Source organism: Archocentrus centrarchus, chromosome 1 (assembly GCF_007364275.1).
Source record: "Archocentrus centrarchus isolate MPI-CPG fArcCen1 chromosome 1, fArcCen1, whole genome shotgun sequence".
In the NCBI taxonomy this organism is placed as follows: Eukaryota; Metazoa; Chordata; class Actinopteri; order Cichliformes; family Cichlidae; genus Archocentrus; species Archocentrus centrarchus.
In genome coordinates this window covers 30,064,794-30,353,151 of record NC_044346.1, presented here as the reverse complement: position 1 = coordinate 30,353,151, position 288,358 = coordinate 30,064,794, and the positions used below count along the sequence as shown (strand labels likewise).

General features: G+C 40.4%; 6 protein-coding genes across 8 annotated transcripts; all 6 read left to right on the top strand.

Moving 5' to 3' along the window:
* The first annotated feature begins 27,925 nt into the window (after positions 1-27,925).
* On the top strand, positions 27,926-66,841 carry LOC115782468 (complement C3-like). The gene is made up of 43 exons (XM_030733051.1): positions 27,926-28,072; positions 29,426-29,621; positions 29,768-29,930; positions 30,075-30,169; positions 30,460-30,548; positions 32,493-32,575; positions 32,702-32,789; positions 32,901-33,006; positions 33,159-33,279; positions 33,458-33,573; positions 33,721-33,867; positions 34,379-34,478; positions 34,624-34,718; positions 34,847-35,038; positions 35,161-35,316; positions 35,564-35,693; positions 36,273-36,341; positions 36,593-36,790; positions 36,884-37,004; positions 37,117-37,205; positions 39,171-39,310; positions 39,654-39,866; positions 40,749-40,812; positions 40,914-41,003; positions 41,188-41,394; positions 41,523-41,598; positions 41,732-41,891; positions 42,034-42,129; positions 43,601-43,751; positions 44,789-44,874; positions 45,260-45,337; positions 45,444-45,599; positions 52,594-52,656; positions 52,783-52,864; positions 52,964-53,003; positions 53,149-53,239; positions 53,361-53,450; positions 53,544-53,646; positions 53,814-53,903; positions 65,565-65,657; positions 65,747-65,830; positions 66,232-66,376; positions 66,572-66,841. The coding sequence occupies exons 1-43, from the start codon at positions 27,993-27,995 to the stop codon at positions 66,711-66,713; spliced, it is 4,974 nt and encodes a 1,657-aa protein (XP_030588911.1). The 5' UTR covers positions 27,926-27,992; the 3' UTR covers positions 66,714-66,841.
* A 20,106-nt stretch (positions 66,842-86,947) lies between these two features.
* On the top strand, positions 86,948-118,222 carry LOC115783188 (complement C3-like). Its single transcript, XM_030734283.1, has 43 exons — positions 86,948-87,093; positions 91,406-91,601; positions 91,748-91,910; positions 92,064-92,158; positions 93,765-93,853; positions 94,778-94,860; positions 94,987-95,074; positions 95,187-95,292; positions 95,445-95,565; positions 95,744-95,859; positions 96,007-96,153; positions 96,794-96,893; positions 97,039-97,133; positions 97,254-97,445; positions 97,568-97,723; positions 97,997-98,126; positions 98,720-98,788; positions 99,037-99,234; positions 99,328-99,448; positions 99,561-99,649; positions 101,459-101,598; positions 102,205-102,417; positions 103,369-103,432; positions 103,534-103,623; positions 103,808-104,014; positions 104,144-104,219; positions 104,340-104,499; positions 104,642-104,737; positions 107,907-108,057; positions 110,689-110,774; positions 111,164-111,241; positions 111,348-111,503; positions 113,720-113,782; positions 113,909-113,990; positions 114,090-114,129; positions 114,276-114,366; positions 114,488-114,577; positions 114,669-114,771; positions 114,937-115,026; positions 115,875-115,967; positions 116,057-116,140; positions 116,542-116,686; positions 117,953-118,222. Exons 1-43 carry the CDS (start codon positions 87,023-87,025, stop codon positions 118,092-118,094), a joined length of 4,965 nt encoding a protein of 1,654 aa, XP_030590143.1. The 5' UTR covers positions 86,948-87,022; the 3' UTR covers positions 118,095-118,222.
* Positions 118,223-121,266: 3,044 nt separating this feature from the next.
* LOC115781666 (complement C3-like) lies at positions 121,267-222,319 on the top strand. The gene is made up of 43 exons (XM_030731871.1): positions 121,267-121,401; positions 122,835-123,033; positions 123,338-123,500; positions 124,136-124,230; positions 126,982-127,070; positions 127,192-127,274; positions 127,351-127,438; positions 127,551-127,653; positions 127,967-128,087; positions 134,139-134,254; positions 144,853-144,999; positions 145,369-145,468; positions 145,574-145,662; positions 151,885-152,073; positions 152,181-152,333; positions 153,796-153,925; positions 160,244-160,312; positions 171,883-172,080; positions 172,195-172,315; positions 172,419-172,507; positions 175,804-175,943; positions 180,784-180,993; positions 181,280-181,343; positions 181,453-181,542; positions 200,321-200,527; positions 200,642-200,717; positions 200,820-200,979; positions 201,071-201,166; positions 201,395-201,545; positions 202,855-202,940; positions 205,800-205,877; positions 205,988-206,143; positions 209,538-209,600; positions 211,875-211,956; positions 212,072-212,120; positions 215,714-215,801; positions 215,903-215,992; positions 216,167-216,269; positions 216,476-216,568; positions 218,816-218,908; positions 218,985-219,068; positions 219,953-220,097; positions 221,748-222,319. Exons 1-43 carry the CDS (start codon positions 121,307-121,309, stop codon positions 221,890-221,892), a joined length of 4,986 nt encoding a protein of 1,661 aa, XP_030587731.1. The 5' UTR covers positions 121,267-121,306; the 3' UTR covers positions 221,893-222,319.
* Positions 222,320-223,859: 1,540 nt separating this feature from the next.
* LOC115779839 (complement C3-like) lies at positions 223,860-267,988 on the top strand. 3 transcript variants are annotated; one of them, XM_030729084.1, is made up of 43 exons: positions 223,860-224,045; positions 224,786-224,984; positions 225,199-225,361; positions 231,510-231,604; positions 232,157-232,245; positions 233,050-233,132; positions 233,520-233,607; positions 233,741-233,843; positions 234,047-234,167; positions 241,375-241,490; positions 241,825-241,971; positions 242,222-242,321; positions 242,399-242,493; positions 242,604-242,795; positions 242,936-243,091; positions 243,314-243,443; positions 243,533-243,601; positions 244,078-244,272; positions 244,361-244,481; positions 244,557-244,645; positions 244,813-244,952; positions 245,097-245,309; positions 245,730-245,793; positions 245,940-246,029; positions 247,348-247,551; positions 247,763-247,838; positions 248,421-248,580; positions 248,734-248,829; positions 248,930-249,080; positions 251,268-251,353; positions 252,330-252,407; positions 252,512-252,667; positions 252,761-252,823; positions 262,453-262,534; positions 262,685-262,733; positions 263,423-263,513; positions 263,628-263,714; positions 263,811-263,925; positions 264,093-264,182; positions 266,265-266,357; positions 266,443-266,526; positions 266,945-267,089; positions 267,177-267,988. In XM_030729084.1, exons 1-43 carry the CDS (start codon positions 223,936-223,938, stop codon positions 267,316-267,318), a joined length of 5,016 nt encoding a protein of 1,671 aa, XP_030584944.1. In that variant the 5' UTR covers positions 223,860-223,935; the 3' UTR covers positions 267,319-267,988. The 3 variants fall into 3 exon arrangements, with proteins under 3 accessions (XP_030584944.1, XP_030585760.1, XP_030586514.1); XM_030729900.1 differs by lacking the exons at positions 223,860-224,045; positions 224,786-224,984; positions 225,199-225,361; positions 231,510-231,604 and adding an exon at positions 231,874-232,003; XM_030730654.1 differs by lacking the exons at positions 223,860-224,045; positions 224,786-224,984; positions 225,199-225,361; ... (4 more) ...; positions 233,741-233,843; positions 234,047-234,167 and adding an exon at positions 234,342-234,662 and having other exon boundaries at positions 267,177-267,987.
* Positions 237,260-239,813, top strand: LOC115784000 (piggyBac transposable element-derived protein 3-like). Its single transcript, XM_030735419.1, has 4 exons — positions 237,260-237,437; positions 237,637-237,847; positions 237,959-238,657; positions 238,751-239,813. The coding sequence occupies exons 1-4, from the start codon at positions 237,395-237,397 to the stop codon at positions 239,574-239,576; spliced, it is 1,779 nt and encodes a 592-aa protein (XP_030591279.1). The 5' UTR covers positions 237,260-237,394; the 3' UTR covers positions 239,577-239,813.
* Positions 267,989-277,803: 9,815 nt separating the features above from the next.
* LOC115783927 (histone chaperone asf1b-B-like) lies at positions 277,804-286,995 on the top strand. Its single transcript, XM_030734936.1, has 4 exons — positions 277,804-278,119; positions 279,906-280,021; positions 282,449-282,625; positions 285,909-286,995. Exons 1-4 carry the CDS (start codon positions 278,011-278,013, stop codon positions 286,104-286,106), a joined length of 600 nt encoding a protein of 199 aa, XP_030590796.1. The 5' UTR covers positions 277,804-278,010; the 3' UTR covers positions 286,107-286,995.
* Positions 286,996-288,358: the final 1,363 nt, after the last annotated feature.

Here is a 288,358-nt window from a genome sequence, read left to right as displayed (position 1 = left end):
GATCTGATAAGTTCTGATTTAGAGTTCTGCATTGGTTCTATGTACATAGCCAAAAATCCTCTCTGAACCAAACCTGACATGCACCTCAAAAAATGTAACTACACGTCTAAAAAAACTGATTACTGCCAAGGCTTCAGAGGTGCTTTCCAGTTACATCTTAGGCCCCATCACTCAATTAACAAGCGGGAGCGGCATTTAGCGGTTAGCATTAGCTTACTAATTAGCATTAGCTTACTAATTAGTATTAGCGTTAACACTGGGGTGAGAAATATTTCTTGCTAGAACCCTGAAGTTACCATGGCCACCACCAATGGTAACGGCAGAGAAGTAAGTTGTTTCTCCGCCATTAGTACATTGAGCTAGTGGTGGGCAGATCGATCCTAATATTGATAATATCGATACCAACGTTGGTATTGGTATTGATCAATATCAGTGTAATGAGATCGATACTTTGGCTTCAGTTTCTCTCCTGTATGCAGTGCTGCGGTTTCATCAAAGATGCAGGCTGACTGTCTGTCGCTCCTGTCACAGCACAGAGCAGGCGCACTTTGCTCATCCCCTCCCCACAGTGTTTTTTTATACTGTCATGTGACACATAACATATTTTATTTGGGAAAAAATAAATTCATTTGCTATGAAACATTTAAAGCAAATTTAAATTTAAATTTGTACAACTTGTTTATTTAAGAAAAAATCTAGAAAATCAGTGAATGAAGGAATATTTTTTATTAAATTTATTTATTATAGTTTCTGAACAATCTACCTTGGAAAAAAGTTTGTGCTTCATTTAAGAAAAAAAAAAAAGTCCAGACATCAATGTATGGAGAAAATTGTTTTGTTAATGTTCTATTGTTTCAGAACAATAACTTTTACTTTGATAAAGTATTTTCTACTTACATATAAACTTTGCCCAGTTCTATCCTGGGTTTTAACTAATTAATGATCCAAAGGAAAAAACTCAAACCAGTTAAACTTCATGAAAATTCTTCATAATTATTAAAAAGTATCGGTATCAGTATCGGTGATAATGGCCCTGTGTTTACTTGGCATAGGATGGATACCAAATCTTGAAGTATTGCACACAGCTACATTGAGCAGCATACACGAGGAGTGACTGACAGTGCTAAGACCCTTCTCCTGGCTCTGATTGGTTGTTTTTGACTGGGAGCAGTTCAGGGAGGAGTTGGAGGAGCTCGATTTTTTTCATAGATTATCTGTCTCATAGTGTTGTGACATGGTGACAGTTTTAACAAATATGTAAAAACCAGATTTTTTTTTTTAATAAAAGTTACATACTGTAGCTTTAATCTGTATAAGATTAAAGGCTTTAGTTCTTACTGTCAATGATTGTTTGCCATTTTTTCAGTTTTACACATTTAGCTATGTGGTTTTGAAATAGCACCCATTTTTTACAAAGATTGTTGTTGGTTTAAAAATAACATAACTTTATGTATTGCTTATGAAAGGCAGAAAAAAGTTAAGACTATTGTGATGAACTATGAATAATTGTTTTACATTCTGTGATAAATGATGGAAGTCACCCAGGAGTATTAAATAAAGGTGGCTATATTTATTTGAGCTGTGAGTGTTTAACATCTAGGTGATTTTATGGGAATGTGGATCTTTCAGATCAATTTGAGAAGTGATTTTTATTATGTTTCACATTTTATTGTGTCATGTAGCATCAGGCACTGGTCTTGGTCTTGTCTTGGTCTCGCCCTCCCTTGGTCTTAGTCTCAACTCGTCTTGGTCCCTAAAAGTCTTGGTCTTGTCTCAGACTCGGGTTAGGTGGTCTTGACTACAACACCGGTGGATGTCATACACATGATTCAGCAACAACATTAAAACCACCTGCTTATTATTGAGTAGGTGTCCTGTGGTGCACTGGTGAGTGCTTGGTCTGTGAAAATGTTTAGGTGGGTGGTATATGTGAAAGTTACATTCATGTAAGTGCCAGGACCCAAGGCCTTTCTTCTCAGCCATGTATTGCACTGCAAAAATATTATTGGTAACCACTTTGCCCATCAGGAGTTTTACTGTTGTGGCAGTTTGGTGTACATGAAAAGAAAAAATTGATGAAACTCAGGAGACTATTGCAAGAAGCCAGTCGAGGCGGTTCAGGGATCTGACAATGATCTGACAATTGGATGAGGTGTTCTCGGCATGTCCTACCAGGAGAAGGCCCCGGGGAAGACCCAGGATGCGCTGGAGAGACTATATCTCTCAGGTGGCCTGGGAACACCTCGGTGTTCCCCCAGGTAAGCCAGAGGAGGTGGCTGGGGAGAGGGAGTTTCTCTGCTTAGGCTGCTGCCCCCATGACCCAGCCCCAGATAAATGGAAGAAAATGGATGGAGGGAGACCATCATTTTTAATACTTATTTTTCATCAATTTATGATTTTGAATCAATATTAATTAAACCAGTCATTATTTGCCTAATCTACTAAAAAACATGAATTAACAGAAGATAGTAATTATTGTAGAGTCTTTACAATATAAAGCGCCTTGAGGTGACTGTTGTGATTTGGCGCTATATAAATAAAATTGAATTGAAGTAAACCATTTGCAAAACACCAAACTGTGGCACAGCTGTTTAAAATATTATATTAGCTTTACTATGGCCAGGGACTAAAAACAAAACAAGAAAATAATTATAATTGAAAAGTTGATAATTATATTGGGGCAGCACGGTGGTGCAGTGGTTAGCACTGCTGCCTCACAGTTAGAATACCATCTGGAAGGCCTGGGTTCGATTCCACCTTGGCCCAGGCCTCTCCCTCTCTCTGTGTGGAGTTTGCATGTTCTCCCCCTGCTTGCGTGGGTTTCCTCCGGGTACTCCGGTTTCCTCCCACATTCCAAAGACATGCACTTACTGGGGTTAGGTCAATTGGCTAATCTAAATTGCCCATAGGTGTGACTGAGTGCGTGAGTGAAAGGTTGTCTGTCACTCTGTGTTGGCTCTGCAACAGGCTGGCGACCTGTTCAGGGTGTACCCTGCCTCTCGCCCTATGACAGCTGGGATAGGCTCCAGCCCCCCCGCGACCCTTAACAGGATGTGCGGAAGCGAATGGATGGATGGATGGACGAATGGATGGAAGTTTATTTATTTATATTTTTAAACTAAAAATACTTAAATCAAATAATTCAATCATTTTCAGTTTTTCTGGTACAAATGTTTTTATCAGTTATACAATTGCTTTTGTTGACCTCAAACATGGAATTAGAGAGACTCAAAGTTAACCATAAATTTAGCATTAAAAAATAACATTTGTGTTTGGTTCCTGGCAGTAACTCATATCTTTGGAAAGTCTGTTTATTTCCCCTTAAAATTCTGCTACATTTGTAAGAAACATGCATTTGTGAGTTGAGCAGCAGAGTTGAGTATGTGGGTTGCACCCATAAAAAGAAAAAAAAGTTTAACAATTACATCCCTGCGATGATGTAGTAAAGACAAGAATGGTAGCATTTTGGGATACTAGTGAAGTAATCACACTGCAATCCATGTAGAGAGCACTACAACCTACCTGGTTACTTAAAAACTCCTGTAACTCCATGCTACAGGAAGGCCATTGTATTGACTTCCATTACATTCCTTATGGGTGTGTTACCACAATGCAGGCAACAGACCTCGGACACTGAAAGTTGTACTAGTGGCAGCAGAAAGAGAATTTACAGAAAACTGTGCAACCGACGGATTCAATGGCCAAATAGAGTGTCATTCTAACACTTTACAGTGGCCACTATTAACAGAACAGGAAGTGAATTGAGATACTTTTCAAGCAAAAAATGGCAGAAAACACGTTGTTCTTGGTTCTCAAACACAAGGATTTGATACTTTTTCCCTGTTTATATTACAGTCTGTTTTATTTATAATGGTTCATAATAGTTACCTTTATTTAACCAATCAGTTGTGGTTAAAAGAAAAAAAAAACAAGCAATAATATGTATTTTTTATTACAAAATATTTTTATCATTTCCAGCTTCATGAATGTGAGGACTGTTTGTTTTTTTGTTTTTATTACGTGATAACACGTCGATTATTGGGAGGATTAAAAAAAATGATGAATTTGGGCCAAAGTAAGCCCTCATTCACAATTTTGAGAAATCGATTAGCAAATCCAGTGTGACTGCTTTACTGAAATCGGATCGATGCCCCTTGTTAGAAATTTTTAATCATATAAGACTGGATCACTAGGCTTTATAAACGATTCTCCAAAAATCCATGTAGGACAGAGTGTTGAAAATTACACTGGAAAGGCAATGAACAAAACAGGCTGAACTCACCATAAATGTCCTTACATATGGCCACGAGCTCCTTTTCTCAAACAATTTCTGTTCCTAAACCTCAGACTGAAAATATGGGGTTCTCCCAAATCCAACGTAAACCACTCAACCAACAAACACTGACACAGCAAAGTTTAGACTGCCACAGGCTGATGCATGTCTCTGCACAGGGCGGAATGCCCAGTGGCGGTTTCTGAAATGGGTGACATGGGCAGCCGCCCAGTGCGGCTTTTCATCTAGGGCGGCATGACCGCCCCCCTCCCCCCATGGCATTGCGATCGCCGCAGCAGTGCCTACCGCACTAATCCACTTGTGTGGTAATGGGCGCCCTCTGCCTGCTGTGTGGCGCATGTAGCTTTCTGCCATGGTCTGACAGACAGATTGTAACAGAAGGAAAGGGGCAGGCGGGGCATTCTCTCGTCTCGGTTGCTGAGACTAGAATTATGGAACCCCGCAAGGGACATGGGGGGAAAAAAACATGAGAGAACAAAAAAAAAAAAAGAAGAGGCACTTTTGCGAGATCTCGCAAAAGTTTTGCGAGATAACCTTTTAATATTAGTACATGCGCTTCCGCGTTAATCTTGATACGGCAGTGATTGCCAGCAAAAGTCGCCTTTAATTTATAATTCAGCAGTTACTGTTGGCCGTAACCAAGGGCGTAACTTTGGGTCCAGCATTGGGTGGGGGGGGGGGGGAATCTCCTGAATCTTAAAGGATTCAGGAGATTTTGGGTTAATTAGAAATGTTTTAGAAATACATTGTAATGCTTTTACTATGTATTTATTTAGCTTTCTTTGTATTTACTCTGTACCTTCAACAATTAAGAAAAGGCTTACATTTTCCACATTTCTTCCAACAGTAACAAATATCTTTCATGAACCTGTTTTGTTTTACTACCAATTTTGCAGCCCCTCATTCCACTTTTAAAAAAACAGTTTTAATTTGGCCAGACAAATATAATAAATACAATATTTTAAAGCAGTCTGTTCTCCACTGAGCATGTGCGAGTTTAATGCAATCTTTACTATTAAACACGTTCTGTAGAGAAAAAGGTTTTAACTTGATGTGTTTAAAATATAACGAGTCTCATCCTGGACCTTTCTGGGACTCTCATCTTCAGTCCTGTTATCAGTACTAATATTAGTCATTACTAACTAAATACATAAAATGTTATGTGTGTGTTCACTTGAGTAAAACTATATACTTGTATAATGAGTTTAGTTTATTGCATATTACAGGTATTGTACTGTGCCACACGTGTGCAAATAACCACTTTTATCTTCTTTTTCTTTGACTCATTGTCAGATTAGGAGAAGCAGGTCTAACGGAGCTAAAATACCTGAACCGGTATTCATAGTGTGTCTGGTACACAGCAGCATAGTTATTAAATCATCAGCTAACAATACATATACATTTACCTCATTTTTATTTTTCCGCTTTTTTACAAGGGGATGTTGTGGACCAACAATGAAAAATTGTTGGTTGTCCTCTTTTTGGCACTCTTCATTTTTTCAAACTACACCCGCTGCCCAGCAGCTGCTTCCACAAGCAAACGCTGCTGCTTGGTAGAGAAAGCGGGTTAGGTGACACCAAGTTTTTGTGGGGAGAGGGGGGGTTACATTACCAAATGATTAAACATGCTAGTAGTTTACCCAAAATTGATAATGAAAGAAAAGAAAATTAACGTGTTGTTCATGTAAGATGTTTTTTGTAAATCAAAATGACTTTTTTGGGGAGGTTGTAGTGATTGGATCAGATTATTGGGGGGGTCATAACCCCCCCCCCCCGCAAATTACGCGTGTAGTTCACGATGCCAAAATGTAGTTTCATGATGTGGTTGAAGAAATCCTTCGCCGACAGTCTTAATGTATAACATAGAGTTTATTTACAAAAAAGACAATGTCAAAACAGATGCTTCTCATAGACATCTGGGGACAGGGAATTCCAATCGCCCTAACTCCACTGAACAAAGGGGAGACAGACATTATATAGTGTTAGCAACCCCCACATCCTAACTTCCATATATGGTTATAAAAACAAACTTCAGCCTCCTAACCTACAGCTAAACATATGGTCATTCCTTATATGGCATGCCAGAGAGCTACAAGGACATTCTATGCATTCCTTCTGGCTTGAGGCCAGACCTTAAAGCTCAGGTTACCCTTCTGCAAAAACAATAAAGGCCTAAAAGAAAGAGACCATATATGCATACACATAGAAAGTTTAACAGAACAATAGAGACACTACATAAAGTATTTTCTGAATAACCAGGTATAGCTTGTTTCCTGCATGTATGTGAGGTCATTCCTTTTTTAGAGAGAGAAAGCAACAAGAGATTACACTCTCTCATACCATTCACTGATCAAAGCAGCCCTGACTCAAGGCCTTAATCCTAAAGAAGAAAACCTATACATAGATGCAGTTTAACACACAATTTAACACAAAGATCGATCAGACACTACACGCGCATAGCCGTAACCACTCCAAAACTGTACAGGCATGAACATAGGTGAGCTGGGGTTGAAATTCAGCCCAGGAGTTTGGTTTGGAGAGGCCTTTTATCCGATCATACAACCGACAAAAAAACATTTTGACCTGTTCGGGAAACCTCCCGAAGGCCACCACGCCAAAACTATACAGCCCCCCCCCCCCCCCCCCCCCACTGGCTGAGAGGAGAAGGGGGCGGGGCAGCGCTGTGTGTGTTTGTGGCGATCGAGTGAAGCAGTGACAGCGTGTCCCTTGCAGGGTTCCATATAGAATGAATCTGTGCATCTAATAAAATTAGATCTAATAAAATTAGACACCATGTTCGGTGGTATAGGGATATAGTTAACAATGATAACCTTCATCCATTAAAACATTGTACGGGGACTTATGCATGATGATGATATTAAACTGGCATTAGCTCTGAGCTTACCTCTATCTCATGTATTGTTGTGTTGTGTTATTCCTGGTAATAGAATGCTTTTGGACAGAATTAGAGTTTGCAAAACACTGACGTTTTCTACTATAAGACCACATTGCTGTGACATTTGTTATGTTCAAGCTGTGTTTTTGAAGTGGACATGTTAAGTGCACTTTTTATTTGAAAGAAGATATATATTATATGCAGGGGCGGGCTGGGGTTGAAATTCAGCCTGGGAGCTTGGTTTGGAGAGGCCTTTTATTCGATCGTACAACGGAGCAGCAAAAGGGGGGAAAAGATCTTGAACCCCCCCTTAGCTGGTGTCTCACCCTTCACCTCTCCTAATGGTGTGCTGGCTGGGCTGCAGTGTTAATTTTGACAGCAAATTTTGATTTAGTTTTAGTCATAGTCTTTTGACAAAATTGTAATTTAGTTTTAGTCATAATTTAGTCATTTGAATAGTTTTAGTTTTAGTCGACGAAATTATCGTAAGAATATAGTCGACTAAATCTACAGTCGATTTAGTCGACTAAAATATAAAGGGTGTAAATGTCATGATCCTGAGCCGTGTGCCCAGTATTTTGTGTTTAGTTCTTGTTGGTTTCTGTTTTCATTGAGTTCTTGTTGTGTTTTCCAGTTTGTATTGGGTTTTGTTCATTCATGTAGTTCCTGTCTTATTTTGGTACTGTCTGATTTCTAGTGTAGTGTGTTTAGCTTTCCTTCCTGTGTCTCTCTCCCAGGTGTTCCTTATCCCCTCTGTTGAGGATTCGACCTCTGTTGCTGGGTACCAGATTAACTGACCACTGCAGGGCTCCGGTCAGAGAGCACAGACTCATCAGAGGGATTTAAACATTTAATGATGAACTGAAGCAGCCTTGATACATTGCAATTTCTGTAGATACATAACATAAAGAAAGATGCACAGTCATGTGAGCAGGCAATCATCTGCATACACACATTCAACATATAGACTGAAAGCTAGCAGTCACACAATAATGCTAATTAGCGTAATACTAACGCTCGATTAAGCTAACTCGCGATTATGCTAACTCGCGATTATGCTAACGCTACAAATTGGACATTCTATAGAGCTCAAAAACACACTTGGAGCGATCTAACAGGATCTAACATTGTCAGAAGTGATAACCAACTTAAACATATCATCATGCTTTCTCATAAACACAACTTACATCGTCAGTGACTGCTGTACTGCTGCTAGTATGACAAGCAAAGCTGAACACACACTGGAAACAGGAAATGAACTAGGCACTTTCAAAATAAACGGGTGTTTCAGAATATGAAGAGTATGAACGTATCTACTTGAAGAATCTTTAACAGCCGCCCCCACATTTGCCTTTTAAATGTGTAAGACAGAAATTCTTCAAGTGTCTTTAGTGTCTTCCTGAAGGACAGGAAGTTCTACAAGCCGAGCAACTGGTCGTGTGTAGACTCTGTCTTTGACCTTGACTTCTGCCGTTCTAATACACCCATCCTGGCTAGCGATGGTCTTGATGACTCGCTCGATGGGCCATTGAGCTCTTGGCAGTGATGGGTCTACGATCAGGACAATGGAGTCCACAGCAATGCTCTTTGATGACCTTTGCCACTTGTACCGGGTTTGGAGATTTGGCAAGTAGTTCCTTGTGAACTGGAGCCAAAACTGATCGACTAATGTCTGACAATGGCGCCATCTACGTCTCCCCATGCCTGCTGGAGCATAGAGTACTTGAGGCAAAGCAGCGTTGCGCCACCCCATAAGGAGGATGTTTGGAGTGATGGGGTCTGGATCGGCCACATCAGCTGACACGTAGCCTAGTGGTTTCGAGTTTAAGATCCCTTCCACTTCTACCAGAGTTGTGTACAGGACGTCTTCTGGAATGGACTGGCTGCCTACTGAGATTTGAAGGCCTGCTTTGATCGACCGCACCTCTCTCTCCCATGCTCCGCCAAAGTGGGGAGAATTCGGTGGATTGAACTTGAAATCAATCTGGTATTCTGCCAGCTGTTCCTTTACTTGAGGTTCCATGGCTGCGAAGGCTTCTCGGAGTTCTCGCTCTGCACCACGAAAGTTGGTACCACAGTCTGATAACATCTCCCTTGGCCGACCACGCCGGGTGATGAAACGACGTAGTGAAAGGAGGAAGGCATCCACATCCATGGATGTCAGGAGCTATATGTGTACTGCCCGTGTTGTTAGGCACTTGAAGATCACACCCCATCGCTTTTCTTTTCTCCTACCTATCTTCACTATCTAAGGCCCGAAGCAGTCAACTCCTGTTGAGTAGAATGGTGGACAGAGTAGTCTGAGGCGTTGTGGGGGCAGGTCTGACATCTGTGGTACCTTTGGCTGAGCTCTCCAGCGTTGGCAGGTTGGGCAGTTGAGTTGATGGTGTCGGATGGCTTGTCGTTCCCGCAAGATCCAATACTGTCGCCGTAAATCAGCATAGACTCGTTCTGTGCCTGGGTGCAGCAAGCGTTCATCCATGTCTTTGATTAGAAGTTTCACTGCAGGATGCTTTGGCTCCAGCACAATGGGGTGGACCTCTCTGATGCTTGGGTTCTGCAGTCTCCGTAACCTTCCCCCTACACGTATGAGACCGGATTCAACGTCCCATTCTGGGGCGAGGGTGCGCAAATGACTGTGATTTGTCACAGGTTTCTGTGCTTTAAGGGCAGCAACTTCTTCTGGGAAGCTATGAACTTGACACCCTCTCAGCAGCAAGATTTCGGCATCCCTGTGGCTGAAGAGCTGACTGTGTTCTGGGCTTGTGGCCGCCCCGTGACCTTGTCGTGTGGCCTCTATTAGTTCCTTCCATGAGTTATACTGCGTTGCATCAGGAATTATATCATCGGTGTCCACTGCTGTATAGCAGCAAAAGGTGATACTTTTCAGTTCCGACGAGCTTGCTGTCATAGTGTGCTCGGGCTTCTTCGGAAAATGTTCGGGGCTTCGTTTGAGGAGCAGGGGCCCTTGGCTCCAGCGACCAGGTCCTGCTAGGTCTAACAATGACATTCCCTTCGTTATGTCATCAGCCGGGTTGTTTGGACTGTCGATGTACCGCCAAGCTTGTCAGTCAGTCAGTTCTTGTATCTTTGATACATGTGTCCCGACAAACACCTTATATCGACAGGAATCTGATTGGAGCCACTCCAAAACTGTGGTGGAGTCAGACCACAGAACTGTTTGTCAGATAGGGAGTGTCATCTCGGTCTCTAAGAGTTTGGCAAGTTGAGCCCCAGCTAGTGCTGCGCAGAGTTGTAAGCGGGGTATAGACTGTTGTCTTTTGGGAGCTACTCTTGACCTAGCCATCACGAAGGAGGTGTAGATGGCATCTCCTGTATGGACTGTCAGGTAGGCCACTGCTCCATAGGCTCGCTCCGAAGCATCGCAGAAGATGTGAAGATCAAACTTGACATCTTGACCTTCCACAGGGTTTGGTGAATAACAACGAGGAATAGATACCTTGTTAAGGTGTTTCAGTTCACTCTCCCAGGCTTCCCAGGATTCTCGGAGGGCAGGCGGCAAGTCTGGATCATCCCAGCCTCTTTGCTTGGACCAAAACTGCTGGATTAGCACTTTGGTGCGGGTTGTGAATGGGACCATGAATCCTAAAGGGTCATACTGGCTAGCCAGCACTTGGTAGGCTGTCCTCATGGTCAGTGTGGAGTGTTCAAAAATTCGATACCGATAGCCTAGGGTATCGGCTGCACAGTTCCATCGCAGGCCTAAGGTGGGTTCAAGTGGGTCAGTACGGCTCTGGCTCAGCCACTGGTCTGCGGCTGAAGATCTTGTGTCAGTGGGAAGATGAGCTATCACTGATGGTTGATTACTGGCCCACTGCCTGAGATCGAACCCTCCCTCTGCCAGTAGAGTGCGCAGCTGGTCAACTCTTTCTTTGGCTGCAGATCCGGTGGGAAAACCTTCAAGGCAGTTATCGACATAGAAGCTCCGCTGCACAGACTGTAGCACTTCCGGATGGCTTTCTTCATAGTTGCGAGCATGGTTCTGCAGTGCAAAGATGGCACAGCATAGGCTGCTTGTTGTGCCAAATGGCAACACCTGCCATTCATACACATCTGGGGTGTTCTCACAGTGCATGTTTCTCCAGATGAACCGCAGGAGTGGTCTGTCCTCGGGTAGAAGGCGGATTTGATGAAACATCGCACGGATGTCACCACTTACTGCTACTTGGTGTTGCCTGAATCGGATGAGGACACCCACTAGCGATGGACCTAGCATTGGCCCAGGTAGGAGTTACTCATTCAGGGAGACATCTTGATGCCGAAAAGAGCAATCGAAAACCAGATGTGGTTTGTTGTTGTGACATTCAAGATGGTGGGGGAGATACCAGGCTTCTGCTGACTGCTCCACTTCACCGGGCTGAAGTTTCTTAACATAGCCCGTCTTTATGAGTTTGTCTATCTCAGCTGAGTAGATTGCTGCTCTTTCGGGTTCACTCTTGAGCCGTTTCTCTGCGTTCCTCAGGTGGGCCATGACTGAGTGGATCGAGCTGTTAGGTTTGGGTGCTCCTGGTTTTCTAAGGAGGGGGGTTGCATACCGGTGGACTCCTTCAACTTCCAGGCGCACTGTTTTTGTTTCTAGGAGTTTGATGGCATCTTGGTCCTCACGAGAGCGGACAACCAGTTTGTCATTTCGGAAAGGCAAAACGTCGAGTTGCCATAATCTTTCAACATTCCGGAACAGTTGCTCGTCTGGATTAGCAACTGAGGTGAAAAGGCACTGCTGCACCGAGGGCTGCCCTGGCAAACAACTTTCTGCACCTTGTAGGGCCCATCCGAGGGCTGTGTGGATGGCTATGGATCCGCCATTAAATCCTCTGCGGGTTGGCTTAGTGGCAGTAATGAGATGTTCATTGTCTGAGCCGAGCAACACCAGTGGCCGTACTTTGTAGAATGATGTTAGCGGTATTCCTCGCAAGTGGGAGTGTCGTCTTTGCAACATCTGCATGGGGTAGGTCTGCTCCACCAGATCTAGACCTGCTGCTGTAAATGCTCCCTGTATCTTGTACCGCTTCCATGGGTTTTCTTTGGGGGAGATCTCGAAGTTAACCTTTGACCCTTGCAGGTGCGTGACGTCCGTCCGTACAGTGCATAGGGCAAGAGTCTCAGACTCCCCGTTCAGCTGGAGCTGTTGAACTGCTAGTGGCAAGATCATTGTCTGTTGTGCTCCATCATCTAAGACAGTGAAGGTCTCTAGTGAATTGGAATTGTTGTGCAACAAGACCGGAACCACCTTCAGGAGTAATTTACTGGACGCTATACTCGGTGTCAAGTATACCCGACTCTCTAAGGTTCTTGACTCTTGGTTGTTGGAACGGCACTGGGCAATATTGTGGAGCACTTGGAGGTGGATATCACCGCAATCGCTGCAGGGTTTCTTGAGGGTGCAGCGCTCAGGTGTGTGATTTCCAGCAGCGCTTGGTCTCTGTTAGGCAACTGTCTAGTTTTACAGCTGATTGCTCTTTGATGCTGGGACAGCGACTGATGTAATGCTCTTTACTGTCACAGAAGATGCAATGTACTTTAAACATCTTCCCTTTGCCAGGTGGCATGAAGGTGCTTAGTTGACTGGGTTCTGCACCATGGTAGACTGCTACACTCCGACCTTTGCCCTTAAATGGGATTTGCTCCTTCCCACTACTAGCAGGTTTCTCTGATTAATAGCGTTGTGCTAATCTGTTTGACATGCGTTGCTGTTGAGCTTTACTTTGTAGCCAGCCATTCAGGTCTCGCAGGTTGTAAGGGTTGAGGCTTGTGGTGTTAAGCTTCCCATGTAGCTGGAGGTATTCAATGAACCCATCCCTGTGATATTTGGGCAGCTTACTGAGTAGGCGGTCAACATGGGAGCAGCAGTTGAGTTCCATTCCCCGAGGTCCCTCTAAGGAAAGCAGCATGCTCACTAAGAGATGGACTCTGAGAGCGAAGTTCTGGAAGGTGTGTGCATCTCCAGATTTTACATCAGGGATTGTCAGAATAGCTGCTATTTTGCTCTGTGCTTGCTGGTGTGGCTGGCCGTACTGAAGTTGCAGTGCTTGCATGGTTGCTGTGTATGGGAATGGATCATGCCGACATGCCTGGCCAATCATCTGTGCTTCAGGAAGTTTTAGGTGTTCAAGCAGCACATGGTATTTGTATTTCTCAGTCAGTTCAGAATGAGGTTCGAGCAGGTTGTCTAAAGCTAACTTTAGGTTAGCAAACTCCCTTTCACTATCTGCCGTGAAGTCTGGGATTTTTGGTTTAGGCACACCATATATGGAGCGTGGCTGCGGACCAAAGTTGTATGGATTCATAGCTTGGCCAGTAGGAATCTGTGACTGAGCAGCTGGGAAGCTGTTACTCACCGCTGGGAAAGGTGGCAGAGCCTGGTGTGAAACTGTTGGTGGTTGCACAGGAGCATAGTGGTGCGGACTGTAGGTTGAGAGATCCTGAGGTAAGGTGTAGTTTGGGCCCATTTGTGGTCCATGATAATCCGCTGTGGGCTTATAGGGCACACCTGTGGTCGTCAATAGCTGCTGTACCTGGGGCTGGTGCCTGGAGATAAACACTTGTTCACCGGAATATGGGCCTGTCACTTGGGACGGTGAGGGAACTGTTGTTATGGGATGCTGGTGAGTTGGAGTTGGTGTCACCATACCAGACGAGATGTCTGAATAGGGGAAGCTGGAATGTCTTGTAGGTGCTGGACATACTGGTGTGAATGCAGAGTTAGCCCTTTCACTGCCAGCTGCAAAGGTGTGGTCTCTCAGCTCCACCTCTCCTTCCAATGTTGGAATCACACTCATTGGTGTATGTCTTTCAGTGCGAGGCTCTCTATCGCATACCTGCTTCTCTGTGGACGGGGAGCAGTTTGTAGAGTCGACACAGGTAGAGGGGCAAAGTGGTGCCTGGGTTTGTGTGTGAGTGGGTGTGGTATCTTTCACACGGTGACACTCTTCATTCTCCTCCTCTTCCTGCAGGAATGATCTAACAGTTCTTGATGACGACGTTGTCTGCATTCATATTGGCACAGTTTGTTGGTGACTTGAGCTATTTCTGCTCTTTCTTCCTCCTCACTCCTAGAAATGGAGTCAATGAGTTGTTTGAGTGACGCTGTGCTCAGTGGGTCACCTGTACTTGACCTGCGTGAGATTCCTTTGGTGCCTAGAAGAAACGCTGCATCTGCCTGTCCGCTGTTCACAATGGCTGCTGCTCCTCTCTGCTCCTCGTGCCCTCCTTCATTGGGGTGGGAGGAAAAGGTAGGCCTATGTGGATTGTAGGCAAGGATGTATTCTTCTAGGTGCTTGGGCGTGCGGTGCTGTCTCACATGTCGCTCCATCACATCTGTGTGAGGGAGGGATGCTGAATGTTCCTCTGATGACATATTCTACAGCAGTCAATTATCCGGCTTGAAGGACCTTTGTTGAGGATTCGACCTCTGTTGCTGGGTACCAGATTAACTGACCACTGCAGGGCTCCGGTCAGAGAGCACAGACTCATCAGAGGGATTTAAACATTTAATGATGAACTGAAGCAGCCTTGATACATGGCAGTTTCTGTAGATACATAACATAAAGAAAGATGCACAGTCATGTGAGCAGGCAATCATCTGCATACACACATTCAACATATAGACTGAAAACTAGCAGTCACACAATAATGCTAATTAGCGTAATGCTAACGCTCGATTAAGCTAACTCGCGATTATGCTAACTCGCGATTATGCTAACGCTACAAATTGGACATTCTATAGAGCTCAAAAACACACTTGGAGCGATCTAACAGGATCTAACATTGTCAGAAGTGATAACCAACTTAAACATATCATCATGCTTTCTCATAAACACAACTTACATCGTCAGTGACTGCTGTACTGCTGCTAGTATGACAAGCAAAGCTGAACACACACTGGAAACAGGAAATGAACTAGGCACTTTCAAAATAAACGGGTGTTTCAGAATAAAGGTCTAACTGTGAACGTCTCTACTTGAAGAATTCTTAACACCCTCGTTACCTAGTGTGTTTATATTGTCTGTGTTCCAGTCAGTCCCTGTTGCGTCATTGTCGTCAGTGTTTGTCTTCTGTGCTTGTCCTGCGGTCTTCAGTCAGTCAGTCAGTCAGTCAGTCAGTTTGAGTTTGCTCCCTTGTGTGTCTTCTACCCTGTCTCCAGCATTAAAGCTGTGTTTTTGAGTTTATTCCCGTGTCTTTGGTGTCTGCTTTGAGGTCCTCGCTCCTGCCAGCCGCAGCAGATCATGACAGAATGATGCAACCAATGGACCTTGCAGACACAGACTTGTACAGCGGCAACCGCCTAGCTTTCAGAGGACCGGCATTCTGGAAAAATCCCCAGCTACGCCGGTACCCTCCTGAGCCTGAGTTTAAGGAACTCCGAGTGGGTGGGCTTTTTCTAGCTCCAGCCGCCCACTTCCCTGCCTCTCCTTGTGCTAGCACCTCTTCTCCTCAAAAGTCTACGCAGAGACGGAGGAAGAGGAATTCCCGGCAGCAGCGTAGGGAGTTTTCTCCAGAGCCGAGTGGGATGACGCCGGAGGAGGCGTTTTCCCGGTTCCTGGGATATAGGGGTCCCTGGCCACCCAGTACACTCTCTTCACCGCCATCTCAGCCTGTTCCAGAGAGCAGGCAGCTGGGCTCCCGGCAGTGGGGGAGAGGAGCGTCTCCGACACCGTGCGGTATAAAGCCGCGGATTTTGTCACCGCCGCGGATCACCACCCGGCCATCACCTTCCTTCTCACAGCCCACGGACACAGTGAGTAATCCTGCCGTCGCCTCTCTCCATGATGAAGAGACTGCTCACGAGGCACGTGTCTGCCTCTAAAGTAAAAGACATCAGCGACTTAGTCACAAAGCTATGCGATCAATGGCTTAAGAGACCCTTAGAGTCGTATAGGTACAGCAATTGAAGGTCTGCTGAATACACTGGTGTCTGAAAATTCCTGGCTCCTGGACTCTTTGCCAGCCATCATTAAGGTCTTTGTTATAGAGATAACACATTTAGAGACTTTAACCCCTGCAAAGTCTGAAAGCTTGACCCCTGAGAGACCCTCAGCTCCTGCACCCACTCTGTTCCCTTGGGTGGGGACGGCTAGGGATCAGTCCGTCCCTGCATCCGAATCTACCTCTCAGGTGTAGGCAGTTCCGCCTCTCAGGATAACAGAGGACCTCCGTAAGCAGCCCAGGTCATCTAAGGAGACGACTGGGTGCCCTGCAGAACGGCCCCAGCTCTCTCCCGGGTCTCAACCACAGTTTTCAGCATCGCCTGCAGCAGCGCCACCTCAGCCACTGTCTCCGTCACCGCCTGCAGCAGCGCCTCCTCAGCCACTGTCTCCGTCACCACCTGCAGCAGCGCCTCCTCAGCCACTGTCTCCATCGCTGCCTGCAGCAGCACCTCTTCAGCAGCACCTCTTCAGCCACTGTCTCCGCTGCCTGCAGCAGCAGCAGGCCCCAAGCCACGGCCACGTACCACAGTACCCTCGTTGCCCACTACTGCTGCAGCTCCCCCCCGGTCTCTGTCTCTGTCAGCTGTAGCACCAGCTTCTGTCCAGTCTCAGTCTCAGTCGTCAGCTGTAGCTCCAGCCTCCGTCCAGGCTCAGTTTCAGTCGTTAGCTGTAGCTCCAGCCTCTGTCCAGGCTCAGTCTCAGTTGTCAGCTGTAGCCCCAGTTTCCGTCCAGTCTCAGTCATCAGCTGTAGCCCCAGCTTCCGTTCCGTCTCAGTTAGCAGCTGTAGCTCCAGCCTCCGTTCTGTCTCAGTCAGCAGCTGTAGCTCCAGCCTCTGCTCCGTCCTCGTCAACAGCTGTAGCTCCAGCCTCCGCTCTGTCCTCATCAGCAGCTGTAGCTCCAGCCTCCGCTCCGTTCTCGTCAGCAGCTGTAGCTCCAGCCTCTGCTCCGTCCCTGTCAGCGGTAGCCCCTATAGCTCTCCTTGCCTCTCAGTCAGCCCCTGTAGCTCTCCCTTCATTCCAGTCGCAGTCAGCTATAGCTCTCCCTTCACTCCAGTCCCTGTCTCTGTCAGCTTCTTTAGCTTCAGCCCCACAAGTGTTTTCTTCAGTTAGCTCCTTACCCCCCTTGGTTCCTCTGGTCAGTTCAGTTTCAGTTCCCTCGGTTTCAGTCCGAGTGCCATCAGCTCCTCCTCCCTCTGTAGTTTTGGTCCCCTCAGTTTCGATTCCTGTCTTAGTCCCTTCGGTTTTGGTCCCGGTCCCCTCGGCTCCTGTTCCCTCTGTAATTTTGGTTCCCTTTGTTCCCCCAGGGTCCGCTTTCCTGCTACCTCAGTCAATATTGTCAGCCTCCCCGCAGTCTGAGTCAGTTCCAGCAGCTCCCAAGCAAACTCAGTCAGAGCCCATTGTGTCAGCACCACCAGTTTCCCCGCAGTCAGCTTCCCATCAGTCAGCTTCGGGCCCGTCAGCTTCCCTGCAGTCAGCTTCCCCTCAGTCAGCCTCGGTCCTGTCAGCTTCCCCCCAGTCAGCTTCTGTCGGGTCGTGGTGCAGCTCTCTCCCGCTGCCCCTCTTACCAGGCGGAAGTGAGACCAATGAAAACAAGTGCACCTTGATAGTAATTCCACACTTTACAAAAACTCGCTGGAGATGAGCAGTTTTAGTTTCCAGGATTTATTGAAGCACAAAGTTAAACAAAGCACAAGAAAGCAGGAAGCCCTCCTGGGAGTGAGTGCCTTGGTGCCATTGCAAGGGTGGTAGAGGAAGTGCAGAAAAGTAGAAGTCCAGAGTATGAGAAAGCAAAAAAGCCCTCCCGGGAGTGAGTGCTTTTGGAGCCGTTGCAAAAGGGGAGAGAGGAAGAGCAAAAAATGCGCTAAAAAAGAGCTCTCTCCCAACTTTACCACTGCCTTTTATCGCCCAAACTCACACCTCCCCCTGCTGTTATCAGGACCAGTGGGCATAGAAGGATGCTCCCAATCCACTATGAGTTTGATCCTCATGCAATGGCTCCAAGACTGTTCTCCGGGCTGTCATAAACAAACAACTTTTCCCACGTGAAAATACCTCCCACCAGAGCACTACTCCGCCCTTCTATCCACATTTTCACTAACTTGAAACACTTTTAGGGCGGTCTTATCTCAATACACAAATTTACTCCCTAACATTATTACAGTAGCTCAGGTGGGACTTCAACTCCCCTTTTTGGGACACACACTCCCCGCTGCTTGACCTTCACTCTGGCAATACTGTGTCAAAAAGGCACTGTGTACAAAGGTGAGCCTCTAAATATGAATGAGTGCAGTACTACTAGTGGAAAGAAAAAACAAGGCCCTGGGCAGAGCAGGCGTCAGTCCTTTCCACTCACCTAAAGCATGCAGTGTTCCAGTGTGTGTGAGTGACAATATAAATGACAAATAATATATAATGTGACCATTAATCCAGTGTGTGTGATTAATATATGTAACAATACATGATATAAAAATATTGTAGGAGCCAAAGTGAATGTTTATGTTTTGGTGGCACAGGTGTTCAGATTTTTTCTACACCTCAGGTGATTGCTTAGGGGTGTGGCCTTATGTTATTTACCTGATCCGGGCGTAGCCGACAGTGAGTTGGGGGAGGGTTTTTGGCAAACTTTCTGTTGACCGTCAGTCCTAGCCACAGTCACTTTGAACATTGTATCCTAGCTGATGTATTTGTTTACGTTTTAAAATAAATACACAAAACGTTAATGGAACTTGTCGTGGTCTATTGAAGACGCGTCACCATGCAAAAACCTACTCAGCCAGCAGCGGCTATAATTAGGTATCGAAGTCGCTACAATTAGTCAACAGAAAGATTGAACAGTGTTTTAACCGCATGCATCAAAACAATGAAGAGGATTTGTGGATGGAGCTTTTGGAGCGTTATCTGTGGAGCGGATGATTTTTGACATGTTGGTGTAACCGGTGCCACACTGCCTCTGCACTCTAGGCTGCGGCAACCCCTCTGCGATGTGATGGCAAAAAAGAATTAAAGGAGTCGTCTGTTTCTTTGCCGACTGAGGCAGGTTTATTCTCCCACATCTGTGTGAATAAACACAAATTTAGTACAGCGACCTCATGGAGCTTCTGCATGCACGCCCTCTTCTCATCAGCGCCTCTTGCCGACTGAGGAGGTGTGCGCCATGATAGCACATCTTATAAAACACATAAAAACTTAGAAATACATAAACAAACAAAAAAAATATAAACAAAAATACACAGTGTTGTGATCATACAGTAATAATTTAACAAAACAATTCTTAGGGACAACCTATACCTGACACAACAGTGGCAACTGTTTATATGTACTTTTTCAGAACAATGAATAAACAGTAAACAAGAACATAAATAATTATACAGTAAGTTCAAAAGAGTAAAAAGATGAACAAAAACAAATATGCATGTTATAAATAAAAAGGGAGCTCACATACCTGTGTGAATAAACACAAATTTAGTACAGCCACCTCATAGAGCTTCTGCATGCATGCCCTTAAGAGGCAAACACATGAGAAGCTGCCTGTATGCTCTTGCAGCCTAGCTTAATACTAGCTTGTTGCAATCGAGTGCTGTACTCACAAAAAAAAGGGGATTCACACTAAAAACAACCAACAATGTCTCAACACTTAATTTATGAGCACAACAAGCAAGGTTTGAGCCGTATTTTAACACTTCTAACACATCAAATCACTCCATAACCAGAAGCACGAACGTAACCTCACCTCTTCTCATCAGCGCCTCTTGCCGACTGAGGAGAGGGAGGCCCGAAACCACCGGAAGTCACATGGAAGGGAAGACGAAGTGACATAACAAAATGAAAGCTCCCAAAACATGAACATAGAAAACAAATACATACATATATATGAAAAATAACAACAAAACCAAATAACAGGGGATGGATTCTTGGTGGAATATGAAAAAAATCTTAACATTTTAAATACACCCGCTACATTGGGATGCTCTTCTTAACGGAGTTATTGGAAATGCCACAGCTGATCAATGCACGAAGGAACACGGCGCAACGCACCCATCAGAAGCGGTAGGAAACGTTAATTCACTCTGTGTATTGCTGGACATTTTGAACACAGTTTGGAAGTGTCATTGCTTGTCCATTGGGGACATTAGTTGGCTTGTGTGCGCTGTGTTGTGTGCGCAGTTATGCTTGGGTTTGGCAAGCTGGAGTAATGGCTTTGAGTATGATGGCTTGTGACGCTGTGGATGCTGCAAGGAAGAAAGGAATTGACTGTGATTGGTTTTTCAAGCTCTGTGAAATCATCTGATGCAGTGTTTGATGCATGTGAGAAAGTGACAATGAGTGAAATAAAAGACACCGAACATGAACTGAAAGAAAAAAGATCTGCAAAACTGACGGCCAAAGCGCTTTCTTATAAAATGGAAGCTTTACAGAAAGAGCGACAAGCCCACGTGAATAAAATGAAAGGGTTAACACGACATTAAAGAACTGATGAAAAATGATGAGAATGCAAAAGAGGTGCAGCTTCACTTAGAGAAACTGAATGATCTGTACGAAAATGCAAAAGCAGCTCATGATGCATTCATTTTATTGATTCCTAAAGATGAGCAACAATCTCATATTGACTGGTTTGGATGCATAACAAAATGTAATGCTGATTTTGTTGAAGATGTGAAACAGTGGCTTATTGAAGTTGGAAGACATTTTGTGGGAAAAGGCACGAAGTTAAGAATACTCCTATTGCTGCTACTTCAGATGTACCTGTTTCTTTTGAGGTTGTTAAATCAAAGGAGGTGGTTTCTTCCACAAATGATCAACATATTACAGAATCCTCACGGCAGCATAAATACACATCAGACATACAAGATGAAATACAACCAGGTGACAGTGTTTCCAATGTAGGAAGCAGGAGGAGTAAAGGAAGTTCTTCAGGTTCAAACTCCAGAGTCTCAAGTACAACATCAGCACAGATAATGGCTGAAGCTGAAGCAGCTGCACTGATAGTAAGACAAAAACTGCTTAAAGATAAACACGCTTTGGAGGAACAGGAAGCACAGTTAAGGAGACAGCGGGAGCAACTAGAGCTGGAAACTAATATAGCTGCTACAGTTGCAAAAATGAAAGTTTTGGGGGATTCAAAAGGATCCAGCATTAAAAGTAAATTATCAAAAATATCTGATGGTATGGAGTCGTATTTTGAAAAGGGGCAAAAGGAAAGAAAGGTGTTGGATGCTAGAGTTGATGGTGTACAAAAAAAACGTGCATGTTTTTCAGGATCACAATGTTGCAGATTCACAATCTGTCTTACCTGGAGGCAGGGTTATAACTCAACCACAGATTCTTTCTGCAGATTCTTTGAGATACCAGGCAAACACCAGAAATTCACAGGAAAATGAATGTGTGACATCTCAAGTTTCTAGTCACGAAGAACAATGCAACATCTTATCTGTCATGAGTAGGCAAAATGAGCTCACTGCTTTATTAATCCAACAGCAAGGTCTTTTGTCGTTACCTAAAAAAGAGATCCCAGTTTTTGATGGTGATCCACTTCAGTACCAGACTTTCATTAAATAATTTGAACTCATTGAACATCATTGAAAGCAGAAATAAAAATCCTGGGGATTGTCTTTATTATCTGGAACAACACACAAGAGGGCAACCGAGAGAACTGGTAAGGAGTTGCCTACATATGCCTTCAGAAAGAGGATTCAGTAAGGCAAAGTCTTTACTAAAGCAGCATTTTGGCAACGAACACAAACTTGCCATGACATATATGAACAAAGCTCTTTCTTGGTCTTCAATAAAACCAGAGGACACAAAAGCTCTTCAAGCATACACAATATTTCTCAGGGGTTTTTGTAATGCTATGGAAGATCTCAGTTATTTGAATGAGCTTGATATGCCTGCAAACATGCTTGCCATAGTTAAGAAGTTACCCTACAGACTAAGAGATAAGTGGAGAACGACAGTGTGATTTTCAGGAGAGAAATAATCGACAAGCTACATTTGAGGAAATGGTGGATTTTTTGGAAAAACAAGTGATGATTGCATCCGACCCAGTGTTTGGAGACATCAAGGATATCTGCATGACAAATAAAGACACAAGAAAGCTTACGTCACAAGTTTGGGCAAGATGTAAAGAAAGGGCAACATTCCACATCAGAACGACATAATTCAGTGGCCATATTTGAAGTCTGTACATCTACCCGAAATTGAGTCCGAGATCAATTTGCTAATAGGAGTAAACGTGCCAAAGGCTTTGGAACCACTGGATGTCATCAGAAGTGTTGGAGATGGACCATATGCTGTCAAAACTGTACTTGGCTGGACAGTTAACGGACCTTTGGGTGAGACACAAGCAGAAGCTCAAGATCAGCCACAGATAAGTGTCAACAGAGTAGCTGTAGTGAAACTTGATGAGCTTTGGAATCAGCAGTTTAAAACTGATTTCCCAGAGTGTGCCAGAGATGAAAAGGAACCTTCCAAGGAAGATCAGCACTTTTTGGATATGGTTTCCAATTCTGCTAAGTTACAGGATGGTCATTATTACATTGGACTCCCATTTAAACATTCAAATAACTGCATGCCAGATAACAGAAGTGTTGCTGTACAATGGCTGCAGAATCTGAGTAAAAGGTTTGTGAGGAACTTCTCTTTTCTTCAGGAATACAACAACTTCATGTCAGACATAATCTCTGAAGGTTATGCAGAACGGGTACCAGATAATGAATTGGAGTGTAATGACAGCAAGAAATGGTATTTACCACACCATGGCGTTCTGCATCCACAAAAGAAAAAACTTAGAGTGGTGTTCAACTGCGGCGCCAAGTACCAAGGAGTGTCACTAAACAGTCAGCTCTTACAGGGTCCCGACTTGACCAGCACAATGATTGGAGTCCTAACTAGATTCCGTAAAGAACCTGTTGTCATGGCCGCAGACATCGAAGCAATGTTTCATCAGGTCAGAGTACCAGAAGAGGATCGAGATGTGTTGAGGTTCCTCTGGTGGCCCAATGGGGATTACACTCAAGACATGGTCGAATATAGGATGACAGTACATGTTTTTGGAGCAACATCATCTCCCAGTTGTGCAAACTTTGCACTAAGGAAATGTGCTGAAGATTAAGAACAACAGTTTAGCCTTCAAGCCAGGGACACACTCTTGAACAACTTTTATGTTGATGATTGCCTTGTCTCAACAGCTTCAGAAAGAGATGCAATGGCTCTCTATCGTGAGCTCTGTGCACTGTGCTCGAAAGGAGGCTTTCTACTGAATAAGTGGATAAGTAACAGTCGTAATGTACTGGCTGTCATACCTAAGGCTAACAGAGCAAAAGAAAGAAAGGATCTAGACTTGATCAACGACGAGCTTCCAGTGGAACGAGTTTTGGGCATTCAGTGATGTGTCGAGTCCGACGTATTCAAGTTCAGAATCATTTTGAAGGATCAACCCCTGATGAGACGTGGGATCCTCTCTGCAGTCAGCTCTGTTTATGATCCTCTGGGAATGGTGGCACCAGTAATCTTAGTCGCTAAGAAGATTCTGCAAAATCTGTGTCGAAGAAAAATTGAATGGGATGATGCATTACCTGATGCAGTCATACAGGAATGGACTCTTTGGATGCAAGATCTTCATAAACTTGAGGACTTCAAAGTTAGTCGCTGTTTTAAACCCAGCAGCTTTGGAAGTGTGAAGACTGCTCAGTTACATCATTTTGCAGATGCATCTGAGGACAGCTATGGAACAGTGACTTACTTGTTACTAAAGGATGAGCTGGATCAGGGACACTGTGCGTTTGTTATGGGAAAAGCACGCGTTGCTCCTTTAAAACCGGTTACAATTCCTCGAATGGAGTTAACCGCCGCCACAGTAGCGAGCAGATTGGATGTGATGTGGAAGAAGGAGCTTCACATGAAACTTGAGGACTCAGTATTTTGGACTGATAGTACCTCAGTGCTGAAATATATCAACAATAAAACGACCAGGTTCCGTACGTTCGTTGCCAACAGAGTTTCTGAGATCGCCAAAGTTTCAAATGCTCTACAATGGAGATATGTTGACACAGGTAACAACCCAGCAGATTTGGCTTCTCGGGGTCTAACAGTTCAATCTTTCTTGAAGAACAAAGAAACTTGGCTGGCTGGGCCTCCTTTTCTTCTGCTACCACAGGAGGAATGGCCTCAGAATCCTGATGAAGTGAAAGAAATGTCATCAAATGACTCAGAGATTAAGACAATTGTAAATGCTGTTCAAACAACACAAGACATGGATCCAGTTTCCCGCTTCATTCAACATTTTTCATCCTGGACTCATTTGAAACGTGCAGTGGCATGGATACTAAGAGTTAGGGCACTGCTTCTGCAACGCAGCAGAAAGAGGAGGCAGAATGAGAATGACTCTGAACACAAACATGAGCTTCAAAGACAGAAGAACTTTCTGGATTCCACAAATCTCAGAGTTGAAGAGCTTGACAATGCTGAAATGGCCATAATTATCTTTTGCCAAAGAGAGAGGTTTACAGATTAAATTTCCTGTTTAACAAAAGGAGTTAATGTTAAGAGAACCAGTTACATTTGTAAGCTTAATCCTATCCTGGAAGAAGATGTACTGAGAGTTGGTGGACGACTCAGCAGAACAGCGATGCCAGAGGAGATGAAACATCCTGTTATTCTGGCTAAGGACTTTCACATTTCTAACCTAATTCTTCAACATGTCCATAGAGAGGTGGGTCATGGAGGTCGTAACCACATGCTATCTAAACTGCGCCAGAAATACTGGATTCCCGGAGTCACAGTGCTAATAAGAAAAATTGTGGCTAAATGTGTTGTGTGTCGGCGCTTAAATGCTTCACCAGGACAGCAGCAAATGGCAGACTTACCCTTACACAGAGTAACACCTGACGAACCCCCTTTTACATATGTTGGCGTTGACTATTTTGGACCATTTCCTATAAAACGTGGAAAAACTACTGTAAAGTGCTATGGTGTGATATTCACATGTTTAGCCTCAAGAGCCATTCATATTGAATCATTGCTGGATACGGACTCCTTTATCAATGCCCTTCGTCGTTTCATTGCAAGACGTGGTCAGGTAAAAGAACTGCGATCTGACAATGGTACCAATTTTGTGGGAGCCCATCGTGAACTGAAGGAGACAATAAAGAATTGGAATCAAGGTCACATACAGTACATGATGCACTTCTTCAAAAGGGCATTAAGTGGACCTTCCATCCCCCAGCTGGCTCACATCATGGAGGTGTATGGGAAAGACTTATAAGATCTGTGAGAAAAGTTCTTAACTCAACTTTAAATCTACAAAGTCTCGATGAAGAACTGTTTTATGTGAAGCTGAAGCTATTCTGAACACCAGACCCATTATGAAAGCTTCTACAGATCCAAATGACCTTGAAGCACTTACTCCAAACCATCAGTTGCTTCTTAAGACTGCACCATCACTTCCACCAGGATGTTTCCAGAAGAAACATCCTGGTGGAAGTGAAACATCCTGGTGGAAGCCTCCATCTGCTCGTCGCAGATGGAGGCTAGTTCAATATATGTTGGATCTTTTTTGGAAAAGATGGATCAAGGAATATCTTCCACAACTGCAACAAAGGCAGAAATGGTACAACCCGAGGCGGAACTTCATGCCAGGAGACCTTGTGATCATCGTTGATGAATCAGCACCACGGACCTCCTGGATAACTGGGAAAATTGAAGAGGCTATTCTGGACAGAAGGGGATTTGTTCGTCATCTTCGGATCAAGACAAAGTCTGGATTCCTGAATAGACCCATAAATAAAGTCTGTCTGTTACAGGAAGCAAAGAACATATGATTAACCGGACTGACTTACTTGTCATTTAATGACCTGCTTTTGCATATGGACTATTAACTTCACAGATTCACTGTGGTGTTATGGTTGTGGTATTGATGAATATGGCTTTAAAGGGTAATTGAAATGCTTTATAAACCAACAGAAGTTTGTAAAACTTCATTATCTGTAATTATTATTTGAAGAATAATAATTAGGGGCTGGTATTGTAGGAGCCAAAGTGAATGTTTATGTTTTGGTGGCATAGGTGTTCAGATTTTTTCTACACCTCAGGTGATTGCTTAGGGGTGTGGCCTTATGTTATTTACCTGATCCGGGCGTAGCCGACAGTGAGTTGGGGGAGGGTTTTTGGCAAACTTTCTGTTGACCGTCAGTCCTAGCCAATGTCACTTTGAACGTTGTATCCTAGCCGATGTATTTGTTTTAAAATAAATAAACAAAACGTTAATGGAACTTGTCGTGGTCTGTTGAAGACGCGTCACCGTGCAAAAACCTACTCAGCCAGCAGCGGCTATAATTATGTATCGAAGTCGCTACAAATATTGATAGTAAATACTGATGTCAAAATGATAAAAATACACCACACTTCCCCTCAGTCAGCCTCGGTCCCGTCAGCTTCCCCTCAGTCAGCCTCGGTCCCGTCAGCTTCCCCTCAGTCAGCTTCCCCGATTCCAGTTCCACCTCAGTCAGCAGCCTCCCAGTCATTGCCCCAGACAGCTGTTCAGCCTGCACCACAGCCCGTACCACAGCCTTCAGCAGTGCCTCAGCCTGCACTCCGTCGGTCTTCACCACCATCATCAGACTCACCCGAACCATCCGCAAAGCAGCCCCAGGCGTTGGAAGAGATGGCTGCGCACCCTGCAAAGCAGCCCCAGCCTGCGCTTCCTCAGTCCGAGCGTCCGGAGGGTCCCGCTCAGCCAGAGCCCACGCTGGAGGGTCCCGCTCAGTCCGAGCGTCCGGAAGGTCCCCCTCAGGCAGAGCCCGCGTTGGAGCGTTCCGTCCAAGCTCTGTCCTGCGCCTCGTCCTGCGCCTCGTCCTGTGCCCGAGGGTCCTTTGGTGATCACTCAGTCCGAGCCCTGTCATGCGCCCGAGGGTCCTCCGGTAAACGCTCAGTCCGAGCCCCGTCCTGCGCCCGAGGGTCCTGCAACGTCTGCTCAGTTCGAGCCCCGTCCTGCGCCCGAGGGTCCTCCGGTGATCGCTCAGTCCGAGCCCCATCCTGCACCCGAGGGTCCTGCGACGTCTGCTCAGTCTGAGCCCCGTCCTGCGCCCGAGGGTCCTCCGGTGATCACTCAGTCCGAGCCCCGTCCTGCGCCTGAGGGTCCTGCGACTTCCGCTCAGGAAGTCGCCCCATAGAATCAGCTGTCTATGATTTAAATGCCACAGCCTTTAAACTGTCAAAGATTGGGTCCATTTCTTTATGCTCTTCCTCTAATGTCTAAAGTTTAGCAGAATAATTACAAAACTGTGCACACAGCTCATGTGATGTGAAACTGGTTTATTGAGAATATGAGTTCACTGCAGTCAGAATGGCCTGTGTGTGTGTGGACATCCTGTGTCACATCACAGTCGGGGGGGGGGGGGGGGGGGGCTGCTGTTGAAACTTAAAAAAACCCAGCCAAGTACTTTACATAATGTGATTCAAAATGACTTTTGATAGACCACTTCTGCTTGTTTTTATATATTCATGGTAATGGGTATTTAAAAGATTGATTCAAACTAGAAAGAACAATAATTATGAGCAACTCAGATTTTAACATGAAAAAAAGAATTTATTTGATCTGACCACTAAATTGCACATTAATACATTATTCAAAGATATACACTGTTATTGATTTTCTAATGTTTACTTGTTTCTTCAGAGAAGCGATAATATTTATCAGGACTGAACAGTTTCTCAACTGCTGCCGGGAAATTCTACGTGCGTGTTTGGGAAGAGGGTGGATAGACAGTGTACGGGAGGAGTGAGGTTAGAGGAGGTTAGAGGATAAAAGGAGGATGCTGCGGGGCCATAGTCTACTTTAGTAGCAGAAAAGGATCAGGATAATGAGGGGGCCTCTGCTGCTGCTGCTGCTGGCCGCTCTGGCCTTAGCTTCCCTGACTTCTCTGGCTGATGGAGCTCAGCTGTAAGTAGACCTGCAGTACTTCTACATATTCCCAGTGAGGTTGAATTAATTCATGAAAAACAAAGCTTTTTCTGTCAATGTTATTGACTTGGATGTGTGCAGAATGTTGCATTTTATTTTATTCATTTATTTTTATTTTATTATTGCATATATATATATATATATATATATTCACATTGTCGATTGAATAAGGAGGCATAGCTGGTATTTGAAAGATTGTGAATGAAGAAAAATTCAATCTAACTTTATTGCTAACTTCATTTTATTTGAATCTTGCGTAACGAGAAGCTGCAGCCAGGTCTGCAGTTTGTGTAACATAAGTCAAGGTAATCTGGTTTTTAAAGTGATGCCATGAAGTTGTCCTAAACTTTGTTCAGAGTTTGCACACTGGTGCATTACGCCAGACAAAGCAAACAGACTCCAGAGGCATTGTGACAAGACTTACTGATCTGGACCTTAATCAAGATAATCAATAAATCACTCATTGTGTTGAAAGTCCAGCCAGCAGCTCACAACCAGCCTGAATTTACCCGGAAAATGACAGCGCCGGTTGAACCTTTACGTGGGTTAAAGCATCCAGTATTTACACAGGCAACCTCTTTTTGTTGTCACTATGGCTCCTTGTCAAGCAAACAATCATACCGTATACTAGAGGGAACTTAACTCTCATTATGATGAAGGACAAAGTGGAAAAGGTAGCATCTACTAAAAATCATGAAAGTGTATATTTTAACACAAGCGATGATCTTCTCATGTTAACTAAACCTTAACTAAACCACAAGAGATTTAAAAAATTACAATAAAACTAAGGAAATGCCCTTTATACTAAAAAAAATGGCTAATAATACCAGTGACCAGTGAACAAACTGGTATCAGGCTGCATTGCAGTATTTAAATATAAAGTATTTAAAAATGTTTGTGAGCTTAAATTTGAGCAAACAAGCATTAAGATCAGCCTGACAATGAAGAATTCCCATGGAAAACACAGGAAGGTTACAAGATAATTAAAGAGGAGTAGATTTATTATATTTTCTTAATGGCTCCTTCTGCTTTCTCAAGGCCATAAAAAAAATAAATTGAAAATATATATTTATTCAAGGTTTACATGTAAAAACACTTGTGAAATACTTTTTGTAAAAGTATTAAGCCACAAAATCTTTATTAAAAAAAATTATTTAAAAAATGAGAATCTGTAAATTGTGTGTCAAGACACCAATTATTTTTGTCACAGTGTCTAAAATGCATAAAGTAATAAAGTAAAAACTGGTTTATTCATTAGTCAGTAACAGCATATATTTTTCTACACAGAGATTAGTACCTTTAACATCTCTCTCTGTCACCCCTGCTCTGCAGGCAAGTGATGTCTGCCCCCAACTTGTTGCGGGTGGGAACAGCAGAAAACGTCTTTGTGGAGTGTCAAGACTGCAGCGGAGGAGACCTTAGGGTTGACATCAATGTGATGAACCATCCAACCAAAACCAAAAGGCTGGCAACAACAGCTGTGACCCTTAACAGTGCAAATAACTTCCAGCAGCTTGGGAAAATAATGGTGATTAAAATACTCATTTACTTTATATGATACTGTTATTGTTATTATTTACAACCTTAAACAACACATGTTGAATCCAGAAATGCTCATCATTGAATATGCCACCCAACTCTTCACACACTCATGTCTCTTCATACTGGTTTCAGATCCCTGCTGGAGACTTCAGTAAAGATCCCAGCATGAAGCAGTATGTATACCTACAAGCTCAGTTCCCCGACCGATTGCTGGAGAAAGTCGTTATGGTGTCCTTCCAGTCTGGTTACATCTTCATTCAGACTGATAAGACCCTTTATACACCCAACAGCAAAGGTGAGTCCAGTGCTACCTCGTGACTGAGAAACACCCACCCTGTGAAAATATATTTAACACACTTTAGATTTTTAGTGGCGCATTCAATGAACATCAGACAAAATCCAGTCAGTGTTTTACTATAAAGTCTTCCCTTCCCTTCAGTTTATTTCAGGATGTTTGCACTGACACCCCAGATGGAGCCTGTAGAGAGGAACGATGAAGCCCAAACTGATGCTTCCATTGCCATTGAGTTTGTGGTAATGTGTTTTATTCTTTATGGGCTCAAATTTGAAAGTAATCTTATTTAATCAGCCATAACAGGGAAAGAAATTTCTTTCTGTGCAAATGAACAAAATAGCCAACACACATCAACTGTGTCCATTAAATCTTATATATTTGCACCTATAATTAGTCCCACTTGCTGTGAAAATAATGTTTGAAATTAATGTGCTGTCCAGGCTGTGGATAAACAACTTTGTAGTGCAGCATCAATTTGCAAAACTAAAAGCAGGTCTCGCTGTTAATGGTTGATTTTTTTTTTTTCCAGACACCTGATGGCATCGTTTTACCGCTTGATACATTCTCTCTAAAATCAGGTATCCACTCTGGAGAGTTCCAGCTTGGTGAAATTGTTAGGTGAGTATTTAATTTCAAATGAAATTCTATAAATTCATCATCATCATCATCATCATCATTATTATTATTATTATTATTAATAATAATAATAATAATAATAATAATAATAATAATAATAATATTGTCATTGGTGTTGTTATTTGTAGCTGTGTTTCACTGTGTGCACAGCTTTAATTTTGCACGGTGAACAGGTGATTTTCCTTTAAAAAAAATAACATCCTAAATAATTAAAGTGAATACAAGTGTATGTTATTACAAATATTTTTTACAATCAATCTTGCATAATATAAACTTACCGTATATACTTATATAATCAAGCCAATATAGTGGTTCGGCAGCTAACTATGTCTGAGTTCTTGGGCATTTGCACATTTTGCTATAGTTTTTTTTTTTTTGCTATAGTTTGTGTAGCATGAGCATGACATTTATACTGTGGACACCAAAAATTGCTGTAAAAATACTGGAACATTTTGTAATGTTCTTTTATAGTTGAATCCCATAGATGCTGATAACATCTAAATAACAAAATACTAATAGCAATCAAAGGTACATCCTTACAGTATACAACAAGCAAAAAATTTATTGTATTATACTGTAAAGCTTATATTCTCTAAAGGACAATGGTGTCCATTTTTTAGAAGCGTTCATCACATAGTACCCTGTTAAATAAAAGCTTTATATTGTCAAATCTAGCAAGAGTGCAGCTTAATTTAGGAGGGTGCTTTCCTTGTACGACTACATTCATTTGAAAATCTAAAGATAAACTCGAAAACAATAGATATGGCAAAGTAGGGATGTGACATGTAAAAGAAAATCATCCCAAAAGAGTATGAAAAGAAATGTGTTTCTTTAGATGGTCCATCCATCCATCCATCCATTTTCTTCCGCTTATCCGGGGCCGGGTCGCGGGGGCAGAAGCCTAAGCAGAGAAGCCCAAGCTTCCCTCTCCCCAGCCACCTCCTCCAGCTCATCCGGAGGGACCCCAAGGCGTTCCCAGGCCAGCCGAGATACATAATCTCTCCAGCGTGTCCTGGGTCTACCACGGGGCCTCTTCCCGGTGGGACATGCCCGGAACACCTCACCCAGGAGGCGGCCAGGAGGCATCCTAATCAGATGCCCGAGCCACCTCAACTGGCTCCTTTCGATGTGGAGGAGCAGCGGCTCTACTCTGAGCCCCTCCCGGATGGCCGCACTCCTCACCTTATCTCTAAGGGAGAGGCCAGCCACCCTTCGAAGGAAACTCATTTCTGCCGCTTGTATTCGCGATCTTATTCTTTCGGTCACTACCCAAAGCTCGTGACCATAGGTGAGGGTAGGAACGTAGATCGACCGGTAAATCGAGAGCCTCGCTTTTACGCTAAGCTCCCTCTTCACCACGACGGACCGGTGCAGCGTCCGCATCACTGCAGAAGCAGCCCCGATCCGCCTGTCGATCTCCCGTTCCCTTCGCCCATCACTCGTGAACAAGACCCCGAGATACTTAAACTCCTCCACTTGAGGCAAGAACTCGTTCCTGAGCCGGAGATGGCACTCCACCCTTTTCCGGCTGAGGACCATGGCCTCAGACTTAGAGGTGCTGATTCTCATGCCAGCCGCTTCACACTCGGCTGCGAACCGTTCCACTGCGAGCTGGAGGCCACCCCCTGATGAAGCCAACAGAACCGCATCATCTGCAAAAAGCAGAGATGAGACTCTGAGGCCACCAAGGAAGAAGCCTTCCGCCACCTGGCTACGCCTAGAAATTCTGTCCATAAAAATTATGATGGTCCTTTCTGTAAATCACTATACATGAGATCCTTTGTGTAGAATTATTGAAATATGTGTGTGTGTGTGTGTGTGTGTGTGTGTGTGTGTGTGTGTGTGTGTGTGTGTGTGTGTGTGTGTGTGTGTGTGTGTGTGTGTGTGTGTGTGTGTGCGCGCGCGTGCGTGTGTGTGTGTGTGTAGCACTGGAGTGTGGAAGGTGGTGGCCAAGTTCCACAGCAACCCACAGCAAACCTATTCTGCAGAGTTCGAGGTCAAAGAGTACGGTGAGTGTCCCATTATCTGTACTGTACCTGCACAACATTTATTTACTGTCTACTAAAAATTTCAGGTTTTGAATTTGCATTACTGATAACAACTTGAACTCGACAGAGAATCTTTTAATCTTTCAGTTCTTCCCAGTTTTGAGGTAAAACTGACACCAGTATCTAAATTCTTCTATGTGGACAGCCGAGACCTCACCATCAACATCAAAGCTACGTATGTAATGGCTTTGTGGATTTAAGTAATATGATGTGATCCTTTATTGTTACATTTTGACAAGGCTTCAAAATGGGAGTTCACAAATGTGCCTTTATTTTGCATTTTAAGGTATCTGTTTGGTGAAGACGTGGATGGAACAGCCTATGTGGTATTTGGGGTTATCAAAAAGGACCAAAGTAAGCAGAGCTTTCCAGAGTCTCTTCAAAGAGTGCCGGTGAGCCCATATTTATTCTCAAGATTTACCATGTCCATAAAAAGTAATGCTGACATAAGAGTTTAAATACAGCCTGCTGCTCACAAACTGTATTACTGTGCCATTACTGTACAGCATATATTCACATGTATAATTTTATCATGCTGCATTAGATTGAAGCCGGTGAAGGAGTGGTGGTACTGAAAAGGGAGCACATTACAAGGGCTGAGAATAACATCAATAACCTTGTGGGGGGCGCCATATTTGTATCTGTCAGTGTGCTGACGGAGAGTGGTAAGAAAGAAAGACTGTCTTTTTGTGCCTGTTCAGAATATTTGCATTTCTCTGTATTATTGTAGGGCTGTTACCTTGTTGTGATTTGGTGCTATATAAATAAAACTCAATTCAGTTAAAAACATACTGGTAATCAGTTTTTGTGTGCCTATAATTATGTTTCTGCATCCTGTCACAGGTAGTGAAATGGTGGAAGCTGAACTGAGAGGTATCCAGATTGTCACATCACCGTATACCATCCACTTCAAACGAACTCCAAAATATTTCAAGCCAGGAATGTCCTTCGATGTTGCGGTAAGGCACAAATTTACATTTCCATAGTCTGATATCATATTACGCTTTGAAAACTTAATTTTGATGCATCATTAGTTCCAATGTAGAATTCAAATCATAATTTGTAGTGCACACTTTTTGGTTAAGTATATTTTTTTCTGGTGTCAGGTTGAAGTCTTAAATCCTGATGAAACTCCAGCAGAACGTGTTCCAGTAGTAGTTAATCCTGGTGCGGTCAGGGGGATCACTGCAGCTAATGGCATGGCACGGCTTACCATCAATACCGGGGGAAATGACCAACAGCTGATAATCACTGTAAGGATGGATGGATAAATAGATTTTGACGTCAGCTGATATTTGTTGAGAAACACTGCTCCTTTTATACTGTCTATTAATGAATAATTGTTTTCTTCAGTACTGCTAACTACACACTGAGTACTGTAACTGCCGTTTTATTGACATCTGAATGCAGGGACACACAACAGGGATGAAAAGGAGAAAACAGATGTTTTAGCAGGAGCAGGAAGTAACTGCCTCTGTGGAAGAACTCCAGGCAGAGTCACATGAAAAATGAACTTGCTTGATAGTATTTTTATTAAACTGCATATCAGATTTATCTACTCATTAACTGAAGGTTCCTGCATGCTATTTCAGATCGTTCTGGCCCACTTTAACCCTTGCTTACATATATACTGTACCCAAGTGACGAAGATAATTTTCCACCCCTTGCTACAATAACATAGTATAGGTTATTACTTTATTATCACTTATATTAACTTGTTGCTTATGCTTAGTCTGGCTTATGTGTGTGCGCCTTTAATTACAGGCAAAGACCAATGATCCTATACTCACAGACGACAGACAAGCTTCAGCAGAGATGAGGGCTAATCCATACAGGAGCAACAGCAACAGTTTTATCCATATAGGTAAGAAAAATCCTGAAGAATCATTGCATACAAGTAAAGTGTAAAAATGTAATGGTAGGTAGAAGTGGAAATGTACTGGGTGAAACATTCACTAAAATAAATCTGTTCAATTTATTGCTCTTATTGAAACATGTCTAATTTGCAGGCATGGATACAGCCGAGCTGACATTAGGAGACAACCTAAAAATCAACCTCAATCTCAACAAGCCATCAGGTCAAAATCAAGATATCACTTATCTCGTAAGAAATGTTTTTTGTTTATTTATTTAGCACATATGTAACTATTTTTGCTGTGGCCCAACAATCAGTCCTGTACATATATATGTACTTGAGGTATTAAGTACTGATGTGTAAATCTGTTTCCCCAGATCCAGAGCAGAGGTCAGGTAGTGAAATATGGCCGTTACAATGCAAGAGGCCAACAACTGATTTCCCTGATTGAACCAATCACCAAAGAAATGCTGCCATCGTTCCGGATCATAGCTTACTACCATCCAAGTCCTACTGAAGTGGTATCAGACTCTGTTTGGGTGGATGTAAAAGACACCTGCATGGGCACTGTAAGAGACTCAACAGAGATGTGGAAGAGCGAATCTTGGACAGATAAAATGCACAGATGTTACGCATTTCTACAGCAGAGCATATATTTTAACATGTACAAATCTGCATGTCACACCTTTAGCTGAAACTGGAGTCAGCAAGACCTGCTGCAGTCTATGAACCTCGCAAGATGCTTAGTCTGAAAATCACAGGAGATCCAGAAGCCACAGTGGGACTGGTTGCAGTTGACAAAGGCGTCTACGTCCTGAACAACAAGCACCGCCTGACACAGAAAAAGGCAACTATTATTTTAGCAGTATTATTTTTCTAAGTATTGCATACACTCCAAAAACTTGAATCTAAATGTGAATCCTATGTGAGGGTGAATTTAATGTATTGTACCTGTTTATTTTCAGGCCTACTTTTTAATAGACTTGTGAACCGTGCTTGTGTCACATCAGCCACATGCAAGTCCTCTTAAATTTGCTGTTACACAATGTCTGTTTGACTTACATCCTGTATGTGTTTGTATTTCTAACATGCAGGTGTGGGACATAGTAGAAAAGTATGACACAGGCTGCACCCCAGGTGGAGGAAAGGACAGTATGAGTGTCTTCTTTGATGCTGGGCTGTTGTTTGAGACAAACACTGCTTCTGGGACTGCATATAGACAAGGTGACAATATTTTACTCAACAGAATACCCTAATTTCTCCCCCATGGTCTAATGGGGTTGCAAGTGTACTTTTCACTCTGCAAAATCTACTTTTCTTTAGGCTTCAGTGTTGTATCCTTGAAGAATGTTGGGGTTTCCTGTTCCATTAGAGTTCAAACACTCTATTTTCTAGTGGTTTGCTGCTGATCAATTTTTAAATATAACTTTTTCACTTTGTTTTGTGATGGTGACAAAAATTTCAGCAACAGATCTTAATCTGTGGGCATGTAAAACTAATATTATCTGCTTTTATATGCCAAATAGTTTTGGTTTTATATGCCCACTAGACATATTTTAGATTATGCTTTCATCATATTTTTGCTGAAAAGACAAAGGAACACAACTTTGAGGCATTTTCATTTCACCAATCACTGCTGATCTTTTAGGTATATATATTTTTAAATTAATTATTAAAACATTATTTCTGTCATGTTTCTAGAGTCCAACAAATATGATGTGTCATTTTCTTCATATTAAAGTAACAAAAACCAAGTTCAGACTCAGGCCTGTTGGTAGATTTTATCTCTGTTGCATTTTACAGAAATGAAATGTGAGCCCGCTAACAGGAAGAAACGTAACGCTGCTACACTGGACGTCAGAACCAGCTTATGTAAGAATCCCTGCTCTAAATAAATAAACATTTAAATCCTTTTTTCCCCTTCACATATCACTGTTTTTATTTTTGTCAGGCTATGTGTTAGAGAAAAGATGAAAATGTGAAAAGATGAAAATCGTTACTTTAGCTTTTGACATCATTACAATCATTTGTATTTATTAAAAAAAAAAACATGTTTACAACAATATTTGGAACTTTACAGTGAATCGTTCTTCTTATCCTTCTACAAACTTCTTTCTTTCCAGTAAAAAATTATACAGACCAATTAGAAAGTGAGTGCTGTTTGGATGGCATGAGGGAAACCCCCCTTTCATACACCTGTGAGGTACGCAGCGAGTACATTGTGGATGGTCCAACCTGTCGTGATGCTTTCCTGCACTGCTGCAAGGCAGTGGAAAATCTTCGAGCAGAGAAGAGGGAGGAAAAACTCAAGCTGGCTCGCAGTAAGTGACAGACACAAGAGATGGTCGGTGGTTATCTATAACTATACGTTTGTCATAAAACTTAAAATGATATAATTTTTCCTCAAAATTCAGGTGAGGGAGAAGACAACAGTTTCATGGACAGCACTGATATTATTACTCGCACCAATTTCCCTGAAAGTTGGCTGTGGTCAGATATTAAACTGCCACCTTGCCCAGGAAACGCACCTAACTGGTGAGTCATGTGCAAACTTTACGCACACACACAAATGAACTGATAAATTAATTAATTAAAGCAGTAACATTTAAGCTACCCCTCAAACTGTTAATACTTTTCTGTGTTTCAGTGCCACGACATCAGCTGAGAAAAGGGTTCCTTTGCAAGATTCAATCACAACCTGGCAGTTCACTGCCATTGGTCTGTCAAGAACTCACGGTGAGGATTCAGTGATAAAAATAGGACTTTTATCTGTCCCTCACTTCACATACAGGTGCTGCTCATAAAATTAAAATATCATGAAAAGGTTGCTTTATTTCAGTAATTCCATTCAAAAAGTGAAACTTGTATATTATATTTATTCATTACACACAGACTGATATATTTCAAATGTTTGTTTCTTTTAATTTTGATGATTATAACTGAGAACTAATGAAAACCCCAAATTCAGTATCTCAGAAAATTAGAATATTACTTAAGACCAATACAAAAAAAGGATTTTTAGAAATGTTGGCCAACTGAAAAGTATGAACATGAAAAGTATGAGCATGTACAGCACTCAATAATTAGTTGGGGCTCCTTTTGCATGGATTACTGCAGAAATGCGGCGTGGCATGGAGTCGATCAGTCTGTGGCACTGCTCAGGTGTTATGAGAGCTCTGATAGTGGCCTTCAGCTCTTTTGAATTGTTGGCTCTGGCATGTCACATCTTCCTCTTCACAATACTCCATAGATTTTCTACAGGGTTATGGTCAGGCGAGTTTGCTGGCCAATTAAGAACAGGGATACCATGGTCCTTAAAGCAGGTCCTGGTAGCTTTGGCACTGTGTGCAGATGCCAAGTCCTGTAGGAAAATGAAATCTGCATCTCCATAAAGTTGGTCAGCAGCAGGAAGCATGAAGTACTCTAAAACTTCCTGGTAGACGGCTGTGTTGACCTTGGACCTCAGAAAACACAGTGGACCAACACCAGCAGATGACATGGCACCCCAAACCACCACCGACTGTGGAAACTTTACACTGGACCTCAAGCCATGTGGATTCTGTGCCTCTCCTCTCTTCCTCCAAACTCTGGGACCTTGATATCCAAAGAAAACGCAAAATTTACTTTGATCAGAGAACATAACCTTGGAGCACTCAGCAGCAGTCCAGTCCTTTTTCTCTTTGGCCCAGGCGAGACGCTTCTGATGGTGTCTCTTGTTCAAGAGTGGCTTGACACAAGGAATGCGACAACTGAAACCCATGCCTTGCATACGTCTGTGCATGGAGGTTCTTGAAGCAGCTGCAGTCCACTCTTTGTGAATCTCCCCCACATTTTTGAATGTGTTTTGTTTCACAGTCCTCTCCAGGGTGCAGTTATCCCTATTGCTTGTACACTTTTTTCTACCACATCTTTTCCTTCCCTTCACCTCTCTATTAATGTGCTTGAACACAGAGCTCTGTGAACAGCCAGCCTCTTTAGCAATGACCTTTTGTGTCTTGCCCTCCTTGTGCAAGGTGTCAAAGGTCATCTTTTGCACAAGTGTCAAGTCAGCAGTCTGATTGTGTAGCCTACAGAACTAGACTGAGAGACCATTTAAAGGCCTTTGCAGGTGTTTTGAGTTAATTAGCTAATTAGAGTGTGGCACCAGGTGTCTTCAATATGAACCTTTTCACAATATTCTAATTTTCTGTGATACTGAATTTGGGGTTTTCATTAGTTGTCAGTTATAATAATCAAAATTAAAATAAATAAACATTTGAAATATATCAGTCTGTGTGTAATGAATGAATATAATATACAAGTTTCACTTTTTGAATGGAATTACTGAAATAAACCAACTTTTTCATGATATTCTAATTTTATGACCAGCACCTGTATATACTTATACCGTCCATCTGTCCATGAGGTTTTATCTTTCAGGCTATAGAATCCAAAACCACAAAACATTGAGCCATGAAATTAGACATATGTGTTCTTTGCTTTTCAAAGATGTGCAACATGATATCCATCCATCCATCCATTCATCCATCTGGGCAAAATAGCTTTCAAGATGTCTGCTGAAGGGTTTTCTGTTATGAAATGAGCCTGTAATGTTATTTAAACCTCTAAATTTAGCTCATATTTTTATTGATGACAGGAGGATATCCCCACCACTGATGTTCTTTTCTTCTTTTTCACTGTTTTCTGCATCTTTTCTTTAAGGAATCTGTGTTGGCGATCCATTTGAGGTCATTGTCAGGAAGGATTTCTTCATTGATCTCAGGCTGCCTTATTCTGCTGTCCGTGGAGAACAAATAGAAATTAAAGCAATCCTCCACAACTACAGCCCTGATGTAATTACTGTAAGTACAGAACAACAGTAATTACTTGCCTGAAACACAGTGCTGTTCATGTGTCATCTTGTGCAGTTTATTATTTGCATTGCAGCTTTGTGTTCTCAAAATCATTCACTTTTTGGGGTCATTACATTTCCTCAAATAAGGCTGGATTATCATTGTTGGTTTATCATCAACTAAAACTTATGAGTATGATCACTTTTTCATGTTGTCTATTAATTTTCTATAAATAAGGAAGTACTGAAAATGCCAAAAGTGAGGACTGAGGACTTTATAGGATCTTTATATTCTTCATTTTTGAACCAACAGACATCTTAGTCTTCTCTTCCATCTTTGTCCTTTTTTAAAGGCACGTGTGGAGTTGTTTGAGGAGGCACACGTGTGCAGCTCAGCCTCCAAACGTGGGAAGTATACTCAGCTGGTCACCGTTGGGGCCCAGACTACACGATCGGTACCCTTCATCATTATTCCCATGAAAGAGGGAGAGCGGCGCATTGAGGTTAAAGCAGCTGTCAGGGACTCATTTCTCAACGACGGAGTCATGAAGAAGCTGCGGGTGGTGGTAAGAGAAGCAGTTTTGCTATTTGCATGTCGCAAAATATGTCTGTTATCAATTCCCTTTTAAACAAAGCTCTGTTTTCTCATCTGAAGGTAAACAGGCCTCCCAAAACTGTAGAAATGATCCTTTAAGGTTGTTGTTTGTTGAGGTTTAGGCACAAAACAGGAGCAAGAATCAAGAATCTGACTCAGTCCCAGGCCACACGTCAGACTGATAATTTTGTATGTATTGATTAGGGCTTTCACTACATGATTATCATTGCTAAAAGAATTTCCTTTTAATAATCATATCATAATGATATTTTGTGTAGAAACTATAAAAATAATGTTCAAAAATAATGTTTCATTACGTATAATAAAAAGTAGGTAACAGTTTAGGTCAAATTTAAATAGATCTGACTTTGTTTGTGCTGTCAGTTCAAAACGGTAACAAACTGTTTTCTCTGTGTTAAGTCAGTAAAGCAGATACTTTGTGGGACTTATTTTAATGCAAATTTACATAGAAGAGTAGAAACATTAAGTCCAGTTATTTCAGGCTCTGGGATGTACTGGATGTAACAGCTGGATCTCACTGTCATTGCTTTGGATGTTGGAGAAATAGACACATACAAAGACCTCAGAAGCTTTATGAATGCTCAAAATGTTATAGATTTATTTCCTGCTCTTTCTCTGGCTACTTTGCTTCTCTTTGCTTTTGGGGTGCTCTGAACTAATGTTAGCTGTTACATTAAAATGTACTGCAGTTTGATGCTCTTTCTTAACTGTACAAACTATGTCACATTTATTCATGCTGGCTTATTTATTTTTACTGTCTTTCTTGGAAGAGAAAATATTGAATCACATTCTATTATCTGTTAATGATTTAGAATGTTTGTCTGTTTTCCAGCCTGAAGGTGTACTGGTTAAACAGCCACAGATCATAACTCTAGATCCTGTTAAGAAAGGAGAAAGTAAGTTTATCCATTAAAAAGCTTCATTATAATTAAGTCATATATCCTTGTTTTTCATGTAATCACTGATCTCCTGACTTCAACATTTGTTCTCTCTTTAGATGGTGTACAGAAGGAAGTTCTCAACAGTAGAATTCCCAAGAGCACTTTGGTTCCAAACACACCTACTAGCACACAGATCTCTGTGACAGGTGAGAGGTATTTAATATTTGGGCCATTTATGTGATCCAATGCCTGTAGCACCCTGAACCATGTACTGGTGTACATTGTTATTGTTCTCATTGGGAACTGACTACCTCAATGGTTATTGTAAAGCTTTGCTTTGTAAAGTTTAACTGATTTATACTATTTTATTTTTAATGCCTATGCATACAGGGAGAGAACAATTGCCTCATCTGCTGGAGAACGCCATTAGTGGTACCTCAATGGGTTCTCTAATCACACAACCAGCAGGCTGTGGAGAGCAGAACATGATCAGAATGACCCTGCCTGTTATTGCAACCTTGTATTTAGACAGAACCAACCAGTGGGAAACTGTGGGCTTTGGGAAACGCAATGAAGCCCTCCAACATATAAAAACTGGTAGGCTGTCACATAGGCACCATAGATTGTTTGTTTCTGGATAAACACATGAGAATCAGTGAAAAGTTGAATAGCAGTAAGTAAAAAGTTTGCTGTTTGTTTGTTTGTTTGTTTTTTGTTTCATCAAGGCTACACAAACGAGTTGGCCTACCGTAAAGCAGATGGGTCTTTTGCTGCATTTATGTCCCGCCCAACTAGCACCTGGTGAGGCACCTATGAACATACATTTATTCATACAGTAATTTGCACATTCTGCTTTAATTTCAGATTTTGCACTGTATTTTATGGACAAAAAAATTAAACTAAGTTTACTATTGTTCCCCCTCCTCTCTATAAGGCTGACTGCCTATGTCGCCAAGGTGTTTGCAATGGCCCATAATCTGATTGCAATACAAAGTAATGTGATCTGTGATGCTGTCAAGTATCTGATTCTGAAAGGACAACAACCTGATGGCGTTTTTAAAGAATTTACAGCTGTAATCCATGGAGCGATGACTGTGAGTGCAGTGATTTTATTAACACCAGTTCTTCATCTGTACTTAAAATAGAAACATAACTAAAGGTGACACCAGTTCCATACAACTACCTATCACCTTTTATAGTAATAACATTTATATATGTTTGTGTGTGTATCCGTAGGGTGATGTGGCCGGCTTAGATTCAGATGCCTCCATGACAGCCTTCTGCCTCATTGCCATGCAGGAATCACGTGGAATATGTTCTGAGACAGTCAATGTGAGTATCTCACCTGAATGCAAGGTTTGCTCTTTGTACATCACCACTTTTATTTCATTTGCTTTACTTGCAATTGTATTACAGTGTAGAGCTGGTTACTCATTATCAAGTGTATTATAGAGACAGATGTGAGATCTCACAAAATTTGACATCAATAATTAACTATATGTTCAAAATTTCAATCAGTAGCTTTGTATTTTTTAAATTTTTTATTTAGAAACTGCTCTTAGAACAACAAGCACTCCAAGTGCACAAACCTCCTCAGATGCAGCTCACTCTCTAGGCAGTATTTACTTTTAAGGGAATAGTTTTGTATTTTCTATCTAAACATTATATATGAGTAGGTAATGGATAATAGGTATTGATTCGTAAAACACTGGACATGAATAACTGAAGCTTATCATATAATATTAGTATATTATAACTAACTAGGCAGCTCATTCTTCTCTTGACAACACTTTCTATAAAGATATAACACATTTTGGGGTCAACTTGAAAGAAAAGCAGATGTGAAATGTAAAAGTGAGATCAGAGGTCACGTGTGACGTGATATTTGGATGGAAACTATAATGTCATATTTGCAATCTCCATATACTGGTATCATTTCCTAAATGTTGCCAATACAATCAAAGGCAACAGAATTTTAAACATTTACTAAACATTTGACATTATTTGACCATGAATTAGAGGTCAGAGGTCAAATGTGACATATTTTAAATGTTCACATTACACACCACACTTACAAGAATCATAGTTTCTAACTCATAAAGTTATTTGTAAATTTTCAACCAATAAATCTTTAAGTTGACCTTGAAGATGTTGGCGCAATAAAATCAGGATTCTACTTTAGTAAAGTTCATTGGGCTTACTGGACAGTCATCCATAATAAACAGCAGGGTGGACTTGTCATGTAAGTTATAAGGAGCGTGCAAATATTAAACAACGATATAATACAGTGCACATTATTTGAAAGTGCCATAATATGCATAAAAGGCTTTCTGAGGATTACTTCTTTCAGCCTTCAGAGTAGCAGTTGGTTATGCCTGTAAGCAGAAAACTAGTTATCAGGACATGTGATGAGGTACTTGACAAAGATTACTTGGTATTACACTTGCACAGAAAAATTAAACCACACAGCAGCTAAAACAGACAGAATTGAAGTAATCTCACCAACATTTTGCTGTTCTTTAGTTAGCTCTGTATTAAGATGTTGTAAATTATAGATTGATAAGAACTGCACCTCTCTGTGTCTTTGATATACCAACACCTTGTTTATGCTGCATTGCTTAAATACTGGCTGATCCAAGTCCTAATTTTCACTTTCTTAATTAATGAGACTCATGAGGCTCATAAGAGGAAGCAGAACAAACATGCGCCAACATTCCTAGACAGGAGTTAATGTTATGGCTTTTTATGGTCTGTTTGGTTCTCCTATTGCTCATCCTCCTTTCTTCCTTTTCCATCTGCCCAGAGTCTGCCAGGCAGTATAGAAAAAGCAGTGGGTTACCTGGAGAAGCGCCTGCCCAGCCTCACCAACCCCTATGCTGTGGCAATGACATCATATGCACTGGCCAATGAAAACAAACTGAACAAAGAGATCCTCTACAAGTTTGCTTCCCCAGGTTTGTTCACACATATATATTTTTGACATATAGCTTTAGACCAGTAGAGACTGTAAATGTTTACAAGCCCCTTTATTATAATAAAGTAACTGATCATTAGAGTTTGGAGGAAAACTAAAAGTTGATGGGAAAACTCTAAAAAAAGAAAACTGTAGTAAATAAATATATGTTTAAGGTATTTTTTTTCCAACTGTCTCACTTAAATGAATGGACTGGTATTTTCTGACATTTCTAGTATTAAAAGAACTACTATTATTACTAATTAATTACTAATTACTATTATTTTCAAAGTGCTTTCACTTATTGTGTCATGCTTTCATATAGGACATATAAACATACAGTGCCTAACAAATTTATTAGGCCACCACCCAATGTAACATTTTTGCCCTAAATCAACAGTATTGGTAATTACAAAAATCATTTTTATGCTTCTTTAAAGGTCAATCCACCAGTATGTACCAGCTCTTTAATTGAAATGTTATTTTTAAATACAATTATTTTTATTCATGAATTTTCAAATTCACTGTTTGACACAGAAGCAGAAAGAGCAGTATAGTAAAGCACATTGTTATTATTTATTCAAGATGCCAGATTACAGTTGTTTTCTTTCTAATAGAATGTGATTGGTTGAATGTTATGCTTGATTAATTTCTCACTGCTCAGAGAAGTCGATTGTGCTATAATTTTTAGCGTTGAATGGCTTTGTGACAGATTTCTAAAATATTTGTGTTTTCTAGTTTTTATGGCATGTGGTTAATAAATTTAAGCTCTGTGTGCACAAACAAGCTAAGGGCTAAAGCCCAAAAAATGTTTATGTTAACAAACAAACCCTTAACTTTACACTCTCACTCAAAGCTCAGTGTCTGAATGTTTGTGTCTGTTATAGTGATAATGTCTACAATGACAGCCTTGTATTTTTTTTTCACTATTTCCACATTATTATTTTAATAGTAGGGACTGACTAGATTTACTGATGTGGGCTTGTTTAAGATATATTGTAGTAACAAAAAATGCATTTGTGTGTTTGTGTCTTTCAGCGCTTTCTCACTGGCCTGTACCTAGGGGACATATTTACACCCTGGAGGCCACAGCTTATGCTCTTCTCGCTCTTGTCAAGACCCAGGTGAGCATGCCCAACTTATACAAGCAACGAGTCATCTGTCATTCATATGTCTTTAAAATTTTATAGGTTTTGGACACAAAAATCAAATGAAGAAAATAATTTCTTCATTTAGTGTTGAGTCACTAATACAAATTAAAAAATAATAATGATTTATACAGCCTGTTCATGAACCATGAAATGCATTGCTGACCTTTTGTTATTTATATATTTTTTGTGACTGTTTTCTTTCATCAGGCAAGTTTAATTATACCTTAATAAAAAACAAAAAACAGATTCCAAAGCCTAAAACTCTAAGGCACCTTTGAAAACTGTTAACCATAACAAGAAATTTTATATATTCTTCATAATTTGTAACTCTACCCTTGTCTTGTCCTGTTTAATAAAGAACTTTGAAGATGCCAGACCTGTTGTGAGATGGTTCAACCAACAACAGAAGGTGGGCGGAGGATATGGATCAACTCAGGTAACACCAAACTTCATGTCAGTCAAGATACCTCCCTTTTTTAATACGTATTATCTCATTTTATAACTTTTGTATTTCTTTATCTCCCTCACCTTTTCCCCACCAGGCTACTATAATGGTCTATCAGGCTGTAGCAGAGTACTGGATCAATGCTCAAGAACCAAACTATGATCTGAATGTGGACATCAAGTTGCCAGGAAGGTCAGCGCCTGACAAGTTCAACTTCAACAAGGATAACCACTATGCCACAAGAACATCTAAAGTGAGAGCACGCTCTTTTACAAACACAAAGTCACCGTGTAAAGGGAATTCAAATTTATCTATGTGGAAAAATGTCCTCTAGAAGGGACAAGAGTCAGTGCCACAACATGCAACTTAGGATGAAATACTAAAAAACAAAAAAAAAAAATGCCTTTAGGTGGATAAAAATATTAGATTTCACTGTTACAATGGATTATAGTGTCATTCCATATCCAGGTAGCTAATGTTAGGTATATCAACAAGCTACTGTAGTTAGAAACTTGACTTGCAAGTAATGTTTATTATAACTTTCTGAATGATCTACATAACACAAAACACTTTGCACTGTTTGGGGTTATTACAGAAAAAGTGCCTTACACACTGGTTACTTTTTGAAAAAGTGTAGCAAAAAAAATAGCAATTTATACCACTCATCATTAACTCAATGCCAACAGCAAAGCACCTAAAAATAAATGACCAAAATAACTGAAAGGCTTCACAGCCTCAAAACCACAATACAGCCAATGACCGTGAGTAAATCTCACTACTACTAGTGTTTCTGTTTTAGTATATCAGCTATTCTCAACACAGTAGCACTAAAAACACAGCAATCAAAACTAAGATGTCAACCACTACATGAGATTTATGTGAAACTGATAAGTGAGACAGGATCCTATGAGGGGCCATTAGGGACATTATTACTGACACGCGCTCACACACCTGAAACCCGCTCGCGCACACTACTGAAACGTGCTCAAACACACTACTGAAACATGCTCTACTACTGAAACGCGCTCACACACCTGAAACGCGCTCGCGTACACACCTGAAACACTCTCACACACACTTGAAATTGTATCACTTCTTGTTCCTGTTTCAGAGCACAGTGTTTTGCTGTCTGTTAGCTGTTATATCTGTATAACTCGATTTATCTGGATAATAACATATTTTAGTGTAATCTTAACCTACTTTAAATAGCATATTCTTTGCTGAATCACCTGTATTCACATTATTGACTTTATTTGTTTTTAGAAATTCGCTAGCTTAGCGCAGCTAGTAGCTTAGCTCTTAGCCGACTCACTAGCAGCATGGCTTCTTCTCCTGTCCCTCCTGCACTTTCCTGCTTTGGGTGTCACATGTTTAGTTACTCCTCGGCCTCCTTTAGCAGTAACGGTACTTGTAATAAAATATAGTCTGTTTGTAGCTCTGGAGGCCAGGCTTTCTGAACTGGAGACTCTGCTCCGCACCCTGGAAAATCCTATATCTAGCCAGGCCCCTGTAGCGGGTGCGGACCATGGTAGCTTAGCCGCTGTTAACTCCCCCCCAGCAGATCCCGAGCAGCAGGGAAAACAGGCCGGCTGGGTGACTGTGAAGAGGAAGCGTAGTCCTAAGCAGAAGCCCGGGGTACACCACCAACCTGTTCACATCTCTAACCGTTTTTCTCCACTCTGCGACACACCCGCCGAGGAACAAACTCTGGTTATTGGCGACTCTGTTTTGAGAAACGTGAAGCTAGAGACACCAGCGACCATAGTCAAATGTCTTCCAGGGGCCAGAGCAGGCGACATTCATGGAAATTTGAAACTGCTGGCTAAGGCTAATCGTAGATTTGGTAAGATCGTTATTCACGCAGTAATGACACCCGGTTACACCAATCGGAGGTCACTAAAATTAATATTGAGTCGGTGTGTAACTTTGCAAAAACAATGTCGGACTCTGTAGTTTTCTCTGGGCCCCTCCCCAATCAGACCAGGAGCGACATGTTTAGCTGCATGTTCTCCTTGAATCGCTGGCTGTCTGAGTGGTGTCCAAAAAATGACCTAGGCTTCATAGATAATTGGCAAAGTTTCTGGGGAAAACCTGGTCTTGTTAGGAGAGACGGCATCCATCCCACTTTGGATGGAGCAGCTCTCATTTCTAGAAATCTGGCCAAATTTATTAACCCTCCTAAAACCTGACTACCCAGGGTTGAGACCAGGAAGCAGAGTTGCAGTCTTACACTCCTCTCTGCAGCTTCTCTCCTCCTGCCATCCCCCCAAAACCCCATCCCCATAGAGTCGGTGCCTGCTCCCAGACCACCAAAAAACAAAGCTAAAATCAGCAAAAAACTATTTAAGCATAAAAATTCAAAAACAATAAATAATACAGCTTCATCAACTGCACCAAAAAATAAAACAATTAAATGTGGATTGTTAAACATTAGGTCTCTCTCTTCCAAGTCCCTGTTAGTAAATGATTTAATAATTGATCAACGTATTGATTTATTCTGCCTTACAGAAACCTGGTTACAGCAGGATGAATATGTTAGTTTAAATGAATCAACACCCCCGAGTCACAGTAACTGTCAGAATGCTCGAAGCACAGGTCGAGGAGGAGGATTAGCTGCAATCTTCAATTCCAGCTTATTAATTAATCAAAGACCCAGACAAAGTTTTCATTCTTTTGAAAGCCTGACTCTTAGTCTTGTCCATCCTAATTGGGAAAATCAAAAACATGTTTTATTTGTTATTATCTATTGTCCACCTGGTCCTTACTCAGAGTTTCTGTCTGATTTCTCAGACTTTTTATCTGATTTAGTGCTCAGTTCAGATAAAATAATTATAGTGGGTGATTTCAACATCCATGTAGATGCTGAGAATGACAGCCTCAACACTGCATTTAATCTATTGTTAGATTCAATTGGCTTCTCTCAAAATGTAAAGGAGCCCACCCACCACTTTAATCATACTCTGGATCTTGTCCTAACATATGGCATGGAAACTGAAGACTTAACAGTATTCCCTGAAAGCCCCCTCCTGTCTGATCATTTCTTAGTAACATTTACATTTACTTTAATGGATTACACATCAGTGGGGAATAAGTTTTATTACAGTAGAAGTCTTTCTGAAAGTGCTGTAACTAAGTTTAAGGATCTAATTCCTTCACTGTTATGCTCTTCAGTGCCATGTGCCAACACAGTACAGAGCAGCTACCTAAACTCTGCTCCCAGTGAGGTCGATTATCTCGTCAATAGTTTTACATCCTCACTGCGTATAACTTTGGATACTGTGGCTCCTCTGAAAAGGAAAGCTTCAAATCAGAAGTGCCTGACTCCGTGGTATAATTCACAAACGCACAGCTTAAAGCAGATAACCCGAAAGCTGGAGAGGGAATGGCGTCTCACTAAATTAGAATCATTTAGCCTGGAAAAAGAGTTTGTTGCTCTATAAAAAAGCCCTCCGTAAAGCTAGGACATCTTACTATTCATCATTAATTGAAGAAAATAAGAACAACCCCAGGTTTCTTTTCAGCACTGTAGCCAGGCTGACAAAGAGTCAGAGCTCTGTAGAGCCGAGTATTCCTTTCACGTTAACTAGTAGTGACTTCATGGATTTCTTTACAAATAAAATTTTAGACATTAGAGAAAAAATTATTCATAACCATCTCAAAGATTATTCTTCATGTTCGGCTGCTTTCAGCACTGCTGGTATTTGTTTAGACTCTTTTGCTCCAGTTGATCTTTCTGAGTTAACTTCAATAGTTACTTCCTCCAAACCAGCAACATGTTTGTTAGATCCCATTCCTACTAGACTGTTCAAATAAGTCTTTCCAATTATTGATGCTTCTATCTTAAAAATGATCAATCTGTCTTTATTAGTTGGCTATGTACCACAGACCTTCAAGGTGGCTGTTATTAAACCTCTACTTAAAAAGCCATCACTTGACCCAGCTGTCTTAGCTAATTATAGGCCAATCTCCAACCTTCCTTTTCTCTCAAAGATTCTTGAAAGAGTAGTTGTAAAACAGCTAACTGATCATCTGCAGAGGAACAGTTTATTTGAAGAGTTTCAGTCAGGTTTCAGAATTCATCACAGTACAGAAACAGCATTAGTGAAGGTTACAAATGATCTTCTTATGGCTTCTGACAGTGGACTCATCTCTCTGCTTGCCCTGCTAGACCTGAGTGTAGCACCTGATACTGTTGACCATAATATTTTATTACAGAGGTTAGAGCATACTATAGGTATTAAAGGTACTGCACTGCAGTGGTTTGAATCATATTTATCTAATAGACTCCAATTTGTTCATGTAAATAGGGAGTGTTCTTCACACACCAAGGTCAGTTATGGAGTTGCACAGGGTTCTGTGCTAGGACCAATTCTATTTACATTATACATGCTTCCCTTAGGCAGTATTATTAGAAAGCACTGCATCAATTTTCATTGTTATGCAGATGATACTCAGCTTTACCTATCAATGAAGCTAGATGACGCACATCAATTAGTTAAACTGCAGGAATGTCTTAAAGACATTAAGGCCTGGATGACCTCTAATTTCCTGCTTCTAAATTCACATAAAACTGAAATTCTTGTACTTGGCCCCACAAATCTTAGAAACATGGTGTCTAACCAGATACATACTCTGGATGGCATTACTTTGGCCTCCAGTAACACTGTGAGAAATCTTGGAGTCATTTTTGACCAGGATATGTCCTTCAATGCACATATTAAACAAATATGTAGGACCGCTTTTTTGCATTTGCGCAATATTTCTAAAATTAGAAACATCCTTTCTCTGACTGATGCTGAAAAGCTAATTCATGCATTTATTACTTCTAGGGTGGACTATTGTAATTCATTATTATCAGGCTGTCCTAAAAGCTCCCTGAAAAGCCTTCAGCTGATCCAAAATGCTTCAGCTAGAGTACTGACAGGGACTAGAAAGAGAGCATATTTCTCCCATATTGGCTTCTGTTCATTGGCTCCCTGTTAAATCTAGAATAGAATTTAAAATTCTTCTCCTCACATACAAGGTCTTGAATAATCAGGCACCATCTTATCTCAAAGACCTCATAGTACCATATCACCCAAATAGAGCACTTCGCTCTCAGACTGCTGGCTCACTTGTGGTTCCTAGGATACTCAAGAGTAGAATGGGAGGCAGAGCCTTCAGCTTTCAGGCGCCTCTTCTGTGGAACCAGCTTCCAGCTTGGATTCGGGAGACAGACACCCTCTCTATTTTTAAGATTAGGCTTAAAACTTTCCTTTATGATAAAGCTTATAGTTAGGGCTGGATCAGGTGACCCTGAACCATCCCTTAGTTATGCTGCTATGGGCCTAGTCTGCTGGGGGGTTCACATAATGCACTGTTTCTTTTCATTCCCCTTATTTACTTTGTTTATACTCCACTCTGCATTTAATCATTAATTGATATTAATCTCTGGCTCTCTTCCACAGCATGTCTTTTCTCTCCCCTCAGCCCAACCGGTCGCGGCAGATGACTGCCCCTCCCTGAGCCTGGTTCTGCTGGAGGTTTCTTCCTGTTAAAAGGGAGTTTTTCCTTCCCACTGTCGCCAAGTGCTTGCTCATAGGGGGTCGTTTTGACTGTTGGGTTTTCTCTGTATTATTGTAGGGTCTTTACCCACAATACAAAGCGCCTTGAGGCGACAGTTTGTTGTGATTTGGCGCTATATTTATAAAATTGAATTGAATTGAATTGAACTTGAAAACCAAGTTTTCGTGTAAACAGGTGTTTGGTGTCAAAAGGAAGGCGTTTCAGGTGAACAGGAAGGTGGCTGAGGAAAAAAAAGCACTTCAAAATAGGGATGCAATGATTAGTTGACATTGTCGGCAATAATCGACAATAAAAATACTTGATGACGAAATTAACTTTTGTTAACAGTTGTTTTTTATTACTGGTTTTTTTTAAACGGAGTGAGACATCTTCCTGTCCCTCTATCTCTGGCGAGTAGTTATGTTCAATACCATAGATTTCCTCTCCGATCCAATACTGAGTAAAATTCAAGCTGGTATTAGTGATACTGATCTGATACCGATATTTTGTGCAAAAACACCTAAAAAAAAGTGGTGTCATTCAAATCTCGGCTTCATAAAGAACACAAAATATCACTTTCATTTATTTATTTTAAACTCAGAAGTACATGGAGGTAGTAGCCTCATTTATTACTCATTCACAGATCATGTCTTAGCTATTTGTGGAGCTGAAAAAGCTCCACGTATGACTTCTTGCATCTGAGTGAGCAGCAGCCGTACACTGCACTTAGGCATTATATCTTTACACATTATTGGCAGGACCCACAGGGTGCCACAAACGACACATGGGATGTGATAGCGATGGCAACATTGCAAATCACGCTCTCACATCACTTATCTCCAAGAAATTTGATTGGTTATGAAATTGGAGCAATTTTAGCATTTTCAAAGCAGTCCCTGTCAGACAAGGCAATAAAGATGAAGAGTCAGAAGATTTCACTGGAACTGACAGAAATCTTGCTGTTAGGCCTCCTTTGCAAAAAAAGACAACCTTGGGTTTATCCTTTATTACCTATTTCCTATTATATAGGAAAGTCAACCACAGCAAAAATGATCCTTTCCTCCATGTTGAAAGTGGTTGCAAACTTCAGCGTGTAGCATACTCTCCGCTCATTGGTTGCGTCGCCTGCCCACGTGTGGACATCTACCTATATGAAAACACAAAATTTCACATGCACAAATTTGGCCGGTCGCTTGGCGGGAGGAGCGCAAGCGATTGTCGCCTTATCGCACAAACTCCATAGGAAATGAATGAGAGGGGGCAACGTGGCTCCCCGTGTGTCAAGCCCATTACACACTTACCAGGTGGAAGAAAAAGTGCAAACAGGAAGTTATTTTGGCTAAAAAGGAAGGCATTTCAGTAGTGTGTGTGAGAGCGTTTCAGTAGTGTGTGTGACAGCATTTCAGTAACAATGTCCCTAATGGCCCCTCATAGCATCCCAGTCCTCCTGCTGATGCTTTAGGTTATCCACTTCATAAAAACTTAGTTCTGTGTTTGTCTTTTTGCTAATGCGTCTCACCACTAACAACGTTTTAGGCCTTTTTCATTTTGTCCTTACAGATGGAATTGATGAGGAGATTCAGTGCACTGTAAATTCAATGATATTTTCCACCTCCAGCCTGGGTGGGAACCAGATGAACTCTGTTCTCTATTTTTGAATAGTTTTCTCATCTCTGTGTGTTTGTGCATATTAATCTCAAAAGGTTAATGATATAAACCAGGACATCTCAGTGACTGCTAGCGGAACAGGAGAAGCAACAGTGACAGTAAGTAATCTGTTTATTTTAATGTATCATTTTAGAGTCTTAGACAAGACTTTTTTAATCTTATGAGAAGAATATTACCAAGACTGGTGCCTATTTGTTTAAAATATACTTTTGTCTATGCAATAGTTGGTGTCACTGTATTACGCTAAGCCCAAAGAAAAGGAGAGTGACTGCCAGGACTTTACCCTCTCAGTAGAACTCCAACCAGGTAATCTGATCTTATCTATTTGTTTTCAGTAAATCTGTTTGCCTCAGTTTTTTAAATTTGTTCATATACTTTTTTTTTTCTTTTGCTTTGTTCCTCTAGAGACAGAAGAAAATACATACAAGCTTAGAATACAGGTTAGGTAAGTACAATATACGCTACACTCCTGCTAGTCTAAAAATAGAGCTGACTTTGTGCATATTTTGTTTTGTTTTTTGATCAAGTGCCTTGCTTTGTTCCCATCTGTTCTGTTGTCATTTTGATCAGTCTGCCCATTCTCTCCACAGGTATAACAACAGGGATCGTGATGCAGGCATGTCAATCCTAGATATTGGCTTGCTAACTGGCTTTGCTGCTGAAACTAAAGACCTGGATTTGGTGAGAAGAGATATGCACATTAAGTAGAGTTACAGTTATAAGTGTTTATGTTTAAGAGCAACAAGACCTGTTAATGCTTAAAACTTGTCTTACAATGGTGTGTGTTTATGTGTGGGTGTAGTTGTCTAAAGGACGTGGCCGCACCATAGCAAAATATGAGATGAACAAAGTCCTGTCAGAAAGAGGCTCACTCATCATTTACATGGACAAGGTTAGCCACTCACACTAGTCTTCATATCCCCCTTTTTCCTTTGCCCTGACGTTTATTTATGCTTTTTCACTTTTTTTGTATTTCACGTCACAGGTTTCTCACACACGAAATGAGGAAATTGCCTTTAGGATCAAACAGGAAATGGCAGTGGGCGTCTTACAACCCGCAGCTGTGTCTGTCTATGAATACTATGAACGTGAGTCTCAGAAACATGCCACCTTTGTAAGAGTTAAGATTTTTTTGTTTGCTGCCAGTCAGTCTGAGCAGAGACACTATGCCATTGTATGTGATCAATATACATATTTAGTTCTCTCTCATTTGGCCCCAAAATAATTTTCCAATGCTTTCTCTTTCCCATTGTAGAAACACGTTGTGTGAAATTCTACCATCCACAGAGGGAGGCTGGCAAACTACTGCAGCTCTGTAGAGATAATATATGCACATGTGCTGAAGGTAAACATGATTATGTGCAGGGCAAGTGGGGGGTATTTCTCTTAACTGTCCTGGGAATGCTTCTACATCCCCCTGGATGAACTGAAGGAAATGGCTGGAGAAAGAGAGACTTCTCTTTCTCCAGCCTCTTTCTCCAGGCTTCTTTGCTTAGGCTGCTGTCCCCATGACCTGGCCCCAGATAAGTGGAAGAAAACGGATGGATGGGGTATACAAACCTGTCAAAACAGTTCACAGTTTGAGCACACCTGATCTCCTCTGAGCTTGGAAGCTAAGTAGGATTAGTACTGGATGGGAGACCAATGGGGGCTAACAGATGGCATTTGGCTTGACTGTATCTCAGGAGGAAGAGCGTGTCACCTGCTGATCGGAAAGTTTATAGTTCAAGCCAAGCCAAGTTTATTTATAGAGCACTTTAAAAACAGCCACCACTGACCAAAGTGCTGTACATAAAACACATTTGGACAAGAGAAAATTAAAATTTACAAAGATAAAAGATTTAAAAATTACACACAAATAAACAACTATAAAATGCATAATTTATCCTAACAATAAATCAATAAAATAATACACACCAATAAAACAACTATAAAATGCATAATTTATTCAATTTTATTTATATAGCGCCAAATTACAACAAACTGTCGCCTCAAGGTGCTTTGTATTGCGGGTAAAGACCCTACAATAATACAGAGAAAACCCAACAGTCAAAAACGACCCCCTATGAGCAGCACCAGGCTACAGTGGGAAGTAAAAACTCCCTTTTAACAGGAAGAAACCTCCAGCAGAACCAGGCTCAGGGAGGGGCAGTCATCTGCCGCGACCGGTTGGGCTGAGGGGAGAGAAAAGACATGCTGTGGAAGAAAGCCAGAGATTAATATCGATTAATGATTAAATGCAGAGTGGAGTATAAACAAAGTAAATAAGGTGAATGAAAAGAAACAGTCTATTGTGGGAACCCCCCCAGCAGCCTAGGCCTATAGCAGCATAACTAAGGGATGGTTCAGGGTCACCTGATCCAGCCCTAACTATAAGCTTGATCAAAAAGGAAAGTTTTAAGCGTAATCTTAAAAATAGAGAGGGTGTCTGTCTCCCGAATCCAAGCTGGAAGCTGTTCCACAGAAGAGGCGCCTGAAAGCTGAAGGCTCTGCCTCCCATTCTACTCTTAAGTATCCTAGGAACCACAAGTAAGCCAGCAGTCTGAGAGCGAAGTGCTCTGTTGGGGTAATATGGGACTATAAGGTCTTTGAGATAAGATGGGGCTTGATTATTCAAGACCTTGTATGTGAGGAGAAGGATTTTAAATTCTATTCTAGATTTAACAGGGAGCCAATGAACAGAAGCCAATATGGGAGAAATATGCTCTCTCTTTCTAGTTCCTGTCAGTACTCTAGCTGCAGCATTTTGGATCAGCTGAAGGCTTTTCAGGGAGCTTTTAGGACAGCCTGATAATACCGAATTACAGTAGTCCACCCTAGAAGTAATAAATGCATGGATTAGCTTTTCAGCATCAGTCAGAGAAAGGATGTTTCTAATTTTAGAAATATTGCGCAAATGCAAAAAAGCGGTCCTACATATTTGTTTAATATGTGCATTGAAGGACATATCCTGGTCAAAAATGACTCCAAGATTTCTCACAGTGTTACTGGAGGCCAAAGTAATGCCATCCAGAGTATGTATCTGGTTAGACACCATGTTTCTAAGATTTGTGGGGCCAAGTACAAGAATTTCAGTTTTATGTGAATTTAGAAGCAGGAAATTAGAGGTCATCCAGGCCTTAATGTCTTTAAGACATTCCTGCAGTTTAACTAATTGATGTGCGTCATCTAGCTTCATTGATAGGTAAAGCTGAGTATCATCTGCATAACAATGAAAATTGATGCAGTGCTTTCTAATAATACTGCCTAAGGGAAGCATGTATAATGTAAATAGAATTGGTCCTAGCACAGAACCCTGTGCAACTCCATAACTGACCTTGGTGTGTGAAGAACACTCCCTATTTACATGAACAAATTGGAGTCTATTAGATAAATATGATTCAAACCACTGCAGTGCAGTACCTTTAATACCTATAGTATGCTCTAACCTCTGTAATAAAATATTATGGTCAACAGTATCAGGTGCTACACTCAGGTCTAGCAGGGCAAGCAGAGAGATGAGTCCACTGTCAGAAGCCATAAGAAGATCATTTGTAACCTTGGCTAATGCTATTTCTGTACTGTGATGAATTCTGAAACCTGACTGAAACTCTTCAAATAAACCGTTCCTCTGCAGATGATCAGTTAGCTGTTTTACAACTACTCTTTCAAGAATCTTTGAGAGAAAAGGAAGGTTGGAGATTGGCCTATAATTAGCTAAGACAGCTACTTTTTAAGTAGAGGTTTAATAACAGCCACCTTGAAGGCCAGTGGTATATAGCCAACTAATAAAGACAGATTGATCATTTTTAAGATAGAAGCATCAATAATTGGAAAGACTTATTTGAACAGTCTAGTAGGAATGGGATCTAATAAACATGTTGCTGGTTTGGAGGAAGTAACTATTGAAGTTAACTCTGAAAGATCAACTGGAGCAAAAGAGTCTAAACAAATACCAGCAGTGCTGAAAGCAGCCAAACATGAAGATAAATCTTTGAGATGGTTATGAATAATTTTTTTCTCTAATGTCTAAAATTTTATTTGTAAAGAAACCCATGAAGTCACTACTAGTTAAAGTGAAAGGAATACTCGGCTCTACAGAGTTCTGACTCTTTGTCAGCCTGGCTACAGTGCTGAAAAGAAACCTGGGGTTGTTCTTATTTTCTTCAATTAATGATGAATAGTAAGATGTCCTAGCTTTATGGAGGGCTTTTTTATAGAGCAACAAACTCTTTTTCCAGGCTAAATGAGCATCTTCTAATTTAGTGAGATGCCATTCCCTCTCCAGCTTTTGGGTTATCTGCTTTAAGCTGTGTGTTTGCAAATTATACCACGGAGTCAGGCACTTCTGATTTGAGGCTTTCCTTTTCAGAGGAGCCACAGTATCCAAAGTCGTACACAGTGAGGATGTAAAACTATTGACGAGATAATCGACCTCACTGGGAGCAGAGTTTAGGTAGCTGCTCTGCACTGTGTTGGCACATGGCACTGAAGAGTATAATAATGAAGGAATTAGATCCTTAAACTTAGTTACAGCACTTTCAGAAAGACTTCTACTGTAATAAAACTTATTCCCCACTGCTGTGTAATCCATTAAAGTAAATGTAAATGTTACTAAGAAATGATCAGACAGGAGGGGGCTTTCAGGGAATACTGTTAAGTCTTCAGTTTCTATGCCATATATCAGGACAACATCCAGAGTATGATTAAAGTGGTGGGTGGGCTCCTTTACATTTTGAGAGAAGCCAATTGAATCTAACAATAGATTAAATGCAGTGTTGAGGCTGTCATTTTCAGCATCTACATGGATGTTAAAAATCACCCACTATAATGATTTTATCTGAACTGAGCACTAAATCAGATAAAAAGTCTGAGAAATCAGGCAGAAACTCTGAGTAAGGACCAGGTGGACAATAGATAATAACAAATAAAACATGTTTTTGATTTTCCCAATTAGGATGGACAAGACTAAGAGTCAGGCTTTCAAAAGAATGAAAACTTTGTCTGGGTCTTTGATTAATTAGTAAGCTGGAATTGAAGATTGCAGCTAATCCTCCTCCTCGACCTGTGCTTCGAGCATTCTGACAGTTACTGTGACTCGGGGGTGTTGATTCATTTAAACTAACATATTCATCCTGCTGTAACCAGGTTTCTGTAAGGCAGAATAAATCAATACGTTGATCAATTATTAAATCATTTACTAAAAGGGACTTGGAAGAGAGAGACCTAATGTTTAATAATCCACATTTAATTGTTTTATTCTTTGGTGCAGTTGATGAAGCTGTATTATTTATTGTTTTTGAATTTTTATGCTTAAATTTTTTTTTGCTGATTTTAGCTTTGTTTTTTGGTGGTCTGGGAGCAGGCACCGACTCTATGGGGATGGGGTTTTGGGGGGATGGCAGGAGGAGAGAAGCTGCAGAGAGGAGTGTAAGACTGCAACTCTGCTTCCTGGTCTCAACCCTGGGTAGTCAGGTTTTAGGGTTAATAAATTTGGCCAGATTTCTAGAAATGAGAGCTGCTCCATCCAAAGTGGGATGGATGCCATCTCTCCTAATAAGACCAGGTTTTCCCCAGAAATTTTGCCAATTATCTATGAAGCCCAGGTCATTTTTTGGACACCACTCAGACAGCCAGCGATTCAAGGAGAACATGCGGCTAAACATGTCGCTCCTGGTCTGATTGGGGAGGGGCCCAGAGAAAACTACAGAGTCCGACATTGTTTTTGCAAAGTTACACACCGACTCAATATTAATTTTAGTGACCTCCGATTGGCGTAACCGGGTGTCATTACTGCGTGAATAACAATCTTACCAAATCTACGATTAGCCTTAGCCAGCAGTTTCAAATTTCCATGAATGTCGCCTGCTCTGGCCCCTGGAAGACATTTGACTATGGTCGCTGGTGTCTCTAGCTTCACGTTTCTCAAAACAGAGTCGCCAATAACCAGAGTTTGTTCCTCGGCGGGTGTGTCGCAGAGTGGAGAAAAACGGTTAGAGATGTGAACAGGTTGGTGGTGTACCCCGGGCTTCTGCTTAGGACTACGCTTCCTCTTCACAGTCACCCAGCCGGCCTGTTTTCCCTGCTGCTCGGGATCTGCTAACAGCGGCTAAGCTACCATGGTCCGCACCCACTACAGGGGCCTGGCTAGATATAGGATTTTCCAGGGTGCGGAGCAGAGTCTCCAGTTCAGAAAGCCTGGCCTCCAGAGCTACAAACAGACTACATTTATTACAAGTACCGTTAATGCTAAAGGAGGCCGAGGAGTAACTAAACATGTGACACCCAAAGCAGGAAAGTGCAGGAGGGACAGGAGAAGAAGCCATGCTGCTAGTGAGTCGGCTAAGAGCTAAGCTACTAGCTGCGCTAAGCTAGCGAATTTCTAAAAACAAATAAAGTCAATAATGTGAATACAGGTGATTTATAAATAAATAAATCAATAAAATAATACACACAAGTAAAACCAATAATAAAAAGCATAATTTATCCTAGAAAAAAATTAATTACAAATTTCAATAGACAGCCGCTCCTATTAATCAAAGGCCAAACGAAATAAGTGGGTCTTAAGAGCAGACTTAAACGTGGCCAATGAAGAGGCCTGTTTAATCTCTATTGGCAAAGCGTTCCAGAGTTTTGGAGCTGCCACAGCAAAGGCTCTGTCTTCTCTGAGCCTCCGCTGTGTCCTCGGCACATCCAGGAAAAGCTGATCAGCTGATCTGAGTGACCGGGAAGGAGTATGTACGTGCAGCAACTCAGAAAGATAAGGTGGGGCAAGGCCATGAAGTGACTTAAAAACAAATAAAAGGATTTTAAAATGAACTCTAAAATACATGGGCAGCCAGTGCAGTGAGAATAGAACAGGGGTAATATCCTCTCTCTTTCGCAATCCCGTCAACAGGCGCGCAGCAGCATTTTGAACCAGTTGCAGACGGGCTAGAGCAGACTGGCTAACACCAACATATAAAGCAGGGGTATTCAAATAAAATTTAAAGAGGTCCAGTCAGACAATCTTTCATGAGGCCAAGGTCCGGAAGTCCAACTATTTAATCTGATTATATATATATATAGGTTTTGTTAGTTTTCAGAGCATTAGTTTTTATTAGGGGTGGGACTCGATTAAAAAAATTTATCGAATTAATTACAAGCTTTGTAATTAATTAATCAAAATTAATCGCATTTTAATCGCATTTCAATATTTGACATGAGAAATATTAATTTAAGTTTAGTTGATGAATGAATCAATATACATAAGCTTAAACTTCAAAATTTTGTTTATTTTCCCACCAGTCTACTACACAGACCAATGAAGGGTGGAAGTGCTCCTGTGATAAGCAAACTCCTGAAATTAAAGTTAAGCATCATAACTGGATAGTTTTATTCAACATTAATCAGAATCAGAATCAGAATCAGAATCAGAAGGTTTTTATTGCCATATGGGTGAACAGGTTCACAGCATTAGGAAATTGCTGCGGTACTTCGTGCTTACGGAAAAAAACAAATAAGTATAAAAACTATAAGACAATATACAAGTATACAACAATGTCTCACTTGTTATAGTTGGAAATTAATCTTTCGCTCAGCTGTATTCCTTGATGTTGAAATGTGTTATGCTTGTTTTAACAGCTTATTTTGAATTAAAGACTTAAAATTAAACCACAAAAAGGAGCAAAAGTTCGTTCTCCGTTTAACCAGCTGTTTTTACACAGCTGTGCTCTGCACTCAGGGTTGCTAGGTGACATGAGCTACGCAGAGGTGACGGCAGCTGATATGAAGGCTAGCCGCTCACTTCCAGCCTTTGTGGTGTTCGTGGGCTGCGAAAGACGTGGGCCGGGTCCTTCGCAGGATGCGGACCCTAATTTGGACATTGTGCGTCGATATAATCTGTATGCCGGGAACTCACGCACTGAGAAACGTTCCACGGTGCAAAGTGCGATTAAAATGCGTTAAAATTTTTAACGCGTTAATTTCCCCATAATTAATTAATCGAAATTAACGCGTTAAAGTCCCACCCCTAGTTTTTATATTTGGTTTCATGCTTAGTTTTAGTTTATTTTTCGTCGGTTTTAGTTTTTCATATTTTGTCAGTGCAAGAGTGACTATTGTGTAATAACTCGACAAAAGATACCGTTTAAAAAATTGCATTCAACAACCAACTGTTCACAAAATAGCAGTATTACATGTTTAATGTGTTTAATATTAAGGAAACACATGAACATCAACAAGGAGAAACATAAAGAAAAACATGAACTCCAAAACTGAATAAACTCTTCAACAAACTTCAGCGTCAGTGCAGTACACATGGTGTTAAACATCAGAACACAGCGAATGTTGGACTAAAACAAACTGAACTCTTTGAAGGAGTCAAAGGTCAAATCCAGCTGCATCCTGATGCTCTCACCACATGAAGCTGCTTCTGTTTTGGAGCTGCTCGGAGAGCTAGCTTTGCGGCCTCTGTACACAACCTACTTAAGTGGCCAACCATTTACGCTTGTGTACGTGGATAGTGTGTGTTAATTACCTTGCGTCGTGTGCCGGTGTTTTATGTGCGGTTCCGGCTGGGACTTTTTTGGTCCTCGCTCTTTGTGCTCAGTTTTTTGGCTGCAAACATATTTGTCCCTGTTTTCCACTTTCTTCATTTCGTCACATCCATTCCGATAGTTCCAGCAGTCTCCCTCCAGGAATTTGCTGACATTTGTGAGTCCTTATACTGATGCTTTGATTATTAGTCCTGATTGTTATTCTCTCACTGATAAATTCAAACACTGCAGCAAAAAGTAGCCAGAAACGCACAAGGACTGAACAGGTTAATCACATCCTTGTGGGCTGTGTGGACCCGACATGTAGTTCGATTTCTCCGGAGGAGCACATCAGGTTACAGTGAAGGATCAGTGCGGTTTCTCGGCAGACCGCTCCCATTACTTTGCGGACTGATGCGGTGAGCACACACACGCACGCACACAGTTGCCTGATGGCGCTCCCAGCTTAAACTGTTAGAGCGGAAAAAAATATTTCATATCAATCCACAAGGGTTTTAAATAAAATTATGAAAACAAAGGTCATTTTATCTATAATTTCTGTTAGTTTTAGTTAGTTTTGTAAACTCACAATACTGTTTTTTGCTTTTAATTATAGATTTTATTTATTTCAGTTAATGAAAATTTTTTTTCAATTTCAGTTTTCATTATTTAGTTCGTTTTCATTAACTATAATATCCCTGTTTGTTACAAAGTTTACCAGCCGGCAGGAACCAGCTTGGTGGTATCACGTGGTATAGCCAAACTAGCGTGCAATTGGTCAGTGGGTTTCCTTGGATGCTTCGCTACTACCGTAAGGACTGTAAAAGCTGCACTGGTAAACCAGAAAGCACTCAACAAGATTTTAATTAAGTGGTCATTTCTGTTTTGGTATTAGGTTCGGGTCCGCTTGAGACATCATTTAGGTCTGGATCCGGACCGAGGTCCGCCTATTGGTGATGGCTGATATAAAGCATTGCAGTAATCCAGTCTAGTGGTAATAAAAGCATGGATCACAACTTCAAAATGCTTCATCGATAGTATATTTTTTATTTTCGCCAGCTGCCTCAAATGAAAGAAGCTAGATCTCACCACTGCACTGATCTGATCCTCCAATTTAAAATTCTCATCCATAATAAAACTCAAATTTGTGACAGATGGCTTTACATATTGTGATAATGACCCCATGTCCACAGGGGAAGATCCACCCGGGACGCTAGGGCCAAAGACAATCACCTCTGTCTTTTTCTCATTAAAATTAAAGAAATTTAGAGCCATCTATGCTTTAATATCATCAAGACACTCAATCGGGGTCTGTAAAGAGTTGGCTTCCTTGAGTTTCAAAGGCATGTAAATGTGAGTATCATCAGCATAACAATGGAAAGCAATTTTATGCTTTCTGAGAATGCTTCCGAGGGGGAGCAGATCCAATGAAAATAACAGAGGTCCTAAAATTGAACCCTGTGGTACTCCACATGTTAACAGAACAGGGGATGATTCAAACTCATTTAGATTTACGCAGAAAGACCTTTGGGTCAAGACTTAAGCCATTTCAAAACAGTGCCATGAAAACCAGCACAATGCTCTAAACGAGAAATTAAAATATCATGGTCCACTGTGTCAAAAGCAGCCGTTAAATCTAAAAGCATTAAAATCACATGATCTCCTGTATCTGTAGTCAAAAGAATGTCATTAAACACCCTCAACAATACAGATTCTGTGCTGTGGAGAGGTTTAAAACCAGACTGAAAGATCTCGAGAATATTATTTTCATCTAAAAAGGCTTTCAACTAGTTATAGACAGCTTTCTCAAGTATTTTAGATAAAAAAAAGGGACTTTAGAAATAGGCCTAAAAACAGGTAACACAGTAGGGTCCAATCCAGGTTTTTTGATCAGTGGTTGAATTGAGGCATGTTTAAAAGATTTAGGAACAACGCCTAAGGATAAACTACTGTTGATAAGAGCCAGGACTAGTGGGCCTAAGGCAGCAATAGCCTCTTTAAAAAGTCGGGGTGGAATGGTATCTTTAGGAGATCCTGAGGGCTTCAGATGACAGTCTCATACAGCAAAGACAAAGTAATCGGCTCAAACTGGTACAAGGCAGTCGAGCAAGGAACAGAGACTGAAGGATCAAAGGTTGGAGGTGATATGAGGGCCCTAACATTGTTTACTTTATCCACAAAGAACCTACAGAATTCCTCACATACCTCATGTGAAGGCTCAATACCAGTATTCTGGGGGGCATTTAAAACTTTATCAATAGTATTAAATAAAATACGAGGCTTGTGGCAATTTGACAAAATTATCCCTGATAGGTGCTCTCATTGGCATGTTTCACAACTACCTGGTAGTGATGCCAACAGTCCCTTAACATTTGAAAAGACACCTGTAATCTGTCTTTTTTCCATTTACGTTCAGCTTTCCGACATTCACGTCTGGCAGCACGAGTTGTCATTTAACCAAGGCTCTAGCTTAATCTTAGGTTTCCTGAACTTCAATGGGGCCACTTCATCTAAACCAGTCTGGCAAATAGAGAGAAACCAGTAATTAAGCATCTCTGTATCTAAACATACAGAATCCGGAATTCCGCAGTTCTCTTCGATAATGGCGTAAAAACGGGCAGCAGTGAGGTGGTTTACAACACGACGACTACTTGCAGAAACACAAGATTTCATACGGCCACAAGGCATAGCAATGTCAAAAAGCACAGACTTATGATCTGAAAAAACAGCATCATTTAACGACAAGTTAGAAATAGACAGACCATAGGATAAAACAAGATCCAGAGTATGCCCACGTTCTTGAGTAGGCCCAGATATCCATCGCATAAAATTAAAAGAAGTCATCAAATTTAAAAAGTCCTTAACCAACGGATTATCAAGACAACAAACATGTATGTTAAAATCACCAATAATAAGGACTTGGTCATATTTGGGCAAAATTTCTGCCAACAGTCCAGAAAATTCATTTAAAAAGTCCTTATTATATCCAGGCGGCCTGTAGATAATAACACACATCACAGGGTGAGAACGACCCAATTCAAATAAACTTACTTCAAAGCTGGAGAAAGGTGACGATGGGAGCAGCATTTTCATTTATACATATTCCGATAAAACGTCGCTATTCCACCTCCACGGCCTGACATCCGGGGACAATTTATATAGTCACACTCAGGCGGTAAAAGTTCAGATAAGACACTGAAATCCCCAACATTCACCCAAGTCTCTGTCACACAGAGAAAGTCCAATCCATTTGAGGTGAAGAAATCCTTAAGAATAAAAGTTTTATTTGAAAGGGATCTAGTGTTCACCAGGCCAGTCCTCACGGATACCGGCGGAGCCGGGACATTAACACTGCAGACATCCTGGCGAAAGGGCCGCAGATTTCCCAGATCCACTCCCCACCGCTTGGGACGGCAGTAAGGCGGTAAGGGTGTGGCAGCAGGGCCGGTCCTTCAAAGTCAACAACAGGCGTCAACCAGGTGTACGCAGGGTCCCGAGAGCGCCAAAAGAAAAGCAGTTATGAGGCACTCTATACACAGGGTACCACGAATATCTGTCAGTTGTCCCAGTATATTGTGCTAAGTAGGCCTTCATCCTCACCAACCTCCCACCACATCTCCCACGGTAATGGGAAAGTTTCCTCCGGAGAGGTGGACCCAAAGCGCACCTAAGAAACTCCGGAACTTCTGACAAAACCAGTGGCACAGTTTCTTGGTTGCCATAAGAAAACTTTGTTTCGGCCAAAATACGAAGATCCAAGAGGGTTTGGCGATCATACACCAACAGAGCGCTGACACTGAATTTTTGTAGAAAACACGTCAAAAAAGCACCAGTGCAAGCACACAAGGCAGTGACAGACGGCAGGCCAGGCATCTCGGCGCCATCTTGTTACCTTGTTCAAGCCTTACCTTGACTGCACCATATATATATATATATATATATATATATATATATATATATATATATATATATATATATATATATATATATATATATTTATATATATATATATATATATATATATATATATATATATATGTATATATATATATATATATGTATATGTATATATATATATATATTTTTTTTTTTTATGGAACAGAAAATTTCTTTTTTTTAAATTGTATTTTTCTGGCACCCCAGCTGCCAGAATAGCTCCATGATTTGACAAGTGTGGTTCTACAAGCTTTGCAATCACTGGGTGTATTTAGGCTTTTCACAGGATTGTATACAGTCATGTGAAAACGCCCGTTTTTATGATTAACTAAGATGCTGTTAGTTTGGCATTAGATTAGGTGGAATTACAATTTGATTTATAATGAATTATTAAAATATCATGTTAGAGACAGTAGTAATCCTGCAGGATCCTGTAGGGTCTGAACAAGAGTTGAAGTAAATGCATAATAATATATTTTTATATTGAGACTTTCATATACTGTAGCTGCCTCCATCATCAATGTACACACATAAGCTTTGAATTTTTACTCTACCCCTATATTGTGTACTTCCAGAGAACTGCAGTATGCAGAAGAAGGAAAAAATCAGCAATGATGAACGTCAAGTTAAGATTTGTGAGAGTACAGAGACCAGCAAAGTAGACTTTGGTAAGAAACTATAAATGCATTGCATTGACATTAATCTGACAGGATATAGTAAAGAAAAATGCTAAAATCTATACTTTGTCTGTCCACAGCATACAAAGTTCTGGTGGAAGACTTTATAGAAGAATTATCCACAGATACTCATAAAGTCCAAGTAGTGGATGTCGTCAAAGAAGGCGAGTACATACTTCCTTTAAACTTCAGCTCCATTTGTTTCTGTGGCATATACTTTAACTGGTATTTTATTTTACATTTATTTATTGCTCTTTCTATGATAGTAACAAAAAAATATTTGCCCTTTTAAGGACAAATCAGCCATTTTTGAAAACTATTCTTTGTTTTAGCGGCTGGCACCATTTGCTAACAGCAAGCCAGTGTAGCTTGTGTTGCTGATACCCATCTTCTCACTTAATCGTTTGCATTCAGTTTGGCATATTACCAAAATTTTCACATTGTTACTATCATGATTCAACCAGGAATATATGAGAACACTGCAGTGCTGAGTTTAACTGCAAGCTGAGCAACAAATTTCAGCATTCATAAATCATCACTCTCAACTTCCATATCTTAATTACAGGGAATGTTGATGTCGGTCCAGGGAATGGACGTCGCACATTTCTCAGTTATCAACACTGCAGAGAAGCTTTAAATCTGTCAAAGGGCAAAACCTACCTTATCATGGGCTCAGATAAAGATATTCACCGAGATGACAAAGGGAATACGTAAGTGTATTGATTGCAGAATTGTGCATATGTATGGCATGTTTAAATATGTTTTCTTAGAGTTCTATTAATTAATTAATCATACATTCAGTAAATAAATTTACTGTTCTGGTTTGCATCTATATGTGTCACATTTGTTCATTCCAAATGTTGCAGATAGTTGGTCACAAAACCACTAATCATTACTCTTCACAGGTTCGAGTATGTACTTGGTGAGAAAACCTGGGTTGAGTACTGGCCTACAAACGATGAATGTCAGACTGATAAATACCGGGATACCTGCTTGGGCTTGGAGGAGATGGTCAATCAGTACTCAGTCTTTAACTGCATTGGGTAGTAACACTAAAGAAAATATAACATTTTCAAATTGTGTTGTTTTGCATTACATTTCTCTATAAAACAGTAACTGATATGACATAAGAGTTCATCATTACACTGTGATGATTAAAATGTAATGGTACTGACTGTGTGAGTCTTTTATTGACATAGTTAGTGGTGGTTACTGTATTAATAAATTTTATTTGGGATTAGAAGAACTTTATTAAAGCATGACAAGCACAAGAAGAAAGAATGAAACAAATTTGACTCCAATCTGTATAATTACAGCAGTAAGAACACATTTTTGGCATTTATTTTAAATGAATGTGAAATCACAGGAAAAAATAAAATGTGTGTTTACCTGAAATGCTGTGGGATTTAAAATACTGTGGTGGCTAAATTTGCTAAGCAATGAATTCATGTCATTTGCATGAGAATGATGACATACCCTTTTGTCTATAAATGTTTGCCTGCTGGCTGCCAATTATTTTGTAGTTTGTCCAGATTATTTTGTTCATTTATTATAGATATGGTAACTGTAAGGGGATTGTAGATTAATTTAGTCCACTGACATTTTACTTTTTCATTGAAGGATTTATGCTGTTACAGTATTTAATTACAGCTTTTTAATCTAATCCAGTTAAACCAAGGCCATAATGCTTGAAGCCGGGGGTGCTGAACTGTGTGCATGTGTGTGTGTAATAATTATACCTCTGCCCTGGCACACACACAGATCAGCAAATTGATCAGAAAACCACTAAAAGTATGCCATTCTTACAACTATGAACTCTTGTAAGCCACAGCAGTCAAGCCATACAAAGGGCCTATTTGCACATAGCTGACTAAGCTATCACATTTTCCATATTTATGGGCCAAAAAGTCAAATTTGCCCAACATAATCAAGTACGATTTTGTAGGAAGGGTAATAGTGTGAAATTACTGCTTAACGATAATGTTAAACTACTTGGTGGTTGCTCATAATTAGCCAAAATATTACCTTCATCTGGGTGCAAGGATGTAATTCTCCAAATGGGACTTGGTGCTCAGAGGTTTAGTTGATACATTTCTTCATGTGAAGTACAGAAGAAATTGTTAAGTGTTCAAATTGTTTGTGATGGCATTGGTCAGAGACAGATATGCGAGACTCTTCTGCATCCATCCATTTTAATCCCAAGTTGGAGAAGGATCACTTCTGTTGTGCTCTTTTCATAAGCTGGTACGTAAAGAACAAACAAAGATACACAATATTACAATATTTATTAATACTATAAACAATATAAATAAATTCACAATGTTTTAATTTTACTGTTATGGCTTGCAATTGGTCTTAAGTTGATAGTTCATTTTGAAAAATGCACCATTTTTTTCTACAGGTGACTACTATTTAATGCCAGATGAGTTCACATCATCAAGGCATGTTATCTGGATGGGAACATGATGACTGAGCACTGATAGCAAGCCAGAAAGTCTCTATCTCCTTCAGTCTGGGGGATGTGGTGTTCAAGTTGTCAAAAAAACATTTGAAATTTTGACTTTTTCCAACCACAGAATAGTTTTCCTCTTTCCTCTAAATTAGCACAGAGAAGATAGCAGTGCTTCTGGATCATGTACAGATAGGGTTTCTTTTCATGATGTAGTTTTAATCTGAATTTGTGAATGGCACAGTGAACTGTTCTATCATTATTATTATTATTAATAATAATAATAATAAATCAGAATCAGGGGTTACAGATTTTGTGCCAGTGACTAAAATCTCCTGAGGAAGTGACAGGTGGAAACTTATTAAGAAGATCTTAAAATTATATTAAATGAATTATCAACAAGTGGCATAGCCTTCAAACAATTGCCAGTTTGTCTAGATCTGGCCTCCACAGTAAGACAAAGCTAAAAGCAGACTTCGTCATGGATCAAGAATTCCCCAGGACCCACAAAACCTCCTCATTCGATATGCAGGTAATTCCAGAAACTGTGAAAATGTCTAAAGCAGATTACACAATTATGGCCTACATGGGAGGGTTAAATGACCACAACCCAAAAAGTGTGAAAAACTGGATGCCGGGCCAACAAACAAGCAAAAGAAAAAGGAAGTCCGCGCACCAGCTCTTTCAACAGCCATTCCCCATTTGAGGAAAGGCTGTTGTGGACCGAAACATTACTCACATTATGATTTTATATTAAATTATTACTCAGGAACTTATCCTTATGTACGGGCTTCCATTTCCCTCTACATAGGAAGATTTCCAGGAAAATGCTTTTGTTTTTTAATAGAATACTTATTGTGTGTAAATATATGCAAGTGAACTCGTGTTTTTTTTTAGTGTTTTTATGCCCGTGAATTCCTTTGGACCTCTATATGTGAAACTGGGATATAAAATTGAATTGCACTGAACTTAAAGTAGATACTGAGTTTATGATCCGTTGTCTTCCATGTTTCCTCACCACTTTTTACACCTTGTAATAGGCAAGCTTCACAAGGAAACAGAGCATGTTCTAACATGTTTACTTGTGGTTCCTAAAGTATCTTAAAGTAGAATGGGAGGCAGAGCCTACAGCTTTCAGGCCCCTCTTCTGTGGAACCAGCTCCCAGCTTGGATTCGGGAGACAGACAACCTCCCTATTTTTAAGATTAAACTTAAAACTTTCCTTTGTAATCAAGCTTGTAGTTAGGGCTGGATCAGGTGACCCTGAACCTTCCTTCATTTACGCTGCAATAGGCCCAGGCTTCTGGGGGATTCCCATAATGCACTTTTTTTACTCACCATTTTCACTCTCATATAAAAGATTTCAGATGAACTTCACTGTCCAACCCTGTCTTTTCAGGGAGGTGATGGCCGCCCCCAATCTTCTGTGAATAGGAACCAGAAAACATCTTTGTTGAAATTCAGAATCCTGTTCTTAAAGAAAATGTCAGTGTTCATATCTCCGTGTTGACGTACCCAGCAAAAGCCAAGAAGTTGGCATCGACAACTGTGACCCTTGCTAAGGACAATTACTTCCAGGGCTTTGGAAACATTTTGGTACTGTACCATACAAGTTTTCATGGGCATTTTCAATGGGCACATGCAGTTAAAAAAGAAAACAAAAAAAAGGGGCTGATCTTCTAAGATTCTCTGAGATTTACAACGTCGTTGTTTCCTGCAATTTTTTTTTGTCTTCATATTCTAATCTCTCCTCTCACTTTTTTGATAACCTGACCTACTAGATGTCTGTACACAGATATCCAGATTTACAGGTTTCAAAAATGCATGGCATATTGCCAACTTCTTCATTCACACCGTGTCTCTCGATTCCTAGATCCCTGCTTAACACTTCAGTAAAGATCCCAACATAAAGCAGTATGTTTACCTGCAAGCACAGTTTAATTTCCGAACACTGGAGAAGGTTGTGTTAGTCTCCCTTCAATCTGGGTACATTTTCATCCAGACTGACAAGACCATTTATACTCCCAATACCCCCGGTGAGTCATTTACTCCATCACTGCTGAGAAACACAAACCTACACCTGCAAAATAAATTGTCATAAATAGTCATGAACAATAGTATTTCAGAGAATAAAAATGAAACCAAATGCAAACAAAAAAACTTAATACTTCAGAAAATGTAACTGTAATAAATAATAGCTTTACAACATGAAGTTCAGAAGGAATATTTTGTGCCTGTCACTGTCATTTATCTGTTTTGACAATGGCTGGAGTAAAATCGCTCCCATTGCTAAAAAAAAAACAAAAAAAACTTGTTACAGTGTGTATTTTACAGTTGTTATTTGTGAAGTAAAGCACATAACCTGTCAGTAAAAAAAAAAAAAAAAAGTTAACCCTATAACAATCCGCGACCCGTATCCGGGCCGTCCCGCAGCTTCTCTGACTCTTCAGCCAAATTTCTCTGTCCCTGTCTGGTCCACACACACATGCGACACATCAAAAGAAAGCTACAGCTCTCCTCTTTCCAACCATGTATGCCATTCCCAGGCACAACAATCACAGCATATACACCACAGGGTATTTTAAACTAATACCCGGAGTCTCAGGCTTTGATTGACACCTAACTTGACCAACTGGGACACTGTGACGGCTGTCTGTAGTGAGGAACAGCCAATGAGTGTCACAGGATAGCACAAGCTCATGCCCAACTTTTAGCGTCGAAGATCCAACCTATCAGCTCACAGAATAAAAATTATGCTACAGACGTTTAGCCAATGAATTTTTGAACACGGCAATGTGTAGTTTGTGTGGGTTTGGTGTGTTATGTAAATAGGAGGACCTTGCGTAAGAGAGTTTAGTCATTACAGGATTTCTGTGCGCTCATGCGTAAAAGTTGTTTTATGTGTGCTATTGCTGTTTTGATGGGTTTTTCATTCAAAACAATGCCTAAACACAAAGAAAAGAACAGAAAAAAAGCTAAAGTGCCATGAAAAAACTCCAGTCAAGTGTGCAACATGCAAGATGCCCTTATGTTTTGTTGCAAACCGTGACTGCTACAATGACTGGCACAGAGAAAACAACATGTAAAATAATAATGTACCAATAAATATGTAAATAGTTAAAAATATTTGTGTTTATTAAAATGTTTGTTGACTAGAGCACTGGTTTGAAGTACTTTTTATAATGCACATGTTTAGTTTACTCTTTATTGTTTTTTTATGATAAAATATGAATTTCTAAAACAGGGAGAGTGGCTTTTATATTCTAATTCCTCTAAGTGTAAGCTTTCATTAGAGCCCTCATTGATGTCTGTAGGATGAAGCATTCAAAAGTTATTGCATATTTCAGGGTTGTCCAAATTCATCCAAAGTGTCCATTTGTAGTCTCCAAAAATGTCCCTCTGACAAACGCACAACCTATACCATATGAAATATGCTGTAAAATGCTCATTTTTACAGCTATTGTTTTCAAATTTGAAATGGGAATAGCCAAGACCTTATTCTTTGTAATTATGGTATGTTTTAGTCCATAAGTACCAACTTCAGCTGTCTACACTTCAGCTGTTTTTTTTTTGTTTTTTTTTAATCTAGGCGAGAAAAAAATCTTCAAATCTGTCTGTTCCAAAGAGTATAACTTTCTGATAGTTACACTTAGAGAAAATCTTACTTTTGTATTAAAAAATACAGAATGTTACCTTTACAAAATGCCCAAGCTTTTTCACACAGTCCTAAGGGTTTAGGAACAGCTTTAACTTAAAAATTTTATTACATTTTTAGGCGTTTTTGACAAAAAAAAAACCCTGGACTGTTATTAATAAACTGATATAAAAATAGTGCTCTATCATCAAAGCAGGTAATCCAAAAAGAACTTGATGCTTTCTTGTCTTGTCTAATAAGTTTTTAACTTAAGCTACACTTATCAAATCTGTTCCAGATTGCAATTATATCTTTTTGGCAATCATTATTAGACACACCTTGCTCATTCACTTTTTAGTTGCTTATGCAAACATCTGGAATATAAACAAAGTGCTTCTCTAATTGTCTCTCCATTACAGTCCTTTACAGGATTTTTGCAGTGACACCTAGCATGGAGCCCATGGACAAGGCCTATCAACCAGGAACTGATGCTTCGGTTGTCGTTGAAATTACGGTATTGTAATGTTATCTTTCATAACGGTCATGGTTCTGGGCCGTGTGCTCAGCATTTTATGGTTAGTTCTGTTTTCACTGGGTTTTGTTATTTTCTAGTTTTGTTTTGGTCTTCCTTCATGAAGGTGTTGTGTTGTCCTGTTGTCTGTTCAATTTGAGTTTTTGTTTCAGTGCCATTCATCTGTGTTTACTTTCACTTATCTACAATAAAGTCACCTTTTAAGTTCAGTTTTGCCTCTGGAGTTCTGCATTTGGGTCCACCCTGCTCACCTCACCGCTCACACGACACATAACTACATTACTGAAAGTAATAAAAATATCTATGGGTAAGTCTGTCCAATCTTTTGACTGGATGGACGGACAGACGGACAGGACTGGAGGAGGCAGTGTTGTCATATGGTAACAAAAAGAGGAAAGGTAGTCAGAACTGAGGGGATTGCACTACCAGAAGGCAACATTGCAGGGATCCCCAAATCCAGCACCCTGAGGCTTTACGCAAAGCTGAAGGAAGGAGGCCAAGGACAAGTGAGTGTCAGAACCACTGTCCTAGATGAAACAACAAAGATCCATGAGTACATCAGCAAGATGGCCACAAATGATAATGTGCTTAGTGAATACCTCAGGTTAGTGTTGTAGTACTCGAGATCGGTCTTGGTCTCGAGACCGCTTTTTGAGGGTCTCGGCATGGACTCCACCGCATTTGGTGGACTCGGACATTGCGTACTCGGGATTTTATTTCAAGACCAGTCAAGACCACAGCTCTGGAAATATCACTAAATTGCCAGAATATTGTCCAATTTATTTGTTAACATCTTGCTTTTATTGGATGCAAAACATACTGATTCAAATCCAACAAAGATTGTGCTCCTCCACCCTCTCCCAGGAGCGCAGCCCAGCAGACACCCTGGCTAAGTCGCTGCTTTTATCGCTGCTTACGCCTGTATCATTTCAGCGCAGTTCGCAATCTACCACAGAGCATAGGCAGTTTCATTCACAATGTGTAGGTATGATCTCACTATGGTCATGCGTGTGCTACATAAATCGAAATAACAATGGGCATGAACACAAGGAGAAGTAAGAGGGAAAATGAAGATCAAAGGAAAATTTTAGGCTTCCTATTCCAACAAAAAAATCCCAACATGAAAGGTAAATACCAACCTCTATGTATTTTGATACACAAACTGAAAATTTAATCCAAATTTTAGGGCTGCAATAATTCTTGGAGTAACTCAATTCGATTATTAAAAATCCTCGACACAAATTTGTTGCTTTGATGTTTCGTTTCAACTCTGCAGCTCAGGTGTCTCTGTGTAAGCGGAGCATTTCCGCCACATTAGTTCTCCGTTGGTGCAACTGATTTCCATCATTTAGGAAAAAAACAAAACTAAACTAAACTAAAAAAAATGACCCTTTAACACCAGTGGATCGCTGAGATGTTTTTCCACGCCCCCACTTCTCTGTGCTGGGAGTGCGTCTGTTTGAATGTGTGTGTGTGTGTGTTGTGCGGAGGATGTCAGCTGTTATTTTTTCTTTATGTCAGCTGTAGCCACCAGAACAGACCTATAACCACAGAGTACTGGGGAAAGGGGGGCTGCCATTAGCACTTGCAATCGTTTGGTGCCCCACCCCCACCCCTTTCAGTACAGAGGGGCTCCGTCAAAATGTTTTTTTTTATCTTTAATCACTGATTGGTGACTAAAAATAGAGCTGCAGTAGAAACGTAATTTGGAGGATGCTTGTGAATAAAAAGCATTACAGCATTAAACTCATTCAGCCCTCAGTTTTTCAACAAAAACACAACAGCAGCTGGTTTACGTGCAGTCTGTCTGCACACTGGCAGCAAGTGCAAAGAGGCGGAGCCGTTACTGAGACAGTGACCTCAGGTGGAGCGAAAGGAGCTCTTGTTCCTGTAACCACCTTAAAACCTTTACTGGGAAACAGCTGGAGGTCCTTCATCAACCACCTGATCAGCAGCATGAAGAACAGAGAACTTTGTAGCTGCTCCATCCACCCTGTTTGTTTCACACAGAGAAACATCTGCAATACGGAAGTTAAAATATGCTGATGAATTGTTAAAGTGAAAAATTTTTTCTTATTCAATTACTTGATTAATTGACGGAGTAATCAACTGAATACTTGATTACTAAAATAATTGATAGTTGCAGCCCTAGAAAACCATAGTCAAACATTACTTTTCAGCACCAGTGCCACTATGAGAGGCCTTCAAGAAAAACTACAGTTCCCAGCAAGATGATGTCACTTTCTGTTGTTGCATTAAAAATGTGATAGTTTATGCTCAAAACATGGTAGCTGATATTCAAATGTAGGAAATGCTTTTAGCAGCTGATTGTTAAAAAAATCTGGATTATGTTTTTGTTGTGTATGTTTATGTGATTTCTGCAAACACATGTGTGGAAGGAAACGGCACTCTGGGACACATTAAATGCATGATATATAAATGTAACTTCTGGATTATATGCAAAAATTATCACTATCGATCTGATAAGTCCCGATTTAGAGTTCTGTATTGGCTCTATGTACCCATCCATCCATCCATTCTCTTCTGCTTAGGCTCCTGCCCACGCGACCCGGGGCCGGGTCGCGGGGGCAGGAGCCTAAGCAGAGAAGCCCAGGCTTCCCTCTCCCCAGCCACCTCCTCCAGGTCATCCGGAGGGACCCCAAGGCGTTCCCAGGCCAGCCGAGAGATATAATCTCCCCAGCGTGTCCTGGGTCTACCACGGGGCCTCCTCCCGGTGGGACATGCCCAGGCCACCTCACCCAAGAGGCAGCCAGGAGGCATCCTAATCAGATGCCCGAGCCACATCAGCTGGCTCCTTAGGATGTGGAGGAGCGCCACTGCTCCTCCACATCCAAAGGAGCCAGCTCTCTGAGCCCCTCCCAGATGGCTGCACTCCTCACCTTATCTCTAAGGGAGAGGCCAGCCACTCTTCGAAGGAAACTCATTTCTGCCACTTGTATTCGCAATCTTATTCTTTCAGTCACTACCTAAAGCTCGTGACCATAGGTGAGGGTAGGAACGTAGATCGACCAGTAAATCGAGAGCTTCGCTTTTACACTAAGCCCCCTCTTCACCACGACAGACCGGTGCAGCGTCCACATCACTGCAGAAGCAGCCCCGATCCGTCTGTCAATCTCCCGCTCCCTTCTCCCGTCACTCATGAACAAGACCCCGAGATACTTGAACTCCTCCACTTGGGGCAAGAACTCGTTCCTCAGCCGGAGAGGGCACTCCACTCTTTTCCGGCTGAGGACCATGGCCTCAGACTTAGAGGTGCTGATTCTCATGCCGGCCGCTTCACACTCGGCTGCGAACCGTTCCACTGCGAGCTGGAGGCCACCCCCTGATGAAGCCAACAGGACCGCATCATCTGCAAAGAGCAGAGATGAGACTCTGAGGCCACCAAGGAAGAAGCCCTTCGCCACCTGGCTACACCTAGAAATTCTGTCCATAAAAATTATGAACAGAATCGGTGACAAAGGGCAGCCCTGACGGAGTCCAACACCCACAGGAAAGGAATCCGACTTATTACCGGCTATACGGACCAAGCTCTCACTGCAGTTGTACAGAGACTGAATGGCCCGCAACAACAGGCCAGACACCCCATACTCCCGCAGGACCTCCCAAAAGATACCCCGAGGGACACGGTCGAATGCCTTCTCCAAGTCCACAAAGCACATGTAGACTGGTTGGGCAAACTCCCACGCACACTCAAATATCCTTGAGAGGATAAAGAACTGGTCCAGCGTTCCGTGACCAGGATGAAAACTGCATTGTTCTTCCTGGATCCGAGGTTTGACTAACAGACGGACCCTCCTTTCCAGCACCCTGGCATAGACCTTACCGGGGAGGCTGAGGAGTGTGATCCCCTGAAAGTTGGAGCACACCCTCCGGTCTCCCTTCTTAAAGATGGGGACCACCACCCTAGTCTGCCAATCCAATGGCACTGCCCCAGATCTCCACGCGATGTTGCAGAGGCGTGTCAACCAAGACAGGCCTACAACATCCAGAGCCTTCAGGAACTCAGGGCAAATCTCGTCCACCTTAGGGGCCCTGCCACCAATGAGTTGTTTAACCTCACCCCCAGCAATGGTCAAGTCATCTCCCTCGTCCCCAGACTCTGCTTCCACTGCAGAAGGCATGTCCGTGGGATTCAGGAGGTCCTTGAAGTATTCTTTCCACCGTCCAACTACAGCCTCAGTTGAAGTCAGCAGCACCCCACCCACACTATAAACCGTGTGAGTGGAGCACTGCTTTCCCCTCCTGAGTCGCCATAGCCTCACCGAACTCCTCCCACACCCGAGTTTTTGCTTCGGCCACTGCCCGAGCTGCATTCCGCTTGGCCTGACGATACCCGTCAGCTGCCTTTGGAGTCCCACAGGCTAACCAAGCCCGATAGGACTCCTTCTTCAGCTTGATGGCTCCCTTCATCTCCAGTGACCACCATCTGGTTCAGGGTTACCACCACGGCAGGCACCAACCACCTTGCAGCCACAGCTCTGAGCAGCAGCCTCAACAATGAAGGTGCGGAAGATGGTCCATTCAGACTCAGTGTCCTCAGCCTCTCTTGGAATGCTGTCGAAGTTCTGCCGGAGGTGGGAGTTGAAGATCTCCCGGACTGGGGCTTCTGCCAGGTGTTCCCAGCGCACCCTCACAATACGTTTAGGTGCACCAGGTCTGTCCAGCATCTTCCCCCGCCACCTGATCCAACTCACCACCAGGTGGTGATCAGTTGACAGCTCAGCTCCTCTCTTCACCTGAGTGTCCAGAACATACGGCCGCAGATCTGATGATACAATTACAAAATTGATCATCGACCTGCGACCTAGGGTGTCCTGGTGCCATGTGCACTTATGGACATCCTTATGTTTGAACATAGTGTTCGTTATGGACAAACTGTGGTTTGTACAGAAGTCCAATAACAAAACATCATTCGGGTTAAGATCGGGCAGGCCGTTCCTCCCAATCATGCCCCTCCAGGTCTCACTGTCATTGCCCACGTGAGCGTTGAAGTCTCCCAGCAAGACTATGGAGTCACCAGATGGAGCACTCTCCAGCACCCCGCTCAGCGACCCCAAAAAGGGTGGGTACTCTGAACTGTCATTCGGCGCATAAGTGCAAACAACAGTCAGGACCCGTTCCCCAGCCCGAAGGTGCAGGGAAACAACCCTCTCGTCTATTGGTGAAAACTCCGACGTACAGGCAGCAAGCCAGGGGGGATACAAGAATACCCACCCCAGCTCGCCGACTCTCACCAAGGCCAACTCCAGACTGGAACAGAGTCCAGCCCTTCTCCAGGAGACTGGTTCCAGAGCCCAGGCCATGCGTTGAGGTGAGCCCAACTATATCTAGCTGGTATCTCTCAACCTCATGCACTAGCTCAGGCTCCTTCCCCACCAGAGAGGTGACATTCCATGTCCCAATAGCCAGTCTCGATAACCAGGGATCGGTCCACCAGGGCCTCAGCCCTCGGCCACCGCCCAACACACACTGCACCCGAGCCCTACGATGCCTCCTGCGGGTGGTGGGCCTACAGGAGGGTGGGCCCATGTAAACCTCTTCGGGCTGCGCCCGGCCGAGCACCACGGGCTAATGCCCAGCCACCAGACACTCTCCCTCGAGCTCCCTCCCCAGGCCTGGCTCCAGGGTGGGGCCCTGGTAACCCTATCCTGGGCAGGGTAAACTGTTCCCTTGCTGTTACAAACATAGGGGTCTTCTGAACAGCTCTTTGTCTGGACCCTCACCCAGGACCAGTTTGCCATGGGGGACCCTACCAGGGGGACAAGCCCCCGGGCAACATAGCTCCTGGGATCACTGGGACACACAAACCCTTCCACCACGATAAGGTGGCGATTCACGGAGGAGGGTTTTATGTACATAACCAAAAATTCTCTCTGAACCAAATCTGACATGCACCTTAAGAAATGTAACTACACGTCCAAAAAGAACTGAATGAATGAATGAATGAATGAAGTTTATTGCCATGTGGGTGAACAAGTTCACACATTGGAAATTGCAGTTACAGAACACCATCCAAGAATACACAAAACACAACACACATAGGGGGATATGTGTCCTCGGGTCATGCAGCCGACTTGCAGCGCTACCTTTGGCAGGAGGAGAAAACAACACATCATGGGGAAGTTAGGTTAAAAAAAAAAAGTCATCTGGTACAGTGCTCAAAAAGAGCACTATACCATGGTCCAAAAAAAACCACCTTAGCAAAGCATTTGCACATGTAAAACTAGGACAGCGGCGGTAGGTGAGGTCAGGTCAGGAGGGGATGCAGAAGGAGACGAGAGGTGGGGGCATTGTGGAGCCAGATGCCAGGTTCCAGCCAAAACAGTTCGCTGATAGTGGTGGAATTTCATCAGCGGCCGTGGTACACTAGACCCAGCTTCACAAATCACAACGCGGAGTGGGGGGAAGAGCAGCCGCACACAGAGCCCTGGAGAGAGATATGGTTGCCAACCCAAGGCCGGCAGGGGAGCCGAATTCCTGATAACAAATGTTGTTTTGGAACAGGCTGCTTGTTTTTCCAACAGCCTTCAGTCTTACTGGGAAACCATTCAAAAAATCCAATATTCCAAATTCGTTGATTGCCGTCCTCACTGTGCAGAACCGAACTATATCTCCTGATCTAACCCCTCTCGCCTGCGAGCTCGCTAATCTTGCGGCTCAGGTCCACCAGGCTTTGAGTCTGAGTTTGTACGGCTCTGCTCAGCCCTTCCACCTGGGTCGGCAGCCTCTGCAGATGTCGAACCGCCGTCCAGATTTTCTTAATTTGCCAGTAAAGCAGGTATCCACCGAGCCCAAACAGAGAAGATACCGCTACCAAAAAGCCGAATATATATGCGTCTTCCACGTCTTCCACTCCAAGGGCTGAGAAGCACACCTGTCTCCACGAGCTCCAAGAGTCGATGACGTATCCAACCGGGTCTGTTCCACTCGGACACGCAGGCTCCCCTGTCCCGGATCTCATAGTGGAAAAAATTTGATCAATGATGGAGAATGCCCAGTTTGCCAGATCCATGTTTCAATCTTGTTCTTATTCGGACAGTGTGTAAAAGACGCTCTCACAGCAAGCAGCAAGCGGAGAGATGGGGAGGGCAGGGAGAGAGAGATAGTGCGACCGTCTCCGACAAGAGCAGGAAGAAGAGGCTTCAGAGGTGCTTTCCAGTTACATCTTAGGCCCCATCACTCAATTATGAAGCGGGAGCAGCATTTAGCGGTTAGCATTAGCTTACTAATTATCATTAGTGTTAGCGCTAGGGTGAGAAATATTTCTTGCTAGAACCCTGGAGTTACCATGGCCACCACCAGTGGTAACGGCAGAGAAGTAAGTAAGCCGTTTCTCTGCCATTAGTACATTGAGCTAGTGGTGGGCAGATCGATCCTAATATCGATACCAACTTTGGTATTGGTATTGATCAATATCAGTGTAATGAGATCGATACTTTGGCTTCAGTTTCTCTCCTGTATGCAGTGCTGCGGTTTCATCAAAGATGCAGGCTGACTGTCTAAGTGTTGCTCCTGTCACAGCACAGAGCAGGCACACTTTGCTCCTCCCCTCCCCACAGTGTTTTCTTATGCTATCATGTGACACATAACTTATTTTATTTGAGAAAAAAAAGGCATTTGCTATGAAACATTTAAAGCAAATTTAAATTTAAAATTGCACAGCTTGTTTATTTAAGAAAAAAATCTAGAAAATTAATAAATGAAGGAACATTTTTTATTTCAATTTTTTATTATACTTTCTGAACAATCTACCTGAGAAAAAAGTTTGCACTTTATTTATAAAAAGAAAAAAAAAATCCAGATATCAATGTATGGGGAAAATTGTTTTGTTAATGTTCTATTGTTTCAGAACAATAACTTTTATTTTGATAAAGTATTTTCTACTTACATATAAACTTTGCCCAATTCTATCCTGGGTTTTCACTAATTAATGATCCAAAAGGAAAAAGCTCAAACTAGTTAAACTTCATGAAAATTCTTCATAATTATTAAAAAGTAGGGGTGGGACTTGATTAAAAAAATTAATTAGGAGCTTTGTAATTAATTAATTGAAATTAATCGCATTTTAATCACATTTAAATATTTAACATGATAAATATTAATTTAAGTTTGGTTGATGAGTGAATCAGTATACATAAGCTTAAACTTCAAAATTTTGTTTATTTTCCCACCAGTCTACTACACAGACCAATGAAGGGTAGAAGTGCTCCTGTGATAAGCAAACACCTGAAATTAAAGTTAAGCCTCATAACTGGATAGTTTTATTCTACATTAATGCCTCACTTAATATAGTTGGAAATTAATCATTTGCTCAGCTGTATTCCTTGATGTTGAAATGTGTTATGCTTGTTTTAACAGCTTATTTTGAATTAAAGACTTAAAATTAAACCACAAAAAGGAGCAAAAGTTTGTTCTCCGTTTAACCAGCTGCTTTTACACAGCTGTGCTTCGCACTCAAGGTTGCTAGGCGACATGAGCTACGCAGAGGTGAGGGCAGGCGACGCTGCTATGAAGGCTAGCCGCTCACTTCCGGCCTTTGCGGTCCTCGTGGGCTGCAAAGAACGTGGGCCGGGTCCTTCGAACGATGTGGCCGCTGAATTTTTGACATCGTGCGTCGATATAATCTGTATGCCTGGAACTTGTGCACTGAGAAACGTTCCGGTGCAAAATGCGATTAAAATGCGTTAAAAATTTTAATTCGTTAATTTCCCCCGTAATTAATTAATCGAAATTAACGCGGTAAAGTCCCACCCCTATTAAAAAGTATCGGTATCAGTATCGGTGATAATGGCCCTGTGTTTACTTGGCATAGAATCGAATACCAAATCTTGATTGACAGTGCTAAGACCCTTGTCCTGGCTCTGATTGGTTGTTTTTGACTGGGAGCAGTTCAGAGAGGAGGTGGAGGAGCTCGATATTTTCACAGATTATCTGTCTCATAGTGTCGTGACATGGTGACAGTTTTAACAAATATGTAAAAACCAGATTTTTTTTTTTTTATAAAAGTTACATACTGCAGCTTTAATCTGTATAAGATTAAAGGCTTTAGTTCTTACTGTCAATGACTGTTTGCCATTTGTTCAGTTTTACACATTTAGCTATGTGGTTCTGAAATAGCACCCATTTTTACAAAGGTTGTTGTTGGTTTAAAAATAACATAACTTTATGTATTGTTTATGAAAGGCAGAGAAAAGTTAAGACTATTGTGATGAACTATGAATAATTGTTTTACATTCTGTGATAAATGATGGAAGTCACCCAGGAGTATTAAATAAAGATGGCTATATTTATTTGAGCTGTGAGTGTTTAACATCTAGGTGATTTTATGGGAATGTGGATCTTTCAGTAACCCCAGTAAGTAAAGGTTTCCTCCCACATTCCAAAGACATGCACTTACTGGGGTTAGGTTAATTGGCTATTCTAGATTGCCCATAGGTGTGAATGTGAGTGTGAAAGGTTGTTCGTCTCTCTGTGTTGGCCCTGTGACAGGCTGGCGACCTGTTCAGGGTGTACCCTGCCTCTCGCCCTATGACAGCTGGGATAGGCTCCAGCCCCCCCGCGACCCTGACCAGGATAAGCGGAAGCGAATGGATGGATGGATGGATGGATCTTTCAGATCAATTTGAGAAGTGATTTTGATCATGTTTCACATTTTATTGTGTCACGTAGCGTCAGGCACTGGTCTTGGTCTTGTCTTGGTCTCACCCTCCCTCGGTCTTGGTCTTGACTCATCTTGGACCCCAAAAGTCTTGGTCTTGTCTCAGACTCGGGTTAGGTGGTCTTGACTACAACACCGGTGCATGTCATATACATGATTCAGCAACAACATTAAAACCACCTGCTTATTATTGCGTAGGTGTCCTGTGGTGCCAGGACACTGGTGAGTGCTTGGTCTGTGAAAATGTTTAGGTAGGTGGTATATGTGAAAGTTACATTCATGTAAGTGCCAGGACCCAAGGCCTTTCTTCTCAGCCATGTATTGCACTGCAAAAATATTATTGGTAACCACTTTGCCCATCAGGAGTTTTACTGTTGTGGCAGTTTGGTGTACATGAAAGGAAAAAATTGATGAAACTCAGGAGACTATTGCAAGAAGCCAGTTGAGGCGGATCAGGGATCTGACAATGATCTGACAATTGGATGAGGTGTTCTTGGCATGTCCTACCAGGAGAAGGCCCCGGGGAAGACCCAGGATGCGCTGGAGAGACTATATCTCTCAGGTGGCCTCTCAGAACACCTCGGTGTTGCCCCAGATAAGCTAGAGGAGGTGGCTGGGGAGAGGGAGGTCTGGGTTTCTCTGCTTAGGCTGCTGCCCCCATGACCCAGCCCCAGATAAATGGAAGAAAATGGATGGATGGAGACCATAATTTTTAATACTTATTTTTCATCAATTTATGATTATGAATCAATATTAATTAAACCAGTCATTATTTGCCCAATCTACTAAAAAACATGAATTAACGGAAGATAGTAATTATTGTCGGGTCTTTACTTTACAATATAAAGTGCCTTGAGGTGACTGTTGTGATTTGGCGCTATATAAATAAAATTGAAGTAAACCATTTGCAAAACACCAAACTGTAGCACAGCTGTTTAAAATACTATATTAGCTTTACTATGGCCAGGGACTAAAAACAAAACAAGAAAATAATTATAATTGAAAAGTTTTTATATTTTTAAACTAAAAATACTTCAATCAAATAATTCAATAATTTTCAGTTTTTCTGGTACAAATGTTTTTATCAGTTATACAATTGCTTTTGTTGACCTCAAGCATGGAATCAGAGAGAGACAAAGAGAGCGAGAGCTACTCTAAAAAGTTAACCGTAAATTTAGCATTAAAAAATAACATTTGTGTTTGGTTCCTGGCAGTAACTCATATCTTTGGAAAGTCTGTTTATTTCCCCTTAAAATTCTGCTACATTTGTAAGGAAAATGCATTTGTGAGTTGAGCAGCAGAGTTGAGTATGTGGGTTGCACCCATTAAAAAAAAAAAAAAAAAATGCCAGATCTTCCCTGCTAATAAAAAACAGCTTGATTTAAGATCTTATACTTAAAAAAAAAAAAAGAATGGTAGCATTTTGGGATACTAGTGAAGTAATCACACTGCAATCCATGTAGAGAGCACTACAACCTACCTGGTTACTTAAAAACTCCTGTAACTCCATGCTACAGGAAGGCCATTGTATTGACTTCCTTATGGGTGTGTTATTACCACAATGCAAACAACAGACCTCGGACATTGAAAGTTGTAGTAGTGGCAGCAGAAAGAGAATTTACAGAAAACTGTGCAACCGACTGATTCAATGGCTAAATAGAGTGTCATTCTAACACTTTACAGTGGCCACTATTAACAGAACAGGAAGTGAATTGAGATACTTTTCAAGCAAAAAATGCCAGCGAATATGCTTGTTCTTGGTTCTCAAACACTTTTTCCCTGTTTATATTACAGTCCGTTTTATTTATAATGGTTCATAATAGTTACCTTCATTTAACCAATCAGTTGTGGTTCAAAAAAAAAAAAAAAGAGCAAGCAATAATTAGAAGTTATTTTTCATTACAAAATATTTTGATCATTTCCAGCTTCATGAATGTGAGGACTGTTTGTTTTTTTTGTTTTTATTACATGATAACAAGCCTATTATTGGGAGGATTTAAAAAAAATGATGAATTTGGGCCAAAGTAAGCCCTCATTCACAATTTTGAGAAATTGATTAGCAAATCCAGTGTGACTGCTTTACTGAAATCGGATCAATGCCCCTTGTTAGAAATTTTTAATCACATAAGACTGGATCAGTGGGCTTTATAAATGATTGTCCAAAAATCCATGTAGGACAGAGTGTTGAAAATTACACTGGAAAGGCAATGAAGAAAATACCCTGAACTCACCATAAATGTCCTTACATAAGGACACGAGCTCCTTTTCTCGAACAATTTCTGTTCCTAAACCTCAGACTGAAAAGTATGGGGTTCTCCCAAACCAAATGTAAACCACTCAACCAACAAACACTGACACACCAAAGTTTATTGCCACAGGCTGACGCATGTCTCTGCACAGGGCGGAATGCCATAGATCCCGAAACACCTGTTTAAACCCCTTAACGCCTGTTAAGTCAAATATGCGACTAACCGTTTGATTCAATCAACCAGCCAAGATAGCACCTGCATTCCCCCAATGCCTGTTAATGCATATTCGCTATGGACCTAGGAACCTTTGACAAGCACTTGTTTCTACTAGGATCGCAAAGTGGCGGACTTATTTCGTGTTTACGCGCGAGGATTACTCTGTTACTCCTACATATCGGTAGGAGGCTGGAAAATTTGATCCTGGGGTGTATATAAGGTAAGTTGTGCTAAGATAAAAATACTCACCTGTTTATTGTGGTTTTATACACTCGACATAATGATGTGAAATATTTATGACAAGTGTTTTTGAAGTTATTATAATATTTTGCTTTGTAGCATATATGCGACAGTAGGCGATAAGGCTAACTAGCACTATATAGAGAAACACTTTTCGGGTTAGACCTGGTTTAGTGTTTAGACCTTGTTTCGACCAGGTTTTGACCCGGTATAGACCAGATTTAGACCAGGTTTAGACCAGGTTTAGACCAGGTCCACAACTGGTCCAGATCCAGTCTAGATCTGGTTTAGACTTGCTATTTTTTTTTTTTTTATCTAGAGCTCAATGAATACTTCCATGTTTTATGGGAAGCGCGTACGTGCGCAGCGTCACGTCAGACCCCCCCAGATGACAGTGATGATAGTTGTCTCTGTGACAGTGCAGGCAGCGATGAGGAATATTTACCCAAGCCAGGTTATGATGAGAGCAGCAGTGAGAGTGACATGAGCAGAAGTGAAGAAGAAAATGTTCCTAAGCCAGGTGAACCAGGATTAGCACCAGCACCAGACAAATGTTGATAAATTTTGATGTTGGCTGGTAGATTTGGAGGTTGTCAACACCAGTGGCCAAGCAGCAAGACAGAAGCAAAAGAGACCAAACAAAGAAAAAGTGACGTGGAAGACTGTGAAACAGACTCAGAGCTCTGCAAAAAATGTGCCCATGTGGCAAGGTGCTCTCCCAGACAATGACTCAATCAGAGTGCCAAGAAGAGGCCAAAAAGAGGGGGCGGCCGTCATCGGACATGGAGTGAGAGTTCCAGAAGAAGCAGCGCAGGGGACCAACTAAAGCTATTCCCACACAAGATGTCCATGCTGATGGAGTGGGTCACTGGCCGCAAATTGACAGTGTGCGGCAACGCTGCAAATTTCCAAAGGGCACGGGCCACATAAGCAGTGAGTGCACAAAATGTGACGTTCACCTGTGCCTAAGACTAAAAACTGCTTCTGTGCATTCCACGAATAAGAAAGACAGAAAGACATTATGTTACATAGTTTGTTTACATTGTTGTGCCTGTGTGTGTGTGGGTGTATGGGTGTCAGCCCTTGTTCCATAAAGTTAAAAAGTTGAGTAACTTTGTTTTGAGTCAACATTGTTATTGTTGCATTGTTTGTGAAGTTTTTCTGTGCATTCCCAATCATTCAGATTGGCACAAAGAAAATAAGTCTGTCATCCAGGAAAAAGAAAATTACATTTTATTAAAGCACTGACTTACTAAAGGAAGAATAACACATTTTTATCAGTTTCATGTCTATATTAATACTTTGCAACTTCCTTAAACAGAACAACCTTATTTTCCTTTTTACAAATAACACTGGTATTTGAATCCAAATTTTACTTCTCATCAAGTGCCAGCCACTAGCTAACCGTTCATCAGACATATATAAGAAACAAATAAATATGCAGATAAAATGTCAGAATTTAGTGTAAACAACATGAAAGCACAGATACATTCTACTGTGTATCAATAATTCAGGCTGCTTCTGGTTGTGTATTGGTATTTTTTATTTTTTTTTGCTTGTTTTTGGCATACTTTGAGCCCCATAGAATCAACTGGCCATGATTTAAATGTCACAGCCTTTAAACTGCTGAAGATCGGGTCCATTTCTTTATGCTCTTCCTCTAATGTCTAAAGTTTAGCAGAATAATTACAAAACTGTGGACGCAGCTCATATAATGTCAAACTGGTTTATTGAGCATATGAGTTCACTGCAGTCAGAATGGCCTGTGTGTGGACATCCTATTAAGCACGTTCGAGATTTATTATAAAGGGAGTCCCTCGTCATGAAGATCGAATCCATGCCATAAATAATTAAGGTCATTCTGCAGATAGAAGGGGCTCCAACACTGTCATTGAAATCCTAAACTATGAGGAAAAAACCTGCTGTTGAAACTTAAAAAAAACCCAGCCAAGTACTTTATATAATGTGACTCAACATGACCTTTGATAGACCACTTCTGCTTGTTTTTATATATTCATGGTAATGAGTATTTAAAAGATTGATTCAAACTAGAAAGAACAATAATTATGAGCAACTCAGATTTTCACAAGAAAAAAAAAGAATTCATTTGATCTGACCACTAAATTGCACATTAAGACATTATTCAAATATATAAACTGTTATTGATTTTCTAATGTTTACTTGTTTCTTCAGAGAAAGGATAACATTTATCAGGACTGAACAGTTTCTCAACTGCTGCCGGGAAATTGTGCGTATAGGGGTGCGTGTGTGGGGATACGGGAGGAGCGAGGTTAGAGGATAAAAGGAGGATGCTGCGGGGCCATAGTCTACTTTAGTAGCAGAAAAGGATCAGGATAATGAGGGGGCCTCTGCTGCTGGCCGCTCTGGCCTTAGCTTCCCTGACTTCTCTGGCTGATGGAGCTCAGCTGTAAGTAGACCTGCAGTACTTCTACATATTCCCAGTGAGGTTGAATTAAGTCATGAAAAACAAAGCTTTTTCTGTCAATGTTATTGACTTGGATGTGTGCAGAATGTTGCATTTTATTTTATTTATTTATTTTTATTTTATTATTGCATATATATATATAGATTCACATTGTTGATTGAATAAGGAGGCATAGCTGGTATTTAAAATATTGTGAATGAAGAAAAATTCAATCTAATTTTATTAACTTAATTTTATTTTAATCTTGCATAATGAGAAGCTGCAGCCAGGTCTGCAGTTTGTGTAACATAAGTCAAGGTAATCTAGTTTTTAAAGTGATGCCATGAAGTTGTCCTAAACTTTGTTCAGAGTTTGCACACTGGTGCATTACGCCAGACAAAGCAAACAGACTCCAGAGGCACTGTGACAAGACTTATTGATCCAGTTCTGGACCTTAATCAAGACAATCAATAAATCACTCATTGTGTTGAAAGTCCAGCCAACAGCTCACAACCAGCCTGAATTTACCCGAAAAATGACAGCCCCAGTTGAACCTTTACATGGGTTAAAACATCCAGTGTTTACACAGGCAACCTCTTTTTGTTGTCACTATGGCTCCTTGTCTCCTTGTCTCCTTGGCTCTCCCCTCAGCCCAACCGGTCACGGCAGATGACTGCCCCTCCCTGAGCCTGGTTCTGATGGATGTTTCTTCCTGTTAAAAGGGAGTTTTTCCTTCCCCCTGTCGCCAAGTGCTGCTCTAGGGGCTTATTTTGATTGTTGGGTTTTCTCTGTATTATTGTAGGGTCTTTACCCACAATACAAAGCGCCTTGAGGCGACTGTTTGTTGTGATTTGGCGCTATATAAATAAAATTTAATTGAATTGAAGCAAACTGATATCAGGCTGCATTGCAGTATTTAAATATAAAGTGTTTAAAAATGTTTGTGAGCTCAAATTTGAGCAAACAAGCATTAAGATCAGCCTGACAATGAAGAAGATAAGATAAGATAAGATAAAACTTTAATGATCCCACGACGGGGAAATTTGCGCATTACAGCAGCTCAGTACAGAAAACTAAAAATAGAATAGAATAAAATAGAAAAACACTATACACATATACATAAGCACTATATACAGAAAATATATAGTCAATACACACATGTACATATACACACATATACACACACATCAAAACACTATATACAGATATCAAAATATTATATACATTTGTAGCCGGTAAGGTACACAGCATACACGGTATGCATTATATGGGTGAGTGTAATAAATAAAATGTATCTGGACTGTAAGGATAAAGTGATGGCAGAGGAGGTAAAGTGTCCAAGTGACTCAAGACATTATGAAGTGTTGTACAGTCTAACTGCTGTTGGGATGAATGACCTGCGAAAGCGCTCCTTCCTGCAGCGAGGATGTTTCAGTCTCTGACTGAAGGAGCTGCTCAGCTCACCCACGGTCTCATGCAGAGGGTGATGGGGGTTGTCCATGATGGATGTCAGCTTTGCTAACATCCTCCTCTCACCCATCACCATCACAGACTCCAGAGGACATCCCAACACAGAGCTAGACCTCCGCACCAGTTTGTCGATCCTGCTCCTGTCCCTTTCGGTGCATCCACCCCCCCAGCAGGCCGCTGCATAGAAAAGGGCAGATGCTACCACTGTGTCATAAAAGGTCTTTAACAGAGTCCTGCAGACACCAAAGGACCTCAGTCTCCTCAGCAGGTGGAGTCGACTCTGGCCCTTCTTATACAGGACATCTGTGTTTGTAGTCCAGTCCAACTTGTTATTGAGATGAACACCCAGGTATTTGTAGGAGACCACTGTCTCAATATGCTTTCCCTGGATGTTCACTGGTGCTGTAGGGGGTGGCTTCCTCCTGAAGTCTATGATCATCTCCTTCGTCTTGCTGGCGTTGATTTGGAGTGCATTGTTCTCACACCAGCCGATAAAGTCACTGATGACACCCCTGTATTCCTGGTCGTTCCCATCTGATACACATCCAATGATGGCCGTATCATCTGAGAACTTCTGTAGGTGGCAGTGGTCCGAGTTGTACCTGAAGTCTGAGGTGTACAGACTGAACAGAAAGGGTGAGAGGACCGTGCCCTGTGGCGCCCCCGTGCTGCAGACTACCACATCAGACATACAGTCATGGCACCTCACATACTGTGGTCTGTTGGTGAGGTAGTCGATGGTCCATGCCGTCAGCTGACTGTCTACTCCGGCTCCCTCCATCTTCCCTCTCAGTAGTGCAGGCTGGATGGTGTTGAAAGCACTGGAGAAGTCAAAGAACATGACCCTCACAGTGTTTCCTGCCTGCTCTAGGTGAGAGAGGGATCTGTGCAGCAGGTAGATGATGGCATCGTCCACCCCAATGCCGGGCTGGTAGGCGAACTGCAGGGGGTCCAGCGCTGAGCTCACCAGTGGGCGGAGGTGATGAAGGATGAGCCTCTCCATGGTCTTCATCAGGTGAGAAGTCAGGGCCACAGGTCTGTAGTGGTTGGACTCCCTGGGCTGTGCGATCTTTGGCACTGGAACTATGCAGGAAGTCTTCCACAGTTCAGGAACCCTCTCCAGATTCAGGCTCAGGTTGAAGATATGCAGTACCACCTGACAGAGCTGGTCTGCACAATCCCTGAGCAGTCTGGGGCTGATTCCATCTGGACCCGCTGCCTTCCTGATCTTCGTCTTTCTGAGCTGACTTCTCACCTGATCAGCTGTGAGGTGGATGTGAGGCTGGGTTGGGGTGGGTGATGGGGCTGGCTCCGCTGTAGGTGAGGGTGAGGAGAGTGCAGGCAATGATAGCACTACACCAGGAGAGAGGGGGGTCAGCATACGGAGGGGGGCAGATGGGAGCTGAGGGGTGGGGGAGGTGGTCAACGACCCAGAGTCAAATCTATTGAAAAACAGGTTTAGGTCGTTAGCCCACCCCCGGTCAGCAGACACTGTGGCTCCTCCATTGTCCTCGAAGTGGCCAGAGATTTTTTTCATGTTTCTCCAGACTTCTCGGACTTTGTTATGTTGGAGCTGTTCCTCCATCTTCCTCCTGAAGCTCTCTTTGCCTCTCCGGATCTTGTATTTCACATCCTTTTGCACTCTCCTCAGTTCCTCCTTGTCTCCAGATCTGAAGGCCCTCTTCTTCTCGTTCAGCAGGGCCTTCAGCTCTGGGGTCACCCACGGTTTATTGTTGGAGAAGCACCGTACCTTCTTGGTTGGCACAGTGTTCTCCACACAGAAGTTCATGTAGTCTGTGATGCAGTGGGTGAGGGCGTCAATGTCCTCACCGTGAGGCCTGCAGAGTTCCTGCCAGTCTGTAGATTCAAAACAGTCTCTCAGTGCCTCACTGCAGTCCTCAGACCACAGTCTTATTATCTTCTTGGTGGGGGGTTTCTTCTTCACAATGGGGGTGTAGGTGGGGTGAAGAATGACCAGGTTGTGGTCTGAGTGGCCAAGCGGGGGTAGAGGTGATGAGCTGTAAGCCTCCTTTGTGTTAGCAAACAGCAGGTCTAGAGTTTTATTGTCCCTTGTGTGGCAGTCAACATATTGGGTGAAGTTAGGGAGAGTGGAAGAAGGTGAGGCATGGTTGAAGTCCCCAGAGATGATAATCAGGGACTGCGGATGTGCCGTCTGTAACTGAGAGACGGTGGTGTGGATGTCCTCACAGGCTGCTGTAGCGTCGGCCGACGGCGGGATGTAAACAGTTAACACAATAACATGTGAAAACTCCCGGGCCAGGTGGTATGGCCGAACGCTAACCGCTAACAGTTCAATGTCTTTGGTACAGCGCTGCTCCTTCACAGTGATGTGTCCTGGGTTACACCATCTCTCATTAACGTACATCGCCAGTCCCCCACCTCTCCTCTTACCACTCTCCCTCATGCTCCGGTCCGCTCTCACCAGCTGAAAGAATTCCCATGGAAAACACAGGAAGGTTATAAGATAATTAAAGAGGAGTAGATTTATTTATTTATTATATTTTCTTAATGGCTCCTTCTGCTTTCTCAAGGCCATAAAAAAGGACATTGAAAATATATATTTATTCAAGGTTCACATGTAAAAACACTTGTGAAATACTTTTTGTAAAAGTATTAAGCCACAAAATCTTTATTAAAAAAAATTATTTAAAAAATGAGAATCTGTAAATTGTGTGTCAAGACACAAATTATTTTTGTCACAGTGTCTAAAATGCATAAAGTAATAAAGTAAAAACTGGTTTATTCATTAGTCTGTAACAGCATATATTTTTCTACACAGAGATTAGTACCTTTAACATCTCTCTCTGTCACCCCTGCTCTGCAGGCAAGTGATGTCTGCCCCCAACTTGTTGCGGGTGGGAACAGCAGAAAACATCTTTGTGGAGTGTCAAGACTGCAGCGGAGGAGACCTTAGGGTTGAAATCAATGTGATGAACCATCCAACCAAAACCAAAAAGCTGGCAACAACAGCTGTGACCCTTAACAGTGCAAATAATTTCCAGGAGCTCGGGAAAATAACGGTGATTAAAATACTCATTTACTTAATATGATACTGTTATTGTTATTATTTACAACCTTAAACAATACATGTTGAATCCAGAAATGCTCATCATTGAATATGCCACCCAACTCTTCACACACTCATGTCTCTTCATACTGGTTTCAGATCCCTGCTGGAGACTTCAGTAAAGATCCCAGCATGAAGCAGTATGTATACCTACAAGCTCAGTTCCCTGACCGATTGCTGGAGAAAGTCGTTATGGTGTCCTTCCAGTCTGGTTACATCTTCATTCAGACTGATAAGACCCTTTATACACCCAACAGCAAAGGTGAGTCCAGTGCTACCTCATGACTGAGAAACACCCACCCATACTACTCTGTGAAAATATATTTAACACACTTTAGATTTTTATTGATGCATTCAGTGAAAATCAGACAAAATCCAGTCAGTGTTTTACTATAAAGTCTTCCCTTCCCTTCAGTTTATTTCAGGATATTTGCATTGACACCCCAGATGGAGCCTGTGGAGAGGAACGAAGCAGGCCAAATTGGTGTTTCCATTGCCATTGAGTTTGTGGTAATGTGTTTTATTCTTAATGAAATTAATATTATGTAATCAGCCATAACAAGGAAAACAATTTCTTCTTTGCAAATTAACAAAAGAACCAAAACATATCAACTGTGTCCAATAAAATCTTAATAAAATCTAAAATCTTATACACTCCTGATCAAAATCTTAAGACCAGTTAAAAAATTGCAAGAATTTGCATTTTGCACTATTGGATCTTAAGAAGGTTCTAAGTAGAGCTTCACAATGCTATAAGAAGAAATTGGCACAAGAGACAAAAACTTTTGAGCAGTGAATTTATTGAAAACTGCATTTACACTCAAACATGATTTTTTCAGCTGATCAAAAGTTTATGACCATAGCTCAAAAAAACCCGAAAACCCCCTCAAAACAGAAATCAAAGTGTCAAAAAAAGGACTCATGCTTGATGCCAGTGTTTCCAGGAGGCTAGTGGGAACGTTGCTCCAAGTGTTGAAGATGGCTTCACGAAGGGCATCCACTGTCTGGAACTGATGTCCATTTTTGTAAACTTCCCTTGCCATCCATCCCCAAATGTTTTCAATCGGATTTAGATCAGGGGAACATGCAGGATGGTCCAAAAGTGTGATGTTATTCTCCTGGAAGAAGTCCTTTGTCAGGCGGGCATTGTGAACTGCAGCACTGTCCTGTTGAAAAACCCAGTCATTACCACACAGACAAGGGTCCTTAGTCATGAGGGATGCCCGCTGCAGCATCTCCACATAGCCAGCTGCTGTTTGACGCCCCTGCACAACCTGAAGCTCTATTGTTCCATTGAAGGAAAACACCCCAAATCATGATGGCGCACCCCCCACTGTGCCGTGTAGAAAACATCTCAGGTGGGATCTCCTTGTCATGCCAGTAACATTGGAAGCCATCAGGACCATCAAGGTTAAATTTTTTCTCATCAGAGAAGACAACTTTCTTCCACCTTTCAATGTCCCATGTTTGGTACACCCTTGCAAAGTCCAACTGGGTCTACCACTTGACTTTTTTTGCTCCATAACTCTCAGGATCATTTAAAAAATGCAAAATGACTGTCTTACTGCGTCCAACCTCAGCACTGATGGCACGTTGTGAGAGGCCTTGCTTATGCAGCTCAACAATCCTACCAGTTTCAAATTCAGTGAGCTTTTTTGCTTTTGCCATCAGGTCTTGACAGTGTAAAGACTTGACAGAAAATGACATGGAATCCAAATTTTTGCACAGCTTTTGGCTTTTAAAGGCTTTAGTCTTAAACTTTTGATCAACTGAAAAAATCATGTTTGAGTGTAAATGCAGTTTTCAATAAATTCCCTGCTCAAAAGTTTTTGTCTCTTGCGCCAATTCCTTCTTTTAGCATTGTGAAGCTCTACTTAGAACATTCTTAAGATCCAATAGTGCAAAATGCAAATTCTTGCAATTTTTTAACTGGTCTTAAGATTTTGATCAGGAGTGTATATTTGCATCTATAATTATAGATGCAAATATACACAAGTAATGTAATGTTTAAAACTAATGTGCTGTCCAGGCTGTGGATTAGGCTTTGTAGTGCAGCATCAATTTGCAAAACTAAAAGCAGGTCTCGCTGTTAATGGTTGATTTTTTTGTTTTTCAGACACCTGATGGCATTGTTTTACCACTTGATGCACTCTCTCTAAAATCAGGTATCTACTCTGGAGAGTTCCAGCTTGGTGAAATTGTTAGGTGAGTATTAAATTTTAAATGTAATTCTATAAATTCATCATCATCATCATCATTATTATTGATAATAATATTGTTATTGTCATTGTTGTTGTTGTTATTTGTAGCTGTGTTTCATTGTGTGCACATTGTAATTTTGCACAGTGAACAGGTGATTTTAATTTAAACAAATAACATTCTAAATAATTAAAGTGAATACAAGTGTATATTATATAAAAATTTTTTCTATAATATCAATCTTGCATAATATAAACTTGTACACCTACAGTACATAATCAAGCCAATATAGTGGTTAACCAAGAAACTATTTCTGAGTTCTTGGGCATTTGCACATTTTGCTTTGAGTTTTTGTATCGTGAGCATGACATTTATACTCTGGACACCAAAAACTGCTGTAAAAATACTGGAACATTTTGTAATGTTCTTTTGTAGTTGAATCCCATAAATGCTGATGTGCTTAAATAACAAAATATTAAAAGCAACCAAAGGTACATCTTTACTGATTATATTATAGCTTATATTCTCTAAAGGACAATGGTGTCCATTTTTTAGAAGCGTTCATCACATAGTACCCTGTTAAATAAAAGCTTTATACTGTCAAATCTAGCAAGAGTGCAGCTTAATTTAGGAGGGTGCTTTCCTTGTACGACTACATTCATTTGAAAATCTAAAGATAAACTCTCAAACAATAGATATGGCAAAGTAGGGATGTGACATGTAAAAGAAAATCATCCCAAAAGAGTATGAAAAGAAATATATGTTTCTGTAGATGGTCCTTTCTGTAACTCACTATACATGAAATCCTTTGTGCAGAATTATTGAAATGTGTGTGTGTGTGTGTGTGTGTGTGTGTGTGTGTGTGTGTGTGTGTGTGTGTGTGTGTGTGTGTGTGTGTGTGTGTGTGTGCGCGTGCGTGTGTGTGTGTAGCACTGGAGTGTGGAAGGTGGTGGCCAAGTTCCACAGCAACCCACAGCAAACCTATTCTGCAGAGTTCGAGGTCAAAGAGTACGGTGAGTGTCCCATTATCTGTACTGTACCTGCACAACATTTATTTACTGTCTACTAAAAATTTCAGGTTTTGAATTTGCATTACTGATAACAACTTGAACTCAACAGAAAATCTTTTAATCTTTCAGTTCTTCCCAGTTTTGAGGTAAAACTGACACCAGTATCTAAATTCTTCTATGTGGACAGCCGAGACCTCACCATCAACATCAAAGCTACGTATGTAATGGCTTTGTGGATTTAAGTAATATGCATGTGATCCTTTATTGTTACATTTTGACCAGGCTTCAAAATGGGAGTTCACAAATGTGCCTTTATTTTGCATTTTAAGGTATCTGTTTGATCAAGACGTGGATGGAACAGCCTATGTGGTATTTGGGGTTATCAAAAAGGACCAAAGTAAGCAGAGCTTTCCAGAGTCTCTTCAAAGAGTGCCGGTGAGCCCATATTTATTCTCAAGATTTACCATGTCCATAAAAAGTAATGCTGGCATAAGAGTTTAAATACAGCCTGCTGCTCACAAACTGTATTACTGTGCCATTACTGTACAGCATATATTCACATGTATAATTTTATCATGCTGCATTAGATTGAAGCCGGGAAAGGAGTGGTGGTACTGAAAAGGGAGCACATTACAAGGGCTGAGAATAACATCAATAACCTTGTGGGGGGCGCCATATTTGTATCTGTCAGTGTGCTGACGGAGAGTGGTAAGAAAGAAAGACTGTCTTTTTGTGCCTGTTCAGAATATTTGCATTTCTCTGTATTATTGTAGGGCTGTTACCTTGTTGTGATTTGGTGCTATATAAATAAAACTCAATTCAGTTAAAAACATACTGGTAATCAGTTTTTGTGTGCCTATAATTATGTTTCTGCATCCTGTCACAGGTAGTGAAATGGTGGAAGCTGAACTGAGAGGTATCCAGATTGTCACATCACCGTATGCCATCCACTTCAAACGAACTCCAAAATATTTCAAGCCAGGAATGTCCTTCGATGTTGCGGTAACGCACAAATTTACATTTCCATAGTCTGATATCATATTACGCTTTGAAAACTTAATTTTCATGCATCATTAGTTCCAATGTAGAATTCAAATCATAATTTGTAGTGCACACTTTTTGGTTAAGTATATTTTTTTCTGGTGTCAGGTTGAAGTCTTAAATCCTGATGAAACTCCAGCAGAACGTGTTCCAGTAGTAGTTAATCCTGGTGCGGTCAGGGGGATCACTGCAGCTAATGGCATGGCACGGCTTACCATCAATACCGGGGGAAATGACCAACAGCTGATAATCACTGTAAGGATGATGATTGCGATAGATAGATAGATAGATAGATAGATAGATAGATAGATAGATAGATAGATAGATAGATAGATAGATAGATAGATAGATAGATAGATAGATAGATAGATAGATAGATAGATAGATAGATAGATAGATAGATAGATAGATAGATTTTGACTTCAGCTGATATTTGTTGAGAAACACTGTTCTTTTTATAATGTCTATTAATTGTTTTCTTCAGTACTGCTAACTACACACTGAGTACTGCAACTGCAGTTTTATTGACATCTGAATGCAGGGACACACAACAGGGATGAAAAGGAGAAAACAGATGTTTTAGCAGGAGCAGGAAGTAACTGCCTCTGTGGAAGAACTCCAGGCAGAGTCACATGAAAAATGAACTTGCTTGATAGTATTTTTATTAAACTGCATATCAGATTTATCTACTCATTAACTGAAGGTTCCCGCATGTTATTTCAGATCGTTCTGGCCCACTTTAACCCTTGCTTACATATATACTGTATCCAAGTGACAAAGATAATTTTCCACCCCTTGCTACAATAACATATTATAGGTTATTACTTAATTATCACTTATATTACCTTGTTGCTTATGCTTAGTCTGGCTTATGTGTGTGCGCCTTTAATTACAGGCAAAGACCAATGATCCTATACTCACAGACGACAGACAAGCTTCAGCAGAGATGAGGGCTAATCCATACAGGAGCAACAGCAACAGTTTTATCCATATAGGTAAGAAAAATCCTGAAGAATCATTGCATACAAGTAAAGTGTAAAAATGTAATGGTAGGTAGAAGTGGAAATGTACTGGGTGAAACATTCACTAAAATAAATCTGTTCAATTTATTGCTCTTATTGAAACATGTCTAATTTGCAGGCATGGATACAGCCGAGCTGACATTAGGAGACAACCTAAAAATCAACCTCAATCTCAACAAGCCATCAGGTCAAAATCAAGATATCACTTATCTCGTAAGAAATGTTATTTATTTAGCACATATGTAACTATTTTTGCTGTGGCCCAACAATCAGTCCTGTACATATATATGTACTTGAGGTATTAAGTACTGATGTGTAAATCTGTTTCCCCAGATCCAGAGCAGAGGTCAGGTAGTGAAATATGGCCGTTACAATGCAAGAGGCCAACAACTGATTTCCCTGATTGAACCAATCACCAAAGAAATGCTGCCATCGTTCCGGATCATAGCTTACTACCATCCAAGTCCTACTGAAGTGGTATCAGACTCTGTTTGGGTGGATGTAAAAGACACCTGCATGGGCACTGTAAGAGACTCAACAGAGATGTGGAAGAGCGAATCTTGGACAGATAAAATGCACAGATGTTACTCATTTCTACAGCAGAGTATATTTTTTAACATGTACAAATCTGCATGTCACACCTTTAGCTGAAACTGGAGTCAGCAAGACCTGTTGCAGTCTATGAGCCTCGCAAGATGCTTAGTCTGAAAATCACAGGAGATCCAGAAGCCACAGTGGGACTGGTTGCAGTTGACAAAGGCGTCTACGTCCTGAACAACAAGCACCGCCTGACACAGAAAAAGGCAACTTTTCTATTATTTTAGCAGTATTATTTTTATAAGTATTGCATACACTCCAAAAACTTGAATCTAAATGTGAATCCTATGTGAGGGTGAATGTAATGTAATGTGCTGTGAGTTGTTAATAAGATACATGTTTATTTTCAGGCCTACTTTTTAATAGACTTGTGAACCGTGCTTGTGTCACACAAGACACATGCAAGTCCTCTTAAATTTGCTGTTACACAATGTCTGTTTGACTTACATCCTGTATGTGTTTGTATTTCTAACATGCAGGTGTGGGACATAGTAGAAAAGTATGACACAGGCTGCACCCCAGGTGGAGGAAAGGACAGTATGAGTGTCTTCTTTGATGCTGGGCTGTTGTTTGAGACAAACACTGCTTCTGGGACTGCATATAGACAAGGTGACAATATTTTACTCAACAGAATACCCTAATTTCTCCCCCATGGTCTAATGGGGTTGCAAGTGTACTTTTCACTCTGCAAAATCTACTTTTCTTTAGGCTTCAGTGTTGTATCCTTGAAGAATGTTGGGGTTTCCTGTTCATCACAAACATACCATTAGAGTTCAAACACTCTATTTTCTAGTGGTTTGCTGCTGATCAATTTTTAAATATAACTTTTTCACTTTGTTTTGTGATGGTGACAAAAATTTCAGCAACAGATCTTAATCTGTGGGCATGTAAAACTAATATTATCTGCTTTTATATGCCAGATAGTTTTGGTTTTATATGCCCACTAGACATATTTTAGATTATGCTTTCATCATATTTTTGCTGAAAAGACAAAGGAACACAACTTTGAGGCATTTTCATTTCACCAATCACAGCTGATCTTTTAGGTATATATATTTTTTAAATTAATTATTAAAACATTATTTCTGTCATGTTTCTAGAGTCCAACAAATAGGATGTGTCATTTTGTTCATATCAAAGTAACAAAAACCAAGTTCAGACTCAGGCCTGTTGGTAGATTTTATCTCTGTTGCATTTTACAGAAATGAAATGTGAGCCCGCTAACAGGAAGAAACGTAACGCTGCTACACTGGACGTCAGAACCAGCTTATGTAAGAATCCCTGCTCTAAATAAATAAACATTTAAATCCTTTTTTCCCCTTCACATATCACTGTTTTTATTTTTGTCAGGCTATGTGTTAGAAAAAAGATGAAAATGTGAAAAGATGAAAATCGTTACTTTAGCTTTTGACATCATTACAATCATTTCTATTCATTAAAAAAAACATGTTTACAACAATATTTGGAACTTTACAGTGAATCGTTCTTCTTATCCTTCTACAAACTTCTTTCTTTCCAGTAAAAAATTATACAGACCAATTAGAAAGTGAGTGCTGTTTGGATGGCATGAGGGAAACCCCCCTTTCATACACCTGTGAGGTACGCAGCGAGTACATTGTGGATGGTCCAACCTGTCGTGATGCTTTCCTGCACTGCTGCAAGGCAGTGGAAAATCTTCGAGCAGAGAAGAGGGAGGAAAAACTCAAGCTGGCTCGCAGTAAGTGACAGACACAAGAGATGGTCGGTGGTTATCTATAACTATACATTTGTCATAAAACTTAAAATGATATAATTTTTCCTCAAAAATCAGGTGAGGGAGAAGACAACAGTTTCATGGACAGCACTGATATTATTACTCGAACCAATTTCCCTGAAAGTTGGCTGTGGTCAGATATTAAACTGCCACCTTGCCCAGGAAACGCACCTAACTGGTGAGTCATGTGCAAACTTTACGCACACACGCAAATGAGCTGATAAATTAATTAATTAAAGCAGTAACATTTAAGCTACCCCTCAAACTGTTAATACTTTTCTGTGTTTCAGTGCCACGACATCAGCTGAGAAAAGGGTTCCTTTGCAAGATTCAATCACAACCTGGCAGTTCACTGCCATTGGTCTGTCAAGAACTCACGGTGAGGATTCAGTGATAAAAATAGGACTTTTATCTGTCCCTCACTTCACATACAGGTGCTGCTCATAAAATTAAAATATCATGAAAAAGTTGATTTATTTCAGTAATTCCATTCAAAAAGTGAAACTTGTATATTATATTTATTCATTACACACAGACTGATATATTTCAAATGTTTGTTTCTTTTAATTTTGATGATTATAACTGAGAACTAATGAAAACCCCAAATTCAGTATCTCAGAAAATTAGAATATTACTTATGAGAGCCCAGGTTGCTCTGATAGTGGCCTTCAGCTCTTTTGAATTGTTGGCTCTGGCATGTCACATCTTCCTCTTCACAATACTCCATAGATTTTCTACAGGGTTAAGGTCAGGCGAGTTTGCTGGCCAATTACAACAGGGATACCATGGTCCTTAAAGCAGGTCCTGGTAGCTTTGGCACTGTGTGCAGATGCCAAGTCCTGTTGGAAAATGAAATCTGCATCTCCATAAAGTTGGTCAGCAGCAGGAAGCATGAAGTGCTCTAAAATTTCCTGGTAGACCGCTGTGTTGACCTTGGACCTCAGAAAACACAGTGGACCAACACCAGCAGATGACATGGCACCCCAAACCACCACCGACTGTGGAAACTTTACACTGGACCTCAAGCCACGTGGATTCTGTGCCTCTCCTCTCTTCCTCCAAACTCTGGGACCTTGATTTCCAAAGAAAATGCAAAATTTACTTTGATCAGAGAACATAACTTTGGAGCACTCAGCAGCAGTCCAGTCCTTTTTCTCTTTGGCCCAGGCGAGACGCTTCTGATGGTGTCTCTTGTTCAAGAGTGGCTTGACACAAGGACTGCGACAACTGAAACCCATGCCTTGCATACATCTGTGGGTGGTGGTTCTTGAAGCACTGACTCCAGCTGCAGTCCACTCTTTGTGAATCTCCCCCACATTTTTGAATGTGTTTTGTTTCACAGTCCTCTCCAGGGTGCAGTTATCCCTATTGCTTGTACACTTTTTTCTACCACATCTTTTCCTTCCCTTCGCCTCTCTATTAATGTGCTTGAACACAGAGCTCTGTGAACAGCCAGCCTCTTTAGCAATGACCTTTTGTGTCTTGCCCTCCTTGTGCAAGGTGTCAAAGGTCATCTTTTGCACAAGTGTCAAGTCAGCAGTCTGATTGTGTAGCCTACAGAACTAGACTGAGAGACCATTTAAAGGCCTTTGCAGGTGTTTTGAGTTAATTAGCTAATTAGAGTGTGGCACCAGGTGTCTTCAATATGAACCTTTTCACAATATTCTAATTTTCTGTGATACTGAATTTGGGGTTTTCATTAGTTGTCAGTTATAATAATCAAAATTAAAATAAATAAACATTTGAAATATATCAGTCTGTGTGTAATGAATGAATATAATATACAAGTTTCACTTTTTGAATGGAATTACTGAAATAAACCAACTTTTTCATGATATTCTAATTTTATGACCAGCACCTGTATATACTTATACTGTCCATCTGTCCATGAGGTTTTATCTTTCAGGCTATAGAATCCAAAACCACAAAACATTGAGCCATGAAATTAGACATATGTGTTCTTTGCTTTTCAAAGATGTGCAACATGATATCCATCCATCCATCCATTCATCCATCTGGGCAAAATAGCTTTCAAGATGTCTGCTGAAGGGTTTTCTGTTATGAAATGAGCCTGTAATGTTATTTAAACCTCTAAATTTAGCTCATATTTTTATTGATGACAGGAGGATATCCCCACCACTGATGTTCTTTTCTTCTTTTTCACTGTTTTCTGCATCTTTTCTTTAAGGAATCTGTGTTGGCGATCCATTTGAGGTCATTGTCAGGAAGGATTTCTTCATTGATCTCAGGCTGCCTTATTCTGCTGTCCGTGGAGAACAAATAGAAATTAAAGCAATCCTCCACAACTACAGCCCTGATGTAATTACTGTAAGTACAGAACAGAAAGAGAAGAAAGAAAGAGCTTTATTTGTCACATACATATACATGCAGTGAGATTCATTCTCTGCATTTAACCCGTCACACACATGGAGTATGTAGTACACACAGCACAGCATGGAGCAGGGGGCAGCCAAGGGGCGCCTGGGGAGCAACCTGGGGGGGTGGGCTTGCTCAGGGACCCACAGTGATGCCAGCCCGAGGATTTGAACCAGGGTCCTCTCAGTGATGAACCCTCTTCTTCTCCCCTAGGCCACCACTCCCCACAACAACTGTAATTACTTGCCTGAAACACAGTGCTGTTCATGTGTCATGTGCAGTTTATTATTTGCATTGCAGCTTTGTGTTCACAAAAACATTCACTTTTTGGGGTCATTACATTTCCTCAAATAAGGCTGGATTATCATTGTTGGTTTATCATCAACTAAAACTTATGAGTATGATCACTTTTTCATGTTGTCTATTAATTTTCTATAAATAAGGAAGTACTGAAAATGCCAAAAGTGAGGACTGAGGACTTTATAGGATCTTTATATTCTTCATTTTTGAACCAATAGACATCTTAGTCTTCTCTTCCATCTTTGTCCTTTTTTAAAGGCACGTGTGGAGTTGTTTGAGGAGGCACACGTGTGCAGCTCAGCCTCCAAACGTGGGAAGTATACTCAGCTGGTCACCGTCGGGCCCGAGACTACACGATCGGTACCCTTCATCATTATTCCCATGAAAGAGGGAGAGCGGCGCATTGAGGTTAAAGCAGCTGTCAGGGACTCATTTCTCAACGACGGAGTCATGAAGAAGCTGCGGGTGGTGGTAAGAGAAGCAGTTTTGCAATTTGCATGTCGCAAAATATGTCTGTTATCAATTCCCTTTTAAACAAAGCTCTGTTTTCTCATCTAAAGGTAAACAGGCCTCCCAAAACTGTAGAAATGATCCTTTAAGGTTGTCGTTTGTTGAGGTTTAGGCACAAAACAGGGGCAAGAATCAAGAATCTGACTCAGTCCCAGGCCACACATCAGACTGATAATTTTGTATGTATTGATTAGGGCTTTCACTACATGATTATCATTGCTAAAAGAATTTCCTTTTAATAATTATATTATAATGATATTTTGTGTAGAAACTATAAAAATAATGTTCAAAAATAATGTTTCATTACGTATAATAAAAAGTAGGTAACAGTTTAGGTCAAATTTAAATAGATCTGACTTTGTTTGTGCTGTCAGTTCAAAACGGTAACAAACTGTTTTCTCTGTGTTAAGTCAGTAAAGCAGATACTTTGTGGGACTTATTTTAATGCAAATTTACATAGAAGAGCATAAAAATTATGTCCAGTTATTTCAGGCTCTGGGATGTACTGGATGTAACAGCTGGATCTCACTGTCATTGCTTTGGATGTTGGAGAAATAGACACATACAAAGACCTCAGAAGCTTTATGAATGCCCGAAATGTTGTAGATTTATTTCCTGCTCTTCCTCTGGCTACTTCGCTTCTCTTTGCTTTTGGGGTGCTCTGAACTAATGTTAGCTGTTACATTAAAATGTACTGCAGTTTGATGCTCTTTCTTAACTATACAAACTGTGACATTTATTCGTGCTGGTTTATTTATTTTTACTATCTTTTTTTTTTTTTTTTTTATTTAATTAATTAATTAATTTATTTTTATTATTATTTTTTTTTATATACTATCTTTCTTAGAAGAGAAAATATTGAATCACATTCTATTATCTGTTAATGATTTAGAATGTTTGTCTGTTTTCCAGCCTGAAGGTGTACTGGTTAAACAGCCACAGATCATAACTCTAGATCCTGTTAAGAAAGGAGAAAGTAAGTTTATCCATTAAAAAGCTTCATTATAATTAAGTCATATATCCTTGTTTTTCATGTAATCACTGATCTCCTGACTTCAACATTTGTTCTCTCTTTAGATGGTGTACAGAAGGAAGTTCTCAACAGTAGAATTCCCAAGAGCACTTTGGTTCCAAACACACCTACTAGCACACAGATCTCTGTGACAGGTGAGAGGTATTTAATATTTGGGCCATTTATGTGATCCAATGCCTGTAGCACCCTGAACCATGTACTGGTGTACATTGTTATTGTTCTCATTGGGAACTGACTACCTCAATGGTTATTGTAAAGCTTTGCTTTGTAAAGTTTAACTGATTTATACTATTTTATTTTTAATGCCTGTGCATACAGGGAGAGAACAAATGTCTCATCTGCTGGAGAACGCCATTAGTGGTACCTCAATGGGCTCTCTAATCACACAACCAGCAGGCTGTGGAGAGCAGAACATGATTGGAATGACCCTGCCTGTTATTGCAACCTTGTATTTAGACAGAACCAACCAGTGGGAAACTGTGGGCTTTGGGAAACGCAATGAAGCCCTCCAACATATAAAAACTGGTAGGCTGTCACATAGGCACCATAGATTCTTTGCTATCTGGATAAACACATAAGAATCAGTGAAAAGTTGAATAGCAGTAAGTAAAAAGTTTGCTGTTTGTTTGTTTGTTTGTTTTTTGTTTCATCAAGGCTACACAAACGAGTTGGCCTACCGTAAAGCAGATGGGTCTTTTGCTGCATTTATTGACCGCCCAACTAGCACCTGGTGAGGCACCTATGAACATATATTTATTCATACAATAATTTGCACATTCTGCTTTAATTTCAGATTTTGCACTGATTTTGAACTGTTTATTTTATTGTTCCCCCTCCTCCTCTCTATAAGGCTGACTGCCTATGTCGCCAAGGTGTTTGCAATGGCCAATAATCTGATTGCAATACAAAGTAATGTGATCTGTGATGCTGTCAAGTATCTGATTCTGAAAGGACAACAACCTGATGGCGTTTTTAAAGAATTTACAGCTGTAATCCATGGAGAGATGAACGTGAGTGCAGTGATTTTATTAGCACCAGTTCTTCATCTGTACTTAAAGTATAAAAATAACTAAATGCGACACCAGGTCCATACAACTACCTATCACCTTTTATAATAATAACATTGATATATGTTTGTGTGTGCATCTATAGGGTGATGTGGCCGGCTTAGATTCAGATGCCTCCATGACAGCCTTCTGCCTCATTGCCATGCAGGAATCACGTGGAATATGTTCTGAGATAGTCAATGTGAGTATCTCACCTGAATGCAAGGTTTGCTCTTTGTACATCACCACTTTTATTTCATTTGCTTTACTTGCAATTGTATTACTGTGTAGAGCTGGTTACTCATTTTGTCAAGCATATTATAGAGACAGATGTGAGATCTCACAAAACTTGACATTAATGTTTAACTATATGTTCAAATTTTCAGCCATTAGGTTTGTATTTTTAAATTAAAAAAAAAATTTTATTTACAATATTTATTTATTTTTTTTTTCATGTCATAATATGATACAGCAGTTTGTCCTTTTCTTTTTCCTCTCCTTCCCCTTAAGAGAAAAAAAAAAGACAAATTAAGTATGCAGTTTTTTCATGAACAAAAATTGAACAAGGAGAAGAGAACATCTTGTAATACTTGTCCCTTTTCAAACACACTGAAAGAAAAAACAACTGCTTTATGAATAATCAATCCCAGTCCTACCCTACCAATCACAAAATATAAAATGTACAGAAAATAGAAAATATCCTGCCTTACATATTTTTAAACATATTTAGCATTATTTGTTGTATAGTATTCCAATATTTTTTTCTTATACATTTTCTTAAATTTCCAAACACTGGAACAACACTTAAATTTAAATTTAAAATTTAGAAACTGCTCTTAGAACAAGAAGCACCCCAAGTGCACAAACCTCCTCTGATGCAGCTCACTCTCTAGGCAGTATTTACTTTTAAGGGAATAGTTTTGTATTTTGTATCTAAACATTATGTAGGCGTAGGTAATGGATTATAAGTATTGATTCGTAAAACACTGGACATGAATACCTGAAGCTTATCATATAATATTATTAGTATATTATAACTAACTAGGAAGCTCATTCTCCTCTTGACAACACTTTCTATAAAGATATAACACATTTTGGGGTCAACTTGAAAGAAAAGCAGATGTGAAATATAAAAGTGAGATCAGAGGTCACATGTGACATGATATTTGGATGGAAAGTATAATGTCATATTTGCAATCTCCATATGCAGTGGGTACGGAAAGTATTCAGACCCCTCTAACTTTTTCACCCTTTGTTTCATTGCAGCCATTTGCTAAAATCTAAAAAGTTCATTTTATTTCTCATTAATGTACACTCAGCACCTCATCTTGACAGAAAAAAACAGAAATGTAGAAATTTTTGCAAATTTATTAAAAAAGAAAAATTGAAATATCACATGGTCATAAGTATTCAGACCCTTTGCTCAGTATTGAGTAAAAGCACACTTTTGAGCTGGTACAGCCATGAGTCTTCTTGGGAATGATGCAGCAAGTTTTTCACACCTGGATTTTGGGATCCTCTGCCATTCTTCCTTGCAGATCCTCTCCAGTTCCGTCAGATTGGATGGTGAACATTGGTGGACAGCCATTTTCAGGTCTCTCCAGAGATGCTCAGTTGGGTTTAGGTCAGGGCTCTTGCTGGGCCAGTCAAGAATGGTCACAGAGTTGTTCTGAAGCCACTCCTTTGTTATTTTAGCTGTGTGCTTAGGGTCATTGTCTTGTTGGAAGGTGAAACTTCGACCCAGTCTGAGGTCCTGAGCTATTCTTCCAGGATATCTCTGTACTTGGCCACATTCATCTTTTCTTCAATTGCAATCGGCTGCCCATAGCATGATGCTGCCACCACCATGTTTCACTGTTGGGATTGTATTGGGCAGGTGATGAGCAGTGCCTGGTTTTCTCTACACATACAGCTTAGAATTAACGCCAAAAAGTTCAATCTTCATCTCATCAGACCAGAGAATCTTATTTCTCATAGTCTGGGAGTCCTTCATGTGTTTTTTGGCAAACTGAGGAGAGGCTTCCGTCGGGCCACTCTGCCATAAAGCCCCGACTGGTGGAGGGCTGCAATGATAGTTGACTTTGTGGAACTTTCTCCTATCTCCCTACTGCATCTCTGGAGCTCATCCACAGCGATCTTTGGGTTCTTCTTTACCTCTCTCACCAAGACTCTTCCCCCACGATTGCTCAGTTTGGCTGGATGGCCAGGTCTAGAAAGAGTTCTGGTCGTCCCAAACTTCTTCCATTTAAGGATTATGGAGGCCACTGTGCTCTTAGGAACCTTCAGTGCTGCAGAAATTCTTTTGTAATCTTGGCCAGATCTGTGCCTTGTCACAATTCTGTCTCTGAGATCCTTGGGCAGTTCCTTCGACCTCATGATTCTCATTTGCTCTGAGATGCACTGTGAGCTGTAAGGTCTTATGTAGACCGGTGTGTGCCTTTCCTATTCAAGTCCAAACATAGCTGGACTCCAATGAAGGAGTAGATCCATCTCAAGGAGGATCAGAAGAAATGGACAGCATGTGAGTTAAATATGAGTGTCACAGCAAAGGGTCTGAATACTTATGACCATGTGATATTTAATAAATTTATTAAATTTGCAAAAATATCTACATTTCTGTTTTTTTCTGTCATGATGGGGTGCTGAGTGTACATTAATGAGAAATAAAATGAACTTTTTTGATTTTAGCAAATGGTTGCAATGAAACAAAGAGTGAAAAATTTAAAGGGGTCTGAATACTTTCCGTCTGAATACCCACTGTACTGGTATCATTTACTAAATGTTGCCAATACAATCAAAGGCAACAGAATTTTATACATGATTTTAAAGATAAAGACATTTTATAAACATTTGACCTTATCTGACCATAAATTAGAGGTCAGAGGTCAAATGTGACATATTTAAAATATTAACAATACACACCACACTTACAAGAATCATAGTTTCTAACTTATAAAGGTAATTTTAAATTTTCTAACCAATAAAGATATTGTAAATTATAAATTGATAAGGACTACATCTCTGTGTAACTTTGATATACCAAAAGCTTGTTTATGCTGCATTGCTCATATCATTACCCTAATAGCATAATTGCCTAAGTCATATTTTGGCATATTTTGAGATACCTACCTAATTCTACTCTGCTAACAGTGTAGATTCATTTAGATAGATATCTCAATTTTGGCCAAAATATGACTTAGGCCATTATACTATTAGGCTAACAATATTCTGGCTGGTCCAAATCCTAATTTTAACTCATAAGAGGAAACAGAACAAACATGCTCCAACATTCCTACACAGGAGTTAATATTATGGCTTTTTATGGTCTGTTTGGTTCTCCACTCATCTTTCTTCCTTTTCCATCTGCTCAGAGTCTGCCAGGCAGTATAGACAAAGCAGTGGATTACCTGGAGAAGCGCCTGCCCAGCCTCACCAACCCCTATGCTGTGGCAATGACATCATATGCACTGGCCAATGAAAACAAACTGAACAAAGAGATCCTCTACAAGTTTGCTTCCCCAGGTTTGTTCACACATATAGACACTGCTCAAAAAAATAAAGGGAACACTTAAACAACGCAATATAACTCCAAGTAAATCAAACTTCTGTGAAATCAAACTGTCCACTCAGGAAGCAACACTGATTGATAATCAATTTCACATGCTGTTTTGCAAATGGAATAGACAACAGGTGGAAATTATTGGCAATTAGTAAGACCCACTCAATAAAGGAGTGGTTCTGCAGGTGGGGACCACAGACCACTTCTCAGTATCTATGCTTTCTAGCTGATGTTTTGGTCACTTTTGAATGTTGGTGGTGCTTTCACACTCGTGGTAGCATGAGACGGACTCTACAACCCACACAAGTGGCTCAGGTAGTGCAGCTCATCCAGGATGGGACATCAATGCGAGCTGTGGCAAGAAGGTTTGATGTGTCTGTCAGCGTAGTGTCCAGAGGCTGGAGGTGCTACCAGGAGACAGGCCAGTACACCAGGAGATGTGGAGGAGGCCGTAGAAGGGCAGCAGCAGCAGGACCGCTACCGCCACCTTTGTGCAAGGAAGAACAGGAGGAGCACTGCCAGAGCCCTGCAAAATGACCTCCAGCAGGCCACAAATGTGCATGTGTCTGCACAAATGGTTAGAAACCGACTCCATGAGGATGGTATGAGGGCCCGACCTCCACAGATGGGGGTTGTGCTCACAGCCCAACACCGTGCAGGACGCTTGCCATTTGCCAGAGAACACCAGGATTGGCAAATTCGCCACTGGCACCCTGTGCTCTTCACAGATGAAAGCAGGTTCACACTGAGCACATGTGACAGACGTGACAGAGTCTGGAGATGCTGTGGAGAGTGATCTGCTGCCTGCGACATCCTTCAGCATGACTGGTTCCGCAGTGGGTCAGTAATGGTGTGGGGTGGCATTTCTTTGGAGGGCTGCACAGCCCTCCATGCGCTCGCCAGAGGTAGCATGACTGCCATTAGGTACCAAGATGAGATCCTCAGATCCCTTGTGAGACCATATGCTGGTGCGGTTGGCCCTGGGTTCCTTGTAATGCAGGACAATGCTAGACTTCATGTGGCTGAATCCGATTGAGCACATCTGGGACATCATATCTCGCTCCATCCACCAATGTCACGTTGCACCACAGACTGTCCAGGAGTTAGCGGATTCTTTAGTCCAGGTCTGGGAGGAGATCCCTCAGGAGACCATCTGCCACCTCATCAGGAGCATGCCCAGGTGTTGTAGGGATGTCATACAGGCACGTGGAGGCCACACACAATACTGAGCCTCATTTTGACTTGTTTTAAGGACATTACATCAAAGTTGGATCAGCCTGTAGTGTGTTTTTCCACTTTAATTTTGTGTGTGATTCCAAATCCAGGCCTCCACTGGTTAATAAATTTGATTTCAATTGATGATTTTTGTGTGATTTTGTTGTCAGCACATTCAGCTTTGTACAGAACAAAGTATTCAATGAGAATATTTTATTCAATCAGATCTAGGATGTGTTATTTGAGTGTTCCCTTTATTTTTTTGAGCAGTGTATTTTTATCATATAGCGTTAGACCAGTAGAGACTACAAGCCCCTTAATTATAGATTAGTAAGGTAACTATGATCATTAGAGTTTGGAGGAAAACTGGAAAAACTGATGGGAAAATTCTAAAAAAGAAAACTGTAGTGAAGAAATATATGTTTAAGGTCTCACTTAAATGAATGGACTGGTATTTTCTGACATTTCTAGTATTACAAGAACTACTATTACTACTAATTAATTACTAATTACTATTATTCTCAAAGTGCTTTCACTTGTTGTCCTTGTCCGTGTTGTGCTTTCATACAGGACACATAAACATACGGTGCTTAACAAATTTATTAGGCCACCACCCAATGTAAAATTTTTGCCCTAAATCAACAGTATTGTAATTGCCAAAATCCTTTTTATGCTTCTTTAAAGGTCAAGCCACTGGTATGTACAAGCTCTTTAATTGAAATGTTATTTTTAAATACAATTATTTTTATCTGTGAATTTTCAAATTTACTGTTTGACACAGAAGCAGGAAGCAGAAAAAGCAGTATAGTAAAGCACATTGTTATTATTTAATCAAGATGCCGAATTACAGTTATTCACTTGCATCCTAAACAGAATGCGATTGGTTACATGTTATGCTTGATTAATTTCTGACTTCTCAGAGGAAGTCCATAGTGCCTGCTCCAACTTTGGTATAAAAACATGAATTTTTTTTTTTTTTTTTTTTTTGCTTCTTAAATAACAATATAATTTTTAGCTTTGAACAGGTTTTTGACACACTTCTAAAATATTTGTGTTTTCTTGTTTTTATGGCACATGGTCTAATAAATTTTTTAAACTCTGTATGGACAAACAAGCTAAGGGCTAAAGCCCCAAAAATGTTTATGTTAACAAACAAACACTTATCTTTACACTCTCACTCAAAGATCAGTGTCTGAATGTTTGTGTCTGTTATAGTCAGAGTCTTGTGTGTTAATGTCTACAATGACAGCCTTGTATTTTTTTTTCACTATTTCCACATTATTATTTTAATAGTAGGGACTGACTAGATTTACTGATGTGGGCTTGTTTAAGATATATTGTAATAACAAAAAATGCATTTGTGTGTTTGTGTCGTTCAGCGCTTTCTCACTGGCCTGTACCTAGGGGACATATTTACACCCTGGAGGCCACAGCTTATGCTCTTCTCGCTCTTGTCAAGACCCAGGTGAGCATGCCCAACTTATACAAGCAACGAGTCATCTGTCATTCATATGTCTCTATAATATTATAGGTTTTGGACACAAAAATCAAAGAAAGAAAATAATTTCTTCATTTAGGTTTGAGTTGCTAATACAAGTTAAAAAATAATAATGATTTATACAGCCTGTTCATGAATCATGAAATATATAGCTGACCTTTTGTTATTTATATTTTTGTGAATGTTTTCTTTCATCTGGCAAGTTTATTTATATCTTAATAAAAGCAAGAAAACAAAAAACAGATTCCAAAGCCTAAAACTCTAAGGTATCTTTGAAAACTGTTAACCATAACAAGAAATTTTATATATTCTTCATAATTTGTAACTCTACCCTTGTCTTGTCCTGTTTAATAAAGAACTTTGAAGATGCCAGACCTATTCTGAGATGGTTCAACCAACAACAGAAGGTGGGCGGAGGATATGGATCAACTCAGGTAACACCAAACTTCATGTCAGTCAAGATACCTCCCTTTTTTAATACATACTATATCATCTTATAACATTTGCATTCCTTTATCTCCCTCACCTTTTCCCCACCAGGCTACTATAATGGTCTATCAGGCTGTAGCAGAGTACTGGATCAATGCTCAAGAACCAAACTATGATCTGAATGTGGACATCAAGTTGCCAGGAAGGTCAGCGCCTGACAAGTTCAACTTCAACAGGGATAACCACTATGCCACAAGAACATCTAAAGTGAGAGCACGCTCTTTCACAAACACAAAGTCACTCTGGATAGAGACTTAGTCAGTACCACAACTTAGGATAAAACACTAAAAAAATGCCTTTAGGTGGATAAAAATGTTAGGTATATCAACAAGCTACTGTAGTTAGAAACTTGACTTGCAAACATAATGTTTATTGTAACTTTCTGAATGATCGACATAACACAAAACACTTTGGAAGATGCACTGTTTGGGGTTCTTACAGAAAAACTGCCTTACATACTGCCTTACTGGTTACTTTTTGAAAAAGTATAGCAAAAAAATCTAGCAATTTATACCACTCATCACATTACTTTTGCGTTACTCCACAACATGGCCTGGTATTCACTTAGATTACGAATCCCTGTATGAATGAGGACAAACACAGGGTCGTTCTTTAAGTGTTTAAGTATTAACTCAGTGCCAACAGCAAAGCACCTAAAAATAAATAACCAAAATAACTGAAAGGCTTCACAGCCTCATAACCACAATACAGCCAATGACAGTGAGTAAATCTCACTACTACTAGTGTTTCTGTTTTAGTATATCAGCTATTCTCAACACAGTAACACTAAAAACACAGCAATCAAAACTAAGATGTCAACCACTACATGAGATTTATGTGAAACTGATAAGTGAGACAGGATCCTATGAGGGGCCGTTAGGGATATTATTACTGAAAGGCTCTCACACACACTACTGAAACGCTCTCGCACACACTAACACCTAAAAAAAATGGTGTCATTCAAATCTCGGCTTCATAAAGAACACAAAATATCTCTTTCATTTATTTATTTTAAACTCAGAAGTACATGGAGGTAGTAGCCTCATTTATTACTCATTCACAGATCACGTCTTAGCTATTTGTGGAGCTGAAAAAGCTCCATGTGTGACTTCATGCATCTGAGTGAGCAGCAGCCTTATGCTGCACTTAGGCATTATGTTCTTACGCATTATTGGCAGGACCCACAGGGTGCGTCAAACAACACTTTTGCAATGCTGCTATCGTGATAGCGATAGCAGCATTGCAAATCACACTCTCACGTCACTTATCTCCAAGAAATTTGATTGGTTATGAAATTGGAGCAATTTTAGCATTTTCAAAGCAGTCCCTGTCAGACAAGGCAATAAAGATGAAGAGTCAGAAGATTTCACTGGAACTGACAGAAATCTTGCTGTTAGGTCTCCTCTGCAAAATAAGACAACCTTGGGTTCATCCTTTATTATCTATTTCCTATTATATAGGAAAGTCAAACACAGCAAAAATGATCCTTTCCTCGATGTTGAAAGTGGTTGCAAACTTCAGCGTGTAGCATACTCTCTGCTCATTGGTTGCGTTGCCTGCCCACGTGTGGACATCTACCTATACGAAAACACAAAATTTCACATGCACAAATGTGGCCGGTCATTTGGCGGGAGGAGGGCAAGCGATTGTCGCCTCATCGCACAAACTCCATAGGAAATGAATGACAGGGGGCAATGTGGCTCCCCGTGTGTCGAGCCCATTACACACTTACCAGGTGGAAGAAAAAGTAGTTCCCATCAACCCCATCTCATTTAGGCAAGATCTCAATAATTTAGTTACTTTCACAGCGTGCTAAACGATTCAAGGTTTGAGACAATTTCACCCTCGATAAAGGAAAAAATGGACCGTTAAATTTATATCAGTAGCAAACGTGATTAAAATTTTTGAATGAAGTATCCATCTTCCGTGTTTACTACCACATTTTAAATAACCTTAGTGTGTGTGAGCGTGTTTCAGTAGTGTGTGAGAGCGTTTCAGTAGTGTGTGTGAGTGTTTCAGTAGTGTGTGTGAGCGCGTTTCAGTGGTGTGTGTGTGTGTGTGTGTGTGTTTGTGCATTTCAGTAGTGTGTGTGAGAGCGTTTCAGTAGTGTGTGTGACAGCATTTCAGTAACAATGTCCCTAATGGCCCCTCATAGCATCCCAGTCCTCCTGCTGATGCTTTAGGTTATCCACTTCATAAAACTTAGTTCTGTGTTTGTCTTTTTGCTAATGCGTCTCACCACTAACAATGATTTAGGCCTTTTTCATTTTGTCCTTACAGATGGAATTGATGAGGAGATTCAGTGCACTGTAAATTCAATGATATTTTCCACCTCCAGCCTGGGTGGGAACTAGATGAACTCTGTTCTCTATTTTTGAATAGTTTTCTCATCTCTGTGTGTTTGTGCATATTAATCTCAAAAGGTTAATGATATAAACCAGGACATCTCAGTGACTGCTAGCGGAACAGGAGAAGCAACAGTGACAGTAAGTAATCTGTTTATTTTAATGTATCATTTTAGAGTCTTAGACAAGACTTTTTTAACCTTATGAGAAGAATATTACCAAGACTGGTGCCTATTTGTTTAAAATACACTTTTGTCTATGCAATAGTTGGTGTCACTGTATTACGCTAAGCCCAAAGAAAAGGAGAGTGACTGCCAGGACTTTACCCTCTCAGTAGAACTCCAACCAGGTAATCTGATCTTATCTATTTGTTTTCAGTAAATCTGTTTGCCTCAGTTTTTTAAATTTGTTCATATACTTTTTTTTTTCTTTTGCTTTGTTCCTCTAGAGACAGAAGAAAATACATACAAGCTTAGAATACAGGTTATGTAAGTACAATAAACGCTACACTCCTGCTAGTCTAAAAATAGAGCTGACTTTGTGCATATTTTGTTTTGTTTTTTGATCAAGTGCCTTGCTTTGTTCCCTTTTATTTCTGTTGTCATTTTGATCAGTCTGCCCATTCTCTCCACAGGTATAACAACAGGGATCGTGATGCAGGCATGTCAATCCTGGATATTGGCTTGCTAACTGGCTTTGCTGCTGAAACTAAAGACCTGGATTTGGTGAGAAGAGACATGCACATTAAGTAGAGTTACAGTTATAAGTGTTTATGTTTAAGAGCAACAAGACCTGTTAATGCTTAAAACTTGTCTTACAATGGTGTGTGTTTATGTGTGGGTGTAGTTGTCTAAAGGACGTGGCCGCACCATAGCAAAATATGAGATGAACAAAGTCCTGTCAGAAAGAGGCTCACTCATCATTTACATGGACAAGGTTAGCCACTCACACTAGTCTCCGTATCCCCTTTTTCCCTTGCCCTGACGTTTATTTATGGTTTTCACTTTTTTTGTATTTCACGTCACAGGTTTCTCACACACGAAAAGAGGAAATTGCCTTTAGGATCAAACAGGAAATGGCAGTGGGCGTCTTACAACCCGCAGCTGTGTCTGTCTATGAATACTATGAACGTGAGTCTCAGAAACATGCCACCTTTGTAAGAGTTAAGAATTTTGTTTGCTGCCAGTCAGTCTGAGCAGAGACACTATGCCATTGTATGTGATCAATATACATTTTTAGTTCTATCTCATTTGGCCCTAAAATAATTTTCCAATGCTTTCTCTTTCCCATTGTAGAAACACGTTGTGTCAAATTCTACCATCCACAGAGGGAGGCTGGAAAACTACTGCAGCTCTGTAGAGATAATATATGCACATGTGCTGAAGGTAAACATGATCATGTGCAGGGCAAGTGGGGGGTATTTCTCTTAACTGTCCTGGGAATGCTTCTACATCCCCCTGGATGAACTGAAGGAAATGGCTGGAGAAAGAGAGACTTCTCTTTGTCCAGCCTCTTTCTCCAGGCTTCTTTGCCCCCATGACCTGGCCCCAGATAAGCGGAAGAAAACGGATGGATGGGATATACAAACCTGTCAAAACAGTTCACAGTTTGAGCACACCTGGTCTCCTCTGAGCTTGGAAGCTAAGTAGGATTAGTACTGGATGGGAGACCAATGGGGGATAACAGGTGGCATTTGGCTTGACTGTATCTCAGGAGGAAGAGCGTGTCACCTGCTGATCGGAAAGTTTATAGTTCAAGCCTTACCTTGACTGCACCAGTGAGCAGGACTTAAAAATATATATATTTTTTAAAATTTTTTATGGAACAGAAAATTTCCTTTTTTTAAATTGAATTTTTCTGGCACCCCGGCTGCCAGAATAGCTCCACGATTTGACGAGTGTGGTTCTACAAGCTTTGGAATCACTGGGTGTACTTAGGCTTTTCACAGGATTGCATACAGTCATGTGAAAACGCCCGTTTTTATGATTAACTAAGATGCTGTTAGTTTGGCATTAGATTAGGTGGAATTACAATTTGATTTATAATGAATTATTAAAATATCATGTTAGAGACAGTAGTAATCCTGCAGGATCCTGTAGGGTCCGAACAACAGTTGAAGTAAATGCATAATAATATATTTTTTATATTGAGATTTTCATATAGCTGCCTCCATCATCAATGTACACAAATAAGCTTTGAATTTTTACCCTGCCCCTATATTGTGTACTTCCAGAGAACTGCAGTATGCAGAAGAAGGAAAAAATCAGCAATGATGAACGTGAAGTTAAGATTTGTGAGAGTACAGAGACCAGCAAAGTAGACTTTGGTAAGAAACTATAAATGCATTGCATTGACATTAATCTGACAGGATATAGTAAAGAAAAATGCTAAAATCTATACTTTGTCTGTCCACAGCATACAAAGTTCTGGTGGAAGACTTTATAGAAGAATTATCCACAGATACTCATAAAGTCCAAGTAGTGGATGTCATCAAAGAAGGCGAGTACATACTTCCTTTAAACTTCAGCTCCATTTGTTTCTGTGGCATATACTTTAACTGGTATTTTATTTTACATTTATTTATTGCTCTTTCTATGATAGTAACAAAAGAAATCTTTGCCCTTTTAAGGACAAATCGGCCATTTTTGAAAACTACTATTGTTTTAGCGGCTGGCACTATTTGCTAACAGCAAGCCAATGTAGCTTGTGTTGCTGATACCCATCTTCTCACTTAATCGTTTGCATTCAGTTTGGCATATTACCAAAATTTTCACATTGTTACTATCATGATTCAACCAGGAATATATGAGAACACTGCAGTGCTGGGTTTAACTGCAAGCTGAGCAACAAATTTCAGCATTCATAAATCATCACTCTCAACTTCCATATCTTAATTACAGGGAATGTTGATGTCGGTCCAGGGAATGGACGTCGCACATTTCTCAGTTATCAACACTGCAGAGAAGCTTTAAATCTGTCAAAGGGCAAAACCTACCTTATCATGGGCTCAGATAAAGATATTCACCGAGATGACAAAGGGAATACGTAAGTGTATTGATTGCAGAATTGTGCATATGTATGGCATGTTTAAATATGTTTTCTTAGAGTTCTATTAATTAATTAATCATACCAGTATACCAGTAAATAAATTTACTGGTATACATCTACACTGTAAACCCAGATTTTGATTCCACTTAAAAATATTGAGTTCATATTACTTAAAATTGCCTAGAATGTGAACATTACTTGTTAATGCTGAGTAGACTGTACTTTTTGATAGTCTATCTTATTGTAATCATGTGTTTGGGTTCAAACAACTTAATATCATCAAGTTTTGCACCTGCTAAAAATCTAGTTTATACCAGTTTAAATAGACTGGCTTAATATGCAGCTGCATGGTGGTATGATGGTTAGCAGTGCTACCTCACAGGTAGAATGCCATCTAGAATGTCTGCGTTCAATTCTGGCTTGGCCCAGGCCTCTCACTGTTTGGAATAGTTGACATTTGGTGTTTTTGTTTGTTTTTTGTTCACAACACTCTCTCGCTCTAGTTTTTTTATTGTTCCATGGACAAATGTTATTTGTAAATGTTAATGTACCAGCATTCAGCAGAGCTGAGTTTTATCATGTTTAATTACCAAATTTAAACAGACACAGTTCAACACTGTAAAAAATACTTGCACTACTGAGTAGCATGGTGACGTGGTGGTTAGCACTGCTGCCTCACAGCTGGAATAGCTATCTGATAGTCTGGGTTCAATTCCACCTTAGCCTGGGGCTCTTGCTGTGTGGAGTTTGTATGTTCTCCCTGTGTCTGTATGGGTTTCTTCCCACAATCTGAAGACATGCAGTTACTGGGGTCAGGTTAATTGGTCTCTCTAAATTGCCCACAGGTGTGAATGGTTGTCTGTGTTTGCCCTGCAACAGGCTGGTGACTTATATGGGGTGTACCCTGCATCTTACTGCCTTGTCAGCTGGGATAGGCTCCAGCCCCCACCACCCCCACACAACCATGAAAAGGATAGGGGAATTTATTGATCAAAAGACATTTTATTTTTTCATGAACTATAAAAGATAAGTTTGGTCAATTAGAACATACAATTTAGTTCAATTGGAAATGGAGTAGTGCTTACTTAACAGGCTGAGTTAAATGAACTGTTTCATTACTTAAAAAATTTAAGACAATGAGTTACCTTGGTTTTTTTAAGTAGATTCAACTTATCCGGGTTTACAGTGTATATGTGTCACATTTGTTCATTCCAAATGTTGCAGATAGTTGGTCACATAACCACTAATCATTGCTCTTCACAGGTTCGAGTATGTACTTGGTGAGAAAACCTGGGTTGAGTACTGGCCCACAAACAACGAGTGTCAGAATGATAAATACCGGGATACCTGCTTGGGCTTGGAGGAGATGGTCAATCAGTACTCAGTCTTTAACTGCATCGGGTAGTAACACTAAAGAAAATATAACATTTTCAAATTGTGTTGTTTTGCATTACAATTCTCTATAAAACAGTAACTGATATGACATAAGAGTTCATCATTACACTGTGATGATTAAAACGTAATGGTACTGAATGTGTGAGTCTTTTATTGACATGGTTAGTGGTGGTTACTGTATTAATAAATTTTATTTGGGATTAGAAGAACTTTATTAAAGCATGACAAGCACAAGAAGAAAGAATGAAACAAATTTGACTCCAATCTATATAAGTAAGAAAACTTTTTGGCATTTATTTTAAATCTCACTTACATGAGAATGATGACATACCCTTTTTTAGTTGATTTAGGTTTAGTTGATACATTTCTTCATGTGAAGTACAGAAGAAATTGTTCAGTGTTCAAATTGTTTGTGATGGCATTGGTCAGAGACAGATATGCGAGACTCTTCTGTATCCATCCATTTTAATCCCAAGTTGGAGAAGGATCACTTCTGTTGTGCTCTTTTTATAAGCTGGTACGTAAAGAACAAACAACAAACAAAAATAAACAATGTTTCAATATTTATTAATACTATAAACAATGTAAATAAATTAATTTTTTAATTTTACTGTTACGGCTTGCGATTGGTCTTAAGTTGATAGTTCATTTTGAAAAATGCACCATTTTTTTTCTACAGGTGACTACTATTTAATGCCAGTTGATTTCACACCTTCAAGGCATGTTATCTGGATGGGAACATGATGACTGAGCACTGATAGAAAGCCAGAAAGTCTCAATCCTCTTCAGTCTAGGGGATGTGGTGTTCAAGTTGTCAAAAAAAAAATTGAAATTTTGACTTTTCCAACCACAGAATAGTTTTCCTTTTTGCCTCAGTCCAGTTTAAATGAGCACAGAGAAGATAGCAGTGCTTCTGGATCATGTGCAGATAGGGTTTCTTTTCATGATGTAGTTTTAATCTGAATTTGTGGATGGCACAGTGAACTGTTCTATCATTATTTTTATTAATAATAATAATAATAAATCAGAATCAGGGGTTACAGATTTAGTGCCAGTGACTAAAATCTCCTGAGGAAGTGACAGGTGGAAACTTATTAAGAAGATCTTAAAATTATATTAAATGAAATATCAACAAGTGGCATAGCCTTCAAACAATTGCCAGTTTGTCTAGATCTGGCCTCAACAGTAAGACAAAGCTAAAAGCAGACTTCGTCATGGATCAAGAATTCCCCAGGACCCACAAAACCTCCTCATTCCATATGCAGGTAATTCCAGAAACTGTTGGTCAAAATGTCTAAAGCAGGTCACACAAGTATGGCCTATATGGGAGGGTTAAATGACCACAATCCAAAAAGTGTGAAAAACTGGATGCCGGGCCAACAAACAAGCAAAAGAAAAAGGAAGTCCGCACACCAGCTCCTTCAACAGCCATTCCCCATCTGAGGAAAGGCTGTTGTGGACCAAAACATTACTCACATTATGATTTTATATTAAATTATTACTCAGGAACTTATGCTTGTGTGGGGGCTTCCTTTTCCTTCTACATGGGAAGATTTCCAGGAAAATTCTTTTGTTTATCCAGAAAAGATTAATGCAAAACTGTCATTTTAGACACAGACCAAAGACATCCTTTGTACGATAAAATAAGTCACACCTTTAAATCCATAAAATCAGAATTGGGGCTTTGCAGATTTAGAGGCAGTGATTAAAACCTCCTGAGGAAGTGAGGATGGAAATTTATTTAAAAGTCGACATCTAAGGTCTGATGTTCTATTTGCCACTGAGCTGCATGGTAGACGGTTAGCCTCTACCTATGGTCACCAAAAGTTGTTCATTATTATGGGTGCTATAAGAGATGTAAAAATAGCTCTAAACTATATTAAACAGATTGTCTACAAGTTAAACAGTTTGTCCAGGACTAGCCTCCACAGTAAAACAATGCTAAAGGTGCTGGATTAGCTCAGTGGTTGAGCAGGTGCCTACATGCAACGAGGCCTAATGCAGCAGCCTGGGCTCTATTCTGGCCCTTTGCTGTAGGTCTCCCCTGTTCTCTCTCTCTCCCTTCTTCCTGTCTCCACTTAACACTATCCAATAAAGGTGAGGGAAAGGCCCAAAATAATAAGAGACCAAGAGCAGACTATGATTTGCAACAAGAATTCTATGCAATGTCTTGACATGCTGGTATTTCCTGAAACAAAAGATTGCACAAGTTTGACCTACATAAAAGAAAAATGCCTTTGCTTTCCAAAAACAACATTAATGCAATACTGTTGTGTTAGACACAGACTGAAGACAATTTTTTAGGAGAAAAATGTTATTCCTAATGAAATGCATAGCAGTGGAAATACAAAGGTTTTGAATTGCTTTGTTCGGTCAGTGTTCCTTGAGGGAGTACTCTTTCCAGTGTGGTTTATGACAATACAACAGTTTGACATCAGTTACATGGTACGCTAATGTGAACTCTTTCTTTTGTCACTACTATTTTCTTTAATATTTTTATTAAATTCAATAGTTAGACAAACAATTTAGGTGATAATCCATTTTAAACTGTCTCTTACAATAACAGACAATAAGATTAAAAAAAAATGTAAGATGAATTAGAACCTTTCTTGGGAAATCTGAAACTGTAATTTAAAAATCCACAGCATTCTGTGGAAAGACAAATCCTTAGTATAAAGAATCTAAATCCAAAATGAATATATAGCAGTCTGAGTTAGGGTTAAAAAAAAAAAAAAGAATAAGCTCAGAGTTTTATCTTTTAATTTTTTAAAATGAGATTCATTTTTAAAATGACTATAACTTTGAAAGATACTCATTTCATACACTTTTTACATACTGTTTTCATACTTTAGGCTCAGAGGCCAAATTTTCTAATGGAGACAGACCTCTTAATAACCACTGTTGTAGATGATGAATGAGTAAATGTACCCATGTACTTATGTACTTATGCACAGTTTTGAAGAATAGTTACTCACTTTAAAATAAACTTTGCTGCCTGTGAGATTCTATTCGACTACAACTCACCATAAAATATTGTAATTTTTACTTCACTACATTCATCTGAGAACTTTAAGCTAATTCACAACTTAAGATTACTTAATATAACATGTTATCACAGAAGCATCTGTATCCTATCACTGGAAGAGGCATACACTGTATGTTGCAGGAGGCCCAACCTATTGTATAAAAGCTTGTCTGAGAGGGAGTCTGCACTCAACAGATATGGGTTCAGGCAGGAGGATGTGTCGGAGCCAGCTGTTGCTCCTGAATTTGTTGGTGTTTTTCCTTCTGATTTCTCTCTCTGATGGATCTCAATTGTAAGTATACCTGTATTACCTTTACACATTCTTCCAGAACTTGAATACCTGTTAAAAATTAAATATTATAAGCCTCCTTTAGTATAACTATATTATTAAAATTGAAGTGACAGCTTTCTCAATTCTGACAATAATTCTCAATACTTTAAGTTTAATACTCTGCATGTAGGCTATTTTGTATTTTTTCTTAAATCTTCTTTGTTATGAATTAGTCAGATTATACCAATAAATCCACGTTCTTATATTTATGTGTTTTATGTCATATGGAATATTTTAAAGCACAAAATCAACTAATGTGATTACTGTCTCAAATTATAAGTATTCAATGTTAACTGTACTCTAAAACATGTATTTCAGCTATAAACCAAATTAAAAATGTGAGCAACCATAACTAACAATTTTCTGCAGTGGATAGGACACCAAATGATTAATGAATATTTGTTCAGTTCTTTCCAGTTTGTTTGCATAAAGCAAGTCAAAGTACAAAGATCTTTCAAATGCCAGTAAATTACCACACACTAAGTTTGCACATAAGTGAATAACAACAGACACAGCAAACACTGACCAGGACGATGACAAAGTGTTTTGTTTATCCAGTGCAAATACATTATAATTAATAGAATACTTATTGTGTGTAAATATATGCAAGTGAACTCATTTTTTTTTAGTGTTTTTATGCCTGTGAATTCCTTTGGACCTCTATATGTGAAACTGGGATATAAAATTGAACTGCACTGAACTTAATTAAAGTAGATACTGAGTTTATGATCTGTTGTCTTCCATGTTTCTTCACCACTTTTTACACCTTGGTAATAGGCAAGCTTCACAAGGAAACAGAGCACATTCTAGCATGTTTACTTGTAGTTCCTAGAGTATCTTAAATTAGAATGGGAGGTAGAGCCTACAGTAGAAACTGTATCCCCACTGCCTGTCTTATGTTGTGTGATTTGTTGTTATTTATTTATTTATTTACATTTTATGCTTAGTAGTGTTTTATATTTAGTCTATGCTTCGGTTTTTACGCTAAGTTGTGTGTCATTTTTGTTCTTAATACTGCACATTTTGGGGTTTGGAGAAACGGAATTTCAGTCTTCAGTGTAATGTATTATTACATGGTTTGATTGACAATAAAGTTCACTTTGACTTTGACTTTGACTTTGAGCTTTCAGGCCCCTCTTCTGTGGAACCAGCTCCCAGCTTGGATTCGGGAGACAGACAACCTCCCTATTTTTAAGATTAAACTTAAAACTTTCCTTTGTAATCAAGCTTGTAGTTAGGGCTGGATCAGGTGACCCAGAACCTTCCCTTACTTACGCTACAATAGGCCCAGGCTTCTGGGGGATTCCCATGATGCACTTTCTTTTTTACTCACCTCTTTCACTCTCATATACAAGATTTTAGATGAACTTCACTGTCCAACACTGTTTTTTCAGGGAGGTGATGGCTGCCCCCAATCTCCTGCGAATAGGAACCAAAGAAAACATCTTTGTTGAAATTCAAGATCCTGTTCTTAAAGAAAATGTCAGTGTTCATATCTCCGTGTTGACGTACCCAGCAAAAGCCAAGAAGTTGGCATCGACAACTGTGACCCTTACTAAGGACAATTACTTCCAGGGCTTTGGAAACATTTTGGTACTGTACCATACAAGTTTTCATGGGCATTTTCAATGGGCACATGCAGTTAAAAAAGAAAACAAAAAAAAGGGGCTGATCTTCTAAGATTCTCTGAGATTTACAATGTCGTTGTTTCCTGCAAATTTTTTTTTCTTTGTCTTCATATTCTAATCTCTCCTCTCACTTTTATTTATTTATTTATTTTTTGATAACCTGATCTGTGACTCTAGATGTCTGTACACAGATATCCAGATTTACAGGTTTCAAAAATGCATGGCATATTGCCAACTTCTTCATTCACACCGTGTCTCTCGATTCCTAGATCCCTGCTGAACACTTCAGTAAAGATCCCAACATAAAGCAGTATGTTTACCTGCAAGCACAGTTTAATTCCCGAACACTGGAGAAGGTTGTGTTAGTCTCCCTTCAATCTGGGTACATTTTCATCCAGACTGACAAGACCATTTATACTCCCAATACCCCTGGTGAGTCATTTACTCCATCAATGCTGAGAAACAAAAACCTACACCTGCAAAATAAATTGTCATAAACAGTCATGAACAATAGTATTTCAGAGACTAAAAATGAAACCAAATACAAACAAAAAAACTTCTGAAAATGTAACTGTAATAAATAATAGCTTTACAACGTGAAGTTCAGAAGGAATATTTTGTGCCTGTCACTGTCATTTATCTGTTTTGACAACGGCTGGAGTAAAATCTGTCCAGAAACAGAACCAATTGCTAAAAAAAAAAAAGCCTTGTTACAATGTGAGTTCTAGTGTGTATTTTACAGTTGTTATTTGTGAAGTAAAGCAGATAACCTCTCAGTAAAAAACAAAAAAACAAAAATGTTAATAAACTGATATAAAAAGGTCAGAAAAATAGTGCTCTTTCATCAAAGCAGGTTATTCAAAAAGAACTTAATGCTTTCTTGTCTTGTCTAATAAGTTTTTAACTTAACCTACACTTATCAAATGTCTTCCAGATTGCAGTTATATCTTTTTCGCAATCATTATTAGACACACCTTGCTCATTCACTTTTTAGTCGCTTATGCAAACATCTGGAATAAACAAAGTAATATAAACAAAGTGCTTCTCTTATTGTCTCTCCATGACAGTCCTTTACAGGATTTTTGCAGTGACGCCTAGCATGGAGCCCATGGACAAGGCCTATCAACCAGGAACTGATGCTTCAGTTGTCATTGAAATTATGGTATTGTACTGTTATCTTTCATAACTACATTACTATTTTACTATTTTATAGTAATATAAAATGTATGGGTAAGTCTGTCCAATCTTTTGACTGTTAGATAGATAGATAGATAGATAGATAGATAGATAGATAGATAGATAGATAGATAGATAGATAGATAGATAGATAGATAGATAGATAGATAGATAGATAGATAGATAGATAGATAGATAGATAGATAGATAGGACTGGAGGAGGGAGTATTGTCATATGGTAACAAAAAGAGGGAAGGTAGTCAGAACTGAGGGGATTGCACTACCAGAAGGCAACATTGCAGGGAATGGAGACTGCCCCAAATCCAGCACCCTAAGGCTTTATGCAAACCTGAAGGAAGGAGGCCAAGGTCAAGTGAGTGTCAGAACACTGTCCTAGATGAAACAACAAACATCCATGAGTACATCAGCAAGATGGCCACAAATGATAATGTGCTTAGTGAATACCTCAGGTAGCAGAAACCTGAGAAAAAAAAGAGGCACAAGAACAGGAACCATCATGGAAGAACAGGCCCCTGCATGGCATGTTCCACCAGCAGATAGAAAAAGTGGCTGATATAGAATAATCCTACCAATGGCTAGACAAAGTTGGGCTGACAGACAGCACAGAGGCACTAATCTTGGCCGCGAAGGAACAAGCTCTAAGCACAAGGTCGATAGAGGCTGGGGTCTACCACACAAGGCAAGACCCCAGGTGCAGGCTGTGCAGAAATGCCCCTGAGAAAATCCAGCACATAACAGCAGGGTCCAAGATGGTAGCAAGTAGAAAATACATCAAATGCTACATCCAAGTGGTTGGCATTGTATACAGGAACATCTATGCTAAGTATGAACTGGAAGTTGTAACAGTCTGTAACAGTCGTAATTGTGGTGTCTCTTTACGACAGTCTAAGCTTTTCGTTAATGATGTCACCAGTGTGCACCCACCGCTCCTCTGTAGAGAGCGTGCGAGAAATGTTTTGGGGAGACGGACATATGGCTCGAGGCGGGCCTCTAATTTTCTTTACTTACTCTTTGTATTGTCACAGGATGTATGAACACTGCTCGTTTATATGTATAATAATGCAGCAGCCGTTCAAGGTTGGCTTTATAAGGTTGGTGAAGAATACGTCTATTAAAGGATAACACTGTGGAATTCCCAGTACCAGTGTGGTTGTGCGTTTTTGGCTGCCTGATAAGTACGTCTGCCGCCTCCTCTTCACCACCGAACACAACCCAGACGTTACAAGTCGTAATTGTGTGTTGTCTCTTTACGACAGTCTAAGCTTTTGTTAGTGATGTCACAAGTGTGCACCACTGCTCCTCTGTAGAGAGCATGGGAGAAACTTTTTGGCAGATGGACGCATGGATCAAGGCGGACCTCTATTTTTCTATCTCCCCAATTCTTTGTAAAATTATGGGTTGTATGAACACTGCTTATTTTCATGCATGACAATGCAGCAGCCATTCAGCTGGGCTTTATAAGGTTGGTGAAGAATAAATTTATTAAATATAACATTGTGGAATTCCCAGTACCAGTGTGGTTGTGAGTTTTTGATTGTCTGCTGATCACGTTTGCCGCGTCCTCTTCACCACCAAACATAACCCAAACGTTACAAAGTTCAGAGGTCAAAATTGCATACGCCCGCATGAGTGGTCAAGAATGACCAAGCTAAGTTCCCGTGGGACTTCCAGATACTGACAGACAAACTGAGGATGGCTAATCAACCAGACATAGTAGTTTTGTGGACAAGCAGAGGAAGAAAGCTGTTGTGATAGATGTAGCAATGCCAAGTGATGTTGGCATCAAGAAGGAACATGAGAAGCTCAAGAAATACCAAGGGCTAAGAGAAGGGCTACAGCGGATGTGAAAGATGAAGGTAACAGTGGTAATCCCCTTGGTAATCAGAACACTTGGGGCAGTGACCCTCACTCTGGGAGAGTGGCTCCAGTAGATTCAAGGAATGAGATTGCAGTCCTGGGAACAGCTAAGATCCTCAAGGACCCTCAAGGTCTCAAGCCTTTGGTAGAGGACCCGAGTTTGGAGCACAAAGACCGCCCACAGGGCAAGCTGGGATATATATGCTGTTACAGCAGTTCTTAACCCTTTAACAGCTGCAATTGGTGCCGATGCATCTGTTACCTGCCCTGACTTGTTGTGAACAGCTGGTGAATGTGATTGCATCACCGCTGAGACATCTAATCAAACGCACTTTGAATTACCATAATTACACGACAGTTTGTCCTATTGGAAAAATTCAAACAGTTTATGAAAGCTGAGAGATTGCACTTCATAACCAGTATAGGGTTATTATCATAAACAACGAGTTGAATCTAACATTTAACATTTAAATCTATTAATGGTGGCACCTTTTAAGTTTTAAGACCTGTGGTAAATAAAGGGTTAAAATGGACGGTATTTAACAAAATGGACTTCTCATTTTGTCAAATACCTGTTGCATTTCTCGTCTTCTTCACCCACACCTCTGGGGAATGGCGCAAAGATATAAGGAGAGAAGTCAAGAAGAGAAATTAAAAATGTGTAATTTGGGAAATGAGAAAAAGGGAAAGTCATTTTTAAAAAAATCCCCCACACATAATGAACATGACCTCTCTGTCAAAACTTAAATGGGGACAAATCAACAATTAAATATCAAGATGTAGAAATGTTACAAATGATAAAATGCATTGAATATATTGGTGATCCTCACTCCTTTTGATTACTTTTGTGTATTTTTAGAACCCTGATGGAATCATTTTAGAATCGAAGCTTGTCCTTATAGAGTTAGGAATGTACTCTGGAAGTTACAAGCTCCCTGAAATTGTCAGGTGAGTTTTTTTCCCCAGTGAGCTACCTGGAAAGCCCTTTCAAATTTTGATATCTTATAAGCAGATCAACACTGAAATATGTATTCTTTATGTACATCTGTATATGTGTTTGTGTGTTTAGTACAGGACAGTGGAAGGTGATGTCAAAATTTGACACAGAATCAAAGCAAATATTTGAGGCAGAATTTGAGGTCAAAGAATATGGTGAGTTTGTCCAAATGTAGCCTATAAAAGCTTCCTTTTTTGCCTCACTAGACACTTAATGGATATTATTTCGCAGTGCTTCCCAGTTTTGATGTTCATCTGACATCTGTGGTCCCCTTTTTCCACGTGGACAGCAATGCGCTCACCATCAACATCAGAGCTACGTATGCAAAGGCTTTTGATTTGTGGATGAAGACAGTTTCATTTAGAGATTCATGGAAAGAAAATATGTTTGAGTTGGTTCTTGATTGCAACAGTTTATTTTTTATATTCTAGTTATCTATTTGGTAAAGAGGTGACTGGTACAGCTTTTGTGGTGTTTGGAGTTATAACTGGTGATAAAAAGACGGGCATTCCAAGTTCTCTTCAGCGAGTATCGGTGAGTGCACATTTATTATTTTAATGAATATCTGTAAATCTGGTCTGTGTGCCTAACTTTTATCTTTTGTTCTCTCAATCCATGCCCAGTTTCCTAAACTGAAACAAATATAAGCATGAGAATTTGGCATATTAATTGCTTTTAAAAAAAAGTACAACACTTCTGAAATTTTATATTATTGTGTACTTGGTACTTGAGCCTGATTTTGTAAAGATCCCTACAAATAATTCTATTAAAAGTTTTATTCATGTGTAATATGAGAATTCAAAACAGATGCCAGTAAATGAACCATTTTTGTCATATGTCATATCAGATTGATGAAGGAACAGGAACAGTGACACTGCAAAGACAACACATTGAAGAGACCTTTGCAAATATCCATGCCCTGGAGGGAAGCTCCATATTTGTTGCTGTCAGTGTGCTGACAGAGAGTGGTAAGAAGAAGGCACCATTTGTAATATGACGTTTTAATATTACTGATTCTGCTGTCTCACAAGGGTGAAAAGTATCATGAGTGTTGTCATTACCATCATGAGTGTTTTTTTAATTATCTGAAACATGAAGATTATTTAATGTTTTATCTTACATGATGTTCTATATCCCTGCTTGGGGGGGGGGTCCTGATTTGGTCAGTATGAAACACTTGAGTTCTTATTTAGGTCATGGGGCATTTAAGTAGGGGTGTCAAACATATGGTCTGTGTGACAGTACTGGATCTCCAAAATTTAAGTAAGTAACTAATTAGTAAGTAAAATGTATTTATATAGCACTTATAACACATAAAAATCACAAAGTGGTTCACAACAAAAAACAAAATTAAAGTATAACAATATAGAACAATAGAATACAGCATAACAAGTCAATTAAAGCTTGTCTACATAAAAATATAGACAAGGTTTGTAAAGACTGAAAATTTTCTAATTTTCACCAGAAAGCACTTTCTTGATAGTTGTCAAGAATGAGGGTGGTTGTATGAATTATTGATTTTCATCTGAGCCAGAGGTCTAAGTTGGTCTAAGTACCCCTAATCTAAATCCTAAATCTAAGATCTTATTTTGTTCTCCCAGATCTTGGCAATCAGGGGACAAAAATAAGTAAATAAATGATCTAACTGAAGTTGTCTACATAATTTAAAATAAATATTTACCGGTACATTTTAACTGAAAAAAATGTTTACACTTTTCAAATACTGTTTTTATTACTTGCTTATTGGCTTAGGGTTACAAGTAATAACATGAATTCAGGCTAGAAACCATGGCCAGTTGTGCAGTAGAAATGCTTCTAAATGTGGAGAGTTAGAACAAAACACAACAGTGTTTTACATATTCTCTAAAGCCTCTGATATTTAAAATTGATTCTTGTTAAAAAAATATATATATATATTACAAAGGTGGTTAAATTAACAGATATTATATAATGGCCACTAAATTAAAAAGCTACAAAAATAATGCCAAGCTAAATGGGAGATGCTATACCTGAACTCCTGTAATTTCAAAATGGAAACACTAATTCATCTCAAATGGCAGTTTATGAGGGGTTTCTCTACATTTTTGATAAAAGTATCTTGATGTAGTACAGCACAATAAACACGTGAGCCAGTGCATGAAATTTCAAATATGAGAACCTGTGATGAATGTATTTGCATACTTTTGAAGAGGTTTTGGTGAGATTGTCCCAGAAACACCAACCAAGGTTTCTTGGAATGGTCTGATTGTGCAGAATTCAGCAATTTATAATACATGATAGAGTCTACATTCAAAAGTGACTACCTGGACAAATTAAAATAAAGAGGTGTGAAAGGTGTAGATCTATTAAATGATCCACCTCTTATTTTCAAACTTAGTATTTACTTGAGTAAAATATCTTTTAATCACAAAGTCATGAATCTTTTAAAAAATAATATTCACATGGCATCTTTAATAAATCTAGATAGGCTGTTAGATAAACTGTATTAATCAGAGTACTGATGCTATACTCTGATTAGCAATTCTCAATCCGTAGGGTTTAATATGGAAAGGGGGGCCAGCCTTTGCAACTATAACAGTGCCAAGTCTTCTGGGAAGGTTTTCCACAAGGTTTAGGAGTGTGTTTTTGGGAATTTTTGACCATTCTTCCAAAAATGCATTTGTGAGGTCAGACACTGATATTGGATGAGAAGGCCTGGCTTGCAGTCTCAACTGTAATTCATCCCAAAGGTGTTCTATTGGGTTGAGGTCAGGACCTTTGCAGGCCAGTCAAGTTCTACCACACCAAACTTGCTCATCCATGTCTTTATGAACTTGGTTTGTGCACTGGTCTACAGTCATGTTGGAAGAGGAAGGGGCCAGCCACAAACTGGTCCAATAAAGCTGGGTGCATGAAATTACCCAAAATATCTTGGGATGCTGAAGCATTAAGAGTGCCTTTCACTGGAATTAGGCCCAAATCCTGAAGAACAACCCCACGCCATAATCCCCCGTTTACCAAACTTTATAACTGGCAGAATGCAATCAGACAAATAATGTTCTCCTGGCAACCATCATACCCAAACTAATTCATCAGATTTCCAGACAGAGAAGCATGATTGGTCATTTCAGGGAACACATCTCCACTGCTCAAGAGTCCAATGGTGGTATGCTTGACAGCACTGCAATTTTGAGATCTTTGAGTGACTCAACCAAGCAACAGAGGGATTGTTAGGGATCAGTGAGAACAAATAGTTGATTTCAGGCAGAATCATCATTTTAATTGTGGCAACTCTCACCTTGAGTGTTGTAAGTAAAGTATTTCAAGATTCATCTTCTACCATTTTTAGTAGAGGAATGTGATTCAACCATACCAAATCAGAGCCTGACAGGAAAATTTATACCTAAATATCTAATGTTACCTGGTTGTAGTGGAGTTGTGGAGGTGTTCTGAAAGTCACAATTCTGAAGTAAAACTGTTGATTTACTCCAGTTAACACAATAGTCTGACATAGAAGAAAACACACCAATAAGTGTAATCTTCTTCAGAGGAGATGTTTGTGAATTCTTCCAAAAACTGATACATAATCAGCATATAGGATTATGCTATATGCTGATTATGTATTACTATAGGATTATCTTATGGTGGAGCAGTACTGACTTCAACTGAGGCTAATTGAAACACAATTAGTTCATCTCTATTTGCTTTTAATTGAGATAGTTTGTTACAAGCAGACCGACATTAAATGTAGCGGTGAACGTTTTAACCTGTTAACTGGCCGAACCAAAGTCATCTGAAAAAACGACGCCCTCTGGTTATTATGGGCTCTGGAAAACCCATGTCATTGCCCATTAACTGGCCGTGTCCTGGCCTCTGGGATGTAGTGCATTTTATATGAAAGGCTAGACCCTCCTATTTTGATTGACACCTCATTCGGCCAATCATATTAGGAAATGGGTTTTCCAGAGCCAATAATAACTAGGGGGAGTCACGTAGCTTTTCAGTTGATTTTGGTGCAGCCAGTTACATTATTGGCCGAACGAGGTATCAATGAAAATAGGAGGGTCTAGCCTGCCATATAAAATGCACTACATCCGTGCCGCTTACGGGATGTGGCTGTCCGTTGCCGAAACCCTCGATCTCTGAGGGAGAGAAGGTAGAGACTTGGGGCTCCAGCATAGCACAAACAGTTCAGAAACAATTTGAAATAAGGAAGAAAAAAAAAAAGCAATTTATTAACTGATTAAGTCGTGTTTCAAACTGCTTATTGCTAGCAGATCTATTCTGGTCCAAAGTACAGCCGTGACCGGTTCTGAATGACGGCTTTACAGCAGACAGCCGCTCCAACTCTTGCCGCTTCTGCATACCAGCGCAGAATGTTTTAGTGGTATGCAGTACTGGACTGTACCGGCTTACTTTCACCCCTGCTCATGAGTAAGGTCTATGCCAGGGTGCTGGAAAGGAGGGTCCATGCATTAGTCGAACCTCGGATTCAAGAGATTTTTTTCCTGGTCGTGGAACACTGGACCAGCTTTTCATCTTCTCGAGGAAATTCAAGTGTGCATGGGAGTTTGGCCATCCAGTCTACATGTGCTTTGTGGATTTGGAGAAGACATTCAACTGCGTCCCTCAGGGTATCCTGTGGGAGGTCCTGTGGGAGTATGGGTGTCTGGCCTGTTGCGGGCCATTCAGTCCCTGTACAACCGCAGCGAGACCTTGGTCCATATTTGGGGAATTGTGGCTGATTTGTGGCTGGTTTTCTAAATATATCCATAAACCAACAATAGCAACTAGTTCTTCAGCAAGGATGGCATTTCTATATGGGGTGGCTGTGGCTCAGGCGGTAGAGCAGGTCACCTACTAATTGAAAGGTTGGCGGTTTAATTCATGGCTGCTCCGGGCTGCAAGCCAATTCTTGGGCAAGATACTGAACCCCCAAGTTGCTCTCCGATGCAAGCGTTGGAGTGTGAATGTTAGACATTAGCTTAGCTTAGATACACATGGATGTGCTTATATGAATGGGTGAATGCAAATGTGTTGTATAAGTGCTTTGAGTGTTTAGTTAGAGTAGAAAAGCACTATATAACAGAGATCCTCAAATCCAGGCCTTGAGGTCCGGTGTCCTGCAGGTTTTAGATGTGTCTCTGCTTTAACACACCTTAGTCAAATATAGAAGTCATTAGCTGGACTCTGGAGAACTTGACTGCATACTGAGTAGTGCTGTGCGATACTGGAAGTAAATACAGGGCCAGTATCGCCGATATTGACACTGATACCGATACTTTTTGAATAATTGTGAAGCATTTTCATGAAAGTTAAATGTTTTGTGATTTTTTTTCCCCCTTTGGATCATTAATTAGTTAAAACCCAGGATAGAATTGGGCAAAGTTTATAGGTACATAGAAAATATTTTATCAAAATAAAAGTTTTTGTTCTGAAACATTAGCAGAGTAACAAAACAATTTTTTCCATACAATGTGATGTCTGGATTTTTTTCTTGAATAAAAGTGTACTAAATGATCACTCAAGAACAAATTAAAACTTTTTTCCAGGTAGTGTTTAGAAATTATAATACAAAAATGTAATAAAAAATATCTCTTTCACTAATTTTCTGGATTATTTCTTAAATAAACAAGCTGTACAAAATTATCACTCCACAACGTTATAAAACATTTACACTTCCAGCTCCACCCCCTACTTTCGGCCCGCAATTTGATGTCAAAAATAACATACAATTTGGCCCTTTACTTTTACTTTTTTTTGACATTTTGTTAACTCCTTAATTGGAGGGGAAAGCGAAATGTCAAAAAAGGGCCAAATTGTCTTGTATTTTTGACATCAAATTGCAGGCTGGAAGTAGGGGGTGGGGCCGGAAGTGGCCCGTGGGCCGGGAGTTTGAGACCCCTAGTAATATATGTTACGTCTCACATGATGGTATAATGTCAAAACACTGTGGGGAGGAGAGGAGCAAAGTGTGCCTGCTCCGTGCTGTGACAGGAGCGGCACTTAAACAGTCAGCTTGCATCTTTGATGAAACTGCAGCACTGCATGCAGGAGAAGCTACAGTAAAAGCTACAGTAAAGTATCAATCTCATTACACTGGTATTGATCGATATCAATACCAACATTGGTATCGATATTATCGATATTTGGATCGATCTGCCCACCACTAATACTGAGGAGGTAATTCAGCCATTTGATTCAGATGTGTTGGATCAGGGACACATCTAAAACCTGCAGGACACCGGACCTCGAGGCCTGGATTTGAGGATCCCTGCTATATAAGAACTAGTCCATTTACCATATGTTATTAATGAAAGGTGATACTGAGTTTGCCCACCTCAGATCAAAATTGGGCTGTATGTTGTCCATGAGCAAACGTGTTCAGTGGCGGTCATAGCCTGTTTGGCGCCCTGGGCGAGCATCCCCACCATAGATATATCTATATAATTTTCCAGCCCAGTGTGTTCACAAGCTGCCCAATCTGGCAACACTGCGACATCCACCAACATTTGTCCGAACTGTCTAGATTCGTATTTGTGTTATTTTTTTCATCAGGATTCAGGTTCACACAAATACTGTGAATTAATGACCATATTTACAGAATTATAAATTAAATGTGCTTTGTGTTCTATCAATTGTGTGCATCTAATTTTATTAGTGCATCTAATTTTATTAGATGCACAGATTCATTCTAGGCTCAGCAACCGAGACGAGAGAATCCCCCGCCTGCCCCTTTCCTCTGTTACAACCTGTCTGTCAGACCATGGCAGAAAGCTACATGCACCACACAGCAGGCAGAGGGCACCCATTACCCCATAAGTGGAGTAGTGCATTAGGCGCTGCTGAAGCAATTGCAATATGTTGGGGGGAGGGGCCCCACCTGCCCTAGATGAAAAGCTGCCCTGGGCAGCTGCCCATGTCGCCCAGATCAGAAACCGCCACTGCATGTGTTTGACACTTCTGTAGAGGTTAGAAGGATGGGAAGTTTGAACTGTTATTTAAATCCATCATTTTAATATGTATGTGTCACAAAACAGGTAGTGACATGGTAGAGGCACAGCTGAGAGGTATCCAAATTGTCAAATCACCCTACACCATCACCTTCAAGAAAACGCCCAAATATTTCAAACCAGGAATGCCTTTTGATGTAGTGGTAAGTTGCAAATTTACAATTATTTCTATGTAGAATAAGAGCAACAAAAAAACAAACAAAAAAGAAAAGCGATGACAATATCCTCACATCTCACTGCTCTAGAAAATATTTAGGATACAGTTATTCATAATTCAGTTTGCACATGTATACACAATGATTTTTTTTTTTTTTCTTCTTCTTCTTTTTTCTCTTTTTTTTTTTTTTTTTTTTTAGCCTGTCATGTCTGGCATCTTTCACAATCGGAATGATGATCCGAATGCACTGATGTACCAAACATATTTGCTTTGACAAGAACAGCTCTATATGTTTCCTATAGGCTCTTCTTGTTAATGTTTGCAATTTTATTTTTATTTATTTATCTTTTTATTTAGTTATTCATGCCAAGTCTGACAGGCAACAAGGAAGGGGCAAGAACAAGAGGTGGGGGGGAGAAAAGGGGGGGGGGGGGGGGGGGGGGGAAGAAAGGAGATAGAAAAAAAAAAAAAAATAAAAAAAATAAAAAAAATAAAAGGGGTTGATATACTCACACACACACACACACACACACACACACATCCATACACACACCCATATGCACCTACATATACACACACACACAAACACACACACACAAGTTTATTGTTTGTAGTAATGTGTGTGTATGCGCCTTTGTCATGCAATGTATTCGATAATGAGGGCGAGAAACTGCAACCATGCCCCCCGCGATCCAGAGGTAGATAGGGAAGGACCCAGGGGACCCAGGCCGTCCACAGCACAGGAGCTCAGAAGACTTGGGGCCACACATCCCGATGGCAACCGCGTACACTCCCCAGAAGAGGAAGGAGGGAGGCTACAGACGGAACCCCCACAATCCAGGGGCTAGAGTCCAGAGAGCCAGAGACGACGGGCAGCCCACCCCCCCCGGCAGGCCGGCACCCCCAGCACGAGCCAGGCATGCGTCCCCCGAGGCCCCAAGCGCCCGAGAGCAGCCCGACACCCGGCAGAGCCCCCCCACGCACCAAAGAGGCCCAAGCCACCTCCAGGTCACGGCCGCCAAGGGAGCAGGCCAAAAACCATGCCGAGACATCCGGCCACACATCCCGGGACCCACGGGCACCCACACCCCAGGGGCGGCAGTGACGACCAGTGGGGAGCAGCGTGGAGCGGTAGGGAGGGGTAACTCCCACCCTCCGTGTCCCACCGGTGCCAAGGCTTGGCAAGCCACCAACCCAGGCCCAGCTGTCCACACACACACACTCTCACAAGCACGCACGTACACACACACACACACGTACCAGTCATTCCCTCATGTACACACACGCACATACACACGCACGCACATTCGCATGCACCAGTCACACACTCATGCATACGCACATGTAACATACATGGACATCTAATGTGGGAGAGCGGGTACCAGCACCAAGCCAGCGGCAACCCAGGGAAGCAGCCAACCCAGCCCCGAACAATGAGCCAGTCCCCATCCCAGGCGGGGTGCATGGAACCGGGGTGTGAGAAGGCCCGCCCGCCCCCTCCTCCCACTCAGCGTGTTGGGGGGGTGATGTGAATGTATGTACTGAGAAGAATGTGTATGGCTGTGTGAAAACTACAGTGCTTTTAAAATTGGAGGGACAGATGTAATATGAGCACTGAATAACAGCGCCCATCCACACCGTCCCCCCAAGGCCCTCAATGTCTAAAATGTAAATAAAATTGAGGTGCAGGCAGCAGTGAACAGACAAGTGGGGCCACCTCAGCAGTGCCACCCACTAACCACTGTGTGACACACCTGCCCCCCAAGGCCCTATATGTACTATGATGTGTTGTGAGCTGTATAATGCAATTAAAAAAGGAGGAGTGGGACATCACGCAGCACAGCGAGCAGAGCCGAGGTGATGGCCCTACTCAATGCAGCACGAGCCCCCCACCCCCGAGAACCTATGTGTGCATAATGTGATGTTAAACTGAGTGGGAGGAGGGGAGGGGCCAGGATAAATATGACCGGGAGGCAGAGGACTACCCCCCGGAGGAAGAGAGCCAGCTAGCTACTGGCTCACTAGGCACCCCAGTTCCCTACACCCCCCCGCAGCCCAGGGAAGGCAGGTCCAGGGCCTGAAGTGACCGCACCCCCAGGACGCCACCGTACTCCAGGCCGGCACCCACTGCCCCCACTGCAAACAGGACACAACACACACCCCACATGCATACAAAGGACAACAAATATCGCACACACACACACACGCACGTACGCACACATACACACGCACGTACACACACGCACACACACACAGACACACACCCCCACATACATACTCACACATACACACACACGCACACAGTGGTCCTGAGTCAGAACCAACCGGCCCCGTGTGGGGCAACTGCTGCTCCCTCACCTGAGCGCCCCACCACCCCATGGGGGAGGGCACCCAGAATCCCGGAATGCCAGCCAGACACCCCGACACAGCCAACCCACCCCACACGGCGGCGCGCCCAAGGGGGCACAGACCCCTCCAGCGCAGGGAGGGGCCCAGCCAGGAAACGGGCAACCCCGGGCACCAGGGCCCCGACCCCCGCACCCCGGCCCCCACAGAGGAAGCCGGCCACCCGGACGGGGCCAGCACCGCCACCACGGGACCCCGAGCCCCACACCCCACGACCATAAGAGCACCATCCAAGTCCCCACCACCAACAACCAGGGCCCGGACACAGAAACCACAAAACGGTAGCCACCGCCTCCAGGCCAGAGCCATCAGACACCCAGGCCCCCCCGGCCCACCCCCAGCCACCTACCGGGTGCGCCATGAAACTAGACCACAGCTCGTCACCCCCATCATGCGATGGAGCTGATCAGTGGGGACCAGAGAGATTCAAATTTTGCCAGTTGATTTTTAGAGGTGGCAGACATTCTTTCCAGACTAATGTGGTCTAAAAGTAGATTCTTATAGTGAGTAACGCATAAATCATTTTTTGATTTCCAATTCATGAGGATAGTTTTCTTAGCGATGCATAAGGTAGTAAGAACTATGTGTGATATATTTGTTTCCATGTTTAATTCACTTAAATCACCTAGAATGCACAGTTTTGGTGATGTTGGGATATCGCAATTAAAACATGTGGATAATTCCTCACATATCCTCTGCCAGAACCTCTGAACAGGTGTACAAGACCAAACTGCATGCATATAGTTTTCAGTATGGTTGCCTGAACAGTGGGTGCATATATTTGTGTCTCTGAGGCCCATTTGGAACATCCTGTGTCCTGTATAATGTATTCTATGGAGAGTTTTGTATTGTATAAGTTGTAAATTCGGACTTTTAGTCATTTTGAAAGTGTTTAAACATATCTGTGTCCAGAAGTTTTCCTCTGGGTTAATGGAAAGATCTCGCTCCCATTTTGTAGTTGGGAGGGATATTGAATCATTAATTTTTAATAATAACTTATATATTTTTGATAGTAATTTAGGGGTATAAAGATTTAGAAATTCTGTTACCAGTACAGGGGTTTCTAATTTTAAATTATTTAAATTAAACCTTGCCTGTATGATAGACCTCAACTGCTGGTATTCGAGAAATTTGCTATTGCTAATTTCATATTTGGAAATAAGTTCTTCAAATGAAATAAAGGTCCCATCGTGAATAACATGTTCTAAGTTCTTTATTCCTTTCTCTTGCCATGTTGAGAAGTTCAGTACTGTTTTTTTCTGACATATATCTGGATTGTTCCAAATGGGTGTCAGTTCACATGGGATAAGTGAAGACTTTGTTATCTTTAAGAATTCCCACCAGGCTGTCAGAGAGGTGTTTATGTTAAGACTTTTAAAACCGCTATGATGTTTAATACTGACGCTAATGAAAGGTAAGTCAGAGATTTTCACTTTTCCACAGAGTGTTTGTTCTAAATCCAGCCATGGGCTGTCTAAAGGGCTTGATTTGATCCATCTTGAAATATACTGTAATCTATTGGCTAAGAAATAGTGATAAAAGTTTGGGAGTTCTAGACCACCACTGCATTTTAGCTTTTGTACAGTTTTTAAACTTATTCTTGAGGTTTTATTTTTCCACAAAAATTTTGAAATGTTTGAGTCTAGAGATTTAAACCAGGCAACAGAAGGTTTATTAGGGATCAGTGAAAACAAATAATTGATTTTAGGCAAAATCATCATTTTTACTGTGGCAACTCTCCCCATGATAGATATAGGTAGAGAGTTCCAACGTGTGAGATCATCCTCTACTGTTTTTAATAGAGGAATATGATTCAACCGTACCAGGTCTGACAGCCTGGGGGAAAAATTAACACCTAAATATTTAATATTGCCAGATTGTAGTGAGGTGGTCGTGGTGTTCTGAAAATTACAATTTAGAGGTAAAACGTTTGATTTACTCCAATTGATGGAGTAGTCTGATATAGATGAGAACTTATCTATAAGTGTGATTGTTTTTAGAAGAGAAGTTTGTGAGTTCTCAAGGAAAAGTAATACATCATCAGCATAAAGGCTTATCTTATGGTCTGTGTTTTCTGTTTGAATTCCTTTAATATCTACATTTTGTCGGATTGTTGCTGCTAGTGGTTCAATGAAAATGACAAAGAGTGAAGGAGAAAGTGGGCAGCCCTGTCTGGTGCCTCTCTGCAGACTGAAGCTTTGGGAAATAAGATCATTTGTTCTAACACGTGCATTTGGAGAGCTGTATAATGTTCTGATCCAGTTTTTGAAGGATGAACCAAATCCAAATTTGTGTAGAACTGCTAACAGAAATTTCCAATTTACCCTATCAAATGCCTTCTCTGCATCTAAAGAGACAACTGTGGTTTCTAATTTATTAATAGAACAGTAATCTATTATATTTATCAGTCTGCGTGTATTATTGGCAGAGTGCCGACCCTTGATAAAACCTGTTTGGTCTGGATGTATAATAGATGGAGTGATTTTTTCTAACCTTCTGGCAAGGACTTTGCAAATTATTTTAAGGTCTACATTAATCAGAGAGATTGGCCTGTAGCTGGATGGGAGTGTGGGGTCTTTGCCTGGTTTAAGAAGTAGACTAATGTTAGCAGAGTTCATGTTTGGAGAGACCGCATGATTGCTCTGAATCTGAGCCACCATTCTGAGAAAAGAGGGTCTTAGTACAGACCAAAATTCTTTATAAAACTCTGCTGGAAAACCATCTGGGCCTGGGGCTTTATTATTTGGGAGATGCTGTATTGCTTCGTAAAATTCAGATGATGAAAGAGGCGAATCAAGAGTCGCGGCCTGTTCATCATTTAGTTTAGGTAGATTAATGTTATTAAGATATTCTTCAATTTCAGCATCAGATGGATTAATCTGCGATGAGTATAAGGCTTCATAGAAGTCTTTAAAAGAGTTATTTATTTGTTGTGGGTCGTGGGTAATATTACCAGTTGAGTCTTTAATAGAATAAATGGCTGTTTTTTCTTTATTTAGTTTTAACTGGTTAGCCAAAAATTTTCCAGATTTATTTCCATGTTCGAAGTTTTCTAAACGCAGCCTCTGCAACATGAATTGTGTCCTTTTATCAATTATTTCATTTAACTCCAGTTTTAGTTTCCTCATGTTGTTAATTATATGTTCTTGTGGTGAAGCAGCATAGGCAGTTTCTAAAGATTTAATTTTCTGTTCTAATTCTAACACAAGTGCTTTTTCTTTATTTTTCTTATGCGAGCAGTAAGATATTATTTTGCCCCTCATTACTGCTTTTCCTGCTTCCCAAAGAACACATGGTGATATTCCAGGTTGATCATTATTTTCTAAATATGCTGACCACTCCTTTTTGAAATAATTAATGAAATCTTGTTCTTTAAGTAATGATGTATTAAATCTCCAGTTCCTGGTTGGTGGTGTGACTCTTTTCTGTGTCAGAGACATAGACACCGGTGCATGATCACTGATAGTGATAGGGTGAATCTGAATGTCTGTGATATCCATCATCATGGAGCTGCTAACTAAAAAGTAATCTAAGCGGGAGTGAGACTTGTGTACTGGTGAGAAGAAACTATAATCTTTCAGAGTGGGGTGATATGAACGCCAAGCATCGCAAAGACCAAAATCCTTCGTGTACTGTTTAAGAATGTCTGCAGACTGCCAGTTCCTCTGACTCACTGCTGTACTGAGCCTGTCAATATCTGCATTAAGTACCAGGTTGAAGTCTCCTCCTATTATAAGTGTGGTGTCAGAGTGATCGGACAGCAAAGTGAAGAAGGTATGAAAGAAGGAGGGGTCATCAACATTTGGCCCATATATACTAGCAATGCATAAATCTATATTTTGAATAGTTAAATTGAGTATTATAAATCTACCTTCTGGGTCTGATGTAGTATTTCTAATGATGCAGTTTATCTTTTTGTTAATCAATATGGCTACACCTCTTTGTTTGGAGTTGTAGCAGGCTGAGTACATGTGAGGGAACTGTGGAGAGGAGAGTGTGTGCGCAGATGTTCTGGACACATGTGTCTCCTGTAGAAACACAACGTCAGCCTGTAAATCATTTAACCGATTAATAATTTTCACTCTCTTTTCCCTTGAACCAACTCCGCGTACATTCCATGAGACAAACTTGAGTGTGCTCATGTTTAGATTAACAGGTGAAGTGTTGTGTGTTTACTAAAGATGTGTGCGCGCGTCCTCGCATGTGTCCTCCATGACCTTGTGTGCGCATGTGTACGTGTCCTGCATGACTGTGTATCCTGTATGGCAGTGTGTGTGCTGTATGTCCATGTGGCAAACATGTTGGGTGCAAAAAAAGAAGAAGAAAAAGGAGTGTAAAGTGAGAGAGAAATGAAACAGTGCAAACACCAAAGAGCCAAGCATAAAAAAAGAAAAAAAAAACAACATGATAACAAAACAAAGAGCTGTGCATTAATTGTTATATAGAGACCTGTAGACCGGCCGTGGTTTAAGTTTATCTCTTATCTAATCAATTACATGCTTTAAATTAACATGAAGTTGCTCCTAATAAAGCCATGGGGTAACCTCCCGGTCCCTGTACAGCTGACCGTTAACATAAAGCTTATCTACAGCTACCGTAGCTCTGACGCCCTCAGTGATGTATTTCTTCCTTATTGGAAATAATACTCGCCTCCGATCGAGAATCTCTTTTGGAAATTGTTCATTAACACTGTAGTGTGTTCCACGCAGCTCTCTGCCCCGACTCCTGACCTGCTCTTTTTGCTTGTAATGTTCAAATTTAGCTACAATTGGCCGAGGCCGTTTGTTATCGGGCTTCTTACCTCCGAGCCGGTGAACACGATGGAAAGTTATATTTTTTACCGCTTCACTCGGGAGTTTCAGCTGATGCTGGAGGAATTCGCGAACCGAGGCTTCGGCATCCTCCTCTGCTTGCTCTGGGATCCCGGAGAAGACGAGGTTGTCCCGCATGCTCCGAGCCTGGATGTCCAGAATGGTCTCCCTCATTTTCTTGTTTTCCCCGGTCAGCTGTGTCATCCCATCGGTGAGTTGTTTCACGGTATCCCTCAGCGTTTGGTTCTCGACAGCAAGCGCCTTCACCTGCTCTTGGCTAAACTCCAACGACACCCTCAGCTGTTGGAATTCCTTGTGTAAAACCTCCACCAAGGCAAGTCGGGCATCTAGGCTAGTTAGCTTCTTGTCGATGGAGTCCAGGACATCAGTGAAGCTTTTCTCTGGGGATAATGTGGATGTGCTTGTTGAGCACTCGGAACGAGTGCGTTTAGGAGTTGGTGTGGCCGTGGTAGCAGGATTTTTTTGTGGTTTGCCCATCACGAAGTTGTCAAAGCACTCGTCGACGTAGCTCTCCAGGCTGTACAATGTTTCCTCGTCCAGTTTGTTATATTGAAAGAATTAATAGGCAGAGGTTAGTATTAGGAATAATTCTATTTTGGTATAAATATATTGGTTTGATTTACCTGAGTTGCACCGGTTTGTTTACTATACCGCCATATTACTTACGCACAGCTCTCGCGTGATCTCAGCAGTGACGCATCTCACCTGTAAAAGCACAAGTTTTGGCAGTTTGCTGCTTTGATTTTAAACCAGGGGTGTCCAAACTTGAGGCCCACGGGCCACTTCCGGCCCCGCCCACTTCTGGTCCATGAATTGATGTCAAAAATAACATACAATTTGGCCCTTTAAGTTACTTTTTTGACATTTTGCCTTCCCCTCCAATTAAGAGGGTTAAGCGAAATGTCAAAAAAGTAACTTAAAGGGCCAAATTGTATGTTATTTTTGACATCAATTCGTCCTTCCTAGGCTTTGGGTCTGCTCAGTGTCCCTTGACTCATTTGGTGCTGTGGGCTCCTCTTTCTGGCTGTCCATACTGCCTGAGTGGGACTGGGATGTGCTCTATGGCCTCTGTTGGGTCTTGATGAGGACCCCGGCCTGGAGACTTTCTTGTATGTTTTTGGCTCAACACACAGGTGTCCACTGCTTCTTGGCCTTTGTTGTAGGTTGAAGTCACTTGGTGTCTCTGGTTTCGTGGGTTTTCATCACTGCTCTGTGTGATGTCGATCTCTGGTGATTCTGGTTTTGTGTAATTAGAGCAGGTGTCACAACACAAATCACAACACTGCTGCATTTTGTTTCTTTATCGTCATTTAAGTGGCTGCATGCTGGGCTTCAGTGAGATGCATTTTGAAGGGTTTTGGATATGGGATAAGATTACATGCGCACACACACACACACACACACACACACACACACACACACACACACACACACACACACACACACACACACACACAAAAGGAGGTAATGACATATCAGAAGAACACCAGTGACAGGTGTCTCCAGGACACAGTCAATTTTATTAGAAAGCATTACATACATTTTCATTGCTAAGTAGATAATACCCAGCTTTATTTATCCATGGAGGGTGGCTGTAGATCAGGAAGTAGAGCAGGTCACCTACTAAATGGACGGTTGGCAGTTCAATTGCTGGCTGCTCCGGGCTGCACGCCAAGGGTAAGATACTGAACCGACGCAAGTGTTGGAGTATGAATGTGTGTAAATGTTAGACAGTAAAAGCACTTAGCTTAGTTACACTTGAAAGTGCTTATATGAATGGATGAATGGTCTGAATGGATGAATGTAAATGTGTTGTATAAGCACTTTGAGTGCTCAGATAGAGTAGAGAAGCGCTATATAAGAACTAGTCCATGACCTCTAAATTCAGATGTAGCCCTACAAATCTTAGAAACATGGTGTCTAACCAAATTCTTACTCTGGATGGCATTACCTTGGCCTCTTCCCACACTGTGAGGAATCTTGGAGTCATTTTTGACCAGGATACGTCCTTGAATGTGTATATTGAACAAATTTGTTGAACTGTTTGTTAGCACAATATATCTAAAATTAGAAACATTCTGTCTCAGAGTGATGCTGAAAAGCTAATTCATGAATTTATTACTTCTAGGCTGGACTATTGTAATTCATTACTATCAGACTGTCCTAAAGGCTCCCTGAAAAGTCTTTAACTTATGTAGCTAGAGTACTGACAGGAACTAGAAAGAGAGAGCATATTCGGGGTGGCTGTAGCTCAGTAGGTAGAGCGGGTCACCTACTGATCGGAAGGTCAGCGGTTCGAATCCTGGCTACTCCGGGCTACATGCCAATGTATCCTTGGGCAAGATACTTAACCCCAAGTTGCTCTCCGACCGTTCTGTCGGGAGTATGAATGCGTGTGAATGTTAGGTAATTAAAAGCACTTAGCTTCGTAAAAATGGAAGTGCTTGTATGAATGGGAGTGCATGGGTGAATGCAAACAGGTTGTATAAGCGCTTTGAGTGCTCATACTGATTAGAAAAGCGCTATATAAGAACTAGTCCATTTACCATTTATTTCTCCTCTATTGGGTTCTCTTCACTGGCTCCCTGTTAAATCCAGAATTGAATTTAAAATTCTTCTTTTTACTTATAAGGTCTTGAATAATCAGGCCCAACCTTATCTTAAAGTCCTCATAGTACCGTTTCACCCCAATAGAGCACTTTGCTCTCAGACTGCTGGCTTACTTGTGGTTCCTAGGATACTTAAGAGTAGAATGGGAGGCAGAGAATTCAGGCCTGTCTTCTGTGGAACCAGCTCCCAGTTTGGATTTTTAGAGAAGAGGGGATGCTACACAGTGGCAAACATAGCCCTGTGCCAACTTTTTTCAGATGTGTTGCACCATCAAATTCAAAATGACATTTTTTTTTTCTTCTTAAAATGGCTCTGGGTTTAAGGATTTGACATGTTTTTTATATTCTATTGCAAATAAAATATGGGCTTATGAGATTTGCAAATCATACCATTGTTTTTATTTGTATTTTACACAGCATCCCAACTTTTTTTGGAATTGGGGTTGTAAATCATGCAGTGAATAAGCAATTCAATTTGGTAATTTAAAATTTCCATGACTTCACATGTTAAAATTAAATGTTCTAGGAGAAAGAAATAGGGTTTATCTGTTGACACACAGAGACCCACACATGCACACAGACATTGAGGTGACATTTTATTTCTCTGTTGGTTTATTGTTCTATTATAAATTGTATTTTGATACCTTCATAATATTGCTTTCAGTAACTGTCATGCAAATAAAGCACCTTTGAACTGAAAAACAAATTTTCTTTGTTTTTCTTTGTTTTAATGGCAGGTTGAAGTTTTGAATCCTGACAGCACTCCAGCAAACAATATCCCTGTGGTGCTAGATCCTGGTAACATGCAACAGGTCACCACAAACAATGGCATGGCAAGCTTTATCATCAATACAGTGGGAAACAGTGACAACCTTTTTATTACAGTATGTTGTTGGAATTGTTTGTCAGTTTGATCTTTTGGATTGTTTATTGCCAAATTATTGTCAACTGTGTACTCATCAGTTGCTTATTTCACTGTGTTTGAGAAACAGGACATAGCCTTTACAACTTTATTTAACATGTGGATTTAACTGTATGGACTTACATAGTAGTTGAAAAGAGCCAGTAGTTTTTGTATTTCAACTGATGTAATATTTTAACTAAATACACTGTCGTGATTGATATATCTTTTTTTTTGCTGCAGCAGCAGCAGTAGAATAGATTCAGTAGACAGATTAAATATTTTTTATCTAGTAAAAAATTACCGTCATTGTATTGTTTGTATTTAACCTCTTGTGTGCCTTTGATTACAGGCAAAGACCAATGTTGACAAGATTTCACCTGAATGGCAAAGATCAGCTGAGATGACAGCTATCCCACACACTACTAAAACTAAAAATTACATCCATATCAGTGAGGAATATCCTATGATAACATCAGATGATATTCAACAGAAATAGTGCCACTAATTCTCCCAATATGATTATAAAAATCTTATATAAAAATTTGTTGTTGCAGGCTTGGAATCATCTCTGGCTCAAGTAGGAAAATATCTACAATTCACCCTAAACCTTAACAGGCAAGAGTCATTTGACATTACATACCTGGTGAGAGGCATTTTACACCTGTTTCTACGTGTTCAAAGATATGCATGACTAGGTTTTTGCTTCTTACTATAGGCTGTGTAACAGGCTGGATAACTAAATTGTATAAATGTCATGTCAATTTTATTTCTATAGCTAATTTTAAAAAGATAGGTATAGGTTAATTAGCTTTATTAAATAGCTGCTTTCTAGTACCTATTAAAAGACGTGCAGCAGCAGTTTGGACTAACTGCAAATGATGGAGAGATGACAGTTCAAGACTTGAATACAGAGAATTGCAGTAGTTCAATCTAGAGGTGATGAAGGCATGAATAAGTTTTCTGAGGTAGTTTGGCAATTAGTCGTAATTGATAAAACTGGTTTTCACAACTGCGTTCACTTGGTTCTCAAATTTAAAGGAACTATAAAAAAACACACCAAGATTTCTGAGGAACAATGAGAAGCAAGAGGGCGAAGTGTATCTGTGCCTCCCTCAGTCACAAAGTGAAGGTCCATATTCTTTTTACTACGGATGTTTATTCAGCGCACAAGGTACCGACTTAGAACATGGCAGACAAAACATATTTAAAGGAAATGCATCAGTATAAATTGTTTACAAAGATATAAACCAAACGTTTTAAAATAAAACTACAAATCATACCGCTTTTGCCCACTTGTGAGCCAAGAGAGGGGTTCAGTTCATGAAAGTTCCTTTTTATAACTTTTACCTTTATTGTAACAACAGTTTATAAACAAAACAAGGCAACAATATTAAAACAAAGTATCAGATAGGTTTCACAGGTTGAGTTGTACGTGTTCAAGTTAATAAAAGCAAAACAAACGAAACAAAAACAGAACTAAAAAAAAAGGGGGGGGGGGGGCAATTTTAATAACAAGGAACAAATGTCAAGGCTTACAACAAATCAAAATTGTTAATCAAAGTACAAAGTACAAAACCACCTTTAGAGACTCCATCCATCCATCCATTCTCTTCCGCTTAGCCGGGGCAGGGTCATGGGGGGCAGGAGCCTAAGCAGAGAAGCCCAGGCTTCCCTCTCCCCAGCCACGTCCACCAGCTAATCCGGAGGGACCCCAAGGCGTTCCCAGGCCAGCCGAGAGATATAATCTCTCCAGCGTGTCCTGGGTCTACCCCGGGGTCTCCTCCCAGTGGGACATGCCCAGAACACCTCACCCAAGAGACACCCAGGAGGCATCCCAATCAAATGCCCAAGCCACCTCAACTGGCTGCTTTCGATGTGGAGGAGCAGCGGCTCTACTCTGAGCCCCTCCCAGATGGCCGCACTCCTCACCCTATCCTATCTCTAAGAGAGGCCACTCTTCGAAGGGAACTCATTTCTGCCATTTGTATCTGCTATCTTATTCTTTCGGTCACTACCCAAAGCTTGTGACCATAGGTCTGGGTAGGAACATAGATTGACCGATAAATCGAAAGCTTCGCTTTTACAGTCAACTCCCTCTTCACCACGACAAACTGGTGCAGCCTCCGCATCACTGCGGATGCAGCCCCGATCCGTCTGTCGATCTCCCGCTCCCTTCTCCCATCACTCGTGAACCAGACCCCAAGATACTTGAACTCCTCCACTTGGGGCAAGAACTCGTTCCTCAGCCGGAGAGGGCACTCCACTCTTTTCTGGTTGAGGACCATGGCCTCAGACTTAGAGGTGCTGATTCTCATGCCAGCTGCTTCACACTCAGCTGCGAACCGTTCCACTGCGAGCCGGAGGCCACCACCTGATGAAGCCAACAGGACTACATCATCTGCAAAGAGCAGAGACGAGACTCTGAGGCCACCAAGGAAAAAGCCTTCTGCCATCTAGAAATTCTGTCCATAAAAATTATGAACAGAATCGGTGACAAAGGGCAGTCCTGGCAGAGTCCAACACCCACAGGAAATGAGTCTGACTTATTGCTGGCTATACGGACCAAGCTCTCACTGCAGTTGTACTGAATGAGACTGAATGGCCTGCAACAATGGGCCAGACACCCCATACTCCCGCAGGACCTGCCACAGGATACCCTGAGGGACATGGTCAAGTGCCTTCTCCAAGTAGACTGGTTGGGCAAACTCCCACGCACACTCGAATATCCTTGAGAGGATAAAGAGCTGGTCCAGTGTTCCAGGACCAGGACAAAAACCACATTGTTCCTCTTGGATCTGAGGTTCGACTAACGGGCGGACCCTCTTTTCCAACACCCTGGCATAGACCTTAAAGGGGAAACTGCGGAGTGTGATCCCCCAAAAGTTGGAGCATACCCTCTGGTCTCCCTTCTTAAAGATGGGGACCACCACCCCGGTCTGCCAGACCAGCAGCACCGCCCCAGATCTCCACGTGATGTTGCAGAGGTGTGTCAACCAAGACAGCCCTACAACATCCAGAGCCTTCAGGGAATCTCGTCCACACCAGGGGCCCTGCCACCAAGGAGTTATTTAACCACCTCAGTGACCTTGCCCCCAGTGATGGGCGAGTCATCCCCCGCAACAATGGAGGTGCGGAACATGGTCCATTCAGACTCAATGTCCTCAGCCTCCCTCAAAATGCTGTTGAAGTTCTGCCGGAGGTGGGAGTTGAAGATCTCTCGAACTGGGGCTTCTACCAGGCGTTCCCAGCACACCCTCGCAACACGTTTAGGTGCACCTGGTCTGTCCAGCATCTTCCCCTGCCACCTGATCTCACTCACCACCAGGTGGTGATCAGTTGACAGCTCAGCTCCTCTCTTCATCCGAGTGTCCAGAACATACGGCAGCAGATCTGATGATACGATTACAAAAATCAATCACTGACCTGCGACCTTGGGTGTCCTGATGCCATGTGCACTTTTGGACATCCTTATGTTTGACATCATTATGGACAAACTGTGGTTTGCATATAAGTCCAATAACAAGACACCATTCGGTTCAGATCGGGTAGGCCGTTCCTCCCAATCACGCCCCTCCAGGTCTCACTGTCATTGCCCATGTGAGCGCTGAAGTCTCCCAACAAGACAATGGAGTCACCAGATGGAGCACCCTGCTCAGCGACTCCAAAAAGGGTGGGTACTCTGGACTGTCATTCAGCGCATAAGCGCAAACAACAGTCAGAAGTATCAGGACAAATTACTCATCTGTCACCACTTATCACTCTCTTCAGAGTGGCCCCAGCAGATGTTATCCTCAGCAAACATCAGAGGAATATGATAACCTTCTGCTCTCTTCTGGCCAGGAGACTGATTCTGTGTAGATGGAAAGATCTACATCCTTGATCTAATCTTCATTTGGAGAAGATTAGATACATGGTCAAGGGATCTGTTAAAAAATTCTATGATACATGACAGACATTTTTATCTTATTTTGAAGGTATTTCAGCAGACAAATTTGTGTATTGTTGGTTGTATTATGTATGCACAAATCAGAGATTAATATTAGTTGTTTTATAAGCACAAGATGTGTACATGCTGATGTAATAGATCTGGCATAGAAGGGGTGGGGTGGGAGGAATTTTTGTGGTGTGTGTGTTTTTGGTGTTGTTCTATGTTTACTTAAAACAAAACAATAAAAAGTCTTTTATCAAAAAGAAAAAAACTGAAATAGAAACAACTGAAAGATGAAAGATGAAGTGGTGTTTACATTTTTTGTAATGATATAAGGTAAACTCCAAGAAAATGAATCAGTGGAGCTAACTGGAAATATATTACCAATACTTAAAATACTCACCAAATTTAAACGTACTCAAAACAACTGAGTTAGAACTTAAACTATTCATTTTTAATTACATTTAAGTTATGGGAATGAGTGGCTCTAAATTTTTCAGCAGATTAAGTAAAATGAACTTCTTTTATTAAGATACACTGTTAGGTTTTACAGTGTAGACAGCCTGATGACAAAGAAGTATTTGATACAAGCAAAATACTAATAATGTGAAGAGTTTCCTTGAGAAGACAAGAGTCTTGATAAACTATTTCCTTTAAAACAGAAAAAAATCACCAGCTCAAACTGCTGAAAAAAAGCAGCGCATTTAGGTGTACCTTGAGCTAAAACACCCTGAGTATGGAAGCCGTAAAGATGAGATTTTAATCAACAAAGTATTTCAAAAAATTCTCACAAAGTGCAAAAGAAGCCTCCATAGGAACAGTGTCACAGAGGTTAACAACAGAGTTTAAAATATTAAAGAGAACTCGGGGCTTGTGACTATTCCTAGAAATCAGGATAGACAGAAAAGCAGATTTTGCAGCTTTAACAGTCCTCTGATATTCTGATAAAAAGGCATGCAGGATCCCTAAAGACACCTGGAGTTTGTCCACTTTCTCTGGGCGTGTTGACACTCACGTCTGAGAGTATGGGTGGTTTCATTCAGCAGGGGCTGATGTGGTAATTTGGTGTGTTTAAGCCCAAATGGAGCAGCAGAATCCAGGATACCAGAAAACATTAAGTTAAAAAGACTACAGTGCCTTGCGAAAGTATTCGGCCCCCTTGAACTTTTCAAACTTTTGCGACATTTCAGGCTTCAAACATAAAGATATAAAATTAAAATTTTTTGTGAAGAATCAACAAGTGGGACACAATCATGAAGTGGAATAAAATTTTTGGATGTGTCAAACTTTTTTAACAACTAAAAAACTGAAAAGTGGGGCGTGCAATATTATTCTGCCCCTTTACTTTCAGTGCAGCAAACTCACTCCAGAAATTCAGTGAGGATCTCTGAATGATCCAATGTTGTCCCAAATGACTCATGATGATAAATAGAAACCTCCTGTGTGTAATCAAGTCTCCGTATAAATGCACCTGCTCTGTGATAGTCTCAGGGTTCTGTTCAAAGCGCAGCGAGCATCATGAAGACCAAGGAACACACCAGGCAGGTCCGAGATACTGTTGTGGAGATGTTCAGAGCCGGATTTGGATACAAAAAGATTTCCCAAGCTTTAAACATCTCAAGGAGCACTGTGCAAGCAATCATATTGAAATGGAAGGAGTATCAGACCACTGCAAATCTACCAAGACCCGGCCGTCCCTCTAAACTTTCATCTCAAACAAGGAGAAGACTGATCAGAGATGCAGCCAAGAGGCCCATGAGCACTCTGGATGAACTGCAGAGATCTACAGCTGAGGTGGGAGAGTCTGTCCATAGGACAACAATCAGTCATACACTGCACAAATCTGGCCTTTAAGGAAGAGTGGCAAGAAGAAAGCCATTTCTCAAAGATATCCATAAAAAGTCTTGTTTAAAGTTTGCCACAAGCCACCTGGGAGACACACCAAACGTGGAAGAAGGTGCTCTGGTCAGATGAAACCAAAATCGAACTGTTTGGCCACAATGCAAAACGATATGTTTGGCGTAAAAGCAACACAGCTCATCACCCTGAACACACCATCCCCACTGTCAAACATGGTGGTGGCAGCATCATGGTTTGGGCCTGCTTTTCGTCAGCAGGGACAGGGAAGATGGTCAAAATAGATGGGGAGATGGATGGGGCCAAATACAGGACCATTCTGGAAGAAAACCTGTTGGAGTCTGCAAGAGACCTGAGACTGGGACGGAGATTTATCTTCCAACAAGACAATGATCCAAAACATAAAGCCAAATCTACAATGGAATGGTTCACAAATGAACGTATCCAGGTGTTGGAATGGCCAAGTCAAAGTCCAGACCTGAATCCAATCGAGAATCTGTGGAAAGAGCTGAAGACTGCTGTTCACAAACGCTCTCCATCCAACCTCACTGAACTCGAGCTGTTTTGCAAGGAAGAATGGGCAAGAATTTCAGTCTCTCGATGTGCAAAATTGATAGAGACATACCCCAAGCGACTTGCAGCTGGAATTGCAGCAAAAGGTGGTGCTACAAAGTATTAACGCAAGGGGGCCAAATAATATTGCACGCCCCACTTTTCAGTTTTTTATTTGTTAAAAAAGTTTGACACATCCAATAAATTTCATTCCACTTCATGATTGTGTCCCACTTGTTGTTGATTCTTCACAAAAAATTAAAATTTTATATCTTTATGTTTGAAGCCTGAAATGTGGCAAAAGGTTGAAACGTTCAAGGGGGCCAAATACTTTCGCAAGGCACTGTAACTACCTCTTGAACATGTAGATCAGCACAGAGGTTGGCATCACAAAGGACAGAGTTAGTAAAGTGGTGGAGTGGTCAAGGGATTAATTGTGTTAATTGTGTGCAAACACTGCACACTGTTCAACCTCTGGTTATATACCACAATATTAAACATAACAGAAAAATTAATTTATGTCCCCAGATCTTGAGCAGAGGTCAGATGGTGAAACACAAACGATTCCAGGCAGACAGTCACAAAAGAATTTCCCTCAGCGTTCGCATTACCAAAGATATGCTGCCATCATTCCGCATCATAGCCTACTACCATACACATGATGAAGTGGTATCGGACTCTGTTTGGGTGAATGTAAATGATGCCTGCAAGACAGAGGTGAGAAACACATCACTGACACAACGTCAAACAATTAGATAGATAATCAGATTTTAAGAAAATGACAGCTAGGCACAACCAGAAATCTGTTCTTCAATTTCCTTTAGCTGAAGCTGGAACGCGCGAAAGATGATTCTTATAAACCTGGTGGGAAATTTGACCTGAGGATCACAGGGTATCCAGGAGCCTCAGTGGGACTAGTCGCAGTTGACAAAGGTGTCTACATCCTAAACAACAAGCACCGCATCTCCCAGAAAAAGGCAATGTTTTTAATATTATTTATTTTTTTATTTTGGTAATTACTGATTCAAGGTTAATTTAAGGTCACAGTGTGTCAAATGACTGATTGTGACTGCAGGAACTTTGGAGAGAAAAATTCCTCAAATAGAAGGCATAGCATACTTCATGGTAACTCAAGAAAAAACAAAAACTTTTATATTTTATATTGAAAATCAAACATATGCCAAAGTTTCTTTTGTTAGCCCTTTTGGCACTGAGGACATTTTTTTCTGGAAGCAATAAAGCCAATAAGGTCCTAAACTACTTTTGAACATGACCAAAACAACAGATACTACAGTCTCTGGAGCTTGAAAAAGGCGACTGGACTTCTTTTTGTTTCTTGAAGACGTTTCACCTCTCATCCGAAAGGCTTCTTCAGTTCTCAACCAAATGGTGGAGAGACCCAGGTATTTAAACCCTGTGGGCGTAGTCCCCTGGAGGTGGTTATGACCCTCTATTGATCATGTGCTTGAACACATGTGCCCAGGTGTGAAGGGGGCGTGGGTCATATTTAATCAGTGGTTTCAGTTGAAACCAATTTAGGACTCCGCTCCATTGTTTCCTGTGGCCTATTGAGGTCACTGGAACAAAGGTGTGAATGGGGGTTGAGACGTCTGGGAAGGGAGCTCAGGACAGCACTGTAAGCGGGGGAAAGTTGGTGACGTAATCCACCTCCTCTGTTCAATGATGGTTGTTCACAGTGGACATAGATGGCTTCTTTCACTCCTCTTTCAAACCATCTGTTTTCCCTGTCCAAAATGTGGACATTGGCATCCTCAAAAGAGTGCCCTTTTTCCTTCAGATGCAGATGTACTGCTGAATCTTGTCCTGTTGAGGTGGCTCTTCTATGTTGTGCCATTCGTTTGTGAAGAGGCTGTTTGGTTTCACCAATGTAGAGGTCCGAGCATTCTTCACTGCACTGAACAGCATACACTACATCGCTGATCTTGTGTTTGGCGGGTTTGTCCTTGGGATGAACCAGTTTTTGTCTTAGGGTGTGACTTGGTTTGAAGTATACTGAGATGTCATGCTTGGAGAAAATTCTTCTGAGTTTCTCTGACAAGCCTGACACATATGGGATGACAATGTTGTTCCTCTTGTCCTTCCCATTCTCTGTAGTTTGTGTTTGGCCTTCATTCCTGTGCATCTTAGCTGATTTGATGAAGGCCCAGTTGGGGTAACCGCATGTTTTGAGGGCTTTCTTAATGTGTGTGTGTTCCTTACTTAAATCTCATCTGTATTTAGCTAATATTTTAGTGGGTCAAAATTTGGAGTGCAAAACAACATACATTTTTTTACATCTCAAGACAATTTTCCAAAGTTGCCAAGGGAAATTGATGCTTTGTACAATAAACTCCTAACCTTAACTCATAACTTTGACCTTCACTGACAAAGACTTGCATAATTATACTTCTTGATTTGAATTTCTTCCACTCTGCACAGATTTGGGACATAGTAGAGAAGTATGACCCAGGCTGCACACCAGGTGGAGGAAAGGATAGCATGAGTGTTTTCTATGATGCTGGATTGATGTTTGAGAGCAGCACTGCTTCTGGAACACCACATAGAACAGGTTAGACTATTTCATTCTGTCTCACACCAATGTAAAGGTGACTGACTGGCAACCACACAACTGAATGTGCTTTGTCTCCTATCAAATAAGGATAGCAATAATGTTCCTTTCCTCTTTAAAAGAGGCATAGGAGAATGCCACTTAAGGTCATAGAAATGCAATTATTTAAATTTTTCTGATGAGCAGGATAAAATGCTGTTGAATTGATAAAGCAAAATAAACTTTAGTTTCAAGCACCCACTATGAATTGACATTAATAAAACATTTATCAATAAATCAGTGAACAAAAATAATTCAATTAAAAGCATCACTTTACGCACACAGTGCCAAATCACAACAGGAAATTAACAACAGGTGGAAGGGCAGATCAAGCTATTTATAGGAACAGAGATAGGAGGAGTTGAACTTAACCCATCCACACTAGATTAAAGACTATCAAAATAAAACAGGAAGAGACTGACACTGAGAATAGGACTAAGATTAACGAACTTGACACCAGGACAGAAGGGTAACACGCAGAGACAAGACAGAATACAAAAACATAATCAAGACTAGAAAACCCCAAAATATCCCTTATGAACAAAAACTTGGTGACAGTAGGAAGGAAAAACTCCCTTTTAACAGGAAGTAACCTCCAGCATAAGTCTTGTATTTTATAAGTCCATGAATAAGTGATCTGCACACATGAACACAGTAAATGTTGAGAGGATGCAGATGGTGCGTTTTGTGCGTGTGTGTAGTGTTCTAGCTAGCGGTTGATCGCAAGGCGCCGCGCCGGGCTGAGACGCTTCACTTTCGGAGCTCTGCTGTCACTGCATTTAGCAAACAGGAGTCCGCCAGAGAACATTGTAGCTGCTCCATCCACCGCTGTTTGTTTCACACAGAGCAGAGGTGTCAATCACAGGACGGGCCAAAATTGAAGACACATTCTTAGTCGCGGGCCGAACAGGATTAAAAATAATTATTTAAATCAGTAAAATAAATTTGAATGGCCAGAATACAGCAGCTTTTTCCTCAACAAATTAAATAAAATATAAAATTATATTATTCTTCAAAAATCACATCAGGAAAAATGAATATATTTCAAACTGATGAAAATTTTTCAGGTAAAAACTGTAATGTGAATTTCTGCACTTCACAGTCGGAAAAACGCTACAAAAACTGCGCAGTGTGTCCAGTTTATCAGCAAATAGCACAGCTGCAAACACAGCGGTGGAGACTCGTAATCAAGCGGTCCAGTCCCCAAAGCTGCAGGGACGCATTATGATGCTTCATGAGAAAAGCCGACTCTCAGCCACCTTTCATCCCGGAGACCTGCTGAGGCTTTTCCTTCACTTTTTATGAACTGACAGATTTCCTCAGGCAGCTCATCGCACCTGTGTAATAAGGCGCGTCACCAAATTCAGAAACTATTTACTCCAGTAAAGACTGAAACTGCTGCGATTTAAACCTTTGCCTCTTATAAATTTACCTGTCTGTGTTACGGGGTTTATGACGTGTTCTGTCTTCAGGACTTTGCTGCGCAGCGTTTCCTGCTGTGTGACGCAGTGATGCACTGTCAGCTCACCTGTGCAGGTCTCCTCTTCATCTTTTCCCGTATCTGTCCCACCAATCCGCTTTATTCCCCGTAGCACAAGTGAGGAAAAGAGACAGATGGTTTACCTCCGATGTCAGCGTTCAGGTCTTTTTCCTCCCACCTGTTTGGAAAATCCCTGTTTTCCACTTTTCGTTTGGTCATTTTTGGGGAGTCAGGCAGCTTAAATGTCACTGTAAAAAGTGCTGACCGATGTTTTATCCGCTGATCCCTGATCAATCGGCAATAGGGAAAACGGGTTAGCACACAGTTCTTGGCCTGTCGGCAGCTGTTGCAGTGAGTGGAATTTGTAGTATAAGTGGGGGGAGCACATTTAACCGCGGGTTATTAATAATAACTATATGAAATCATCTTGCTGGCCGTATAAAATTAGATCGTGGGCCGAAAGTGGCCCGCAGACCTTGAGTCTGACACATGTGACATAGAGAAAAACTGCAGTTCGGAAGTTAAAATGTGCAGATGAATTGATAGTACGAAAAATTATTTCTTATCCGATTACTTGATTAATTGATGGAATAATCGATGCAATACTCGATTCCTAAAATAGTCGATAGTTGTATTCAGAAAGCCATAGTCAAACATTAGTTTTCAGCACCAGTGGAGCTGTGAAAGGCCTTCAAGAAAAATGACATGCACCTCGAGAAATGTAACTACAGGTTCACAAAGACTGTGATTAGGCTTTAGGTGTGTGTGTAGGCCCCTTCACTCAATTAACAAGCGGGAGCAGCTTTTAGCGGTTAGTATTAGCTTGCTAATTAGCATTACCACCCCCTCCCCGGGGGGGGGGGGGCTAAAAATGTGTCCGCATACACCTCAGAAAGTATATAGCCGTGCCCCTGTGTTTATGGCATGGGTTTTCATTCCCAGGCAGCTCCTGTTTTCATGGTCCTGGGCCGTGTGCCCAGCGTTTTGTTTTATTCTTGTAGGTTTGGTTTTCACTGAGTTCTGTTATGTTCCTAGTTTGTTTTGGTTTTGATCATTCATCTTAGTTTCCTTTCTTGTTATTATTTATTGTTTACATTTTGATTTCCTAGTTCCCTTTGTTCCTGTCTCCCCTGCGTCTGTGTTCTTGTGTGTGTTTTGTCCTTTTGTCATGTCCCTGGCCTCCTGTGCTTTTGAATTGAGTTTTATTCCCAGTGTTGTAACTAGTCTGTGTCTGTCTCGTGTCTGTGTTTCCTGTTTGATCTGATTTAGTGCTCAGTTTAGATAAAATCATTATAGTGGGTGATTTTAACATCCATGTAGATGCTGAGAATGACACCCTCAACACTGCATTTAATCTATTGTTAGATTCAATTGGCTTCTCTCAAAATGTAAAGGAGCCCACCCACCACTTTAATCATACTCTGGATGTTGTCCTGATATATGGCATAGAAACTGAAGACTTAACAGTATTCCCTGAAAGCCCCCTCCTGTCTGATCATTTCTTAGTAACATTTACATTTACTTTAATAGATTACACAGCAGTGGGGAATAAGTTTGATTACAGTAGAAGTCTTTCTGAAAGTGCTGTAACTAAGTTTAAGGATCTAATTCCTTCATTGTTATGCTCTTCAGTGCCATGTGCCAACACAGTGCAGAGCAGCTACCTAAACTCTGCTCCCAGTGAGGTCGATTATCTCGTCAAAAGTTTTACATCCTCACTGCGTACGACTTTGGATACTGTGGCTCCTCTGAAAAGGAAAGCTTCAAATCAGAAGTGCCTGACTCCGTGGTATAATTCACAAACGCACAGCTTAAAGCAGATAACCCGAAAGCTGGAGAGGGAATGGCGTCTCACTAAATTAGAAGATGCTCATTTAGCCTGGAAAAAGAGTTTGTTGCTCTATAAAAAAGCCCTCCGTAAAGCTAGGACATCTTACTATTCATCATTAATTGAAGAAAATAAGAACAACCCCAGGTTTCTTTTCAGCACTGTAGCCCGGCTGACAAAGAGTCAGAGCTCTGTAGAGCCGAGTATTCCTTTCACGTTAACTAGTAGTGACTTCATGGATTTCTTTACAAATAAAATTTTAGACATTAGAGAAAAAATTATTCATAACCATTTTAAAGATTATTCTTCATGTTTGGCTGCTTTCAGCACTGCTGGTATTTGTTTAGACTCTTTTGCTCCAGTTGATCTTTCAGAGTTAACTTCAATAGTTACTTCCTCCAAACCAGCAACATGTTTGTTAGATCCCATTCCTACTAGACTGTTCAAAGAAGTCTTTCCAATTATTGATGCTTCAATCTTAAAAATGATCAATCAGTCTTTATTAGTTGGCTATGTACCACAGACCTTCAAGGTGGCTGTAATTAAACCTCTACTTAAAAAGCCATCACTTGACCCAGCTGTCTTAGCTAATTATAGGCCAATCTCCAACCTTCTTTTTCTCTCAAAGATTCTTGAAAGAGTAGTTGTAAAACAGCTAACTGATCATCTGCAGAGGAACGGTTTATTTGAAGAGTTTCAGTCAGGTTTCAGAATTCATCACAGTACAGAAACAGCATTAGTGAAGGTTACAAATGATCTTCTTAGAGCCTCTGACAGTGGACTCATCACTGTTCTTGTCCTGTTGGACCTCAGTGCAGCTTTCGATACTGTTGACCATAGCATTTTATTACAGAGATTAGAGCTTGCTATAGGTATTAAAGGTACTGCACTGCAGTGGTTTGAATCATATTTATCTCATAGACTCCAATGTGTTCATGTAAATGGGGAGTCTTCTTCACACACTAAGGTTAATTATGGAGTTCCACAGGGTTCTGTGCTAGGACCAATTTTATTTACATTATACATGCTTCCCTTAGGCAGTATTATTAGAAAGCACTGCATCAATTTTCATTGTTATGCAGATGATACTCAGCTTTACCTATCAATGAAGCCAGATGACACACATCAATTAGTTAAACTGCAGGAATGTCTTAAAGACATTAAGGCCTGGATGACCTCTAATTTCCTGCTTCTAAATTCAGATAAAACTGAAATTCTTGTTCTCGGCCCCACAAATCTTAGAAACATGGTGTCTAACCAGATACTTACTCTGAATGGCATTACTTTGGCCTCCAGTAACACTGTGAGAAATCTTGGAGTCATTTTTGACCAGGATATGTCCTTCAATGCACATATTAAACAAATATGTAGGACCGCTTTTTTGCATTTGTGCAATATTTCTAAAATTAGAAACATCCTTTCTCAGAGTGATGCTGAAAAGCTAATTCATGCATTTATTACTTCTAGGCTGGATTATTGTAATTCATTATTATCAGGCTGTCCTAAAAGCTCCCTGAAAAGCCTTCAGCTGATCCAAAATGCTGCAGCTAGAGTACTGACAGGGACTAGAAAGAGAGAGCATATTTCTCCCATATTGGCTTCTCTTCATTGGCTCCCTGTTAAATCTAGAATAGAATTTAAAATCCTTCTCCTCACATACAAGGTCTTGAATAATCAGGCCCCATCTTATCTCAAAGACCTCATAGTACCATATCACCGCAACAGAGCACTTCGCTCTCAGACTGCTGGCTTACTTGTGGTTCCTAGGATACTTAAGAGTAGAATGGGAGGCAGAGCCTTCAGCTTTCAGGCGCCTCTTCTGTGGAACCAGCTTCCAGCTTGGATTCGGGAGACAGACACCCTCTCTATTTTTAAGATTAGGCTTAAAACTTTCCTTTATGATAAAGCTTATAGTTAGGGCTGGATCAGGTGACCCTGAACCATCCCTTAGTTATGCTGCTATAGGCCTAGTCTGCTGGGGGGTTCACATAATGCACTGTTTCTCATTCACCTTATTTACTTTGTTTATACTCCACTCTGCATTTAATCATTAATTGATATTAATCTCTGGCTCTCTTCCACAGCATGTCTTTCTCTCCCCTCAGCCCAACCGGTCGCGGCAGATGACTGCCCCTCCCTGAGCCTGGTTCTGCTGGAGGTTTCTTCCTGTTAAAAGGGAGTTTTTCCTTTCCACTGTCGCCAAGTGCTTGCTCATAGGGGGTCGTTTTGACTGTTGGGTTTTCTCTGTATTATTGTAGGGTCTTTACCCACAATACAAAGCGCCTTGAGGCGACAGTTTGTTGTGATTTGGCGCTATATAAATAAAATTGAATTGAATTGAAATTGAATTGAATTTTACTTTGATAGTCCCTTGTTCCTTGTGCTTAGTTTTGCTTCCCCTTGTCTCATTGATTTATTATGTTCAGCTGTGCCCCTCACCTGTTGCCTGTTCCCCAGTTACCTTATGTGTGTATTTAAGTGTCTGTGTCTGTTCCTTGTGGTGTTGTTGTCTATGTTTCTCTGCCACTTAGTTTTAAATTTAATTCTGGCACCTGTCCAGCCTGGTTTATGTTTGTATGTTATGTCTCTCATCATTTCATAAATAAAACACCCTTCAATTTTAATTTCCATCTGTGAGTCCTGCATTTTGGGGTCCAACTTCACTTCCCACACATCGCAGCCATGACACCCGTGGGCATAATGTGACACAGTTCTTTTGTCCATATAGTGTATCAAGGCAACCAAAAGAAAATTCTTAACACTTTTTTCATTTAAACTGTAAATTCATATAAAGAAATGTAATATAACCCCACACCCCCAAATAAATAAATAAAGTTTTAGGCCTCATTTTAGGAGACTGTGTTTCAAATGTAAGCCGTGATCACTGCTGTCTCAGGATTGCTTTCCAAAAAGGAATGTTACTGGACACAATGTTTATGCTCCATTTCTTCTTTCTGTTTTTCAATTTCAGATTTGAAGTGTCCTACCCCTAGCAGAAGGAGACGATCCACGGCTTTAATTGACCACAGAACCAGCCTGAGTGAGAACAATAGCTCAAACCCTCAGATTCACCAAATTTACTTTTAATAGTTTATTCTATCAAATGTTTTATGGATACAAATAACAATTCCCATTTGACAATTAATTTACTGGGAATTTTTAAATGTTTTTTTGTAAGATTGCTTCGATGTTTAAACCAATTCCTACACAGGTGCTGGTCATCAAATTAGAATATCATGAAAAAGTTGATTTATTTCAGTAATTCCATTCAAAAACTGAAACTTGTATATCATATTTATTCAATACATACAGACTGATATATTTAAAAAAAAAAAATTTTTATTTATTTTGATGATTATAACTGACAACTAATGAAAACCCCAACTTCAGTATCTCAGAAAATTAGAATATTGTGAAAAGGTTTAATATTGAAGACACCTGGTGCCACACTCTAATCAGCCAATTAACTCAAAACATTTGCAAAGGCCATTAAATGGTCTCTCAGTCTAGTTCTGTAGGCTACACAATCATGGGGAAGACTGCTGACTAGACAGTTTTCCAAAAGACGATCACTGACACCTTGCACAAGGAGGGCAAGACACAAAAGGTCATTGCTAAAGAGGCTGGCTGTTCACAGAGCTCTGTGCCCAAGCACATTAATAGAGAGGCAAAGGGAAGGAAAAGATGTGGTAGAATAAAGTGTACAAGCAATAGGGATAACCACACCCTGGAGAGAATTGTGAAACAAAACCCATTCAAAAATGTGGGGGAGATTCACAAAGAGTGGACTGCAGCTTAAGTTGGTGCTTCAAGAACCACCACACACAGACGTATGCAAGACATGGGTTTCAGCTCTCGCATTCCTTGTGTCAAGCCACTCTTGAACAAGAGACAGCATCAGAAGCGTCTTGCCTGAGCTGAAGACAAAAAGGACTGGACTGCTGCTCAGTGGTCAGTGTTCTAGCTAGTGACTGATCGCAGGCGTTGCGCCTTGCTGAGACGCTCTTGCGCCTGGCTGAGGATTTCACCGCTTCATTTTCGGAGCCAGAAAGGTGGATCCGACAGGCTTCGCAGTGCTTCTGAATGATTTCTCGGTAAAAGAACTCCAGAAAATCATGTCAAGGTTGTAACTTTCATGTTGATCTACAGCTCCTGGTAAAAATAAAGACAAAAAACAAAAAACTCTAAAATAAATACATAAATCTGATCTGCTCTAGCATACGTATTAAAAACCTTAAAGTGTTAATTAATTTCGCAAGAAAATTAATTTACACTTTCGATAATGGTTTCGTCTTGACAAATCATCACTGTTTTTATCCTTTTAGGTGGTTTTAATTTAGTAATCGCCTCGTCTTCATCGTGAAAAAAAAGGGTCGTTGACGAAAACTATGACGAAAATATTTCGTCAACAAAATTAACACTGATTCACATGCGCTGATTTGTTTAACCTTTCTTTTTAAGGTTTCACTAAAACTGAGTCCTGATGGAAACTTTTTCTTGAAATTTAACAACAATTTAACATAATTTGCATTAAATACCTCAATTTGGGATGATTGAGGCATTCGTCTGTTATACTGGCTTTTATTTTAGGAAAATCAATTACGTTTAACTTTTCTCCACTAATTGTCTCTAATCTGATTGAGCCAGGGCCCCACAAGTGTGCTCCCCTTTAAAATAAAAGAAATAAAATTAAAAGTTTAAAATTAAAATTGAAATAAAGTCAAATAAAACAATCAAGAGGAAATAATTAAATAAATAAAAACAAAAATATCCACTTCTCAATTTTTATAAGAGGTTGATGTCAATGTTTGCAATCAATAAGATCACTGTTCTATATATTTATGTATATATACTAGGGATGCGCCGATCCGATATTCAGTATCGGTATCGGTCTGATCCTGGCCTAAATTACTGGGTCGGATATCGGAAAGAAATAAAAAATGCAATCCGATCCGATCTGATCTGACCAACATTAGCTGCATTACAGTTCTCTGTCGTCGTCTTCTTCTTGTGGGTCTGTGGTTGACCAAACCAGCTTAGAGCTGCATTACCACCACCTACTGAAATGGAGTGGGGATCAGGAGTTTAAAAAAAACAAAACAAAAAAAAAACTCAGATTCTATAAAGTTCTCCATCACTGCGACATGTTTTTCCATGCCCCCACCGCTCTCTCTCGTGTTTGCGTTGTGCTTGCTGTGCTGAGAATTTCAACTGTTATTTTTTTCTCTACTTCAGCTCCTGGACATACTGCTAGCGAGCGCCGCTATTAGCACTGGTGACCATCCGGTACCGGAAGAACCCCTTCCCCGTCAAAATATTTTTGATAGATTAATCTCTGATTAGTGACTAAATATAGACCTGTAGCAGAAATGTGTTGGGGAGAATGCTTGTGAATATAAAGCATTACAAGATTACACTCACGCAGCCCCCAGTTTTTCAACATAAACACTGATAACACAACAACAATCAGCTGTTTTACGTGCACTCTGTCTGCACAAGTGTAAAGAGGAGCCGGTGAGGTCTGATGGAGTGGACAAAATGTTTTTCTAGCATCCAGATGAAGCTTTTCTGCCTGTAACCTCAATTAAACCTTTATTGGGAAACAACTGGAGGTCCTTCATCAACCAACTGATCAGTAAGTGAAGAAACATGAACTTTGTAGCTGCTTCATCTGACCTGTTTGTTTCACACAGGGATAAACTGCAGTACGGAAGTTCAAATATGCAGATGAACTGTTAATACGAAAAAAGTATTTCTTATCCAGTTACTCGGGTAATCAATGGAATAATCGATAGAATACTCGATTGCTAAAATAATCAATAGTTGCAGCCCTAATGAAATTTGCAACATACCATAAGCCAATGCATCATCTTCTCACATAGGAGCAACAGGATTCAGGTGATAGAGCGATTGTTGTATGTAAGTAAGTTAAGTTTATTTATATAATGCTTTACACAGACAAAAAGTCACAAAGTGCTGTACAATAATTTAAACACAATCTCAAAAAAACAAAATGAAATAAAAAAATAAAACACCATGTTAAAATATAACATTACCATATTAAAAGAAAAAGAATAAAAAATAAAGTCAACAGAAAGTCTGGTTAAACAGAAAAGTTTTCAACTGTTTTTTAAAAGATACCACAGAGTCATCTAAACAGAGCTGGAGTGGTAAACAGTTCCAGAGCATTGGCACCACTGCCTGAAAAGCCCCCCCCATGTCCTTAGTCTTGTATGTGGGACGACTAACTGTTGATTTATGTAAAATGGATCCAGGCATTTAAAAACAATTTTTAAAAATAATACAAAAAATATTGGATTTGTATCGGTATCGGCAGATACCCAAAGGTAAAATATCAGTATCGGTCATAAAAAAGTGGTATCATGCCATCCCTAATATATATACATGTACACATACATATATTCATGTACACACACACACACACACACACACATATACCCCCACCCGAATTTTTTTTTTTCAGGATATTCAGGATTATTCAGGATATTCAGGATTATTTATCAAACCAGACTCTGATAAGAATGTGCAAAAACTAAATAAAAAGAAAAGAAATGGGAGTGAAATAAAAATATTTTGCTCACCAGGGCAACTAAAGAACTAAGCAAAGCCCTAGACAACCTAAAAATCAAGAGAGAAAAGGGAATAAAAAATAAAAATAAAACTGAAAAATGCAATTTTAAAAATAAAATAAGTATATGATATTCTTATTATTTTCTGGTTGTGGTAATGATGCACAATTAAAACCAATTAAAAACAATGAACTCCTGACTGCCCCCCCTTTTTTTTTTTCGATTTTTGCACTTCAATGGTAGGCAATACTCAGTTTGTATCAGGGGTAAACCTTAACCCTGAGAGCTCTTGACCTTCACTTCCTACTCTACTATTCATACCAAAAACAAACAAACAAACAAACACAAAAGGGAAAAAACAAACAAAGAAAACAGAACAACAACTCATAGCACTCATAACTCATTTGTCTCAAACTCACACACACAAATTCTGTCTCTCTGACACACACAAATTTAGATTCACCTGCACACACACACACACAGTAACGCTATAAGTGACACACAAACATACCGCAATGCACAGAGAGACACACGAATGCACGCGCGCACACACACACACACTCCAGTTGCTAAACATTACAACCATTTTTCCTTTGTCTCTTTCTCTCTGTCTCTCTCTCTGAGCCACACACACACACACACACACAGATACAAACGCACACACACTAACTCTGAGTCTCATTCTCACACACCAACTCCAGTTGTTTTCTTTCTCTGCAAGACACACGCACACATTGACTCAGACAGACACACAGACAGATAGTAACAGAGACATGTTTCCTTTTCCTATGTGATTCAGCTTTAGAGTTTTTCCCAGATTCCTGACCTTTTGTTTTTAGGTGCATAATTTAAAACAAAGAATTTATCTAAGCTTTTGCTTTATCTAATAAATTAGCAAGGGACGTCTCCCCCTTTTTTGTTTATATTTACTACAACCTTGATATTTGTCCTCTGGACTTTATGCATTCTTAATTTTGTTTTACCGGTTTCTTTTAGGATTTCATCCCTCTTTTTTTTTTCCACTGCCATATCAGCCCACTTGTTCCCACACACTCACTCACACACACACACACACACCCACCCACACAGAGTCCTCCTCATTCACACTTTTGGTTGCAACTTTTACTAACAATTTCATGCCAATTTATTAGTCTCTATTTTATTCACACAACACTTTTGTAACAATTTTTCCTTTTCTGCCAATGTATACCATGAAAGATTGCCTGAAATATTGGTTATGTTCAATTTTCAATTAAAAAAAAAAAGCCATCAGTCTATCAAACAAGCAAGTCATTGTTTTTAAGTCTTTAATCCGGCCTCATGCTCCTGGTAAAGCCCGACATATAGATTAGCTCTATTATGTCTGCAATGGTTTCAGCAGGCCACCACTTTGGCCGCGACTATAGTTGTTAGTCTTTAATCCAGTTTCATGCCACTGGTCGGCCAAAACACTTAAATTAGCTCTATTAATGTCTGTAATGGTTTCAGCGCGCCACCACTTAGGGCGCGACTCAAAAACGTCCCTACTCGTCATCTTTCATGACGTAAAAGCCAATTCTCACACACCATACTTCATGCTGTGGATATTAGGAGTTATCTCTAGTCAACAGAAAATTTTCCAACCACACACACTTCTTGGTTTTAATAAATAAATAAATTTGATCAATAGCCTAATGCTATAGGGCAGTTTTATGTTTCATTCATCTCTCACAATGCTTTTTCACTCATATCATAAGTTATGACTTAACTTATTTTGTTTCTATTACCCATATTTTTTTAATGTCAACCAATTTTTTTTTTCTGATGCTTTAAACAGTTTATTTAACAGATTCTCTAAAATTTGTTCTCTCATGACCTTACCTCCTCCTCACTCAGAAAAATTTTAACACCCAATTCTGCATAATTTGGTTATTTAAACAACAGGTTCCTGCTTACCTTTTTATGAGGTGCCCCCTGTGAGTGTTTTGAGTCCCAAGGTGAGTCCTGGAGAAAATATTCCGCTTCATCCTCTTTTGCCAATCATCCTCCTTCACAAATCACCTGTTATTACCCGTTATCAGTCCTTATCACATCGGGGTCACCAATTGACAGGTAATAGGTTTGTTTGTGAAGGAAGACACCTGAAACACTGAGAATCAGAAAAATCACACATGCATGTGGGGACTCTGAGGAAGAGTGTGCACTCTCTCTCTCCGAGCCTGTGTAGCTCTCTAACCATAACATTTTTATACTGCCACTTATCTAACCATATACAACTTCTGGGCGCTGTAAGTTGGCCTTGTCTTCGGTGTTGTTCAAGCTGGTTTTTCATGAGCCAGATTTCTCTTATCAGCGGTGGAGTTATACAGCACATCTTCCTGATTTTTTAATTTGTCATAGAGAGCAATCTTGTCCAGATTAATGACAGAACATAGTGACGTTTTAGGTGATGTTTTACTGTTTTACTTGTACTGTGGCTAAACCTCCAAGATAAGATGCACTGAGACAGAGAAGTTAGTCAGCACTTTCTATCTGTTGCTCTCTGTCTAATGTATTATTTAATTGTTTATTATTCAGTTGATCCACTGTTTATTAATTAACTTACTGGAGTTTACCTTTAAACATTTGTCCTTTATTCATTGAGTAAAAAATAATCCCTAACAGAAACCAAATATTTCAGGCATCCAAAATATTCTGTTCCCCCCTCCATGACATGGGAACAAGTTAATTTACCAGCAAGTCTTTTACAGTGTTTATTCCTCTCATCAAGGACAACAACTGTGAATATGAAAACATTTGCTCTTTATTTGCCAAAGTTACTGTACACAGGGGGAACCAAATATTTCAGATGGCTGAAATATTCTGGTCCCCCTCCATAACATGGAAACAAGTTAATTTACCAGCATTACATTGAGTGAATGTGGAGACTTTGGCTTTTTCCTTCCCTTAGTCATCTTAAATTAAAGTTTTGGAAAGAAAAATGTCAAGCATATTTTTCAAAATTACATTTATTAAGATTTAGAGGAACTCTAAACAAACAAGCACACCATTGAAAACACACAAACTTAAAGAGAACATGCAAAGCAAACAAATCTGTTTTCTGTTTTTTTTAGGCTTCCCACACATGCCTGATGGAACCACCTCAGGCACATCTCACATTGGATCTAAAAGGGACAAATAAGGCATTTTCAACAAAAAGCAATTTCTATTCCCACTTATTCCAATGTAGGTCTGCAGGGGGGCAGGTCCTTATTCAAGTTTGCATTACACAAGATAAAATTACAGTTTGTCTTCTCCATTTAACTTCCTAACAGTACATGTTTGAATAATTTAAACATTTTGTTACAGGGCTTTCAAATTATGCTGGCGGCAGGCGCATTTTCCGCCTACTCCACCACTCTGCGCTCTTTTTAATTTTCCTAAAGAAAAATTTTTTCGCCGTCCGCCGTCTCCATTTCCAGCGCCATGTGGACACACGTGGCAATATTTACATTCTTTCAATCTGAGCCATTTGATCGTTCACGACTGCCATGTGACTATTCATATCGTCTTCTGCCGTCATGGCTTCTCATGCAAGAGAAATAAGAGAAAACGGCAGCCGTCACAAGTGGCTGCCAGCCATGGGATGATTGGGCTTATGAAATGGTTCAAGCCAATGTCCGAGGTTGAAAGTAAGTAAACTAGGTATACATGAACAATGTGAAGAATAGAATTCTAATGATCAGATGAGAGAAAGGTCACTGGCGATAAAATAATATGACGATAAAATAATATGCATTAGCACAGCTTCTGTACTTTTGAAGATTACCTTTCAAAATTATTTAAAATCAGAGGTGGTAAGTAACGAAGTACAAATACTTCGTTACTGTACCTAAGTACATGTTTCAGGTATCTGTACTTTACTTGAGTATTTATTTTTCTGACTACTTTTTACTTTTACTCCCTACATTTTTACACAAGTATCTGTACTTTCTACTTCTTACATTTTTCAAAACAGACTCGTTACTTTAGGTTTAACACGTCTGAGAAAAGTTTGCATTTCTGTCAAACATCAAGCAATCTGAGCCTAAACGGAGGAATAACATAAGAGACAATCATACTGGTGTATCCTCCATCACCGGGGCTTATTGGGTACAAAGGGATTAAATACGCAAACCCATATAAATAATGTCTCATTTAAAGCGCTATAATCAGGGGTTACAGCAGGCCAGACCGAGTCCGTAAGTTGTACTCACGCTCGCAGGACATAAACAGGTTAGCTAGCACTACTGAAGAGGAGCGAGCATAAAGGGAGTAATGTGGCAGGTAAATGCAACGTTTCTAACTGCTCAACAAATATCAGCAAACACACAAAGTGTCTGCAGTTTGTCACACAGTGTGTCTGCTAGCTAAAAGAAGAGCTGCTGTATTTACAGGGAGAGCAAAGAGAGAGTAGTTCACTCAGAGATAGAGAAAGATGTAAGATAGAGGACAGGAGAGGAAGGAGCGAGGTTAGATTTAAAGGTAAGGACTACAAAACAAACTCAAGTATGCTAACTTTGTGTTATTCAGAGATTGTATGAAAATACTGCAGTTTAGCATGTAATAAACAGGTTAGCTTGTTGTACTGTATTTACAGTAAAGCTCTGTGTTGGTGCACAGAGACTGTGTTCATGGTAAGAGTTACAGGTTACGGGCGCCTGGGTGGCTTAGTGGTGAAACCGGCGACCACATACACACGCCGCGTTGCGGTGCGGGCGGCGCGGGTTACATCAGTGCAGCAGAGATGAGTTTGAATCAAAGCTGCTGATGCTGAGATTTATTCACTGAATCCAACATTTATACAGCCTGTATGCTGTCAATGTAGAGGATGGAGATCAGCTGTGAAATACTGGGTTACATCTTTGTGAATTCAGTTCATCCACACAGAGCAGTAAACCTCAGAGCAGCAGCAGGTCAGCTGATCACAGCCTGCACACCAACATCATTTACTGGAGCTCACAATAGAAAGTTGTGATTCTTCTCCCCATGCAGAGCCACTACAGCTGATCTTAGGGTTCCTCCACCTTCTGAATCCCACTGTAACCCCTGAGTATCCTCATGTTTGTGTTTAGGTGGAGGCAAAGTCACCCTCTACTATGGAGGACACAGAGAATAGAGCTGTGTTTAAATTCCCTTTCACAGTTTGTGTCCTACATAACAGATTCAAGCTGAGTACATTCATTAGACTTACAATTTAGATTGGAATAATGTTTCTATTCTCATGTATTATTTTATATTATTACAATAATATATAATGAGGTTCAGTTAGCTTTACAGAAAAATAGCAGGTAGAAATGTCCTCCAAAGAGCTACTTTTACTTTCTTACTTTGAGTACATTTCAGAGCCTGTACTTTTTTACTTTTACTTAAGTAAAGATGTTGAACCAGTACTTTGATTTTTACCAAAGTATTTTTTCACACAAGTACTTGTACTTCTACTGAAGTACAGAATGTCAGTACTTTTGCCACCTCTGTTTGAAATTAAACCATAACATTGTTGAGATGCATTGCATATAAGTAATGGTTTGTGAACACATCGGCCGTGGCATTTCTTCCTTTCATAGTAGAAGTTGTTCATTTATAGTAACTTTGATATATTTATGGGAGTACTGAATGAAAGTCTTTAAAAGTAGTAAAATTTAGGGGATAGTACTCATAAAAGCAAAACAGATGGGAAAAGACACCCATGGAGGACAGCAAAGGTCTCGGTCATAAGGTGCCTGCTACTTTGGCGTGCCCCCCTGCTACTCCAAAACAATTTGAAAGCCCTGTGTTATCCTGTTCAAGTTCTTTTCATTTTCCATCTCTCTGCAGAAGTGGCACAAGTCTTCTAAGTCATCTGATAGGTTTTTAAAGTTTAAATTTATTCCTAACTATATATAATTTTTTCATGTTTTGCATAATCACTTTCAAATCCTTTTGATTCAAAATTTGTCTGTTGAGTTCAGTGACTTGTTTTGAGATGTAAATCTGGCCACTATCTGATAACTATTAAACAGGATGTGGTAAGCACTAACATAATTTATTCTGGAGATGTCTATGACAATGTATCATTTTTTAACATAATTAGTGACAAAAGTAGCATTATCAGTGTTCTAGCTAGCGGTTGATTGCAAGGCCCTGCACCGGGCTGAGGATTTCACTTTCACTTTCGGAGCTCTGCTGTCACTGCATTTAGCAAACATGAGCCTGCCCCACGGACTCCGCCCCGGCTAGATCGCTGCTTGCGCCTGTATTATTTCACTCCAATTTACAATCTACCACAGAGCACGGACAGTTCACAATGTGAACGTTTGATCTCCCTACGGTCGTGCGCGTGCTTGATTTCGCGGCTACAGAAATCGAAATGACAACCGGCATGAACGCGAGGAGAAGAGGAAAAACGAAGATCAAATGAAAATTTCAGGCATGATTTAAAACAAGTGGATCATCACTCAAGTTTTTTCCACGCCTCCATTTGCTTGTGTGGCTGCGCACGTTTTGCTCGCTGTGCAGAGAATGTCAGCTGTTTTCTTATATACACGCACACACTCACACACATACACACACATACACACACACACACTTTTTTTTTTTTTCCCCCCTCTTCAGCTCTCAGCGGTATATGGTCGCACTTTTCTTCTCTCCCCAGCCCTTCCTTTTTCCCCTGTTTTGCTGCTTTAGAGCCTCTCTTCACACAACTTCCGAAACTGGAATTTATAATTATGGATCTGGTCAGCTGGTCTCTCAACGCCATTGTTTTGATCAAATTTTCACCATGAGGAGATGGGGGGAAGGAGAACCCTATTCCCTCTTATCAATTGACATTCCAGCTGGCTGCGTTATGGATTCCTGTGTGGTGTGGAAGAGGACGTGCCTGGCCGTATTGTCAATGGAATACACACACATTGACACTGGGGTTTCTTTGAATTGGACCGGGAGATACCTGGCTTGTCGTTGCAATTCAGAAAGTCTGGGCAGCTGTCTGGCCTTGGTAAGGCTGCTTATGATGGGAACGCAGGAAGGGTACAGACTCAAACTCAGACTCTCTATATCTGGAGCTGGTTCAGAGGGGTAAGATCTTGGAGATGTATGTATCTTTTTTCTGCACGGCGAAGGAACGAACCAAGAAGATTCGGATGAATTGGACTTTTCGCCACAGAGAGGTGCCAGAAAGACTGAAGGCTGTCAACAAATTAATCAGTACAGTCTGTACCAAAACAAGTCGTGGAATCAGGAATTTGGCTCCCTGGCGGCCTTGGACTGCCACTTATCAAATTGTCTCCGGGATGTTTGTAAACAGATGCTCTACGCCCATGCCGTCCGGTCTTCTTCTGACCTGTGTTGGACTGATCTCCCTGACCTAGCCGCTGATGAACTCTACATCTTATCAGAACTGTTAGCTGAGGAGGGAGTTTGAGTCAAAGTATGAGATGATTTTTTTCCTCACTCATCCCTATATGTTTTCACTATTGTTTCTGTCTTTTTAATGGCAGCGCCTCCAGAAGGGGGGCAGCATGGCCACAGTTCACCTATCTCCCCATGTTTGTTCTGTTTGTCTTCTTGGATGAGTGTTCTGTTAACTGTAATTTCCCCATTGTGGGATCAATAAAGTATCATCATCATCATACACATATACACACACATATACACATACTAGTGACGATTCATATTATCTATCTATCTATCTATCTATCTATCTATCTATCTATCTATCTATCTATCTATCTATCTATCTATCTATCTATCTATCTATCTATCTATCTATCTATCTATCTCTCTATCTCTTGTTCAGTGGAATGTACAGCCTGACATCTGCCCCACTGGGTCTGCACATACTGCACAAAAGAGTAGAAGTTACTGACAAATGCAGAACAGCTGTACCAATCACCTGACACCACACACACACACCACTGTCACAGTCGCTAATAAATTATTTACAACTACAAACATGCAATGCTCCATTTGTATGTGATCATTCTTAATTCATTTTTAAACACCATCATCTCACCTGTTTTAACTCCACATCACTCTTTTTCAGTATCTAATTATAATGACAAAGAAAAAATTGAGTGCTGTTTGGATGGCATGAAAAACATTCCTGTTCCATACACCTGCGAGAGGCGCCGTGACTATGTTGTGGGTGGTCCAGCCTGTGCCGAGGCCTTCCTGCACTGCTGCAAGGAGATGGAAAAACTGCACGCTGACAGGAAAGATGATGCCCTCAAACTGGCTCGCAGTAAGAGATGGGAAAAATCCTGTTTGTGTAGATCACATGTATATAGTATACTTGTTTTTAAAGAATCCCTGCAACCATAAAAAAATTAATAACCTTTTTGATCACTTCTTTTAGGTGACTGGGATGAAGATGATGAGTATACAGAGAGTGAAAAGATCACTATTCGCACCGCATTCCCTGAAAGCTGGCTTTGGAGTAATGTCACACTACACTGCCCTGAAGAGACGCCTAACTGGTAAGGAGAACAAAAGAAAACAGTGCACAAACAGTCATGCCACGTTTAAAGTTTCTGACAAATTTCTTTTCAAATTGAAACTGATGGGACTTTTCTATTTCAGTGGCACAACATCACTTGAAAAACATTATACCTTGAAAGACTCAATCACAACCTGGCACTTCACTGGCATTAGTATATCAAGAACTCATGGTGAGGGTTGTTTTTCTTTTCTTTTTTTTGCACAACTTTCTCTTATCTTTGTATTTACACTGAAGTGAATTTATTTTTGTTCTACAGTCCTTTGTTATGTGGTAGTATGCTGTAGTTCCAACATTCCCTGTGTTCAATTTTCTTTATCTATCAGTCTTACAGAATATGCACACATTTTTATACAATATATACATATACTCAGTGATGGCATAGTTACCTTTAAAAAGTAACTTGATTTCTGATTACTCCTTTACTGATTACTTGTGTTAAGTCAGATGTTAAAAGTAAGTTAGATTACAAATTACTTTATTAGTTGCATTCAATGGTAACCGTTTTTAAGGGTAGCATTTCCTCTACTATATACTGTCCAACCAATGTCCTCAGCTCTCCCCATTACTGGTTTTGCCAGCACAGAGTGTACAACTAACCTATATATTATCTTTAGCTGACACAAACTCCTCCTCCGTGAATCGCCACCTTATCGTGGTGGAGGGGTTTGTGTGTCCCAGTGATCCCAGGAGCTATGTTGCCCGGGGGCTTGTCCCCCTGGTAGGGTCTCCCATGGCAAACTGGTTCTGGGTGAGGGTCCAGACAAAGAGTGGTTCAGAAGACCCCTATGTTTGTAACAGCAAGGGAACAGTTTACCCTGCCCGGGATAGGGTTACCGGGGCCCCACCCTGGAGCCAGGCCTGGGGAGGGAGCTCGAGGGAGAGCGTCTGGTGGCCAGTCATTAGCCCGTGGTGCTCGGCCGGGCGCAGCCTGAAGAGGTTACATGGGCCCGCCCTCCTGTAGGCCCACCACCCGCAGGAGGCGTCGTAGGGGTCGGGTGCAATGTGTGTCGGGCGGTGGCCAAGGGCTGAGGCCCTGGCGGACCGATCCCCAGCTATTGAGACTGGCTGGTTTGCGTGGGAGTTTGCCCAACCAGTCTACATGTGCTTTGTGGACTTGGAGAAGGCATTCGACCGTGTCCCTCGGGGTATCCTTTGGGAGGTCCTGCGGGAGTATGGGGTGTCTGGCCTGTTGTTGCGGGCCATTCAGTCTCTGTACAACTGCAGTGAGAGCTTGGTCCGTATAGCCGGTAATAAGTCGGATTCGTTTGCTGTGGGTGTTGGACTCCGTCAGGGCTGCCCTTTGTCACCGATTCTGTTCATAATTTTTATGGACAGAATTTCTAGGCGTAGCCAGGTGGCAGAAGGCTTCTTCCTTGGTGGCCTCAGAGTCTCATCTCTGCTCTTTGCAGATGATGCGGTCCTGTTGGCTTCATCAGGGGGTGGCCTCCAGCTCGCAGTGGAATGGTTCGCAGCCAAGTGTGAAGCGGCTGGCATGAGAATCAGCACCTCTAAGTGGAGGAGTTCAAGTATCTCGGGGTCTTGTTCACGAGTGATGGGAGAAGGGAGCGGGAGATTGACAGACGGATCGGGGCTGCTTCCGCAGTGATGCGGACGCTGCACCAGTCTGTTGTGGTGAAGAGGGAGCTTAGTGTAAAAGTGAAGCTCTCGATTTACCGGTCGATCTACGTTCCTACCCTCACCTATGGTCACGAGCTTTGGGTAGTGACCAAAAGAATAAGATCGCGAATACAAGTGGCAGAAATGAGTTTCCTTCGAAGGGTGGCTGGCCTATCCCTTAGAGATAAGGTGAGGAGTGCGGCCAATCCGGGAGGGGCTCAGAGTAGAGCCGCTGCTCCTCCACATCGAAAGGAGCCAGTTGAGGTGGCTCGGGCATCCTGGCCACCTCTTGGGTGAGGTGTTCCGGGCATGTCCCACCGGGAGGAGGCCCCGTGGTAAACCCAGGACACGCTGGAGAGATTATATCTCTCGGCTGACCTGGGAACGCCTTGGGGTCCCTCCGGATGAGCTGGAGGAGGTGGCTGGGGAGAGGGAAGCCTGGGCTTCTCTGCTTAGGCTCCTGCCTCCGCGACCCTGCCCCAGATAAGCGGAAGAGAATGGATGGATGGATGACACAAACTCAAAATAGTACCTGTATTTCCAGATAGAAAATGTGCATCTCTCGCCTCCCTCCATTGTTTACGTTTGTGCCGCTGTGTGGTATTATTGTTCTAATGCTGTAAACGTGACTTCATTGTCACATAGGCCAGACATCATTCCCCGAGATGCAAGAAGAAAGGAAAAATATATCTTTTTACTAAGGAAAATGACAAAAATAGTAAAACACAGTACTGGATTGGAAATAGTAAATTGCAAGATTACTTGTTACAGATGTCACTGCATATACTGTTCAGAAAATTAAAGGAACACTTTTTAATCAGTCAATTAAACTTCTGGGATATTGACCTGGTCAGTTAAGTAGCAGAAGGGTTGTTAATCAGTATCAGCTGCTTTGATGTTACTGAAATTAACAACAGCTGCTCTACAGGGTAAATAATGAGACAACTATGTGCCATTGCCAGAAGCTTTGCTGTGCCCCCCAACACAGTCTCAAGAGCATGGAGGAGGTTTCAGGAGACAGACAGCTACTTTAGGAGAGCTGGACAGGGACATAGACGGTCCTCAACCCATCAGCTCTTTTGTTCAAGGAGAAAAAGGATGAACACTGCCAGAGCCATACAAAATGACCTCCAGCAGGCCACTGGTGTGAATATCTCTGACCAAACAATCAGACTTCATGAGGGTGGCCTGAGGGTTCAACATCCTAGCAAGTCCTACACTCAGTGCCTGGCACTGTGAAGGCCTATTGGCATTTGCCATAGAATACCAGAACTGGCAGATCCACCACTGGCATCCTGTGCTTTTCACAGATGAGAGCAGGTTTCACCCTGAGCACATGTGATGGATGTGAAATGGTCTGAAGAAGCCATAGAGAATGTTATGCTGACTATAACATCGTTCAGCATGATCAGTTTGGTGGTGGGACAGTAATGGTCTGGGGAGGCATGTCTATGGAGGGATGTACAGAGCTCTACAGGCTAGGCAACAGCACCCTGACTCCCATTAGATATCGGGATGAAATCCTTGATCCCACTGTGAGACCCTATACTGGTGAAGTGGGTTCTGGGTTCCTCCTGGTGCACAGACATGTGGTCTCATGTGTCTAGAGTATTTAGGCAGTTCTTGGAAGATGTAGGAATTAATACCATTCACTGCCACCATACTCACCTGACTTAAATCCTTTTAGTAGGTTGCAGGGGTTAAAACAGTGAAGAAATATAATGCTTGTTAATTTTTCAGATTCTAAATAAATGGTATTTTAAGCTTATATAATATTTCTCCATTTTATCTGTGCACTGTCTTCCTCCTCCCTTTTCCTTTTCTTTTATGTTTGTCTCTCATTTGAAGGTATCTGTGTGAGTGATGATTTAGAGGTCTCTGTAAGGAAGGAATTCTTCGTTGACCTCAGGCTGCCATACTCTGCAGTCCGTGGAGAGCAGCTTGAAATTAAGGCAATAATCCACAACTATAATGAAGCCCGTGTCACAGTGAGTCTGGGCTATTAGACCCAAACTTTCAGAAACTGTTAGTACTGTTGGAAATATCATGCCAAGGTCCAAGGAAGATTGATGAGATTTGGGTTAAATTTGGACTGTATAGTTTCTGCAAAAAGTCTTCTACTGTTGTTTTTTGTTTGTTTTTTTTAGCCTGTCTTGTCTGGTAGTTTTTGCAATCAGAATCATGAACTGAATGCACTGTTGTGCCAACCATATTTGCTTTTACAAGAAGAGCTCTAGGTCTGACAGGCAGGAAGAAAAGAGTAAGAGAAAGGGTACAGGGGAAAAAAAAAACCAGAAGAAATAAGGGGACAGAGCACAGGTACACACACACACACACAGACACTCACAAATATATGTGCCATTATGCTCGCCTGACCTGCAATAGCAGCAGCTATGCAGCTGCAGCCAAAGTCCACGGTTGCTGCACCAGGGGCTTCCGAGCTGGCTGTGCACCCTGCTCAGCAGCTCCAACCCATTCCCACTTGGTCCGCATGTGCGCCGGAGAACCGCCCAAACCTCCAGTGTGTCCGGCTCAGCCCAAGCCTGCGTCTGAGGGTCCTGCTCATTTCGAGCCTCCGGAGGGTCCTGCTCAGTCTAGGCATCCAGCATCACATCCAGAAGGTCCCACTCAGTCTGAGCCTCCAGAAGGTTTCGCTCAGTCTGAGCCCACGCCAAAGGGTCCCTCTCAGTCTGAGCCAGCGTCGGGGGGTCCGAACCATCCAGGACCGAGCCAGTGGTTCCTGCCAAGTCAACTGAGGGTCCTTGCAAAGTTGCCCAAGGGATCTTTTTATCTTCTCTGATACCAGTTTCACTGATAAGGGTCTAAGGGTCTTGGCCACTGGCACCAACTACCAGTATACCAGGCTGCCTCCGTCCACACTGCTTGCCCCGCGCCAGCCTTCTGTCTCATCTCTTCTATGCCACTGGGATCACAGCCAGCCTTCTGTCTCATCTTGTCTCTGCTGCTGTGATCACGGCCAGCCTTCTGTCTCATCTCGTTGCCGATGCTGGGATCACAGTCGGCCTCCTGTCTTGTCTCATCACCGCTGCTGGGGTCATGGCCTTGGCCTCCTGTCTCGTCGCCACCAGTGGCCCTGCAGTCGGCCTCCTGAACCATGTTGTCCTCCCCACTGGCTATGCAGTCAGCCTCCTGAACTGTCTTGTCTGCATCGCTGGCACTGCGGCCAGCCTCCAGACCTGTTTGGTCTGGCCAGCCTCCTTGCGTGGCCTGGCAAGCTGCCCGAGCTTTGTTTTTTCTGTGCCCTTGGGGGCTTTTGTTTTGGTTTAGTTTACTTTCTTATTCATGTTATTCTATTCTAAGCTTTTTCCTCCAGAAAAGACCAAAACTGTCAGTGATTCAAACCTTTGCCTTGTATATTGTAGGGCAGGGGTGTCAAACTCAGTCACAGGATGGGCCAAATTTGAAGACACAGTCTGAGTCACAGGCCAAACAGGATTAATAATTATAATAATAATTATTTTAATCAGTAATATGAATTTGAATGGCCAAAACACAGCAACTTATTCCTCAACACATTAAATTATTATAACATTATGTTTTCTTTAAAAACCACACCAGGGAAAATGAAAATATTTCAAGCCGATGACGAAGGTCACCAGACATGAATCTTCATACTTCTCCCTTATACTTCTCATTACAAAGAAACACATTCTTTACAAAGGTCATAAGGTTATAGAAAAATTCCCCCCACGTACACAGTCAACTTAAATGAGCAATACAGATACGCAACATAAGCTTAATTATTATACAAAAATGGTTATCATACCGGGCAGCACGGTGGTGCAGTGGTTAGCACTACTGTCTCACAGTTAAAATACCATCTGGAAGGCCTGGGTTCGATTCCACCTTGGCCCAGGCCTCTCCCTCTCTCTGTGTGGAGTTTGCATGTTCTCCACGTGCTTGCGTGGGTTTTCTCCGGGTACTCCGGTTTCCTCCCACATTCCAAAGACATGCACTTACAGGGGTTAGGTTAATTGGCTAATCTAAATTGCCCATAGGTGTGACTGAGTGCGTGAATGTGAGTGTGAAAGGTTGTCTGTCACTCCGTGTTGGCCCTGCAACAGGCTGGCGACCTGTTCAGGGTGTACCCTGCCTCTCGCCCTATGACAGCTGGGATAGGCTCCAGCCCCCCCGCGACCCTTAACAGGATGTGCGGAAGCGAATGGATGGATGGTTATCATACCATCACAGAACTTATTTTTCCAACATCAGCGAACAGGTCCTTTGCCTCCCACCTGTTTTGAAAAGCCCTTCTTTGTTTTTAAAGTCCACTTTTCGTTTGGGCATCAGGATAGCTTAAATAAGGCCCTAAAAAGTGCTAACGTATGTTTTTAAGGTAAAGTGTCCTTGGTTGTCATAAATGGTGCTTAGAAATAAAATCTCTTATTATTTATCTGCTGAACACTGATCAATGTGTCACTGGCAACATGGGAAAAAGGGTTAGTGCACAGGTCTTAGTGGTAATATAGTTTGCATGTTCTTCCTGTGCCTCCTTAGGTTTCCTTGAGATACTCTGACTTTCCTCCAACATTTTAAAGATATGCATGTTGGGTTACTGGTGATTCTAACCTGGAAATAGATGTGGATTTGAGAAGGTGTGGTTGTTCATCTCTCTGTGTTGGAGCTATAATAGATTGGATGTACTTGAAAGAAATACCTCAATCTGGGAACCTAGTATTGTCTATTGTCTGGTGCCTCTGGAAACAGCTGCTAATATTTTGGGTTTTCCAGTGTAGATGATTCCAGGCCAAGACTTTCCATTCACTACACCAGCCATTGTTTATTAATGTAAATACTATGATGCGTTGATCCGATATTCAGTATCGTCTGATTCTGACCTAAATTGCTGGATCGGATATCGGAAGGAATAAAAAACACAATCCGATCCATTAAATAGTGTTTCGCTCACATTAGCTGCATTACTTTGCTGTCATCTTCTTCTTGTGGGTTTGCGGTTGACCAAACCAGCTTAGAGCTGCATTACCGCCACCTACTGGAGTGGAATGGGGATCGGGAGTTTTTCCATGTTTTTCCACGCCTCCACCGCTCTCTGCTGTCTTTGTGTGTTGTGCTCGCTGTGCTGAGAATTTCAGCTGTTATTTTTTTCTCTACTTCAGGTCCCAGAACGGATCGCTATAACCGCAGTTTGCTAGCGAGCGCCGCTATTAGCACCAGCGATCGTTCAGTACCGGAAAGACCCCTTCCCTGTCAAAATATTTTTTTATACTTTAATCCCTGATTAGTGACTAAATATAGACCTGTAGTAGAAATGTATTCGGAGGAATACATGTGAATATAAAGCATTACAAGATTACGCTCACGCAGCCCCCAGTTTTTCAAGATAAACACAACACCAGTAGTCAGCTGTTGTACGTGCAGTCCATCTGCACAAGCGCAAAGAGGCAGAGCTGGTGACGATGAGCTCAGGTGGAGCGGAGGGAAATGTTTTTCTAGCGTCCACAAGTAAGTATTTGGTTAGACACCATGTTTCTAAGACTTGTAGGGCTGAATACAATAACTTCAGCTTTATCTGAATTTAGAGGTCATGGACTAGTTCTTATATAGTGCTTTTCTACGCTGTCTGAGCACTCAAAGTGCTTACACAACATGTTTACATTTACCCCATTTACACAAGCACTTCCATGATTAACTAAGCTAAGTGCTTTTATTATCTAAGATTCACACACATTCATACTCCAGCGCTTGCGTTGGAGAGCAACTTGGGGTTCAGTATCTTGCCCAAGGATACTTTGGCACACAGCCTGGAGCAGTCAGGAATCGAGCCGCCGACCTTCTGATCAGTAGGTGACCTGCTCTACCTCCTGAGCTACAGCCACCCCCAGTATTTAACTGTAACTGGATAAGTATTTCTTATCCAGTTACTTGGGTAATCAATGGAATCAATAGAATACTCGATTACTAAAATAATCGCTAGTTGCAGCCCTAATGAAATTTGAACATGCCATAAGCCAATGCATCACCTTCTCACATAGGAGCAGCAGGATTCGGGTGATAGAGCGATTGTTGTGTGAGACTACTGACTTATGTAAAATGTATCCAGGCATTTAGAAACAATTGTTTAAAAAACAAAAAATAAATAAATAAAAAATCGTATATGTATTTCAGCAGATATCCAAATGTAAAATATCGGTATCATATCGGACATAAAGTGGTATTGTGCCATCCCTAGTAAATACATTTGAAAAAAAAAGCTACTATAAAGCTGAATCGCTGTGAGACAGTGAGTTTGAGGTAAACCTGACTCAAACATAGTGATAGTACTTCAATAGTAATCTTTTCTCTTTCTTACAGATTATGCATATTAGTATGCAGATATCCGTTAAAAGAGCTTATATTGACGTGAACCAATATGGCAACTAGTGCTAACTTATTGTATGACAATACACTGCAGTTTACTTAATAGTTACCCCCCCCCCCCCACACACACACACACACACACAGTTACACACTTTCTGTAAATCCTATAAACTTTATTTCACTTCTCAAATATCACTGTGTTCATGTTATATGATATATTGAACTGAAATTGCTGAGCCAAACAACCAATGATTTATAAAGGAAAATCATGAAAATTATAATTTTGCATACCACTGTATTCTTTAGACTATTATGGAGATTATGGGGATGGGCAAAAGATCACATGTGACTTTCATTATCATGGAATAATTCGGAGACCCCATGTTCCATATACAATATCTGCATTGTATTTGTTTTCTCCTTTTTTTAACCTTTTAAGATTTGTCAATCTATTTTTTTGTTCACCCCTCCACATTTCCCGATTTCAAGGTGCGCATCGATCTAAAAGAGGAAGACAATTTGTGCAGTGCAGCTCATAAGCGCAAAAAGTATCGTCAGGAGGTCCGTGTTGGAGGTAAAAGCACACGGGCTGTACCATTTATCATTATCCCCATGAAGGAAGGATCTTTCCCCATTGAGGTCAGAGCATCTGATGGAAGAGGGAACAGTGATGGCATCAGGAAGAACCTTCGGGTAGTGGTAAGACAGACAGACTTGGTATTGGCTGCAGAGCTTGGTATATTCTATGAGAACTGTTTGAACTTCACATTTCCATCTCACACCACTAATTGTCTCATAAACATGTATTGACTCTTGATGCCAGTTACAGCAACACTATAATCAAATTAAATTAGAAATGGGGTAAAAAATACACAAGGGAATATTAAAGACTTTATCATGCAATTATCTTTGTGTCATATAGCAGTGTCAGCAATTCACATACAGTTTTTACTCTTTATCTGTTTATTAACTACTATTTTTCCAGCCTCCAGGTGTACTGATGAAATCTCCAATGACTGTAACATTAGACCCTGCTAAGAAAGGAAGAGGTAGCTTTACTATTAAAGTAGCTGCAATATGCAAAAAAAAAAAAAAAAAAAAAATTATAATCTTATTCATTTGAGAATCCACTAACTTCCCAACTGTCTCTTCCTTCAGACGGCAAACAAGTGGAAATCATCAAGAGTGCCATTCTTGAGACAGATATGGTTCCAGATACAACTACAAGCACACTAATCTATCTAAGTGGTGAGACCAAAGAGCATATTTTATAATGAGTTATGTTTACAGGCTTTGCACACTTTTGAGCAGTCTGTCAAATACTTCCTGGTAGAGCCTGTATATAATCTCTCTCTCTATCTCTATATATAGACACACACACACACACACACACACACACACACACACACACACACAAGTTTGCCTTTTCCTTATACAAGCCTTTGTTCTTTTTACATTTCCTCGTCTCCTTTTTTTACTTTACCGTATGCATTTCTGCCTCATTATGCTAATGAGGAGGGCTGCCTTCTTGCTCCAGCTCCTCTAATATTGGTCAATAAACAGGACGGAGCAGGATCCGTCCTGTTTATGTGCAGATCGATTGTGCATGCCTGCGCTTTTGGCCATAGACATATGGCCAAAAGTGCAAGCATGCACATGGAGTTTACACAGTTTAATACATTTGCCACAAATATACTATGACATGCAAAAGTAAGGTTTCCTCCTGAGCTGTTGCATGATTGTTTGTTTTACTGAGTTGTGCAGCTCATGGAATTTGGTGTACATTTTGGTGTTCTGAGATGATTGTCAGCTTCAATCTGGTACATCCAAAAAAACAAACAAAAAAAAAAAAACACTTTTTAGATACAAATAATTGTGTTATCCTTTTAAATTAATACTAGGGGTGGGACTTTAACTCGTTTTTTTCGAATAATTAATTACAAGGAAATTAACAAATTAAAAATTTTAACGCATTTTAATCGCACTTTGCACCGTGGAACGTTTCTCAGTGTACGAGTTCCAGGTATACAGATTATATCAACGCACAATGTCCAAATTCAGGGGCGGCATACTTCGAAGGACCCGGCCCACGTAGACCGGGTCCTTCGCAGCCACTGTTGCCAACTTGGCGACTTTGCTGCTAGATTTAGTGGATTTTCAGACCCCCCCCCCACCCCCCCAGCGAGTTTTTTTCCTAAAAGCGACTAGCGACAAATTTAGCGAGTTTTCCCAGTGAGGTCGACGACTTTTGGAGAGTTCTTTGTTAACCTTAAATCCTCCGCTATCGCCGTGTTTTGTGTACATACAGCCTTCATACTTCATCTGTTCGTAAGCTTTGGCATCGCCCGGACCCCCAAGAGTACCTGGCTGTTTGTTTGCACCGTAAGTCACGTGACCTTAATAGCAGAAGTGGGTCTGTTCGTGTCCTCGTGATGCAGCCGGTGGATACGACCCTGCATTGAGCGTGTGGGGCCGCTGCTGTGATACGTCAGTGCATATGTCTGGATTTACTGAGCTGGCTGAAATCCTGCTGACTGAAGGATGGAAGTTTGTTCATTCAGTCTGTTTACATGTTTATCTTAAACAGGAGGAAGCACTTTGCTAAAGTCTACTTCACTGCAAACTGTTTTTTTAGAATCAGTCAGCCTTTAGCTGTTTTTGCTCTGTATCTTTTCTGTTTACATTTTAATAGCACAGCTGTGAGTCTTTTGTTATGAAGAAAAAAAGCATTTATTTATTTGAGGAGCATTATTATTTAAATATGCCATTGGTTTATTTTTGAGCAATTTCTCATGTACATTACAGCTGAATGTTAATAAAAATGTCTGTGACATTTGGGACATGTAGCTTTGACTCAGAAGCGCCCTTTGTTTATACCTTGGGAAGAAAAAATATTAACATATATTTCGCATGTCGCCATTCAGGTAAAAAATAGAGATATTATTTTGTCCACATTCCCCAGCCCTAGTAGTTCTAAACATATTCCTGCCGATCAGGAAGGCTCACACAGCTGACCCCGAAGTATAGCCCAATTAGTTATAGTGGTTCACCCCTCGATCAGTGCACTTGTTACTCGGCCAGATTCTTTTATCGGCTCGGACAGTGAGCCCAAGGGACATAAGTAAAGTTGAAGTGGACTACTGAAGCCTAGTGTGTCCAAAACAGAACCCAGATGTTAGAGCTTAACTTGCCTAGCGTTTTACTGTTGCATGGACATAGATGTATCGTTAATAGGGAAAATAATTCTCAACGAATTATACTGACATTTTAGAGTCAAATTTTATTATGCAGGTTTCAGCTCAAGCAGTTCGCATTTAGCTCAAACTCAATCCTTAATCAACTCTCAACATGCAATAATCAATTCAAAAATCAGATCTCAAATTTAATATAAATTAATCACTTAATCTTGATCAAAATGGATACTTATGAGCTGGGTCAATGAAGAAGGGGCTTGAAAATGTCCAATTCTGTCCATAAATCCTTTTTGAGGAGACTGAATTCATGTGAGTCACTCGGCCGAAGCGACCACACCCAATGTCCAGTCTGCCACTGCCTCAGTGAAGTTGGGGAAAAAGGAGAAGTCCAAAAAGAAAGATGTTGGTTTTCTTCACTTAACTGTCCTCTTTCATAGTCCTTACTGTTATGCAGAAATCCTCCTTGAAATCCAACAGCTTAGGTACATCCAATCTACAACTGAAAAATGCAGGGAGAACGCACACAAAACCATCCCAAGTCAATTGGTTATCCACAGCTGGGTTGGCTCTGTCCATTCTGCAGATTAGTCCTGGTGCTGGGAATGGCTCCCAAGATTCTCGTCCGATGCTTCTGTGCATCACCTTTTATATTTTAAGTCTAAGACACATCCTAGTTTCAAAACATCATCATGACAAAATATCACTCCACTGCCCTTCTTCCAATTATGGTATTTGGCTTAACCATTACTTCATTTCTCGTTAACACAAGGCTTGCTAGGTACTTTCCATCCCAATCTATTTTCAGCTTGTTTTTCCCTTCTGTTCCTACTTATTCCTAGGCAACAGGTTTCAGTTCCTCATTTTACCCTGCTCAGTGATTCTCCAAGATTTCACAACTTCCTTAACATGCTGTGCTTTAAATCATTTCTGTGTTACACACATTCTTATCAACTTTGATTAGACATCATACAGATTATCTGTTACATTTCATAAATCAACCTTATCATTTCATATGAATCAGAGTTATGATTGTCCACATAGTGCCAGGCATAGGCCATCGAATAACCAAGATCTCAACCTCAACCGATTTCATTCAACAATACACAGGGCCAGTGGCGGTTTCTGATATGGGCGACATGGGCAGCCGCCCAGGGCGGCATTTCATCTAGGGCGGCATGACCGCCCCCCTTCCCCCAATGCATTGCGATCGCCGCAGCAGCGCCTACCGCACTACTCCACTTGTGGGGTAATGGGCGCCCTCTGCCTGCTGTGTATTGCATGTAGCTTTCTGCAATGGTCAGACAGGTTGTAACAGAAGGAAAGGGGCAGGCGGGGGATTCTCTGTCTCGCTGTCACTGCTTCACTAGATCGTCACACACACACAGCGCTGCCCCGCCCCCTTCTCCTGCGAGTCAAGTGAAGCAGTGATGGCGTGAGAGTGAGACAGTCAGCCGGGTTCATTCATTCATGCCTGTACAGTTTTGGCCTGGTTACAGCCAACAGTAACTGCTGAATTATAAATAAAGGCAACTCACCCAAAGCTCTGTATATTTACCTCCGCCAAGGAGGTTATGTTTTCGGTCGCGTTGTTTATTTGTCTGTCTGTTTTTCAGCAGAATTACTCCAAAAGTTATGAACGGATGTCACTGAAATTTTGTGGAGCGGTTGGAAATGACAAGAGGAAGCAGTGATTAAATTTTGGTGGCGATCCAAATCACGATCTGGATCCAGGAATTTTTTTAAGGATTCTTCAGTATTGCGGGATACAGGCAGAGCCTTCCCCTTTAAGAGACACCACCCACTTTTCTCTGCCCCGTGTGTGTGTATGCGGGCTAGCGTGGGAGATGAGCGCAAGGGAAAAAGTGTATTCGGTGGCGGTGGAAAAAGGAATAAAAGTTCTGTTGCTAAAATCCTTCGACTTGCTGCATTTCTCCGCCTTGCTAAAGGTGACCCACATGGATGAGCAAGTTAGTTACCAGCCACGAGCCAAGCGAAGTAGAGACCAGAGGTCTCCCTACTATGGTTAGGAGCCGCGATCTGGTCGAGGTAACACACTATTGCGGGATAGGGGGTTATTGTTGTCTGGGAAAGATGAAAGATTATTTCAAAGTATTTAGATACACATATTACAGCGTCAGTGACCCTATGGCCTTGGCAGAGGTTTGCGCTCTCTGAGTGCTTCTAGTTAAATATATATCACACCTGGTGCTATTAACATGAGTTTCAATGGAGGTTTTGTTGTGTTGGGCTGGCAACTGTCAGTCAGATCTAACAACCCTGTGGATGGGTGGTGGTTATAACCTATTCAGCTTCAGTGCAAATTACGGCAGATGGAAAGGAAAAGGTCAAAGCCATCAGGTGTGCAGTTTAGGAAAAAGAAAAGAACAACAGGAGAAATAAGCAAAGATGAAGGTAAGCAGAAGCTGTGTAATATTTCAGTTTCTTCCATGTTTTTTCAAATAAAATTTAAAAGAAATTCTGAGTGTGCCTGTGATGGTGGGGAGACCTTCAGTTAAAAGCTGTCTGTCAGACCATGGCAGAAAGCTACATGCACCACACAGCAGGTGCTCATTACCCCCCAAGTGGAGTAGTGCGGTAGGCGCTGCTGCGCGATTGCTATGGGGGGTTGGGGTAGGGGTGGGAGGGCGCCGGCAGGGATGCTCGCCCAGGGCGCCAAACAGGCTAGGACCGCCACTGCACAGGGCTTATGACTGACAAGATGCCCCGTCTTGTGAATGGTCTGTCCTGGACTCCCATCTTAAACTTGAAGCTGTCAGTCTCCACACACCACTGCAGTCCCAGGGTTCTTTCAACAGGGAGATTGTCTTTGTCGAGATCCAGCTCTTTAACATCTTTGGCCCTTTTATCCACATCAATGGATTCCAGCACCAACCTGCTGTTGCTAATCCATTTGTCCAATTGGAACCCTCCCAATTGGCACACAGTCATCAAGTCTCTTGCCAAGGCAATAGCTTCTGCTTCTGAAGGCATAGACTTTAAGCAGTCATCCACATAAAAAATTATATCTAATGGTATCAATCACATGTACTGGGAAGTCTGTTCTATTATCCTCAGCAGTCCTTTGTAGAGCAAAGTTAGCACAGCTAGGTGATGATACTGCACCAAACAAATTGACATTCATTCTGTACTCAGTAAGATGTTGTGTCAAGTCACCATTTGGCCACCACAGATACCGAAGAAAGTCTACATCCTGCTTTGATACCTTGACTTGGTGATACATTGCTTGTATATCAGCCATTACTGCTATCGACTCCTGCCGAAACCTTGTAAGAACTCCAAGCAAAGAATTTGTCATATCAGGTCCCTGGAGCAACTTACTGTTAAGAGAAACCCCTTTGAAACTTGCACCACAATTGAAGACTACTCTTAAGGTTTTCTTTTTTGGATGATGCACACCATGGTGTGGTATATACCACACCTTTCCCTTTTCTCCTTCCAGCTGGCGTTCTGGCACTCTCTCGGCATAACCTTTATTTATTACATCATTGAAAAAACTAATATAGTCATCTTTAAATGCAACATCTTTCATAAACTTCTGTTTCAAACAGAGGGCCCGTCGCTCAGCAAGATGACAATTATTAGGCATTGTAACACCATTCTCTATGAAAGGTAATCTCAAACAGTAGTGTCCATTGAAAAGTTCGACTGAATCATTCATGAATCAAGGTCTTAAATTCATAAATTCAAGGTCTTCTCTGGACATTAAGTTTTTCCTCTGACAATTTCTCATTGAAGTCATGATTGTATTGCTTCACCAGCAGTTCCTCTATGTGAGTTCCTCTATTCGGTTAGCTGTAATTGTGGGGCAGCTGCTTCCCAATTCATTGCCTCCTCTTAATGGTCCATGAACAATCCAGCCTAATAAAGTTTTAATAGCATAAGGTCCTTCACCCTTGCTATGTACCACCTCCCATGGTTCCATCACCTTTGAAACATTATTTCCAATTAAGAGCTCAACCTCAGCATCAATCACTGGAATTTCCACAGAGCTTAAATGTGGCCATGCATTCACTTCTTCCTGTCGTGGGATGTTATCATGAGTCATAGGCATCTTACACTGTGTGTACACATCAGGCAACTCAAAGTAAATGTCACTACTGAGTGCAGCTACTTCCAGTCCTGAAATTATGTAACTATCTGCTGACTTTTCTTGGCTCATTGTTCTTATCAGAATTTTGGCATGTCTTCCCTTTACCTTCAACTCTCTCATAAGTCGCTCAGTGCAAAATGTAGCTGTACTTCCAGGATCCAAAAATGCATAGGTCTTTAATCTGTACAGGTACAACTGACAAAATGTAGCTTTGTGCTCCAGCCCCTATATGACCACAAGAAACCGCAGGACTGTTTTGTGATGTTTCCTCTTGCATATTCACTTCACGCTCCTTCTCCTTTAGGGAATATGGAGGATGGTAGGATGTTTTAAACTACACAACTCACATGATAGACGACTACGACAGTCTTTGCTTATATGCCCAACAGATAAACATCCAAAACAAACACCTCTCTCTTTTAAAAAGTCAAGTTTCTCTCTGTGCAACTTCCTTTTCATTTTAGGGCAGACATCCAATCTATGATCCTCTTTACACAATAAGCAACATGCCTTGCTGGATTTCTCAGACAAATTTTTCTTTATTTTTATTTGAGCTGAAGATCCAGAATCAGCAGCAGCCACAGAAGTAGCAAAGCTGCTTTCTTTTCCCTTAACATGGCTCTGGAAACCTTTATGTCCACCTTTATTCTTTGACTTATTCTTGAATATTTCCAAAAAGTGGATTAGTAACAATACACACCTGTTTCTCAATAAACATCATTGAAACCTGCTTGATGATGATGATGATGATATTTTTCTTGTAACACATAAGCATTGTCTCTCCATTTCTCCCTTAACTTATATGGTAACTTCAGAATTATGGCACGCAAGTTGGATGGCATATTCATTTCTGACAGATATACAATGTCCTCCATTGCATTGCAGCACACACGCAGAAACAAGGCAAAAGCCTGCAAAGCTTTAATATCTTCAGACCTAATTGTTGGCCAACCAAATGCTTTCTCCATATATGCAGTGGCTATTTTATGCTCATTTCCAAAATGTTGCTCTAAAAGCATCCTTGCTCTTTGATACCCTCTATCAGATGGCATGTGTTGACAGCTCTTAACCAATTCCTGAGGTTGTCATCTGGTATTTTGCTCCAACAAATATAAACAGTCTACACTACTTGCACCTTTTTCTTCAACACTGTACTCAAATGTTCTAATAAATGAGCTGTATGTAACCCATGTTAAAATCTGACATAAAAAAGAATAAACAGTTGATTAAAAGTCTGCAGACAGAAAATAACGTCACTGCCCCTTTAAGGAACTAGCGTTACAGACGCAGCACCTGAGTGACGCTGCAGTACACAGACCGGAGGGAGAGAGCAGAGGAGGAGTCGGAGAGAAGAGCGGTGATTAATTAACAGGAAAAAGTTAATATTATGGTGAAAAAAACATAATCTACCTGGTCGGGAACTGACAGGGATTTTATGAGAACTAAGCTACATCGGGTTTGGTCAGGTTTTTTTGCTTGGTTGGAAGCTCGGTCGGAGCGAGGATTGGTTTGCCGTGTGCGGCGTGCACATTCACAGACGGGATTCAAGATGGCGAGCCAGACCCAGACCTTCAATTCATCTTCTCCATCGCATTAGGGAGGGATTCTCCTGCGTGTGGTAATTCGCTGCCGGAGCGGTAGGAATATCAGGAACTAGTTCGAACTGAACTGACCAGAACTGAGAACTGATTGAATTATTATCCTTTTTGGACTGAGTCAAACTGAAGCTTTTCACTGAACTGAGTACCTGAATTTACATTTTGACTTGAACTTGAATTTAAAGTGCCATACTTTGATTTTCATATGTTTATGTGTCTGAATGTGATTTGAATAGTTGTGGTCCACTTTGATTTAATTGTGTTTGAAGGTATTTTTCTTACCTCTAAAAGAAAGGAGATTGAGTTAACTCAGGAAGAAAAATAGGAATCTTAAAATAGATGCAACCTAGGAAAAAAAGACTGGTTTAACTAACTCAAATTAGTCTTATTAAAATAAGCCAGGTAAACTAAAGAGCAAAAAGAAAGAGTGACATACTCTTTATTTTTTTTTCCTTTTCAATTATATTTGCCTCCTTATTAAGAACCTGCAGGGTAATTTTTGTTTCATGTATTGTATTTTATGTGTGTGTTTTTGCATTCAGTAAATTGCCGGCCTGTTCCACTTAAAGCAGCGATCTCTGGTGTTGTTATTCTTGCTCCCCACTCCTTAGAGCCTAGAACTGGTCCAGTGGCGCAGTTAGCGGTGTGACACCGGTGCTACAAACGTGGCGAGCCAGCCAGGAGTGGCTTAAAGCATTTAAACTAGAAACCAGAGACCGTATAATATTGTTATCAGAAAAAAAAAAAAGAAAAAATGGATGTCGTTCAAACCAGTAGTGTAAAAATCCCTAACTCAGTCATAGTTAGCGGCATGACCGATACAGAAACTGATGACGAACTAAGTGACTTCCTGAAACAATATGGTTCCATTCAAAGAGTAATCCCAGTGGATCTCACTGAACCAGATTCAGCCAAACAGGTTATCGTAGAGTATGTGTATGGTACAGCTGTGCAATCTCTCTTACCTTCATTGCCATACAGGCTTAACAGTAAGACTAAGACTGACGTCACCTACCACATCAGAGCCCTAGCTAATGTTTACACACCTGTAGCTAGCAAGACAGCTACACAGACTTACCTTTCAGAGTTAAAGGACATTGCAAAACAGACTGGTAAAGACTTTGCAGCTGTCCTCAGAGAGGAGCTCTCCCTCATCAGTGAGACTGTCGATCTAGATCACTCACCTGATACCCCAGAGCAACATGCTCCTGAAAATGCTGCGCAGGTAAGCTCCCTGCCCAGTATGACCCCACAGCAGCATGTTCAACATCATTGGTCCCCACTGTCGACATCATCTAAGGAAAAGACACTGCCTGCTCTGAAACTTTCTGACGTCAATCCACCTGACATACAAAAAGTAGTTGTTGAGCACATAGTGAGAAATGAAGACTCTGCTCTGCAGGTGCACACTTTCTTGAGACTCAGACCCTTCTCTGGGCATGTCCCACATCCCAACAGTGAAGTGGATTATGAGACATGGCGTTCCAATGTGGAACTTCTTCTTAAAGACACAACACAGTCTGATATTTACAAGTCACGAAAGCTTCTTGAAAGTCTCTTATCACCCGCCATTGATATTGTGAAGCACCTGACACCTGATTCTCCTCTTAGTGTGTACTTAGAGATCTTAGACTCTGCTTTCAGCACAGTTGAAGATGGAGACGACCTCTTTGCAAAGTATCTCAACACAATGCAGGATAATGGTGAGAAACCCTCAGCTTATCTACAACGGCTGCAGGTGATGCTGAGCACCACCCTCAGAAGGGGAGGTGTAACTGCAAGCAACCTTGACCGGCATCTTCTTAGGCAGTTTGTCAGGGGCTGCTGGGATAACATCTTGATAGCTGAACTCCAGCTAGAACAGAAGAAGCAGGATCCACCTACCTTTGCTGAACTTCTCCTGTTACTCCGCACAGCAGAAGATAAACGTTCTTCCAAAGCTTCACGCATGAAACAGCACTTCAATGTTTCAAAGCCAAGAGTGTCTTCTCATTATCAAGGTGTTTATGTGCAGGGTGAAGAAGACTGCAGCTCATCTCAGCCAGCTCCTGATCACAGGTCTGAAATCCAAGACTTAAAGAAACAAATAGCTGATCTACAGTCTCAGCTCACACGTATCACACAGAAAGACAGTAGAAAAGCTAAATCAGCTACCAGACCACTAGCTCCCCCAACAGCTAACACACATTCCCCAGCTATCACTCACACATCTCAAAGGCTGCAGCCCCACAGCCGAGGTGCAAACGACAGCACAAGCAATAGACCAAGGCCTTGGTATTGCTTTAGATGTGGAGAGGATGGGCACATTAAGCCTCAGTGTGAAAGTGAGCCGAACCCATCTCTTGTGGCTGAGAAGAGGAAGCAGCTAAAAGAAAAGCAGTTAGCATGGGACAGTCAACATGGCACTTCAAAGCCTGATCCTTTAAACTAGACCCAGTTCCGGTTGTGGGACAAACGGGGACTGGAGCACAGGCAAAGTGTCCCAGAAAGGAGTTTTACAGAGCCCATGTGTACTCTCACACACAAAGACAGTCAGTGACTTTGCCAAAAGGTCTGATTGGAGCCAAGTGCACCGCACAAGTGACCATAGCTGACAAAGACTGTAGTTGCTTGTTGGATTCAGGATCCCAAGTAACAACGATCCCCAACTCTTTCTATCTAGAGAACCTGTCTCACTTGCCTCTCAATTCCTTGAACGACTTGCTTGAAGTGGAAGGAGCCAACGGTCAAAGCGTCCCTTACCTTGGCTATGTTGAGGCCACCATCAGATTCCCAAAGAGCTTGCTTGGAGTCGACATCGAGGTACCTACGCTGGTCTTGGTTGTACCTGACATGCGCTCCACATTGTCATCAGTGCTTATAGGCACAAATACTTTGGATGTTCTCTATGAAAAGTATGCAGAGATCGCACCTCAGAACTTTGAGTCTCTTCCTTATGGCTACAAAGTCGTCTTAAAGACCCTTGAAATCCGGAAAAAACAGTCTGTTGATTCCAGCCTGGGAGTGGTGAGGCTTCATAGTAGGGACCTCGAGACCATTTCAGCTGGACAGACTAAGGTCCTTCAAGGATCAGTGAGCTGCACAACATCTGGTGTTGGAAAGTGGGTGATGGTGGAGTCACCAAAGTCATCGTCCCTGCCTGGTGGCATCCTGGTGACAGATAGCCTGGTAAGTCTACCACCAAAGCCATCACGCTGCATACCAGTCATACTCAGAAACGAGTCACAGCATGACGTCACCCTGCCCCCAAAAGCTGTGATAGCAGAGATACACGCTGTCAAGAATGTTCAACCTGTCAAGACCCCTGACTCAGACTCTCCTACAAAATCTGACAAAAAACCAAATCTCAACTTTGACTTTACTGATTCTCCTGTACCCAACGAGTGGAAGGAGAGGATAAAAGAGAAGTTGAATTCCATGCCAGAGGTGTTTGCAATGCACGAGCTTGACTTTGGCCGCATTGACAAAACCAAACACCATATAACTCTTGGTGACGAGACACCATTCAAACACAGGCCAAGACCTATACATCCGCAGGACATAGAAGCTGTGCGTACCCATCTCCAGCAACTCCTCGATGCAGAAGTCATCCGTGAATCAGAGTCACCTTTCTCCTCGCCGATCGTAGTCGTCAGGAAAAGGAATGGCGATGTTAGACTCTGCATAGATTACAGAAAATTGAATGCACAAACGGTAAAGGATTCATATGCCTTACCTAATCTGGAAGAGTCCTTCTCAGCATTGACCGGGTCCAGGTGGTTCTCGGTGCTCGATCTCAAATCGGGCTTCTATCAAATAGAGATGGAGGAGGCAGACAAACACAAAACCGCATTCGTCTGCCCTCTAGGATTCTTCGAGTTCAACAGAATGCCTCAGGGGATAACCAACGCCCCTAGCACGTTCCAGAGACTCATGGAGCGTTGTATGGGAGAGTTGAACTTGAAGCAAGTCCTAGTTTTTCTGGATGACCTCATCGTCTTCTCCTCTACATTGGAGGAGCACGAGGAGAGGTTGATGCACGTGCTCAACCGATTGAAAGAGTTTGGCTTGAAACTGTCACCAGGGATATGCAAGTTCTACCAAACTTCTGTAAAGTACCTCGGGCACATTGTGTCTCAAAAGGGCATTGAGACCGATCCTGACAAATTAGCAGCACTAAAAACCTGGCCAAAACCAAACAACTTGAAGGAGCTAAGAATCTTCCTGGGTTTCTGCGGTTACTACCGCCGGTTCATTAAAGACTATTCTAAGATCGTGAAGCCACTTAACGAGCTCACTGCTGGCTATCCACCACTAAGAAAGCACGCTAAAACCACAGTGAACCCTGAGAAGTATTTCAATCCAAAGGACGTCTTTGGTGACAGATGGACACCTGCTTGCCAAACAGCGTTCGACACTATAATCGAAAAGCTGACAACCGCACCCATCCTCGGGTTTGCTGACCCTAAGCTCTCCTACATTTTACATACAGATGCAAGCACGTCGGGCCTCGGTGCTGCTCTCTACCAGGAGCAACAGGGACAGAAGCGCGTCATTGCTTATGCGAGCCGAGGTCTGTCGAGGTGTGAGTCCAGGTATCCCGCTCACAAATTAGAATTTCTCGCCCTTAAATGGGCAGTAACAGAGAAATTCCAGGATTACCTGTACGGAAACACATTCCTTGCTGTCACAGATAGCAATCCATTAACATACATTCTTACCTCAGCTAAGCTCGACGCCACGAGCTACAGATGGTTGGCCGCTCTGTCGACGTTCGATTTCCAGCTACAGTACAGAGCCGGTAAGCAGAACCAGGACGCAGACGGACTGTCCAGACGTCCTCACGGCAGAGTACCTGATGACACATCATCACAAAAAGAGTTGGAGAGAATACAACAATTCACAAAAAGACACTTGTCAGAAGCTGATTATGCACACCTGAATGAAAGCACCATCAAAGCCATCTGTGAGAAGCATTTGGTCCATGAAGTAATCAACAATCACCCTGGGGAAACATCACCCAGCACCACCTTGGTTGTGTCACTTGCCCACCACCCAAAGGCTCTCCCTCAAAGCTTTGAAGAGGAGGATCAGCTTGGTGGCTTACCTGTCATTCCACCATTAGCACCAGCTGAACTAAGAGACAAACAAAATGCTGATCCCTGCATTGGTGAAGTCATCAGGCAAGTGGAGTCAGGAGAGAAACCTCCACCCTCCTTGAGGAAAGAACTTCCTGAGCTTGGTCTCTTATTGAGGGAGTGGAACAAACTGGAGGTCTCAAATGGTGTTTTGTATCGCAGGCGACAAGAGGGTGCTCAGACTCACTACCAGCTTGTACTCCCTGAAGCCCTGAGATCCGTAGTCCTCGAGAGCCTCCACGACGACATGGGCCATATGGGCACAGAGCGCACGCTAGATCTTGTCCGGAAGCGATTCTATTGGCCCAAAATGTCAACTGAGGTGGAAAATAAAGTCAGAACCTGCAACCGTTGCATACGACGTAAGACCATGCCCGAGAAAGCGGCACCACTCATCAACATCGTGGCTACAAGACCACTTGAACTCGTGTGCATGGATTTTCTCAGTGTGGAGCCGGACTCAAGTAACACAAAAGACATTTTGGTCATTACCGACCATTTTACGAAATATGCAGTGGCAGTCCCCACCCCAAATCAGAAAGCCAGGACAGTGGCCAAGACCCTGTGGGACCACTTTTTCGTTCATTATGGCATTCCTGAAAGACTCCACAGTGACCAAGGTCCTGACTTTGAGTCTCAAACAATAAAAGAACTGTGTGAGCTCATTGGCACTCAAAAGATAAGAACCACGCCTTACCATCCGAGAGGGAACCCTGTAGAACGCTTCAACAGGACCCTGCTCAACATGTTGGGCACCCTTGAAAACCAGAAGAAGAGTCACTGGCGTGAGTATGTCAGGCCGTTAGTACACGCTTATAATTGTACTAAGAACGAGACAACCGGCTTTACCCCCTACGAGTTAATGTTCGGGCGTCAGCCGAGACTGCCAGTTGACCTAGCCTTTGGCCTACCAGTCAATCATCAGCCAGGCTCTCACTCGCAATATGTCCGCAACCTGAAATCTCAACTTGAAGACAGTTACAGAGTGGCAACTGAGAATGCTAAAAAGACAGCCAATCGCAACAAAGCAAGGTTTGACAAGCATGTTGTTGACTCCACCTTGAAAGAAGGCGACAGAGTCTTGGTTCGAAATGTCCGTCTCAGAGGCAAGCACAAGTTAGCTGACAGGTGGGAGTCCGACGTGTATGTTGTCCTGAGACAGTCCGGAGACATCCCAGTGTATGTTGTGAAACCTGAGACAAGAGATGGTCCGCAAAGAACTCTTCATCGTGACCTCCTGCTGCCATGTGGTTTCCTTCCTGCGACCCCGGTCGAAAGCGAAACTAACCCACCAAAAGCAGTAAGGCGACCAAGAACTCGACAACATTCTAAAAATGACACATCAAATGGAGCTGATGGGGATGAATCCCAATCTGATTCTGAGGGATATCACTATCGCAGAAACCTAAGAGTGGAAACACTAGGTTTCAACCTGACTTCAGAACCTACGGAATACTTACCTGAAAGGAATGAACCAGAACCTGACTTGACTGCTGTTGAGCAAGATCCTTCAGACATAGCCAAAGCTTTCCCTGAAGATCCTCCAGTAGAAACTTATGATTTAGGCTTACCTGATACTGAAGAGAAAGACCTACCTGATCCTGAAGAGAGAAACTCAATCGCTGAACAGGAAATTGGAAGCCTACCTGAGAAAGACCTGGATAATGTCCATCCTTCTACTCAACCTGCTCAGGAGAGCAAGGAAAACACAAGTGATCTGGGTCAAACGGACAACCAAAATGAAAGTGACTGTTCGGGAAGACCTGTCAGAGACAGAAAACCGACTAAAAGACTGACTTATCCTGAGCTAGGAAACCCGTTGGTTACAATAGTTCAGTCTTTATTTCAAACCTTGAGTGATGTGTTTACAGATTCTCTTGAAGAACCTAGCTTTCCAAAAACTCCTAGAGTTATGACAGTATAAATTCAAAATGCACAGGGACGTGCATTAGGTAAAGAGGGGAGGATGTAACCCATGTTAAAATCTGACATAAAAAAGAATAAACAGTTGATTAAAAGTCTGCAGACAGAAAATAACGTCACTGCCCCTTTAAGGAACTAGCGTTACAGACGCAGCACCTGAGTGACGCTGCAGTACACAGACCGGAGGGAGAGAGCAGAGGAGGAGTCGGAGAGAAGAGCGGTGATTAATTAACAGGAAAAAGTTAATATTATGGTGAAAAAAACATAATCTACCTGGTCGGGAACTGACAGGGATTTTATGAGAACTAAGCTACATCGGGTTTGGTCAGGTTTTTTTGCTTGGTTGGAAGCTCGGTCGGAGCGAGGATTGGTTTGCCGTGTGCGGCGTGCACATTCACAGACGGGATTCAAGATGGCGAGCCAGACCCAGACCTTCAATTCATCTTCTCCATCGCATTAGGGAGGGATTCTCCTGCGTGTGGTAATTCGCTGCCGGAGCGGTAGGAATATCAGGAACTAGTTCGAACTGAACTGACCAGAACTGAGAACTGATTGAATTATTATCCTTTTTGGACTGAGTCAAACTGAAGCTTTTCACTGAACTGAGTACCTGAATTTACATTTTGACTTGAACTTGAATTTAAAGTGCCATACTTTGATTTTCATATGTTTATGTGTCTGAATGTGATTTGAATAGTTGTGGTCCACTTTGATTTAATTGTGTTTGAAGGTATTTTTCTTACCTCTAAAAGAAAGGAGATTGAGTTAACTCAGGAAGAAAAATAGGAATCTTAAAATAGATGCAACCTAGGAAAAAAAGACTGGTTTAACTAACTCAAATTAGTCTTATTAAAATAAGCCAGGTAAACTAAAGAGCAAAAAGAAAGAGTGACATACTCTTTATTTTTTTTTCCTTTTCAATTATATTTGCCTCCTTATTAAGAACCTGCAGGGTAATTTTTGTTTCATGTATTGTATTTTATGTGTGTGTTTTTGCATTCAGTAAATTGCCGGCCTGTTCCACTTAAAGCAGCGATCTCTGGTGTTGTTATTCTTGCTCCCCACTCCTTAGAGCCTAGAACTGGTCCAGTGGCGCAGTTAGCGGTGTGACACCGGTGCTACATGTACTCAAGAGGGTCTCCATCAAAGATTGGTATATCTCTTGGAGGTAGTGATAATGAAGACTGTTGCTGCACTAACAGAGCTGTAATGTCATTTTGGCATTTCATGATGTCCAGAAAGTTAGTTTGATTACCATTTGGTTGCATTACATTAGCACACTGAAGGGGATCCTGTATTGAAGGCATAGTAGACTCCTGATTGTGATGCGTGTTATGAATCCTTGGCTGAAATCCTTGAGGCATGCGTTGTTTCATATTCAGAGTTTGAGCTTTAGATCCACCTTGTTGCAAACCAACTTTTTGGAGTGTACTTCCATTGCCACTGCAGAGTTGACTCCTCGTACAGGTTGATAGTTGTAGTGAGGCCTTGAGGTCTTAACTTGCATTTCCATTGACACTGCAGCTTCATTACCTCCTGCTGATAAATGCTCAAACTGCTGCCTTGAGCTTTGTGGAACAAATTCAGTGGCATGGGAACTGCGAAGAGACTTGTGTTTTGCATTTTCCAAATATGAATTCATACCATCTGAATGAGCTCTTGAACTCAGTACATCAGAACCTCTTGTCTTAAGCACAGTAATCTTTGCTGTTTGAGCAGCAATTTGACTCTGCAACTGGAGTAATTCCTTTTTTTTTTCTTATTTGTTCCTCCTGAGCCTCTAGTTCATGCTTTTCTTTAAGAACAGCTGCCTTTGCAACAAGAGCAGCTATTTCAGCCTCTGCTTTGAGGCATGCTGATGACGTTGATGATTTTAAAGATCTGTTACTGCTATGACCAGCTGACAAGCATGTTTTACCACCAACATTAGAAATGCTGTCATCAGGTCCAATATCATCAATACCAGCAGTTATACTTGGTAAAACATCAGCCACAGCATCATCTTTACCACCACATTCATTATCATCCTTCTTGTCATCATTACCATCTTCTTTGCACTGGTCTTTGATAGATAACCACTTTTCCATTTTCTGTATCATCTCTTTATTACTGTGTATTTGAACATCAAACCATTCATTTTGTTTCAACATTTCATCCTCTGGTATTAATGGTTTCAATGACTCATGCAATTCCTCTGTTTCTGCACTCAGTTTTAAAAATGTTTCATATTTAAGCTGCACCTCAGACACATTTTGCCTTGAAAGCATGAGTTGCTGAATTTCCTTTGTTGACTTATAAAGTTTCTTTATCCTAGAGTTTTTCCTTTTGATGTAACATTATCTTTGCTTCCAGTGCTTTAATTGTAAGTTTGGCTGGCCTTTTGCCAAGTTCATTATCCACTTCACTGTGAACAACAGATGCATCTCTTTTGACTTCACTCATTTTAATAACAATTTACTGCCAAGGCCTTTATTTAACATTGACAGGATTTACCAGTATTCTTACTGTGAGAAGGCCAATCTTTTCCATACAGCTTGCAACAACTTTTATCCTACCGTGATTCCTTGGCGTTGATTTCACCTTGATGTTCATTTATCTGCATCCAATTAACATGGTCAGCTGTCAGACAGTCCAAGGAGCAGTGCCATCTTTCAATATCCATCCACTGAAGTGTAGTTTTTCAACTTAAATGTAGTGGCAATCCAACCACCAAAAGGCCACTTGAGGGAACTTGAAGCCATTTCCAACACGGTGAGGTGAAAAGACTGAGGTCTGCGATGTCTACTACTTTCAATTCTTTATCTATCATTTAAAGCTTAAAAAACAACTACAAAACTGGAGTGCATGATGACAATATAGAATAGAATAGAATGCCTTTTATTGTCATTATACAGGATGTGCAATGAGATAGGAGGGCCACTCCTGTTCAGTGCCATGCAATAGAAAATCAAATTCTCTAAAATAAAAAAAAAAAATATTATAGTCTAGTATAATCAAGAAATATACAGAAAATAAACAATGTATAAAATATACAAAAAGTATAAGAAGTATAAAAAGTAAGCTCCAAAAACAGTGCAAAAAGGATTAAAATAGGGCATAACCCTCAGAACCAACCACACACGGTTGAAAAACTGACTCTAATTCCCTACACCTGTGCCCCTAAAGACTTCCTTATATAGAGCAAACATGCAGTCTAAAAACTGTACCCCCTAGTGCCCAAATGACACCACTACATACCAAAATTGGCTACAACACTCCTTTTTGTGGTTTAATTTTAAGTCTTTATTCAAAATAAGCTTTTAAAACAAGCATAACAACATCAAGGAATACAGCTGAGCGAATGATTAACTTCCAACTGTATTAAGTGATACATTAATGTTGACTAAAACTATCCAGTTATAATGCTTAACTTTAATTTCAGGAGTTTGCTTATCACAGGAGCACTTCCGCCCTTCGTTGGTCTGTGTAGTAGACTAGTGGGAAAATAAAATTTTGAAGTTTAAGCTTATGTATATTGATTCATTCATCAACCAAACTTAAATTAATATTTCTCATGTTAAATATTAAAATGTGATTAAAATGCAATTAATTTCAATTACTTAATAACAAAGCTTCTAATTAATTCGATTAATTTTTTTAATCGAGTCCCACCCCTAGTTAATACTGACTGTTAACATGACAGGCAGTACTGATAACGTTTACTCCACGTTAGCACAATAACAAAGTTTTATTATTAGCCATAGTTGCTACATACTTTAATGATAATGATAATGTGGGTAAATGCTAAAAGTTAAACATTTACAAAATACAATAAAATCACCTAAGTCGGATTCAAATGGCCCATGGACAACTTGTAAAAAATCCGTCTTATGTGTAAGCCGGATAAAATCCGATTCTTCAAAATTCTCCAAAATATCAGTTTTGGGTCTAATATTGTATTTTACTGCAATGGCTTATATAACGTGACACTTTACTCTAAGTCTGCCAAAAAAATTTCCTTTTGCATTGCTAATATTGTTGCAGTAGAGGTCTTGCTTTTGGAACTGCAGTTTTTCAGCTCTGAGATTCTTTGTGTTCATACAGGAAGAGAGCAAATGAGTACACTACTGGAAAACGCCATTAGCGGTAAATCAATGGGCAATCTAATCATACAGCCCTATGGCTGCGGAGAACAGAATGTGGCTCGCATGACCTTGCCTGTTATTGCAACCATATATTTGGACAAAACCAACCAGTGGGAGTTTGTTGGCTTTGAGAAACGTAATGAAGCTCTTCAGCACATAAAAAAAGGTAGGTTCACAGAGGTATGCAGACATTTTTTTTTTAAATTCTTATCAGATAAGCAAGTTTCAGTCAAGTGTTGCTTAGTAAATAATTAAATTGTTTGCCTTTGGTTTTATCCAGGTTATGAAACTGAACTAACTTTTAGGAAACAAGATGGCTCTTTTGCTGTGTTTGAAAAGCATGATGGCAACAGCTGGTGAGTCAGCAAAACACTTAAGTTATTGTTTGATAACAGATGTATTGTTTTAGGTAAAAGTAAATAATCCAGAGTGGTGCTTACTCTTCTCTCTTCTGTAAGGCTGACTGCCTATGTTGCCAAGGTTTTTGCGATGGCTTACAGCCTGGTGAGAGTGGAGAAACATGTGATCTGTGATGCAATCAAGTTTCTCATTCTCCATGCACAGCTACCTGATGGCACGTTCAGAAAATTTGGATATGTGTATAATCGATTAATACGTGTAAGTTTATTCATTTTAATGACACCATTTTTAAATTGGTTGTATACAAAAATTATATAAAATGTATACATTTGTGTGTATATCTGTGTAGAGTGATCTGTCAAGAACAGATTCAGATGCTTCCATGACAGCCTTCTGCCTGATTGCCATGCAGGAGTCACGTGAAATTTGTAACTCCTCTCTTAACGTGAGTATATCACCTACATACACTGTTCATCCACTGGATAAAAAAATACATTGTGTACATGGAAATTCTACTGACTGTTTGGAAGTACTTAAGTTGCATACAATTTGGAGAATTTCACTCCTCTTGGCATCAGGAAAGAAGACCATATAAGTGTAGCTGGGTGTCATTTTTGCATCTATGTCTCATTGAGCTTCTGGATTTATATTTTTATATCTCATTTATGTCCAGAGTTTATCAAGCAGTATAAACAAAGCAGTGGCCTACCTGGAGAATAATCTGCCCAGCCTCACCAACCCTTACGCTGTTTCAATGGCATCATATGCCCTGGCTAATGAAAACAAACTGAACCAGGAGATCCTCTTCAAGTTCATCTCCTCAGGTGGTCCCACACAGTAGTCCTAAACATAAGATATAAGATAAACATAGGAAGTGTATTTATGCATTTGAAATCCAAATCTGAAGACATTGTCATCAGTCAAGCTCACCCCAAACACACTATATAAATCAAAAAGTTCCAGACTCCACAGATTAAAGAAAAAATACAAATCTTGCTTTAAATTTTAAAAATATTCTTTTTCACAGACATTATATTACTCTGTGGGAGTCCAGTTGTTATTAATGCTTTTGCAATGTCTACTGGATCTTCTCAGGTGTGTCGAAAGCTAAATTTAATTTAAGGAACAGAATGAAGTTGCACTCAGCCATCGCTGATAGGCTAGGTAGTGAATAATGATTGTGTTGGTGTGGGCAAAAAACTTATGCCTTGTCATTGTCTTGTGTGCTGGTGCAGGATAGCACAGTTTAACACACAACAGGTCATTTCTGCTCATGTGTGCCCTAAGAGAACAGAATATTACAGAACAGAATACGGTGATCGTGCTTCTGGCCCATCCTCATCTCCAACCAAAGAATGCTGAAGTGTAAGCATTCTTTGGTTTAAAAAAAAAAATAGCTGCTCTGGAAGTCTGGAAGGTCCAAAAATATAGAAGAAAGTGATCTTGAAAGGTTCAATCCAATTTAATTTGATTTATTATTAATATGTAAATTTTACACCTTGTAGAGACAGAATTAGAGTCAAGTTAAAAGTGCCTTCTGGTCAGTTCTACTAGTAAAAATTGAAAAAAAATGGCATAAGCAATTCAAAACTAAGCTGCAGAACCAAAGAAAAGAAAAAGCCTTTCAGAAGACAAAAAAACAGATATAGCAGGAAAATGGGGAAACTGTGGGATCTTGTTGCTTAGTGCTTTTGTATGCTATAAGATTTTGTCAATGATAACTGAAATATCCATGTTTAAGATTTATCTATGAGTTTTAGGCAGCTAAAATGTGTGTATTAAGATACAACATTTGAAAGTGTGTTCTGGAGAGATGTGCATTCACAAAGCTAATGTTGTTAACACAACTAATATTAGCTAACTATCAAATAATTTTAGGGTGATATACACAGTGAAATAAAGGTTTGACAAAGTAAAATCTGATGTTTTTAAGCTTTTTAAGTTTGGCACAGTCTGAGGCCTCAATTACATTTTGTGGCGCTAATTGCTTTCAGCTTTCACTGCTTCAGTGGGTGTGAGTTTCAAAGTATGACAGTGCTTTTTCTCTGTAATAATAGTAGTAGTAGTTGTAGTAAGATTAAACATATGTATTTGTAACACTTGTACGTATTTGTATGTGTGAATCCTCCACAGACAAAACCCACTGGCAAGTACATAATGAATATTATTACACACTGGAAGCCACAGCTTATGCTCTTCTTGCTCTCATCAGGGCCGAGGTAAGTACATTCCACTTACACTGAAAATATAACTGAGGTGTACTTCATTTTTACCACCTTAAAGTACCTCAACCCAAAATCCTAAAGTAAAGTAAAGTAAAGACTGTTTCTGTAAGTTTTTTCCATCTCAAATGGCCATATTTTTCTACCCTGCGTACAGTGTTGTGCAAATGTCTCAAGCCAATCCTCATGTCGTGTTTTTGGTAGCATTTGCGTGAGTGCATGCATGTCTCTGTAAACAAAATGGTTCAAAAATTTTTGAATGAATTCTGATAAAACTTTGTAGGGGTGTAGAGTTGGGCCATGTTACACTAACAATCCATTAAAATTTGGCTTACATCCACCAAGATCTTCAAGGTCAACTTAATGATTTACTGGTCAAAAATTAACAAAAAGCCTTATAACTTATGGTATATGAGGATTCTAAATAGCACATTAAAGTTTGTGTTCAGATATGTCACATTTGACCTCTGATTGTACTTTTACCTCTTTCAAGTTGACCCCAAAATGCATTATATCTTTAAATAAAGTAGTGTTAAGAGAAAGAATGAATATGCATAAAAAATAGTTATACTCAAAATTATGTAAAGTATAATAAAACGGGTTTCAACAGGGCATGTAACAAAAGCCTGCATTTTGCAGTTACTGAACCACAAACTTTCAGTTCTTTTTTTCTTTATATTTTGCTTTCTTGTATTTTTTTTAAGTGGTTATAGTGTTTTCAACAACAATGTTGGTGACACCAAGTTAAACCACGAAATGAACCTGACTGTCTCACTCTCACCTACTCACTGCTTCACTCAACCCCCCCACCCCCCACCCCCCCCCCCCCCCCCCCACACACACACACACACACAGCTCAAGCTTTTATTTTATGAATATATATGAATATGAATATCTCCAATGGATGTGTCCTCCATCACTGTGGTTGTTTATGAGCTGAGTGGCTGAGAGGAGGAGAAGGGCAGGGCAGAGCTGTGTGTGTTTGTGGCGATCGAGTGAAGCAGTGATGGCATGAGAACAAGAAAGTAAGTCAGGTTAATTACTTCATGCCTGTACAGTTTTGGCGTGGTTACGGCCAACAGTAACCACTGAATTACAAATTAAAGGCGACTTTTGCTGGCAGTCTCTCACCGATCCTTTCAACGTCCTGACGGACACTGCCGTAGCAAGATTAACGTGGAAATGCGTGGCCAAAAATTAAAAAGTTAATGCAAATGTTTTGTGAGATATCGCAAATGTTTTGCAATGTCTCGCAAAAATACATCTTATTTCTTTTTTTCCCCCATGTCCCTTGCGGGGTTCCGTAGATTACAAAAAAGATGAAGCACGCTGAAAAACTTATTTATAACAGAGGAACAATATCTAAGTGTCCTGAAGAAACAGGAAATGCAGCAAAGATCTGACACAGGACCTGCATCTGACCCTTCAGATGATCCAATGGAATCAACAGAAGACGGGCTGGAAAGAAGCCATTCTTAACCCTTTATTTTTTAAGGGCCCGCTGGTGGGCCCATTTGACATGCACTTTTTAAATGACCCTAACTCCATTACTGTTTATGCTAGAAGGAAAATTCCGACAGTTTCGGAAAGAAGGGAAAATGAATTTTACAATGATATTTGGTGTATACTGTAGCTCAAAGCATTCACAAGGTACATAGAAAAAAACAGCTCCTGGATTTCACCATGTGCACTTCACATTGCTGTAGCTCCTCAACCACTTTGGGCTACAGAGAAAATTCACATAGTTTCTGAAAGGTGAGGAGGGGTGGCTGTGGCTCAGGAGGTAGAGCAGGTCATCTACTAATTGGAGGGTTGGTGGTTTGATTCCCGGCTGCTCCTGTCTGCATGCCAAAGTGTTGTTGGGCAAGATACTGAACCCCCAGTTGCTCTCTGATGCAACTCTCAGAGTATGAATGTCATACCATACTTACTCCTTTACCTCCTGAGCTTCAGCCATCCCCATCAGACCATTTGTCCATTTTCCATTGCTCTACACGCCAATGTTTATGCTCCCTAGCAAATTTAAGCTTTTTTCAATTTGATCAGCCTTAGTTCTAAGTGGTTTTAGTCCCTTGAGTTCTCCTTGCATTGTGCATGTGGCTATGCTCTTACTTTTAATATTACACATAGGCAGGGGTTCTACTGTTTGTTTCTTTAATTGGTTGAGGGTGTTTGTTGTTCATCAGAGCACATGTTTAAATACTCTATAATCATGATGATTCAAGTTTTTTTTTTTTCTTGCTTGAAAATGATGGTTCGCAGCTATCATTACAGGTTTTGGCAATGTCTTAGAAAGTTCTTAACCCAGTTTTAGTAGTTTCAGCAATCAGCAAATTATTTTCTTTGCTTGATCCAAGTTCATAATGTGACCTTTCTCAAAAAGGAGTAACGTCTTTTGCACAACCATGGGATGTGCCTTTTGACGTGCGTCTTCTTAACTGCACAAGTTAAGGTTAAATAACCTGTTACCAGTCAAAACAGTTGAATGCTCTTACATGTTTGTGTAGTTTAAACCAGATGGTTTTACACACATATATATATATAAAAAATCTCAGCATAATTTTGATTACTAAGAAACAACACAGGCAGGTTTCTCCACTGATGACTATGAATGCCAGTTTTAGTAGAATTTATTCTATAAGTTAAGATTTTTTAGCAACTGCTGAAGAAGAAAATACTGCAGTTTCGCACTGTCACATAGAAGTATCAGAAAAATATGTAGTTATAATCTAAAGATAATTGTCTCTAGATTAGTGGCACACTGCCAGAGACTTCTTGAAATGATAAAATACAGTCACACTTTTAAAGTTACTAAAATTATTTTAAAAGAATTTTTTTTACCTTTTATTATTAAAGGCCTTTGAAAAAGCCACCCCTATTGTGAGATGGCTTGGTGAACACCAGCAGGGAGGCGGAGGGTATGGGTCAACTCAGGTAGCACATAAGTCTTTCCGTCTGACTATTTTTTATGTTTCTGTTAAGAATTAAGCTTTTTTTTTTGTAAGTATATTGAAGCTCAGTTGTTTGTGTATGCCTTTCTTCAGGCTACTATAATGGCATACCAAGCAATTGCAGAGTACTGGATCAATGCTAAAGAACCAGAGTATAATGTGAATGTGGACATCTTGTTACCAGGCCGGGCAGTGATTGAGCAGTACAGCTTCAACAAGGGAAATCATTTTACCACAAGAACATCAAAGGTGAGATCACACACATGCAATAAGCCAGAGCAAGTTATCAAAGGTGGATTGTCTGGTCAGATTAAGCAGAAGAATATTAGAATTATTCTTTAATGTTTCAGCACCTTCTTTCTTTCTTCTTCTTTCTTCTCATCCTATCCACGGGTTTCTGAAAGAGCATACGTAGGCTGCCATGACAGACTGCTACTTCCGTTGTTCGGCTTTATACTTCCGGTTACCCAAAGTTAGAGCCAGAGTTAATGACAAAATTCGGTTAACAGGCAGCTTTATTAGTTGGAACATAAGCTTGGATTCAACTTGTGCTGTTGTCGGTTGTCACTACATCAGTCTGTACATTTTTTCAAATTATTTTATTCTGTAAATTTGTTCTTTTTCCCCCAAATTATACTACCCAGTTGCACATCCTATTACCGTATTTTTTCCTTATGTTTTAAGTTTTCCTTTAATGTACAGCCTCTTATTTTTTTTATGTTATTTAATTTATAGTGTGACACTACAGCATACAGCCTACACAAATTTTAAACAATACCTGCCTTCATGTAAACACGTAGCAGTTAGCAAGATGACAGCTGCGTGTCTCCTCGATCACAGCTTTCGGCCAGTCCAGTGTTTCTGTTTCAGTGATCTGAACACTCTGATATCCAGATAAGTGATATATCTTCCACAGAATAGCTGCAGCATCACTACATGATTTCCCTAATCCTCGATACAGGAACAGCTGACTGTCTCCACCCCTCCACTTTCCCATAGCATGACCCATGCTAAGCGCTTAGCTTGGCCGATGAGCTGGCTCGGCTCTACAGCTGCTTTAAGGAAAACGCTGCTGCCTAGTTTGTTCAGCATTACTTTATTGATTTTATTGCTTTGAAGGTAATCTGGTGCTCTTATAATTACGTGATTCCCCGCCATCAAGACCTTCGGAAAAAACAAGGTAACTGATAATGTCGATGTAGCTGACTTCGGGCCATAATTTCATGTCATTTATACAAGGGATGGGTGAGGCACTGTTACCTCGCTACTTTTTAAAACATCCTTGCAATGTATCCACCTCCGATGTGGTACCATTTAGGCCAGGTAAAAGAAACTGCAGTGTCAAAATGTTTAAATGAACGGCAAGTGTGTAAGCCGCAACCGTAAACAACAGTGCAAATGGAAGTAAACTACCGGTTTCCACTATGAATTATGGGTAGTGGCGCGAAGTCAGGAATACTGTGGATAATAATTATAGCTATAGCATTTTGAAGGCAGAATGATAAAAAATTTTCATAAACTAATAGTGGCAGGCAGGAAACAGGTAAGTGTGGCTGGAAGTTTGAATGCAGTTAAGTCCAAAACTAAGCAGGATTGGGAAAGAGGAAACTTCAGCTGTCCTTTTGCCAGAGGAATTACTAAAGTCAAATGAGAGATCGAGATTAAACAGAATAAGAAGCAAAAACTAGTTCTGAACATGAATGAGCCAATTACCATCACAGAGGCAACAATGATCTGGTGAGAGTCGAGGTATAAGCTGGTCTTTAAGTTCTGCACATTACGAGGAGAATCAGGTGTGACAACTGAAGCCCAAGAAAATCCAAACCTCCACCAAAAGGCGGCCCAGCAAGAACGCCTGGCCCATTTCTCCACCTGAGAAAACACAGAAAGCAAGATGCAAAAGAAAGAGAGAAAGGGGAAAAAAATTGCCAGTACCTAAACACTCCTACCCAATGCGCCTCAGTGACTACCGTCCAGCAGCACTTACTCCCATCATCACAAGTCATCACCTCAAGTCCTGTCTTCCCTCCACCCTGGACCTACACCACAACCGCAAGAACAGGAGCACAAAGGATGCAGTCTCCATTGTACTGCACTCTGTCCTCTCATAGCTGGACAATAAGGAGATGTATGCCCACATGCTGTTCCTACACTTTAGCTCAGCATTCAACACTGTCATCCCCTCAAATTTAATAAACTAAAGAATCTAGGCATCGGCGCTTCTATCTGCAACTGGCTACTGGACTTTCTGACCAACAGGCCCCAACGTGTTCAGATAGCCCAACACTGCTCATCCACTCTTATGGGCTCGACACACGGGGAGCGACAAACGCCTTTTGGCAGACTTTTTGACACAACACACAAAATCAGCCACTCACGTTGGTTATTTCTCAGTCTCTGCAAAGACCCGATGCAGAAGCATAATTCTGGCCTTAGAGTCCATATAACTACAAACTCATATTGAACCAAATGCAGATCTAAACTTGAGACTTATCATTAATTCATAATTTCATTTACTGATGCATTTATTCATCATTTTTGTAACTAAATATTCAGATTTTTTGTGTTATTGAGTAAATTAGTTCCAATATGTGGGTGAAAACAATGTGAGCCTTACACATGTCATAGAGAAGTCTTAGGAACAGCCTTCAGGTCTTTATCAGGGATTCTCAGTTTTAGCTAAGAGTCTCTGTATTCACTGCCTTGTGACATGTTTTCAGTGCGCTCCAGTAGAATGAAACACATAAATTATACAATCAAATGTATTCGTTTGTTTTTCCTTTTTTACTATGAAAATTCTTGTTACATATGTAGAGACATAATAGAAGGAATAAGTGCTATTTCTATACTATATATATCATTACAACCATCAAACTGAGTGTTTAGTTTGTTGTAGGCTTTGAATGTTAGAAGTGGTTTCTCTCTATCAGTGCAAAGCCCAGTTTTTGTTGGGCATTTACTGTATAGTGGTTTAGCAAAAGTGGCTGATAGCAGGATTGGTGGCAATGAGCCTTATGGTAAATAAAATAAAATAATAAAATGATTTTTTTTTTCCGTTGCTACTAAAACTATGAACATTTTTTAAAAATAAATCAGATTTAAAGTTAGTTTCTCAGTTTTATGTTTGTTAGGTGAAGTTCTTAAACAGATAAAAATACAGATTACCGCCAAGGCAGAGATGCAGGTAGCAAAAAAAAAAAAATCAACAAGAGGGTTACTAAATAGGAAATAGTTAAGGTAAAAAGAGGTGGGTAACACTGTGAACTGACAACGAGAAGAGCAGGAGGATTATAAATACAGAGGATTAATGCTCTTCTTTTTATTTTTCACCCAGTCTTGTTTCTGACAGAGGTTTCTCCTGTTAAAAGGGAGTTTTTCCTTCCCTGATAAACTCAGAACTAAATACAGACAAAAAACCAACCATCAGGGCGCCTGGGTGGTTTAGTGGTGAAGCCAGCGACCGCATACATATGCCGCGGTGTGGGCGGCGCAGGTTCGCGTCCCGGCCCGTCGTCAATTTGCCCGCGTGTCTTCCCCTGTATCTTTCCCCCATTTCCTGTCTCTCTCTACTGTCAATAAAAGCTGCTGTGGCCAACAAAAGCATTGCCCCTTTTAACCATTTTCATATTTTAAATCTCAACAGTTCCCTGCTATAAACATAGATATACTAGTGAATGCCACAGGAAATGGAGAAGCAGTCTTGAAGGTAAATATGGTGCTCTTTTATACATTTATTTTTCTTGTGTATACAGTGGCTTGCAAAAGTATTCATACCCCTTGAACCTTTCAGTATTTTGTCACATTACAACCACAAACATAAATATATTTCACTGGAATTTAATGTGAAAGACCAACACAAAGTGGTATACAATTGTGAAGTGGAAAGAAAATTATACATGATTCCAAACATTTTTTACAAATAAAAAACTGAAAAGTACAGTGTACAAAAGTATTCAGCCCCCTTTTCTCTGAGTGCAACCAATTGCATTCAGAAGTTGCCTGATGACTACTAATGACTAAAACAAGTCCACCTGTGTGTAATCTAATCTCAGTACAAATACAGCTGCTCTGTGATGGCCTCAGAGGTCGGTTAAGAGAATATTGTAATATCATGAAGTCCAAAGAACACACCAGACAGGTCAGGAATAAGGTTGTGGAGAAGTTTAATGCAGGCTTAGGCTATAAAAAGATTTCCCAAGCTTTGAACATCTCACGGAGCACTGTTCAATCTATTATCCGGAAATGGAAAGAGTACGGCACAACTGTAAACCTACCAAGACAAGACCGCCCACCTAAACTTACAGGCCGAACAAGGAGAGCACTGATGCTGGTGCTTTGGTCAGATGAGACCAAAATTGAACTTTCTGGCCAAAATGCAAAACACTATATGTGGCAGAGAATTAACACTGCACATCACTCTTAACACACCATCCCCACTGTCAAATATGGTGGTGGCAGCATCATGCTCTGGGGCTGCTTCTCTTCAGCAGGGACAGGGAAGTTGGTCAGAGTTGATGGGAAGATGGATGGAGCCAAATACAGGGCAATCTTGGAGGAAAACCTGTTGGAGTCTGCAAAAGACTTGAGACTGGGGCGGAGGTTCACCTTCCAGCAGGACAGCAACTCTAAACATAAAGCCAGGGCTACAATAGAATGGTTTAAAACCAAATATATTCATGTGTTAGAATGGCCCAGTCAAAGTCCAGACCTAAACCCAATCGAGAATTTGTGGCAAGATCTGAAAACTGCTGTACACAAATGCTCTCCATCTAATCTGACTGAGCTTGAGCTGTTTTGCAAAGAAGAATGGGCAAAAATTTCAATCACTAGATGTGCAAAGCTTGTGGAGACATACCCTAAAAGACTTGCAGCTGTAACTGCAGCAAAAGGTGGTTCCACAAAGTGTTGACTCAAGGGGGCTGAATACTTTTGCACATTGCACTTTTCAGTTTTTTATTTGTAAAAAATGTTTTGAATCGTGTATAATTTTCTTTCCACTGCACAATTGTATACCACTTTGTGTTGGTCTTTCACATTAAATTCCAGTGAAATATATTTATGTTTGTGGTTGTGCATTTTATTTTATGTTGTTTTACTACCACAATTTAATAATGTGTTATATAGCCTACAGAAGCATACAGCAATGCATGCCATACTTGTTGCTAACATCTTGTTGCCCTAAAGGTAACAGTCTGTTTCAAGTCTTATGTAATTATTTTTGTTTTGTTTTGTTTTTACAAATACAAAAAAAAAAAACCTTTCAAAATAAAATTAAACATCTACAACAAATTCACTTGCTAAGTAATACTGTTAATAAACCTGTTGTTTTTTCAGTCCTGTTTTCCAGTAGTACTCAAACAATCAATGCAAATTACTTTTATGTAATGCTAGATGCTGATTGCGATCTTTCAACTAGTTTGAACATTTCTTATGAGATCTAAAAATAGCATAACTCACAGCAAAAAGATAATCTGGCAAGTTGGTATTACGTAGAAAAAAAAATCTAAAAGAATCATTCAGTAATGGCAAATAAATTTTACCTATTAATTTGCAACTTAAATTAAGAGTAACAAAAATAAAGCAGTATATTGAAACATTACCAAAAAATCAGAAACCAATGTATCTAATTAATATCATCCAGAAAAGTAAACAAATTTTTATTTCTAACTAAAGTCCGTGAATTAGTGGTCATTGATGACTACGTGAGCTTCATTAGTCAACATTAGTATTTACTAGTAGTATTTACTGACTTTATGCTTATTACCAACAACAACTTGTTACCAACAGCAGCTTTAAAAAAAGAAAAATGCTCATTTGAAACAAGATTAAAAGAGATGGAACTCAGCTAAACACTTAGCATTCTTTAGTATTGATTCGCTCAAGTTTAATAACGTTTTCCTCAAAGCACAAATTACCACCTCAGTTCAATGCAAGCAAAATCTTGCTGCCATTGTAAGATGAACTTTTATCTATGTGACAGATTGTGTCGATGTATTATGCTCTCCCTAAAGCAGTAGAGAAGGCCTGTGCTCTGTTCAACCTGTCTGTGCAGATCGACCCAGGTAATTTTCAACTGCCATCTCTTTCTTGCTGTTGTTGTTGGTATTCATTGTTGCAGTGTGTGTGTGTGTATCACCCACTGGCTGGTACTGCTCATGAAAAACATTGCTTTTACAGTGAAACTGGATGAAAATGAGAAGACATACAAGCTCACAATAGAGGTTTTGTAAGTGTCATCAAGAACTTACATTGACTGTGTATATTTATAAATATACAGTTTTGTAAGTGTCATCAAGAACTTACATTGACTGTGTATATTTATATATATACACACAGTGGGTACAGAAAGTATTCAAACCCCTTTAAATTTTTCACACTTTGTTTCATTGCAGACATTTGCTAAAATCAAAAAAGTTCATTTTATTTCTCATTAATGTACACTCAGCACCCCATCTTGACAGAAAAAACAGAAATATAAAAATTTTTACAAATTTTTTGAAAAAGAAGAAGTGAAATATCACATGGTCATAAGTATTCAGACCCTTTGCTCAGTATTGAGTAGAAGCACCCTTTTGAGCTGGTACAGCCATGAGTCTTATTGGGAATGATGCAACAAGTTTTTCACACCTGGATTTGGGGATCCTCTGCCATTCTTCCTTGCAGATCCTCTCCAGTTCCGTCAGATTGGATGGTGAACGTTGGTGGACAGCCATTTTCAGGTCTCTCCAGAGATGTTGGGTTTAGGTCAGGACTCTGGGCCAGTCAAGAATGGTCACAGAGTTGTTCTGAAGCCACTCCTGTGTTATTTTAGCTGTGTGCTTAGGGTCATTGTCTTGTTGGAAGGTGAACCTTCGGCCCAGTCTGAGGTCCTGAGCACTCTGGAAGAGGTTTTCTTCCAGGATATCTCTGTACTTGGCCGCATTCATCTTTCCTTTAATTGCAACCAGTCATCCTGCCCCTGCAGCTGAAAAACACCTCCATAGCATGATGCTGCCACCACCATGTTTCACTGTTGGGATTGTATTGGGCAGGTGATGAGCAGTGCCTGGTGTTCTCCACACATACCACTTAGAATGAATGCCAAAAAGTTCAATCTTCATCTCATCAGACCAGAGAATCTTATTTCCCATAGTCTGGGAGTCCTTCATGTGTTTTTTGGCAAACTCAATGCGGGATTTCATATGTCTTGCACTGAGGAGAGGCTTCTGTCAGGCCACTCTGCCATAAAACCCCGACTGGTGGAGGGCTGCAATGATAGTTGAATTTGTGGAACTTTCTCCCATCTCCCTACTGCATCTCTGGAGCTCAGCCACAGTGATCTTTGGGTTCTTCTTTACCTCTCTCACCAAGTCTCTGGAGCTTGAAAAAGGCGACTGGACTTCTTTTTGTTTCTTGAAAACGTTTCACCTCTCATCCGAAAGGCTTCTTCAGTTCTCAACCAAATGGTGGAGAGACCCAGGTATTTAAACCCCTGTGGGCGTAGTCCCCTGGAGGTGGTTATGACCCTCTATTGATCATGTGCGTGAACACATGTGCCCAGGTGTGAAGGGGGCGTGGGTCATATTTAATCAGTGGTTTCAGTTGAAACCAATTTAGGACTCCGCTCCATTGTTTCCTGTGCCTATTGAGGTCACTGGAACAAAGGTGTGAATGGGGGTTGAGACGTCTGGGAAGGGAGCTCAGGACAGCACTGTAAGTGGGGGAAAGTTGGTGACGTAATCCACCTCCTCTGTTCAATGATGGTTGTTCACAGTGGACATAGATGGCTTCTTTCACTCCTCTTTCAAACCATCTGTTTTCCCTGTCCAAAATGTGAACATTGGCATCCTCAAAAGAGTGCCCTTTTTCCTTCAGATGCAGATGTACTGCTGAATCTTGTCCTGTCGAGGTGGCTCTTCTATGTTGTGCCATTCGTTTGTGAAGAGGCTGTTTGGTTTCACCGATGTAGAGGTCCGAGCACTCTTCACTGCACTGAACAGCATACACTACATCGCTGATCTTGTGTTTGGCGGGTTTGTCCTTGGGATGAACCAGTTTTTGTCTTAGGGTGTGACTTGGTTTGAAGTATACTGGGATGTCATGCTTGGAGAAAATTCTTCTGAGTTTCTCTGACAAGCCTGACACATATGGGATAACAATGTTGTTCCTCTTGTCCTTCCTATTCTCTGTAGTTTGTGTTTGGCCTTCATTCCTGTGCATCTTAGCTGACTTGATGAAGGCCCAGTTGGGGTAACCGCATGTTTTGAGGGCTTTCTCAATGTGTGTGTGTTCCTTATGCTTCCCTTCTGCCTTAGAGGGAACACTTTCCGCACGGTGTTGTAGGGTCCTGATCACCCCAAGTTTGTGTTCCAGAGGGTGGTGGGAGTCAAAGAGGAGATACTGGTCTGTGTGTGTGGGCTTCCGGTAAACTTCAATGTTGAGGCTTCCATCTTCCTCGATAAGCACCGCACAGTCCAGGAATGGTAACTTGTTATCTCTGGTGTCCTCCCTGGTAAAACGTATGTATTTATCCACTGAGTTAATGTGATGAGTGAAGGCTTCTACTTCTTGGGTTTTGATTTTGACCCAGGTGTCATCTACATATCTGTACCAGTGGCTAGGTGCCATCCCTTTGAAAGAACCAAGAGCTTTACTTTCCACTTCCTCCATGTAAAGGTTGGCTACAATGGGAGACACTGAGGAGCCCATGGCACATCCATGCTTCTGTCTGTAGAATCCATCATTGTATTTAAAATATGTTGTGGTAAGGCAGAGATCTAAAAGTGCACAAATCTGATCTGGGGTGAAGCTGGTTCTGTTCAGTAAGGAATCGTCTTCCTGTAGTCGTCTTCTGACGGTCTCTACTGCCTCAGTTGTGGGTATGCAAGTGAAAAGTGAAACCACATCAAAGGACACCATGGTTTCATCTGGATCCAGTACAAAATTCTGGACCTTGTTAGTAAAATCTGTAGAGTTTTCAATGTGGTGGGGTGTGATGCCAACAAGCGGTGATAAGATGGTGGCGAGGTGTTTGGAAATGTTGTAGGTGACCGAGTTTATACTGTTGATAATTTTTCAAGCTCCAGAGACTACTATGACCTGGATGACTGAGAATCTACACAGACCTCTCTCACCAAGGCTTTTCTCCCACGATTGCTCAGTTTGGCTGGATGGCCAGGTCTAGAAAGAGTTCTGGTCATCCCAAACTTCTTTCATTTAAGGGTTATGGAGGCCACTGTGCTCTTAGGAACCTTGAGTGCTGCAGAAATCCTTTTGTAACCTTGGCCAGATCTGTGGGTTGCCACAATTCTGTCTCTGAGCTCCTTAGGCAGTTCCTTTGACCTCATGATTCTCATTTGCTCTGACATGCACTGTGAGCTGTGAGGTCTTATATAGACAGGTGTGCCTTTCCTAATCAAGTCCAATCAGTTTAATTAAACACAGCTGGACTCCAATGAAGGAGTAGAACCATCTCAAGGAGGATCAGAAGAAATGGACAGCATGTGAGTTAAATATGAGTGTCACAGCAAAGGATCTGAATACTTATGACCATATGGTATTTCAGCTTTTCTTTTTTAATAAATTTGCAAAAAATTCTACATTTCTGTTTTTTTCTGTCAAGATGGGGTGCTGAGTGTACATTAATGAGAAATAAAAATGAACCTTTTTGATGTTAGCAAATGGCTGCAATGAAACAAAAAGTGAAAAATTTAAAGGGGTCTGAATACTTTACGTACCCGCTGTGTATATATATATGTGTGTGTGTAAATATATATATATATATATAAAATTATTATTATTGTGGTTCTGTTTTGACAGTTTTATCTATTACCTATGCAGGTTTAAAGAAGATCGCAATGCATCGATGTCAATTGTAGATGTTGGTTTGCCAACTGGCTTCACATTTGACAAAAATGACTTGGATGCTGTAAGACTTTAAAAGGACACAAGCATACAATGATGCAAGATTGCACAATCCTAAATTGTCATTATTTGTACTAACCAGTTACTTTTAAACTCTGTGTGCAGTTAACTAATAGCCACTCCAAGATCATTGCAAGATATGAAAGCAATACGGATTTGTCAGAAAGAGGGTCAGTCATTATTTACCTGGACAAGGTAGGACTGTCTGTATTGTTTCTTCCTCAAATTCACATAACTTACATTTAAAAAGAGTTTCTTCTCATTTATATTAAGCAGCCTAATTACAAAGTCTGCTATTGAGTATGTGCATTTCACTTGTGTTTTTCACTACATAAACATATTTTACCTTTGTGCGATACTTTTCCACAGGTTAGTAGTGTACAACCAGAAATAATAGCTTTCAGGATCCATTCAGCTATGGAAGTAAGCATCTTGCAACCAGCTGCAGTGTCCGTCTATGAATACAATAACAGTGAGTCTCTGAGATCTCAGACAAACATGACAACAAATATGTGTTCCTAAAAGTATTTGTACAGTATGAGAATGTTATGGTTTTGTTGGTCAAGGAACACTTTTTTAATCAACACAAGTCATTATTTAATATATTGTACCTACTGTTGCTGGTGTTAGATCAGCAAGTACAAAATATTTTTTCAACATCTGCTTTTCTTGTTGCAGAAAAACCTTGTGTGAAATTCTACCACCCTGAAAAAAAAAGTGCGGAGCTTCTGAGACTGTGTAGAGAACAACAGGAATGCATATGTGCTGAAGGTAAATTAAATTACCACACCATCTATTTATTATATTTATTCAGTTTGAAAGTTAAAGAAACTATCAATGACAAAAAGACTTTTAGCTTTAATTCAAGAAATTTGAACAAAAGTGTTGCAATAACTTTTGGAATGTTCAGTAATAACAGTGTTTATATATATATACATATATATCCCTCACGTCTTGTAGCCAAGCAGAGAATTCTCTCAAGAAAAATTATAGGCTTTGACATATTTTTGTCAAAACCTATAATCAAAAGTCACCTTCATGAATGTAAATAGAGAGTGTTTACACCAGGTACAAATTTCTGGTTACACTCAAAAAGAGGAAGGGCAGATTAGACAATGACAAAAAAGATCTCAAAGATCCTGCACAGTTTGGAAAGATGAAACCAATATTGTGATCAAAAGTGTTCCAGATCATCTGTCAAACATGGATTCAGTGTTATGGAATGCATATATATGGCTGCCACTGGAACCAGGTCACTAGGACTTATTGATGGCTTATTCAATTCAATTCAATTTTATTTATATAGCGCCAAATCACAGCAAACAGTCACCTCAAGGCGCTTTATTGATGACTGGAAATAGCAAGATTAATTCTGAAATGTGCAGGATTATACTCTCAGCTCAGAATCAGCCAAACACTGCAAAACTGATCAGATGGAGCTTCACAGCACAAAATGATCATGGCCCAAAGCATCCTGCAAAACCAACCAAAGAGTTTATTAAGGCAAAGAAATAGGATATTCTTCAGTGACCAAGTCGCAACCCTGTAGAACTGCTTCTCAGTTACTGAAGACAAAGCTAAACACAGAGAGACCCACAAACAAGCAGCACCTTAGGGTGGCTGAAGTCAGTTCCTGGCAGAGCATCTCAAGGGAGGAAACACTGCATTTGGTAATGTCCACAGGTTCTAGACTTCAGGGAAACATTGACTATAAAAATTTTAATCTAAGTAAAATTAATCATTATATTTAACAGTTTATTAAACATTTGTGCCAAACCTGTTGAATAAAACCTGAAAGTCTGCATTTTAATCACATGTTGAATCTTTTATTTAAAATCCACTGTGGTGGTGTACAGAAGCAAAATTACAAAAATTGCCATTGTCCAAATACTTGTGTTATTTCTTTACTTCAGCCAAGGAGGTTGAGTTACTAAAAACTGTTGATCGTGTTACAATTCTACCAGAGATAGGGATTGTCCTGAGTTGGAAGTGATTTAACTTTTGAAGTTGATCCAGATCTGGATCCAATATGTTTCTGAAAGGATTTAATGATATTTCTTCACAAATGCATATACAATTGAAATAAGAAAAAAATGTGAGACATTGTCTTTTCTCAATAAAATATCTCAAGTGAATCCAAATCCAGCCATCAATTTTTATGCAGGGACTCAATTTTTCCATGCTGTTGTTCTTTCAAGTATTGTACTTTGATGCATTTCAAGTCACATCTGGATCACAAAAAAAAGTCCCCAGAAAATTTATAAGATGAAAAGATGTGATCCAGATCTGGATCCTGTATTGAGTCCCTTGAGGTTATTGCTGTTGTGAGTTGGCTCTATATAAATAAAACTGAATTGAATTGAATTTAATTGAATGTGAAAGAAACTGAATCAGCAGCTGGAGCTGGCTTGATGAGTAAAGGTCCAGGACTTTGTATCTGGGGAACAGATTAACAAAACTGTTGTTCACTGCGTGCACACTACTTTCTGACAGGAATGGTCTACCTCATCACATTTGATTGATAAGAAATATTAACTGTCAGAGATGGTTAGAAGCGATTATTAGTAAAAATCCCAATTCCTGCCTAATTTCGTTTAAATAATTACTGCACACTTTATTTAAATCCTATAAACTTCATTTCACTTCTCAAATAGCACTGTGTTCGTCTGCTATATGATATATTTAACTGAAATTGCTGATCTGAACAACCAATGACTTATAAAGGAAAATCATGAAAATTATCAGGGGTGCCCAAACTTTTGTATACCACTGTATATCACAGTAACTTCCGAATATATAACATGTCATAAAAGAAGAAGTGATTTGGAGCATGGACTTTATGTAGCAGCTAGCTAGGTAAGACCAAATTAAAGCTTTAATAAAATAATGAAACACAATACATAAATAAACAGAAATTGTAAGAAAAAAAAACAGCTGCATACATACACACATTCACATCGGCTAATCCATTCACGTCAACTGGTGTGAATTTACTTTGTACCCACTCTGTATTTCCAGAAAATTGCAGTTTCCAGAGAAAGAACGGATTCAGCAATGATGACCGCATTGCAAAGGCTTGTGAAGTCGCAAGTGATGGCAGTATAGATTATGGTAAGAGAGATTTGCTAATGTAAAAGTGAGAAAACAAGCAAAGTGGATTCATAATCTGCAATTTGTTTGTTCTCAGTTTACAAAGTAAGGGTGGAAAATTTGGAAGACCACTGGTCCACTGACTTTTACACAGTGCAAATTGTTGAAGTGATCAAGGAAGGTACGTGTTAATATTCTCTTTCTTTAACGGTCCATTAGTCTCTATCAGTGTTAATTTTGACAGCAAATTTTGATTTCGTTTTAGTCATAGTCTTTTGACTATGACTAAACACCACCTTACTGAGACAATCCGAGCGTTTTACAGCAGGACACGCTCTGAAAGGTACAGGGCAGTGTTCAGGACTAAGATTAGGAAAGGCTAATCCACCGCGGTGTAGAGATTTTCTCTAAACACAAACGCTAAACTGGGAAACACACTTTACTCTGCATGACATTAAAATGCTTACCTTTGCATGGAGATCTGGGTGACTGGTTTGCAGATGTCGTTTAAGATTTGTCGTGTTTTTACCCAAGATAGTCGCCCCACATGGTTTACACATCGTTTTGTTTGTCACAACGTCAAAGGACAAATGTGTCCATACATCGGCTCTTCTCTTTCGCCCTGCTGGCATTGTTTACATAACTTAGTTCTATTGGAAGTAAAGACAAATCACAGGCTAGTTTGGTCTTCCCAGGTTTAGAGTAAATTTGTGCAACTGTGCGTCTGATTGGATGTTTTCCCAAATTGACCCTGCCTTTCACAATATTAAATTAGTTCTGATTGGATGTCGTCCCCGCCAAGCATTTTCGTCTCGTTTTTATTCGCTGACGAAAGTGTCAGTTACTTTCGTCATTGTTTTTATCCTTTTAGGTAGTTTTTATTTCGTTATCGTCTGGTTTTTGTCATGAAAAAAAGGGTCGTTGACGAAAACTATGACGAAAATATTTCGTCAACAAAATTAACACTGGTCTCTATGCAGTGGTACGCATGATATTTCTCATATTGCATTTCTTGTCAGGAAAAAAGATTTCTATATTGTCTTCTTCATTATGTTCTAACTGCAGGAACTACTGATATTGGTTCAGAGGGTCACCTACGCAAATTTCTCAGTTCTCAGCACTGCAGAAAGGCTCAGAATCTGATCGTCGGTAAAACCTACCTCATCATGGGCACATTCAAAGATATTTACAAAGATAAGAAAAACAAAATGTAAGTTTATATATATGTACGTGTGTTTATCACCTGCATTATTTCATACCATTTCAAACATTTTGAAATTGCGCTGCTTTCTATTCCTGTATATACAAATCCTTCAAGCTAGGTCAGGCAGTCAAATCAACCTTGGCAAGAACCCCAAGTTGCTCTCCGAGGCAACCGTTAGAGTATGAATGTGTGTGAATATTAGATAGAAAGCACCTAGCTGTAGAAAGAAGTGCTTGTATGAAAGTGTGTGAATGGGTGAATGAGGCATGTTGTATAAAATGCTTTGAGTTCTCCAAATAGAGTAGAAAAGCACTATTTAAGAACCAGTCCATTTACCATTTAACTCCTGAAAACACACCCAACACCATAATCCCCCCTCCACCATACTTTACATTTGAGAAAATGCAGTCAGAGAACACGTCTGCACTGCTCTAGAGTCCAGTGGCGGTGTGCACCTAAATCCAATAATTTGGATGGGTGAGTGAATATATTTGGTAGTATAGTGCGCAATTCCAAATTCAGACTTATACTAAAACATTTAAAATGTGAGATACCTACCTGAACTATACTTGAACAGGTATGCCTGCATTGCAAGTTCTGTTAGATGTGGTTAAAAAAACAGCAGTAAGATGAGGAAGTAATGAAGAATATAGGCATTGTGACAAATTAAAGTGAAAACCTAAATGATTCACCCCACAATTAAGGGACGATGAACTGGACAGTTGTTTTTTTTTAGCATGGTTTGGTCTCCTTACAGGAGAAACATAACTGAAAATCAATAGATAGTGTTGTGCTATCACAGTATGAATGGTTTTTGCATCCTTCTAGTAGTGTTCACGGACTTGTAGAATCAATGTACACTGAAGCTGTTCTTGCACACTGTGGTGACTATTTTCCACCGACATGGTGCCCAGAACTATTACAACAGGCTTGAGAGCCTAACATCACCATATAATACAAGTTGGGGTCATTTATGTTGGAAGAAAATTTATGCTGAGATATTCTAAAGAACTGATCAGGCTGACGCACTGAAGAATTTTTTGCAGTTATTTCTCACATAGACATTTGTGTGAGTGCCAAGTTTTTTTGCAGTGTCTTTCATTCGTTAATAGGAAAGAGGTCAAATAGACTTTATGTTGAGTTTTCTTTAGTTTGGCGCCCTTTTATAGATTAAACTGTTTTTGAAAATGAATACATTTTCACATACTTCTCACTGAATATGCTGAATAAATGGGTCTACAATTTGGAGACTGTTTTAATTAACATAAAGCTTTACCCTTAAAGAACCACTTATTCGTAGTTTCTTCATTCTTAATCAGATCTGGGTTTTACAACTCTGTCATTAGGAAAGTGTTTAAGACCCTGGTTCTTCAAATAAATTAGTTTGTATGACCCGATTTTAATTACAATAAAACTAGTTTACAACAATCCTTTCACCTCTGCACTGTATGATATAAATAACAAACAAATAAGCATGATGAAATTAAGTTTCAGTACAATGTGATCATGTTGCTGATCATAGTGTTAAGCAATGCAGAGCTCTGATTGCACAGGGTTTTCTTTGTGATCCAACGCAAACTATTCATATGATATTTATGAGTTTTGAATACTTGCCTATGTGAAGGCCCAATTTATTTTGTACTTTCCCTTGCTCAGATTCCAGTATGTGCTTGGTGAGAGAACTTGGATCGAGTACTGGCCCACACCTGCTGAGTGCCAGACTGGAGAATATCGATCAACCTGTTTGGGAATAGAAGAACTGGTCAGCGTGTACAGAATCCATGGATGTCCAAGAAAGTGAAGCTGAGAACTACTTAGCCCACACCTATGACCCTGAAGGAAAATGTATTCAGAATTAAAACATTTTTAATAATTCAAAATGTGTTCAAGAAATTTTCCAGGAGCATGGGATGCCTGTGTCACACTGGGTTCTGATATGGATGCAGAAATCCTAATATTACAACACAACTGTAAATTAAAATGCACATATGTGTGGTAATTTAAAGCTGAATTAAAGGGAAAATAAAGGTTAGTGTGGAAAGAAGTCTCGTGGTATAAAGCAGTGCAGTAACCACAATAAACAAACAAAAAAAAAGTAAAAATTTCAAATGCAACTATTTAGATGGTAGTGCAATAAATCATTTTACTAGCACATATTGTCCTTGTCAACAAAAGTGAATTGTGTTGCTGTATTTTATCTGGAACAATTAATAAACATAAATTCAATATCCGAATAAGGTTCTTTGTGTGAGTTGTTACCTGTTGGTTTTACATTTCCTTTTCATGCAGATGCACTCATGCAGTGAGTTATGTAGTTTGCCGCCCACCCACAGAAGGTAACAAAAGTGAAATTTGTTAAAGCCCAGTGAATCATCTGTTTTTGTTTTAAATCAAGAATAGGGTCATCACATTATGACACTGTTAACCATGATATTTAAATAGTAATAAGTTAATCCTTTATTAGATTCGCACCAGAGAAATTTTGAGTGTTTTTAGCAGCAAGGAGTGGCATTAAAAAAAAAAATCACACCTAAAACAGAAAAGTAGTGAAAAATAATTAAAAAAGATAGCAATAGTGAGTTAATAAAATAAAGTATTTAAGGTAAACAGAAGACCATATAATCATAGCTTAGATTATTTACATGAGGTGTATTGTTATTTAACAATATGGAACATAATACTGCACAAGAGTTATTTTGTCCATGTTAGTGTTTGATCTACTGCATGCCGGAATCATTAAGTTAGAGACCCCTGGGTACACATGGATGGTGGGCCCTCACCAACTCATTTTGATGATCAGCCTTTTTTTTCTTTTCTTCAGTAATTAGATATACAGGAGTGTGTGAATACATGTACACAAACTAGTTCTAAATGGAGAATACTGTAGCTTCACTGAAAGATTTATAATATCAGTGATTAAACAGCAGCCAGTTGTTTAATGTTTTTTATAAGGATATGTTCGGCGTGTCCACCCACAGAGACACCTGTTGACTTCTTCCTCTCTCATTGTCTCTATCTCCCTGACAATCTTCATTGCCTCCTTTTAGTGCTACTTGCAAGTATCACTTCTCTCTCTCTTGTAATATGAATATGTGTGTGTGTGTTTCCTTTTCTCAGGAAACACACCTCTGGGTTAGGATTACTTAGAAAAGTTATAAACATGTTTTTTTTTCTTTAATAAAACAAATGTAAGTAAGGCAGAAAAATTCTCACCACAGTGACACGGTGGTTAGCACTGCTGCCTCACAGTTAGAATACCATCTGGAACACCTGGGTTTGATTCCACCTTGGCCCAGGCCCCTCCCTGTCTCCCTGTGTGGAGTTTGCATGTTCTCCCCATGTCTGTGTGGGTTTTCTCCGAGTACTCTGGTTTCCTCCCACAGTCCAAAGACATGCAGTTACTGGGGTTAGGTTAATTGGCTACTCTAAATTGCCCATAGGTGTGGATGTGTGTGTGTGGAAACCTATAAAAAGGACAAACAATTGTTATCCAGGGTCCCCTCTACTATAATCCAAACTAGAGATCTAATGTTGTGGTTCTTCTCACTACATTCACGCATTGGCCAGCCAAACACAGTCACCAAGGAAAATGACAAACACCAGGATCAGATTGCACCAGATGGAGAGTTGCTAAATGTACTCAAATAGCTAGTTAGTTAGTTACTGTATTGGTCACTATATTGGTCAGATGGTGTGTGTTCTGTTTTTAAATGGAAGAAAGGTTCAAGCTTTCAACATTTCTAATGATTTTTACCTAATCTACACGGACTGGATCAAACTGTTCTAGGTCAGAGTCAAAGTGCAGAAGGAGGGCATTACATGGATTAAAATGCAGTAGAGTAGTATGGTAAGAGCAGATATGGGCTCGGGCAGGGGGGCATACGGGACTCGGGTTTGGCTGTCAGCCTCACTGGCCTTCTTATCCTTAATTTCTCTGACTGATGGCTCTCCAATGTAAGTAGAGTCCAAACTCCAAGTTTACAAGAGTTTGTGGTTTATAAATGTTTTTCTTTACAATAATGGCATGAATTTCTTGTATGTTATGGCACTGGTACTATTAATATTTTCTGTTTATTTGTTTATCTGTTTATTTGCATAACACAATATCAAATGTAGGACACTGCTTCAGTGTAACGATAGGTTGTGTTGCAGTAGATTTTTAGATATCAAACAAAAAGCTATCTTAGTCTGCAAACTCTGTCCATGATGTTTTAAAGCGTTTCAGAAACTGTTCTTAAACGGTTGACAAAAACTAAAGACAACTAGAACAGGGATTACCTCCTTTTCCAGTTAACCTGATAAGATCAAAGACTTTCAATCTTCCATAATAAGAAGCTGTTTCTGTTGCATAAATCAACATTTTGTTGGAAGTAACATGGGTTGTTTTGTTTTTTTTTAGTTGACTCATTTTTTTTCTGTCTTTCATAAACAATGATGGGAATAGTGATGAAATATTATATTGACTGGAGCTTAGCCAAGATGATCAATGGATCACTCATTACGTGTAAAGTCCAGGTTGAGGCAGAAGAAAATCTGGCAAATTTTGTAAACCAGAACATCCCGTCAGCTGTTAAAACAAATAAAAGTAAATCTGAATATTTGTCAGTGGTAAACAACAGTGGTCAAAGTGTGGTTGTCTGTTCTTAGAATCTCTCTGTTTTGTTTTTTATCTTTGTCTCACCATTGCGCCATAGGAAGGTGATGTCTGCCCCCAACTTGTTGGGGGTAGGAACAACACAAAACATCTTTGTGGAGTGTCAAGACTGCACTGGTGAAAGTGATTTAATAGTTGAAATTAGTATACTGAGCTATCCAACCAAATCCAGAAAGCTGGTATCCACATCTGTGAACCTCACCAATGCAAACAAATTTCAGACCTTTGGACAAATTAAGGTAATGTAGACATATGGAAATCTGTGTTACTGTTAATTGAGTTCTAAAGCTTTGGATCTATCAACCCTCAATTTTTGCATAATTACAACCAGCAAGATAAAGAACGAGATTTTACGTGTGCAAAAATTAAAGGTGTGTGAATACTTTCTGAAGTGGCTGTAACACTTATACCTTATGCACATTGCATTGCACTGTTTCTTCACACTGGTCTAAGATCCCCACTGAAGACTTAAGTAGGGCTCCACAACGGAAGCAATATGTTTACCTGCAAGCTCGGTTCCCTGATGTGGAGCTGGAGAAAGTTGTCCAAGTGTTGTTCCACTCTGGATACATCTTTATCCAGACGGACAAGACCCTCTACACACCCAACAGCAAAGGTGAGTTCAATACTACAGCTTTTTCTAAAGGTGGTAGGATTGATGGTAAAATGCCTATCTTGTTAGTCATTCTGAATTTAAAGAGGAACATCAGAACTGTTTAAATTTGTTTAGTCTGAGCTGTTTATGTTGGATTTTCTTGTTTTTGTTTTGTTCCAACAGTGGCTTAGGATGAGAGAAAAGGGGCATTGTTCAGGTCTTTATAGCTTGAACAAGGAAAATCCAGATGTTGCTCTAGAAGTTCTTTGAGTCTCTGGATGTGGGCTCAGTGAAAACAATTTTCAATTCAATTTTATTTATATAGTACTAAATCAAAACAAGCGTCATCTCAAGGCTCTAGGGAACAAGTACAGTATATAAATAATTCTCATTAAAGCTCGAGAGGTAATTGAAAATCTGTTGAAAATAGGTGGTCTTCCTTCAGTATAGTACATGCAGGGTCTTTTTTAGTATTATTTTTAAGTATTATCTTAGACATATATTAAATATTCAAACCAGGCCAGCCAATATTGACACTATTAAAAAATTGTAAGGACAGGTTCAATTCAGTTTCAATTCAATTTTATTTATATAGCGCCAAATCACAACAGTCGCCTCAAGGCGCTTTGTATTGTGGGTAAAGACCCTATAATAATACAGAGAAAACCCAACAGTCTAAACGACCCCCTATGAGCAGCATTTGGTGACAGTGGGAAGGAAAAACTCCCTTTTAACAGGAAGAAACCTCCAGCAGAACCAGGCTCAGGGAGGGGCAGTCATCTGCTGCGACCGGTTGGGCTCAGGGGAGAGAAAAGACATGCTGTGGAAGAGAGCCAGAGATTAATATCAATTAATGATTAAATGCAGAGTGGAGTATAAACAAAGTAAATAAGGTGAATGAAAAGAAACAGTGCATTATGTGAACCCCCAGCAGCCTAGGCCTATAGGGTCACCTGATCCAGCCCTAACTATAGGCTTGATCAAAAAGGAAAGTTTTAAGCCTAATCTTAAAAATAGAGAGGGTGTCTGTCTCCCGAATCCAAGCTGGAAGCTGGTTCCACAGAAGAGGCGCCTGAAAGCTGAAGGCTCTGCCTCCCATTCTACTCTTAAGTATCCTAGGAACCACAAGTAAGCCAGCAGTCTGAGAGCGAAGTGCTCTGTTGGGGTGATATGATACTATGAGGTCTTTGAGATAAGATGGGGCCTGATTATTCAAGACCTTGTATGTGAGGAGAAGGATTTTAAATTCTATTCTAGATTTAACAGGGAGCCAATGAAGAGAAGCCAGTACGGGAGAAATCTGCTCTCTCTTTCTAGTCCCTGTCAGTACTCTATCTGCAGAATTTTGGATCAGCTGAAGGCTTTTCAGGGAGCTTTTAGGACAGCCTGATAATAATGAATTACAATAGTCCACCCTAGAAGTAATAAATGCATGAATTAGCTTTTCAGCATCACTCTGAGAAAGGATGTTTCTAATTTTAGAAATATTGTGCAAATGCAAAAAAGCGGTCCTACATATTTGTTTAATATGTGCATTGAAAGACATATCCTGGTCAAAAATGACTCCAAGATTTCTCACAGTTACTGGAGGCCAAAGTAATGCCATCCAGAGTAGGCATCTGGTTTGACACCATGTTTCGTTGGAGATTGGCCTATAATTAGCTAAGACAGATGGGTCAAGTGATGGCTTTTTAAGTAGCGGTTTAATAACAGCCACCTTGAAGATCTGTGGTACATAGCCAACTAATAAAGACTGATTGATCATTTTTAAGATTGAAGATTGAATAATTGGAAAGACTTCTTTGAACAGTCTAGTAGGAATGGGATCTAATAAACATGTTGCTGGTTTGGAGGAAGTAACTATTGAAGTTATCTCTGAAAGACCAATTGGAGCGAACAAATACCAGCAGTGCTGAAAGCAGCGGAACATGAAGAATAATCTTTGAGATGGTTATGAATAATTTTTTCTCTAATGCCTAAAATTTTATTTGTAAAGAAATCCATGAAGTCACTACTAGTTAAAGTGAAAGGAATACTCGGCTCTACAGAGCTCTGACTCTTTGTCAGCCTGGCTACAGTGCTGAAAAGAAACCTGGAGTTGTTCTTATTTTCTTCAATTAATGATGAATAGTAAGATGTCCTAGCTTTACGGAGGGCTTTTTTATAGAGCAACAAACTCTTTTTCCAGGCTAAATGAGCATCTTCTAATTTAGTGAGACACCATTCCCTCTCCAGCTTACGGGTTATCTGCTTTAAGCTGTGCGTTTGTGAATTATACCACGGAGTCAGGCACTTCTGATTTGAAGCTTTCCTTTTCAGAGGAGCCACAGTATCCAAAGTCGTACGCAGTGAGGATGTAAAACTACTGACGAGATAATCGACCTCACTGGGAGCAGAGTTTAGGTAGCTGCTCTGTACTGTGTTGGCACATGGCACTGAAGAGCATAACAATGAAGGAATTAGATCCTTAAACTTAGTTACAGCACTTCCAGAAAGACTTCTACTGTAATAAAACTTATTCCCCACTGCTGTGTAATCCATTAAAGTAAATGTAAATGTTACTAAGAAATGATCAGACAGGAGGGGGCTTTCAGGGAATACTGTTAAGTCTTCAGTTTCCATGCCATATGTCAGGACAAGATCCAGAATTTGATTAAAGTGGTGGGTGGGCTCCTTTACATTTTGAGAGAAGCCAATTGAATCTAACAATAGATTAAATGCAGTGTTGAGGCTGTCATTTTCAGTATCTACATGGATGTTAAAATCACCCACTATAATGATTTTATCTGAACTGAGCACTAAATCAGATAAAAAGTCTGAGAAATCAGACAGAAACTCTGAGTAAGGACCAGGTGGACGATAGATAATAACAAATAAAACATGTTTTTGATTTTCCCAATTAGGATGGACAAGACTAAGAGTCAGGCTTTCAAAAGAATTAAAACTTTGTCTGGGTCTTTGATTAATTAATAAGCTGGAATTGAAGATTGCAGCTAATCCTCCTCCTCGACCTGTGCTTCGAGCATTCTGACAGTTACTGTGACTCGGGGGTGTTGATTCATTTAAACTAACATATTCATCCTGCTGTAACCAGGTTTCTGTAAGGCAGAACAAATCAATACGTTGATCAATTATTAAGTCGTTTACTAATAGGGACTTGGAAGAGAGAGACCTAATGTTTAATAATCCACATTTAATTGTTTTATTTTTTGGTGCAGTTGATGAAGCTGTATTATTTATTGTTTTTGAATTTTTATGCTTAAATAGCTTTTTGCTGATTTTAGCTTTGTTTTTTGGTGGTCTGGGAGCAGGCACCGACTCTGTGGGGATTGGGTTTTGGGGGGATGGCAGGAGGAGAGAAGCTGCAGAGAGGCGTGTAAGACTGCAACTCTGCTTCCTGGTCTCAACCCTGGGTAGTCAGGTTTTAGGGTTAATAAATTTGGCCAGATTTCTAGAAATGAGAGCTGCTCCATCCAAAGTGGGATGGATGCCGTCTCTCCTAACAAGACCAGGTTTTCCCCAGAAACTTTGCCAATTATCTATGAAGCCCACGTTGTTTTTTGGACACCACTCAGACAGCCAGCGATTCAAGGAGAATATGCGGCTAAACATGTCGCTCCTGGTCTGATTGGGGAGGGGCCCAGAGAAAACTACAGAGTCCAACATTGTTTTTGCAAAGATACACACCGAGTCAATATTAATTTTAGTGACCTCCGATTGGCGTAACCGGGTGTCATTACTGCCGACGTGAATAACAATCTTACCAAATCTACAATTAGCCTTAGCCAGCAGTTTCAAATTTCCATGAATGTCGCCTGCTCTGGCACCTGGAAGACATTTGACTATGGTCGCTGGTGTCTCTAGCTTCACGTTTCTCAAAGCAGAGTCGCCAATAACCAGAGTTTGTTCCTAGGCGGGTGTGTCGCCGAGTGGAGAAAAACGGTTAGAGACGTGAACAGGTTGGTGGTGTACCCGGGGCTTCTGCTTAGGACTACGCTTCCTCCTCACCGTCACCCAGCTGGCCTGTTTTCCCTGCTGCTCGGGATCTGTTGGGGGGGGGGGTGGGGGGGGGGCTAACGGCGGCTAAGCTACCATGGTCCGCACCCGCTACAGGGGCCTGGCTAGATACAGGATTTTCCAGGGTGCTGAGCCGAGTCTCCAATTCAGAAAGTCTGGCCTCCAGAGCTACAAACAGACTACATTTATTACAAGTACCGTTACTGCTAAAGGAGGCCGAGGAGTAACTAAACATGTGACACCCAGAGTAGGAAAGTGCAGGAGAGACAGGAGAAGAAGCCATGCTGGTAGTGAGTCGGCAAAGGGCTAAGCTACTAGCTGAGCTAAGCTAGCGAATTTCTAAAAACAAATAAAGTGAATAATGTGAATACAGGTGATTCAGCAAAGAGTATGCTATTTAAAGTAGGTGAAGATTACACTAAAATATGTTATTATCCAGATAAATCGAGTTATACAGATATAACAGCTAACAGACAGCAAAACACTGTGCTCTGAAACAGGAACAGGAAGTGATACAATACCGCAGTGAGAGCCAACACCAAGTGACAGCGCCACCAAACAGGTGGAACCTCTCTGCTGTGCTAGTGTTGGGGTTGCTGCTCAAAAAATAATTAAGATATTGTATTTTCTAATTCTTCCCAGAGAACTTTGAAAACACATTTACATTACTCTTTAACATGGCCTGAGATGCAATGTCACATAATGAGGCACATACCAACACAAATCACTACCCTAATGAGAACATGCACAAGATTTTTCTTTTAGTGTTAAAGTATTAATACAACGCCCACAGCAAAGTTGAAAAAAACCAAACAAAGAGCATTAGATGGTATTCTAGTATAGAAAAGTAGAAATAATTAGAAATAGACTGCTCATCACTACTTTGTGCAAACATTAGATTAGATTAGATTGAACTTTATTGTCATTGTACACAAGTATACAATGAAAATTGCAGTTCCAGAACACCCATCCAAATAAAATAATATCCACATCTCCACCCCTCAAAAACTGCTCCACCATTTACACCTGCACACAAATGAAGTCAGATGATTTTAGCAAATGTGAAGGAAAAATAAGGATGTTCGTTTTTTGTTTTTTTTCCTTCTGGCCTTTATGCAGATACAACCACAGTGTAAATATGTACATGTAACTGTAAATAAAAACAGAATGCAATAATTTGCAAATCTCATAAACCCATATTTTATTCACAATAAAAAATAGAAACATATCAAATGTTTATACTGTACTAAGACATTTTACTACTTCTTTTCTACTTCTTACTACTTTACTACTCCTTGAAAACTATTTGGGGGCAACAAAAGGTTGGGAAAGTAATTGGTAATAAAAAAGAAACTGATGGGGGGAACATTTTGCAGTTAATTAGGTTAATATACAATTGTGAAGACTATCAATATCAGACTTTTTCAGGAGAGGACCTTGCATGCATGTTTCAGCAAGGTGATACTAAACTGCAAAGTGCATTTATTACAATAGAATAGAAACCTGCCTGTAGTCCAGACCGTTCAACTATTTAAAACATTTGGTGCATCATGAAACAAAAACTACAACAAATTAGGCCCAAGACTGTTTAGCAACTAGAATCCTCTGTCAGACAAATAATGGGACAACATTCCTCTCCAAAAAGCCCAGCAGTTGGTTTCTTCATTTACCAGTCTTTTTTTTTTTTAGCTAAAATAAGGGAGGATGCTAACACAGTAGTAAACATGGCCCTGTCCAACTTTTTTGAGAAATGTTGTTGCCATCAAATTCAAAATTACCTTTTGTTAAATTGCACATTTTCTTAATGTAAATGTTTGGTATGTTTTCCATGTTCTATTGTGATTAAAATATGGATTTGTGAGATTGCAAATCTTTGCGTTCTGCGTTTATTTATATTTTTCTACAGCACCCCAACTTTTTGGGAATTGGAGTTGCTTTTGAAGAACCTTTTTAACGCAAGCAATGCTATATTTGTGGCTGTAATGTGTTTTTGGATTCAGTACTGCATAACAGAAAAAATGTGTCATGATTACATTAATGCATTTTTGTTGCTTTGTTTCTTTGTAACACATTACACTCACTAATGTTTTATGCAGCTGAAAAAGTCAAACAGTCACAGAGTTAAGTCTATATTGAATAACCTTTCTTTCAGTTCATTACAGGCTATTTGCGCTGACCCCTAACATGGAACCGGTGGAGAGAAATAATTACACCTTAAGTGATGCTTCTGTTGCCATTCAATTTGTGGTATTGCTTTTTATCTTTTTATCTTCATCTTTATCTTTTATCTTTTTTCCAAGAAGAACTGTGATATTGTACAGCTTACTTTTTAGATAAAAACAATTTGTCATTTTTCTATAGAAGCTAAACCACTACCGTCAGTCAGTAACAAGGAGAAATTAAACTATGTACTTTAATTTAGGTGGAGGGTTAAAATTGTTATTTGGTCAATACATTTAGTTGGTTTGTAGAGTCTGTATTTATATTACATTAAATCTGTTCTTTTTCACATCCAGATATGACTGAGATTTACAAAGCCCTGAGCTTAACAGACTCAACTTGATATGCTATGAAACCCACTCATCCCACCTCTCAGTGTACAGTATGTTAAATAGCACAAGGCAGCAGCGAGACAGAGAAGAGGTAGTAAGTGTCAATCAAGAAGCTGATCAGGCTAACACACTAAACACGCTATAGAGAAATGACAATCATTTAAGTAAAAATGTATTTCCTAGATTTTTTTGGTAAAAGAAAATATATATGTATGTGTGTGTTTTGTTTTGTTTTTTTCTTGTTTAGAACCCTGAAGGCATCATTTTCCGACTTGATACAGTTTCTGTGAAATCAGGGATCCACTCTGGCCATTTTCAACTTACTGAAATAGTCAGGTATTTTATGTTTGTTTATTTCATGCATTTGTTGATGGTTTTTGTTTCTTTGTTTTGTATATAAATTTTAAATGGAAGGCTTAGTTGAGGTATAGCAAATGTGCTTTTAGATAAGTAACATAGTGCTAACATACATATTAAAATGCTGATGTTTACAAGTAATGTTAAGCAAATTTGCCATCTTTTGTGCCTTAGTAATACCATACTTTTTGTTGGGAATTTCTTGATTTTTACAGGTAGCTTATCCATTTACTTTTCCTTGAGACTTAATGATGAATAGAATGCAGTGCCTTTATTGTCATTATATAGGATGTACAATGAGATTAAGAAACGGTAAGAAATGGTTATACTGCACCAAAGAAGTGAACAAAGCATTTAGAAACTATTTTTTTTTAAAAAGAGAGAGAGAAAAACCAATTGGATATTAGACATGGATGATTTTACAAAAGTACAAGAGTTCACCAAACATCACAGTATAATTTTATTGATTGTATACAATCCATTTAACAACCCCATTTTTTTCCTTTTGTCTGATGTTTTTACCACAAAATTTGTATTATTATTATATTTAAGAGCTAATTAGTGTAACTAGTTAAGTTTAGTATCTGCAAACAAGATGTGCTGCTTCACTGAAAAGTAAGTGCAATCTTGCTGTATGTGCACTTAAGACTGAATGTTTGCATGTCACATTTGTGGCACAAGTTCATCCAAGGTTGTGATGTTACTAAATCATTCTTGCAAAATCCCAGCAGTAAATAAAAACATCCTGGCTCAGTGTATGTTTGTTTGTCTGTCTGCACAAAGCACTGGACTCTGGACAGTGACAGCAAGGTTCCACACTAAACCACAGTTGAGCTATTCTGCGGAATTTGAGGTCAAGGACTATGGTAAGTTTTATAGATAGATTAGATAGATTAAATAGATAGATAGATAGATAGATAGATAGATAGATAGATAGATAGATAGATAGATAGATAGATAGATAGATAGATAGATAGATAGATAGATAGATAGATAGATAGATAGATAGATAGATAGATATAGTACTTATTTACATTTTTATAACCTTGTGAAACTAGACCTCAGGTTGGGTCCCCAACAGATGCTACAGACAAGCTGAGTGCATTCCACCAGTATTTCTCTTAACACTTTACACATTTCCTGCCTCTCCCCTGCAGCCATGCCCCAAACAACACCACAAACCTGTACAATAATAATTTTACTCTCATTTAGCTTTGTTTTCACAAGACAATATAATGTAATCAATTTTTCAGTGCTGCCCAATTTTGAGGTGAAACTGACGCGTGAAAGTCCCTTCTTCTATGTGGACAGTGACGAGCTCACTATAAACATCAAAGCAACGTACGTAAAATTTGTACATAGTATGTAGACTGCAGGTGCTTGTTTGAAGTATTTTTTCTGCTTCTTTATGTTTAGATACCAGGGTGGGTTTTTTTATGCTTCTATTTTAAGCATAAACATTTTTTGGCTTTAGCTATCTGTTTGGTGAAGAGGTGGATGGGTCAGCTTATGGGATATTTGGAGTTGTACATCAGGATCAAAAGACAAGTTTGACTGCCTCACTTCAAAAAGTGTCGGTACGTACCCACACTTTCTCATTGTTGTGTGCCTTCACTTCATCTTTATGTTTGTTTCTTTCTGTCATACACATTTTTTCTTTCACACATATGCATTAAAACACATGCCAAGACAAGTACAAATATTTTCTGCTTGGGTTTGAGCTGCAATATTTACATCCAGATAAAGTAAAACACCAATATTATGCCTTATGTCACTTTAGATTGAGAATGGCATAGGAAGCATCACACTGAAGAAAGAGCACATCAATCAGACCTTTGAAAACATCTACAACCTCGTGGGGAGCTCTATATTTGCAGCTGTCAGTGTGCTGACAGACAGTGGTAAGAAATGGAGGAAGAGAGCATGTGAGTGTTATTAAAAATATCAAAAATTATGCATAATTATAGTAGTATACCTAACACAACACAATCTTTAATTGGTGTTAGGGTGTAAGAAGAAACTCACCCACCAGCCACTTTGTTAGGTACCACTGTTTGACTGCTTGTTAACAAAAATATCTAATCAACGAATCACATGGCAGCAACTCAATGCAATGTGGGCCAGTGGACATGGCAAAGACGAAGTACTTGTACTTTGTTATTTCCTACCTCTGCACAACACCAATGCCAAGTGGCTGGTGGACCTAAGAGGAGACCACAGCAACCTCCCAGAGCAATAGCCATTCAGCATTACAAAGGCAGACATCCGAAAGCAATTCTCTGGAGTGAAGACCTGGATAGCACTGGGATCTGACTTGATACGCGCCTACTGACTGAAGGAGCTAACGGCACTCCGTGGATGCCTGGCAGTACAAATGAGGGGGCTGCTAATAGGAGGTACTCATCCAGACTGACTAACACAGGGCAGAGCAATACATATCATCAAAGATTTCTATAGAGTACAACACCATCCAATGACTGACCGATTACCTGCCTCTCCCTCAGGCATCATCGCAACCAAGCTTAGTAGGCACAGGAATCAATACATGAGCACAGCTCAGAAAGTCATTGGGAATAACCCCAGTAAACCAAAGTACCAGCTCCTGGTTGCTAGAGCTGTAGACCAGGACTCCTGACCCAGTGTGTAGGTAGGTAGGTAGGTAGGTAGGTAGGTAGGTAGGTAGATAGGTAGATAGATAGATAGATAGATAGATAGATAGATAGATAGATAGATAGATAGATAGATAGATAGATAGATAGATAGATAGATAGATAGAGTTGTAAGATACCCATCTGGGATAATAAGCTGGGCAAAGGAGGAAATAGAAGCCACTGATGTCAAGACAAGAAAGCTCCTTACCATGCATGGAGGGTTTCACCCCAAATCCAGCACCCTGAGACTGTATGCTAAGTAGAAGGAAGGTGGCCGAGGACTAGTGAGTGTCAGAACCACTGTCCTAGATGAAAAGTACGAAGATCCATGAATACATCAGGAAGATGGCCACAAAGGATCAGGTGCTTAGTGAGTACCTCAGGCAGCAGAAACCTGAGGAGGAAGAACAGGAACCATCATGGAAGGACAGGCCTCTGCATGGCATGTACTACCAGCAGATAGAAGTGGCTGATATACAGTGTATCACAAAAGTGAGTACACCCCTCACATGTCTGCAGATATTTAAGTATAGCTTTTCATAGGACAACACTGAAAAAATGACACTTTGACACAATGAAAAGTAGTCTGTGTGCAGCTTATATAACATATAGCGCAACAATTTGTCTTTTAAGATCCTCAGAGAGTTCTTTGCCATGAAGTGTCATGTTGGAACTTTCAGTGACCAGTATGAGAGAGTGTGAGAGCTGTAGTACAAAATTGAATACACCTGCTCCCAATGCACACCTGAGACCTAGTAACACTAAAGAGTCACATGACATTTTGGAGGGGAAATGACAAGCAGTGCTCAATTTGGACATTTACAGGTGTAGTCTCTTAGGGGTGTACTCACTGTTGCTGCTGCTGGTTTAGACATTAATGGCTGTATATTGAGTTATTTTGAGGGAAGAATAAATTTACACTGTGTTACGGCTGCGTGCCGTGTTGTGTTGGTGTGCGTGGGATCGCAGTCTCTCTCTCTCTCACCCCAGCCCTGGCCAAACGCAAGGTGTGTCCACTACCGATTAAGGACACCTGGTATAAAGAGGTGGATGCGAGACGTGAAAAGGGTGAGAGGAAAAAGCGTGGCGAGGGCCAGGTGCAGCGGACAAGTGCTCGTGTGAGGGTTGTGTTACTCCTGGTGGGAGGGTGGCTTATCTGTTGGCCGACAACAGACGTGGTCTGGGGATCTGGAGAAATGGGTTTTCTTTGAGTGTTGTGTCCGTTTAGCGCTATTCTCGCTTTTAGCCCCTTACTGGGACAGGTAGCGTCTCCAGTTTGGAGAGTGTTGGGCTGGTTTTAGCTGTGTGGTGTTTTCCTATTTTTAAAGCGTATGTTGCTCCCTTGTCCCCTAGGCCCACGGGACGTAACACACTGTTATATAAGCTGCACACAGACTACTTTTCATTGTGTCAAAGTGTCATTTTGTAAGTGTAGTCCCATGAAAAGATATACTTAAATATCTGCAGAAATGTGAGGGGTGTACTCAGTTTTGTGATACACTGTAGAAAAATCCTAGCAATGGCTGGACAAAGCTGGACTGACAGACAGTATGGAGCTCTCGTCTCCGTCTGCATTCCCTCCTGACCCTGACCCTACCCACCATACTGCTATCCTGGCTTTATATGTGCAATATGCTTTTGCTGAGGTGTTTTTTGGAACCTCGTAAGGTGTTCATTATGAACACAGTATGAGATGATTTTTTTGAACCTACCTATCCCAGTGTATCTCTTTCTGTCTTTCTGCTAAAGGTAGCGCCGTTGAGAAACGGATGCATGACCTCAGACATCTGTCCCCCCCGTCTGTGTTGTGTTCTGTTAACTGCAATTTCCCCATTGTGGGACTAATAAAGGCATTCTTGATTCTTGATTCTTGATAAATTTGTGCCATAAATTTTATTCGAAAAAAAAAATTTGAAGCTGAAAAATTATTTTGAACCTGAAAAAAAATTTTAAACAGGAAAAAAAAAGTTTTGCAACTGAAAAAAAAGATGAGAAACTGGAAAAAAAAAATTTCAAAACTACTTTTCAGATTCAATTTTTTTTTTTTTTGCACTTTCAGATTTTTTTTTTCTCTTCATCTCTTTTTATTACCTGATCACTGCTAGCGCCCGCAGATGAAGACGAGGCTTCAGCTTTACTTTGAGAGCATGGAAAATCTCCAACACGGCCTTAAAATGCTGTGCAAATCTGTCAAGATCATATTTTTTCCTCTGAGATTTGAGTCATGTTTTCATAAGCTGCTTGTATCGGTGAAGCATGTTATCTTTCAAAAACCAATCACATACATATCCTCCTGAGACCCAGCAATGCATTTTTGTCCTCTGTGGAGTACATAGGTTTTTTGTTCATAACTCTGAAACTCTACATGCCACTGTGTTAAATCCTGTTGGTCCTTAGAGAGGACATCCTGGGCTTTCCAATGATATGACATGTGTGGGGGTGGGGCTTTTCTGGAATTTTCTTTCTGATTCTTCACAATGGCTGCCATCCCTGTGAGCACATTTTATCGAAAGAAGAAAGGTAAGTATATTATTTTCTAATTATGAGCTTTGTGAGTTTAATATTCAGATTGCTTCTAGTAAATGAACATCTAAGGAATAGTTAGGTGGATTTTCAGAGCAGTTTAATTATTTGTTGGGATAAAACATAACCTGTTTATGTGTGTCCTCCATAGAGGACATCAGGATTTGCTTTTTATTTTTTTAACCTGTTTTAATAGAAATCAGCTCACTGACTGAGGCAGAGAAAATCCTAAACAGGATTATTGATGGAGACTCAGACATAGATTTGTCAGATGAGGAGGACCAAGAGGGACAGATTGACGGTGATTTTGAGGTCGGGAGTTCAGAGGATGAGGCATCAAGTGAGGAAGAGGAGAGTGAAGTTGAGGATGCACGGGCCCGTCGCCCACTTTGGACCAAAACTAACACGTAGGCTTCTGAGACAAGAGTAGATAAGCTTAGACAGATAAGAGTATTTTTTTGGATGAACTATCACTTTTAGAGGACATAATTATTTAATGTATTTGTCTGTCTCTTAAGATTCCTGCCTGTGCTGGAAGACTCCGGAGAGGTTGTCTGTACTGCCCCAAACCGTGTAGACTGGCCACCATCAAAATACTTTGAGCAGTACATTGACAACAAAGTTTTTGAGGACATGTCCTTTTGCACAAACCAGAGACAGATTCAGGTGTCAGGCTCAAGTCTGAATACAACACCTGAGGAGATTAAGACCTGGTTTGGAGTCTCAGTGTACATGGCATGCCTTGGTTACCCAAAAATCAAAATGTATTGGGCCAAAAAAACAAGAGTGCCAATAGTTGCTGAGTCGATGACAAGGGATCGCTTTTTCAAGATCAGATGTTCTTTGAAAATCACTAATGATCTTGATGTAACTGAAGAAGAGAGGAAGCTCAATATGCTTTGGAGAGTCAGTCCACTTTTGAAGAAGGTGCAACAAGGTTGCCTAAACCTACCCAGGCCAGGAAATGTTTCCATTGATGAACAAATGATTCCCTTTACTGGTCGATGTCCAGTCCGTCAATTCGTTCCTGGCAAGCCAAATCCAACCGGATTGAAGGTGTTTGTTCTCGCTACTCCAACTGGAATTGTATTGGATTTTGAAGTCTACCAAGGAAAAAACACCTTTGTCGGCAGAGACACAGGACTTGGAATAGGAGCAAATGCAGTTCTTCGGTTGACTGAGTCCATTCCCAGGGGAACTCACCTGTACTTTGACAGGTATAAACGTCAATTGTGGTGCTGTTGATGATGATTCTCTGTAAACAAATGACACTTATTTTTTATTTTTTGTGTTTGTGTCTGTCTGTCTAGGTATTTCACCTCAATAAAACTACTGGATAAATTGCTAGAAATGGGTCTGCCTGCAAGTGGAACATTGATGAAAAATAGACTCCCAAAGGATTGTAACATTACATCTGATAAAGAGTTGTTGAAACAAGGAAGAGGCTCCTCTGTAATGGTGACAAGGAAACATCCTGAGCTGGCTGTGACAAAATGGGTTGACAATAAACCTGTACTCATGGCATCAACAGTGCATGGAATAGAGCCCCAGGATACCCGGACCAGATGGTCACTGAAAGACAAAAGGCATGTTCAAGTGTCCAGACCTGCAGTGGTGGCAGAGTACAACACCAACATGGGTGGGGTTGATATGTGTGATAGAATGCTTAGTTTTTATAGAATGGCTAACCGCACAAGGAAGTGGACTGTACGCACAATCCTACACTTCTTCGATCTGGCTATCACCAACTCCTGGTTACAGTATAAGGAAGACAGCCAAGCTTTGGCACGACCTATGAAGAAAACTCTCCAATACCATGACTTCAAACTGCTCTTAGGTGAGGAACTGATTGCCCAGGGGCAGTCAGGCCAACCTAATCCAATTGAATCTGATGCGTCGAATGATGAGGAGTACGTTCCATCACAGAAGAGAAGGAGGCCCCAGCCAGATAAGGAAGTGAGAAAGTATGGAGCTGTCCATTTGCCACAGATGATGGACAATCCTAATAGTTCCAGGTGCAGAGCAGAAGGGTGCACTGGAAAAACCTACATAAAGTGCATCAAATGCAACATGTACCTCTGCATCTCAAAGAAGAAGAACTGCTTTATGGACTACCACAAACCAAAACAGAACTAACACACCTGATTAAACTACACTAATCAGCTTGCTTTTGATAAGCTGAATGAGGTCCCTGGAAATCTGAACCACTGGCTTGAATGGTGTAGCCATTTGAAATTTACAGCACTAAAGATTGTCAGAGTTCAGAGGTAAATGTATGCCTCGAAATGTGTTCATATTTGCCACAAGAGAGTCCCGATGTCCTCTCCAAAGGACATACTCTAAAAAATAAATAAAAACATGTTTTGAAATTTTTTCAATTGTAGTGATGTTTTTTCACACCAAAGAGTCATGTAGTGTAAAAAAAATTGAAATTCAAAAACTTTTTTTTCTCTGGGTCTCAGGAGGTTATAGAATATCGATGATGCGTTAAAGACCTTTCCAGTTCCCACGGTCCTTGAATGCAACAGCTGGGACTATGTTGTTCAGCCACTGTGTTGAGCTGTCAGGTCATGATTCCACACCCCCCTCATCTGAGGCTCCGCCCCAACGCCAAAAGAGGGCCAAAAGTTTGAACTCGAAAAAAACAAATCTCAAAGTGCAAAAAAAAACCTTGAATCTGAAAAGTAGTTTTTAAAATTTTTTTTTTTTTTTTCCAGTTTCACATCTTTTTTTTTTTCAGTTTCAAATTTTGTTTCATTTTCAAACTTTTTTTTTTTCAGTTGCAAAACTTTTTTTTCCTGTTTAACTTTTTTTTCGGGTTCAAAAGAATTTTTCAGTTTCAATTTTTTTTTTTTTCAAACAAACTTTATGGCCCCAATTTAGCTCCATACTGTGGGACTTCCAGATACAGACAGACAAACTTGTGATGGCTAACCAACTGGACATAGTAGTAGTGGATAAACAAAGTGAGAAAGCAGTAGTGATAATTGCTGCAATAAGTGAAGGCAACATCAAGAAGAAAGAACACCAGAAGCTCGAAAAAAATACTAAGGGCTGAGAGAAGAGCTAGAAAGGATGCAGAAGGTGAAGGTAATTTTTGGTGGTTTTTGTGGTAATTGGAACACTCGGGGCAGTGACCCCCAAACTGCGAGAATGGCTCCAGCAGATTCTAGGAACGACATCCGAGGTCTCTGTCCAGAAGAGTGCAGTCCTGGAAATAGTTAAGATACTGCACAGGACCCTCAAACTCCCAGGCCTCTGGTAGAGGACCATAACTTGGAGGACAAAGACCGTCCATAGAGCGAGCTGGGATTTTTAAGCATAAAAAGAGCTTATGATTTACTGTTCCTACAAGTGCAATTAAAAGTGAATTAATATTTAAACTGATCACAATATCACATTTATTGCACATATATTTTTATTTTCTGCAATGTGGTGCATTAATGAACAAACTAACATACAATAAAAATACTCTTATTCATATTCTGATTGTGGGTAAATACTGCCAACATTCTATTATATATTATGCTCACTGTATTTTATATTGCATATCTTAAAAAAAAGTTATACATTGTTTTGAAGATATCAATTAACCATATATATTAAAAAATATATATTTTAAATATATAAAATTTTACTTTTTTATATTTTTTTTAATTATTGTGATCATAGCATTAATGGCATAATATTAAATGTATTACACATTTTGTATTTATTTGCACAATAATCAAAATTAATATACTAGCATATTTGCTATTAATATACTAAGAGGCACTACCGTTAAACACATCCAAAGTTATTGAAATACTGCACTAAAAGCCTGTACAATGCCTTTATATACTACAGTATACCTGAAATCTTTACTTATGTCTTCATTGTGTGTTTAAAGTGCTAATAGTCATTTATAATGTATTTAATGTAATTGCTTGTACAGGAAGTGAAATGGCAGAGGCAGAGCTAACAGGTGTTCAGATTGTCACATCACCTTACGCCATCCACTTCAAGAAAACGTCCAGATATTTCAAACCAGGATTGTCCTTCGATGTTGCGGTAATGTCAATTGCCTATTTTTGCATGTTTATAAAAATACAAGTATGGTCAATTGGTTTGAGATACATAAATGCTCACCTTTTAAATGCTCACTGGATCGCATCCTGAAAAATATGAATACGCACGTGCACACACACACACACACACACACACACACACACACACACACACACACACACACACACACACACACACACACAAATCTATTACAGATGTTTGCAGGCAACAGAAGACAGATTAAGGTTCCACTTAAAATGTTAGTTCTCAAGACAAAAATCATATTTTTTTTTTTATTCAGATGTACAACAACTAAAGATTTGTTTTTTAATTGCAGATTGAGGTTTTGAATCCTGATGGCACTCCTGCACAAGGTGTTCCAGTGGTGACTGATATAGGTAACGTGCGAGGCGTCACCGCAGCTAATGGCATGGCGAGGCTTACTATCAATACAGTGAATAATCGTCAACCATTGACAATCACAGTAAGTCATAAGACTTAATAGATGCACTTTTATTGTTAAACTGTCATTTGTTTGTCTCATAATCACCATTCTGTCTATCTACACTGTTGTTAATGCATTCTGGCTTATGACATAATTAAATAGAACCTTTGCACATAAAACAATATAATATTTCATGCAGGTTGAAGAATGCCAGCTCTGTATACAGACTGAATGAAGGGATGTGGGACAGGGAACTCTATTACTTATTTGACTGTCTGTTTTATTGTAGGCAAAGACCGATGATCCTCAACTTTCACTTGGAAGGCAAGCATCAGCCACCATGACTGCTCTCCCATACACTTCTCAAAGCAACAGTTACATCCACATAGGTATATACTTAAATAATATCAATGAGGTAGTGACATCTGAAAAAAACACATTTCTTAAGTCAGTTTTTTTTCTAAAGGGGTGGATACAGCTGAGATAAAACACGGGCAAAACATGAAAATAAACCTCCACCTCACCGGGCAGGAAAATGTGCAGCGAGACATCACATACTTGGTAAGACATGTTTTCCACATTAATGATTATGTATTTATCTTCTGGCAGCACATGTACTACAATATGTATACATATCAGATAAGTGCTGATGTTCAATTCTTTGCCTCTAGATCCTTAGCAGAGGGCAGCTTGTGAATTATGGCCGCTATAGGACAAGTGGTCAAATAATGATATCCATAATCATCACTGTTACTAAAGACTTGCTGCCATCTTTCCGCATCATCGCCTACTACCATCCAAATGATAATGAAGTGGTATCAGATTCTGTCTGGGTGGATGTAGAAGATTCCTGCATGGGTTCGGTGAGACACATAATAATGATGTAGCAGAGTTTAAGTGGGCAGGTTATACAGCTATGCGCCACAGTTTATGTTATCAGTATTTTTCAGACCTACACTAGTTGATTTAACAAGTATAAATCCACTTTTCTATCTTCCTTCAGCTTAAGCTTGAACCAGAAGGAGGTTCCAAAGTTTTTGAGCCTCGTAAAAGATTTATACTGAAAATCACAGGTGATCCAGAAGCCACAGTTGGATTGGTTGCAGTTGACAAAGGTGTCTACATCCTAAACAGTAAGCACCGTCTAACCCAGAAAAAGGTAATTCCTTTGTCCTTTCTTTACTTTTCAAAATAACTGAGAGAAGTTTAAGGCTCAGATGTTTTCAGGTTTATGGCAGTGGACTAACAACACAAGTTTAAATAGGTGGACATATGATAGAAGATTGGATCAAAAATCATAGGCAAAATTACCAGCCCACTCATAACAGAACCCTAAGCTTAGACTCCTGGCTTCTCTGTATGTATGACTTCCATACTGTAGGTTTGGGACACAGTGGAGAAGTATGACACTGGTTGCACACCAGGTGGAGGAAAAGATGGTATGAGTGTATTTTATGATGCTGGGCTGCTTTTTGAGTCCAACACAGCTTCTGGAACTCCTCAAAGACAAGGTGACTGCAATTTATTCTCAGATTTCACTTGTATTCCTTTGTTCTTATACAACCAGAACTGTTTAAGTCTAGTTTGTGTTCATTTCCAGAGCTGAAATGTCCCACCACCAGCAGAAGAAAAAGGGCCACTGATATGATGAATGCAACAACCAGTTTAGGTAAGATCAACAGTCACATACATTATCTTCTGTCATATGGTTCAGACTTTCCAGACAACTTGTTGTATTGTTAACTTTTTTAAACCTTGCATTTTTCATATATATTCAAATTAATATATATTTATGTGTATATTCAAAATTAAGTTGTAGTTTATTTGAGGCAAATTGATAGGTAGTGTTAACTTTAAAAACTATTTTTATTTATTTAATATATTTATTTATTTAATATATATATATATTTATATATAAAATATATATATTTATATATAAAATATATTTATTTATTTATTTAATTGCCCTATCTGCAACTTTCCTGTGTGCTCTGTTCTTCTTGCATGCAGTTTTACCAATGTAATTTCAATGTTTAATTTTCAATAATTAGTTTTTCGTAGCTCTGCGATTAAATATTTTTTAAAGCTTAGGGTGTAAAGGAGTCTCACTTTTTGGCTTTCTGCTATATACCACTTTCTCTACAGTGAATCAATATAAAACCAAACTGGAACGTGAGTGTTGTTTGCATGGCATTCGGAAAACCCCTGATTCAAATACCTGTGAGAGGCGCAGTTGGATCATCGATGATAAAACCTGTGCTGAGGCCTACCTGCACTGCTGCAAGGAAATGGAAAAGAGAAGAGCTGAAAAGGAGGAGGGGGGTCTCAAACTGGCTCGCAGTAAGAAACAGAAATAAGGGATGGAAGATGGTTACAGTCATACCCTTCACTATAAAGTAATAAAAATGCTAACATTTTAAAACTTCAGGTAAGGACGATGACAGCAGTTTTGTGGACACCAATGAAATTGTTTCACGAACCAAGTTCCCTGAAAGTTGGCTGTGGTCTGATATCAAACTGCCTGCTTGCCCTGAGCAGAACTCTAACTGGTTAGTGAGCTTAAATATATAATTGACATATAATAATAGTTTCATCTTTTAAAGTGTTGACACTTCTCTTTTCAGTGAAACAACATCACTTTCAAAAAATGTTCCACTGCAAGACTCAATCACAACCTGGCAGATCACTGGTATTAGTCTGTCAAAAACACATGGTGAGGACCAACTGACATAATTTGTCTTGTCTATAAACCAAAGAGCCAACCTACAGTTCATCTTATGGAGTCTCCTTTTCTCTTCTTTTTCTCTGTTTTTGTGTTTGTTTCATTATTGCTGTCTTTATTCCCTTTCTGGGGGGGGGGGGGGGGGGGGGGGGGTGAAGGTATCTGTGTGAGTGATCCATTAGAGGTATTTGTCCAGAAAAAATTCTTCATTGATCTGACTCTACCCTATTCGGCTGTTCGTGGAGAGCAGCTAGAAATAAAGACAGTCATCCACAACCACAGTCCTAATCCTTATACTGTAAGTCTGGGCCATTTGAGCAAGCCGACGCCACCATAATTATCATGAACCTGATCATATACTGTAATAATATATTCTGTAGCTTATGACAATAAGTATTTGAAATCCCTAAAGAAACCTTGAATTCTTTCACTTGTATTCAAGGTGCGTGTTGATCTGATTGAGGTGGAGCATGTGTGCAGCACAGCTTCTAGACGTGGGAAATATCGTCAAGAGATTAAAGTTGGAGCCAGAACTATACGCTCTGTACCCTTCATCATCATTCCTACAAAAGATGGACAATACCCCATTGAGGTCAAAGCAGCTGTTAAAGAGTCAGAAATCAGTGATGGAATTGTGAAGATGCTGCGAGTAGTGGTAAGAGAAACTTGAATTTGCTTAATAAATTACTTTATTAAATTGCCTAAACAGCATGTCCACCCTTTTTGCCATGGCTTTTCAAATCAGGTTGGGATCCAAACCTGAAACTGTCACACTGATGCTTGTTCTGTTCTATAGTGGAGGTCTTGCAGCTGCTCTTCCCCCTTCATACTTTTTTAGCATGTGTTTGTAAATGTGGGGGAAAAAGATATACTGCAAAGTATAAATCACTGCAGACTGAAATTACAATCTTCTTGTTATTAATGGTCCTGACCAAATGGAACTGAATTAAGATGCTTTTGAAAAGGAAAACAATGTAAACAACTACGGCAAAGTTTCGACCTCTACATTTGTTGCACACCAGGTAAAAAAGTTGTGACTACTGGTGTATTTCTACAACCTTGTTTTATTTTTCAGCCTGAAGGTGTATTGATAAAAACTTCTCAGACTGTAACTTTGGACCCCAAACACAGAGGTAAAGGTAAGTATCATTACTAAGTACCTGCAGTAAATAATAGTAATTAGAGTCTTTCCTTCTAAATACCTGGTTATTCATAGCCTGATGATGAACAGCTACATTTCTGTTTATTATTTGCAAATGTTACCAAAGCTCTTTCCACATTTTAGATGGCAGACAAGTGGAAATCCTCAACAGCAAGATTCCTGTGGTAGATTTTGTTCCAAACTCACCTACCAGCACTCAAATCTCACTGACAGGTACGATATATAATGCATTAGAGTTCCTGCAGTGATACCTCTGCATTACTGCTAAGCAACAGTACTGCAAGAGACAGTGGCATGAACAGGAAAAGAATTCATGGTTCCATTAATTACAGCAAGTTGTCCAGGTCCTGAAGCAGCAAAACAGACCCAGACCATCACACTACCACCACCACCATGTTTGACTATTGGTATTATGATGTCCTTTTTTATGAAATGTTGTGTTATGTTTACGCCTAACGTAACAGGATGCAAACCTTCCAAAAAATTAAACTTTTGCCTTGTCAGTACACAGAATATTTCCCCCAAAAGTCTTGAGGATCATCATTTGAAACTTTGTGTTCTTTTTGATCAGCAATGGTTTTCTCCTTGGAACTCCATTTTTGTCCAGTCTCTTTCTTATTGTTGAATTACAAACACTGACCTTGGTGAACCTAACTCCTGGTAAGGTTCACCACTGAACCTTACCAGGCGTTTTCTCCATTTGTAGTAATGGCTCTCACTGTGGTTCATTGGAGTCCCAAATATGCAAAACAAAGCACTCTGGAAGGGGCAAACATGTTTTCACAGCACTGTACCCAGTGAGGATCATGCTAATTATCAGCCTTGAAATGTTTACCTTACACATGATGATCCAGTCAAAAAACCAAACACTTCAAACATATTAATCAATTAAAGAATTCAAAGACTGGATCAGCTGATGACAAAATTATACAGTGAACCCTCGTTTATCGCGGGGGATACGTTCCAAAAATAACCCGTGATAGGCGAAATCCGCATAGTCAGCTTTATTTTTTACAGTTATTATACAGTACTATAGAACGAAACCAAAGATCAAAACCTGTTTTCAAGCCCAAGCATTTTTTTTAAGAAATAAAAATAGAAACGTTTTCTTACCAATAACTATGATAACTTTTTAGAAATACTGTAAAATAATAATTTTAATGGTCAACCAACAAGGTTGGACACATTGTGACTCACCGTATTTCACAGTTCCTCTAACTGTGCTTCTTTGTGCTGAGATCGGAGGAGATTGATTGACAGCCAATCAGGATGCAGAACACAGTGCGTGTTCATACACTGTTAAAAAAAAAGCATAAAAAACTGCACTAAAAAAATCCGCAAAACAGCGAGGCTGCGAAAGGTGAAGCGCGTTATAGCGAGGGTTCACTGTATTTTCAAAATAGTGTAAAAAAAACTAACAAAATGTAAGCAGTGTATATGGGATTATTTCTGCCAGCACCACTGGCAAAAGCTATGTGTTTTACCTTGTTCTTAACAGCAAATGATCACACTCGTTGTGGACTACTTTCAGGGGCACAGCAGAGAATTGTGCTAAAGAACACTATTAGTGGGGAATCCATGGATAGTCTGATCTATGAGCCTTCGGGATGTGGAGAGGAGAACATGATTCACATGACCCTAACAGTCATCGCAACCACATATTTGGACAAAGCCATTCTCTGGGAAGATGTGGACATTAACAAGCGCCGTGATGCCCTCCAGCACATCAGAACTGGTGAGTTAACACAATTGTTAGCACTGATATGAGAGACTTTGTGTAAGAACAAAAGGTAACTGACTTTGTCAGAAATAATATACCATGGTAAACAGTATAGTACAAAATCACCCAATTTAAAAATACTTTTCAAACTCACTTTCAGTAACCTTCAGCACAAAGTTTGAACAACAGTGAGTAAAATGTTTTGTTGTTGTTTTGTTTTATTTAGGGTACCACAACCAAATTCAATATAGTAAAAAAGATGGATCTTTTGCTAGGACTCAGGATCAACCCAGCAGCACCTGGTGAGGCCTACCGTACAGACAGTGATCCCTCCAGAGATCCCCACAATATGTGAAAATCCACAAAGTAGCAGTGTTGTATTTATTATGCATTTATTTTATTTATATATATTTTAAGGCTTTATAAACCATTCCCACACACCTATAAAACTTTTTCATGCTCTTACTACAACGTGAATGATGAAGATGATGAATAATGTAGCTGTGCAGTACTGATGGCGATGAAAGTGGTGCAGAATCTTCGCTCTCATCCGTAACTTCCATTTTTGCTAAAGGCATAGGCGTGTCTTATCTCTTCATCCGAGTGATGAACATAGTTGTGGGGTGTTATAGAAATACCTGTATACAGCAAAATCCTGCAATATAATGAAAACTCAGTGAAACAGAATTAGTAAATTAAAAAAAAAAAAATCTGCGATACAGTGAAGCCGCAATAAGTAAATCGCGATATAACGAGGGACCACTGTATGTACTATGTAAAGGTTTGCATCTCTTCTCACCAAGATTCTGATGATTTTATGTGTTTTTTTTTTTTAAATATTTGCCTTAAGCTAAAGTACTACATCCTCTCTTCTATTCTACTAGGCTGACAGCATATGTTGTCAAGGTGTTTGCCATGGCCAACAATCTAGTAGCAGTGCAAAGCGAAGTCATCTGTAACGCTGTCAGTTTTCTGATTCTGAACACACAGCAACCTGACGGCATGTTTAGAGAAGTTGGAAGTGTGTCCCACAAAGAGATTCTTGTACGTTTACTGATTTCATTAACACCCTTCATTTTAACACAGGATTGTATAAAAATAAACTGTGATGGCTGTAGTTTTACATGGATCAGCAAATATTGACTATAGTAAGGATAATAATAGTTTTGACATGCTTGTGTGTATTTACATGTACAGGGTGATGTGCTTGACACAGATTCAGATGCCTCCGTTACAGCGTTCTGTGTCATTTCTATGCAGGAGTCACGCACAATATGTGCTTCCACTGTTAATGTAAGTGTGACACGCAGTAGTCAAATACACCTGAAGCTCTGTCCATTGGTAGACTTGGTAACCTGTAAATTTCTGTCCTTCATTGTTTCCTTCTGTCCAGAATCTGCAAGTCAGCATAGACAAAGCAGTGGCCTACCTGGAGAGGCGTCTGCCAAGCTTAGTCAACCCTTATGCTGTGGCCATAGCATCATATGCCCTGGCCAACGAAAACAAAATGAACCGAGAGATCTTCTTTATGTTTTCTTCCCCAGGTGCTGTAACACAAAAATCCACAATCTAAAGACAGTAATGTTAAAATGGAAAAATGAATAGTACATCCAAAAAAATTGTCAACAACCACAATACAAATACTACAGCCAAATAGAGCCTCTCTCATGATGTTCATATCATGGTATACATGATACAATTCAATTCAATTCAATTTTATTTATATAGCGCCAAATCACAACAAACTGTCGCCTCAAGGCGCTTTGTATTGTGGGTAAAGACCCTACAATAATACAGAGAAAACCCAACAGTCAAAACGACCCCCTATGAGCAAGCACTTGGCGACAGTGGAAAGGAAAAACTCCCTTTTAACAGGAAGAAACCTCCAGCAGAACCAGGCTCAGAGAGGGGCAGTCATCTGCCGCGACCGGTTGGGCTGAGGGGAGAGAAAGACATGCTGTGGAAGAGAGCCAGAGATTAATATCAATTAATGATTAAATGCAGAGTGGAGTATAAACAAAGTAAATAAGGTGAATGAGAAACAGTGCATTATGTGAACCCCCCAGCAGACTAGGCCTATAGCAGCATAACTAAGGGATGGTTCAGGGTCACCTGATCCAGCCCTAACTATAAGCTTGATCATAAAGGAAAGTTTTAAGCCTAATCTTAAACATAGAGAGGGTGTCTGTCTCCCGAATCCAAGCTGGAAGCTGGTTCCACAGAAGAGGCGCCTGAAAGCTGAAGGCTCTGCCTCCCATTCTACTCTTAAGTATCCTAGGAACCACAAGTAAGCCAGCAGTCTGAGAGCGAAGTGCTCTGTTGGGGTGATATGGTACTATGAGGTCTTTGAGATAAGATGGTGCCTGATTATTCAAGACCTTGTATGTGAAGAGAAGAATTTTAAATTCTATTCTAGATTTAACAGGGAGCCAATGAAGAGAAGCCAATATGGGAGAAATATGCTCTCTCTTTCTAGTCCCTGTCAGTACTCTAGCTGCAGCATTTTGGATCAGCTGAAGGCTTTTCAGGGAGCTTTTAGGACAGCCTGATAATAATGAATTACAATAATCCAGCCTAGAAGTAATAAATGCATGAATGAGCTTTTCAGCATCACTCTGAGAAAGGATGTTTCTAATTTTAGAAATATTGCGCAAATGCAAAAAAGCGGTCCTACATATTTGTTTAATATGTGCATTGAAGGACATATCCTGGTCAAAAATGACTCCAAGATTTCTCACAGTGTTACTGGAGGCCAAAGTAATGCCATCCAGAGTAAGTATCTGGTTAGACACCATGTTTCTAAGATTTGTGGGGCCAAGAACAAGAATTTCAGTTTTATCTGAATTTAGAAGCAGGAAATTAGAGGTCATCCAGGCCTTAATATTTTTAAGACATTCCTGCAGTTTAACTAATTGATGTGTGTCATCTGGCTTCATTGATAGGTAAAGCTGAGTATCATCTGCATAACAATGAAAATTGATGCAGTGCTTTCTAATAATACTGCCTAAGGGAAGCATGTATAATGTAAATAAAACTGGTCCTAGCACAGAACCCTGTGGAACTCCATAATTAACCTTAGTGTGTGAAGAAGACTCCCCATTTACATGAACAAATTGGAGTCTATGAGATAAATATGATTCAAACCACTGCAGTACATGATACATTGTACCTTTTAGCTTGTTACAGATTGTAATAAATTTGAATGCTCCAGAAAAAGTCTTGTAATTCCATAGTTTGACTTAAGTGCACATTCTGGTTTGCCACAAATGCAGTATAGAGTGGCCCAGAGTGGCACATTTATCATCCATAAACTTTGTATACAATTCAAAATAAAGACAAATAGACAAATATTTGGATATCGAATTATGGCTTCACAACTTTTTTCTTTTGATCGTTTTCTGTTTTGTTTTCAATTAACTTGCAGAACTGCTTCACAAAATTTTGTCAGTTTAGAGTATGCTGTGAACTGAGATGTATCTGGTAAATATTACTGAAGCAGCAGGAAGGATTACATTTCTGTATTTCAGTCTTCCTTTTTCCTTCTAGCTAGCCTGCACCTTAGAAATATTTGTTTTCTTTTTGTAAAAGAACGTGCATTTTTCTATCAATAAAATACAACTTTATGTAACCCCTTTATGATATAACCTTATGAACCTCATGAAAGCATGCTTACAACCTAACTGTGTGAACACCGCTCTACTGATGCAAAATTGTCTTTGTGTTTTCCTCAGATTTGTCCCATTGGCCTACACCTGCAGGTCGTGTTTTCACAGTAGAGGCCACAGCTTATGCTCTGCTGGCTCTTGTCAAAGCCAAGGCAAGCATTTGTGTCATTGAGCAAAAATTATTTGCAGACATTTGATTGGATACAATAATACATTTTTTTTCTTGTGTTTTACTTGTACATGGATCCATAGTAAGTATAGAGCTGTAGTAATGACAGAGCGATAATGTTGACAAGCTATACAATGAAGCTTTGGGAAAGATGAGGAATCTCCATGGACTATGATGTTTGCAGATGACATTTTAAGCTGTAGTGAGAGTAGGGAGCAGGTGGAAGAGAGCCTGGAGAGGTGGAGGTATGCTCTGGAGTGATAATGAATGAAAGACAGTAGAAGCCAGACAGAATGCGTGTGTGTGCATGAACAGGAGACAAATGGAAAGGTGAAGATGCAAGTGGTGGAGATAAAGAAAGGTGATTTGTGACAAAGGGATATTAGCAAAAATGATGTGGGGGTGGGGGGTGGTGGTGGTTATAAGATGGTAGTAAGATGTGCCATGATTTAATGATTGGATATAGTGACATTGACAAAAAGACAGGAGGCTGAGCTGGAGGTGGCAGATTTGAAGATTTTTGCTGTGAGTGACCAGGAGGGACAGGTTTAGAAATGAGTATATTAGAGGAGCATCCTAAATTGAACGTTTTAGCGACAAAGTTAGAGAGGCAAGACTGAGATGGTTTGGACATTTACAGAAAAGGGATGGTAGATATATTGGACAAAAGATGTTGAATATGGAGCTGCTGGGTGGGGGGCACAGAGAAGATTTGTGGAAGTAGTGAAGGAGGATATGCTGAAGGTTGGTGTGACAGGACAACATACAAAGTATATGGTGAGATGGTGGCAGCTGAGGGAGCAGCCAGAAGAAGATTGCTTATACATGGAGTCAATAACTATAAATGGTGGAAACTATATTTTCATTATATAACAGCTTTGATGAGATTTTCTCTGTTTTCAGTGTAGTTTTTTTTTAATGCACTTGCACTGTAGTTCAACCCTTTCCTCCTATTAAAGGCCTTTGAAGAAGCCAAACCTGTTGTCAGATGGTTCAACAAACAGATAAGAGAGAATGGAGGCTATGGGTCATCTCAGGTAAATTAGATGTTATAATATCATCCTGTACTGATGCACTAGCTTGCTCTTCTTGTAGGCTGTCTGGACACAAATTATTGATCACTGATCATTTTTCTCCCCAGGCCACAATGACAGTATACCAAGCAATAGGAGAGTACTGGGCCAGTGAAAAAGAGCCAGACTATGATCTGAATGTGGACATCTTGTTGCCGGGCAGATCAAACTCTGACAAATACAACTTCAACTGGGAAAACCACTTTGCTACAAGAACATCTAAAGTGCGAATAGACTCTGTCTCACACAAATTCACAGAATCTTAACAATCATTATTGTTCCTTTTGCTCAGTCTGTTGATTTCTGCATCCCTGCAGGTCGGTGTTATAAACCAAGATGTGAAAGTTTCAGCCACAGGCCCAGGAGAAGCAACACTGACAGTAAGCAAAATGCAATGTTTTTTGTTCTAAGTTTAATTATTTGCATGTTTGTTTTTCATTTGCTAAAATGTTATTGGAGCAGGCGCATTTTCCGCCTACTCCACCACTCTGCGCCGTCTACTTTTTAATTTTCAAAAAAAAAAAAAAAATTGCGCCGTCCGCCGTCTCCATTTTTAGCGCCATGTGGACACTCGTGATAATATTTACGTTCTTTCAATCTGAGCCATTTGATTGGTTGACGACTGCCATGTGACCATTCCTATTGTCTGCTGCCGTTATGGCTTCTCATGCATGTAAGATTAATAAGAGAAAACAGCAGCCGTCACAAGTGGCCGCCAGGCATGGGGACCAGATGACTGGGCTTATGAAATGGTTGAAGCCCACATCTGAGGTTGAAAGTAAGTAACCTAGGTATACATGACCAATGTAAACAATATAATTCTAATGATCAGCTGAGAGAAAGGTCGCCGGCCTCGTGGAATGCGATCGTCTGCATGATTTGATGATGAATTTCATAGCCGACCGTGCAGTTTGTTCAGGGGCAAGTTTGACGATAAAATAATATGCATTAGCACAGCTTCTGTACTTTTGATGATTAACTTTCAAAATTATTTAAGTACATTTTTCAGGTATCTGTACTTTACTTGAGTATTTATTTTCTGACTACTTTTTACTTTTACTCCCTATATTTTTACACAAGTATCTGTACTTTCTGCTTCTTACATTTTCAAAACAGACTCGTTACTTTTTAACACGTATGAGTATAGCGCTATAATCAGGGGTCACAGCGGGCCGGGCTAAGTTGTGCTCGCGGGACATAAACAGCTTAGCTAGCGCTACTGAAGAGGAGCGAGCATAAAGGGAGTAACGTGTGGCAGGTAATGCAACGTTTCTAAATGTTCAACAAATATCAGCAAACACACAAAGTGTGTGCAGTTTGTCACACAGTGTGTCTGCTAGCTAAAAGAAGAGCTGCTGTATTTCCAGGGAGAGCAAAGAGAGAGAAGTTCACTCAGAGATGGAGAAAGAGGACAGGAGAGGAAGAAGAGAGGTTAGATTTAAAAATAAGGACTGCAAATCAAACTGAAGTACGCTGACTTTGTGTTATTCAAAGATTGTATGAAAATACTGCAGTTTAGTGTGTAATAAACAGGTCAGCTTGTTGTACTGTATTTACAGTAAAGCTCTGTGTTGGTGCACAGAGGCTGTGTTCATGGTCAGAGTTACAGGTTACATCAGTGCAGCAGAGATGAGTTTGAATCAAAGCTGCTGATGCTGAGATTCATTCACTGAATCCAACATTTCTACAGCCTGTATGCTGTCAGTGTAGAGGATGGAGATCAGCTCAGACAGCTGTGAAATACTGGGTTACATCTTTGTGAATTCAGTTCATCCACACAGAGCAGTAAACCTCAGAGCAGCAGCAGCAGGTCAGCTGATCACAGCCTGCACACAACATCATTTACTGGAGCTCACATAAAAAGTTGTGATTCATCTCCCCATGCAGAGCCACTACAGCTGATCTTAGGGTTCCTCCACCTTCTGAATCCCACTGTAACCCCTAAGTATCCTCATGTTGGTGTTTAGGTGGAGGCACAGTCACCCTCTACTATGGAGGACACAGAGAACAGAGCTGTGTTTAAATTCCCTTTCACAGTTTGTGTCCTACATAACAGATTACATAACACAGTACATTCACTAGGATTAAAATGTAGATTGGAATAACGTTTCTATTCTCATGTATTATCTTATATTATTACAATCACATATAATGAGGTTCAGTTAGCTTTACAGAAAAATAGCAGGTAGAAATGTCCTCCAAAGAACTACTTTTACTTTCTTACTTTGAGTACATTCCAGAGCCTGTACTTTTTAACTTTTACTTAAGTAAAGATGTTGAACCAGTACTTCGATTTTTACCAAAGTATTTTTTCACACAAGTACTTGTACTTTTACTGAAGTACAGAATGTCAGTACTTTTGCCACCTCTGTTTAAAATGAAACCATAACATTGCTGAGATGCATTGCATATAAGTAATGGTTTGTGAACACATCGGCCGTGGCATTTCTTCCTTTCATAGTAGAAGTTGTTCATTTATAGTAACTTTGATATATTTATGGGAGTACTGAATGAAAGTCTTTAAAAAGTAGTAAAATTTAGGGGATAGTACTCATAAAAGCAAAACAGATGGGAAAAGACGCCCATGGAGGACAGCAAAGGTCTTGGTCATAAGGTGCCTGCTACTTTGGCGTGCCCCCCTGCTACTCCAAAACAATTTGAAAGCCCTGAGCAGTTATGTCACTGTAAAACAAATATATAAGCTACTAGACCAGTTCTAGGCTCATAGGAGTGGCAGAGCAAAGCACAGTGAAAAGACCAGAACCAAAAACCATTAAACGAAAAGCCAGACTTTTAATAAAACAAATACATATAACAAAAACATTCAACGCCACTGTTAAGAAGGTCATGCTTAACTTTCTTTAACTCAAAATAGTCAACTCGATTTGATTTTAAGGTCCACACCTAGGTTGTTTCTTTAAAGCTTTTTAATTGTTAGTTTAGATTCCCTCTAAATTTTTTTTTCAGTTTCCATAATCTGTTTCTTTCCAGAATCTATTTATTTCCAGACAGTTCTGTCCCATACAGGGTTAATAAACTCTATTTAATAATATGAGCTAATTTAACTTGTGTGCACTACTCATCATGCTGACTAGAGTATTTGTCTTTTCCTTGTATAAGCAATCAGATATTATCAAAATCACCTTTTAGTGTATTGGACCTTTAATTTAGAGTTCCTATAAAACACCAACAAAATCCATTTTAGCTCAAAGCAAGAAAATAACATGAGAACATGACATCACTCAATATTATGGTCCAGAATGTCACACTTTCAGTTCAGTTCAGTGTCAGTCTGATAGTTCAAACCTGACAGAAAAAGAAAAATCCAAAATCCTGCTGCAATAAAGCAGTGAAACGGTAGAGTACCAAATTGTGTCTCTATGAGTAATATCAAACTGTATGCCACTGATCTGATTGCTGTATTGTCTTTAAGTTCGAGTCTCGTGGGTCAGGCTAGCTATCCGATGTCCTGTGTGTGCATGTTGTCTGCAGCCACCTCGCTGAATGTAGGTTTTCTGGTCACAGGAATACCGTTTTATTATTGTTCTAGTTATATTCACGAAAATATTTTTTTCTTGTAGCAGTTGTCACGTTGTTGCATATCCATGTTTAAAGGAGCGTGTCAAGTAGCTTGTGCTTTGTGAAGCTATTGCTAGTAGGGATGTCACAATACCACTTTTTTATGTCCGATAATGATATTTTACATTTGAATATCTGCTGATACCAATACAAACATATTAACATTACCATATTAAAAGAAAAAAGAAAAATAAAGTCAACAGAAAACCTGGTTAAACAGAAAGGTTTTCAACTGTTTTTTTTAAGACTCCACAGAGTCAGCTAAATGGAGCTGGAGTGGTAAACAGTTCAAGAGCTTTGATGCCACTGCCTGAAAAGCTCTGCCCCCCTGGTCCTTAGTCTTGTATGTGGGACAACGAAAAGATTTTGATTTTGTTGTGTGTGAGACTGTTGATGTATATAAAATGTATCCAGGCATTTGAAATCAATTGTTTTTTGTTTTTTTTTTAAAAAAAGATCAGATTTGTATCGGTATCGGCAGATAAAATATCGGTATCGGTCGGACCTAAAAAAGTGGTATCGTGCCATCGCTAGTTTTTAACATAGTGTTTTAGCTGGGTTTTTTGTTTGTTTTTTTTGTGAATTACTTGAGAAAAGTGATGTGATTTTCACGGCTCTGAACTTGCTGCTTTGTATCAATTCATATCACAGATAAAAGGACGTAAAGTGGGTACTTGTTGTCTTGCTTGTAATCGCTGTCTGTGTTTACCTCTGTGCTGCACACAGATGCTGCAGTAGTTTTGTTTGGACTGTAAAATGTGTTTGCTGCACAAGAAAGGGGAGCATGTTCTCCAATGTTTGTACCCTTCGAGGACCTGCCCACACTCATACGTAAAGGAGCAGTTCACAGAAACGCGGTGGAAATGCAGGCTCGTTCTTAAGTGTTTTGCCAGTTCATTGAAACCGACACCAGCACTGGCACAAGCACCAGCACCTCGGCGGTGGAAAAGTAGCACCAGAGATCCCTGTCTTGAGCACTCTGGGGACTCATTCAGTGTTCCCTCCTCCCCTCAAGAAGCGGAGAGAGGAAGATGTTTCTTTGAGTTCCCCTCTAAGCTGTGTCATGGTCAACAACATTCTCCCCATTCACCGTCAACAGGAGCGCAAGTTCCTTCAGTGCTCCCTGATTTGGTTACCTCCCCTCAACACCTTGTGAGGTCAAGTTCAGAGAGAGAGAGGTGTATGAGGTTCCAAAGAAGAAAGCACTCTACATGGTTTTTCAATTTAAAAAAACGGCACTGGGGCGCCTGGGTGGCTTAGTGGTGAAGCTGGTGACCACATACATATGCCGTGTTGCGGTGCGGGCGCCGCCGGCTCAAGTCCAAGCCTGTCACCAATTTTCCTGCGTATCTTTCCCCCATTTCCTGTCTCTCTCCACTGCTGATAAAAGCCGGTGTGGCCAAAAAAACAAACGGCACTGTCGCAGACAGGCATAAAGCTGAGGGCACAGTATGTTCAAAAGAAGATGTAAAAAACAAAACAAAAAACAAGCAAAAATCAGAAAGTATGGATTAGTGTGTCACCTGAAAAGGGTGCACCTGTACCAGTTTTGGACTTCAGTCCCCAGGCCACTTAGCTGCCAAGGTGGAGCAGCAATGCGCATGCGCACTCCATTCATGGGTGTTGACAACTGTTGCCAGGGGTTACAGACTACAGTTTGCAATGAAACCACCCAGTTTGAATGGTGTAGTGTTTTTGGTGGCTATGGGGGAAGCTGCAAGGGCTTTAGAGGGCAAAATTTTGTCTCTGTTAATCCAACAGGCAATAAGAGATGTACAGGAAGGGGACGTCCCATACTGGAGTTACGTTACCTCAGTTCTCACCTCAGAAAACATCTATTGTGAACTGTCAGTGGTAGCTGTGTGATCCATTCGAGCAACTGGATCACATAAAAAGGTCTACGGGATGCTTATTTCCACTTAATTATTTACCCAGCACACAGGAAATTCCAGTGGCAGTCTACAGAAAGTGGAGACTCAATCCTGAAATAGTCCACCAGCTGTGGGACAGGTTCTGTCAGGCATCCACAGATGTGTTGGCATCGCGCAAAAACATGTAATGTCCTCTCTTCTGTTTGCTAAGAAGAGGTTAGCGTTAGTGACCTCACTCCGAGTGATGGTGGGCCATCCCCCTCGTCCCCAGACTTTGCTTCCACTGCAGAAGGCATGTCAGTAGGATTAAAGAGGTCCTTGAAGTACTTCTTCCACCGCCTGACAATACCCTAAGTCAGCAGCACTCCACTTGCACTATAGACCGTGTGAGTAGCGCACCGCTTTCCCCTCCTGACTTGCCTGACGGTTTGCCAGAATCACCAGCTACCTTCGGAGTTCCACAGGCTAGCCAAACCTGATAAGACTCCTTCTTCAGCTTGGGGGCTCTCTTCACCTCCAGTGACCACCATCTGGTTCGGGGATTACCACCACGACATGCACCAACCACCTTGCAGCCACAGCTCTGAGCAGCAGCCTCAACAATGGATGTGCAGAACATGGTCCATTCGGACTCAATGTCCTCAGCCTCCCTCGGAATGCTATCAAAGTTCTGCTGTGCGTTCTCAGCAGTGTTAATTTTGGCAGCAAATTTTGGTTTAGTTTTAGTCATAGTCTTTTGATGAAAATGTCACTTAGTTATACTCATAATTTAGTTATCTGAATAGTTTTAGTCTAGTTTTAGTCAACTAATTAGTGTAAGAATATAGTCAACTAAATCTACAGTCGATTCAGTCAATTAAAATATAAAGGTTGTAAAATGTAAATGATTTTTCTTAATTTCCCTTGAAATAGTCATTAAACACACTTACATGAAAATTAAACATTTATTAAAAGTTATGGAATATTATTAATAATATTAACATTAGCGTTTCACCAGCTTCCCACACACACCTGATCATTAACACCACCTTACTGAGATAATACGATCGTTTTACAGCAGGACACGCTCTGAAAGGTACAGGGCAGTGTTCCTTCAGGGCTAAGATTAGGAAAGGCTAATCACCGCGGTGTGGTGATTTTCTCTAAACACAAATGCTAAACTGGGAAGAACACTTTACCTTGCGTGACATTAAAATGCTTATCTTTGCATGGAGATCTGGGTGACTGGTTTGCAGAGGTGGGAAGTAACGAAGTACAAATACTTTGTTACTGTACTTAAGTAGATTTTTTAGGTATCTGTACTTTCCTTGAGTATTTATTTTTCTGAGTACTTTTTACTTTTACTCCCTACATTTTTACACAAGTATCGGTACTTTCTACTTCTTACATTTTCAAAACAGACTCGTTACTTTTTAACACGTCAGGGAGAAGTTTGCGTTTCCGGTGTTACACCAAATTCTGCGACCCATCATATTCTGCGACCACAGGGGGCGATAGCGTACATCCCTCTGCATGTACGTGCTGAATACCAGCGAGAAGGAGACTATTTACGTAAACTGCGTAAGCACCAAAACAGGAGATTGTAAACCTTACGGAATATTATTTCGTTCGCATTGATGAAGGAAACGCGTTTTTTTTATTTGACATTGAACACAGCTGGACGGACCGTTACATTGAATGCTTTTATTCTATCGTTTGAAATACATAAACCCACTACTACCCATCCTTCAATAAATTGGTAAACGATAAATAAATGTTGCAGTTTACGTAAATAGTCTCCTTCTCGCTGGTATTCAGCACGTACATGCAGAGGGATGTACGCTATTGCCCCCTGTGGTCGCAGAATATGATGGGTCGCAGAATTTGGTGTAACACTGGTCAGTGCGCCGTCAGTCATCAAGCGATCTGAGCCTAAACGGAGGAATATTAATATATAAGAGACAATCGTACTGGCGTATCCTCCATCATCGGGGCTTATCGGGTACAAAGGGATTAAATACACAAACCCATGTAATTAATGTCTCATTTATAGCGCTATAATCAGGGGTCACAGCGGGCTGGACCGAATCCATAAGTTATGCTCGCAGGACATAAACAGCTTAGCTAGCGCTACTGAAGAGGAGCGAGCATGAAGGGAGTAACGTGTGGCAGGTAAATGCAACGTTTTTAAATGCTCAACAAATATCAGCAAACACACAAAGTGTGTGCAGTTTGTCACGCAGTGTGTCTGCTAGCTAAAAGAAGAGCTGCTGCATTTCAGGGAGAGCAAAGAGAGAGAAGTTCACTCAGAGATGGAGAAAGAGGACAGGAGAGGAAGAAGAGAGGTTAGATTTAAAGGTAAGGACTGGAAAATAAACTGAAGTATACTGACTTTGTGTTATTCAAAGATTGGATGAAAATACTGCAGTTTAGTACGTAATAAACAGGTTATCTTGTTGTACTGTATTTACAGTAAAGCTCTGTGTTGGTGCACTTTGTGTTCATGGTCAGAGTTACAGGTTACATCAGTGCAGCAGAGATGAGTTTGAATCAAAGCTGCTGATGCTGAGATTCATTCACTGAATCCAACATTTCTACAGCCTGTATGCTGTCAGTGTAGAGGATGGAGATCAGCTCAGAGAGCTGTGAAATACTGGGTTACATCTTTGTGAATTCAGTTCATCCACACAGAGCAGTAAACCTCAGAGCAGCAGCAGCAGGTCAGCTGATCACAGCCTGCACACCAACATCATTTACTGCAGCTACAATAGAAAGCTGTGATTCTTCTCCCCATGCAGAACCACTACAGCTGATCTTAGGGTTCCTCCAGCTTCTGAATCCCACTGTAACCCCTGAGTATCCTCATGTTGGTGTTTAGGTGGAGGCACAGTCACCCTCTACTATGGAGGACACAGAGAACAGAGCTGTGTTTAAATTCCCTTTCACAGTTTGTGATTCAAGCTGTGTACATTCATTAGAATTAAAATTTAGATTGGAATAACGTTTGTGTTCTCATGTATTATTTTATATTATTACAATAATATATAATAAGGTTCAGTTAGCTTTACACAAAAAGAGCAGGTAGAAACGTCCTCCAAAGAGCTACTTGTACTTTCTTACTTTGAGTAAATTTCAGAGCCTGTACTTTTTTACGTTTACTTAAGTAAAGAAGTTGAACCAGTACTTCGACTTTTACCAAAGTATTTTTTAACACAAGTACTTGTACTTCTACTTAAGTACAGAATGTTAGTACTTTTGCCACCTCTGCTGGTTTGCAAATGTTGTTTAAGATTTGTCCTGTTCTTACCTGAGATAGTCGCCCCACATTGTTTACACATTCTTTTGTTTGTCACGACTCAAAGGACAAATGTGTCCATACATTGGCTCTTCTCTTTCTCCCAGCTGACACTGTTTACATAACTTGGTTCTATCGGAAGTAACGACAAATCACTGGCTAGTTTTTCCTTCCCGGGTTTAGAGCAAATTTGTGCAATTGTGCATTTGATTGGATGTTTTCCTAACCTGTCCCGCCCTGTCATAAAATTAAGTAAGTTCTGATTGGATGATTTCCTAACTTGTCTTTGCTTTTCACTAAATAAATAAGTTCTGATTGGATGTCATCCCCGCCAAGCATTTTCATCTCGTTTTCATTTGTTGACAAAAGTGTCAATTAATTTTGTCATCGTTTTTATCCTTTTAGATAGTTATTTAGGTAGTTTTTATTTAGTCTTGTTTTCGTCATGAAAAAAAGGGTCGTTGACAAAAACTATGACGAAAATAGTTTGTCAACACTGGTTCTCAGCGCACCCTCACAACACATTTAGGTGCGCCTGGTATGTTCAGCTTCCTCCCCTGCCACTTGATCCAACTCACCACCTGGTGGTGATCAGTTGACAGCTCAGATCCTCTCTTTCGGACACAGAGCGTCCAGAACATATGGCCACAGATCTGCTGATATGATTACAAAATTGATCATCAACGTGCGACCTACGGTGTCCTGCTGCCACGTCCCAATAGCCAGTCTTGATACCCGGGAATCGGTTGGCCGGGGCCTCTGCCCTTGGCCACCCCCCGACACACACTGCACCTAACTCCTACGACGCCTCCTGTGGGTGGTGGGCCTACAGCAAGGTGGGCCCATGTTGTCTCTTCGAGCTGCGCCTGGCTGGGCACCACGGGCTAATGACCAGCCACCAGATGCTCTCCCTCGAGCTCCCTCCCCATGCCTGGCTCCAGGGTGGGGCCCCGGTAACCCTATCCCAGGCAGGGTAAACAATTCCCTTGTTGCCATTTCCATAGGGGTCTTCTGAATCTCTCTTTGTCTGGCCCCTCACCCAGGACCAATTTGGCATGGGAGACCCTGCCAGGGGGACAAGCCCCCAGACAACATAGCTCAATGGGATCACTGGGACACACAAATCCCTTCACCACGATAAGGTGGCAATTCACAGAGGAGATCTCCCAAGAAGACATATATTAGGCTTTATTTGTAACCTGAATTACATAATACAGACAAGTATTTATTTTGACTGGATTCCCCTACATGCAAAATTAAAAATACTCTTCTGTGTGTGTTACAGATTATGTCGCTGTATTATGCTTTGCCTAAAGAAAAGGAAAGTGACTGTCAGAAATTTAACTTGTCAGTGGAGCTCATCCCAGGTAATATTCTGGCCTGCTTATCCATCTTAAAATGTTTGTACACATATTTTTGTCTATGTAATGTAATTTGCTCACTTTCATTTGTTATGAAGCTTTTTAATTAAATATTGTGAATCAGATTTAAAGTTCTCTATTGCTTTGCCTCTGCAGAGGACATGAGTGATGATGAAAATATATACAACCTGAAAATAAAGGTTTTGTAAGTACATTGAAAATAAATATACTAACATCCATCCATTCATCTATCCATCCAGCTATCCATTTTCTAAATTATTACATTTCTGTTAAAGGCTTTAACCCTTTAAAATGTGTGGGTTTTTTGTTTGTTTGTTTGTTTTTTACATATCCACTGCCAAACAAACAATTTTGGGCTCCAACTTGGAAGAATTTTGAAAGAAACATAAGTCACCAAACTGGAGTGAGATCTTAAAAAAAAAAATGTACCACAGATACTGCAACTATAACATTTTGATCCAGGAGCACTGAAGAGCAACAACATTAGATGTGCCTTTTTGTAGGGAAAATATACAAAAAAGTTTGCTGATGCTATCATGTTGACCATCATTTCATTAAAATTCAACTTGGATTCTTTTTATAGTTAATAAGATCAAGACTGTGATATGTGGGGTATAATATTTGTATGGGGTAAAATCACTTTGTAGCTAGTGTGAATCTTTTGATTATATTAATTAGTCTTCCTTAGCAGATGGATGTGTAGCAAAAAAATGTTGATCTGTGAACTAATTTAAAATTATATTTGTCTTATAGGTGATGTTTAGAGCAATACAGCTTTCTAGTAGTTCTGTCTTTTAATATCTGATTAAAAAAAAAGTTACTTGCTTTTTCCTTCTTTGATTATTTTAAGTTTTCTGCCCTTTCTGTGCACAGTTATAAGAACAAGGAGCGTAATGCAACCACAACAGTCTTGGATATTGGCTTGCTAACTGGTTTCACTGTTAACACAAAAGACCTGGACTTAGTAAGAAAAATACACACACACATACTCAAAGTGCTCAAATTTCAGTATTTGTAGTGAAAGGAGGTGTCTTTAATTTTTGCACCATTTAAACACAGTGAATGTGTTTGGTTGTAGCAAACCAAAGGATATGCCCGCACTATTTCAAAATACACATTGAGCACCGAGTCAGAAAGACCCTCGCTCACCATCTACCTGAGCAAAGTGAGACCTCAATGTTCCCTTCCTTTGCACTTTTTCTCACCTGCCCTGTTCCTTAATTATTCTTTAAAATCAAATTTCTTTGCATTTCTCCTCCAGGTTCCTCTTACAGAGCTAGAGATCACCTTTAGGGTTCATCAAAAACTGAAAGTGGGCATCATACAGCCAGCTTCTGTGTCTGTCTATGAATTCAGCGACCAGCTACAACGTGATCGTGAGTCTCAAGCATCTAAAACTTGCTGCTTCCATCTGTCTCCAACATAAACACATATAAGTCTGGCACCTTTGAATAATCCAGATTTTACTCTATGTTGTTGGGTGCAATATTACATTTTTAATTGTACCACAATGCTGCAAGAACATCTTCATTTCCCAACGCAGAAAAAACGTGTGTGAGATTCTACCATCCAGAGAGGAAAGGTGGAAAGCTACTGCGCCTCTGTAGAAATGATGAATGCACATGCGCTGAAGGTATGCAGGAGATGTCTAACTGATATAACATACATTTTTTGAACCCCTGAAATTCTTGATGAAACATTTTTAATAGCATTATCACGTCAAAAGCTGTAACTAAAAAATGTATCACTTTCTTTTGTTGAGCAAGCCCAACTACCAGAGGTCTAAACCACCAACTGCTTAAAGAATATATATATATATATATATATATATATATATATTAGGGGTGGGACTTTAACGCGTTAATTTCGATTAATTAATTACGGGGAAATTAACGAATTAAAAATTTTAACGCATTTTAATCGCACTTTGCACCGTGGAACATTTCTTAGTGCACGAGTTCCAGGCATACAGATTATATCGACGCACAATGTCCAAATTCAGGGGCTGCATCCTTCTAAGGACCCGGCCCACGTAGGTCCTTCGCAGCCCTCGAAGACCGCAAAGGCCGGAAGTGAGCGGCTAGCCTTCATATCAGCGTCGCCTGCCCTCACCTCTGCATAGCTCATGTCGCCTAGCAAGGTGAATGCGAAGTACAGCTGTGGAAAAGCAGCTCGTTAAAAGGAGAACCTTTTTGTGGTTTAATTTTAAGTCTTTAATTCAAAATAAGTCTGTCATTGGTCTGTGTAGTAGACTGGTGGGAAAATAAACAAAATTTTGAAGTTTAAGCTTATGTATATTGATTCATTCATCAACCAAACTTAAATTAATATTTCTCATGTTAAATATTTAAATGTGATTAAAATGCGATTAATTTTGATTAATTAATTACAAAGCTTCTAATTAATTCGATTAATTTTTTTAATCGAGTCCCACCCCTAATATATATATATATATATATATATATATATATATATATATATATATATATATATATATATATATATATATATATATATATATATATAAAAACTCTGCCAATTTTGTGGCTTCACCAAACTGGGGCATCATCAACTTTCAGCCCAGTTGTCTGATCTTTTGGAAGATGCAGACTAAAACAAGCTGAAGGAGCCCCTTAAAGAACCTTGGCCTACTTTTGTTGGGCTTTGTTGGACTGTGTGAAAGTGTCCAATAAGGTGATGGAGGCTCGTTATTTGCCAGTGAAGGTTATTGAACAAAAATATGCAGGTGTTAGCCGAAATATGGTACCTTATGTCAGATGGTAGAGAGACTTTGCATATATATGAATATAGGCATGGCTTATGATGTGCTTTTGTGTGTGTGTGTGTGTGGGGGGGGTATTATGACTTAATTAAGCTATTGTTTTCAGACAATTAATTGCTGCTCACATAAAGGCTGCAAACTGCTCCAAGCTAAGGGTAAGGAAATAGTAACTCAAATAATCACACAAATTATGCAGAAGAGCGTCTCTCAATGCACAACACTCTGAACCTAAGAAGCAGATGGGTAACAGCAGCAGACGACTATAAGAGGTAACTCCTATCAGATGAGAACTGAAAATTGAGGCTGCAGTTCACACTGGTTCACCAAAATTAGACAACAGAGGATTGGAAAGATGTTTCTTATTCTAGTAAATCTTGATTTCTGCTGCAACATTCAGATGGTAGGGTCAGTGTTCCAGCATGGTAACACACCACGTCACAAAGCTTTGATCATCTTAAACTGGTTACTTAAACATGACAATGAGTTCACTGTACTCAAATGGCCTCCACACTCACCAGATTTCAATCCAGTAGAGCACCTTTAGGATGTGGTGGAACAGGAGATTCACATCATGGATGTGCAGATGACAAATCTGCTGCAGCTATGTGATATCACATCAATGGACCAAAATCTCTGAGGAACGTTTCCATTTGTTGAATGGAAAGAATGAAAGCAGTGGTAAAAGCAAAATCAGGTTCAACCTTGCACTAGCAAGGTGATGAAGTGGCTGGTGGGTGTATATTATAGTTATTACACTGAAAACATTTTTTTTTTTTTGTCATCGGAATATTTGTTGATGGTAATGTATTGTGACCACTGAGATGTATCATTCTATGGGAGCTCATCTCTCAGTCAACCTCAGGTAACTACAAATATCCACAATCCATGCTCATTTAATTTCTTTATCACTTCATATCTGTTGCATATTAACAGAGAACTGTAGTTTGCGGAAGAAGGGAAACGTCAACGATGATGAGCGCAAAGCAAAGCTTTGTGAGACTACGTCGAAGAGTAAAACAGATTTTGGTAAGTTTGTTTCTAGTATATATGAAATAAATACTCTAAGGAAGAGAGCAGGTTAGCTGAAAGTCTGAAAACTGTGTGTCCTCAGCATACAAAGTGAGCGTGGAAGCATTTACAGATGGTTTGTCTACAGACATTTACACAATGCAGGTTCTGGAAGTCATCAAAGAAGGTGGGTTGGTTCTAATTAAATCTCAAATTTCTTTTTTCTCTGAATTTACGCTGTTTCCAGACATCATCTTTTTCAGTGATTTGTCAAATTTAAAAGCCTAAGCTTTCAAAGCTGAGCTTGTTCTTAGGACTGTACTTTAGAAGGAATCACAGTTAATTAGAATTTAGATTCATCTTCTGGGATCTCTACAAGACTTGTACCCACCAAATTGTCTGCTTATCTTTGTTTTCTTTTGTTTTTTTCTTTTTTCTCCCCAGGTGAATCACTATCTTCTGTGAAACTCATCATTGCTTTTTCATAACCAAAAGAAGTGATGATCAGCACAACAAAGAATACAAAAAAAAATGTAATAACCCATCATTTTAATTAATGCAAGTATATATATATATATATATTTTCTCCTATATTCTGATTACAGGAAGTTATGATGTGGGTGCTCAGGGTAAACAACGCATATTCCTAGGTTATCAACACTGCAGAATGGCTTTGGATCTGGAAATGGGCAAAACCTTCCTCATCATGGGAACATCCGCAGATATTTACAAGGATGAACCGAGTAAATCGTAAGTTTTTCTTTCTTTTTTCTTTTTGTAATATTACCGCTATTTAAAGACTTTAAGATGTTTTACTGTTTTCCATTTTCAAATCAGGTATCAGTATGTTCTCGGTGCAAGAACCTGGATCGAGTACTGGCCTACAGCAACAGAATGTAAAACTGAGGAGCATGCACCCACCTGTTTGGGTATTGGGGAGATGGCCAATGAATATGCAGTCCAGGGATGTCCAAATTAGTGAAACTAAAGAGAATATAAAGTACCTTAAAATATCTTAAAATGTTTTTTAAGGTTCCCAGCTGACATAGGTTGTGTAAAAAGAAAAATGCCAAACACAACCAGGCAAAACAAATGTTATGATCATATACTGTATATAAAAGCTGGACTTGACTTACAGATCTGAAGTGAGGTCAGTGAGGAAGTGTATTAAACCTGCATTCTTTCTAACTGGCCCACAGGGGCTGGCTCCTACAGGTTGAAAAATGCAGTGTAAAAGAAGCCTATCTAAAATGTGAACTATGACTTCAATAAAAAAATTCTATCCTATCCTATCTTGTGGTTGACAAATCACCAACCTAAGAGTGAGGAGTGTCACTCAGTTTGCCACTGAAAACAGCCCCTCACTCATCACACCTTTGGAAGCAAGGATCCAAGTTTTCCAGCTAAGTTAAAGTTTTCAAGCATAAGATTTGTGATTTTGCTTCAGTCCAAATAATCTCATATGGATATGAAATCTTTCTTTTATTTTTCTCTTTGTGTATATGTATAGGGCACATTGTTAGGTACAGCATACTTTACTGGGTTGGGCCTCCTTTTTGCCTTCACAACTGCCCATGTAGACACTGGCTTCCTCACACAAGTCAAGTCAAAGAACAAAAATTAAATAAATACACGTAAATTTTATTTATTATTTTTGGGTGCCCTCCTGATTGCTGTTCAATATAAAATACATTTTTCGTGGTCTTTAACGTTTGTTCAGTGTAGACAACTTGGTCAATTAGTGAAAAGATTATAGGTCAAAGTTGCATATGCTGTACAGATCTAAATGACTGTCATATAGTAACAGATTGTTCTTATTCCTCCCAGAGCTCCTAATACACAAAGATACACTATATTGCCCAAAGTATTCACTCACCCATCCAAATCATTGAATTCAGGTGTTTTAATCACTTCCATGACCACAGGTGTATAAACACAAGCACCTACAGTAGGCATGCAAACTGCTTTTCCAAGCATTTGTGAAAGAATGGATTGCTCTCAGGAGCTAAGTGAATTCCAGCATGGTACTATGATAGGATGCTACCTGTGCAACAAGTCCAGTTATGACATTTCCTCACTAATAGAAATTCCACATTCAACGGTTAGTGATATTATAACAAAGTGGAAGCAACTGGGAATGAGAGCAACTCAGCCATGAAATGGAAGGCTACATAAAATCACAGAGTGGAGTAAGTAGATGATGAGCCACATAGAGCACAGAGGTCACCAACTTTCTGCACAATCACCACAGAAATTCAGACTGCATGTGGACTTCGGATTAGCTCAAGAACAGTGCATAGAGAGCTTCATGGAATGGGTTTCCATGGCCGAGCAGCTGCATTCAAAGCCTTACATCATCAAGCACAATGCAAAGCATCAGATGCAGTGGTGTAAAGCATGCTACTACTGGACTCTAGAGCAGTGACGATTCACACGTCTCCATCTGGCAATCCAATGGACGCGTCCGGGTTTAGCAGTTGCCAGCTATTTTTGTGCAAGGTTAACTGAACCTCGTGCTATATTAATGTAATAATAAAACAATATTATTACATGAGAACACAAACTTTATTTCAATCTAAATTCTAATTCAAATAAATGCACTCAGCTTCAACATGAGCAGAGAAAAAGAGAATTTTTAAAAAGCTCTATTTACTGTTACATACACTGTAGAGCAGTGAAGTGCGGTGAGGTTTGTGACGGGTGAGGCAACTGATTCTCGGAGTCGGATGTTCACATATATGAACCCAAAAATAGAAGCTTATATTTCAGTTTTAATTATGCTAATGACTAATTATGCTTTAATCAGCTCCATACTGTTCAACAATGATGCCAAGAAAAACAAAACATATGTAAGGTCAAACTTTTTTTTTTTGTGGGGCGCGCGGAGGGGGGGGGGGGGGGGGGTAGATATTATCTTTATTTGAAGATGAGTCCATGTGCCTATCCTGCTGCTGGGACAGCTCTGCTGCAGCACTGCCCTCTATCGGTGCAGCACGGTACTTTCTGCCTTCTGTGTATTTTCACGGTGCATTTATGACCGATCACAAAGAATAAACAGGGCACACACATTCTTTCCAGTGTTAATTTTGACAGCAAATTTTGATTTAGTTTTAGTCATAGTCTTTTGACAAAAATGTAATTAGTTTTAGTCATAATTTAGTCATCTGAATAGTTTTAGTTTTAGTTGACTAATTATTGTAAGAATAGTCAACTAAATCTACAGTCAAATCAGTCAACTAAAATATAAAGGGTGTAAAATGTAAATGCTTTTTCTTCAGTTCCCTTGAATTAGTCATTATACACACACACAAAATTAAACATTTATTAAGTTATGGAATATTATTAATAATATTAATATTAGCATTTCACCTGCTTCCCACACACCTGATTATTCCTTACTGGGATAATAGGAGCGTTTTACAGCAGGACACGCTCTGAAAAGTACAGGGCAGTGTTCAGGACTAAGATTAGGAAAGGCTAATCCACCGCGGTGTGGTGATTTTCTCTAAACACAAACGATAAACTGGGAAAAACACTTTACCCTGCATGACATTAAAATGCTGACCTTTGCATGGAGATCTGGGTGACTGGTTTGCAGATGTCGTTTAAGATTTGTTCTGTTTTTACCCGAGATAGTCGCCCCACATGGTTTACGCATAGTTTTGTTTGTCACAACATCAAAGGACAAATGTGTCCATACATCGGCTCTTCTCTTTCTCCCTGCTGACATTGTTTACATAACTTAGTTCTATCAGAAGTAAAGACAAATCACAGGCTAGTTTGGTCTTCCCAGGTTTAGAGCAAATTTGTGCAACTGTGCGTTTATAGTTTTAGTTTAGTTTTGTTAGTTTCAGTATTAGTTTTAGTTTTTCATACTTTGTCAGGTGCAAGATTCAAGGTACAAGAGTAACTCTTGTGTAATAAAACTCACAAAAGATCCCGTTTAAAAAGAAATATATTAAACAACCAACCGTTCACAAGACAGCAGCATTGTGTGCTAAATGTTTGTAATATTAAGGACACACATGAACATCAACAGGGAGAAACAAAGGTAAACATGAACTCCCAAACTCAATAAATTCTACAATAAACTCCCAATAAACTCCAAGGTCAGTGCAGCAGATTAACAACAGCTTCTGTTTTGGAGCTAGCTTGGTTAGATGCTCGATATGTGGCCGACCTCATGTCTCATTTCTGCTTGTGTAGCTGGATTGTGCGTGTTAATTACTGTTAGCAGATGAGACTGCGCAGCGGTATTCAGATGCGGTTCTCTTAACATGTCATTTCTTTGATGGAGGAATAAGCAGATCACACACTCTGAAGTCCAACTCGGAGCGGGCAGAGAGAGAGCTTCCCGCCAGCGCTCGCTTCACTTTATTTCCACATTGCATCACAGAACAACACCACTTAACATTGGGCTATGTGTCTAACACGTCACTTCCCATAACTGACTTTTGGGAGTAAAGGCATATACATACACACTACAGAGCACAAACCTTAACACCCCCACTTGCTCTGAGGTTATTTGCTTCATAACCAAAATGACCTTCTTAATACTGGGTTCCAAAAACAAAACTGTTAAACTTGGCTAACTTAACTGTTGTCACAGGCTTGGTCATTATGTCTGCCACCATCTGGTCCGTTGGCAATAGTTTAGGATGACCTTCCTTCCTTCACTGTTGATCTGACAAGTGGTACTTTATGTCGACATGTTTACATCGCTGTCTCTTTACAGGATTTTTAGCTAATGCTATAGTACCCTGGTTGTCTTCATAAAGCATAGTTGATGCATATTCATAAGAGTCAATGCTTTTAAATAGTTGCATCAAGTATAGACACTCTTGAATGGTAGCAGCTAAAGCCATATATTCTGCTTCACATGTGGATAATGCAACCGTGGGCTGCTTCTTAGTCTTCCATGAAATCAGTGGTCCCTTTTCAGACAGACTAACACAATAACCAGTTGTGCTGTGGTGATCATTCACATCAGCTGCCCAGTCAGCATCACTGTATGCATGGAGTCTGAGATTCTCATTTTCACATTTTTTGTAACACAACTCCTTTCCAGAAGTACCTTTAAGATACTTTAACACATGTTTTACAGTAGTCCATTGTTGCTCTGTAGGTTCTGCAAAATACTGTGACAGCTTACTCACCACAAAACTTAAGTCCGGTCTGGTACATGTAGTTAAGTAAATAAGACTGCCAACAGCTTCTCTGTATTTTTTGACATTGTTCGTTCTTTCTGTTTCATCATCATAGTCCAGTTTTTGTTCACAAGGTGTAACTCTAGGTTTGCAGTCCTGCATATCAAATCTCTCGAGTACTTTCTTTACATACCCTGTTTGGGACATTTTTACACAGTTTTCACTCTGTTCGAAATCAATCCCGAGAAAATATCTCAGCTTTCCCAAATCCTTCATTTGAAACCTTGCTGTCAGAACCTTTTTGACATCATTTAGTACTTTTCTATTAGTAGCAGCGATGATCAGATCATCTACCCATACTACAAGAATGATTTTATCATGTTCTGTCTGTTTGGTGTACACACAATAATCTGCTGGATTTTGTACAAAATTGTTTTCACACAGGTAATTATGCAAAGTGTTGTTCCAATTTCTACCTGCCTGTTTGAGACCATATAAGGATTTGTTTAGTTTACACACCAACTGTTCTTTTCCATTTGATCCCTCTTTGTAACCTTCTGGTTGTTCCAGGTATATTTCACAATCTATTGGTGCGTGGAGATACGCTGTTTTGACGTCCATTTGGTGTAGGATAAGGTTTTCCTGTGCCGCTTTCTGCATCAGGACTCTAATACTAGTTAGATTGGCAGTAGGAGAGAGGTTTCTTCATAATCAGTTCCCTTTTTCTGACAAACCCCTTTGCCACATATCTAGCTTTGAATTTGTCAGTTCCATCGGCATTCTTTTTCACTGCATAAACCCATTTTCCCCCCACTGCCTGCTTGCCTTCAGGAAGGGCTGTTAGGGTAAATGTATTGTTTTCTCTGAGCGACAACATTTTCTCATCCATTGCATTTCTCCATTCTTTGGAATTTTGAGAATGTACAGCTTCTTCAAATGTTAAAGGTACACCACATACAAGTCTGTAGCAATAATCAATATTTGTTAACACCTCATCATGATTTCCTCATCCATCACATATTCATTCAGGTAACTTGGTTCTTCCTTACCCTAGAGGGATAGCCTGTTTGTGGCTGGTTCTGTGTCACTGATAGTATCAGTTTTGCTGTTCGACTCCAATAAGGAGACGGGATCCTGATTTGTTCAGGTGTCTTAGGCTCTTCTGTCTCTTTCCTGGACCTGTTTTGTATGTCAAACTCATCTTCTGGTATTAAATCAGTTTGTGTCTGTTGCTCTACCACCTTTTTGGACACAAACTTCACTAGTCTGTGTTTTTGAACTTTTCCTTTGTGTGGAAAATAGATTAGGTAGGCTGGGCTATTTTTGTCATATCCCACAAAAATTCCCTCCTCACATTTTGAGTCTAGTTTTCCCTTGTCTTGTTTGTAAGCGTAACAGGCTGAACCAAACTTCTGCATTCTGGATAGATTTGGTCTTTTACCGCTCACCTTTTGGTAAGGGGTTTGCCCTGTACGTCTGTTGAAACATCTATTTCTTATTATGGCAGCTGTCTGAACCGCGTAAACCCACAATGTTTTAGGTAAGTCGCTCTCTATCAGCATGCACCTTGCCATGTCGAACAGTGTGCGCCAATTTCGCTCGGCTGTGCCGTTCTGGTGCGGCGAGTATGGCGCTGAGGTCTCATGTTTGATGCCATTTTTGTTCAATAGTGCTTGATAACACTTTCCGGTAAACTCTGTGCCATTATCAGACCGTATACACTTAATCTTGCTGTACGGTGCTGTGTCTGCAATAAACTTTTCTGTTGCTTGCGTAGTGTCACTCTTATGTTTTAGAAAGTACACAAAAACTGCACTGGAAAAATCATCCGTGAATGATAACACAAATCTGTAACCTTCAGTAGACTCTGGGTCTATTGGTCCAGCTAAATCTGTGTGAACCAGTTCTAATGCAGCTTTAGCTCTCTTGTCTGGTTCCCTGTTTCTCCATTGAGTGAACTTTCCTTTAATACACACTTCACATTGCTTCACCTGTTTATCACTGTTACCCTTAATGTTCATTCCTTCAACAACATCCTGTAAATTTTGTATGTCATCATAATTACAATGTCCCAAAATTTTGTGCCATGTTTGGATATCATAAGAACCCTTACACTGATCTTCCCATTCATTACTCACAGTTTGTAGATAGTACAGTCTATTGTACTCTTTGATGGGAAACTTTGTTCCATCTTGATGTTTCAGAACATCTTCTCCCTGTTTGAAAGTTACTGTTGCACCATTGTTAGTAGCTGCTTTCACAGAAAATATGTCCTGTGGATAAGAGGGGATGTACAGCGCCTGTTTTAGGATCGTCTTGCAATGTCGCCCTCTGCTGTCCATCAAAGTCACCTCTGCCTCTCCTCTTCTTTTCGCTACTCCTTTGCATCGGGTGCCGTCAGCCAGTTCAATGCAGTGTGTCTCGGGTTTAAAGTTGTCGTCAAATCTTTTAAATCTTCCAAGGTCTGTGATGATGTGCGAGGTCGCTCCCGTGTCCACCATCAAACCTTTACCACTCGTCCATACCTCCTGATTTTCTTCGCTCAGCCGAAAAGCATATTCCTTGTCATCCTCTTCATCAGTAGCTTTCCGCGCCTCATCCAGTCGCTGTTTTCTCCTGCACATTTCCTCTCGGTGTGTGGTGCTTTTGCAGAAGTTGCACCATTTCTTGCGGTGGCATGCTTTAGCTTTGTGCCCCTTTGTCCGCATCTGAAGCACACTAAGTCGGCGCCATCTGCTCTTCGTTCACCCACACCTATCTGTGCATACTTCGTGCCTGACTGTGCTCGCGCTTTCATGACGTTGTCCTCCGTCGCCACCGCGCGCATTTTTTCGGTGTCTTCATAACTCCTTAATTTACATTTAAAGTCAGTGAATGTCATTGAAGTTTCGTTTTGTGTGACATGGATGATAAATGGTTTGAATGACTCCGGTAGTCCTTTCATAATCATAGCAATGAGCAGGCCATCACTCAAAGTTTCTTCAGCGTTTCTTAATGCTGTAATGGCGGCTTCCGCTCTCAAAACATAGTCTGTCACACTCTCGCTGTTAGCTTTCTGTAGCGAAGTCAGTTCTGTATATAGGCTGATAACACGGGGATTACCCTTTCCGGCATAAAAGTCTCTTAGAATCCTTAAAGCCTTTCTTCCGTTGTCGGCAGCTTCACGCATACTAGCGATAGACTGGTATCATCGAGGAACTGGATAAGCTCTGCGTATGCGTCCGCATTTTTTGAGTCGTCTCCGTCTTCCTCTTCCCATTCTTCTTCGGGCTTTAAAATAACCTCCTTTAAGCCTTGCAGTCAAAGGTGTCCTAAAAACTTTGTCTCCCATAATTCGTACTTCTCAGCATCTCCATCAAAAACTAGCCGTGACCAGCGATTGCTCGTTTCTGTGGTCCTCCGGCTCATGGCGTCCTTTTAGCTTTAGCACTTATCTTCGCCGGGCACGCAGTACGTTGCGACTTTTCTCGGCGGTACCTACCCTTAACTTCAGGTGCTCATTCTCGTTCTTGCCTGGGTCTCGTATCGGGACTGGGCCCATAACCTGTTAGCAGATGAGACTGCGCAGCGGTATTCAGATGCGGTTCTCTTAACATGTCATTTCTTTGATGGAGGAATAAGCAGATCACACACTCTGAAGTCCAACTCGGAGCGGGCAGAGAGAGAGCTTCCCGCCAGCGCTCGCTTCACTTTATTTCCACATTGCATCACAGAACAACACCACTTAACATTGGGCTATGTGTCTAACACGTCACTTCCCATAACTGACTTTTGGGAGTAAAGGCATATACATACACACTACAGAGCACAAACCTTAACAATTACCTTACGGTCGTGTGCTGGTGTTTTATATGCGGTGCCGGCTGGGACTTTTTTTGGTCCTCGCTCTTTGTGCTCATTTTTTTGGCTGCAAACATATTTGTCCCTGTTATTTCTTCATTCCCTCGAGTCCTTATATTGATTGTTATTGTCCGCCTTCCCCTCCAATTAAGAGGGTTAAGCGAAATGTCAAAAAAGTAACTTAAAGGGCCAAATTGTATGTTATTTTTGACATCAATTCGCGGACCGGAAGTGGGTGGGGCCGGAAGCGGGCCGCGGGCCGCAAGTTTGGACACCCCTGGTCTATGGTCACCACCGACGCAGACTCGCTAGAAGGGGCGGAGCGAGAACACATCTGGGTATTTTGCGCGAACTTACCTTTATGGTACTTAGGTTTGGAACAGTACTTGGGCTGAGAGTGATGGGGTTTCACAAGTTCACGAGTACAGAAGTCCGCACAAGAACGCATATTGAGATACGGCCGAGTTTTCGTAATGAAAAAAAGGGTCGTTGACGAAAACTTTGATGAAAATATGTGACACAGCGCCACCAGAGGTGAGGCACAACACTGCACTGCCTCGTCCCACATTTCTTCCATATGTTTGAAAAGGCAATGCGTAAATTCCGCGATTTTGACCATTAAAGTGTTGAAATAATTCAGAAAACAGTTTTATAGAACAGACAAGTTGTAAAATATATTTTCTCTTATCATTGTTAGTAATTTACTTGTCATGATGACTGGTGAGGTACTGCCTCCCCTGACTGCATGTCACTGTTGCAGAGGGTGACTCTGCCTCACCTAAACAGGAAAATGAGTACAGTCATGGGCTACAGTGGGACTCAGCAGGTGGGAGGACTGTAAGATCGGTTGTAGTGGCTCAGCATGGTGTAAAGAATCACTGCTCACAATAATTTGTATTGTGAGTTCCAGTAGAGTTTCTTTGTGTCAGCTGTGATCCGCTGACCTGCGCTGCTGCTGCTCTGTGTGGATTCACACAACTAAATTCAACAAGATGTAACCCAATATTTCATGAGCTATCTTGGCTGATTTCCATCCCCTACACTGACAGTACACTGTTTACACTGTCTTTATACTGACAGTATGCAGTTGGATTAAAGGTTGAATCAGTGAGTGAATCATCAACTTAAATTCAAACTAATTTCTGCTACACTTGATGTAACCTAACAATGAGCATGAACACCACAGCTGCTGTGCACCAGTCCAACACAGAGCTTTACTGTAAATTCACCACAGTACAGCAAACTAACCTGTTTATCCTGCACTAAACTGCAAACTGAATAACACAAAGTTAGTGTGCCTCAGTCTGTTTTGCGGGATGTTTCACAATATGAAAAATTATAACTTCACATATGCAGAGTAAATATCTGATTTTAAAATGTAAGCTTTAAATATTCAGTTTATCAGATGTCACTGAGCAGTCCTTTGGAAGGAGGAGAGGTGAGGAACCTCTATTTCCTCTCCTCTCCTCTTTCTTGCATCCTTCTCTGAGTGAACTTCTCTCTTATTCTTTTCTCTCCCTGGAAATACAGCAGCTGGACCTTTAGCTAGCAGACACACTGTGTGACAAACTGCAGGAACTTTGCGTGTTTGCTCATATTGGTTGAACATTTAGATACGTTGTATTTGAAATTACGTGCAACACATTAATCCCTTTATTTTCGCTCCTCTTCTGTCGCGCTAACTAAGATGCTGAAGTACAGCAACCACAACTTATCTGCACTCGGTCCGGCCCACTTTAACTACCGAGCACAGCGCTATAAATGATACATAAATTACATGTTTTTTTTTATTAAACTCTTTCATCTCCCTGTATGCGATAACCCGCCCCCCGAGAATGGATACACCAGTACGATTGTCCATCCTTTGTTATTGTTCCTTTAGGCTCATATCGGTTTAATGTTTGAAGGCGCACAATGACCGGAAAGTAACGAGCCGGTTTTGAAAATGTAAGGAGTAGAAAGTACAGATATTTGTGTGTCAGAAAAAAAAAAACAGATACCTGAAAAATCTACTTAATTACAATAACGAAGTATTTTGTACCTCGTTACTTCCCACCTCTGGCTGCAAAGGGTGAGCCAACAAACCCTATGGCAATAGAGTATATTTTGACAGTCTTTTCATAGTATCTCCCTTTACTACTATTTTCATGTACCTGCTATTTGCATATATACACACTACCTGGTTGATCTATTTTCATTTATTTTATTATTTATAAATGACCCCTCCTTTGCAAATTCCAGGTTTTTGACTAAATAGAGCTGTACACATACAGACAGCACCCCTCACAAACCCTCACCTTAATGTTTATACTAGTATGTTATTGTGTAATTGTTTTCTCCTCGTGTCTTGGGTGGATGGATAAAATATATACATAAAAAATACAGTTGCAATACAACAAATTATCATTGGAGGGCAGCACCACACTGGAATACAATATGCAAGATAAAGGCGTAGAAGAAGATGACAGTGACGTACTTCCTTCAGTAAAGCAGCCGCTGGTCCTGTTGGTGGGGAGAATAAAAGAGGCGAACTGTAACTTACGTCTTGAAGACAGGCAGTTTCCAGAGCGTGTGCGGGGTCCTGGGAGCACAACGATAGTAAAGCGCGGAGTGACCTATTAAATTTGATTCACGCAAGAGAAAACAATCGTAACAGTTTACCAGGTTGAGGGGCGGCTGAAGATATGGCCAAGGTGCAAGTGTTAAATGTTGCTGTGTTGGATAACCCGAGCCCTTTTGGAAACCCTTTCCAGTTTGAAATAACGTTTGAATGCATGGAGGATTTGCCGGAAGGTGGGTATTAAGCTAACGTGTCATTGTAGTTGGATTACTCTTTTGTTAGCTGTGGAATAGCAGCTACGTGTGGGCTCATTCAGCTTAACTGTCAACTTCAGTGCAGGTATATTTGTCGCATCATAAGTGAGTGACAAGCACGTTATTTTTGCTCGATGGTTACTGAGTATTAGTTGTCGTTTGGATTGTAAAGTGATATTTCATTCGCGAAGTTGTTGAAAATTGGCGCTGGCGCGTTTGTGTTGAGCGCCCCGCCTCCTGCCTACGGTTATTGGTCAGAGGACCTTCTTCGTAGTTATTTCCTAAGAAGCTGATTGGGCGGTCACATGTTACTGTAGCAATAAACAAGCCGGACAATTTACCGCGAATCGCGCGGGTAGACGGCGGGGGAAACACGGTTAACGTTTAAAAAAAAAAAAAAAAAATGAACTCCTATCCAGCTGGCTTCAAAATAGATTATTATTTAATCAAACGATAAAAGCTGCCCTTTCAGGATATGCTTGTATTGTTTTGTACGACACAAAATCAACCCGGATTTTCTAGTAATGATAACACATGAATACGGTCACAATGGACGTATGAGCTTTAAGAACTATTCTCTTCATTGCTGTTTAGCTGCTAACATTTGGCATCTATCGAACTGAAACTTACCTTTCATTATTTTAATTATTTTACTTTTCTGACGTAAATTGCCAACAAAACGTAAAGTATAAACATAAGTCTAAATTTAAATAGAAGAAGCCTTTCGGATGAGGTGAAACGTCTGTAAGAAAAGTCCAGTCGCCCTTTTTTTTTTTTTTTTTTTTTCTTCTTTTTTCCAAACTTCAGAGACTACTATGACATGGATGATTGAGAACCTACACATTAGTCTAAATTTCTTTCTTTTTTCTTTTTGTGTTAAATCTTGACTGGCCAGTTTGTACTAGCACTTGACTACCACCCATACAGTATACATTTGTATGGTTTAAAATCAATTGATAAACTGATATTAAATATATAGAATTATAGAACTGTTTCAGAATCAAGCCTGCAATGTCAACATGCTACAACTTTCTTTAACTATGCATTAAAAAGTGAGCCCAAACTACAAAAACAAATAAATGTAGGTTTAAGTTGCAATCCAAATCCATGTGGAGTTTTAAATTATGTCAGCACCTCACAAGTTGACTTGTTTTCATCTCTTTTGTATAGTGATGGTAGTTGGACTTTGAGCCACAAATCTTTTTCTTTTTTTCTTCCGTTACCAAATCCAGTTTCTAATATCCCAATGCAACCCTTGCACCCTCAGCCACCACTTTTTTTCACTTTATTCAAATCAGGAAACTTGTGCAAATAGAGGAAAGTCATTATTTTTATGGAGACTGATACAATGTTTAATTTGGGTCATATCTGGCCAGTGCTTCAGGTAAATTTTAGTTGCATCAATAATACATTGAGAGATGAGCTAGACCAAAAAATAACCTCGAAACACTTTTTGTAATTTGGGTAAAGTGACCTTTTTAAAAGTACATGTATTTAACTTTTTACAAGTTTACCGTTTTTCCAGTAAACTAGCATTCAACAATTTTTTTCTGATCTGATGAAGATACAGATAAAAAATCTGATTGGTAACAATCATAATTGTCTCTATTATGAATGTATATTATGTGTAGACAGGGGTGTGTGTTTAAAAAAAAAAAAAAAAAAAACTAGCATGTGTATAATTATAATTATTAATTTCTTTTAATGAACCGACCCTTTTTAAAAAAAAAAAAAAGCCTCACTATTGTCCTCTGTGTGATGTCAGACCTGGAATGGAAGATCATTTATGTGGGTTCAGCTGAGAGTGAAGAATACGACCAGGTTCTGGACTCTGTTTTGGTGGGCCCTGTACCAGCTGGCAGACACATGTTTGTGTTTCAGGTGAGTTTACTCAGTAAGCTATTATCATATAATAGTTTGCATCTGGTTTTATTAAATAAAAAAGAAAAGCTTCTCAACAGAGCTTGTTGAGTACTATTCAGAACTTTTGAGAAGAAACAGGGATCCCTAGGCCAGCCAAGAGACACAATTGCTGGGTTCTCTCTGGGATCTTCTAGTTGTATATATGCTTAAACACCTCACACAAGAGATGCAGAGGTGTAGTGTTTGTACTCTGAGCCCAGACACCCCTTAGAAGAAACCCATTTCATAAAATATTACAAATTAACATCCAAAAAACTAATTGTGAAAAGTGTGCCGTGCGTTATGAACGATGCAAGTTGCCCAGCACAGCATTGCGTGATCAACTGCTGGCTAGAACCCTGATTACACAGTTTGATAAAATTGTATTTTTGCACCAACAAGATAATTCCCAAAGAACTCTTAGCTGAAAAGTTGGTATAAACTCACCTCCAAAAGTATTGGAACAGTGAGGCCAGTCACTTTATTTTTGCTGTAGGCTGAAAAAAAATTGCAGTTGACACAGAAAAATCAATATGAGAGAAAAGATCAACGTCTCAGCTTTTATTTCCAGGGATTTGCATCTGGATCTGATGCACAGTTCAGAAGATGGCATCTTTTGTTTGAACCCATGCATTTTTCTTGTTTGCAAAAGTATTGATAAACTTAAAATAGATTTAAGTGAATAAGACTTAATATTCAGTTTGCTTGCAAGAACTGCATCAAGCCTGTTATCCATTAACATCACTAAACCTTTGCATTCTTCTTTGGTGATGCTTTTCCAGACTTTCACCACAGCTTCTTTTGTTGTTTGTTTTTTTTTTGTTTTGTTTTGTTTTGTTTGGGAGGTTCCTCCCTTCAGGTGACTCCTTTTTTTTTTTTTAGTTTTGGCATTGTGTTTTAGGTCATTCTCTTGCTGCATCAGTTTAGTTGCGCATTTCTTCAAATTAACAAAATGTTTCTATAGAAATCTTAGTTCACTGTACTGCTGTTGTCATGCTTGACATCATCAATGAAGATTAATCAGCCCATTCCAGAAGAAGCCCAAGCCATGACATTAATTCAATTTCAATTTTACTTATATAGCGCCAAATCACAACAGTCGCCTCAAGGCACTTTGTATTGTGGGTAAAGATTACCCATTATCTCCACTGTGTTTCACAGATGAGTTCATAAGTTTAGGATCATGAGCAGTTCCTTTCTGTTTGAAACTGTAGCCTTTTAGTCACCTTGGTAAAGGTTAATCTTTGTCTCATCAGTCCATAAAACTTTGTCCCAGAATTCTTTTTCGGCTCGTCTTCGTACTTCTTGGTGAATTCAGCCTGGCCTTCCTATTCCTAGTTCTAGGCCTACAAAAACTACCTGCTGAAGATGAACAATCTCTGAAGATCTTTTCCTTCAGGAAAAATAATCCAGCAAAGACTTGACATAGGATCTGAGAGATGCGTCTGGTTCTTCAACTGATGCATCTACTGTTTGCTGAAGTCTAATCAGAAATATTCTTAATGGAAAGTTGACTGTCAAAAAGCCATTCTTAAGGAAGGGAAATAGTGAGAAATTTCAGCCACTGGTGTTAGGGATCTTGTCAAAATTGATGGAACTATGAGCACAAAAAAGTACCATCAGATTTCAATCCATCAAGAAGCACTATCTGGAAAGCATCTGATTGGCAACACCTTAATTTTTACATGACAATGATCCCAAACACACTACCAATGCAGTGAAGGCATACCTGGATGGAAAAAACACAGTGAAACGCTGTTAGTCAGGGACTAGCCTCCCAGAGCCCAGACCTCAACATTACTGAAACAGTGTGGGATCATCTTGACACTGAATAGGTGGAAAGGGTAGGCGGCATCAAAAGAAGAGCTTTGAAAAGTCTTTCAAGAAGCCTGATGAATATTACTTAAAGAAATTACCAGAAACCTTGGCTAAGAGAGTTGAGGCTGTGCTGAAGAGTAATAAAGGTGGTCATACCAAATAACTTTTTGCAGCTCAGTGCAGACAAGACACTGCCTTATTATTGCTCTTGAGAGCATTACTGTCCAAATCAGACAGCTATTGGGATCTTTTTCATCCACTGTAAAAGCTAACCTGCTGAACCTTGGGATCATTTTTTGATCAATCTTTGATATTTAGTGCTCACTTGAAGTCTCTGACCTGTTCTTGTTTTTTCCATTTAAGAAATCTTGCTAAACTCAGGACTGTTGTCTCAAAAAGTAAATTGGGGATGCTTGTCCATGCCTTCATCTCCTCTCACTTAGATTATTATAATGTACTGTTTTCTTGTCTGACCAAAACATCTATTATTTGCCTCCAGTCTGTCCAAAATGCTGCTGTAAGGCCTTTAACTCACACTCACAAATTTTCACTTATCACACATATCTACGTGTTCATCTACCCCATCAGGCTGATGCTCCTAACACAGGGCTGATTCCAGAAAGCGATGCTGTGGGAGTGACGGTAGTCCTTATAACCTGCACCTACCGTGGACAGGAGTTCATCCGCATTGGTTACTATGTCAACAATGAATACACAGACCCTGAACTGCGGGAAAACCCACCTCTCAAACCAGATTACTCTCAGGTAATGCACACAAACACACAAGTATACAAATGGTAGTCACTGATAAAAGTGAATAGGAGCGGTTTCCAGCTGTCTCCACTGACTGTATGAAATCACTGAAGTATACTCCTAGTGCCATTTTAATTTCTTTTCAAAAATGACAACAATACATCACCATTAGATGATATAAAGTGCAGAATATGGTCTGTATTTGTGAGAAAGGACTAATAAAATATACACAGCTGTCTGCTGCCCTCTTGTGCCCAGAAATATAGTTACAGATGACGTTAGCATCATGTAAGAAATAAGGCATGAATTACCTGGAGATTATATAGCAGTGTTGTCTCCTTGTATTTATTTTTGTTTTATATTAAAATAATGTACCAGTTCAGGCAAAATATAAGTGTATTTTATAATTTTTTTTGGCAAATGTAAAACATTTTCTTTTTGATATGTATTTTCATAATTAACATGCTTGTAACATTGGTAATTACTTTAACATTAGCATTAAAATCTTTGTTTTGTGCCTCATTGTTTTTTACATGGGTTTCTTCTTCCTACAAATCCAACATAGAGTAACTATTCACTTTATTTACTGCAAGGTTTTCACTTGTGTTTTGCAAACATTTGGGAAAATGTGCACTCTTAAGGAGGTTTGTCAGATTCCACCACAAAAAATACTTGAGGTTGATTATAGACTCTTATTGTTTGTAAACAATGATGATGTAGGTAGCGATGCGCCGCATTTTGGAAATGGAAATACGGCGGAGTTCAATAACGTTTCAATCTATGAGAAGGGGTTAGCAACGAAAAATCGTGAAAACTACCTGCAAAAATTAATTTTGACCACCAGCAACTGACTCCGATCCCTGTGGTACGTTAGCGAGTGGCCCAGTATCCTATATATATATATATATATATATATATATATATATATATATATATATATATATATATATATATATATATATATATATATATATATATATATATATATATATATATATATATATATATATATATAATACGGGTATTTGGTGGAGAAACGCAGCGTATACACCGGAGAGAAGTTGTAGCGCATATAAGTCACTGGATGCTTACAATTATGTTGTCTGCGGCCGTGTACCGAGCGCTAAATATCATGACACAGACTCGGAGTTTTGTGTCTTGAAGGCAGAAATTCTTCCAAGTCAAAGACAAGGAAACAGGACTGCTGTGTATGAGGCTCGGGTCATTGTAAACAAGTCAGAGAACTACGTCCTCACAGCGGATTGTACCTGCAGGGCAGCGTGAGTACTTTGTCAAACTGCTTTTCTAGCTTGCTAAGAGTTTGACTGCAGATATTGATTTACAATGAAAAAAAATATATACTGTCCCAGTCACACTGTGAGACACGCTCAACCATTAATATGCGAGTCTGCTTAGACTTGACTGGCACTGCATTTTGTAATCTATAGTGAGATTAAATATTTATTAAAAAATCAGGACTCTCTGAGTGCAGCGATGCCTCACCTGTAAATAGCCAGCCACACTACAGCTTATTAAAAGCCAAATAGCCTACCAGCTAATGCTGTTTACTTTAGATACCTGACATCCCAGTATAAACAACGGAAGATAAATAACTTTACCGTATATAAAATGGGCGCTTCAAACGCGAGCATTTCTGATCCTGTCCTCAGTCCTGATTGTGTCCTCAGTCCAATTTTTATCAGTACATTTGATGGCTTGCAACCACAGACGCCTCTGTTTTCTCTTAAACAGCTGTGAGCCCGTGGGATTCGGTACAACTTCAGTCCACTTTTGGTAGAGTAGAAATTCTGACAGCCAAACGTGCAACAGCAGACATTTTGATACTGATATTGCTTTTAAATCACAGTTAAACGCTGTGAAGACTCGTTCTTATTGATTTGAATGGAATAGCAGTTCCATTGATGTAGGCTGTAAAAGGGTCTATTCATCCAGAATGACCTATTATTGATTATAAGGATGCAATAACAAGACATCCCCCAAAAAGGGAATGGTTTAGCAGGTGCTGGCCACACAACATTGCTCTCTCCTGAATTTGCTTGCAGCCATTTCCCTCGTTGCTGGGTTTCAAAAATGGCAGGTTAGATTCTTGTGAAGGAATCGCTCATGACTCATCTAGTGACATCACTGCCTGGCCATTCAGTGGTATGCATTCTGTTGACGTCACATTTTCGGATTGGCGCGGTGTGCTTGGAGCCACGGTTGAGTAGGTACTAAAAGTACCTGGTCCCAGGTACTAGCACCTAATGGAAAACCCTAAAACCCAAGTCAAGCTAAGTAGGTACTAATGGAAAAGCAGCATTTGTGTGATGAACAGGAGGAGCACTGCCGGAGCCCTACTAAATGACTTCCTGTGGCCAAACTGTCAGATAGACGCCACAAAGATGACATGAGGGCCTGATGTCCTTCTTTCACTGGGACCTGTGCTCACAGACCAGCACTGTGCAGCTGGATTGCCATTTGCCTGGTGCCTTGTTCTCTTCGTAGAGAACAAGCAGGTTCACACTGACACACGTGATGGATATGAAAGAGTCTGGAGATGACACGGTGAACGTTATGCTGCCCCTAACATCGTAAACCTTCTTGTGATGGCACATATGTAGGAAGTGCCATCCCAGAGGAGCTGGACTACCTGTGCAACTTAAATAGGCTGCAGGTACAGTCTTGTGCCACTGCAGTTGCAAGGATACTAGCAAAGATCAAAATTAAAGTCAGGAGAGATAAGGAGACAACAATGGGCTTGCAGTGCATTGGCTTAATCCATAAGGATTATGGTCGTCAAAATGACTGTCAGTCAGTCTCCTTGTTTAGTATATTAAATTGGGAAGTGCCTTGAGTTATTATTCATGGTGGTTGATGTTGATTAAAGCACATGGTACTGTGTTGAACTTGTTTCAAACTTAGGACATTGGCATGTCTATTAGGATCACAGTGATATCTTTTGTTTTAGCCTCAATTATTAAGAACAGTTGGAAAATATTCTTGAACTCAACCAGTTAACCAATACTGTTGATTTTAAAGTATGACTAAGTATATTTTCTTTTTTAATGCCAAATTTGGTACTAAAAAAATCACTTAGCAGTAATAAAAAGGTCTTTTAAGGCCTTTTTAACTTTATGCTGTGATTCATGAAATGAACTTTTTTCCCATAAAATGTTTGCGTATACAATCTAAACATTGATTATTTTATTATGGAGACCAACAATCTATTTATGCCCTGATTTAAAAACATTAGCAGTCAACCCCTAATTTTGACAGGTTGTTCCCATCATTGCAGCTCCAGAGGAATATTTTGGCCTCTAATCCACGTGTAACCCGTTTCCATATCAACTGGGAGGGCTTGGCTGACAAGATGGAAGACAGTGAGAACGTTGACCCGTCCCCGAACATCAGTGGCATGCTCCCTCCATCCTGTATACCAGGAAAGATGCCACATCTAGGAGTGATGCCAGATAACTCCATGGACTGCATCTAAGAGTCATCAGATAAATACAGCTCTTCTATACACACCCACATTGTAAACACACATTTAGACAAGGAGGCCATGGATGTTTCTGTATCACATGTGGACTTTGACAGAAAGCACGGACACCACAGCAGAGACTTTTTTTTTTTTTTTTTTGTTTAAATAAAGCACTCAAAAATGGGATGGGTCTGGAATTGTTACTAGCTTTGGTTCCTCTTCTTTACACACTTCCTTTCAGCACACACACAGACGTGTACAGTCAGAATTGCCTTAATTTATTGTATCTCTATAAGATTATTTTCATGCCAAGCTGAAAGAAGTTCAAGTCATAAGGGCTGGGCAAGGTCACCATATCCTCAACAGCCCTGAGACTTGTGGGATATACTCATGATTCTAATATCTGTGCTCTTCATTTTGCCCTTTTGTGCGCAGATCAACGAGTACTGTGTGTCAGGAAGGATGTAGCACTAGCTGCTTATAGTAAAGCATTTCATTGTTCCTAAGGTTTATCTCAGCTGACACCGACCTGTGGAATGAAATGTTTGGTTTAAATTATGAGGCTGTCACATGAAGTGTCTTTATTCATTACCTTATGCAGAGTACAATATGTTTTGCCCCAGGGTTTCCACATTACCCTGTAAACCTGCTTATTTTAATAGGCCCCAGTTCACATACTGTTACATAAAATGCCCATATGCACAAAACGTGTAGGTAATGGCGAAATGGATGCTAAATTACAGTAGATGTGTCTCTGGATATACTGTAAGTAATGTTTTCCCAGCGCTTATTTTGTCTTCAAAACAAGAAGACATTTTATTTTGTACTTACTATACATTCTCTGCCTCAGTATTTGTAACAGCAGTGATGGGGGTTAATAAAGTTTGTTTTGTTGACCTTGTGGTGTTTTCTTGTAACGTTTTTGTGTGCTTTCCACCTTGGCTTGTGTGGAAGGAAGCACAGCAACAACCAAGAGACTCTGCACGTTGGCTCGTTCTTCGCCCTCCCATCTCTGGCTCCTTTCTGTTTTCCAATTTCATTCATAAAATGCAGCACCACCATTTTCACTCTAGCCTCATGTTGCTAGGCAACTGCTGCACAAAAGAGGGGGGGAGGTTGTCTGTGAGCTCTCTCACATTTTATCTTAGTTGAAGGGACCAACTCCCCCATCCATCCATCTGTTACCTCTGTCTGCTTCTCACGTCTGCACTGTTGAGCAGCGTATTTTTGTATATTCACATTTGGCAGTAAAGCCCATATGCCCATCAACTGTCCTTCAAAGGCAGCCTGTAGCAGTGCTCAAGTTATTTGTCAGTTGTAGGATCAATTCTTACAAATATGGCTTTAAAGTGTTTTGTTTTTTTTTTTTTTCTTTTAATCCAAACATTTGCTTGCTCCATTATATATGAAAAGTTTGACATCACAACTGTGCTTCCTGTGTGTTTTTTTTTTTTGGTTTGTTTTGGGGGTTTTCTTTTATGGGGGTTGGGGGTGTAATTGGTATTTTATTTGCTGCTTTTGGGTAAAAAATAAATTCCAGTAATAGACAAGCAAGTTACAGCCTCACACTAAGTTTGAAAACCAAACATGCCAGAGAAATGAGTCACCCACTCTATAATGGCAGTCCTAAAGCTTTTGATACCAATTTGCTGAATTGGATGTCTCCTAAATGTGCAGCATTAGTAATTTGGTTAGTGGAGCCCGTTTTATATGATCGAGGTGTCTTAAGAGCCCAAAATGACGGTATCAAACCCTGCAGTGGCTGAGAGATCTTTGATTTATAGAATGGACGTTTGTTCATACCTTAAGTCCTTTTTTTTTTTTTTTTTTGAACCAACACAAGCTGGAATTGTTATTGAAATTAGACATTCAGATGCAAATCTATGTGGAAGTGAGTCTTTTGAAGGTCCTGTTAATAAATGGGCCCTCGGTCATATGCTAGGCTAAGCCTGTAGGTGATCCAGGTGCTGGGGAGGATGTGCTGTGCAGAAAGAGGCAGCTGAAGGGTTTCAGTGATTGTAAAACATTCAGTCAGACGGCATCTGTCTTCTAATGTTTTCACCCCGTGCCGATTTTTTATTTATTTTTTAAAAGACTGTTATTTCCTGAGATTAGTTTCTCACTAATTATCTCATCATTTAATACACGGCAGTGTGCAAAATGTTTATAAGTCCTGCCAGCCCGACCGCGCCGCGCGTGCGTTAAATTCTGACCAACATTTCTAAAAATAGCTCGCGGTTGACGTCACTTGGCCAAACGTGTAT

Coding starts and splice junctions, on each gene's coding strand:
- LOC115784000 (XM_030735419.1), top strand. CDS start 237,395: ATGGCTGCCATCCCTGTGAGCACATTTTATCGAAAGAAGAAAG. Junction 237,848..237,958: donor CTTTGGACCAAAACTAACAC/GTAGGCTTCTGA, acceptor CTGTCTCTTAAG/ATTCCTGCCTGTGCTGGAAG. Junction 238,658..238,750: donor ACTCACCTGTACTTTGACAG/GTATAAACGTCA, acceptor CTGTCTGTCTAG/GTATTTCACCTCAATAAAAC.
- LOC115782468 (XM_030733051.1), top strand. CDS start 27,993: ATGAGGGGGCCTCTGCTGCTGCTGCTGCTGGCCGCTCTGGCCTTAGCT. Junction 41,004..41,187: donor CACACAGATCTCTGTGACAG/GTGAGAGGTATT, acceptor CTATGCATACAG/GGAGAGAACAATTGCCTCAT. Junction 45,600..52,593: donor ATGCCACAAGAACATCTAAA/GTGAGAGCACGC, acceptor TAATCTCAAAAG/GTTAATGATATAAACCAGGA.
- LOC115781666 (XM_030731871.1), top strand. CDS start 121,307: ATGGGTTCAGGCAGGAGGATGTGTCGGAGCCAGCTGTTGCTCCTGAAT. Junction 127,439..127,550: donor ACCATCAACATCAGAGCTAC/GTATGCAAAGGC, acceptor TTTATATTCTAG/TTATCTATTTGGTAAAGAGG. Junction 215,802..215,902: donor ACAAAAATGACTTGGATGCT/GTAAGACTTTAA, acceptor CTCTGTGTGCAG/TTAACTAATAGCCACTCCAA.
- LOC115779839 (XM_030729084.1), top strand. CDS start 223,936: ATGGTAAGAGCAGATATGGGCTCGGGCAGGGGGGCATACGGGACTCGG. Junction 244,953..245,096: donor ACAGTCCTAATCCTTATACT/GTAAGTCTGGGC, acceptor CTTGTATTCAAG/GTGCGTGTTGATCTGATTGA. Junction 246,030..247,347: donor CACTCAAATCTCACTGACAG/GTACGATATATA, acceptor GACTACTTTCAG/GGGCACAGCAGAGAATTGTG.
- LOC115783188 (XM_030734283.1), top strand. CDS start 87,023: ATGAGGGGGCCTCTGCTGCTGGCCGCTCTGGCCTTAGCTTCCCTGACT. Junction 97,134..97,253: donor ATCAAGATATCACTTATCTC/GTAAGAAATGTT, acceptor CTGTTTCCCCAG/ATCCAGAGCAGAGGTCAGGT. Junction 111,242..111,347: donor GAGGATATGGATCAACTCAG/GTAACACCAAAC, acceptor TTTCCCCACCAG/GCTACTATAATGGTCTATCA.
- LOC115783927 (XM_030734936.1), top strand. CDS start 278,011: ATGGCCAAGGTGCAAGTGTTAAATGTTGCTGTGTTGGATAACCCGAGC. Junction 278,120..279,905: donor CATGGAGGATTTGCCGGAAG/GTGGGTATTAAG, acceptor GTGTGATGTCAG/ACCTGGAATGGAAGATCATT. Junction 282,626..285,908: donor TCAAACCAGATTACTCTCAG/GTAATGCACACA, acceptor CCATCATTGCAG/CTCCAGAGGAATATTTTGGC.